Source organism: Dendrobates tinctorius, unplaced genomic scaffold, assembly GCF_039654945.1.
Source record: "Dendrobates tinctorius isolate UK_male_01 unplaced genomic scaffold, ASM3965494v1 ptg000103l, whole genome shotgun sequence".
In the NCBI taxonomy this organism is placed as follows: domain Eukaryota; kingdom Metazoa; phylum Chordata; class Amphibia; order Anura; family Dendrobatidae; genus Dendrobates; species Dendrobates tinctorius.
This window is the reverse complement of record NW_027361771.1, coordinates 8,362,486-8,650,843: the sequence shown is the minus strand read 5'-3', so window position 1 is coordinate 8,650,843 and position 288,358 is coordinate 8,362,486.

Below are 288,358 nucleotides of genomic sequence, written 5' to 3'. Positions count from 1 at the left end.
TTTTCTAGACACCCTGGATCTTCCCCGGGTCTCAGATGAGCAATTAGAGGAACTTAATCTTCCCTTTACTACACATGAAATCCCAGGTGCCATCAAAATGACTAAGTCTAACTCTGAGAGAAGAAAAGGGACAGAAGAGGAGTTGTTTGTTGTGAACCCTGATGTTTATGATGCTGGAAAGAATATGAATATGCTGTGTACAAGTCTCAGTAAAGTTGCTCAGTTTAATGTTGAACTGGAGTGTGACTCCGTTATTTCTAAAGTGGATCCTGAAGTCCTCCAGAAATGCACAGAGGACCTTGATGGAGCTGTGAAAGGCGCTGCAGGTATGCTGAGTGATGGGCAGCATGTTTATGTGATGGGAGGCCAGGGTACACTGTTGCAGTTGTTAGTGGCCACAACTGCAGCCCCGGCCGTCCCTCACAGTGGTTACACAGAGATCATGGATAAGGAGAAAAATCACATGACAGCAGGATTATTAGTACTCTAGTAATAATCTCCTGCCGATAAATCAGTAATTTTATAAGAATTACAGAAAGCAGCCCAGTAAGTGACATATCGCTGGAATCAGGGTCTCTGCCTCTACATTATGCTGCTCTCAGATTAGGTGGCAAAAACCTGGTGACAGATTCTGTTTAATGGCAGTAAAATTAGTTTAATATGTTTCTGGAAGCACAAAAACCAAACAAAAAAACGCCTGTTTACTGTGTGAAGGGGGTTTTATAGAGAAATGTCTCAGCTACCAAAATTAGAAATGATCTGCTGCTAACTACTTTAATCTTCTGTCCAGTCAGATGAAAGAAAGATTACACCATCATGTGCTGCCAGAGGACGATCAGGAAATCAGTGATACTGCTCCGTTTTTCTTTAGCACCATAGAATGGATTTATTATACAGCTCTTATTCATATCTGACGTTCTCTGTATCCACACTGACCACGAGGATCACGGACAAAGGACCCCCCTATATTCCTTTGTATTCTTCAAGAGACTATATCAAAATGTTTTGTTTTGATTTTTTGTGTATCTTTTTCTTAGCAGGAGAATCCCATAATTCAGACCACAAATTCTCTCCCATTGGCCGCTGGCTTGTCTCTCATCTCCCGTCTCACCATCAGTGAAATTACCCTCTAATGCTGTGTTGCCACAATGAGTATTTGGTGAGTTTTTGATGCTGCAGATCTGCAGAATTTCATTCTTCATCTTGCCAGATTAGGATACTTGTGTTTCTTCATTGTGTTTTTGAGTGTTTTTTACATGGTTTTGTTGCATTTTTTTCAGTTTCGCTCTTGTTTCTTTTTGTTTATCATGTTTTAATTAAAATTATTTCGCTTTCTAAACATCCTTTTTGCTGTGAGCTTTGATAGTGCTTTATTGATAATGCTATGTGTGCGTGTGGATTACATCCATGTTTGCTGCTGAAATGTGATAAAAACCCATATGCATTTTTTATATGCGGATATTCGGCATCTCGTTAAAGTGTATGGAGAAGACGCGCAAATAAATTCACAAGATTTCAAAAATTCAACACACCTCAATTTTTGTAGTATTAAAAAAAGTAGACATGTCCAAGAGCGGTAAAGGATCCAGCTTCCAGAATTAAATATCATTTTTTAACATTTAATTCATTAAAAAAGTGAAAAAATATACAAACTTTGCAAAAGGTTAAAGTAAAAACTTTCTATAAGAACCAATGCGTTTCAAACGTTACAATGTTCTTAGTCCTGATTCAAAATGCGTCGTTTTTTATGAAGGGTGTTCAGAAGTGAAATCTCTGTTCCCCTGTACTTTATGCACTTTCCCTACTCCAGGGCTCTGGTGCCACTCATGGTGTCTGTTATTGTCGGCAGCGCTGACTTCACATCAGCAGCGCTGCAGCCGATTAGTGAGCTCAGCAGCTTACGATATCAACTGGAGCAGAGTCATGGAGCTAAGTTACTGGCTGCAGCGCTGTCATCGATGTAATGATGAAGTCAGTGAGGATTTAGGGCACTTTTACATGGCGATATTTTCCATCAGTATTTGTTATCAGACTCCAGGAATGGATCCAAAACACAGACGAGGTGATAGTGATAACGTTATTATTGTTCTCTCTGTTTGCTACTGTTTTTTAGCTTCCAAATACTGATGTAAAATACTGCCCCAAATCCTCACTGTGTGAATGAGGCGAGGAAGCTGCTTGTAATACTGCTGTAATAGAAGTCCTTACTCCAATGATGAGTGCACACTTGCTTGTCTTCTCTACTCAATGATATTCAGTAGAGCATGAGCAACACCTGGGGTAAAAGTTAAAACTGTGGCCGGCAGATGTCCGGCCCAATGACACAGTGACATGTGATGGACCCCGACTCCCAAACAAGATGAATCAGACAGACGCACACAAAATAAATACACAAAGCATTGTAATTAGGTGTCAAAAGTTCTCAATTTTATTTCAATTCACATGACACCAAAAATGGCGCAACCCCCGGACTCACGAAGAGTCACCCTCCAGCACTCAGGAGAGGAAAAACCCCCTGTGGTGGAAACCTCTAGGGAACCATGGCTGGAGGATCGCCCTTCCCTTGGGCTTAGAGAGTTAGTGCCGATATAGCAGATGGAACTGCAGAATTTTACAATTTGTACATTTTCCTAAATTTACAGAGAACGACATAACAAATCTAGACTATAAATGTGATAACCGGATGTGGGAGAGATCTGGCTGCGATATCGGTCACCACACTGGTTGCTAGACCCAATTTAGTTGATCTGATTGCCCAGATGGATGAACCATTTCTTCCTTACAGATCCAGGTCCATCTCTGAAAAATTTAGACTTTTCGTTACTAGGATTGTTCATAATGAATAATCTCTAATAGGAGAAACACCCCCTCCCCCCTTCCTCCACCCCAATTTATCACCCATTAAAGTCATAGGTGCTTCCATGAACTCCCAAAGGAGAGCAGCTCTTTGTAGAGGGTAACAGAAGGGGATCCTGTGCTGGGGACCCCTCTCTGTTACCTCCCCATACCCTGAGGGCGTCTAATGCAGACAACCCCTTTCCCTGCTAGAACCTCCAAATTTCACCAAAGTCGGCACATTACGTGGGGTGGTCAAGCTCAACGTCCTCAGGCGCATCAGTAATGGTGCTGATCGGGGCCGCACGGCCTTCTATTATGGAATCTTCTTTATCACAATTGTTTATGACCTCATAACAGTTGTCATGGTTACTACTGGGGCTGTTAACTGGTGCAGGACCCAAGTATTAACCCTTTCATCATTGGTAATTCACTTCATTATAGCGGCAAATAACTGCGCTTGTCACCAAGCCGGCGCCTATCATTATGGCTTCCCTTAGGCTTCATAATAAATATAGATTAAATGTGCGAGTATTTCAGGAGGGTTTTACACTTTTTAGACCCAGTGATTGGGTTTATAGCTAGCACGTTACACTGAAAAAAAATAAGGGAAATAACTTAGAAAATAATATTATAGGGAATTGCCTTCCAAGCAGTTTCCTAATGTACAGCTTACATAATCACATAGGTTAAATTTGATGATTCTAGGTCTTTTTTCCAATCTATCTTCAAATTTATACATTTTGTATTGCTAGATAATTTATAACTCACAAGGTCATGTTTTGTCAAATAGCATCCAGAACTTTTTTAAATGTTGTTATAGTGTCTGCCATTACTGGCTCTTGTGGTCGGGCGTTCCACAGTCTGACTGCTCTTACTGTAAAGAACCCTTTCCACCACGTGTAACAAATGTTCCATTATTCTTTGTGAGTCCTTAAAAGTGATAAATAATGTGCCAGTACTATGAGCACATATGCATTTATACATATAAATGAGATCTTGTAATAAATAGTTTCCGCCTTTGAACTAACTCTAGATTCCAAATATCTTTTTTAAAATGTGGAGCTGAAAAATAGATCCTATATCCAAGATGTGGCCTTACGAGGAGTAATAATACATTTGGATCACAGGATTTTCTCTCTCTTTTTATGCAGCTTTTGCAGCTGCTTCCTGACATTGAGTACTGCTGAGAAGCTGACTTGTAACCAGAATACCTAGGTCCTTCTCCTGTCCTGTAATCTCTAACATATTCACCTGTAATCTGTATGCAGCAGTATGGTTACTCCGGTCACGGTGCATTACTCTACATTTATTAACATTGAACTTTATCTGCCTTGTGTTTGTCCTTGCATGAATCTATTCCAGATCCTTTTATAATATTATAATTTCAGAGGTTATTAATCAACATAAGCAGTTTGGAGGGTGGCTTGATCCATTGGAAAAGGTAGGGGTATCCGGCAATTTTTTTGCTAAAAAAAGTTATAAAAAAATTGTTAGAGGAACTGAATAAAAACAGAAGATTTTCACATATTTTCTATAGTACTGGTAATATTCTGTTTTTATTGAACGTGGGTGAGCTGATCACTCTCTTATTTATTGTCTTGATCCATTTCTTTTAAATTGCTTCGGAATTAAAATAATTTTTACTTAAAGGGAATCTGTCAGCGGTTTTTTGCTACCTCATTTGAGAGCAGCATAATGTGGGAAAAGAAACCCTGAATCCAACAATGTATCATTTAGTGTACTGGGTGCATTCTGACACAAATTTTTTAGATTTAGCAGTGTAGCAGAGCTAGGAAAGCTGACTCCGCCCACACCACAGCTAACCCCACCCATACCAGGCTCTCAATGAACATAGCTATAGACAGTGAGGTGCTTATCACAGATGTGGGCGGAGTCGGACCAGAGCTCACAAGTCCAGCTAGTTAGAGCAACGTTAACTACAAGGTGCTTGAAGCTTCAGTCTAAGTAAAGAATTGCACACAGCCGGACATGTGACACAAAGATTGAGTTCAGTGTTTTAACCCCTACCTCATGGTGTCCTAAGATTACATAGTAAATACTTGCTGACAGATTCTCATTATTGCATACATCTCTGCTGCTTACTGATGCCCACACTGCCCAAACAGACTGTTAAAGCGAAAGTGCCATGATTTTAATTTTTGTATTAATGATTGTTGATTATATAATCAATTATTTTTAATACAAAATTAAATGAACTACTTTCATAGTTTTTTTTTTTATTAACTTTTACTTTTGCCACTGGAGGCTGCCATTTTTGTTAGTGTGGGTGTAAATGTCTGGGCAAAACACTTTCACTCCTCATTTACGGCAGTCATGGGCATAAAGGACTGCAATCGGACTCGGACCGCATCTCTTACATTGAGGCCGCTCCTCCTGCCTCTCAGCTGTGACCTGGGCACGCCCCTGGGCTGTACAGATCACAGCTGTGGGAGGAGATCGCAACCATTTTGTTGTAGCCAGCATATGCCGTGGGCTGCGATGACAGGAGATGTCGTGGAGAAGCTGCTGGGAAGGCTGCAATCACTGCTCACTGCTGAAACATGGAGCGTTATGTCTGCTGCTTTTCTGTGCAGCACTGATTTGTGGCTGGATGTGTTGCACTTCATCATCCTGATACAGTGATTGTCAGTACAGACCTCAGCCTGGAGTCTCACTGCAGTGATCACAGCTTCTGAAAATAGAGCAATTCTCTGCAGCACAAGATCCCTGAGTGGTTAGAAGGGGCGGCACCGAAAGCCAGGCTGGCCTGTAATGGTTAACCCTTCCCTGCCTGCTGTGCATGGTGCAGGCAGAAGGATCAGTGTGCAGACAGGCAGCAGTGGGGGGAGGGGTTGCACATTGTAAAGAGGTGGGCGGCAGCTTCAGGGATGGATCCAGGATTATACAGAAAGTCAGACAGCCGCCCTGGCAAATGTCCATCTACATGTGTAGCCAATCCTATTCTGTGTGATACTCTCTGTTAAGCCGTGTATCTAATCCTATCCCGAGTGATAACGAGCCGTGTATCTAATCCTGACCTGTGTGATACTGGGCTGTGTATCTAATCCTGACCTGTGTGATCCTGATCTGTGTATCTGATCCTGACCTGTGTGATACTGAACTGTGTATCTAATCTTGACTTGTGTGATACTGAGCTGTGTATCTAATCCTGAACTGTGTGATACTGAGCTGTGTATCTAATCCTGACCTATGTAATACTGAGTTATGTATCTAATCCTAGGCTGTGTGACACTGTCTGCTGAGTATTATGTATGATCTATTTGACGGTATTGTGTGATCTATATGGCGGTATTATGTGTGAACTATATGGCGGTATAATGTGTGAACTATACGGCGGTATTATAGCCTGCTTCCCAGCGTCACCCCAGAACTGCGCCTGTCACCTCGCATTTACACATCTCCAGGACAGTATCTGAGGAGGGGAATGGGGTCTTTGCATGCAAAGTCTGGATCACAACAGGCCATCAATTAGCAGAAATGTTTCCTGAATTTCTGTGGAGCAGACAAGCAGATGGTCCATCCATGTGTATAAAACACAGCGCTCTATGTACAATCCCTGGCTGCTCCGTGCACCGAACAGGGTGCCCCGCATAGACCAGCACACTGCTCTCCTGAAATACTTTGTGCTGCTGTGACCCTGCTCCCTCCACCATATATCTCCCAGAATCCTTGCTGCCTGCCATCCTCAGAACTGTCTACTTGTCAGTATAAGTTGGCAGTCATCAACAAAATGGCTGCTCACTGTGTTCCTAAATCTCATCCTCTCTAATCCCTTAGCAAACACCCAGAAGGGGAGGAGATGAACGACATCACACACATGTCAGCAGACTCAGCCCATTTTTACTGCAGGGCAGTGATGTGAACTAGTTGTACACTAGGTTTTTGTCAAATTTTAGTAGCTGCTACTCCTAGTGTTTAAAAATGGAAATGCCAAAACTTTTAAAATTATTTTTCATATTTTACTAAATTATAAATAAATGCTATTATTTTTTTAAAAAATGTAAACATTAATTCTTAACATTTTTTCAATCGCTCAAACATTTTTTTATGGCACCTTCCCTTTAAGTGTAGGAGCGCCTGCTGGGTGGTAAGATAGGAGCTTTTAGGAAGTTAGTTCCAATGGGGCCAGGGTGCCCGAAGTGTCCACATGAGCTATAGGCCCCGACAGCTCGGCAGTCATGCAACGTTAAATAGCTGCAGCCCACGTTATCCACGGCCACTGGGCATGATTGCAGTCGGCCAGGACAGGAAAAGAAAGATGTGGCGACTCATTGCCTGGACGCACACCTTTCGAAATGTTACTGTAGAGAGCGGAGAGGACTAATAATTGTTACATTATTGGGAAATGCTTAGTTATATAATTGGGCTTCATGTATCCTGCTGGCCAATAAAATTACAATTTGAAGCTTCACTATAATCAAATTTTGAAGTCTATACTAGCAATCAACAGATCCATTTATTTTTATTGCTATTTGTGCCACTTAAGAGGCTAAAAGTGAATATTGACCCTTTACAGGGACTTGCCACATTATTTAGGATAATGAGACACATTTCAGGGTGTTTGTCTTTCATCAGGGCAAAGCAGGAAATCTGGATTTATTTTCTTCATATGATATGGTTATTGATACCTTTATTCTGCTTTCCTACAGTACTTCATCAGATAAATTATTTACACTAATCTTTCTAACGTATTCTCTGCGAAAAGCTTGAAATATTCCTGGACGTTTTGTCAGATTAATTGCATATCTAATGGAATTCGGATTGATCCATCTGTGCCACTAATTTTCCATCTATACTTGTTGGAGTACAATATAATTTTCTGATGCATATCTATAATATGATTTTTGCTTTGGCAGTATGTTGTAATTGATTCGCTTTACGCCCAGATTTTTACATATCAAGGATTCTCAAGGAGGGGGCAAAAATGTAGCCAGTATGTGGCACTGAGATTCCTGGTGGCAGCCCTGGCACATCACATTAGATGCACCAATTCTGGTGCTTGGCCCGGCTATTCCCGATTGCCCTAGTCGGATCACAACTGGGATAATGGTGGTTGTGGTTGAAGTCAGTTCTGACTTGTCAAGAATCACAGCTGGCATCAAGCCCTGGGTTTAGTAATAGATAATTTTTTTCCTCTACTTGATCCACAGAAAAGAAAATGTATTTTAATTGCATTTCAGGTAGCGGGGTAAATATTCTCTGGTCATGATTACACAATGTTATCCCTGGATTAAAAGAGGCAGAGGAGCAAAATACATGCAAATAATCCCAGATGGGGATTTGCCCTTGTTAAGCATTAAAGGGAATCTGAGAGCAGCATGATCTAGGGGCAGAAAGCAGCCAATCAGTGGTGAGGGCGGGGTGTAAGGGATGTGCCGGGGTCGTACAAACATCCCTCATTCTCATGATACAATATGTTGTATATACAGTGCCTTGCGAAAGTATTCGGCCCCTTTTCCCACATATCATGCTTCAAACATAAAGATACCTAATGTACATTTTTGGTGAAGAATCAACAACAAGTGGGACACAATTATGAAGTTGAGCGAAATATATTGGCTATTTTAAATTTTTGTGGAAATTGAAAAACTGAAAAGTGGTGCGTGCAATATTATTTGGCTCCTTTAACTTAATACTTTGTTGCGCCACCTTTTGTTGTGATTACTGCTGCAAGTCGCTTGTGGTATGTCTCTATCAGTTTTGTACATCGAGAGACTGAAATTCTTGCCCATTCTTCCTTGGCAAGCAGCTCAAGCTCAGTGAGGTTTGGTGGAGATTGTTTGTGAACAGCAGTTTTCAGCTCTTTCCACAGATTCTCGATTGGATTCAGGTCTGGACTTTGACTTGGCCATTCTAACACCTGGATACTTTTATTTGTGAACCTTTCCATTGTAGATTTTGCTTTATGTTTGGGATCATTATCTTGTTGGAAGACAAATCTCTGCCCCAGTCTCAGGTCTTTTGCAGACTCCAACAGGTTTTCTTCAAGAATGGTTCTGTATTTGGCTCCATCAATCTTCCCATCAATTTTAACCATCTTCCCTGTCCCTGCTGAAGAAAAGCAGGCCCAAACCATGATGCTGCCACCACTATGTTTGACAGTGGGGATGGTGTGTTCAGGGTGATGAGCTGTATTGTCTTTATGCCAAACATATCGTTTGGCATTGTTGCCAGAAAGTTCGATTTTGGTTTCGTCTGACGAGAGCACCTTCTTCCACATGTTTGGTGTGTCTCCCAGGTGGCTTGTTGAAAACTTTAAACAACACTTTTTATGGATACCGTTGAGAAATGGCTTTCTTCTTGCCACTCTTCCATAAAAGCCAGATTTGTGCAGTGTAAGACTGATTGTTGTCCTATGGGCAGACTGTCCCACCTCAGCTGTAGATCTCTGCAGTTCACCCAGAGTGATCATGGGCCTCTTGGCTGCATCTCTGATCAGTCTTTTGCTTGTTTGCGATGAAAGTTTAGAGGGACGGCCGGGTCTTGGTTTGCAGTGGTATGATACTCCTTCCATTTCAATATGATCGCTTGCACAATGCTCCTTGGGATGTTTAAAGTTTTGGAAATTATTTTTCATTCAAATCCGGCTTTAAACTTCTCCACTACACTATCACGGACCTGCCTGTTGTGTTCCTTGGTCTTCATGATGCTCTCTGTGCTTCAAACAGAACCCTGAGACTATCACAGAGCAGGTGCATTTATACGGAGACTTGATTACACACAGGTGGATTATATTTATCATCATTAGTTATATACGACAACATTGGATCATTCAGAGATCCACAATGAACTTCTGGAGTGAGTTTGCTGCTCTGAAAGTAAAGGGGCCAAATAATATTGCACGCCTCACTTTTCAGTTTTTGCATTTCCACAAAAAATTTAAAATAACCAATAAATTTCTTTCAACTTCACAATTGTGTTCCACTTGTTGTTGATTCTTCACCAAAAACTTACATTTGGTATCTTTATGTTTGAAGCATGATATGTGGGAAAAGGTTGAAAAGTTCCAGGGGGCCGAATACTTTTGCAAGGCACTGTACGTGTGTTATTGGTGCTTTGTACATTCAATGTTAAGTAGGGAAAGTAAGTTACCCCGGGTTGGCCACTTGATGGGGGTATTATGCTAAAGGGGAGTATTACCTCAGATTGTCCAGTAGACGGGGGCACAGGGACAACAGTTCTGTACATAGTATAGTAAGCATAAGGGAGCAAGTGCGCAGTTAGTTAAACATAGCAGGGGCATGGTGGGATAATTTAGGAAGGACTTCCTGATAGGAGTCAGTCGGGGTGAGGTTCCCATTAGCTCAGGAGGGCTAGCTAGCCCTGGGCAATACAGTGTCATGCAATGTTCAGCTCAAGCCAAAGGCCCAGCATATAGTATCTGTGACCAGGATTGTTACAGAGGGATTTCCAGCAGCAGTACTGGCAGCGCAGTGTAAGTGGGTCTGCAGTTGCTAGTGAAGCCTAAGCAGTACGGGCACATCACTTAGCATGTGGCAGCTTATCTTGAGGGCTGATGCCCTTAAAGCTGGAGCGAAACGGCTGATGGAACACCCGACTGGAGTGTGGCTGGGCACTGAAGATGCTGTGGGACCGTTCTGCCCAGAAGCGGGCTTACTGACAGAGAGAGAAGGAAAGGAACAGAAGAATTGTATGTTGTGAACCCTGATGATGATGATGATGATGATGCTAGAAAGAATATGAATATGCTGTGCACAAGTCTCAATAAAGTTGCTCCGTTTAATGTTGAACTGGACTGTGACTCTGTTATTTCTAAAGTTGATCCTGAAGTCCTCCAGAAATACACAGAGGACCCTGATGGAGCCTGTGAAAGGTGCTGCAGGTATGCTGAGTAATGGGGCAGCACAATGTTGCAGATGTTAGTGGCCATGACTACAGCCCTGGCTGTCCCTCACAGGGGTTACATAGAAATCATGGATAAGGAGAAAGCTCACATGATAGCAGGTTTATTAGTCCTCTAGTGATAATCTCCTGCTGATAAATCAGTAATTTTATAAGAATTACAGCAAGCAGCCCAGTAAGTGACATATCGCTGGAATCAGGGTCTCTGCCTCTGCATTATGCTGCTCTCAGATTAGGTGGCATTTTTTCAGATTCGCTCTTGTTTCTTTTTGTACATCATGTTTTAATTAAAATTATTTTGTTTTCTAAACATCATTTTTGCTGTGAGCTTTGATAGTGCTTTATTGATAATGCTATGTGTGCGTGTGGATTGCATCCATTTTTGCTGCTGAAATGCGATAAAAAACCCATATGCATTTTTTATTTGCGGATATTCGGCATCTCATTAAAGTGTATGGGGAAAACACGCAAATAAAACATAATTCGCAAGATTTCAAAAATTCAACACACCTCAGTTTTGGAGTCCTAAAAAAAGTAGACATGTCCAAGAGCGGTAAAGGATCCAGCTTCCAGAATATCATTTTTTTTTTAAATTTAATCTCTGTTCCCCTGTACTTTACGCACTTTCCCTACTCCAGGGCTCTGGTGCCACTCATGGTGTCTGTTATTGTCGGCAGCGCTGACTTCACATCAGCAGCGCTGCAGCCGATTAGTGAGCTCAGCAGCTTACGATATCAACTGGAGCAGAGTCATGGAGCTAAGTTACTGGCTGCAGCGCTGTCATCGATGTAATGATGAAGTCAGTGAGGATTTAGGGCACTTTTACATGGCGATATTTTGCATCAGTATTTGTTATTAGACTCCAGGAATGGATCCAAAACACAGACGAGGTGATAGTGATTCCGTTATTATTGTTCTCTGTGGTTGCTCCTGTCTGTTTTTTAGCTTCCAAATACTGATGTAAAATACTGCCCCAAATCCTCACTGTGTGAATGAGGTGAGGAAGCTGCTTGTAATCCTGCTGTAATAGAAGTCCTTATTCCAATGATGAGTGCACACTTGCTTGTCTTCTCTACTCAATGATATTCAGCAGAGCATGAGCAACACCTGGGGTAAAACTGTGGCCGGCAGATGTCCGGCCCAATGACACAGTGACATGTGATGGACCCCGACTCCCAAACAAAATGAATCAGACAAACGCACACAAAATAAATACATGAAGCATTGTAATTAGGGGTCAAAAGTTCTCAATTTTATTTACATTCACATGACACCAAAAATGGCGCAACCCCCGGACTCACGAAGAGTCACCCTCCAGCACTCAGGAGAGGAAAAACCCCCTGTGGTGGAAACCTCTAGGGAACCATGGCTGGAGGATCGCCCTTCCCTTGGGCTTAGAGAGTTAGTGCCGATATAGCAGATGGAACTGCAGAATTTTATAATTTGTACATTTTACTAAATTTACAGAGAACAACATAACAGATACAGACTATAAATATGATAAACGGATGTGGGAGAGATCTGGCTGCGATATCGGACACCACACTGGTTGCTAGAACCAATTTAGTTGATCTGATTGCCCAGATGGATGAACCATTTCTTCCTTACAGATCCAGGTCCATCTCTCAAAAATTTAGACTTTTGGTTACTGGGATTGTTCATAATGAATAATCCCTAATAGGAGAAATTCCCCCTCCCCCCTTCCTCCACCCCAATTCATCACCCATTAAAGTCATAGGTGCTTCCATGAACTCCCAAAGGAGAGCAGCTCTTTGTAGAGGGTAACAGAAGGGGATCCTGTGCTGGGGACCCCTATCTGTTACCTCCCCATACCCTGGGGGCGTCTAAATCAGACAACCCCTTTCCCTGCTAGAACCTCCAAATTTCACCAAGGTTGGCACATTACGTGGGGTGGTCAAGCTCAACGTCATCAGGCGCATCAGTAATGGTGCTGATCGGGGCCGCGCGGCCTTCTATTATGGAATCTTCTTTATCACACTTGTTTATGACCTCATAACAGTTGTCATGGTTACTACAGGGGCTGTTAACTGAGGCAGGACCCTAGTATTAATCCTTTTCTCATTGGTAATTCACTTCATTATAGCGGCAAATAACAGCACTTGTTACAAAGCTGTATGTGCGAGTATTTCAAGAGGGTTTTGCATTTTTTAGACCCATTGATTGGGTTTATAGATAGCACGTTACACTGAAAAAAATAAGGGAAATCACTTAGAAAATAATATTATAGGGAATTGGATTCTAAGCAGTTTCCTAATGTACAGCTTACATAATTATATAGGTTGAATTTGATGATTCTAGGTCTTTTTCAACCAATCTTCAAATTTATACATTTTGTATTGCTAGATTATTTATAACTCACAAGGTCATGTTTTGTCAAAAAAGCATCCAGAACTTTTTTAAATGTTTTTATAGTGTCTGCCATTACTTGCTCTTGTGGTCAGATGTTCCACAGTCTGATTGCTCTTACTGTAAAGAACCCTTTCCACCACATGTGACAAGTGTTCCATTATTCTTTGTGAGTCCTTAAAAGTGATAAATAATGTGCCGGTACTATGAGCACATGTGTATTTATACATATAAATGAGATCTTGTAATAATATAGTTTCCGCCTTTGAACTAACCCTAGATTCCAAATATCTTTTTTAAAATGTGGAGCTGAAAAGTGGATCCTATATCCAAGATGTGGCCTTACGAGGGGTAATAATTAGTGTTGAAATATCGGATTGGATCGGACCGATACCCAAAAAGTATCGGGTATCGCCGATTCCGATACCGGAAACCAATGCAAGTCAATGGGACAGAAATATCGAAATTTAAAATAAATCTTTCTTTCCTTGTAGGTTAATTCTACATGAAGAAAAACAACTAAGAATAATGTAGAATGTATTGCGGGAGGTGGAGGAGACATTAAAGGCATAGAGGTTTAGCCCAATCAAATGGAATAGCAGGAATAAAAATTTTTTTTAAAGACTTTCGGAGTTACAAAGATATTGACTATGTTAACCTTTTATATATTTTGTCAGATATGTATGTTTCACTACTTCTATGCTCTTCACCTTCTTTTTTACTTCTCCCACACTTTCTCCTTCATGATCCTCAGCAGCAGCATCTTTTTTATCAACTTCTTCTTCACCTTATTCATCTTCTTCTTCACCTTCTTCCTATTATTCTTTTTTTACATTCTTCATATTCTTCTTATTCAACTATTATTCTTCTTCATATTCTACTTCATCTTCTTCCTATTTTTCTTCTTCATCATATTCTTATTTATGACAGGCATTCCTGTAGTTGTTATCTATAAAAGTTTGAAGATTACACCTTCCGTTCTGCCTGTCACAATAAATTACAACAGGATTTGTCCGCGTTCAGTTTGGCCTGCAGCAGCAGGCATTTTCCAGGGGCACCACGAGGAGGAACGGACTCACCCCCATACACTGCTTAGTCTTCTTCTGCTTATAATTTAGTTAATATCTTTTGCTCTGATTTTTATTCTTATGCTTAATGTTCTTCTGCTTTTGGTTCTTCTGCTTCTTGGTCTTCTGTCTCTTGTTGTTCTGTATCTTGGTGGTTGTCTTCATGTTCTTTGTCCTCTTGGTCATCTTCTTCAGGGTCATCTTTTTGGTCTGCTTTGGGGTGGTCTTCCGGGTCATCTTATTCAGGGTCATCGTTTTCGTAGTCGTCGTCTTCTTCGGGGTGGTCTTCAGGGTCGTCGTCTTCAGGGTCGTCGTCAGGGAGATCCAGAGTGATAACCAAAAACCATTTCCAAAAGCTTGAACTTGGAAAAGTAGCAGAAGGTACAAAAAGGCTGAGGAACTGCCGAGAACCAGCTGACGGTACTGGAACCCGGATGGGTAGCAGAAGGAACAAGAGCCAATGGCACAACCGTGGACCAGCTGACGGTGCTGGAACACGGTTACTAAGCAGGAGGTACCTGTGCTAGAAAGCACTACCAAGGACCAGCAGACGTTGCTGGAACTCGGATACCGAGAAGGAGGCACCTCAGCCAAAGGGACTGCCAAGAACCAGCTGACGGTACTGGAACCCGGACGGGTAGCGGAAGGTACCCATGAAAAACAAAGTTGCAAGTTCGCGAGCCGGCCGCAGTTACCGAAACCCACAGTCCTTACAGGGGGTGCTTGTCCTATTGGCACTATGGAACCAGCCTTTATTTCCAGAACCCGCAGCCCACATAGGAAGCACCTAAACTGCAGGCACCATAGACTCGGCTAACCCGACCACAACACGACAGGACAACGAATTGGTGGCAAAGTGACGTTGACACTACCGGGAAACAGCAGGCGTGCTGAACCCAGGCTGGGCAAGAGGGAGTACCCGTGCCAAAGACACTGCCGAGAACCAGCTGACGGTGCTGGAACCCGGAGGGGCAGCAGAAGGAACAAGAGCCAATGGCACTACCGAGGACCAGCTGATGGTGCTGGAACCCGGTTACTAAGCAGGAAGTACCTGTGCTAGAAAGCACTACCAAGGACCAGCAGACGTTGCTGGAACTCGGATACCGAGAAGGAGGCACCTCAGCCAAAGGCACTGCCTAGAACCAGCTGACAGTACTGGAACCCGGATGGGTAGCAGAAGGTACCCATGAAAAACAAAGTTGCAAGTCCGCGAGCCGGCCGCAGTTACCGAAACCCACAGTCATTACAGGGGGTGCTTGTCCTATTGGCACTACGGAACCAACCTTTATTACCAGAACCCGCATCCCACATAGGAAGCACCTAAACTGCAGGCACCATAGACTCGGCTAACCCGACCGCAACACGACAGGACAACGTATTGGTGGCAAAGTGACGTTGACACTACCTGGAAACAGCAGGCGTGCTGGGACCAGGCTGGACAGGAGGGAGTACCCATGCCAAAGACACCTCTGAGCAGCAACTGGCGATTTTGGAGCCCAGGGTCAATCTGGGTGTAGGCTGAGGCCTAATTTCATCAAGTTTTATATCTGTTGTAGACTTCTACTGATTTTAACCATGCTCCAATTAGGCCTCTGGCTCCACTGTCTCTAGTATTTACCCTGTCCTCCAAAACCGCCAGTTGCTGCTCAGAAGTGCCGTCTGCACAATCAACACTTGTTCCTGTGCTACTGGGGCTCAGTAACGTCAGTTGATCCCCTGATGTGTGTCCGGCAATGTCTCCTGCTCTGTCCACATTCGTCCACATTGAGACATTGCCGGACACACATCAGGGGATCAACTGACGTTACTGAGCCCCAGTAACACAGGAACAAGTGTTGATTGTGCAGACGGCACTTCTGAGCAGCAACTGGCAGTATTGGAGGACAGGGTAAATACTAGAGACAGTGGAGCCAGAGGCCTAATCGGAGCACGGTTAAAAATCAGTAGTAGTGTGAATGTGGAGGCAGCAGTAGACATTGCCGGACACACAGCAGGGGAGCAGCTGGCGTTACTGAACCCAACTAACACTGGAGCATGTGTTTTTTCTGTGCAGACGGCACTTCTGAGCAACAACTGGCGGTGTTGGAGCCCAGGATCAATCACGGTGTAGGCTGAGGCCTACTTGGAGCAAGTTTAATATCTGATGCGGGGTGAATGTGGAGGGAGCAGGAGATATTGCCGAACACACAGCAGGGAAGCAGCTGACGTTACTGAACCCCACTGACACAGGAGCTAGTGTTTTTTCTGTGCAGACAGCACTTCTGAGCAACAACTGGCAGTGTTGGAGCCCAGGATCAATCATGGTGTAGGCCGAGGCCTACTTGGAGCTAGTTTAATATCTGATGCGGGGTGAAAGTGGAGGGAGCAGGAGATATTGCTGTACACACAGCAGGGGAGCAACTGGCGTTACTGAACCCCACTAACACAGGAGCTAGTGTTTTTTTCTGTGCAGACGGCACTTCTGAGCAACAACTGGCGGTGTTGGAGCCCAGGATCAATCATGGTGTAGGGTGAGGCCTACTTGGAGCAAGTTTAATATCTGATGCGGGGTGAATGTGGAGGGAGCAAGATGTCACGCTCGCGCCTTGGCTGAATGGCGCGAACCGGGGGGTTGTGGCCCCACTGTGCCACAAACCAGACTACCCTGGAAGGGGAGTGACTACGACAGCTACCTCGGTCTTCACTGGAGCCTCTGATGGCGAGGTCAGGCTTGTGCGGCAGATAGCTGTCGGGTGCCACTCCAGGGTGGTGTCTGGCTGTGGCTGCTGGTCCCACTCGGGGACAAGTCACTTTGACAGAGGCTATAGACAGGCAGGTAGACACGACAGGCACGGCTGAGACACAGGACAGGCGGGCACGGCTTGGAGACACAGGACAGGCGGGCACGGCTTGGAGACACAGGACAGGCGGGCACGGCTTGGAGACACAGGACAGGCGGGCACGGCTTGGAGACACAGGACAGGCGGGCACGGCTTGGAGACACAGGACAGGCGGGCACGGCTTGGAGACACAGGACAGGCGGGCACGGCTTGGAGACACAGGACAGGCGGGCACGGCTTGGAGACACAGGACAGGCGGGCACGGCTTGGAGACACAGGACAGGCGGGCACGGCTTGAGACACAGGACAGGCGGGCACGGCTTGAGACACAGGACAGGCGGGCACGGCTTGAGAAGGAACAGGTAGGGACCTGTTCACACAGCAGGTGCAGGTATGGATGCAGGCAGGCAGGCGTGGAATATGGAGGAATGGGTTTGGACCTGTTCACACAGGAGGTGCAGGTATGGATGCAGGCTGGCGCGGAATATGAAGGAACAGGTCTGGACCTGTTCACACAGGAGGTGCAGGTATGGATGCAGGCAGGCAAGAGTGAAATAAGAAGGAACAGGTTTGGACCTATTCACACAGGAGGTGCAGGTGAAGGCAGGAGTGGAGAGAGAAGCTGCAGAAAGAGGTTCTGCAGCGGCAGCAGGAGTGGAGCTAAGCTGAACTACAAGGTCTGTGGAGAGAAGCTGCATCAAGAGGTTCCGCAGCGGCAGCAGGAATGGAGCAAAGTAGAACCACAAGATCTGTGGAGAGAAGCTGCAGCAAGAGGTTCTGCAGCGGCAGCAGGACTGGAGCAAAGCAGAACCACAAGGTCTGTGGAGAGAAGCTGCAGCAAGGCGTTCTGCAGCAGCAGCAGGAATGGAGCAAAGCTGAACCACAAGGTCTGTGGAGAGAGGCTGCAGCAAGAGGTTCTGCAGTGGCAGCAGGAATGGAGCAAAGCTGAACCACAAGGTCTGTGGAGAGAAGCTGCAGCAAGAGGTTCTGCAGCGGCAGCAGGAGCCGTGCAGATAGAGTGGCTAGAGTGCAGATGCACAGACAGGGAGGACACAAGGAAAGACACAGCAAGAAAGGGACCCATTGACAAGGAGACCGACAGACAGAGGTAAGACTGAGTTCAGACAGACACCGGGACAAAGACACAAGGACCAGGATATTCTGCCTCCTGGCAGGCGGACAGAGTACAGACAAGGTACTGGGAACAAGACTCAAGGGCCTGGCTGGCAGACAAGGTACAAAGCAAGACTAGGAGTAAACCTCCAGAGAAGGAGATACACAGAACAGGGCCTGGCTTCCTCAGCAGAAAGATACTAACAGATTAGACATTGCACAGGCAATGTTTCAGTGGGAGTGGTGAAACTAAATAGTCAAGGGCTCCAGGTAATTGGTCAGGGACAGATTACCCAGGTGCACCCTGACTGCATAAGAACCAGAGAGTTCAGGCGCCGCCCCCCTATACACACAGTCTGGAAACATGGAGCGCAGAGGCACAGAGCTGGCAACAGACAGAATTCACAGCATGGCTTGAAGCAGAAAGTAAGTTGGTGTGTGGGAGATGGGAGGCCATGTAGTGATGCCAGCAGGGTTGTTACAGTACCCCCCCTTTACAGCCCCTCTTCCTCAAGCCTGCCAGAATGACCTGAAGAAGGAGTATGGAACCACACACAGTCCAGGCTGACAGGGCATCCTTCTGGTGAGACGAAGTAGGTGTGCCATCCGGAATCACCGAGTGCCAAGTTTCTTGGTGCCCAACAGCCTCCAACACAGAGGGTACAAGGACTTCTTCCTCCTGATTGGCAGAAGGCAGGGACCTGGAAGCTTCAGACTTGACCCCTACATCAGCTGGCCAACTAGAAACAGCAGACACCTTCACTGAGTCCAACTTCAGCCCGACATGCCAGAAAAATTGGACCTCCTCCTCCCGATTGGTGAAACGGAGATACGTAGGTCACTGTTCCAACCTCTTCACCCACCTGCCAAATAGAAGCTGGAGGCATACATACAGGGAGCCACTTCAGCCTGTTACCCTGAAAAAACTGGACCACATCTTCCTGGTTAGAGGATGAGTGAAGCTCTGTCTTGGGACCTTCACCCCTAGGCCACTGGGGAGCTGAAGGCATACACTCTGGATCCATCTTCAGCCCTTTATCCTGGGGAAGACAATCAAGAGGCAGGGGTGCTCTTGGGAGCAGAACACTGGTATAGTCGCTGGGGATGTGTGAGGAGACTGAGACCGCCTCCCCCTCTTCAGAGGCATCCTCACACCTTGACTCGGCGACTAGCAAACCAGGCGAAGAAGACGACCTTGCTGACTGAATACGACGCAAGGGAACCAGACACCTCTTGTCCCTTGGTTGTTTCAAGTGTGGTGCCTTGCTGGGTCTCCAAACATAAATGGGCATCAGGATCTCTGGTTCAGAATGACCCATGGGCATACCAGACAGCCAATGGAAGACGAACTTCTTGGTATACAAAGCTCCGACCTGGAGCTGTAGTTGTCCTTGCAGGACTAGACTTCTCAAAGAGGGCTCGGCCCCCTTTAGACGATGCCCACGCCGGGTTCTGGAGCTGAAGAATGGAGACCACACACCGACTCTGTGTGGCTGGTGGCTCGAACACCCCAAAGCTCCCAGAAGGCAACAAAACAGTCATAGGCTTTAATGGAGAGGGAGGACTCTCACCAGGGGCAGCCTCTCCTACTGGCCCAGGGTTCTGGAGTACGAGCTTCACAGGGCAGAGGCCAGATTCCGGCTGCAACTTGGCCCGCTTCTTCTTCTTAGACCTCTTGGATCTTGCATGGGAGGCCGCATCGGCAGACTGTGGAACGGGTGATGGCTGGACAGTCATAGGTGGTTGAGACGATTCACCCACAGGTTCCTCTTGTCTCTGGATGCTTGGAGGGGAAGACTTTTCAAGAGCAGCTGGACGAGGCATGTCGAACACTTTACGGAAGGCCACCAGGAAGGCCCCCAGGCTCATGACGACAGGATCCCCTGCTTCCCAAAGGGGACAGATCCACATCAAGGCATCACCAGCTAGGTAGGACATGATGTATCCCACCTTGACCCGATCAGAGGGGAAACAAGCTGCATTCTGCAGGATGTAGTGCAGGCATTTCTTCAGGAACCCTTGGCCCTCTTTAGGGTCCCCATAGAACCTAGGCGGGTCTTCTGGGTCATGCTCTTCATAGGCCAGGAGCTGATTGTAGAGAGCATTGGAGATTTTGATTGGTTCAGAGGTCTCCACAATCGGAACCACGCAGGATGGAACAAATTCCTCTGGTTGCTCATACTGGCAGGGAAAAAATTCATCATGCTCCGCAAGCGGAAGGACATGGGACTCAGCGGGGACCATGGCCTGTGCAAACTGTCACTCTCGCGCCTTGGCTGAATGGCGTGAACCGGGGGGTTGTGGCCCCACTGTGCCACAAACCAGACTACCCTGGAAGGGGCGTGTCTACGACAGCTACCTCGGTCTTCACTGGAGCTTCTGATGGTGAGGTCAGGCTTGTGCGGCAGATAGCTGTCGGGTGCCACTCCAGGGTGGTGTCTGGCTGTGGCTGCTGGTCCCACTCAGGGACAAGTCACTTTGACAGAGGCTATAGACAGGCAGGTAGACACGGCGGGCACGGCTTGGAGACACAGGACAGGCGGGCACGGCTTGGAGACACAGGACAGGCGGGCACAGCTTGGAGACACAGGACAGGCGGGCACGGCTTGGAGACACAGGACAGGCGGGCACGGCTTGGAGACACAGGACAGGCGGGCACGGCTTGGAGACACAGGACAGGCGGGCACGGCTTGGAGACACAGGACAGGCGGGCACGGCTTGGAGACACAGGACAGGCGGGCACGGCTTGGAGACACAGGACAGGCGGGCACGGCTTGGAGACACAGGACAGGCGGGCACGGCTTGGAGACACAGGACAGGCGGGCACGGCTTGGAGACACAGGACAGGCGGGCACGGCTTGGAGACACAGGACAGGCGGGCACGGCTTGGAGACACAGGACAGGCGGGCACGGCTTGGAGACACAGGACAGGCGGGCACGGCTTGGAGACACAGGACAGGCGGGCACGGCTTGGAGAAGGAACAGGTAGGGACCTGTTCACACAGCAGGTGCAGGTATGGATGCAGGCAGGCAGGCGTGGAATATGGAGGAACGGGTTTGGACCTGTTCACACAGGAGGTGCAGGTATGGATGCAGGCTGGCACGGAATATGAAGGAACAGGTCTGGACCTGTTCACACAGGAGGTGCAGGTATGGATGCAGGCAGGAGTGGAATATGAAGGAACAGGTTTGGACCTGTTCACACAGGAGGTGCAGGTATGGATGCAGGCAGGCAAGAGTGAAATAAGAAGGAACAGGTTTGGACCTATTCACACAGGAGGTGTAGGTGAAGGCAGGAGTGGAGAGAGAAGCTGCAGAAAGAGGTTCTGCAGCGGCAGCAGGAGTGGAGCCAAGCTGAACCACAAGGTCTGGAGAGAAGCTGCATCAAGAGGTTCCGCAGCGGCAGCAGGAATGGAGCAAAGTAGAACCACAAGGTCTGTGGAGAGAAGCTGCAGCAAGAGGTTCTGCAGCGGCAGCAGGACTGGAGCAAAGCAGAACCACAAGGTCTGTGGAGAGAAGCTGCAGCAAGGGGTTCTGCAGCAGGAATGGAGCAAAGCTGAACCACAAGGTCTGTGGAGAGAGGCTGCAGCAAGAGGTTCTGCAGTGGCAGCAGGAATGGAGCAAAGCTGAACCACAAGGTCTGTGGAGAGAAGCTGCAGCAAGAGGTTCTGCAGCGACATCAGGAGCCGTGCAGACAGAGTGGCTAGAGTGCAGATGCACAGATAAAGCTGCGAGAGTGCAGATGCACAGACAGGGAGGACACAAGGAAAGACACAGCAAGGAAGGGAGCCACGGACAAGGAGAAAGGGAGACTGATAGACAAAGGTAAGACTGAGTTCATACAGAGACACAGACAAAGACACAAGGACCAGGATATTCTGCCTCCTGGCAGGCAGACAAGGTACAAAGCAAGACTAGGAGTAAACCTCCAGAGAAGGCGATACACAGAACAGGGCCTGGCTTACTCAGCAGGAAGATACTAACTGAGATTAGACATTGCACAGGCAATGTTTCAGTGGGAGTGGTGAAACTAAATAGTCAAGGGCTCCAGGTGATTGGTCAGGGACAGATTACCCAGTTGCACCCTGACTGCATAAGAACCAGAGAGTTCAGGAGCCGCCCCCCTATACACACAGTCTGGAATCATGGAGAGCAGAGGCACAGAGCTGGCAACAGACAGAATTCACAGCATGGCTTGAAGCAGAAAGTAAGTTGGTGTGCGGGGGATGGGAGGCCATGTAGTGATGCCAGCAGGGTTGTTACACAGGAGATATTGCCGTACACACAGCAGGGGAGCAGCTGACTTTACTGAACCCCACTGACACAGGAGCTAGTGTTTTGTTCAGTGCAGACGGCACTTCTGAGCAACAACTGGCAGTGTTGGAGCCCAGGATCAATCATGGTGTAGGCTGAGGCCTACTTGGAGCAAGTTTAATATCTGATGCGGGGTAAATGTGGAGGGAGCAGGAGATATTGCCGTACACACAGCAGGGGAGCAGCTTGCATTACTGAACCCCACTAACACAGGAGCTAGTGTTTTTTTCTGTGCAGATGGCACTTCTGAGCAACAACTGGCAGTGTTGGAGCCCAGAATCAATCATGGTGTAGGCTGAGGCCTACTTGGAGCAAGTTTAATATCTGATGCGGGGTGAATGTGGAGGGAGCAGGAGATATTGCCGTACACACAGCAGGGGAGCAGCTGGCATTACTGAACCCCACTAACACAGGAGCTAGTGTTTTTTTCTGTGCAGACGGCACTTCCGAGCAACAACTGGCAGTGTTGGAGCCCAGGATCAATCATGGTGTAGGCTGAGGCCTACTTGGAGCAAGTTTAATATCTGATGCGGGGTAAATGTGGAGGGAGCAGGAGATATTGCCGTACACACAGCAGGGGAGCAGCTGGCGTTACTGAACCCCACTAACACAGGAGCTAGTGTTTTTTTCTGTGCAGACGGCACTTCTGAGCAACAACTGGCGGTGTTGCAGCCCAGGGATTACAGTTCAGGTGGTAGAAACATGAACACAACAGGAGACCTGGATACTGTTGCCAACCAATTATTTATTCTGGAAGAGGACTGTCAAATTCCGGTGAGATCCAGGCCTTGTTCATTTTCAGAAAAGTAAGCTGGTCAACGTTATTGGAGGATAGTCGCGTGTGACGATCTGTTAGTACACCACCTGCGGCACTAAAGACGCGTTCCGATAATACACTGGCAGCAGGGCAAGCCAGCACCTCCAATGCATACTGGCTGAGCTCTGGCCATGTATCCAGCTTAGAGACCGAAAACTTGAAGGGGGAAGAGCCGTCTGGGAGTACACTGACAGGGCAAGACATGTAGTCTGTCACCATCTGACGGAAACGTTGCCTCCTGCTGACTGGAGCCGTCTGTGATGGTGTAGACATTTGTGGCGGGCACACAAAACTTTGCCACATTTGGGCCATACTGGTCTTGCCTTGTGCTGAGGCGCTGCCTCTGCTCCCTCTTTGTGCAGAGCTTCCTCCACTGCCTCGACACACAGAGCTGCATTGTAAAGCACTAGCAGCACTGCTCTCGGGTGGAATGGAGAACATGATGGAATGCACCAGTGTGTCTTGGTACTCCCGCATTTTACGCTCCCTGTTCAACGGTGTAATGAGGCTTTGTAAGTTGTCCCGGTAGCGAGGATCTAGGAGGGTGTTGAGAATGTGGACGATGCGGCGGTCGTTTCTCAGGCACTGCAGCATGAAATCAACCATGTGCTGCAGACTCCCAACTGCCCAAGTAGCGCTGTCCCCTGCTTGAGGCGTCATCTCTGCCTGCTCTGCATCACCCCACCCTCGCTGTACATACTACTAGAGCATTGTGTACCTCCCTCCTCTGGAGAGATGTCTTCCTCCTCCATTGACTCCTCCTCATCCTCCTCACAAAGTGTCCCTTGCCTAGTCCTTTGTGAGGAACCACGTTGTGCAGACTGTCCAGAAGCAGATGGCATTTGTGACTCCTCATCCTCCACCTCTTCCAAAACCTCCTCCCTTAGTGCTTGCAGTGTTTTTTGAAGCAGGCAGATAAGGGGGACAGTCATGCTGACTAGTGCATCATCTGCACTCGCCATCCACGTGGAATCATCGAAGGCACACAAAACAAGGCAGATGTCTTTCATAGAGTCCCACTCAGTAGTGATGAAGTGTGACCGGCGCACAGTGCGACTTGTTTGCGCCTGATGCAGCTGGTACTCCATTACTGCTGCCTGCTGCTCACACAACCGCTCCAACATATGTAACGTTGAATTCCACCTGGTGGGTAGGTCACATATGATGCGATGTTCCGGAAGGTGGAATCGGCGCTGCAGATCTGCAATGCGCGATCTTGCCATGCTGGAACGCCGCAAGTGAGCGCACTCTATGCGGACCTTGTGCAGCAGTGCATCAAGATCCGGATAGTCCCTCAGAAGGCTCTGCACAACCAAGTTGAGCACATGTGCCAGACATGGGATGTGTGTGAGGTTGCCTAGGCCCAAAGCTGCCACCAGTTTTCGGCCATTGTCACACACTACCAAGCCTGGCTGGAGATTCGCTGGCACAAACCACACGTCGCTCTCCTGATTGATGGCATTCCAGAGCTCCTGCGCTGTGTGGCTTCGATTCCCCAAAGAATTTAATTTCAGTACGGCCTGTTGACGTTTGGCCACGGCTGTGCTCATATCAGTCGTAACAGGCTCCTGCAGCGCTGATTCTGAGAAACTCGAGTATGAGGAGGCGTCAATGTGTACAGACTGGATTCCTGCAATCCTTGGAGATGGCAGAACACGTACAGCGCCACTCTCAAGATCTGTACCCGGCTCCACAACATTGACCCAATGGGCAGTGAGGGAAAGGTATCGTCCCTGTCCATGGTTGCTTGTCCACGCATCGGTGGTCAGGTGGACCTTGCTACTGACAGCGTTTAGTAGCGCATGTTTAATTTTTCCCTCCACATGCTTTTGCAGGGCAGGGACGGCTTGCCTGCTGAATTAAAAGCGGCTGGGCACGGTGTATTGTGGGCCTGCCAATGCCATGAATTTACCGAAGGTGTCAGTCTCTACCAGCCTGAATGAGAGCATTTCAAGGGCCAGTAGTTCGGCAATGCCAGCATTCAGAGCCTGTGCTCGGGGATGGTTTGCCGAGTATGGCCGCCTTTTCTCCCATGCCTGTGCTACTGATGGCTGTAGAGTGGCCTGGGTGTGTGAGGATGACAGGTAACGTGGTGCTGTGGGTGGAATGTCACTGGGTCTCTGGACAACAGTGCCAGAGGTTCTTCCATGGCGATCCTGTGAGGAAGCCGAACCAGCTGTGTGTGAGCTGGAGGAAGAGGCTACAACACGAGCTGAAGAGGTGGTAGGTGTGATGTAGGTTGGTCTAACTCTTTGTAACTCCACCATGTGCTTGAGCCTCACATGTTTCCACATATTTGTGGTATTGAGGTTGCTGGCACTTTTCCCTCTTTTGATTTTCTGATGACACAGCTTGCCTTTGACAAAGCAAATGTCATCTGCAACTGTGTCAAAAAAGGACCACACACTGCAAGTCCTGGGAGCGCCCGTTTTGGCTTTTGGAAGAGGAATGCTCCTAACGGGTGCCGAAGTGGAGGCTACAGGCAACCAAGTCTGCCCCCTCCCTCTCCCTCCTGTTTTGGCCTTTCGGGGAATCTCTTCCTCAGAGCTGCTCCCACCACCTTCCTGTTCCTCACACCATGATGGGTCAAGGACCTCATCATCTACACTCCCCTCTTCAAACACCTGCTTCTCCTGGGTAGTCTCGGCAGAACCGTATGCACCAGAAAGTGGCACCTGAGTCTCATCATCTGATGCGTACTGAGGTGTGCTGACCATAGGCACTGGCCCACCCGCCTCTTCAGATTTAGAGGGACAAAGCAGTTGCGCATCACTGCATACTCCCTCTTCTTTACATTCTAGAAGGCTGCTTGGCTGGCCCCCTCTTTCCAAGCCAACAGATTCAGAGAACAGAAGTAGAGAATGAGATGGCTTCTGTACAGGGCTCTCTGACTGCCTGGGCAATTTGGCAGGTGGTGAAGAGACAGATGGTTGCTCTTCAGTGCTCTGGCCCTGAGAGGATGTGGAAGTCATTGAAGTCGATGCATTAGCTGCCTTCCATCCGACAACGGCTTCAATTTGTTCGTCCCACAGCAGAGGGGTACGGCGAGGTCCTACAAAGCTGCGCATAAAGGACTGTTGCCTGCTAAAACTGGGGGATGCTGACTCACTGGTGCCCGCAGCAGGCACAGAATCCCCACGTCCTCTCCCTGCTGAATACCCACGTCCTCTTCCTGCTGCAACTCCACGCCCACGACCACGTGCCTTACTCCCTGCCTTCTTCATCTTGCTAGACTGATAAAGATAGGCAGAAAAAAACAAAGGGGGGGCTTAGCGTGCTTATTCCTGAACAGCTGCTAACAGGTATAAGAAACACTAATTTTATAAAGAGTGTGGACTACACTTTAATATGAGCTAATGTGGCCTACACAACTGTCAAGTGGAGTGTTTGGTGAACTTTATTTACGTGTTTTTTTTTCAAAAAAACAAAAAGGATGTGACCAAAGATGTGAAAGCGATAGTATCACAAACTTTTTGGAGCTATTACAATGCAGGAAGGTAACCACTGGCGTAACTACCGGGGTAGCAGCCGAAGCGGTTGCTTTGGGGCCCGGCCTATATAGGGGCCCGGGTCCCCGGCTCCGATCGGCACTACCCGGGTAGTGCAATTAAGTACATACTCACCTCTCCTGCATGTCTCTTGCAGCCCCCCCTGCTTATTCCATCTTCTCAGCACTGTTCGTCCTGCTTTCAACGGCCGCTCATTACATATGCGCATATGTATAACGGAGGGAGCCATATTCACCTGTCCCCCGTTCCACCGCTGCGCGTCGCTCTGCTGTCTTGCTTCTTCTTGCAGTGACGTTCAGGTCAGAGGGCGCCGTGACGTAGTTAGCAGGTGACCTCTGCCTGATCAGTCACTGCGCAGAGCCGGCAACGCTGAGGAGCAGCAGCTGCAGCAGCAGAGACGAGGTGAGTATATAGGTTTGTTTTTTTTCTTTAAGTGAGGCAGCGGCAGCAGCATTGTAAGGGGCCACTAATGACCGTGCAGCATTGTAAGGGGCCACTAATCACTGCAGCATTACAAGGGGCCACTAATCACTGCAGCATTACAAGGGGCCACTAATGACCGTGCAGCATTGTAAGGGGCCACTCATCACTGTGCAGCATTACAAGGGGCCACTCATCACTGTGCAGCATTACAAGGGGCCACTCATCACTGTGCAGCATTATAAGGGGCCACTCATCACTCCAGCATTACAAGGGGCCACTCATCACTGTGCAGCGTTACAAAGGGGCCAGTAATCACTGTGCAGCATTACAAGGGGCCACCAATCACTGTGCAACATTACAAGGGGCCACTAATCACTGCAGCATTACAAGGGGCCACCAATCACTGTGCAGCATTACAAGGGGCCACCAATCACTGCAGCATTACAAGGGGCCAATAATCACTGTGCAGCATTACAAGGGGCCACTAATCACTGCAGCATTACAAGGGGCCAGTAATCACTGTAGTATTACAAGGGGCCATTAATCACTGCAGAATTACAAGGGGCCACTAATCACTGTGCAGCATTACAAGGGGCCACTAATCACTGTGCAGCATTACAAGGGGCCACTAATCACTGCAGCATTACAAGGGGCCATCAATCACTGTGCTGCATTACAAGGGGCCACTAATCACTGTGCAGCATTACAAGGGGCCACCAATCATTGCAGCATTACAAGGGGCCACCAATCACTGTGCAGCATTACAAGGGGCCACTAATCACTGCAGCATTACAAGGGGCCACCAATCACTGTGCAGCATTACAAGGGGCCACTAATCACTGCAGCATTACAAGGGGCCAATAATCACTGTGCAGCATTACAAGGGGCCACTAATCACTGCAGCATTACAAGGGGCCACTAATCACTGTGCAGCATTACAAGGGGCCACTAATCACTGTGCAGCATTACAAGGGGCCACTAATCACTGTGCAGCATTACAAGGGGCCACTAATCACTGCAGCATTACAAGGGGTCACTAATCACTGTGCAGCATTACAAGGGACCACTAATCACTGTGCAGCATTACAAGGGGCCACTAATCACTGTGCAGCATTATATGGGGCATATGTTATTATAGAGCATGTTATAGGGTCACCATTATTCACTGTACAGCATTATTAGGCATATTTTTGTATGGAGCATCTTATGAAACCCATCATGAATTTTATGGAGCATCTTATGGGGCCCATTTTATTTTTGAAATTTACTTTAGCTTTGGAATTTTCCACCCTAGGCTTATACGCGAGTCAGTAAGTTTTCCCAGTTTTTTGTGACAAAATTAGGGGGGTCGGCTTATACACGGGTTGGCTTATACACGAGTATATATGGTACATTACTGCGGCGCTCCGGCGGGTGCTGTGGCCAGCGCTGTCTTGGGGGCCCGCCGGTCCGGTGCGTGTAGTGTAGGGGATCCGGGGCCCCAGTGGAAAAAAATGTACACTATGATTTCGCAGCCTATGCTGCATTTCTGTGCCTGCTGTGCGGAGCGAAGCACATATTGGGCCCGCCTCCCTGCCTGCAGCCAGTGTATTGCTTCAGACTAGTTCAGTCCCGCCCCTTCCCTGAGCCCTCGCTGTCTATTAGCTGTTTGCAGAGCTGACTGCCGCATGGACCTCTGGGAAATGTAATTCCTGGAGGTTGGTTTGCGCAGAGGAAGGCAAGCAGCCCTCACTGTCTCAGCTTAATTAATGCCAGGCCAGCCACTCAGCCAACTCTAGTATCCATTATCGGTAAGAGGGTGTGTCTTGAAAGGGGGGTGTCTTGAAGGGGGGGTGTCTTGAAGGGGGGGTGTCTTTGAGGGGGCCCGGTTTAAAAGTTTGCTATGGGGCCCAATCAGTTCTAGTAACGCCCCTGAAGGTAACCTACAATGCAATAGATGAGGGTCCAAAAAATAGGCTAATACTAATCTGGCTGCAGCTGCAGGGCACAAGCCAGAAAAAAGGCTCTTCTATCTACTCCTATATAGCGTTTGCAACCAACCAATGTAGATGGATACGGATGGAAGCACACTAATAGGAGAAAAAAATCAGGAAAAATGAGCTGCAATAAAACAAAAAAAGGTCTATGTATGAGGCAGTGACGCACGCTGAGCGGCCTACAACCAGAGGTGGCTGCAGGACACACTACAACGTGAGCTGCACTCACACACAGTGACCTCTCAGACAGCCGTGAACAGTGCAGATAACTGGGCACTAGCACTGAAAAGCTGCAGAAAGGCTCCGCTGTCTACTCCTATAGTGTTTGCAACCAATGTATATGGATACGGATGGATGCACACTAATAGGAGAATTAATGAAAAATGAGCAGCAATAAAAGAAAAATATGTATGAGGCAGTGACGCACGCTGAGCGGCCTACAACCAGAGGTGGCTGCAGGACACACTACACAGCGTGAGCTGCACTCACACCGACCTTGCAGACAGCTGTGAACAGCGCTGCAAGGCAAAAGAAAGCTACACTGATTGATAATGTAGCCTGGGTAAAGCACAATATTATTTGGAAAATCGCTATCTCTGTCCCTCAGAGTCTTGAACAGCAGCCTGTCCCTAACTAAATTCACAGCAGAGTGAACCCTAAATGGCAGCGGCTGCTTTTATCGTGCATCATGACATAATTTCAGCAGCCAATCATAGCCATGCCATTAGTTAACATGCCTACATGCCTAACAGGATGTGCCCACACTTCTGAGGATTGTCATTGGCTAAATCAAATCAAACTGGCTCATCGCATTATGGGAACTTCCGATTCCGGTATTCGATATCCAAAAAGTATCGGAACTCAGTATCGGAATTCCGATACCGCGAATATCGGCCGATACCCGATACTTGCGGTATCAGAATGCTCAACACTAGTAATAATACATTTGGATCACAGGATTTTCTCTCTCTTTTTATGCACCCTAAAATCTTGTTTGCTTTTGCAGCTGCTTCCTGACATGGAGTACTGCTGAGAAGCTGACTTGGAACCAGAATACCTAGGTCCTTCTCCTGTCCTGTAATCTCTAAGGCTGGTTTCACATTTGCGCTTTTGTGCGCAGCGCATCGTGCGCACCAGTGCGCATGCGCACTGCGCACCTATATTTAACATGACGTGCGCATGGTCTTGCGCATACTTGCGTTTTCGTGCGCATGCGTTTTTTTGTCTTTTGCGCCAGGCGCGTCAGACGCAACATGTTGCATTTTTGGTTCCGCCCTGTCTCGTCAAAAAAACGCATGCGCACGCTTGCGCACGGAATGCGCAAAAACACCACATTGGAGCCTATGGGAGCGCATGCGTGCGCATGGTCTTGCGCACGCTTGCGTTTTTATGCGCATGCGTTTCTAAGATAAACATGTCTGGAATGTGGTCTAGTCAGTAAAAAAAACAAAAAAAACAAGGTGATAAAATGGTGTGGGCACTGGGATTCCACAATACTTAACAGACTGCTCAACGAGTGGACACACAGCAAGCTGCACCAATGTAAGTATGAAAAACCTAATGTCTGGCTGAAATTTCAATACATTTCTATGTACTTATGTCTCTTTTTTTTTTATTGCAGCATGTCTTCATCTGGTGAGGAATATGTCCCCGGGACAGGGCAAGAGGCAGAAGAAGTGAGTACCATGCTTCCGTATGGATTGGTAAAAATAAACACATGTGGTTAATTTTTTTTGTTTAATTTTCAGACCTCATCCTCCACCACGCCACCACCACCGGAGGAACGGCAGGAGCAGCAAGGCCAAGTGCGGGCGGGAAGACGTGATGTAAGTACAGACGGACTGTTTTTTTTTTTTACTTAATTTCTATGCTGGTTTATTTCCTTTTTTTTTTTGTAACTGTATTGTATTGTATTTTTTTTATGTTTTTGGTAAATTTTTATTAGTATTTTTTGGTAATTTTCCTAGTTTTTTTGCTGCTTTTTTGGTTACAGATTTTTTTAAACTTAATTTCTAGGCTGGTTTATTTTCTTTTTTTTTGGAACTGTATTGTATTGTATTTTTTTTATGTTTTTGGTAAATTTTTATTAGTATTTTTTGGTAATTTTCCTAGTATTTTTTGCTGCTTTTTTGGTTACAGATTTTTTTTAAACTTAATTTCTAGGCTGGTTTATTTTCTTTTTTTTTGGAACTGTATTGTATTGTATTTTTTTTATGTTTTTGGTAAATTTTTATTAGTATTTTTTGGTAATTTTCTTAGTTTTTTTTGCTGCTTTTTGGTTACAGATTTTTTTTAAACTTAATTTCTAGGCTGGTTTATTTTCTTTTTTTTTTGGTAATCATTTTTTAAAGATTTTTTTTTTAATTTTCATGGTTGTTTTTTTCCGTGTTTGTTGCTTTTTTGCATTTATTTTCATTTAAAACAAAAAATTTTTTCATGGCTTGTGTATCAATATCTTAAAGCTCAAAGTGTGTATGTGTGTGTGTGTGTGTGTTTGTTTGTATGTTTGGGTATATGGGCACGGGACTATGGGAAGGCGGATATGTATGATGGTATATGGGCACGGGACTATTGGATGGAGGATATGTATGATGGTATATGGGCATGGGACTATGGGATGGAGGATAATTATAATTTTCTATAACTAACCACAGTTCTACTATGCCCGGGCAGCACCGGGCTCTTCAGCTATTTTTCTAGATTTTTCATTTTAAAATCTTTCAAAGATTAATGTTTGTCTTTCTTTTCTAGGCTCCACAGCGGGAGGAGGACCTCGCCCTGGACAACGACGAGCTCATCCGTCTAGTCCAGGAGCGAGTCCCGTTGTGGGACACCCGTCACCAACTGCACTCGGACAACGTGGTGATCCGGCGGCTCTGGAACGAGGTGGCCGCATCGCTGATGGATGGCTGGGACAACGCCTCTCCCCGGGTCCGCAAGGATTTCCGTAAGTATTTAAATGCAGTGTGATGCAGCAGTGATCTTGGCCGGGATCACCCAACTGTGTGTGATGCTATTAACTCCATGGAGTTTCTATCATCACACACAGTTGGATGATCACAGCCTCCAGTGCATAGTCTTACTTTTTTTCTTTTTTCCACCACAGTGAACAAAGTCAGAACCCGTTGGCGCTCGATGAAGGACCGCTTCAACAGGGATATCCGTCAGGAGAAGCAGGTTCGCAGTGGTGCTGCGGCAAGGACCGGCACGAAGTACAGATACCATCGTGCCTTGGCATTTTTAAGACCGGTCCTTGCCTCCCGAACGTAAGTATTTTCTAGCTGTATTGTGTTTTATTCTGTGCTTTTCTATTCCACAGGAGTTGGCGATTGTTAATTTATGGTAGTAATTTCTTTCTTTTCTTTTCACAGCACCTGGAGCAGCCCCCTGCAACCTGGGCCCGAAGCGGTCCTTCATCAAGCTGCCCCGGACCCCTCCCAGCCATCCATCAGCGAGGAAGCACCTTGCAGGTCTGTACCACAGTCATCTGGAGACCAGGAAGCTGGTCGCTCAGGTGTTCCCCTGTCCCAGGTCTCTGCCACTGGTTTTGCGGGCACTTCCCGCCAGCAGCGGCAGAGGACCTCGGACAGGCCTCTCATGCCCGAGTTCGTTGAATTGAGCTCGGTCTTTCAGAGTAGCCTCAAGGCACTCTCCGATAGACTTGAGAGTGGTTTCCTCCTTTTGGACCAACGCTACAAGTCTATCGAGGGTCGCCTTGAGCGCCTGGAAGTCGACCTCGCCAGACCAGCGCATCATTTTTATACCCAAATAGCTCGGGACACGGCGGAACACCTTACCCCTGACCTCCAGTTGACTGTCATGCAGGCCTGCAACAATGCTTTTATGCAGGCTATGCAGCAGAGTAGGATTATGCAGCAGTCAGCGGTGGCATTTCCACCGGTGCCACCCCTGACTCGTTTTACAGCATTACCTACTTCTGCATATCACTGCACAGCCACCACACTTCCAAGCCTCGCCGGACACCAATATACCACCCCAAGTCCGAGTGCAGCTGGACACTTACCCGCCAACACCATGCCAAGCGCTGCTCCTGCCTGGCCCACCGCTGCTGCCGCCACCACCACTGGATGGCCCGTCGTCACCACCCCTGCCTGTAGCGCCGCCACAACCACCACCAGCGGGAGGACCACCCCGGTATGGACCGCCACAGCCACCACGCCTGCCAGGACATCCACCACCACCAGCATGCCACAGCAGGTACAAGATCCTGGCAGGCGGTCCACAAGCGCCAGGCGGTCCCCCAGCTCCAGCCGGTCCAGAGGCTCAAGGCGGTCCAGAGGCTCAAGGCGGTCCCCGGGGTCTAGCCAGTCCTCAGGCTCTAGCGAGGACAGCAGCAAGACGACGGGCCACCGTCATAAAAAAACAAAGAGGAGGACTCTGACCCTCCCTCCTCCCTCACCTCCCACTTCACAACTTTCCTTGCCTCGGCTCCCTTCCCCCACTTCTTTGGTTCCTCCTTCCCCTAGAACCCCTTACTCCACCCAAAGCCGTTCCTCATCCCTCCACACCCCCCAGTTTCCACCAACTAAAAAATAAGTAAAATAAATGTTAAATTTTTATTTCAAAATAATGTTTGGTTATTGTGTCTTTCGCCGCCTGCACACACTGCGCCGTACACTATGGTTCGTTTTTCTTTACTTTATACCGGATGGTCAGCCATCCAACTCTGAAAGGGATACTATATTTCAGATTTTTCTTTTTTTTATTTTATTTATATATATATATACATACACATATATAAACACATATATATACACATACATATATATATACACACATATATATACACATACATATACATATATATACATACACACATTTATATATCTCAAAAAAAGGGCAGCACTACCAAAATTAAATAGTTGGTGCAAAACCTATTCACCAGTGTCCAAACAGCCAAATTAACAAAAGTAAAAAAATAGGCAGCACTCAAATTAAATGTGAAAAAAAGTGGATACTTTACTGATCCTCAAGTGGCAACGTTTCAACGGTGACCCGTCTTTATCAAGCCATTGATAAAGACTGGTCACCGTTGAAACGTTGCCACTTGAGGATCAGTAAAGTATCCACTTTTTTTCACATTTAATTTGAGTGCTGCCTATTTTTTTACTTTTGTTTATATATATATATATATATATATATATATATTTTTTTATGGTGGTTTCCCTTTCTTTACTTTAACTTGGGCAGGTGAGTAGTGGAGTGTATTAAGACACAGTACACTGGGTACAGGTATAAAAAAAACATGTATTTTATTTTTAACAAACAACAAAACTATTAAACCATTTGATCCTGCCATGCTACACGACCCACATCGGATAAAAAGAAGTCCGCAAATTTGTCCCTCATTTGTGCAACTTCGACCGATGACCGAAGAGGGTGCTGAGTAAAATCTGGCAAAGGGTTGGCAGCAGGTTCATCCATGTCAAAGTTCGGCCGCTCCTTTGCCATAACAAAATTGTGGAGAACCACGCATGCCTTCACCACCTCATCCACTGTTTCCATTTTGAGATTGATAGCGGTGCTGAGAATTCACCATCTGGACACTAGAATGCCAAAGGCGCACTCTACAGTCCTGCGAGCCCTCGTAAGCCTGTAGTTGAAAATTTTCTTGGGGTGGGCCAAGTCACGGCTGGAGTACGGCTTAAGCAGGTTTGGGCACATCTGAAATGCCTCATCCCCAACCACTACAAATGGCAGTGGTGGAGATTGGGTTTGGGGAACAGGCCGTGCCAGTGGAAAATTGAAATGGTTGCCGTACAACCTCCGGCCCATATCAGAGTTCTTAAAAGTCTGGGAATCGTTGCCCCGTCCAAATGCCCCTATGTCCACCGCCACAAAGCGGCAGTCTGCATCCGCAATGGCCATTAGTACTGTGGAAAAGTACTTCTTGTAGTTGTAGTACTCAGAGCCACTTCTTGCAGGTTTTGTGATGCGGATGTGCTTCCCGTCCACCGCTCCTAGGCAGTTCAGGAAATTGCAGACTGCCCAGAATTTGTCCGATATTTGAAGCCACTTTTCGGCAGTGGGCAATGGCAGAAACTCCGGACACAGAACATCCCACAGAGCCCTGCAGGTGTCGGCAACAATCCCAGATAAAGTAGAGATTCCCAGCCGGTACTGGAAATGCAGGGATGAAAGACTCTCTCCAGTTGCCAGGAACCTGCAAAACATAAAAAGAAAAAATAATTATATTTCTGTCTTGGGTATTACTAAAAACACTGAAAATAAAATAGTACATGGCCTAACTATTTTGCATGTTTTTTTAATACAACATAGCAAAAAAACATTTTATAAAGGCTTGGGATTAGTACATGACAGAAGAAAAACCATTATGCAAAAAAGCAATTTCCCAAAAATAATGTTAAAATTCAATAGCCAAAAAAAAAACGAAAAACTCCGCCCACACCACAGCTAACCCCACCCATACCAGGCTCTCAATGTACATAGCTATAGACAGTGAGGTGCTTATCACAGATGTGGGCCGAGTCGGACCAGAGCTCACAAGTCCAGCTAGTCAGAGCAACGTTAACTACAAGGTGATTGAAGCTTCAGTCTAAGTAAAGAATTGCACACAGCCGGACATGTGACACAAAGATTGAGTTCAGTGTTTTAACCCCTACCTCATGGTGTCCTAAGATTACATAGTAAAATACTTGCTGACAGATTCTCATTATTGCTTACATCTCTGCTGCTTACTGATGCCCACACTGCCCAGACTGTTAAAGCGAAGGTGCCATGATTTTAATTTTTATATTAATGATTAATACTTTGTGCTACTGTGACCCTGCTCCCTCCACCATATATCTCCCAAGAATCCTTGCTGCCTGCCATCCTCAGTAACCGTCTACTTGTTAGTATAAGTTGGCAGTCGCCAACAAAATGGCTGCTCACTGTGTTCCTAAATCTCATCCTCTCTAATCCCTTAGCAAACAACCAGAAGGGTAGGAGATGAATGACATCACACACATGTCAGTAGACTCAGCCCATATTTACTGCAGGGCAGTAATGTGAGCTAGTTGTACACTAGGTTTTTGTCAAATTTCAGTAGCTGCTCCCCCTAGTGCTTGAAAGTGGAAATGCCAAAACTTTTAAAATTATTTTTCATATTTTACTAAATTATAAATAAATGCTATTATTTTTTTAAAAAAATGTAAACATTAATTCTTTACATTTTTTCAATTGCGCAAAGATTTTTTTTTGATGGCACCTTCCCTTTAAGTGTAGGAGAGCCTCCTGGGTGGTACGATAGGAGTTTTTAGGAAATTAGTTCCGATGGGGCCAGGGTGCCCGAAGTGTCCACATGAGCTATAGGCCCCGACAGCTCTGCAGTCATGCAACATTAAATAGTTGCAGCCCACATTATCCACGGCCACTGGGCATCATTGCAGTGGGCCAGTACAGGAAAAGAAATGTGGCGACTCATCACCTGGACGCACACCTTTCGAAATGTTACTGCAGAGAGCGGAGAGAACTAATAATTGTTACATTATTGGGAAATGCTTAGTTATATAATTGGGCTTCATGTATCCTGCTGGCCAATAAAATTACAATTTGAAGCTTCACTATAATTATATTTTGAAGTCTATACTAGCAATCAACAGATGCATTTATTTTTATTGCTATTTGTGCCGCTTAAGAGGCTAAAAGTGAATATCGACCCTTTACAGGAACTTGCCACTTTAGGATAATAAGCCACATTTCAGGGTGTTTGCCTTTCATCAGGGCAAAGCAGGAAATCTGGATTTATTTTCTTCATATGATATGGTTATTGATACCTTTATTCTGCTTTCCTACAGTACCTCATCAGATAACTTATTTACACTAATATTTCTAAAGTATTCTCTGCGAAAAGCTTGAAATATTCCTGGACGTTTTGTCAGATTAATTGCTTATCTAGTGGAATTCGGATTGATCCATCTGTGCCACTAATTTTCCATCTATACTTGTTGGAGTACAATATAATTTTCTGATGCATATCTATAATATGATTTTTGCTTTGGCAGTATGTTGTAATTGATTCGCTTTACGCCCAGATTTTTACATATCAAGGATTCTCAAGGAGGGGGCAAAAATGTAGCCAGTATGTGGCACTGAGATTCCTGGTGGCAGTCCTGGCGCATCACATTAGATGCACCAATTCTGGTGCTTGGCCCGGCTATTCCCGATTGCCCTAGTTGGATCACAACTGGGATAATGGTAGTTGTGGTTGAAGTCAGTTCTGACTTGTCAAGAATCACAGCTGGCATCAAGCCCAGGGTTTAGTAATAGATAATTTTTTTCCTCTACTTGATCCACAGAAAATAAAATGTATTTTAATTGCATTTATTTCAGGTAGCGGGGTAAATATTCTCTGGTCATGATTACACAATGTTATCCCTGGATTAAAAGAGGCAGAGAAACAAAATACATGCAAATAATCCCAGATGGGGATTTGCCCTTGTTAAGCATTAAAGGGAATCTGAGAGCAGCATGATCTAGTGGCAGAAAGCAGCCAATCAGTGGTGAGGGCAGGGTGTAATGGATGTGCCGGGGTCGTACAAACATCCCTCATTCTCATGATACAATGTGTTGTATATACAGTGCCTTGCGAAAGTATTCGGCCCCCTGGAACTTTTCAACCTTTTCCCACATATCATGCTTCAAACATAAAGATAACTAATGTAAATTTTTGTTGAAGATTCAACAACAAGTGGGACACAATTATGAAGTTGAGCGAAATATATTGTTTTTTAAAATTTTTGTGGAAATTCAAAAACTGAAAAGTGGGGCGTGCAATATTATTTGGCTCCTTTAACTCAATACTTTGTTGCGCCACCTTTTGCTGCGATTACAGCTGCAAGTCGCTTTGGGTATGTCTCTATCAGTTTTGTACATCGAGAGACTAAAATTCTTGCCCATTCTTCTTTGGGAAACAGCTCGAGCTCAGTGAGGTTTGGTGGAGATTGTTTGTGAACAGCAGTTTTCAGCTCTTTCCACAGATTCTCGATTGGATTCAGGTCTGGACTATGACTTGGCCATTCTAACACCTGGATACTTTTATTTGTGAACCTTTCCATTGTAGATTTTGCTTTATGTTTGGGATCATTGCCTTGTTGGAAGACAAATCTCTGTCCCAGTCTCAGGTCTTTTGCAGACTCCAACAGGTTTTCTTCAAGAATGGTTCTGTATTTGGCTCCATCAATCTTCCCATCAATTTTAACCATCTTCCCTGTCCCTGCTGAAGAAAAGCAGGCCCAAACCATGATGCTGCCACCACCATGTTTTACAGTGGGGATGGTGTGTTCAGGGTGATGAGCTGTGTTGCCTTTACGCCAAACATATCGTTTGGCATTGTTGCCAGAAAGTTCGATTTTGGTTTCATCTGACGAGAGCACCTTCTTCCACATGTTTGGTGTGTCTCCCAGGTGGCTTGTTGAAAACTTTAAACCACACTTTTTATGGATATCTTTGAGAAATGGCTTTCTTATTGCCACTCTTCCATAAAAGCCAGATTTGTGCAGTGTAAGTCTGATTGTTGTCCTATGGACAGACTGTCCCACCTCAGCTGTAGATCTCTGCAGTTCATCCAGAGTGATCATGGGCCTCTTGGCTGCATCTCTGATCAGTCTTCTGCTTCCAGAGTACTGAAGGAGATAGCAGAAGAAATTTCTGAACCACTCTCCATAATCTTTGAAAATTCTTGGAGAACAGGAGAAGTGCCAGAAGACTGGAGAAGAGCAAATGTTGTTCCTATCTTCAAAAAGGGGAAGAAGGTGGACCCAGGCAACTATAAGCCGGTGAGTCTGACTTCTATACCAGGAAAGATCTTTGAACAAATTATTAAACAACATGTAAGTCAATACCTGGATAAGAATGAAGTGATCAAACAGAGTCAGCATGGGTTTGTAACTAATAAGTCATGTCAGACTAACTTAATTTCCTTCTATGACGGTATCACTGATTGGGTGGATCAAGGAAATGCTGTAGATATAGTATATCTTGACTTCAGCAAAGCATTTGACAAAGTCTCTCATACAATCCTTATTGAAAAAATGACTAAGTATGGAATGGACAAGGCAACTGTTAGGTGGATTCATAGCTGGCTTAGTGATCGGACCCAAAGAGTGGTCGTAAATGGCTGCACATCCAGTTGGAAGAATGTCTCAAGTGGGGTACCACAGGGCTCTGTCCTGGGCCCTGTATTGTTCAACATCTTTATCAACGATTTAGATGAAGGAATTGAGGGTAAACTGATTAAATTTGCTGATGACACAAAGCTAGGAGGGATAGCTAATACTAGAGAAGAGAGAGAGAGGATTCAAAAAGATTTAAATAAACTGGAGAAGTGGGCAGTAACTAACAGAATGGTTTTTAACAGGGAGAAATGCAAAGTACTACATCTGGGCAATAAAAATGAAAAAAGCATATATAGAATGGGAGGAATAGGGCTAAGTGACAGCACATGTGAAAAAGACTTGGGTATACTAATAGATCACAGACTGAATATGAATCAACAGTGTGATGCAGCAGCAAAAAAGGCAAATGCAGTTCTAGGATGTATTAACAGAAGCATACAGTCTAGATCACGTGAAGTCATTATTTCCCTCTACTCCTCTTTGGTCAGACCTCATCTGGAATATTGTGTCCAGTTTTGGGCACCACATTTTAAAAAAGACATCAACAAACTGGAGCAAGTTCAGAAAAGAGCGACCATAATGGTGACCGGTCTGCAAACCCTGTCTTATGAGGAAAGGTTGCAGGATTTGGGAATGTTTAGTTTGCAAAAGAGAAGACTGAGAGGAGACTTAATTGCTGTCTACAAATATCTAAAGGGCTGTCACATTGTAGAAGGATCAACTTTATTCTCATTTGCACAAGGAAAGACTAGAAGCAATGGGATGAAACTGAATGGGAGGAGACACAGATTAGATATTAGAAAAAACTTTTTGACAGTTAGAGTGATCAATGAGTGGAACAGGCTGCCACGAGAAGTGGTGAGTTCTCCTTCAATGGAAGTCTTCAAACAGAGGCTGGACAGACATCTGACTGGGATGATTTAGCGAATCCTGCTTTGAGCAGGGGGTTGGACCAGATGGCCCAGGAGGTCCCTTCCAACTCTACGATTCTATGATTCTATGATTCTATGATTTTGTGTGTGTGGGGAGGAGGACCCCCATATAGTGTTTGGGCCGGAACCAAGGGGACCGCCATCAGAGTTATTGAAGGAATCACATCAGGGGGATTACAAAGGGAGACATGCGACTGAGGTTGTCAGGGCAACGGGGTGGGGCTAGGGTAAAAGGAGCAGGGGACGCGCTGAAGTGGCAGTTGGGGAAGAGAGGGAGTGAAGGCAGGACGCAGGGTGATTTGCAGGGGCACCGAGTGGAGCCTGCGAGGAGAAAGCGGGCAATTTACCGACAAGAGAGACGTGAGAGACTGTTCCCAGAGACTGCTCCGCGCTCCCGTTCTGAGAGAATTATCCCCGCTAACCCCCGCCTTGGAGAGAGAGGAACTATACCTCAGGTTGTGGCCGTGAGTACCGGTAACTAGGCCACAAAGACCTGGGCCCTTCCCCCATCACGCCGACACAGCCATCATCGGCCTCAAGATACGCCACCTTGTCACAGGCGGGATAAAAGGCTCGCTACCCTGGCTTAGGAAGAGACTCCTTGGTAAAGGACGGCTACAGGCCCTCTGGGGAACTGCGTCATCACCGCGCGCCACCTCCATCACTTTCTTCAGGGCCTGTTGAGCCCCAACGGCATTGCTTTCTTCAGGGCCTGTTGCGCCCCAGCGGCAGCGTTTTCTTCAGGGCCTGTTGCGCCCCAGCAGCAGCGCTTTCTTCAGGGCCTGTTGCGCCCCAACGGCATTGCTTTCTTCAGGGCCTGTTGCGCCCCAGCGGCAGCGCTTTCTTCAGGGCCTGTTGCGCCCCAGTGGCAGCGTTTTCTTCAGGGCCTGTTGCGCCCCAGCGGCAGCGTTTTCTTCAGGGCCTGTTGCTCCCCAGCGGCAGCATTTCCTTCAGGGCCTGTTGCGCCCCAGCGGCAGCGTTACCTTCAGGGTCTGTTGCGCCCCAACGTCCTCGTTTCCTTCAGGGCCTGTTGCGCCCCAACGTCCTCGTTTTCTACAGGGCTTGTTGCGCCCCAACGGTATTATTTTCTTCAGGGCCTGTTGCCCCCACCGACATCACTTTCCTTAGGACAGCCGCCTCGGCGACCTCAACGCGGCCACGCTACCGAAACCAGCAGTCCCTGGAAGGCTAAGTGATACTATACTTGGTTAAGATTGTTGAGTCCCTGCACGGACTGTTTGTGTTGTTCTTTATTCTTGTTCTGTTCAGCCAAGCCCATCGGCTAAAGTTATATAAAAGTGATTTCGAAAACCACCATTCGTCTAGTGTCTCGTCACTGCATCCTGCGAACCTGCTCAACCCTACATTTGGCGTAGTCGGCAGGATGCAGTCTCCGAGCATAGACGGTGGTGGCGCAGGTCAGGGGGAAGCTGTAGACTCTGTAAATAATGAGGGCCCCCGTACTAGCATTTCATTGGGGGCCATGCTGAACAACCTGCCTAGATTCTCCGGCTCCAATACTATGCTATGGAGCTGGACAGAGCGAACGCGGGGGCTCTTTCGGATGCACCCAATGACCCCTGACCTGGAAGCTGAAGTGGCACTCATGGCCCTAGACGGGGAGGTGCGGAGGTCAGTGATGTTGAAACCTCCAGGGCACCGCAACACTTTTGAAAAGGTGTTGCAGATAGTGGAACAGACCCACGGGGATCCCACTGATGTGGGAGAGTTAAGGACCCGTCTGTTTAGCCGGATGCAGGCAGAGGGGGAGACGATTACTCAGTATATGAATGTGCTCCAAGAATTGCATACGGCCATTGAAAGAAAAGACGGGGTAGGGGTAGGACCTGCTGACATTACCCTACGTGACCTACTGGTGACTGGACTGCGAGATCCACTGATAAAACAGGCATTACGGGAACAGATCAGAATGAATCCCCAAATAGACTTTTCAGAAGTGGGAAGTCAGGCACGGGTTCGGGAGCAAGAGCAGGGGATGGCGGTCCCCATGGGGAAGGTCCGAGGTGTGGAGGCCTCCTCGAACACAGTTGAATATTTTAAAAGAGTTTGGTAACCTGTTGCTTAATGATCCCACACAAAGGACACTGAAGCAGTGGGGTTCTCGCACAGCTCAGGGACAGGTGTTATGAAAGTGTCACCGTAGGAGGCAAAAGCAGAAATACAAGCTAAGTCCAGAAAACCAGAGAAGTTGGCAACTATCAGATTGCAGACCCCTGAACCTATCAACACAACTAGCAGTAGCCGTGGGGGGTTCCTACGATGCCCTAGACCCCTCGATCACAGCCGGAGAATTACATAGGCCTAAAGAAAGAAAGGGGAAATCTAAACTGCCCCAGAGCAGACCCCAAAGCAATAGGCAGCCCCCAACATACAATGACAGTGAAGCAAGATGAAAATACTAACACAGACAGAAAGATAGACTGAGCAAAGACGGGGCCCAAAACTACCTAGATAGGAAAGGACAGGAAGGCTGCTGTCTGCAATCTTCCAAAACCCTATCAAAGACATAAGCCAACAAGCTGATATGAAAAAGGCCCTGAAGCAGCTAGGCTTCAAAAACTAAATCAGCACTCAGGTATTTTCAGAAGACAGAGCTAAATGAATTCAGCACACCCCAGAAGGGAATGGCAGAAATCCAGAAAAACAAAGCAAAACAAAGTCAAAGCACCAAAGCAAAAGGCCGAGCAGAAAACTTAGCTTTAGAGGAGCAGGAATTCAGACGGGTCTCCAAGGATCCCACAGAGAAATCACCCGCAGGGCAGAAGGGCGTCGGCAGCCTTATATCCAGTCAGTAACTCCACTCAGCCAGTCATCATCATCAGCCTCAGGTGTTTGATAATCAGGCTCACTACCTTTCTTTACCAGAAGAGGGAGTTCCTCGGGCCTCAGTAATGAAGGGGAAAATGAACTCACAACAGTACCTCCCCCTTGAGGAGGGGTCGCCGAACCCTCAACTACGCCACCAGGGCGATCAGGGTGAGCCCGATAAAAGGCACGCACCAATCTTTTGGCATGAATATCAGAGGCAGAGACCCAGGAATTATCCTCCTGACCATAACCCTTCCACTTAACCAAATACTGGAGTCTCCGTCTAGCCAGACGGGAATCCAGTACTTTCTCTACCTCATATTCCATGTTACCTTCAACCAATACAGGGTCTGCAGGTGCCACCCCCGGAACAACAGGTTCAACAAACCTCTTCAACAAAGATTTATGGAACACATTATGGATTTTAAATGTGACAGGAAGAGCCAAACGAAAAGAGACCGGATTAATAATCTCCACAATCTTGTAAGGTCCAATAAATCTAGGCTTAAACTTAGGAGAAGCCACCTTCATAGCAATATTTTTTGATGATAACCACACCATATCACCAACCTTAAACTGGGGACCAATGGTCCTATGTCGGTTGGAAAACCGTTGGGCCTTTTCCTGGGAGAGAGATAACTTATCCACCACTTGGTCCCAGATCTGGTGCATTCTCTCCACCACAGTGTCAACACCTGGGCAGGCAGAGGGCTCCACCTTCCCTGAAGAAAATCGAGGATGAAACCCAAAGTTACAAAAAAAAGGTGACATCAAAGTGGCAGAACTAGCTCTATTATTTAAAGCAAATTCGGCCAAGGGCAAAAATGAAACCCAATCATCCTGATCAGCAGAAATAAAACATCTCAAATATGACTCCAAGGTCTGGTTTGTTCTCTCTGTCTGCCCATTGGTCTGAGGGTGAAAAGCAGAGGAGAAGGACAACTGAATTCCCAGCCTGGAACAGAAAGTTCTCCAAAATCTAGACACAAACTGGACTCCTCTGTCAGATACAATGTTCTCAGGAATCCCGTGCAAACGAACCACCTGTTGTAAAAACAGGGGCACCAACTCAGAGAAGACGGCAACTTAGGGAGTGGTACAAGATGAACCATCTTAGAGAACCTACCAAAAATCACCCAAATAACAGTCATCCTCTGAGAGACAGGCATATCAGAGATGAAATCCATTGAAATATGGGTCCATGGCCTCTTGGGGACAGGCAAAGGCATCAACAACCCACTAGAGCGAGAACACGATTTAGACCGGGAGCACGTCCCACAGGACTGCACAAAATTCCTGACATCACGAGACAAGGAGGGCCACCAAAAAAACCGACTCACCAGATCGCTAGTACCAAAAATACCTGGATGACCAGCCAAAGCAGAGCAATGAACTTCAGACATCACTCTCTTCTTCCACTGGTCAGGAACATACAACTTTCCACTGGGACAACGCTCAGGTTTGTCCTCCTGGAACTCTTCCAGAGCACATCTCAAATAGGGCGAGATGGCAGAAAGAACTACCCCTTCGCCTAAGATGGTAGCAGGCTTGGTCACCACAGGAGAATCAGCAAAGAAGCTCCTAGAGAGGGCGTCTGCCTTGACATTCTTTGTTCCAGGAAGAAAAGAAACCACAAAATCAAAACGTGTAAAAAACAAGGCCCACCTAGCCTGTCTAAGGTTCAAGCGCTTAGCCGACTCTAGGTAAATCAAATTCTTGTGGTCAGTGAGGACCACGACTTGATGCTTAGCTCCCTCCAACCAATGTCTCCACTCCTCAAATGCCCATTTCATGGCCAACAGTTCCCTATTCCCCACATCATAGTTACGTTCAGATGGAGAGAACTTTCGGGAAAAGAAAGCACAGGGATTCATTTTAGATGTTACAGGATCCTTTTGGGACAAAACAGCTCCTGCACCAATCTCAGAAGCATCCACGTCTACCTGGAATGGAAGTGAGACATCAGGTTGCCGCAAAACCGGGGCGGAGGTGAATCTTCGCTTCAGCTCCTGAAAGGAAGAAACAGCCTCCGGAGACCAATTTAACACATCAGCACCCTTTTTAGTCAAATCAGTCAATGGCTTGGCAATACTAGAAAATTTTGCTATAAATTTCCGATAAAAATTAGCAAAACCCAAAAACTTCTGGAGGGCCTTCAAAGAAGTGGGCTGAACCCAATCGTGAATGGCCTGTACCTTGGCCGGGTCCATTTCAATAGTTGACGGGGACAAAATAAATTACAAAAAAGAAATCCTCTGTACTCCAAAAAGGCATTTAGATCCTTTGACATACAGTGAATTCTCCCTCAAGATCTGGAACACAGTCCGAACATGTTCCACATGAGAATCCCAATCCTTGGAGAAGATCAAAATATCATCCAGATAGATAATCAAAAATTTATCAACAAAATCTCGGAAAATATCGTTCATGAAGCACTGGAAGACAGAAGGGGCATTAGTGAGCCCAAAAGGCATCACCAGGTACTCAAAATGTCCCTCCGGAGTATTAAACGCCGTCTTCCATTCATCCCCATGCTTAATGCGAATAAGATTATACGCCCCCCTGAGGTCAAGCTTGGTAAACCAGCAAGCACCTTTAACTCTGGAAAATAGATCAGAAATCAGGGGTAATGGATACTGATATTTAACAGTAATTTTGTTGAGGGCACGATAATCAATACAAGGTCTTAATGATCCATCCTTTTTGGCTACAAAAAAAAAAAACGGCACCTAAGGGTGACGAGGATGGTCTAATATGACCCTTCTCCAACGCCTCCTTAATATAGGATCGCATAGCCTCGTGCTCGGGTACAGATAAATTGAAGAGTCGACCCTTGGGAAATTTACACCCCGGGCTCAGTTCAATTGCACAGTCATAACTCCTATGAGGAGGCAGAGACGCAGACTCATTCTCACTAAATACATCATAAAAGTCCGCCAAATAATCAGGAACATCATGCGACTGAGGAGAGGTGGAAAACACCGGAGCCTCACTAAAGGCACACCGACAACCCCAACTCACCACAGACACAGATTTCCAATCCAAAACTGGATTATGAATCTGTAACCAGGGAAACCCCAGAACAATAGTATCATGCAGATTATGCAACACCAAAAATCTGCAATTTTCTTGATGGTCTGGGGCGACCCGCATTACCACCTGGGTCCAAAACTGGGGTTTATTTTTAGCCAAAGGAGTAGCATCAATCCCCCTCAAAGGGATAGGCGTCTGCAGAGGTGTCATCGGAAATCCACAACGTTTAGCAAAATCCAAGTCCATTAGGTTTAGGGCTGCTCCCGAATCCACAAAAACCTTGGCGGAAAATGTGGACAGGGAGCAGATCAGAGTAATAGCCAGAAGAAACTTAGGTTGGACACCCCCAACAGAAAACGTGTGTGCAAAGCGTTTCTCTCGTTTAGGACAGACAGAAATAATATGCGAGGCATCTCCACAGAAAAAACACAACTTATTAAGCCTTCTGAACTCCTGACGCTGCTCTCTGGAAAAAACTCTATCACATTGCATAGGTTCAGACATTTGTTCAACAGGTGGCAACACCTCTCGTGCAGCTTCGCGTTCGCGCAAACGCCGATAAACCTGAATGGCTAATGACATAGAATCGTCAAGACCAGAGGGAACAGGAAATCCCACCATAGTATCTTTTACGGCTTCTGACAACCCCTTCCGAAAGAGAGCAGCCAAGGCATTATCATTCCAGGTAGTAAGTACTGCCCACTTTCGGAATTTTTGACAGTACAATTCTGCAGAATCACGACCCTGGCTCAACGCCAGCAGGGTCTTTTCAGCCTGATCAATGGCATTAGGTTCGTCATACAACAACCCCAAAGCTTGAAAGAATGCGTTCACATTAGTCAGAATAGTATCATCTGGTTTCAAAGAAAACGCCCAATCCTGGGGATCGCCACGCAGCAAAGAGATGACAATTTTAACCTGCTGCACGGAGCTCCCTGACGAGTTAGGCTTCAAGGCAAAAAATAATTTACAATTATTTTTGAAATTCAAAAATTTAGACCGATCCCCAAAAAATACATCAGGTGTAGGAATCTTTGGTTCAGCAGCATGTGAATGAGCAAGGTAGGCGGAAATTCCCCGCACTTCCGCAGCGAGCTGCTCCACACGATCAGACAATTGCTTTATCTCCATTGAGAGAAAAAAAAAATTCCCCATACGGCCTCAGAGATATAGAGGAAAAAATATACACACTTTTTTTTTTTTTTTTTTTACAATTCTTTCCTGCTATTGAGTACCCTAGGATCTGCGGTATGGCGGGTGATTCTGTTATGAATGAGTCACCATAGGAGGCAAAAGCAGAAATACAAGCTTAGTCCAGAAAACCAGAGAAGTTGGCAACTATCATATTGCAGACCCCTGAACCTATCAACACAACAAGCAGTAGCCGTGGGGGGTTCCTACGATGCCCTAGACCCCTCGATCACAGCCGGAGAATTACATAGGCCTAAAGAAAGAAAGGGGAAATCTAAACTGCCCCAGAGCAGACCCCAAAGCAATAGGCAGCCCCCAACATATAATGACGGTGAAGCAAGATGAAAATACTAACACAGACAGAAAGATAGACTGAGCAAAGATGGGGCCCAAAACTACCTAGATAGGAAAGGACAGGAAGGCTGCTGTCTGCAATCTGTCAAAACCCTATCAAAGACATAAGCCAACAAGCTGATATGAAAAAGGCCCTGAAGCAGCTAGGCTTCAAAAACTAAATCAGCACTCAGGTATTTTCAGGAGACAGAGCTAAATGAATTCAGCACACCCCAGAAGGGAATGGCAGAAATCCAGAAAAACAAAGCAAAACAAAGTCAAAGCACCAAAGCAAAAGGCCGAGCAGCAAACTTAGCTTTAGAGGAGCAGGAATTCAGACTGGTCTCCAAGGATCCTACAGAGAAATCACCCGCAGGGCAGAAGGGCGTCGGCAGCCTTATATCCAGTCAGTAACTCCACTCAGCCAGTCATCATCATCAGCCTCAGGTGTTTGATAATCAGGCTCACTACCTTTCTTTACCAGAAGAGGGAGTTCCTCGGGCCTCAGTAATGAAGGGGAAAATGAACTCACAACAGACAGGTATTCCAGCAGCTGGTGCGAGGTGCGCGGGTGCATCGGGACTGCCAGGAGGGTGAGGCTCTGGGCAAGGTCATCGCGTCAGCGGCACCCCTGCTTGTGCTGCCTCCTGGTCAGACAGTGGTGGCCCTGCCAATTCGGGCCCCGATACCTTTGGAGGGCGTAGAGGTGCAGGTGGAGCCGTGTTACTCAGAGCACTTATCTCCTAGCATACTGGTGGCCCGTTCCCTCGCTACGGTGCGAAAAGGAACTGTCCTGGTCCGCTGCGTTAACCTTGAAGACCGAGATACCATTCTGAAAGCACGGACTGTACTGGCCAAACTAGTAAAGCCTTTAGAATAAGTGCTGCCCGCTCCTGCGGTTCAATTACGAGTACACCCCGAGGATCCTTGGGAGGTAACAATACGAACCTTACAGGCCCACGAAGTCTCGACACAAGAGAAGGGCCGAAATATTTTGGAACAGATGCGGGCCGAGCTTTCTGGACTAACTGCGGCCCAACTTTCACAAGTAAAAGCATTGCTGGGACAGTACCATGAAGTATGTGCTAGTCACGAGGATGACTTTGGGTGTACCACCGCCATTACTCATGAGATCCCCACAGCAGGAGCGGCCCCTATCCGAGAACGATATCGTCAGATTCCGCCACAACTCTATCAAGAGGTGAAAACTTTGCTGGCTCAGATGCTACAAAAAGGGGTGATACAGGAAAGTCAAAGCCCTTGGGCGGCCCCCATCGTGTTGGTCCGGAAGAAAGATGGTACACTACGATTCTGTGTGGATTATCGTAAATTGAATGTTTGCACTATTAAAGACCCACTGCCCCGCATAGAAGAATCTCTGTCTGCATTGGGCAAAGCAACATATTTTTCTACCCTGGACTTGGCTAGTGGGTAGTGGCAGGTGCCCATGTCAGAAGAGGACAGAGCTAAGACGGCGTTAATAATACCCATGGGACTGTTTGAGCTTAATCGAATGCCAACGCCCCCGGGACATTTCAGCGATTGATGGAGCGATGTCTAGGGGATCTCAATTTTGAGGCCACGTTGATCTACCTGGACGACATCATTGTCTATGCCGCCTCCTTCGAGGACCACCTGAAGCGGTTGGGACAGGTACTCAGCCGGCTGCAAAAGTACGGGTTGAAGGTGAAGCCTCAGAAATGCCACCTATTTTGCTCTCAGATTGAGTATCTGGGTCATGTCGTTTCAGCAGAGGGTGTGAGGCCATCCTGGGAGAAGATTGCTGCCATCCAGGAATTGCCTACCCCCGAGACGGTGAAAGACGTGTGGGCTTTTCTGGGGTTAGCTGGATATTACCGTCATCGTTTCGTAAAGAATTTTGCATGTCGAGCTCCAGCCCTGCATGACCTGCTGAAGGCGGCTCCCGCTGGGGCCAATGGGCGAAAAATCCAGTGGCAACACCCTCAGGAAGACGCCTTCCGAGATCTCAAGGCTGCACTCTCGGATGCTCCAGTGTTGGCTTATGCGGATTTCTCTCAGCCGTTCATCCTGCACACTGACGGGAGTCTTCACGGGCTAGGGGCTGTGTTGTCACAGGTTCAGGATGGCCGGGAGAGGGTGATCGCATATGGAAGCCGTTCACTCCATGACTCCGAGCGTAACCCTGACAATTACAGCTCTTTTAAGCTCGAGCTCCTCGCAGTGGTGTGGGCTATGACGGAGAGATTCGCAGAGTACCTAGCGGGCTCCGAGGTGGTAGTGCGAACTGACAACAACCCACTGGCACATTTGGAAAACGCCAAGTTGGGGGCTTTGGAGCAGCGATGGGTGGCCCGAATGGCGAAGTACAATTACAAGATTATTTACAAAAGAGGGGCCGAGAATGTTCATGCAGATGCTCTCTCTAGGATTCGACATACAACTCCCGGACAGAATCGAGACGAAGAATTAGAAGGAGAGGAAATACCGTTTGCTCTTACCGCTGCCGTGCTCACCAATGTTGATGCAAAAGTATCTTCCCCAGAGGCCCACAGGGGCATCCTGGAACAATCTCGGGATAAGTGGATACAGAAGGTCCAGAAGGACCTGTGTACGAAATACGGCCCGAGCAGGATGAAACACTGCCCACCCGCATTGTGCATCGTAATATGTTACGCCCGTGTATTTCCACCGACCCGAAGTAACTGGAACCCATCCCGAAGACATCCGAACCGGAGTCCATATGCTGAGACTCGGACGTCGAGGATTTCCCTCCAGTTCCCAAGGGCCCTCTACCCAATAATGAGCCATTTGATGCAATTAACCCACCGGCATCTTGCAGCCCACCGACGTCCACCACCCCACAAGATTCCACCTCAGTCGAACTTAGACGCTCCGAGCGGTCAACAGCCGGCAAACCCCCCGAACGGTATGAACAAGATCAGTTCGTATGGCAACGAATATTGACACCTTTACAGGCCAATCTTAATAGACTAACTCCCTTGCCCGAGGACTGGCGAGCTTACAGGGTGGGGGAATGTGGGGAGGAGGACCCCCATATAGTGTTTGGGCCGGAACCAAGGGGACCGCCATCAGAGTTATTGAAGGAATCACATCAGGGGGATTACAAAGGGAGACATGCGACTGAGGTTGTCAGGGCAACAGGGGTTGGGCTAGGGTAAAAGGAGCAGGGGACGCGCTGAAGTGGCAGTTGGGGAAGAGAGGGAGTGAAGGCAGGACGCAGGGTGACTTGCAGGGGCACCGAGAGGAGCCTGCGAGGAGAAAGCGGGCGATTTACTGACAAGAGAGACGTGAGAAACTGTTCGCAGAGACTACTCCCCGCTCCCGTTCTGAGAGAATTATCCCCGCTAACCCCCGCCTTGGAGAGAGGAACTATACCTCAGGTTGTGGCCGTGAGTACCGGTAACCAGGCCACAAAGACCTGGGCCCTACCCCCCAGCCTTCCCCCATCACGCCAACCCGGCCATCATCGGCCTCAAGATACGCCACCTTGTCACAGGCGGGATAAAAGGCTCGCTACCCTGGCTTAGGAAGAGACTCCTTGGTAAAGGATGGCTACAGGCCCTCTGGGGAAATGCGTCATCACCGCGCGCCACCTCCATCACTTTCTTCAGGGCCTGTTGAGCCCCAACGGCATTGCTTTCTTCAGGGCCTGTTGCGCCCCAGCGGCAGCGTTTTCTTCAGGGCCTGTTGCGCCCCAGCAGCAGCGCTTTCTTCAGGGCCTGTTGCGCCCCAACGGCATTGCTTTCTTCAGGGCCTGTTGCGCCCCAGCGGCAGCGTTTTCTTCAGGGCCTGTTGCGCCCCAGCGGCAGCGTTACCTTCAGGGTCTGTTGCGCCCCAACGTCCTTGTTTCCTTCAGGGCCTGTTTCGCCCCAACGTCCTCGTTTTCTACAGGGCTTGTTGCGCCCCAACGGTATTATTTTCTTCAGGGCCTGTTGCCCCCACCGACATCACTTTCCTCAGGACAGCCGCCTCAGCGACCTCAACGCGGCCACGCTACCGAAACAGCAGTCCCTGGAAGGCTAAGTGATACTATACTTGGTTAAGATTGTTGAGTCCCTGCGCGGACTGTTTGTGTTGTTCTTTATTCTTGTTCTGTTCAGCCAAGCATAAAAGTGATTTCGAAAACCACCATTCGTCTAGTGTCTCGTCACTGCATCCTGCGAACCTGCTCAACCCTACATGCGATGAAAGTTTAGAGAGACGGCCGGGTTTTGGTAGATTTGCAGTGGTATGATACTTCTTCCATTTCAATATGATCGCTTGCACAATGCTCCTTGGGATGTTTAAAGTTTTGGAAATCTTTTTTCATCCAAATCCGGCTTTAAACTTCTCCACTACAGTATCACAGACCTGCCTGTTGTGTTCCTTGGTCTTCATGATGCTCTCGGTGCTTCAAACAGAACCCTGAGACTGTAACAGAGCAGGTGTATTTATACGGAGACTTTATTACACACAGGTGGATTATATTTATCATCATTAGTTATTTAGGACAACATTGGATCATTCAGAGATCCACAATGAACTTCTGGAGTGAGTTTGCTGCACTGAAAGTAAAGGGGCCAAATAATACTGCACGCCACACTTTTCAGTTTTTGCATTTCCACAAAAATTTAAAATAACCAATAAATTTCTTTCAACTTCACAATTGTGTTCCACTTGTTGATTCTTCACCAAAAACTTACATTTGGTATCTTTATGTTTGAAGCAAAAAGTTCCAGGGGGCCGAATACTTTTGCAAGGCACTGTATGTGTGTTACTGGTGCTTTGCACATTCACTGTTAAGTAGGGAAAGTGAGTTACCCCGGATTGGCCAATTGACGGGGGTATTATGCTAAAGGGGAGTATTACCTCAGATTGGCCATTAGATGGGGGCACAGGGACAACAATTTTGTACATAGTATAGTAAGCATAAGGGAGCAAGTGCACAGTTAGTTAAACATAGGAGGGGCACGGTGGGATAATTTAGGAAGGACTTCCTGATAGGAGTCAGTAGGGGTGAGGTTCCCATTAGCTCAGGAGGGCATGGCTAGCCCTGGGCAATACAGTGTCATGCAATGTTCAGATCAAGCCTAAGGCCCAGCATATAGTATCTGTGACCAGGATTGTTACAGAGAGATTTCCAGCAGCAGTACTGGCAGCGCAGTGTAAGTGGGTCTGAAGTTGCTAGTGAAGCCTAAGCAGTGCGGGCACAACACTTAGCATGTAGCAGCTTATCTTGAGGACTGATGCCCTTAAAGCCGGAGCGAAACAGCTGATGGAACACCCGACTGGAGTGTGGCTGGGCACTGAAGATGCTGTGGGACCGTTCTGCCCAGAAGCGGGCTTACTGACGGAGAGAGAAGGAAAGGAACAGAAGAATTGTATGTTGTGAATCCTGTTGATGATGATGATGCTAGAAAGAATATGAATATGCTGTGCACAAGTCTCAGTAAAGTTGCTCCGTTTTATGTTGAACTGGACTGTGACTCCGTTATTTCTAAAGTTGATCCTGAAGTCCTCCAGAAATACACAGAGGACCCTGATGGAGCCTGTGAAAGGCGCTACAGGTATGCTGAGTGATGGGCAGCATGTTTATGTGATGGGAGGCCAGGGTACACTGTTGCAGATGTTAGTGGCCACGACTACAGCCCCAGCCGTCCCTCACATGGGTTACACAGAGATCATGGATAAGGAGAAAAATCACATGACAGCAGGTTTATTAGTCCTCTAGTGATAATCTCCTGCCGATAAATCAGTAATTTTATAAGAATTACAGCAAGCAGCCCAGTAAGTGACATATCGCTGGAATCAGGGTCTCTGCATTATGCTGCTCTCAGATTAGGTGGCAAAAACCTGGTGACAGATTCTGTTTAATGGCAGTAAAATTAGTTTAATATGTTTCTGGAAGCACAAAAACCAAACAAAAAAACGCCTGTTTACTGTGTGAAGGGGGTTTTATAGAGAAATGTCTCAGCTACCAAAATTAGAAATGATCTGCTGCTAACTACTTTAATCTTCTGTCCAGTCAGATGAAAGAAAGATTACACCATCATGTGCTGCCAGAGGACGATCAGGAAATCAGTGATACTGCTCCGTTTTTCTTTAGCACCATAGAATGGATTTATTATACAGCTCTTATTCATATCTGACGTTCCCTGTAACCACACTGACCACGAGGATCACGGACAAAGGACCCCCCTATATTCTTCAAGAGACTATATGAAAATGTTTTGTTTTGATTTTTGGTGTATCTTTTTCTTAGCAGGAGAATCCCATAATTCAGACCACAAATTCTCTCCCATTGGCCGCTGGCTTGTCTCTCATCTCCCGTCTCACCATCAGTGAAATTACCCTCTAATGCTGTGTTGCCACAATGAGTATTTGGTGAGTTTTTGATGCTGCAGATCTCCTGCAGAATTTAATTCTTCATCTTGCCAGATTAGGATACTTGTGTTTCTTCATTGTGTTTTTGAGTGTTTTTTACATGGTTTTGTTGCATTTTTTTCAGTTTCGCTCTTGTTTCTTTTTGTATATCATGTTTTAATTAAAATTACTTCGCTTTCTAAACATCCTTTTTGCTGTGAGCTTTGATAGTGCTTTATTGATAATGCTATGTGTGCGTGTGTTTTACATCCATGTTTGCTGCTGAAATGTGATAAAAACCCATATGCATTTTTTATATGCGGATATTCGGCATCTCGTTAAAGTGTATGGAGAAGACGCGCAAATAAATTCACAAGATTTCAAAAATTCAACACACCTTAATTTTTGTAGTATTAAAAAAAGTAGACATGTCCAAGAGCGGTAAAGGATCCAGCTTCCAGAATATCATTTTTTAAAATTTAATTCATTAAAAAAGTGAAAAAAATATTCAAACTTTGCAAAAGGTTAAAGTAAAAACTTTCTATAAGAACCAATGCGTTTCAAACGTTACAATGTTCTTAATCCTGATTCAAAATGCGTCGTTTTTTATGAAGGGTGTTCAGAAGTGAAATCTCCGTTCCCCTGTACTTTACGCACTTTCCCTACTCCAGGGCTCTGGTGCCACTCATGGTGTCTGTTATTGTCGGCAGCGCTGACTTCACATCAGCAGCGCTGCAGCCGATTAGTGAGCTCAGCAGCTTACGATATCAACTGGAGCAGAGTCATGGAGCTAAGTTACTGGCTGCAGCGCTGTCATCGATGTAATGATGAAGTCAGTGAGGATTTAGGGCACTTTTACATGGCGATATTTTCCATCAGTATTTGTTATCAGACTCCAGGAATGGATCCAAAACACAGACGAGGTGATAGTGATAACGTTATTATTGTTCTCTCTGTTTGCTACTGTTTTTTAACTTCCAAATACTGATGTAAAATACTGCCCCAAATCCTCACTGTGTGAATGAGGCGAGGAAGCTGCTTGTAATCCTGCTGTAATAGAAGTCATTATTCCAATGATGAGTGCACACTTGCTTGTCTTCTCTGCTCCATGATATTCAGCAGAGCAGGAGCAACACCTGGGGTAAAACTGTGGCCGGCAGATGTCCGGCCCAATGACACAGTGACATGTGATGGACCCCGACTCCCAAACAAAATGAATCAGACAGACGCACACAAAATAAATACACTAAGCATTGTAATTAGGGGTCAAAAGTTCTCAATTTTATTTCAATTCACATGACACCAAAAATGGCACAACCCCCGGACTCACGAAGAGTCACCCTCCAGCACTCAGGAGAGGAAAAACCCCTGTGGTGGAAACCTCTAGGGAACCATGGCTGGAGGATCGCCCTTCCCTTGGGCTTAGAGAGTTAGTGCCGATATAGCAGATGGAACTGCAGAATTTTACAATTTGTACATTTTCCTAAATTTACAGAGAATGACATAACAAATCTAGACTATAAATGTGATAACCGGATGTGGGAGAGATCTGGCTGCGATATCGGTCACCACACTGGTTGCTAGACCCAATTTAGTTGATCTGATTGCCCAGATGGATGAACCATTTCTTCCTTACAGATCCAGGTCCATCTCTCAAAAATTTAGAGTTTTGGTTACTGGGATTGTTCATAATGAATAATCTCTAATAGGAGAAACACCCCCTCCCCCTTCCTCCACCCCAATTTATCACCCATTAAAGTCATAGGTGCTTCCGTGAACTCCCAAAGGAGAGCAGCTCTTTGTAGAGGGTAACAGAAGGGGATCCTGTGCTGGGGGCCCCCCTCTGTTACCTCCCCATACCCTAGGGGCGTCAAAAGCAGACAACCCCTTTCCCTGCTAGAACCTCCAAATTTCACCAAGGTCGGCACATTACGTGGGGTGGTCAAGCTCAACGTCCTCAGGCGCATCAGTAATGGTGCTGATCGGGGCCGCGCGGCCTTCTATTATGGAATCTTCTTTATCACACTTGTTTATGACCTCATAACAGTTGTCATGGTTACTACTGGGGCTGTTAACTGATGCAGGACCCAAGTATTAACCCTTTCATCATTGGTAATTCACTTCATTATAGCGGCAAATAACTGCGCTTGTCACCAAGCCGGCGCCTATCATTATGGCTTCCCTTAGGCTTCATAATAAATATAGATTAAATGTGCGAGTATTTCAGGAGGGTTTTACACTTTTTAGACCCAGTGATTGGGTTTACAGCTAGCACGTTACACTGGAAAAAAAAAGGGAAATCACTTTGAGAATAATATTATAGGGAATTGCATTCCAAGCAGTTTCCTAATGTACAGCTTACATAATCACATAGGTTAAATTTGATGATTCTAGGTCTTTTTTCCAATCTATCTTCAAATTTATACATTTTGTATTGCTAGATAATTTATAACTCACAAGGTCATGTTTTGTCAAATAGCATCCAGAACTTTTTTAAATGTTGTTATAGTGTCTGCCATTACTGGCTCTTGTGGTCGGGCGTTCCACAGTCTGACTGCTCTTACTGTAAAGAACCCTTTCCACCACGTGTAACAAATGTTCCATTATTCTTTGTAAGTCCTTAAAAGTGATAAATAATGTGCCAGTACTATGAGCACATATGTATTTATACATATAAATGAGATCTTGTAATAATATAGTTTCCGCCTTTGAACTAACTCTAGATTCCAAATATCTTTTTTAAAATGTGGAGCTGAAAAGTAGATCCTATATCCAAGATGTGGCCTTACGAGGGGTAATAATACATTTGGATCACAGGATTTTCTCTCTCTTTTTATGCACCCTAAAATCTTGTTTGCTTTTGCAGCTGCTTCCTGACATTGAGTACTGCTGAGAAGCTGACTTGTAACCAGAATACCTAGGTCCTTCTCCTGTCCTGTAATCTCTAACATATTCACCTGTAATCTGTATGCAGCAGTATGGTTACTCCGGTCACGGTGCATTACTCTACATTTATTAACATTGAACTTTATCTGCCTTGTGTTTGTCCTTGCATGAATCTATTCCAGATCCTTTTATAATATTATAATTTCAGAGGTTATTAATCAACATAAGCAGTTTGGAGGGTGGCTTGATCCATTGGAAAAGGTAGGGATATCCGGCAATTTTTTTGCTAAAAAAAGTTATAAAAAAAATTGTTAGAGGAACTGAATAAAAACAGAAGATTTTCACATATTTTCTATAGTACTGGTAATATTCTGTTTTTATTGAACGTGGGTGAGCTGATCACTCTGTTATTTATTGTCTTGATCCATTTCTTTTAAATTGCTTCGGAATTAAAATAATTTTTACTTAAAGGGAATCTGTCAGCGGCTTTTTGCTACCTCATTTGAGAGCAAATAGCAAAGCCACTGAAGACTCAGGTCTTCAAAAATTCATTTATAACAACAAGCAAAAGGCAGCAACACTTACCTGCCCAGATCTAGAACAAATGCACTGCAGGGTGCAGCCAGCCCATAAAGCAAGATGTTAGCAACACAGGTGCAAAATACCAGATTAAGGCTGGTTTCACATTAGCGCATTTTCAGCGCGCGCACGGCCGGGGGTAGCTCCGCCCCCGATCCGGCTCTCTGCCCGGCGTGCCCGCCCCTTCCTTGTAGCGCCGCCTCCTAGCGGACAGCGGCGCCTGCGATCGGCGCACCCTATCTTTAGCATAGGGTGCGCCGATCGTGCGCAGGCCGTGCGCTAGTTGCGCTTTGACCTGCGCTGCGCACTTTTGACGGTGCGCCGTGCGCGCCAAAATCAAACTTTTCGGATTTTGGCGCGCACGGCGCACCGTCAAAAGTGCGCAGCGCAGGTCAAAGCGCAACTAGCGCACGGCCTGCGCACGATCGGCGCACCCTATGCTAAAGATAGGGTGCGCCGATCGCAGGCGCCGCTGTCCGCTAGGAGGCGGCGCTACAAGGAAGGGGCGGGCACGCCGGGCAGAGAGCCGGATCGGGGGCGGAGCTACCCCCGGCCGTGCGCGCGCTGAAAAAGCGCTAGTGTGAAACCGGCCTAACAGCCACTCTCCACATACCCATTCCTGGAGGGGGTGACTGCCCAGTATACAATTGCACAATGAAGGTCCGCATAGGGTACCGTTCACACAAGGGAACTGCATGGTGTCTGGTTCACAGCCTATTAGTAACGCCCCTACTATTCGATTAGGCGGGCTGGCCAGCACCCTCTCAATGCATCCCAGTGTGAACACCCCTCATACGAGACCAAATGTGTCTGGGCTCGGCTGCACCCCGAAAAATGTAGTGCAAAAAATTTTACCAATTAGTAAAAGCGTGAGGAACTTTGGCGCAGTTTACGGGCTCAAGTATTTTGGCCAAGATATCAGCTAATACCTCACTAATTGGTAAAATTTTTTGCACTACATTTTTCGGGGTGCAGCCGAGCCCAGACACGTTTGGTCTCGTATGAGGGGTGTTCACACTGGGATGCATTGAGAGGGTGCTGGCCAGCCCGCCTAATCGAATAGTAGGGGCGTTACTAATAGGCTGTGAACCAGACACCATGCAGTTCCCTTGTGTGAACGGTACCCTATGCGGACCCTCATTGTGCAATTGTATACTGGGCAGTCACCCCCTCCAGGAATGGGTATGTGGAGAGTGGCTGTTAATCTGGTATTTTGCACCTGTGTTGCTAACATCTTGCTTTATGGGCTGGCTGCACCCTGCAGTGCATTTGTTCTAGATCTGGGCAGATAAGTGTTGCTGCCTTTTTGCTTGTTCTCATTTGAGAGCAGCATAATGTGGGAAAAGAAACCCTGAATCCAACAATGTATCATTTAGTGTACTGGGTGCATTCTGACACAAATTTTTAAAGAATAAAGAATTGCACACAGCCGGACATGTGACACAAACAATGAGTTCAGTGTTTTAACCCCTACCTCATGGTGTCCTAAAATTACATAGTTAATACTTGCTGACAGATTCTCATTATTGCATACATCTCTGCTGCTTACTGATGCCCACACTGCCCAAACAGACTGTTAAAGCGAAGGTGCCATGATTTTAATTTTTGTATTAATGATTGTTGATTATATAATCAATTTTTTTTAATACAAAATTAAATGAACTACTTTCATAGTTTTTTTATTTATTAACTTTTACTTTTGCCACTGGAGGCTGCCATTTTTGTTAGTGTGGGTATAAATGTCTGGGCACAACACTTTCACTCCTCATTTACGGCAGTCATGGGCATAAAGGACTGCAATCGGACTCGGACCGCATCTCTTACATTGAGGCTGCTCCTCCTGCCTCTCAGCTGTGACCTGGGCACGCCCCTGGGCTGTACAGATCACAGCTGTGGGAGGAGATTGCAACCATTTTGTTGTAGCCAGGATATGCTGTGGGCTGCGATGACAGGAGATGTCGTGGAGAAGCTGCTGGGAAGGCTGCAATCACTGCTCACTGCTGAAACATGGAGCGTTATGTCTGCTGCTTTTCTGTGCAGCACTGATTTGTGGCTGGATGTGTTGCACTTCATCATCCTGATACAGTGATTGTCAGTACAGACCTCAGCGTGGAGTCTCACTGCAGTGATCACAGCTTCTGAAAATAGAGCAATTCTCTGCAGCACAAGATCCCTGAGTGGTTAGAAGGGGCGGCACCGAAAGCCAGGCTGGCCTGTAATGGTTAACCCTTCCCTGCCTGCTGTGCATGGTGCAGGCAGAAGGATCAGTGTGCAGACAGGCAGCAGTGGGGGGGAGGGGTTGCACATTGTAAAGAGGTGGGCGGCAGCTTCAGGGATGGATCCAGGATTATACAGAAAGTCAGACAGCCGCGCTGGCACACGTCCATCTACATGTGTAGCCAATCCTATTCTGTGTGATACTCTCTGTTAAGCCGTGTATTTAATCCTATCCCGAGTGATAATGAGCCGTGTATCTAATCCTGACCTGTGTGATACTGGGCTGTGTATCTAATCCTGACCTGTGTGATCCTGATCTGTGTATCTGATCCTGACCTGTGTGATACTGAACTGTGTATCTAATCTTGACTTGTGTGATACTGAGCTGTGTATCTAATCCTGAACTGTGTGATACTGAGCTGTGTATCTAATCCTGACCTATGTGATACTGAGCTATGTATCTAATCCTAGGCTGTGTGACACTGTCTGCTGAGTATTATGTATGATCTATTTGACAGTATTGTGTGATCTATATGGCGGTATTATGTGTGAACTATATGGCGGTATAATGTGTGAACTATACGGCGGTATTATAGCCTGCTTCCCAGCGTCACCCCAGAACTGCGCCTGTCGCCTCGCATTTACACATCTCCTGGACAGTATCTGAGGAGGGGAATGGGGTCTTTGCATGCAAAGTCTGGATCACAACAGGCCATCAATTAGCAGAAATGTTTCCTGAATTTCTGTGGAGCAGACAAGCAGATGGTCCATCCATGTGTATAAAACACAGCGCTCTCTGTACAATCCCTGGCTGCTCCGTGCACCGAACAGGGTGCCCCGCATAGACCAGCACACTGCTCTCCTGAAATACTTTGTGCTGCTGTGACCCTGCTCCCTCCACCATATATCTCCCAGAATCCTTGCTGCCTGCCATCCTCAGAACCGTCTACTTGTCAGTATAAGTTGGCAGTCATCAACAAAATGGCTGCTCACTGTGTTCCTAAATCTCATCCTCTCTAATCTCTTAGCAAACACCCAGAAGTGGAGGAGATGAATGACATCACACACATGTCAGCAGACTCAGCCCATATTTACTGCAGGGCAGTAATGTGAGCTAGTTGTACACTAGGTTTTTGTCAAATTTCAGTAGCCGCTCCCCCTAGTGTTTAAAAATGGAAATGCCAAAACTTTTAAAATTATTTTTCATATTTTACTAAATTATAAATAAATGCTATTATTTTTTTAAAAAAATTAAACATTAATTCTTAACATTTTTTCAATCGCTCAAACTTTTTTTTTTTATGGCACCTTCCCTTTAAGTGTAGGAGCGCCTGCTGGGTGGTAAGATAGGAGTTTTTAGGAAGTTAGTTCCGATGGGGCCAGGGTGCCCGAAGTGTCCACATGAGCTATAGGCCCCGACAGCTCGGCAGTCACACAACGTTAAATAGCTGCAGCCCACGTTATCCACGGCCACTGGGCATGATTGCAGTCGGCCAGGACAGGAAAAGAAAGATGTGGCGACTCATTGCCTGGACGCACACCTTTCGAAATGTTACTGTAGAGAGCGGAGAGGACTAATAATTGTTACATTATTGGGAAATGCTTAGTTATATAATTGGGCTTCATGTATCCTGCTGGCCAATAAAATTACAATTTGAAGCTTCACTATAATTAAATTTTGAAGTCTATACTAGCAATCAACAGATCCATTTATTTCTATTGCTATTTGTGCCGCTTAAGAGGCTAAAAGTGAATATCGACCCTTTACAGGGACTTGCCACATTATTTAGGATAATGAGCCACATTTCAGGGTGTTTGCCTTTCATCAGGGCAAAGCAGGAAATCTGGATTTATTTTCTTCATATGATATGGTTATTGATACCTTTATTCTGCTTTCCTACAGTACCTCATCAGGTAAATTATTTACACTAATCTTTCTAAAGTATTCTCTGCGAAAAGCTTGAAATATTCCTGGACGTTTTGTCAGATTAATTGCATATCTAGTGGAATTCGGATTGATCCATCTGTGCCACTAATTTTCCATCTATACTTGTTGGAGTACAATATAATTTTCTCATGCATATCTATAATATGATTTTTGCTTTGGCAGTATGTTGTAATTGATTCGCTTTTGCACAAAAATGTAGCCAGTATGTGGCACTGAGATTCCTGGTGGCAGCCCTGGCACATCACATTAGTTTCACCAATTCTGGTGCTTGGCCCGGCTATTCCCGATTGCCCTAGTCGGATCACAACTGGGATAATGGTGGTTGTGGTTGAAGTCAGTTCTGACTTGTCAAGAATCACAGCTGGCATCATGCCCTGGGTTTAGTAATAGATAATTTTTTTCCTCTACTTGATCTACAGAAAATAAAATGTATTTTAATTGCATTTATTTCAAGTAGCGGGGTAAATATTCTCTGGTCATGATTACATAATGTTATGCCTGGATTAAAAGAGGCAGAGGAGCAAAATACATGCAAATAATCCCAGATGGGGATTTGCCCTTGTTAAGCATTAAAGGGAATCTGAAAGCACCATGATCTAGGGGCAGAAAGCAGCCAATCAGTGGTGAGGGCAGGGTGTAAGGGATGTGCCAGGGTCATCCAAACATCCCTCATTCTCATGATACAATATGTTGTATATACAGTGCCTTGCGAAAGTATTCGGACCCCTGGAACTTTTCAACCTCACATATCATGCTTCAAACATAAAGATACCTAATGTACATTTTTGGTGAAGAATCAACAACAAGTGGGACACAATTATGAAGTTGAGCGAAATATATTGGTTATTTTACATTTTTGTGGAAATTCAAAAACTGAAAAGTGGGGCAGTGCGGCGTGCAATATTATTTGGCTCCTTTAACTCAATACTTTGTTGCGCCACCTTTTGCTGTGATTACAGGTGCAAGTCGCTTGGGGTATGTCTCTATCCGTTTTGTACATCGAGAGACTGAAATTCTTGGCCATTCTTCCTTGGCAAACAGCTCAAGCTCAGTGAGGTTTGGTGGAGATTGTTTGTGAACAGCAGTTTTCAGCTCTTTCCACAGATTCTCGATTGGATTCAGGTCTGGACTTTGACTTGGCCATTCTAACACCTGGATGCTTTTATTTGTGAACCATTCCATTGTAGATTTTGCTTTATGTTTGGGATCATTGTCTTGTTGTAAGACAAATCTCTGTCCCAGTCTCAGGTCTTTTGAAGACTCCAACAGGTTTTCGTCAAGAATAGTCCTGTATTTGGATCCATCAATCTTCCCAACAATTTTAACCATCTTCCCTGTCCCTGCTGAAGAAAAGAAGGCCCAAACCATGATGCTGCCACCACCATGTTTGACAGTGGGGATGGTGTGTTCAGGGTGATGAGCTGTGTTGCCTTTACGCCAAACATATCGTTTGGCATTGTTGCCAGAAAGTTCAATTTTGGTTTCATCTGACGAGAGCACCTTCTTCCACATGTTTGGTGTGTCTCCCAGGTGGCTTGTTGAAAACTTTAAACCACACTTTTTATGGATATCTTTGAGAAATGGCTTTCTTCTTGCCACTCTTCCATAAAGGCCAGATTTCTGCATTGTAAGACTGATTGTTGTCCTATGGACAGACTGTCCCACCTCAGCTGTAGATCTCTGCAGTTCATCCAGAGTGATCATGGGCCTCTTGGCTGCATCTCTGATCAGTCTTCTGCTTGTTTGCGATGAAAGTTTAGAGAGACAGCCGGGTTTTGGTAGATTTGCAGTGGTATGATACTCCTTCCATTTCAATATGATCGCTTGCACAATGCTCCTTGGGATGTTTAAAGTTTTGGAAATCATGTTTCATCCAAATCCGGCTTTAAACTTCCCCACTACAGTATCACGGACCTGCCTGTTGTGTTCCTTGATCTTCATGATGCTCTCTGTGCTTCAAACAGAACCCTGAGACTATCACAGAGCAGGTGCATTTATACGGAGACTTGATTACACACAGGTGAATTATGTTTATCATCATTAGTTATATAGGACAACATTGGATCATTCAGAGATCCACAATAAACTTCTGGAGTGAGTTTGCTGCATTGAAAGTAAAGGGGACAAATAATATTGCACGTCACACTTTTCAGTTTTTGCATTTCCACAAAAATTTAAAATAACCAATAAATTTCTTTCAACTTCACAATTGTGTTCCACTTGTTGATTCTTCACCAAAAACTTAAATTTGGTATCTTTATGTTTGAAGCATGATATGTGGGAAAAGTTTGAAAAGTTCCAGGGGGCCGAATACTTTTCCAAGGCACTGTACGTGTTTTACTGGTGCTTTGAGCATTCAGTGTTAAGTAGGGAAAGTGAGTTACCCCGGGTTGGCCACTTGATGGGAGTATTATGCTAAAGTGGAGTATCACCTCAGATTGGCCATTAGATGGGGGCACAGGGACAACAGTTCTGTACATAGTATAGTAAGCATAAGGGACCAAGTGCGCAGTTAGTTAAACATAGCAGGGGCACGGTGGGATAATTTAGGAAGGACTTCCTGATAGGAGTCAGTCGGGGTGAGGTTCCCATTAGCTCAGGAGGGCTGGCTAGCCCTGGGCAATACAGTGTCATGCAATGGTCAGCTCAAGCCAAAGGCCCAGCATATAGTATCTGTGACCAGGATTGTTACAGAGGGATTTCCAGCAGCAGTACTGGCAGCGCAGTGTAAGTGGGTCTGCAGTTGCTAGTGAAGCCTAAGCAGTACGGGCACATCACTTAGCATGTGGCAGCTTATCTTGAGGGCTGATACCCTTAAAGCCAGAGCGAAACGGCTGAGGGAACACCCAACTGGAGTGTGGCTGGGCACTGAAGATGCTGTGGGACCGTTCAGCCCAGAAGCGGGCTTACAGACAGAGAGAGAAGGAAAGGAACAGAAGAATTGTATGTTGTGAACCCTGATGATGATGATGATGATGATGCTAGAAAGAATATGAATATGCTGTGCACAAGTCTCAGTAAAGTTGCTCCGTTTAATGTTGAACTGGACTGTGACTCCGTTATTTCTAAAGTTGATCCTGAAGTCCTCCAGAAATACACAGAGGACCCTGATGGAGCCTGTGAAAGGCGCTGCAGTATGCTGAGTGATGGGCAGCACACTGTTGCAGATGTTAGTGGCCACGACTACAGCCCTGGCCGTCCCTCACAGGGATTACATAGAGATCATGGATAAGGAGAAAGCTCACAAGATAGCAGGTTCATTAGTCCTCTAGTGATAATCTCCTGCCGATAAATCAGTAATTTTATAAGAATTACAGCAAGCAGCCCAGTAAGTGACATATCGCTGGAATCAGGGTCTCTGCATTATGCTGCTCTCCGATTAGGTGGCATTTTTTCAGATTCGCTCTTGTTTCTTTTTGTACATCATGTTCTAATTAAAATTATTTTGTTTTCTATACATCGTTTTTGCTGTGAGCTTTGATAGTGTGCTTTATTGATAATGCTATATGTGCGTCTGGATTACATCCATTATTGCTGCTGAAGTGCGATAAAAACCCATATGCATTTTTTTATTTGCGGATATTCGGTTTCTCATTAAAGTGTATGGGGAAAACGCACAAATAAAACATAATTCGCAAGATTTTAAATATTCAACACACCTCAATGTTTGAAGTCCTAAAAAAAGTAGACATGTTCAAGAGCGGTAAAGGATCCAGCTTCCAGAATATCATTTTTTTTGGCGATATTTTGCATCAGTATTTGTTATTAGACTCCAGGAAAGGATCCAAAACACAGACGAGGTGAAAGTGATTCCGTTATTATTGTTCTCTGTGGTTTCTCGTGTCTGTTTTTTAGCTTCCAAATACTGATGTAAAATACTGCCCCAAATCCTCACTGTGTGAATGAGGCGAGGAAGCTGCTTGTAATCCTGCTGTAATAGAAGTCATTATTCCAATGATGAGTGCACACTTGCTTGTCTTCTCTACTCAATGATATTCAGCAGAGCATGAGCAACACCTGGGGTAAAACTGTGGCCGGCAGATGTCCGGCCCAATGACACAGTGACATGTGATGGACCCCGACTCCCAAACAAAATGAATCAGACAGACGCACACAAAATAAATACACGAAGCATTGTAATTAGGGGTCAAAAGTTCTCAATTTTATTTAAATTCACATGACACCAAAAATGGCACAACCCCCGGACTCACGAAGAGTCACCCTCCAGCGCTCAGGAGAGGAAAAACCCCCTGTGGTGGAAACCTCTAAGGAACCATGGCTGGAGGATCGCCCTTCCCTTGGGCTTAGAGAGTTAGTGCCGATATAGCAGATGGAACTGCAGAATTTTACAATTTGTACATTTTCCTAAATTTACAGAGGATGACATAACAAATCTAGACTATAAATGTGATAACCGGATGTGGGAGAGATCTGGCTGCGATATCGGTCACCACACTGGTTGCTAGACCCAATTTAGTTGATCTGATTGCCCAGATGGATGAACCATTTCTTCCTTACAGATCCAGGTCCATCTCTCAAAAATTTAGACTTTTGGTTACTGGGATTGTTCATAATGAATAATCCCTAAGAGGATAAATACCCCCTCCCCCCTTCCTCCACCCCAATTTATCACCCATTAAAGTCATAGGTGATTCCATGAACTCCCAAAGGAGAGCAGCTCTTTGTAGAGGGTAACAGAAGGGGATCCTGTGCTGGGGACCCCTATCTGTTACCTCCCCATACCCTGGGGGCGTCTAAAGCAGACAACCCCTTTCCCTGCTAGAACCTCGAAATTTCACCAAGGTCGGCACATTACGTGGGGTGGTCAAGCTCAACGTCCTCAGGCGCATCAGTAATGGTGCTGATCGGGGCCGCGCGGCCTTCTATTATGGAATCTTCTTTATCACACTTGTTTATGACCTCATAACAGTTGTCATGGTTACTACTGGGGCTGTTAACTGATGCAGGACCCAAGTATTAACCCTTTCATCATTGGTAATTCACTTCATTATAGCGGCAAATAACTGTGCTTGTCACCAAGCCGGCGCCTATCATTATGGCTTCCCTTAGGCTTCATAAGAAATATAGATTAAATGTGCGAGTATTTCAGGAGGGTTTTGCACTCTTTAGACCCAGTGATTGGTTTATAGCTAGCACGTTACACTGAAAAAAATAAGGGAAATCACTTAGAAAATAATATTATAAGGAATTACATTCCAAGCAGTTTCCTAATATACAGCTTACATAATTACATAGGTTGAATTTGATGATTCTAGGTCTTTTTTCAACCAATCTACAAATTTATACATTTTGTATTGCTAGATTATTTATAACTCACAAGGTCATGTTTTGTCAAAAAAGCATCCAGAACTTTTTTAAATGTTGTTATAGTGTCTGCCATTACTAGCTCTTGTGGTCAGGCACTCCACAGTCTGACTGCTCTTACTGTAAAGAACCCTTTCCACCACGTGTAACAAATGTTCCATTATTCTTTGTGAGTCCTTAAAAGTGATAATGTGCCAGTACTATGAGCACATATGTATTTATACATATAAATGAGATCTTGCAATAATATAGTTTCCGCCTTTGAACTAACTCTAGATTCCAAATATCTTTTTTAAAATGTGGAGCTGAAAAGTAGATCCTATATCCAAGATGTGGCCTTACGAAGGGTAATAATTAGTGTTGAGCGATACCATCCGATATCGTGAAATATCGGATCGGATTGGATTGGACCGATACCCAAAAAGTATCGGGTATCGCCGATTCCGATTCCGGAAACCAATGCAAGTCAATAGGACAGAAATATCGGAATTAAAAAAAAACCTTTCTTTCCTGGTAGGTTAATTCTACATGAAGAAAAACAGCTAAGAATAATGTAGAATGTATTGGGGGAGGTGGAGGAGACATTAAAGGCATAGAGGTTTAGCCCAATCAAATGGAATAGCAGTAATATTTTTTTTTTTTTAAAGACGTTCGGATATTGACTATGTAAGGCCTCTTTCACACATCAGGTTTTCTGCTTCAGGCGCGATCCGGCGCTTTTGACTAAAACCGGATCCGTCGAAATGCAATGCCGGATCCGGTTTCCCCCCCATTGACTTGCATTAGAGCCGGATCGAGCCAGATGGCCATGCGTTTCATCCGATTTTCGCCAGATCCGGCAATGTGACGCGATCCGGCGTCTGGAAAAAACGGTGACTGTAATGTTTTTTGTATCCGTCGAAAAAGCCGGACACGCCGGATCTGGCGTGTCCGGCTTTTTCATACAATGAAAGCCTATGAGCGCCGCAATGCGCCGGATCCGGTTTCTTTGGTCTGAGCATGCTCAGTAGCTCTGCCCACAGGACATATATAAAAGCAAGACAATGGGACCCTCAGCCACACCCAACATGCCACCCAAGCCAAGAACCAGGAGCAGGAGAAGGCAGCAGACATCTGCAGCAGCAGCACCATCAGCACTACCCCAAATGGAGCAGCATGCTGAACAATGGAAGAGGAGTCCAGCAGCAGATGAGAGACGGTAATTATCAAATCCCCCATTCCTCCAAACTAGGGCTATGGAATATCAAGATATTCATTGGCCCTTTGTTTCTCTTTATTCAACAGCCGCCCAATAGATGCAGCAGCAGCAGCAATGGCAGCAGCAGAAACACCACCCACAGCCATGGAGTCTGGCCATGAGGAAGACAGCACATCTTCTGGGAGCCCTCCCTCGCATCGTCAGCGTTTGACGGTAAGTTTTTATTTCCAAAATCCATCATCTCTGTAATATATGTGTATTCATTGCCTTTTATTTCAAAACAGGAATCACAAGATGAAGAGGAGCTCCCAGAAGAAGAAGGAAGGGGTGGACAGACACTTGGAGTGGGCTCACAATTGGTAAGTTTTTTGCATCAAACGCAGAAACACAACATCACACTACACACAACACATAGAAAACAATGTTCTGCAGACCACACACAGCAAACAAATGCCTACATCCAAAGACATAACATTTTTTGTTTTCTTCTCTAGTCTTCCCAATCTGGTGCTCGGCCAAGAGGTCCTCGCAGTGCCTCCCAGGGTCGTCGGTGACAGCAACGCGGCGGTCACCAGCGTGTAAGTATAAATATTTTTGCTTTGTTTTTTTTGCACTTTTTATTTCATTTCTTTTGTGGAGGCTAATTATGTTATTTTTGTCTTTTTCTTTAACAGCCTTCACAGCGTGCTCCCGACTCTGACGGTGAGGATGGAGGGATTGATGTGGACCGCCTCATCGATCTCGTCAGAGAAAGGGAGCCGCTCTGGAATATGGCTGACCGACGCCACGCTGACCTGATCGTTACCCGACGACTCTGGGAGGAAATCTGTTCGCTCCTTGTGGACCGCTGGGAGGACCTCGAAGCTCGGGCCCAGATTAAAGAGCGTAAGTATATACAGTACCGGTTGCTTGATTTAAACCAGTGTTTCCCAAACTCCAGTCCTCGTGGTCCCCACGGATCATGTGTTCAGGATTTCTATTTACTTTGGAAATCCTGAAAACATGACCCCTGGGGACCATGAGGACTGGAGTTTGGGAGACACTGATGTTGTATACTAACCACTTTGTCCTTTCTCGTTTCAGGGGAGAGAATTGTGAAGCGGTGGCGGTCTGTGAGGGATCGTTTCAAGAAGGAGTTCAATAAAGAGATGCGGGCCCCGAGTGGATCTGGAGGACGCAGGAGCAAGTACAAGTACGCACGAGCCCTGTCGTTCCTCCGGGAGACAATGCTCACCAGAAGGTAAATATTACACACCACATGTGACAAAAAAATGTTTAGATGTAACTTTTTTTTTTCAGCCAGGGCCATACCATGTCACTATTTTAATTGTTTTTTTTTCTCTTTATTCCACAGCACGGTGAGCAGCACTCGGGAGCCTGCACGATTGGACCCTTCTGAGGCGATCCCTGAGGAGACCGGCACCGAGGGACACTTCGACCGCCCCGGTACATCTGCACCTTCCCAGCCTTCCCACACATTCGACCCATCTGTCCCATCCACCAGCACAGGAGCATCGTGGCCGCCTACATTACATGAAGCTGCTGGTGAGGAGATCGCTTTCCCTTTACCCCACCCTTCTGCCCCTGCCACCTCTAGTACACCTGCGGGTACTGGGCGGCAGCGGCAGAGGGGTCAGGAAAAGACTTATGCGCCAGAGTTCTTGCATCTGAATGCATCTTTCCAGAACTGTCTAAAAGTCTTGTCAGAGCAAATCTCCGCAGGCTATCAGCAGATCAACTCCAGCATTCTGGAGGTGAAGACACTTCTGCAAACCATGCGTTCAGAAGCAAGATCTTCGCCAAACCACACCTTTTTCAGGTCTGTTGTGGAGCGCATGGAAACGCTCTCTCCTGCCCAGCAGATGCATGTAATGCATTCATGCCACGCTGCTCTCCAGCAAGTTACCTCCCAACCTCCTCCTCCCACCACAGTAGTTCCTCCACCTGCACCCCCTCCAGCCACTTTCCATCCTCCCCCTCCTATTACATCTACACCCCCTCCAGCCACTTTCCATCCTCCCCCTCCTATTACATCTACACCCCCTCCAGCCACTTTCCATCCTCCCCCTCCTATTACATACCATCCACCTCCCCAGCACCATCCACCTCCCCAGCACCATCCACCTCCCCAGCACCAGCAACCTCCCCAGCACCATCCACCTCCCCAGTACCAGCAACCTCCCCAGTACCAGCAACCTCCCCAGTACCAGCAACCTCCCCAGTACCAGCAACCTCCCCAGTACCAGCAACCTCCCCAGTACCTGCAAACTCCCCAGTACCAGCAACCTCCCCAGTACCAGACATCTCCCCACTTCCAGCAACCTGCCCCGTACCAGACATCTCCCTACTTCTAGCAACCTGCCCCGTACCAAACTCCTTCCCCATACAACTTGCCATCAACATCATCTGCTCCTACAGTCCCTGCCCAACCCTCCACTCCACCACCCACCACCTCTTCTGCTTCCCACATGTCCACCCATTCTGTAGTTTTTTCCACACCTTCACCTCTAACTGTTCCTTCCCCACCACGATCCCAGTCCTCTCTCCACACTCCCAGTGTCGAAGTGTCCCGCAGCCCCTACAGCATTATTTCCACCACACACTACACAGATTTATAATGTGTGTATTTAAATAAAAATGACCAGTTTTATGGTTTCAAAGCTTTATTAAACAAGTTTATTAAAATTTTAAAAAAGTTTACTAAAAAAAACATTTTTCAATAAAAGTTAAATTATTTTACACTGGTTGTCTGTCATTTCTTTCTGCGGCGAAAAAGGTTAAATACAGGGTATTTAAAAGGTGAAATGGTATTCAAAACTAGGTATATAACTGTGGGTAAATTTTAGCTTTTTTCCACAGTTGTGTTCCTGGTTGTGTTTGAAGCAAAGTATTTCACCTAAAAAGTTGTGTTTATTGTTGGTGATTTCATAACAATGTACACAACTTTTGTTAAAAGGTGAAATACTTTGCATAAAACACAACCAGGTACACACCTGTGGCCTAAAGCTAAAAATAGAGACCATGACAAGATAGCCAACTTTGGTTGGCAAAGGTATATACTGTTGGTACAGAAGGTACACAAGTTTGGTTGGGCACAAATCTTTCACACTCTGTCATCCTGCCAGTGTACTCTGCCTTGAGGTGACATAAAGTATAGTGCAAAATTGTCCCTCATTACTGAAACTGTCGCAGAACTTCTAGTGGTAATGTCATGGTAATCTTGCAAGGTGGTTTCTTCAGAGGTGTCCTCAATGGAAATGGGTTCCTTGCAGATAACAAAATTGTGGAGTACCACGCACGCTTTGATCACCTCGTCCACAGTTTCTGTCTTGAGGTTGATCGCAGTCAATAGGACCCGCCATTTTGCTGTCAGAATACCAAAGGTACATTCAACCATTCTTCTTGCTCTTGTGAGGCGGTAATTAAAAATGCGTTTTGGTCTTGTCAATCCTCTGCTAGAGTACGGTTTCAAAAGGTGTTCTGACAGCTGGAAGGCTTCATCCCCTACACAGACAAATGGCATAGGTGGACCAGATGTTTGCGGCAGCGGTCTAGGTGGTGGGAACTGGAAGGTGTTTCCATACAGTTTACGCCCCATGGCAGACAGTTTGAAAACTTGAGAGTCATTGGAGCGGCCATAGGCCCCAATATCAACCGCAATAAATTTGTATTCCGCGTCAGCGATGGCCATGAGGACAATTGAAAAATATTTCTTGTAATTGAAATATTCTGATCCCGATCCAGCTGGCTTTACAATGTGGATATGTTTCCCGTCCACAGCGCCCAAGCAGTTGGGAAACGACATATCTGTTGAAACTTGTCAGCAATTTCAATCCACCTCTCTGTTGTGGGCTCTGGTAAAAACTCTTCAGCTAAGGAGTCCCACAGTGCACGGCATGTGTACTTCACTATTCCAGATATGGTGGAAATCCCGAGTCTGTACTGGAAATGCAGTGACGAAAGGGATTCTCCAGTTGCAAGAAATCTGTGGGGAATTAAAAAACAATAAATTAGTTTTAAATCACAGCATTACATACCAAAACTGACCTATAACACTTGGAGATACAAACTACCACCAACAAGATTGCAGTGAAAGTGTGCTCTGATGCGATCACATCCAATAAATGTGGCTTACCTTAAAGTCACCATCAGATGCTCTGTGGGTGAAACAGAGAAGCGGCAATAGGTGTCCGCTTTTCTTATGAGGTGTGCAATGCGCTCCACCAAGTAATCAAAATTCTCCATTTTCATCCTAACATATCCAAAAAATTTATCCGGGTTTCGTCGAAGGTCCATGCAGAGTGTAGAATAGACCCCACGCGTCATTCTCTTGGCTGTGATGGGGTGGATCCACAAACGTCGTCTACGATGCCTGATGCGCTGCTGTCTTGCTCTCTCCTTCTCCAGAACAATCACCCTCAAACGATTCGCCTCCGCTATAAAATCCGCCAAATTCTTCAAAATATTTCCAATGACAACATCCATCTTCGCCAGTAACTTGCTCTTCTCTCCAACCTGCACTTTCTCCTTTACAACCTGTCAAAGAAGGGCTGTAGGAACATGCTATATATAGCAAAAAACCAGGGGAAGAGTCTTGAGGAGATCATTTGCATATTCCCAGTGCCTTCTGGGATAAGTGAAGAGTCTCCGCGAGCTCAACGATCACTGGGTTTTGGCCGTTGCAGCTGAAAAGAGGAAATCGGAAAACCAGGGGAAGAGTCTTGAGGAGATCATTTGCATATTCCCAGTGCCTTCTGGGATAAGTGAAGAGTCTCCGCGAGCTCAACGATCACTGGGTTTTGGCCGTTGCAGCTGAAAAGAGGAAATCGGAAAACCAGGGGAAGAGTCTTGAGGAGATCATTTGCATATTCCCAGTGCCTTCTGGGATAAGTGAAGAGTCTCCGCGAGCTCAACGATCACTGGGTTTTGGCCGTTGCAGCTGAAAAGAGGAAATCGGAAAACCAGGGGAAGAGTCTTGAGGAGATCATTTGCATATTCCCAGTGCCTTCTGGGATAAGTGAAGAGTCTCCGCGAGCTCAACGATCACTGGGTTTTGGCCGTTGCAGCTGAAAAGAGGAAATCGGAAAACCAGGGGAAGAGTCTTGAGGAGATCATTTGCATATTCCCAGTGCCTTCTGGGATAAGTGAAGAGTCTCCGCGAGCTCAACGATCACTGGGTTTTGGCCGTTGCAGCTGAAAAGAGGAAATCGGAAAAACCGGGGCTCATCTTTCATCGTTTTTAAGAAATCTCAAGATGGAAGAGGCCAGGAGCCATTTGGTGAGCTGCATTTCTTGCTACATGTTCACAGATTTACCAGTGGAAAAGCCAAACTTCACATGCCACAAATGCAAGCTTGTGTCCCTGTTGGAGGAAAAGTTGCAAAATCTCGAAGAGAGGTTAGCTACGTTGAAGATCATTAAGGAAGGTGAAGAGTTCTTAGACAGAGCAGAATTATCTCTTCATGTTACAGAAAGAGAAGAAATTCGTAGTGCACCTGAAGAAACAGAGGAATGGAGACATGTGACCCAGAGAAGCAGGAGGATCAGGAGGCAGTCATCACCCATACTGCTCAGGAACCAGTACAAGGCTCTCACGCAGGAAAACGATGAAGAAATACATCAGGATAAGACTTTGCCAACAAACAACAACCTTGTACGCCTTCAGAGTCCTCCCGGATGGAGAAAGAAAAATGTTGTGAAAAAGAAACGGAGAGTGGTGGTCATGGGGGATTCCCTGTTGAGAGGAACAGAGGCCGCTATCTGCAGGCCGGATATAACTTCAAGAGAAATGTGCTGTCTTCCAGGTGCAAAAATTAAAGATGTGTCTGACAGGATATCAGGAATCTTCAGATCTACAGATGACTACCCATTCCTGCTACTACATGTGGGGACAAATGACACTGCAAGAAACGACCTGGAAACCATCTGCAGAGACTTTGAAGACTTAGGCAAGAAAGTGAAAGAACTGGGAGCGCAGGTGGTCTTCTCTTCCATCCTCCCAGTGGATGGCCATGGAACAAGGAGGTGGAATAAGATTCTGCAGGTGAACAACTGGCTACGTCGATGGTGCCGTCAGCAACGATTTGGATTTCTGGATCACGGAGTGAACTACTTATACGATGGACTACTTGCTAGAGATGGGGTGCACCTTACGAAGACTGGAAAGCATGTATTTGGAAGTCGCCTTGCTACACTTGTAAGGAGAGCTTTAAACTAGAACAACATGGGAAGGGAAGCAAAAGACCAGAAAAAGCCATACACCTGACAAATGGTATTGAGAACTCTGCTATTAGAAGTGGAAAGGAAGAAAAAAGACGAAAGAATCTAATTAATAAAAATATTGGAGAAAGAGAAACCAATCACAAACTAAAATGTTTCTATACTAATGCACAAAGCATGGGCAACAAACAAGGAGAATTGGAACTACTAACACAGGAAAAGAAATATGATGTCATTGGAATCACTGAAACTTGGTGGGACAATACACATGATTGGAATACAAGACTAGAAGGATACAACTTATTTGCAAGAAACAGACTTGATAAACGAGGAGGGGGTGTCGCATTGTATGTTAGAAACAAGTATATCTGCACAGAGATTGAAGCTTCAGAGACTGGGAGTTCTGTGGAAACTGTTTGGGTAAGAATACAAGGACATAACAATGGAAAGGACACCATTGCAGGCATTTACTACAGGCCGCCTGTGCAAGCTGAAGATATGGATGAACTCTTTATGCATCAAATGGCCAAGTTCTCCAAAAAATATGACATAGTTGTCATGGGAGATTTCAACTATCCAGACATTTGTTGGGAATCTCTCTCAGGCAAAACTAACAGGTCAAGGAAATTCTTATCCTCTCTTGCTGACAACTTTATCTTCCAAAAGGTAAGGGAGAAAACAAGGGGAACTGCTACCTTGGATCTAATCCTTATAAACAGGGAGGAAATGGTTGAGGAGGTAAAAGTGGCTGGGACCCTAGGAGGTAGCGACCATGCTATTTTAGAATTTTGGATAACTAGAGGCGGAAGACCTGTGAAGACTCAGACGTCAAGGTTAGATTTCAGAAAGGCAGATTTTAAGGGATTCAGAAAGAGAATTGGAGGGATCCAATGGCTGGATATCCTAAAAGACAAAAATGTCCAGGAGGGATGGGAAATCTTGAAAAATGAAATTCTCAAAGCACAGTTGTTAACAATTCCGAAAAGAGGGAAGAATAGGAAGCATTTAAGGAAACCAGGATGGATGAACACAGAACTTAAGCACATGCTAAAAAGGAAGAAAAAAATGTTTATAAAATGGAAAGAGGGAGGCATATCTAAAGAAGAATATAATGCTGTCTGCAGAACCTGCAGGGCACAAATCAGATTATCTAAAGCTGAAAATGAATTGAGGCTTGCAAGAGATGTCAAAAGCAATAATAAAGGATTTTGGGGATATGTCAAAAGTAAAAGAAAAGTAAAAGATGCTATAGGATTTTTACAGGATGAAAATGATGAAATGGTAAGACAGGATGTTGAGAAGGCTGAACTTTTAAATTCCTATTTTGCATCTGTTTTCTCTCAGAAAGGAAATGTAACATCAACTGTTATTCACTGTCCTATTAAGGGAATAGAAGAATCCAGGATATCTATAAACAGAAAGATAGTGAGGAAACACTTAGCTAACCTAAATGAATTCAAGTCTCCAGGTCCAGATGAATTACACCCCAGAGTACTGAAGGAGATAGCAGAAGAAATTTTTGAACCCCTCTCCATAATCTTTGAAAATTCTTGGAGAACAGGAGAAGTGCCAGAAGACTGGAGAAGAGCAAATGTTGTTCCTATCTTCAAAAAGGGGAAGAAGGTGGACCCAGGCAACTATAGGCCGGTGAGTCTGACTTCTATACCAGGAAAGATCTTTGAACAAATTATTAAACAACATGTATGTCAATACCTGGATAAGAATGAAGTGATTAAACAGAGTCAGCATGGGTTTGTAACTAATAAGTCATGTCAGACTAACTTAATTTCCTTCTATGACGGTATCACTGATTGGGTGGATCAAGGAAATGCTGTAGATATAGTATATCTTGACTTCAGCAAAGCATTTGACAAAGTCTCTCATACAATTCTTATTGAAAAAATGACTAAGTATGGAATGGACAAGGCAACTGTTAGGTGGATTCATAACTGGCTTAGTGATCGGACCCAAAGAGTGGTCGTAAATGGCTGCACATCCAGTTGGAAGAATGTCTCAAGTGGGGTACCACAGGGCTCTGTCCTGGGCCCTGTATTGTTCAACATCTTTATCAATGATTTAGATGAAGGAATTGAGGGTAAACTGATTAAATTTGCTGATGACACAAAGCTAGGAGGGATAGCTAATACTAGAGAAGAGAGAGAGAGGATTCAAAAAGATTTAAATAAACTGGAGAAGTGGGCAGCAACTAACAGAATGGTTTTTAACAGGGAGAAATGCAAAGTACTACATCTGGGCAATAAAAATGAAAAAAGCATATATAGAATGGGAGGAATAGGGCTAAGTGACAGCACATGTGAAAAAGACTTGGGTATACTAATAGATCACAGACTGAATATGAGTCAACAGTGTGATGCAGCAGCAAAAAAGGCAAATGCAATTCTAGGATGTATTAACAGAAGCATACAGTCTAGATCACGTGAAGTCATTATTTCCCTCTACTCCTCTTTGGTCAGACCTCATCTGGAATATTGTGTCCAGTTTTGGGCACCACATTTTAAAAAAGACATCAACAAACTGGAGCAAGTTCAGAAAAGAGCGACCAGAATGGTGACCGGTCTGCAAACCCTGTCTTATGAGGAAAGGTTGCAGGATTTGGGAATGTTTAGTTTGCAAAAGAGAAGACTGAGAGGAGACTTAATAGCTGTCTACAAATATCTAAAGGGCTGTCACATTGTAGAAGGATCAACTTTATTCTCATTTGCACAAGGAAAGACTAGAAGCAATGGGATGAAACTGAATGGGAGGAGACACAGATTAGATATTAGAAAAAACTTTTTGACAGTTAGAGTGATCAATGAGTGGAACAGGCTGCCACGAGAAGTGGTGAGTTCTCCTTCAATGGAAGTCTTCAAACAGAGGCTGGACAGACATCTGACTGGGATGATTTAGCGAATCCTGCTTTGAGCAGGGGGTTGGACCAGATGGCCCAGGAGGTCCCTTCCAACTCTACGATTCTATGATTCTATGATAGTTTTCCAGTAGCCAATCCCGTTCGGAAGGCCACAAGGGTCAATTTTAAAAATTGGATCCGGCGTAATCCGTCAAAAAACGGATAGAAAAACGGATGAACCGGATGAGACGGATCCGGTTTTGTCTGTCAAGAAAAAGACGGATCCGGCAGAAAACCGGATCCGTCACATCCGGTTTTACTAAACATTTGCCGGATCCGGCGTTCCGGCAAGACGCCGGATCGCGCCTGACGCCGAAAACCTGAAGTGTGAAAGTAGCCTTAACCTTTTATATATTTTGTCAGATATGTATGTTTCACTACTTCCATGCTCTTCACCTTCTTTTTTACTTCTCCCACACTTTCTCCTTCATGATCCTCAGCAGCAGCATCTTTTTTATCAACTTCTTCACCTTATTCATCTTCTTCTTCACCTTCTTCCTATTATTCTTTTTTTTACATTCTTTATATTCTTCTTATTCAACTATTATTCTTCTTCATATTCTACTTCTTCATCTTCTTCCTATTCTTCTTCATCATCATATTCTTATTTGTGACAGGTATTCCTGTAGTTGTTATCTATAAAAGTTTGAAGATTACACCTTCCGTTCTGCCTGTCACAAAAGATTTACAACAGGATTTGTCCGCGTTCAGTTTGGCCTGCAGCAGGCATTTTCCAGGGGCACCACGAGGAGGAACGGACTCACCCCCATACACTGCTTAGTCTTCTGCTTATAATTTAGATAATATCTTTTGCTTTGATTTTAAGTCTTATGCTTAATGTTCTTCTGCTTTTGGTTCTTCTGCTTTTTGTTCTTCTGCTTCTTGGTCTTCTGTCTCTTGTTGTTCTGTATCTTGGTGGTTGTCTTCATGTTCTTTGTCCTCTTGGTCATCTTCAGGGTCATCTTTTTGGTCTTCTTCGGGGTGGTCTTCAGGGTCGTCGTCTTCAGGGTCGTCGTCAGGGAGATCCAGAGTGATAACCAAAAACCATTTCCAAAAGCTTCAACTTGGAAAAGTAGCAGAAGGTACAAGAAGGCTGAGGAACTGCCGAGAACCAACTGACGGTACTGGAACCCGGATGGGTAGCAGAAGGAACAAGAGCCGATGGCACAACCGTGGACCAGCTGACGGTGCTGGAACACGGTTACTAAGCAGGAGGTACCTGTGCTAGAAAGCACTACCAAGGACCAGCAGACGTTGCTGGAACTCGGATACCGAGAAGGAGGCACCTCAGCCAAAGGCACTGCCGAGAACCAGCTGACGGTACTGGAACCCGGATGAGTTGCAGAAGGTACCCATGAAAAACAAAGTTGCAAGGCCGCGAGCCGGCCGCAGTTTCCGAAACCCACAGTCCTTACAGGGGGTGCTTGTCCTATTAGCACTACGGAACCAGCCTTTATTACCAGAACCCACAGCCCATATAGGAAGCACCTAAACTGCAGGCACCATAGACGTGGCAAACCCGACCGCAACACGTCAGGACAACGAATTGGTGGCAAAGTGACGTTGACACTACCTGGAAACAGCAGGCGTGCTGGACCCAGGCTGGGCAGGAGGGAGTACCCGTGCCAAAGACACTGCCGAGATCCAGCTGACGGTATTGGAACCTGGACGGGCAGCAGAAGGAACAAGAGCCAATGGCACTACCGAGGACCAGCTGACGGTGCTGGAACCCGGTTACTAAGCAGGAGGTACCTGTGCTAGAAAGCACTACCAAGGACCAGCAGACGTTGCTGGAACTCGGATACCGAGAAGGAGGCACCTCAGCCAAAGGCACTGCCGAGAACCAGCTGACGGTACTGGAACCCGGATGAGTAGCAGAAGGTACCCATGAAAAACAAAGTTGCAAGGCCTCGAGCCGGCCGCAGTTACCGAAACCCACAGTCCTTACAGGGGGTGCTTGTCCTATTGGCACTACGGAACCAGCCTTTATTACCAAAACCTGCAGCCCACATAGGAAACACCTAAAGTGCAGGCACCATAGACTCGGCTAACCCGACCACAACACGACAGGACAACGTATTGGTGGCAAAGTGACATTGACACTACCCGGAAACAGCAGCCGTGCTGGAACCAGGCTGGGCAGGCGGGAGTACCCGTGCCAAAGACACTTCTGAGCAGCAACTGGTGATGTTGGAGCCCAGGGTCAATCTGGGTGTAGGCTGAGGCCTAATTTCATCAAGTTTTATATCTGTTGTAGACTTCTACTGATTTTAACTGTGCTCCAATTAGGCCTCTGGCTCCACTGTCTCCAGTATTTACCCTGTCCTCCAACACCGCCAGTTGCTGCTCAGAAGTGCCGTCTGCACAATCAACACTTGTTCATGTGTTACTGGGGCTCAGTAACGTCAGTTGACCCCCTGATGTGTGTCCGGCAATGTCTCCTGCTCTGTCCACATTCCCACTACTTGACAGGGTAAATACTAGAGACAGTGGAGCCAGAGGCCTAATTGGAGCACGGTTAAAAATCAGTAGTAGTGTGAATGTGGAGGCAGCAGGAGACATTGCCGGACACACAGCAGGGGAGCAGCTGGCATTACTGAACCCCACTAACACTGGAGCATGTTTTTCTCTGTGCAGACGGCACTTCCGAGCAACAGCTGGCGACATTGGAGCCCAGGGTCAATCATGGAGCAGGCTGAGGCCTAATTGCAGCAAGTTTTATTTGTGATGTAGTTTGAATGTGGAGGCAGCAGGAGACATTGCCGGACACACAGCAGGGGAGCAGCTGGCATTACTGAACCCCACTAACACTGGAGCATGTGTTTTTCTCTGTGCAGATGGCACTTCCGAGCAACAACTGGTGATGTTGGAGCCCAGGGTCAATCATGGAGCAGGCTGAGTCCTAATTGCATCAAGTTTAATATCGGTTGTAGACTACTACTGATTTTAACCGTGCTCCAATTAGGCCTCTAGCTCCACTGTCTTTAGTATTTACCCTGTCCTCCAACACTGCCAGTTGCTGCTCAGAAGTGCCGTCTGCACAATCAACACTTGTTCCTGTGTTACTGGGACTCAGTAACGTCAGTTGATCCCCTGATGTGTGTCCGGCAATGTCTCCTGCTCTGTCCATATTCCCACTACTAGTGCAGACGGCACTTCTGAGCAACAACTGGCAGTGTTGGAGCCCAGGATCAATCATGGTGTAGGCTGAGGCCTACTTGGAGCTAGTTTAATATCTGATGCGGGGTGAATGAGGAGGGAGCAGGAGATATTGCTGTACACACAGCAGGGGAGCAGCTGGCGTTACTGAACCCCACTAACACAGGAGCTAGTGTATTTTTCTGTGCAGATGGCACTTCTGAGCAACAACTGGCGGTGTTAGAGCCCAGGATCAATCATGGTGTAGTGTTATGAAATGAGTCACCGAAGGAGGAAAAAACAGAAATACTAGCTAAGTCCAGAAAACCAGAGAAGTTGGCAGCTATCGGATTGCAGACCCCTGAACCTATCAACAACAACTAGCAGTAGCCGTGGGGGGTTCCTACGGTGCCCTAGTGCAGACAGCACTTCTGAACAACAACTGGCAGTGTTGGAGCCCAGGGAATACAGTTCAGGTGGTAGAAACATGAACACAACAGGAGACCTGGATACTGTTGCTAACCAATTATTTATTCTCGAAGAGGACTGGCAAATTCCGGCGAGGTCCAGGCCTTGTTAATTTTCAGAAATGTAAGCTGGTCAACGTTATCGGAGGATAGTCGCGTGCGACGGTCTGTTAGTACACCACCTGCGGCACTAAAGACGTGTTCCGATAATACACTGGCAGCAGGGCAAGCCAGCACCTCCAATGCATACTGGCTGAGCTCTGGCCATGTATCCAGCTTAGAGATCGAAAACTTGAAGGGGGAAGACCCGTCTGGGAGTACACTGACAGGGCAAGACATGTAGTCTGTCACCATTTGACGGAAAAGTTGCCTCCTGCTGACTGGAGCCGTCTGTGATGGTATAGACATTTGTGACAGGCACACAAAACTTTGCCACATTTGGGCCATATTGGTCTTGCCTTGTGCTGAAGTGCTGCCTCTGCTCCCTCTTTGTGCAGAGCTTCCTCCACTGCCTCGACGCACACAGCTGCTTTGTAAAGCACTAGCAGCACTGCTCTCGGGTGGAATGGAGAACATGATGGAATGCATCAGTGTGTCTTGGTACTCTCGCATTTTACGCTCCCGGTTCAACGGTGTTATGAGGCTTTGTAAGTTGTCCCGGTAGCGAGGATCTAGGAGGGTGTACACCCAATAATCAGCCGTGTTGAGAATGTGGGCGATGCGGCGGTCGTTTCTCAGGCACTGCAGCATGAAATCAACCATGTGCTGCAGACTCCCAACTGCCCAAGAAACGCTGTCCCCTGCTTGAGGTGTCATCTCTGCCTGCTCTGCATCACCCCACCGTCTCTGTACATACTGGCTACTAGAGCATTGTGTACCTCCCTCCTCTGGAGAGATGTCTTCCTCCTCCATTGACTCCTCCTCATCCTCCTCACAAAGTGTCCCCTGCCTAGGCCTTTGTGAGGAACCACGTTGTGCAGACTGTCCAGAAGCAGATGGCATTTGTGACTCCTCATCCTCCACCTCTTCCAAAACCTCCTCCCTTAGTGCTTGCAGTGTTTTTTGAAGCAGGCAGATAAGGGGGACAGTCAAGCTGACTAGTGCATCATCTGCACTCGCCATCTGCGTGGAATCGAAGGCATGCAAAACAAGGCAGATGTCCTTCATAGAGGCCCACTCAGTGGTGCTGAAGTGTGACCGGCGCATAGTGCGACTTGTTTGCGCCTGATGCAGCTAGTTCTCCATGACTGCTGCCTGCTGCTCACACAACTGCTCCAACATATGTAACGTTGAATTCCACCTGGTGGGTAGGTCACATATGATGTGATGTTCCGGAAGGCGTAATCGGCGCTGCAGAGCAGCAAGGCGCGATCTTGCCATGCTGGAACGCCGCAAGTGAGCGCACTCTATGCGGACCTTGTGCAGCAGTGTGTAACAACCTTGCTGGCATCACTGCATGGCCTCCCATCCCCCCGCACACCAACTTACGTTCTGCTTCAAGCCATGCTGTGAATTCTGTCTGTTGCCAGCCCTGTGTTCCGTACTCTGTGCCTCTGCTCTCCTGTATGTTTCCTGGCTATGTGTGTATAGGGGGGCGGCGCCAGAACTCTCTGGTTCTTATGCAGTCAGGGTGCACCTGTGTAATCTGTCCCTGACCAATCACCTTGAGCCCTTGACTATTTAGCTCCAACACACCCACTGAAACATGGCCTGTGCAATGTCTAATTTCAGTTAGTATCTTGCTGCTGAGGAAGCCAGGCCCTGTTCTGTGTATCTCCTTCTCTGGAGGTTTACTCCTAGTCTTGCTTTGTACCTTGTCTGCCTGCCAGGAGGCTGAATATCCTGGCCCTTGAGTCTTGTTCCCAGTGCCTTGTCTGTTCTCTGTCTGCTTGCCAGGAGGCAGAATATCCTGGTCCTTGTGTCTTTGTCCCGGTGTCTCTGTCTGAACTCAGTCTTACCTCTGTCTGTCGGTCTCCTTGTCCGTGGCTCCCTTTCTTGCTGTGTCTTTCCTTGTGTCCTCCCTGTCTGTGCATCTGCACTCTAGCCACTCTATCTGCACGGCTCCTTAGCCGCTCTGTCTGCACGGCTCCTTAGCCGCTCTGTCTGCACGGCTCCTTAGCCGCTCTGCCTGCACGGCTCCTGCTGCCGCTGCGGAACCTCTTGCTGCAGCTTCTCTCCACAGACCTTGTGGTTCAGCTTTGCTTCATTCTTGCTGCCACTGCAGAACCTCTTGCTGCAGCTTCTCTCCACAGAGCTTGTGGTTCAGCTTTGCTCCATTCCTGCTGCCACTGCAGAACCTCTTGCTGCAGCTTCTCTCCACAGACCTTGTGGTTCAGCTTTGCTCCATTCCTGCTGCCGCTGCAGAACCCCTTGCTGCAGCTTCTCTCCACAGACCTTGTGGTTCAGCTTTGCTCCATAACTGCTGCCGCTGCAGAACCCCTTGCTGCAGCTTCTCTCCAGACCTTGTGGTTCTGCTTTGCTCCAGTCCTGCTGCCGCTGCAGAACCTCTTGCTGCAGCTTCTCTCCACAGACCTTGTGGTTCTGCTTTGCTCCATTCCTGCTGCCGCTGCGGAACCTCGTGATGCAGCTTCTCTCCACAGACCTTGTGGTTCAGCTTAGCTCCACTCCTGCTGCCGCTGCAGAACCTCTTTCTGCAGCTTCTCTCTCCACTCCTGCCTTCACCTGCACCTCCTGTGTGAACAGGTCCAAACCTGTTCCTTCATATTCCACGCCTGCCTGCCTGCATGCATACCTGCACCTGCTGTGTGAACAGGTCCCTACCTGTTCCCTCTCAAGCCGTGCCCGCCTGTCCTGTGTCTCAAGCCGTGCCCGCCTGTCCTGTGTCTCAAGCCGTGCCCGCCTGTCCTGTGTCTCAAGCCGTGCCCGCCTGTCCTGTGTCTCAAGCCGTGCCCGCCTGTCCTGTGTCTCAAGCTGTGCCCGCCTAACCAGTGTCTCCAACTCACGCCTGCTTGCCCAGTGTCTCCAAGCCACGCCTGCTTGCCCTGTGTCTGTCATACCTTCTTGCCCTGTGTCTCAACCTGCCTGTCAGTCACACCTGTCCAAGTGACTTGTCTCCAAGTGGGATCAGCAGCCACAGCCAGACACCAGCCTGGAGTGGCACCCGACAGCTATCTACCTCACCATCAGAGGCTCCAGTGAAGACCAAGGTAGCTGTCGCAGTCGCGCCCCTTCCAGGGTAGTCTGGTCTGTGGCAGAGTGGGGCCACAACCCCCGGCTCGCGCCATTCAGCCAAGGCGCGAGCGTGACACAGTGCATCAAGATCCGGATAGTCCCTCAGAAAGCTCTACATGACCAAGTTCAGCACATGTGCCAGACATGGGATGTGAGTGAGGTTGCGTAGTCCAAGAGCTGCCACCAGATTTCGGCCATTGTCACACACTACCAAGCCCAGCTGGAGATTCGCTGGCACAAACCACAAGTCGCTCTCCTGCTTGATGGCATTCCAGAGCTCCTGCGTTGTGTGGTTTCGATTCCCCAAAGAATTTAATTTCAGTACGGCCTGTTGACGTTTGGCCACGGCTGTGCTCATATCGGTCGTAACAGGCTCCTGCAGAGCTGATTCTGAGGAACTGGAGTATGAGGAGGAGTCAATGTGTATAGACTCGATTCCAGCAATCCTTGGAGTTTGCAGAACACGTACAGCGCCACTCTCAAGATCTGTACCCGGCTCCACAACCTTAACCCAAAGGGCAGTGAGGGAAAGGTATCGTCCCTGTCCATGGTTACTGGTCCACGCATCGGTGGTCAGGTGGACCTTGCTACTGACAGCGTTTAGTAGCGCATGTTTAATTTTTCTCTCCACATGCTTTTGCAGGGCAAGGATGGCTTGCCTGCTGAAATAAAAGTGGCTGGGCACGGTGTATTGTGGGACTGCCAATGCCATGAATCAGTCTCCACCAGCCTGAATGAGAGCATTTCAAGGGCCAGTAGTTTGGCAATGCCAGCATTCAGAGCCTGTGCTCGGGAATGGTTTGCAGAGTATGGCTGCCTTTTCTCCCATGCCTGTGCTACTGATGGCTGTAGAGTGGCCTGGGAGTATGAGGATGACAGGGAACGTGGTGCTGTGGGTGGAATGTCACTGGGTCTCTGGACAACAGTGCCAGAGGTTCTTCCATGGCGATCCTGTGAGGAAGCCGAACCAGCTATGTGTGAGCTGGAGGAAGAGGCTACAACACGAGCTGAAGAGGTGGTAGGTGGTGCTGTAGATTGGCCTAACTCTTCAGTGTGTCTTTGTAACTCCACCACCTGCTTGAGCCGCACGTTTCCACATATTTGTGGCATTGAGGTTGCTGGCACTTTTCCCTCTTTTGACTTTCTGATGACACAGCTTGCATTTGACAAAGCAAATGTCATCTGCAACTGTGTCAAAAAAGGACCACGCACTGCAAGTCCTGGGAGCGCCCGTTTTCGCTTTTGGAAGAGGAATGCTCCTAACGGGTGCAGAAGTGGAGGCTACAGGCAACCAAGTCTGCTCCCTCCCTCTCCCTCCTGTTTTGGCCGTTCGGGGAATCTCTTCCTCAGAGCTGCTCCCACCACCTTCCTGTTCCTCACGCCATGATGGGTCAAGGACCTCATCATCTACACTCCCCTCTTCAAACACCTACTTCTCCTGGGTAGTGTCGGCAGAACCGTACGCACCAGAAAGTGGCACCTGAGTCTCATCGTCTGATGCGTACTGAGGTGTGCTGACCATATGCACTGGCCCACCTGCCTCTTCAGATTTAGAGGGACAAAGCAGTTGCGCATCACTGCATACTCCCTCTTCACATTCTAGAAGGCTGCTTGACTGGCCCCCTCTTTCCAAGCCAACAGATTCAGAGAACAGAAGTAGAGAATGAGATGGCTCCTGTACAGGGCTCTCTGACTGCCTGGGCAATTTGGCAGGTGGTGAAGAGACAGATGGTTGCTCTTCAGTGCTCTGGCCCTGAGAGGATGTGGAAGTCATTGAAGTCGATGCGTTAGCTGACATCCATCCGACAACGGCTTCAATTTGTTCGTCCCACAGTAGTGGGGTACGGCGAGGTCCTACAAAGCTGCGCATAAAGGACTGTTGCCTGGTAAAACTGGGGAATGCTGATTCACTGGTGCCCGCAGCAGGCACAGAATCCCCACGTCCTCTCCCTGCTGAATCCCCACGTCCTCTCCCTGCTGCAACTCCACGCCCACGACCACGTGCCTTACTCCCTGCCTTCTTCATCTTTGTAGACTGATAAAGATAGGCAGAAAAGTACAAAGGGGGGCTTAGTGTGCTTATTCCTGAACAGCTGCTAACAGGTATAAGAAACACTAATTTTATAAATAGTGTGGACTACACTTTAATATGAGCTAATGTGGCCTACACAACTGTCAAGTGGAGTGTTTGGTGAACTTTCTGTGTTTTTTTTCAAAAAAACAATAAGGATGTGACCAAAGATGTGAAAGTATAGTATCACAAACTTTTTGGAGCTATTACAATGCAGGAAGGTAATCTACAATGCAATAGATGAGGCTCCAAAAAATAGGCCAATACTAATCTGGCAGCAGCTGCAGGGCACAAGCCTGAAAAAAGGCTCTTCTATCTACTCCTATATAGCGTTTGCAACCAACCAATGTAGATGGATACGGATGGAAGCACACTAATAGGAGAAAAAAATCAGGGAAAATGAGCTGCAATAAAACAAAAAAAGGACTATGTATGAGGCAGTGATGCACGCTGAGCGGCCTACAACCAGAGGTGGCTGCAGGACACACTACAACGTGAGCTGCACTCACACACAGAGACCTCTCAGACAGCCGTGAACAGTGCAGATAACTGGGCACTAGCACTGAAAGGCTGCAGAAAGGCTCCGCTGTCTACTCCTATAGTGTTTGCAACCAATGTATATGGATACAGATGGATGCACACTAATAGAAGAATTAATGAAAAATGAGCAGCAATAAAAGAAAAATATGTATGAGGCAGTGACACACGCTCAGCGGCCTACAACCAGAGGTGGCTGCAGGACACACTACACAGCGTGAGCTGCACTCACACAGACCTTGCAGACAGCTGTGAACAGCATTGCAAGGCAAAAGAAAGCTACACTGATTGATAATGTAGCCTGGGTAAAGCACAATATTATTTGGAAAATCGCTATCTATAACTGTCCCTCAGAGTCTTGAACAGCAGCCTGTCCCTAACTGAATTCACAGCAGAGTGAAGCCTAAATGGCGGCAGCTTTTATAGTGCATCATGACATCATTTCAGCAGCCAATCACAGCCATGCCATTAGTTAACATGCCTACATGCCTAACAGGATGTGCCCACACTTCTGAGGATTCCTCATTGGCTGAATCAAATCAAACTGGCTGATAGCATTATGGGAACTTCCGATTCCGGTATTCGATATGCAAAAAGTATCGGAACTCAGTATCGGAATTCCGATACCGCGAATATTGGCTGATACCCGATACTTGCGGTATCGGAATGCTCAACACTAGTAATAATACATTTGGATCACAGGATTTTCTCTCTCTTTTTATGCACCCTAAAATCTTGTTTGCTTTTGCAGCTGCTTCCTGACATTGAGTACTGCTGAGAAGCTGACTTGTAACCAGAATACCTAGGTCCTTCTCCTGTCCTGTAATCTCTAACATATTCACCTGTAATCTATATGCAGCAGTATGGTTACTCCGGTCATGGTGCATTATTCTACATTTATTAACATTGAACTTTATCTGCCATGTGTTTGCCCTTGCATGAATCTATTCCAGATCCTTTTATAATATTATAATTTCAGAGGTTAGTAATCAACATAAGCAGTTTGGAGGGTGACTTGATCCATTGGAAAAGGTTGGGATATCCAGCCATTTTTTTTGCTAAAAATAATTATGAAAAAATTGTTAGAAGAACTGAATAAAAACAGAAGATTTTGGAAAACGTCTCACATATTTTCTATAGTACTGGTAATGTTCTGTTTTTATTGAATGTGGGTGAGCTGGATCACTCTCTTATTTATTGTCTTGATCCATTTCTTTTAAATTGCTTCGGAATTAAAATAATTTTTACTTAAAAGGAATCTGTCAGCAGTTTTTTGCTACCTCATCTGAGAGCGGCTGTCACGGTCCCCGTGCCTTCAGTCGTAAGCCGCGCCGGCCCCCCTGTCGCGAGCGCTCATTCTTACCTGGCGCCGCAGCCTCGCTCCTTCCTGCTCCAGCGACGCCATCCTCCTCTGACCGGCCCGCGGCCTGTGACGTCTTTGCGAGCTCTGCGCATGCGCCATAGGCCGCGGCCGGCCCTCTGCCTGTGATCTTAACGGCCGGTGGTGCCCTGACCCGGTAGCATCGCCGGACCAATGGGGGCACATCTGCGGGTATATCAGACTGCCCTCCCTTAAGGGAGGCGCCTGATTGTTGTTGTTACTGACATCCATCTAGGTCCTGTGGTTTGCCTAGCAGCTTCCATTCTCTCTCACTGCCTTCTGCTTCCTTGCAGTCCAGTTCCAGTCCAGCTTACCCGTGTCCGTACCTGCTGTTCTATTCCGGTCCTGCCAGTCTGTGTCCGCACCTGCAGTCCTGTTCCAGTCCAGCCTACTCATATCCGTACCTGCTGTCCTACTCCGGTCCTGCCAGTCTGTGTTCGCACCTGCAGTCCTGTTCCAGTCCAGCCTACCCGTGTCCATACCTGCTGTCCTACTCCGGTCCTGCCTGTCTGTGTCCGCACCTGCAGTCCTGTTCCAGTCCAGTCTACCCGTGTCCGTACCTGGTGTCCGCTCCGGTCCTGCCTATCTGTGTCCGTACCTGCAGCTCTGTTCCAGTCCAGTCTACCTGTGTTGGTACCTACTGTCCTACTCCAGGCCTGCCTTCCCGTGTTAGTCCCTGCAATGCACTCTGAGCCGCCCCTTTTGGTTCCGGCTGCCGTGGCATTCGAACCCCTGGACCTGCTCCTAACGATCCCTGTATAGGGGTCGGTTCCACCTGGTTGTTCGTCCGGGGACCCTCGGTGTCACGGTCCAGAGGGTCCTCTCCGGGAAGTCCGCCTAGTCTAGTGCAAAGCTAACAGTACGATCAGGCCATGGATCCCGCCGGTGCCTCGGCTCCCGGTCAAAAGGAGTTGCTCTTTTTATGGGAGAACCAGGGGCGCATCATGTCTGTAATGAAGTCCATGGAGGCGCACCTGTTTGCCCTACAGGCTGCCGATCCAGGGAACGCCGCCCAGTTGGCCAGTCTCCAGCAGGAACTGGGTCAACAGCGCGACGCCCAATCCCATATTCTGTCGATATTGGCCTCTGTAGACAACCGTTTGGGGGCCCTCCAGTCCGCCGCTGCAGCCTCGGCCGCTACCACCGGTTCCGCTTGGTTTCCCTCTCCTCGCCTTGCCAAGCCACCTCGGTACAGTGGTGACGCCAAACAGTGTAGAGGGTTCTTAAACCAATGTAGCCTACACTTCGAGCTTCAGCCTCACCAGTATCCCTCTCTTGGCGATAGGGCCAAGGTGGCCTTTATCATGTCCCATCTGGAGGGGGAGGCCTTATCCTGGCTGAATCCTCTCTGTGAGAGGGATGACCCCTTGGTTTCAAACATTCTGGTTTTCCTGGACACCTTTCGTAGAGTGTTTGATGAGCCGGGATGGGTAGCTTCCCTCACAGAGTCGCTTTTCAACCTTCACCAAGGCAACCTGATGGTTGGTCAGTACGCTATCCGGTTCCGCACGTTATCTTCCGAATTAGGTTGGAATAATGCGGCATTGGTCTGAGCCTTCTGGCGTGGGTTGTCGGGCAGGATAAAGGATGAATTGGCGGGTCGGGATACTCCCACCACTCTCGAGGACCTTATCTCATTGGCAACTCGAATAGATCTCCGGTTCCAGGAGCGCGCACAGGAGTCAGCTAGGGGCAGGAGACCTACTAGGCCAGTCCCGACCACTACTCGTTCCTTTAGTCCGCGACCAGCTGGGTCTGGTCACACTCTGCCTCCCGAGCCCATGCAGGTAGACCGGGTCCGGATGGCTGAGACACGTCAGAAATAGAGACGGGCGCAGGGTCTCTGTCTTTATTGCGGAGAAGCATCCCACTTTATCCGTTCTTGCCCTGAGAGACCGGGAAACTCTTCCACCTAGGTCAGGTAAGAGAGGCTTCCCTAGGTGTAAATGATTCCTCTCAAGCTCTCACGTTATCTGTTCTTTTACTATCAGGGGAGAGGCGTGGGTCCGAGGTGGCCTACGTGGATTCGGGCGCTGCAGGTAGCTTCATCCGGCGTGAAGTGGTGGACAAGTATCGAATTCCTGTGGTTACCCTGAAGAATCCCAGATTGATCGCTTCTGTGGGTGGCAGACCACTACAGGAACCTATCACAGCGGTCACAGAGGAGGTGGTTTTGCAAATCGGCGTTCTCCACCGGGAAAAAGTGGCCTTCTACATGTTGCCCGATCTGTCTCACGCCATTCTGCTTGGTCTCCCATGGCTACGGACTCATCAGCCGGTTCTCAACTGCTCATCGGGAGAGGTTTTGCGCTGGGGAGATGCGTGTCAAGGCCGGTGCCTGAAACCAATTCATCCAACTGTCTCCGCGCGCCCGCCTCTGGAGCTTTCGGGGCTTCCTTCGGCCTACTGGTTTTATGCAGACGTCTTTGACAAGAAGGAGGCGGAGGTCCTTCCACCACACCGGCCCTTCGACTGTCCTATTGAGTTAATCCCTGGTTCCACTCCTCCTAGGGGTAGAATCTACCCACTCTCTCCCGGGGAAACTGCAGCCATGTCTGAATATGTCTAGGAGAATCTCGCCAAGGGTTTTATTCGGAAGTCCTCCTCCCCTGCGGGAGCCGGTTTCTTCCTTGTTAAAAAGGACGATTCGCTATGCCCATGCATCGACTATAGGGGTCTAAACAACATCACCATCAAGATCCGGTACCCTCATCCACTCATTCCAGAGTTGTTCGACCATCTCAGAGGGGCACGGATCTTCTCCAAGTTGGATCTCAGGGGAGCATACAATCTTTTCCGCATCCGTGCCGGCGATGAATGGAAGACCGCCTTTAACACCCGTGACGGTCACTATGAGTACCTGGTGATGCCTTTCGGTCTGTGCAACGCTCCGGCTGTGTTCCAGGAATTCGTCAATGAGATCTTTCGGGATCTTCTGTACTCCTGAGTGGTAGTATACTTGGACGACATCCTTGTCTTCTCCTCTGATCTTCCATCCCATAGGAGAACTGTCCGCCTGGTTCTTCAGTGTCTTTGTGAGAATCGTTTGTATGCTAAGATGAAGAAATGCCTGTTCGAGCAAACCTCGCTGCCATTTCTGGGCTACATTGTCTCTGACGCCGGGCTGCAGATGGATCCAGAGAAACTGTCCGCCATTCTCAAATGGCCCCGTCCTGTCGGCCTAAGAGCCATCCAACGTTTCCTCGGATTCGCCAACTACTACAGGCAGTGTATTCCACACTTTTCTTCACTTTCCAAGCCAATTTCCGCCCTTACCCGTAAGGGGATCTCTTCTAACTCCTGGACACCAGAGGCCGAGGAGGCCTTCCAGTCGCTAAAACAGGCTTTTTCCACGGCTCCTGTGTTGTCCCGTCCTGAGAGCGGCAAACCTTTCGTGCTGGAGGTGGACGCCTCCTCGACAGGAGCCGGGGCTGTCTTATCCCATAAGACCTCTTCTTGTCGCCTACGCCCTTGTGGATTCTTCTCCAAAGCCTTCTCCTCTTCCAAGTGTAATTACTCGATTGGCGACCGTGAGCTTTTGGCCATCAAATTGGCATTGGAGGAGTGGCGGCATCTTCTGGAGGGAGCAGTCCACCCGTTTGTCGTTTACTCGGACCACAAGAATCTGGCCTACCTTCAATCCGCCCAGAGACTTAATCCTCGACAGGCCAGATGGTCCTTGTTTTTTGCTCGCTTTGATTTTGAGCTCCACTTTCGCCCTGGGGACAGAAACACCAAAGCCGATGCCCTGTCCAGAGTCTTTCAACCGCCGGAGGTCGGGGAGGAACCGTCCCACATCATCGAGCCCGCGATGATTATCACCGTGGCATGGCTGAGGCTGCTTTCTCCACCTCCTGGCAAGACTCTCGTGCCAGAGAGTGCCAAAAGAAAAGTTCTTCTTTGGGGGCATTCCTCTAAATTGGCTGGCCATGCTGGAATCCAGAAGACCCTTGCTCTCATATCCCGGTATTATTGGTGGCCAACTCCGCCAAGATGTAGCTGACTTCATTGCCTCCTGTTCCTCCTGCGCTAGGAATAAAACACCTCGTCGGCCTCCGTTTGGTCTGCTGCTTCCTCTGCCGGTACCTACATCACCTTGGGAGAGTGTTGCCATGGACTTTATCACTGATTTGCCCCGCTCCTCCGGCTGTACGGTGATTCTTGTGGTTGTGGACCGCTTCTCCAAAATGGCACATTTTATTTCTTTGAGCGGCCTTCCTTCTGCACCCGGACTAGCCAAGTGTCACACCGCCCGCTGCCGCGCTCCCCGCTGCCTCTGTCACGCTGTCCGCGGCTGCGTCCGCTGCTCCCGCTGTCCCTCCTCCCGGACGTCGGCACGCTCATCTCACCCGGCGCTCTCCCGAGGTGCGCATGCGCCATCCTGCCCCTCCATCGCTGCCGCTGCAACCGGCCTTCCATGCCCGTCGAGTGCGCCTGCGCACGGCGCGCCGGTGACCTTGCCACTCATCTCCTCTGGTACTGCTGTGGCTCCACCTCCTGACCGACCCTGACCCGGAAGCGCTGCCTGCGGCCCTATATCAGGTAGCCTCGCCTCCTGCTCAGTGCCTGACTATCAATTGTGTCTAGCACTGCTGATTCAGGTCCACGCATTCCTGCGTCCTCCCAGCCTTGTACTCTGCTCTGCGCTCTGGATCCCTGTACCTTCTTGTAAATCTCTCCCTGTGTTCTTTCCTAGTGCCTGACTCATCCTCTCCCGTCCTCAAGTCCTCTCCTGCAGTATCTACCTTCGTCAGCCTAATCCGTTCCTGTCTACAACCACCCCCGGCTGGTCCTTCCGCAGTCCTTGTGTTTACCTCTTGTTTTTCCTCTGCTGTTGTCCCCGGGTATCAGCTTCCGCGGCGATAGTCTCCCCGAGGCTTGCCCCAGACGCTCCCTTTATAGCGGGTGGTCCACTTGGCCAGCTCGCCCCGAGGAGGTTCGTCGTCGCGGTCCTGCGGGTTCACTTCTGGTTTCCTCAGCCCTACCGCATAACAGTATAGTCAGGCCATGGACCCCGCTGGTACCTCGACCCCAACCCAAAAGGAGCTTCTATTCCTCCGGGAGAATCAAGCAAGGATTATGTTAAGTCCATGGAGTCCCGCTTGTCGACTCTACAGGCCTCTGATCCGGGGACTGCCTCCCAGCTGGGCAGTCTCCAACAGGAGCTGGCCCAGCAGCGAGACACCCAGACCCATATTTTGAATTATATGGCATCCATAGATACCCGTCTCCTTGCCCTGCACTCTGTGGCCTCGTCCCCGACCCAGGCTACGGTCTCTCCTCCGCCGCCCCGTTTGGCCTAACCCCCGCGTTATGGTGGTGATCCTAAGTCGTGCAGGGGTTTTTTAGTGCATCTCACTTCCTGCCTTCCTGCCCTGTGCGCCCGGGAAACGCTTCCGCCTAGGACAGGTAAGAGAGGCATCCCTAGGTACCTATGACTCCTCTCTACTCTTGACTCTCTGTCCTCTTGCATCTGGGTTCCAAGCGTTTCTCCGAATGGGCCTACATAGATTCTGGTGCGGCTGGAAATTTTATTCAGCTTGAAGCAGTCAGTAGACTTCGTATTCCGGTCAGATCCCTGGAGACTCCTCGGCAGATTGCGTCGGACGACGGCCAACCCCTGCGGGTGTCCATTACGCAGGTCACCGAAGAATTGGACCTTCAGATCGGAGCCTTACACCGGGAAAGGATAGCCTTCTATGTGTTGCCGGCTTTATCACACACTATCCTGTTGGGCCTTCCTTGGTTAAGAAAACACGAGCCTACTCACAGAAAAGACGTCCGTCAAGTGTTGTTGCGCCTGAGAGAGCATCGTCTCTATGCTAAACTCGAGAAATGCGCCTTTGAACAAACTTCTCTACCATTTTTGGGCTACATCATTCCGGATACTGGTCTACGGATGGATTCGGGAAAACTGTCCGCCGTACTCAACTGGCCGCGTCCCCAGGGAGTGAAAGCTATCCAACGTTTCCTGGGGTTCACCAATTACTACCGGCAGTTTATCCCACACTTTTCCACCCTGACCAGCCCTATCTCCGCTCTGATCCGTAAGGGGGCCAATCCCCATCTCTGGTCACCTGAGGCCGAAGATGCGTTCCGCTCCCTGAGACAAGCCTTTGCTGCGGCTCCCGTACTCCATCGCCCATAGACCAATAAACCCTTCATTCTGGAGGTAGATGCCTCTGCCACCGGAGCCGGTGCAGTACTTTCTCAGAAGTCACCCTCTGGACGACTGGTCACCTGTGGCTTCTTCTCAAAGTCATTCTCCACCCCGGAGAGAAACTATACCATTGGTGACAGAGAGCTGCTCGCTATCAAGTTGGCTTTGGAGGAATGGCGGTACCTCCTCGAGGGAGCGGTGCACCCCGTCAAGATCTACACTGACCACAAGAACCTGGCATACATCCAGACAGCGCAAAGACTTAATCCTCGACAAGCCAGGTGTGTTATGATCGAGTCACCGTAGGAGGCAAAAACAGAAATGCTAGCTAAGTCCTGAAAACCACAGAAGTTGGCAACTATCAGATTGCAGACCCCTGAACCTATCAACACAACTAGCAGTAGCCGTGGGGGGTTCCTACGATGACCTAGACCCCTCGATCACAGCCGGAGAGATACATAGGCCTAAAGAAGGAAAGGGGAAATCTAACTGCCCCAGAGCAGACCCCAAAGCAATAGGCAGCCCCCCACATATAATGACGGTGAAGCAAGATGAAAACACTTACACAGACAGAAAGACAGGCTGAGCAAAGACGGGGCCCAAAAACTACCTAGATAGGAACGGATAGGAAGGCTGCTGTCTGCAATCTGCCAAAACCCTATCAGAGACAAAAGCCAACAAGCTGATATAAAAAATGGCCCTGAAGCAACTAAGCTTCAAAAACTAAATCAGCACTCAGGTACATTCAGAAGACAGAGCTCACGGAACACTGCACACTCAAGCAGGGAGTGGCAGAATCCAAAAAGCAAGAAAAACAAAAACAAATCTTAGATGCAAAGGCAAAACAGAAAACTTAGCTTTAGGAGAGCAGGAATCAGACTGGAGTCCAAGAGTCCACAGAGAAATCACCCGCAGGGCAGAAAGGGCGTAGGCTGCCTTAAATCCAGTCAGTGACTCCACTCAGCCAATCGTCCTCATCAGTCCCAGGTGTCTGATAATCAGGCTCACTACCTTCCTTCATTAGAATAGGGAGTTCACCAGGCCTCAGTGACGGAGGGGAAAATGAACTCACAACACAGGTGGTCACTGTTCTTCGCCCGGTTCAATTTTGAACTCCATTTCCGCCCCGGCGATAAAAACCTCAAGGCGGATGCCCTATCCAGATCCTTTTTGGTTACCGACTGTGAGGAGGATCTTTCACACATCGTGGATCCTACCAAGGTCATCGTGGTTGTTCCTGTAAACCTGACTTCCTTGCCCCCGGGTAAGACGTTTGTTCAAGAGAACAATAGGAGGCGAGTCTAACATTGGGGTCATGCCTCCAAGCTGGCAGGTCACGTCGGCCTTGCTCGAGATGTTCAAGGTTTTGTCGCCTCTTGTCCCTCTTGTGCCAAGAATAAAGTTCCCTGACACCTACCCGCTGGTCTTCTGCATCCGCTCCCAGTTCCTTCTGCTCCCTGGCAACACATTGCTTTGGACTTCATTACCGATTTGCCTCGGTCTTCGGGGCACACAGTCATCCTCGTGGTCGTAGATCGATTTTCTAAGATGGCTCATTTCATCTCCCTGCCTGGATTACCCTCGGCTCCCGAACTAGCAAGAATTTTCATTACCCATGTTTTCCGGATTCACGGCTTTCCTCAGCATATCGTTTCGGATAGAGGAGTCCAGTTTACCTCACAGTTCTGGCGGGCTCTGTGCAAACTGATGGATGTTACCTTGGACTTCTCCTCTGCTACCACCCCCAAACTAACGGTCAAGCTGAACGCACAAATCAAATTTTGATAACCTATCTTCGCCACTTCTCCAACGTTCACCACAACGATTGGTCCCACCTGCTCCCGTGGGCCGAATTTGCCTACAACAACCACACCAATGAGTCCTCGTCCAAATCACCTTTCTTCATCGTCTACGGGCAACATCCTAGTGTACCTCTGCCGGTACCCCCTGTCTCGGGTGTGCTGGCGGCCGACCTTCTGACTAAGGAGTTCTCCAGGGTCTGGCAGGAGACCAAGTCCGCGCTTGAACGAGCACGGGACAGGATAAAAAAACACGCTGACAAAAGGCGTCTGGACCCCCCGTTGTACCATCCTGGGGATAAAGTGTGGCTGTCCTCCAAATTTGTTCGCCTCAAGGTCCCCTCGTATAAGCTAGGCCCTCGGTATATCGGTCCTTTTGAGGTCTTAGCTCGCATCAATGACGTTGCCTACAAGCTAAAACTCCCCGCCTCGCTACGAATTCCCAATTCTTTTCATGTGTCCCTCCTGAAACCTGTCATATTCAATCAGTTCCATGCCTCTGTGGGTCACTCCCCCCAGCCAGTTTCTGCCCAGGATGTCTTTGAGGTCAAAGACATTCTTGCCGTAAAGAAATCTAGAGGAAAGACCCTCTTCTTAATTGATTGGAAGGGTTTTGGTCCCGAAGAAAGATCTTGGGAACCCCGGCAGAACATCCAGGCCCCTCAGATTCTAGCTAGGTTCCTTTCCAGTCTCAAGAAGAGGGGGCGTAAGGGGGGGTACTGTCACACCGCCCGCTGCCGCGCTCCCCGCTCCCGCTGCCTCTGTCACGCTGTCCGCGGCCGCGTCCGCTGCTCCTGCTGTCCCTCCTCCCGGACGTCGGCACACTCATCTCACCCGGCGCGCTCCCGAGGTGCGCATGCTCCATCCTGCCCCTCCATCGCTGCCGCTGCAACCGGCCTTCCATGCCCGTCGAGTGCGCCCGCGCACGGCGCGCCGGTGACCTTGCCACTCATCTCCTCTGGTGCTGCTGTGGCTCCACCTCCTGACCGACCCTGACCCGAAGTGCTGCCTGCGGCCCTATATCAGGTAGCCTCGCCTCCTGCTCAGTGCCTGACTATCAATTGTGTCTAGCACTGCTGATTCAGGTCCATGCATTCCTGCGTCCTCCCAGCCTTGTACTCTGCTCTGCGCTCTGGGTCCCTGTACCTTCTTGTAAATCTCTCCCTGTGTTCTTTCCTAGTGCCTGACTTGTCCTCTCCCGTCCTCAAGTCCTCTCCTGCAGTATCTACCTTCGTCAGCCTAATCCGTTCCTGTCTACAACCACCACCGGCTGGTCCTTCCGCAGTCCTTGTGTTTACCTCTTGTTTTTCCTCTGCTGTTGTCCCCGGGTATCAGCTTCCGCGGCGATAGTCTCCCCGAGGCTTGCCCCTGACACTCCCTGTATAGGGGGTGGTCGACTTGGCCAGCTCGCCCCGAGGAGGTTCGTCGTTGCGGTCCTGCGGGTTCACTTCTGGTTTCTTCAGCCGTACCGCATAACACCAAGATTTTCGTCCATCGGATTTTCAGGCTTCACGGCCTATCTCAACGGATCGTGTCGGATCGTGGAGTCCAGTTTACTTCCAAGTTTTGGAGAGCGCTTTGCCTACTTCTGAATATATCCCTGGACTTCTCTTCTGCCTATCATCCGCGGACCAATGGGCAAGTAGAGCGAATCAACCAGACGTTGACTGCATACCTTCGTCATTTCTCCAATGCCCACCAGAACGACTGGGTTGACCTGCTTCCGTGGGCAGAATTTGCATATAACAATCATGTCAGCGAATCCTCTACCAAGTCGCCCTTTTTCGTGGTGTACGGCAAACACCCAAATATACCTCTTCCTGTAGTCTCAACCTCCGAGGTACCAGCAGCCAACTCCTTGTCCCAAGAAATTTCTGAAATCTGGTCCGAGACCAATACAGCCCTCGAAAGGGCTAGTGAGCGGATGAAGAATCACGCAGACAAGAGGAGGCTGGATCCTCCACCATTTCGCATTGGGGATAAGGTCTGGCTCTCGTCCAAGTATATCCGGTTAAAGTTACCCTCTTACAAGCTGGGCCCCCGGTACATTGGCCCTTTTGAGATCCTGGATCGTGTCAATGAAGTCGCCTACAAGTTGAGGTTACCCGCGTCGCTCCGCATCCCGAACACTTTCCACGTCTCTCTCCTGAAACCTGTGGTACTAAATCAGTTCCACCCTTCACCGTGTCCTGCTCCTCGGCCAGTGGGTTCCAACGGCACTTTCGAGGTAAGAGATATTCTCGCCATGCGGAGAGTTAGAGGGAAGACCTTTTTCTTTATTGACTGGAGGGGTTTTGGTCCTGAGGAGAGGTCCTGGGAGCCCCGGGAGAACATCAACGCTCCCTGCATTATCAGATTTCTTCTCAATCACAGCAGGGAGCGGCTTAAGGGGGAGGGTACTGTCACGGTCCCCGTGCCTCCAGTCATCAGCCGCGCCGACCCCCCCGTCGCGAGCGCTCATTCTTACCCGGTGCCGCAGCCTCGCTCCTTCCTGCTCCAGCGACGCTGTCCTCCTCTGACCGGCCCGCGGCCTGTGATGTCATTGCGAGCTCTGTGCATGCGCCATATGCCGCGGCCGGCCCTCTGCCTGTGATCTTAACGGCTGGCGGTGCCCTGACCCGGAAGCACCGCCGGACCAATGGGGCACATCTGCGGGTATATCAAGCCACCCTCCCTTAAGGGAGGCGCCTGATCGTTGTTACTGACATCCATCTAGGTCCTGTGGTTTGCCTAGCAGCTTCCACTCTCTCTCACTGCCTTCTGCTTCCTTGCAGTCCAGTTCCAGTCCAGCTTTCCCGTGTCCGTACCTGCTGTCCTACTCCGGTTCTGACAGTCTGTGTCCGCACCTGCAGTCCTGTTCCAGTCCAGCCTACTCATGTCCGTACCTGCTGTCCTACTCCGGTCCTGCCAGTCTGTGTTCGCACCTGCAGTCCTGTTCCAGTGCAGCCTACCCGTGTCCGTACCTGCTGTCCTACTCCGGTCCTGCCTGTCTGTGTCCGCACCTGCAGTCCTGTTCCAGTCCAGTCTACCCGTGTCCGTACCTGGTGTCTGCTCCGGTCCTGCCTATCTGTTTCCGTACCTGCAGCTCTGTTCCAGTCCAGTCTACCCGTGTCGGTACCTACTGTCCTACTCCAGGCCTGCTTTCCCGTGTTAGTCCCTGCAATCCACTCCGAGCCTCCCCTCTTGGTTCCGGCTGCTGTGGCATTCGAACCCCTGGACCTGCTCCTAACGATCCCTGTATAGGGGTCGGTTCCACCTGGTTGCTCGTCCGGGGACCCTCGGTGTCACGGTCCAGAGGGTCCACTCCGGGAAGTCTGCCTAGTCTAGTGCAAAGCTAACAGCGGCATAATGTAGGAAAAGAAACCTTGAATCCAACAATGTATCATTTAGTGTACTGGGTGCATTCTGACACAATTTTTTAGATTTAGCAATGCAGCAGAGCTAGGAAAGCTGACTCTGCCCTCACCACAGCTAACCCCACCCATACCAGGCTCTCAATGTACATAGCTATAGACAGTGAGGTGCTTATCACAGATGTGGGTGGAGTCGGACCAGAGCTCACAAGTCCAGCTAGTCAGAGCAATGTTAACTACAAGGTGATTGAAGTTTCAGTCTAAGTAAAGAATTGCACACAGCCGGACATGTGACACAAACATTGAGTTCAGTGTTTTAACCCCTACCTCCTGGTGTCCTAAGATTACATAGTAAATACTTGCTGACAGATTCTCATTATTGCATACATCTCTGCTGCTTACTGATGCCCACACTGCCCAAACAGACTGTTAAAGCGAAGGTGCCATGATTTTAATTTTTGTATTAATGATTGTTGATTAATCAATTATTTTTAATACAAAATTAAATGAACTACTTTCATAGTTTTTTTATTTATTAACTTTTACTTTTGCCACTGGAGGCTGCCATTTTGTTAGTGTGGGTGTAAATGTCTGGGCACAACACTTTCACTCCTCATTTACGGCAGCCATGGGCATAAAGGACTGCAATCGGACTCCGACCGCATCTCTTACAGTGAGACCGCTCCTCCTGCCTCTCAGCTGTGACCTGGGCACGCCCCTGGGCTGTACAGATCACAGCTGTGGGAGGAGATTGCAACCATTTTGTTGTAGCCAGCATATGCTGTGGGCTGCGATGACAGGAGATGTCGTGGAGAAGCTGCTGGGAAGGCTGCAATCACTGCTCACTGCTGAAACATGGAGCGTTATGTCTGCCGCTTTTCTGTGCATCACTGATTTGTGGCTGGATGTGTTGTACTTCATCATCCTGATACAGTGATTGTCGGTACAGACCTCAGCCTGGAGTCTCACTGCAGTGATCACAGCTTCTGAAAATAGAGCAATTCTCTGCAGCACAAGATCCCTGAGTGGTTAGAAGGGGTGGCACCGAAAGCCAGGCTGGCCTGTAATTGTTAACCCTTCCCTGCCTGCTGTGCATGGTGCAGGCAGAAGGATCAGTGTGCAGACAGGCAGCAATGGGTGGGAGGGGTTGCACATTGTAAAGAGGTGGGCGGCAGCTTCAGGGATGGATCCAGGATTATACAGAAAGTCAGACAGCCGCGCTGGCACATGTCCATCTACATGTGTAGCCAATCATATTCTGTGTGATACTCTCTGTTAAGCTGTGCATCTAATCCTATCCCGAGTGATAATGAGCCGAGTATCTAATCCTGACCTGTGTGATACTGGGCTGCGTATCTAATCCTGACCTGTGTGATACTGAGCTGTGTATCTGATCCTGACCTGTGTGATACTGAGCTGTGTATCTAATCTTGACCTGTGTGATACTGAGCTGTGTAGCTAATCCTGACCTATGTGATACTGAGATGTGTATCTAATCCTAGCCTGTGTGACACTGTCTGCTGAGTATTATGTATGATCTATTTGAAGGTATTGTGTGATCTATATGGCGGTATTATGTGTGAACTATATGGCGGTATAATGTGTGAAGTATATGGCGGTATTATAGCCTGTTTCCCAGTGTCACCCCAGAACTGCGCCTGTTGCCTCGCTTTTACACATTTCCAGGACAGTATCTTAGGAGGGGAATGGGGTCTTTGCATGCAATGTCTGGATCAGAACTGGACATCAATTAGCAGAAATGTTTCCTGAATTTCTGTGGAGCAGACAAGCAGATGGTCCATCCATGTATATAAAACACAACGCTCTATGTACAATCTCTGGCTGCTCTGTGCACCAAACAGGGTGCCCCCCATAGACCAGCACACTGCTCTCCTGAAATACTTTGTGCTGCTGTGACCCTGCTCCCTCCACCATATATCTCCCAGAATCCTTGCTGCCTGCCATCTTCAGTAACCGTCTACTTGTCAGTATAAGTTGGCAGTCGCCAACAAAATGGCTGCTCACTGTGTTCCTAAATCTCATCCTCTCTAATCCCTTAGCAAACACCCAGAAGGGGAGGAGGTGAATGATATCACACATGTCAGTAGACTCAGCCCATATTTACTGCAGGGCAGTGATGTGAGCTAGTTGTACACTATGTTTTTGTCAAATTTCAGTAGTTGCTCCCCCTAGTATTTGAAAGTGGAAATGCCAAAACTTTTAAAAGTATTTTTCATATTTTACTAAAATATAAATAAATGCTATTATTTTTTTAAAAAAATTTAAACATTAATTCTTTACATTTTTTCAATCGCTCAAACATTTTTTTTATGGCACCTTCCCTTTAAGTGTAGGAGCGCCTGTTGGGTGGTAAGATAGGAGTTTTTAGGAAGTTAGTTCCGATGGGGCCAGGGTGTCTGAAGTGTCCACATGAGCTATAGGCCCCGACAGCTCGGCAGTCACACAACGTTATCCACGGCCACTGGGCATCATTGCAGTGGACCAGTACAGGAAAAGAAAGATGTGGCGACTCATCGCCTGGGCGGACACCTTTCGAAATGTTATTGCAGAGAGCGGAGAGAACTAATAATTGTTACATTATTGGGAAATGCTTAGTTATATAATTGGGCTTCATGTATCCTGCTGGCCAATAAAATTACAATTTGAAGCTTCACTATGATTAAATTTTGAAGTCTATACTAGCAATCAACAGATCCATTTATTTTTATTGCTATTTGTGCCGCTTAAGAGGCTAAAAGTGAATATTGACCCTTTACAGGGACTTGCCACATTATTTAGGATAATGAGCCACATTTCAGGGTGTTTGCCTTTCATCAGGGCAAAGCAGGAAATCTGGATTTATTTTCTTCATATGATATGGTTATTGATACCTTTATTCTGCTTTCCTACAGTACCTCATCAGATAAATTATTTACACTAATCTTTCTAAAGCATTATCAGTGAAAAGCTTGAAATATTCCTGGACGTTTTGTCAGATTAATTGCATATCTAGTGGAATTCGGATTGATCCATCTGTGCCACTAATTTTCCATCATACTTGTTGGAGTACAATATAATTTTCTGATGCATATCTATAATATGATTTTTGCTTTGGCAGTATGTTGTAATTGATTTGCTTTTGCCAATAGGCACTTAACGCCCAGATTTTTACATATCAAGGATTCTCAAGGGGGGGGGCAAAAATGTAGCCAGTATGTGGCAGTGAGATTCCTGGTGGCAGCCCTGGCACATCACGATAGATGCACCAATTCTGGTGCTTGGCCTGGCTATTCCCGATTGCCCTAGTCGGATCACAGCTGGGATAATGGTAGTTGTGGTTGATGTCAGTTCTGACTTGTCAAGAATCACAGCTGACATCAAGCCCTGGGTTTAGTAATAGATAATTTTTTTCCTCTACTTGAGCCACAGAAAATAAAATGTATTTTAATTGCAGTTATTTCAGGTAGTGGTGTAAATATTCTCTGCTCACGATTACATAATGTTATCCCTGTGTTAAAAGAGGCAGAGGAACATAAAACATGCAAATGATCCCAGATGGGGATTTGCCCTTGTTAAGCATTAAAGTGATGTAGGGGCAGAAAGCAGCCAATCAGTGGTGAGGGCGGGGTGTAAGGGATGTGCTGGGGTCGTGTAAACATCCCTTGTTCTCATGATACATTATGTTGTATATATGTGTGTTACTGGTGCTTTGTACATTCACTGTTAAGTAGGGAACGTGAGTTACCCAGTGTTGGCCACTAGGTGGGGGTATAATGCTGAAGGGGAGTATTAACTCAGATTGGCCATTAGATGGGGGCACAGGGACCATAATTCTGTATAAAGTATAGTAGGCATAAGGGAGCGAATGTGTAGTTCATTAAACATAGGAGGGGAAGGGTGGGATAAGTTAGGAAAAAACTTCCTGATAGGAGTCAGTTGGGGAGAGGGCGCCCATTAGCTCAGGAGGGCTGGCTAGCCCTGGGCAACACCGTGTCACGCATCATTCAGCTCAAGCCAAAGGCCCAGCATATAGTATCTTTGACCAGGATTGTTACAGAAGGATTTACAGCAGCAGTACTGGCAGCACAGTATAAGTGGGTCTGCAGTTGCTAGTGAAGACTAAGCAGTACGGGCACATCACTTAACATTTGGCAGCTTATCTCTTGGGCTGATGCTCTTAAAAGCCGTGGTGAAACAGCTGACGGAACATCTAACTGGAGTGTGGCTGGGCACTGAAGATGCTGTGGGACCGTTTGGCTCGGAAGTGGGCTTACTGACAGAGAGAGAAGAAAAGGGATAGAAGAGAAGTTGTATGTTGTGAACCCTGATGTTTATGATGCTGGAAAGAATATGAATATGCTGTGTACAAGTCTCAGTAAAGTTGCTCAGTTTAATGTTGAACTGGAGTGTGACTCCGTTATTTCTAAAGTGGATCCTGAAGTCCTCCAGAAATGCACAGAGGACACTAATGGAGCTGTGAAGGCGCTGCAGGTATGCTGAGTGATGGGCAGCATGTTTATGTGATGGGAGGCCAGGGTACACTGTTGCAGTTGTTAGTGGCCACAACTGCAGCCTCGGCCATCCCTCACAGTGGTTACACAGAGATCATGGATAAGGAGAAAAATCACATGACAGCAGGATTATTAGTACTCTAGTAATAATCTCCTGCCGATAAATCAGTAATTTTATAAGAATTACAGCAAGCAGCCCAGTAAGTGACATATTGCTGGAATCCGGGTCTTTGCCTCTGCATTATGCTGCTCTCAGATTAGGTGGCAAAAATCTGGTGACTTATTCTGTTTAATGGCAGTAAAATTAGTTTAATATGTTTCTGGAAGCACAAAAATCAAGCAAAACAACGCCTGTTTACTGTGTGAAGTGGGTTTTATAGAGAAATGTCTCAGCTACCAAAATTAGAAATGATCTGCTGCTAACTACTTAATCTTCTGTCCAGTCAGATGAAAGAAAGATTACACCATCATGTGCTGCCAGAGGACGATCAGGAAATCAGCGATACTGCTCCGTTTTTCTTTAGCACCATAGAATGGATTTATTATACAGCTCTTATTCATATCTGATGTTCCCTGTATCCACACTGACCACGAGGATCACGGACAAAGGACCCCCCTATATTCCTTTGTATTCTTCAAGAGACTATATCAAAATGTTTTGTTTTGATTTTTTGTGTATCTTTTTCTTAGCAGGAGAATCCCATAATTCAGACCACAAATTCTCTCCCATTGGCCGCTGGCTTGTCTCTCATCTCCCGTCTCACCATCAGTGAAATTACCCTCTAATGCTGTGTTGCCACAATGAGTATTTGGTGAGTTTTTGATGCTGCAGATCTCCTGCAGAATTTCATTCTTCATTTTGCCAGATTAGGATACTTGTGTTTCTTCATTGTGTTTTTGAGTGTTTTTTACAGTTTTTTACATGGTTTTGTTGCATTTTTTTCAGTTTCGCTCTTGTTTCTTTTTGTACATCATGTTTTAATTAAAATTATTTCGCTTTCTAAACATCCTTTTTGCTGTGAGCTTTGATAGTGCTTTATTGATAATGCTATGTGTGCGTGTGGATTACATCCATTTTTGCTGCTGAAATGTGATAAAAACCCATATGCATTTTTTATATGCGGATATTCGGCATCTCGTTAAAGTGTATGGAGAAGACGCGCAAATAAATTTGCAAGATTTCAAAAATTCAACACACCTCAATTTTTGTAGTATTAAAAAAAAGTAGACATGTCCAAGAGCGGTAAAGGATCCAGCTTCCAGAATATCATTTTTTAAAATTTAATTCATTAAAAAAGTGAAAAAATATACAAACTTTGCAAAAGGTTAAAGTAAAAACTTTCTATAAGAACCAATGCGTTTCAAACGTTACAATGTTCTTAATCCTGATTCAAAATGCGTCGGTTTTTATGAAGGGTGTTCAGAAGTGAAATCTCTGTTCCCCTGTACTTTACGCACTTTCCCTACTCCAGGGCTCTGGTGCCACTCATGGTGTCTGTTATTGTCTGCAGCGCTGACTTCACATCAGCAGCGCTGCAGCCGATTAGTGAGCTCAGCAGCTTACGATATCAACTGGAGCAGAGTCATGGAGCTAAGTTACTGGCTGCAGCGCTGTCATCGATGTAATGATGAAGTCAGTGAGGATTTAGGGCACTTTTACATGGCGATATTTTCCATCAGTATTTGTTATCAGACTCCAGGAATGGATCCAAAACACAGACGAGGTGATAGTGATAACGTTATTATTGTTCTCTCTGTTTGCTACTGTTTTTTAGCTTCCAAATACTGATGTAAAATACTGCCCCAAATCCTCACTGTGTGAATGAGGCGAGGAAGCTGCTTGTAATCCTGCTGTAATAGAAGTCCTTACTCCAATGATGAGTGCACACTTGCTTGTCTTCTCTACTCAATGATATTCAGCAGAGCAGGAGCAACACCTGGGGTAAAACTGTGGCCGGCAGATGTCCGGCCCAATGACACAGTGACATGTGATGGACCCCGACTCCCAAACAAAATGAATCAGACAGACGCACACAAAATAAATACACGAAGCATTGTAATTAGGGGTCAAAAGTTCTCAATTTTATTTCAATTCACATGACACCAAAAATGGCGCAACCCCCGGACTCACGAAGAGTCACCCTCCAGCACTCAGGAGAGGAAAAACCCCCTGTGGTGGAAACCTCTAGGGAACCATGGCTGGAGGATCGCCCTTCCCTTGGGTTTAGAGAGTTAGTGCCGATATAGCAGATGGAACTGCAGAATTTTACAATTTGTACATTTTACTAAATTTACAGAGAACGACATAACAAACCTAGACTATAAATGTGATAACCGGATGTGGGAGAGATCTGGCTGCGATATCGGTCACCACACTGGTTGCTAGACCCAATTTAGTTGATCTGATTGCCCAGATGGATGAACCATTTCTTCCTTACAGATCCAGGTCCATCTCTCAAAAATTTAGACTTTTGGTTACTGGGATTGTTCATAATTAATAATCCCTAATAGGAGAAGTACCCCCTCCCCCCTTCCTCCACCCCAATTCATCACCCATTAAAGTCATAGGTGCTTCCATGAACTCCCAAAGGAGAGCAGCTCTTTGTAGAGGGTAACAGAAGGGGATCCTGTGCTGGGGACCCCTCTCTGTTACCTCCCCATACCCTGGGGGCGTCTAAAGCAGACAACCCCTTTCCCTGCTAGAACCTCGAAATTTCACCAAGATCGGCACATTACGTGGGGTGGTCAAGCTCAACGTCCTCAGGCGCATCAGTAATGGTGCTGATCGGGGCCGCGCGGCCTTCTATTATGGAATCTTCTTTATCATACTTGTTTATGACCTCATAACAGTTGTCATGGTTACTACAGGGGCTGTTAACTGATGCAGGACCCAAGTATTAACCCTTTCATCATTGGTAATTCACTTCATTATAGCGGCAAATAACTGCGCTTGTCACCAAGCCGGCGCCTATCATTATGGCTTCCCTTAGGCTTCATAAGAAATATAGATTAACTGTGCGAGTATTTCAGGAGGGTTTTACACTTTTTAGACCCAGTGATTGGGTTTATAGCTAGCACGTTACACTGAAAAAAATAAGGGAAATAACTTAGAAAAAAGTATTATAGGGAATTGCCTTCCAAGCAGTTTCCTAATGTACAGCTTACATAATTACATAGGTTGAATTTGATGATTCTAGGTCTTTTTTCAACCAATCTTCAAATTTATACATTTTGTATTGCTAGATTATTTATAACTCACAAGGTCATGTTTTGTCAAAAAGCATCCAGAACTTTTTTAAATATTGTTATAGTGTCTGCCATTACTAGCTCTTGTGGTTGGGCGTTCCACAGTCTGACTGCTCTTACTGTAAAGAACCCTTTCCACCACGTGTAACGAATGTTCCATTATTCTTTGTAAGTCCATAAAAGTGATAAATAATGTGCCAGTACTATGAGCACATATGCATTTATACATATAAATGAGATCTTGTAATAATATAGTTTCCGCCTTTGAACTAACTCTAGATTCCAAATATCTTTTTTAACCCCTTAAGCCCCAAGGGTGGTTTGCACGTTCATGACCAGGCCAATTTTTACAATTCTGAGCACTGTCCCTTTATGAGGTTAGAACTCTGGAACGCTTCCATGGGTCCCAGTAATTCTGACATTGTTTGCTCGTGACATATTGTACTTCATGTTAGTAGTAAAATTTCATTCTTATAATTGCGTTTATTTGTGAAAAAAACGGAAATTTGGCGAAAATTTGGAAAATTTCCAACTTTGAATTTTTATGCCCTTAAATCACAGGGAGACGGCACACAAAAAACTTGATAAGTAACATTTCCCACATGTTTACTTTACATCAGCACAATTTTGGAACCAAAATTTTTTTTTGTTAGGAAGTTATAAGGGTTAAAAATTGACCAGCGATTTCTCATTTTTGCAACACCATTTTATTTTTACGGACCACATCACATTTGAAGCCACTTTGAGGGGTCTATATGACAGAAAATACCCAAAAGTGACAGCATTCTAAAAACTGCACCCCTTAAGGTGCTCAAAACCACATTCAAGAAGTTTATTAACCCTTTAGGTGCGTCACAGGAATTTTTTGAATATTTAAAAAAAAAATGAACATTTAACTTTTTTTCACAAAAAAAATACTTCAGGTTCAATTTTTTTTATTTTACCAAGGGTAACAGGAGAAATTGGACTGCAAAAATTATTGTGCAATTTGTCCTGAGTACGCTGGTACCTGATATGTGGGGGGGAACCACTGTTTCGGCGCATTGCAGAGCTCAGAAGGGAAGGAGCGCTGTTTGACTTTTTCAATGCAAAATTGGCTGGAATTCAGATCGGACGCCATGTCGCGTTTGGAGAGCCCCTGATGTACCTAAACAGTGGAAACCCCCCACAAGTGACCCCATTTTGGAAACTAGACCCCCCAAGCAACTTATCTAGATATGTGGTGAGAACTTTGAACCCACAAGGGCTTCACAGAAGTTTATAACGTACAGCGATACAATTAAAAAATCATATTTTTCCACAAAAATGATCTTTTCACCCTCAATTCTTATTTTTCCAAGGGTAACAGGACCCTAAAAGATATTGCGCAATTTGTTCTGAGTGCGCTGATATCCCACATGTGGAGGTAAACCACTATTTGGGCGCATGGCAGAGCTCGGAAGGGAAGCAGCGCCATTTGACATTTTTGGCTGGAATTGAGATCTTACACCATCTCATGATTGGGAAACCCCTGATGTACCAAAACAGTCGAAACCCCCCACAAATGACACCATTTTGGAAACTAGACCCCCCAAGGAGCTTATCTAGATGTGTGGTGAGCACTTTGAACCCCCCCCCAGTGCTTCACAGAAGTTTATAACGCCCAGGCATAAAAATAAAAAAATCTTATTTTTTCCACAAACATGATATTTTAGTCACCAATTTTTTTATTTTCCCAAGGGTACAAGGAGAAATTGGACCCCAAAAGTTGTTGTCCAATTTGTCCTGAGTACGCTGATACCTCATATGTGGGAGAAAACTACTGTATGGGCACACGTCGGGGCTCGGAAGGGAAGTAGTGACGTTTTGGAATGCAGACTTTGATAGAATAGTCTGCGGGTGTCATGTTGCTTTTGGAGAGCTCTGATGTACCTAAACAGTGGAAACCCCACACAAGTGACCCCATTTTGGAAACTAGACCCCCTAAAGAACTTATCTAGATGTGTGGTGAGCACTTTGAACCCCCAAGGGCTTCACAGAAGTTTATAATGCCCAGGCATGAAAATAAAAAAATGTTGTATTTTTTCCACAAACATGATCAATTAGTCTCCAATTTTTTTATTTTCCCAAGGGTAGCAAGAGAAATTGGACCCCATAAGTTGTTGTCCAATTTGTCATGAGTACGCTGATACCTCATATGTGGGAGAAAACTACTGTATGGGCACACGTCGGGGCTCGGAAGGGAAATAGTGACGTTTTGGAATGCAGACTTTGATAGAATGGTCTGCGGGTGTCATGTTGCTTTTGGAGAGCTCTGATGTACCTAAACAGTGGAAACCCCTCACAAGTGACCCCATTTTGGAAACTAGACCCCCTAAAGAACTTATCTAGATGTGTGGTGAGCACTTTGAACCCCCAAGTGCTTCACAGAAGTTTATAACGCCTGGGCGTGAAAATAAAAAAATCATTTTTTCCACAAAAATTATATTTTTGCCCCCAATTTTTTATTTTCCTAAGGGTAACAGGAGAAATTGGACCCCAAAAGTTGTTTTGCAATTTGTCCTGAGTACGCTGATACCCTATATGTGGGGGTAAAACACTGTTTGGACGCATGGCAGAGCTTGGAAGGGAAGGAGCACCATTTGACTTTTTCAACGCAGAATTGGCTGGAATTGAGATCAGACGCCATGTTGCATTTGGAGAGCCCCTGATGTGCCCAAACAGTGGAAACCCCCAATTCTAACTCCAACCCTAACCCCAACACACCCCTAACCCTAATCTTTAGCCCTAACCCTAGCCCTCACCCTAACCGTAATGGGAAAATGGAAATAAATACATTTTTTTATTTTATTATTTTTCCCTAACTAAGGGGGTGATAACGGGGGGTTTGATTTACTATTTATGGCGGCTTTTATGTTTGGCAGCTGTCGCATGCTAAAACACGCTTTTTATTGTAAAAATAGTTTTTGCATCACCACATATTTAGAGCTATAATTTTTCCGTATTTTGACCCACCGAGTCAAGTGAGGTTGTATTCTTTGCGGGACGAGTTGACGTTTTTATTGGTATCATTTTCGGGCATGTGACATTTTTTGATCGCTTTTTATTCCGATTTTTGGGACGCAGAATGAACAAAAACCAGCGTTTCATGAATTTCTTTTGGGGGGGTGCGTTTACACCGTTCCGCGTGCGGTAAAATTGATAAATCGGTTTTATTGTTCGGGTCAGTATGGTTACAGCGATACCTCATTTAGGTCTTTTTTTATGTTTTGTCGGTTTTATGCAATAAAAACTATTTTATATAAAAAATAATCATTTTTGCATCGCTTTATTCTGCGAGCTATAACTTTTTTATTTTTTTGCAGATGACGCTGTATGGCAGCTCGTTTTTTGCGGGACAAGCTGACGTTTTCAGTGGTACCATGGATATTTATATGCGTCTTTTTGATCGCACATTATTGCACTTTTTGTTCGGTGGTATGATAATAAATCATTATTTTTTGCTTCGTTTTTTAATTTAAATTTTTAAGGGGTTCGCTAAAGGGGTTAACTAATGCGACAGTTTTATAGGGCGGGTCGTTACGGATGCGGCGATACCAAATACAGTGGGGCAAAAAAGTATTTAGTCAGTCAGCAATAGTGCAAGTTCCACCACTTAAAAAGATGAGAGGCGTCTGTAATTTACATCATAGGTAGACCTCAACTATGGGAGACAAACTGAGAAAAAAAAATCCAGAAAATCACATTGTCTGTTTTTTTTTCATTTTATTTGCATATTATGGTGGAAAATAAGTATTTGGTCAGAAACAAAATTTCATCTCAATACTTTGTGATATATCCTTTGTTGGCAATGACAGAGGTCAAACGTTTTCTGTAAGTCTTCACAAGGTTGCCACACACTGTTGTTGGTATGTTGGCCCATTCCTCCATGCAGATCTCCTCTAGAGCAGTGATGTTTTTGGCTTTTCGCTTGGCAACACGGACTTTCAACTCCCTCCAAAGGTTTTCTATAGGGTTGAGATCTGGAGACTGGCTAGGCCACTCCAGGACCTTGAAATGCTTCTTACGAAGCCACTCCTTCGTTGCCCTGGCGGTGTGCTTTGGATCATTGTCATGTTGAAAGACCCAGCCACGTTTCATCTTCAATGCCCTTGCTGATGGAAGGAGGTTTGCACTCAAAATCTCACGATACATGGCCCCATTCATTCTTTCATGTACCCGGATCAGTCGTCCTGGCCCCTTTGCAGAGAAACAGCCCCAAAGCATGATGTTTCCACCACCATGCTTTACAGTAGGTATGGTGTTTGATGGATGCAACTCAGTATTCTTTTTCCTCCAAAGACGACAAGTTGTGTTTCTACCAAACAGTTCCAGTTTGGTTTCATCAGACCATAGGACATTCTCCCAAAACTCCTCTGGATCATCCAAATGCTCTCTAGCAAACTTCAGACGGGCCCGGACATGTACAGGCTTAAGCAGTGGGACTCGTCTGGCACTGCAGGATCTAAGTCCATGGTGGCGTAGTGTGTTACTTATGGTAGGCCTTGTTACATTGGTCCCAGCTCTCTGCAGTTCATTCACTAGGTCCCCCCGCGTGGTTCTGGGATTTTTGCTCACCGTTCTTGTGATCCTTCTGACCCCACGGGGTGGGATTTTGCGTGGAGCACCAGATCGAGGGAGATTATCAGTGGTCTTGTATGTCTTCCATTTTCTAAATATTGCTCCCACAGTTGATTTCTTCACTCCAAGCTGGTTGGCTATTGCAGGTTCAGTCTTCCCAGCCTGGTGCAGGGCTACAATTTTGTTTCTGGTGTCCTTTGACAGCTCTTTGGTCTTCACCATAGTGGAGTTTGGAGTCAGACTGTTTGAGGGTGTGCACAGGTGTCTTTTTATACTGATAACAAGTTTAAACAGGTGCCATTACTACAGGTAATGAGTGGAGGAAAGAGGAGACTCTTAAAGAAGAAGTTACAGGTCTGTGAGAGCCAGAAATCTTGATTGCTTGTTTCTGACCAAATACTTATTTTCCACCATAATATGCAAATAAAATGAAAAAAAAACAGACAATGTGATTTTCTGGATTTTTTTTTCTCAGTTTGTCTCCCATAGTTGAGGTCTACCTATGATGTAAATTACAGACGCCTCTCATCTTTTTAAGTGGTGGAACTTGCACTATTGCTGACTGACTAAATACTTTTTTGCCCCACTGTATGTGTACTTTTATTGTTTTTTTTTTTTTTATTTTCAAAAAATGATTTTATTGGGGAATATTTCTTTTTTTTTTTACTAATTAGCGATTTTTTTAAAAATTATTTTTACACTTTTTTTTTTTTAACTTTATTACATAGTCCCAGGTGGGACACCACTGTCCTGTGACAGATCGCTGATCTGTCACATCACAGATCACTGCGCTTTGCAGGCAGTGAGGAAGTCAGCTCCCTACAGGCCCCCGAAGGTCCCCTTCGCCATCTTAGATCCGGGGGCATGTAGGGAAAGAGCCCCCCGCAGCAGCGCTGCACATTGCGCTGCCGTGGGGGGCTCAGGGAAGCACAGAGGGAGCCCCCTCCCTGCCGATGCTTCCCTTTAACCCCCGGTACACCGCGATCGTGTTTGATCGCGGTGTACAAGGGGTTAACGTGTCAGGGACAGTCCGTGAACGCCCCTGACACATTGTGCCGGGTGTCAGCAGTAATAATCAGCTGACACTCGGCCGCGATCAGCGGCGCTCACCACGTGGGCGCCGCTGATCGCTATGACGTACTATCCCATCCCTGGCAATTAAGTCCCAGGGCACATGGACGGGATAGTACATCTCATGGCAGAAAGGGGTTTTAAAATGTGGAGCTGAAAAGTAGATCCTATATCCAAGATGTGGCCTTACGAGGGGTAATAATACATTTGGATCACAGGATTTTCTCTCTCTTTTTATGCAGCTTTTGCAGCTGCTTCCTGACATTGAGTACTGCTGAGAAGCTGACTTGTAACCAGAATACCTAGGTCCTTCTCCTGTCCTGTAATCTCTAACATATTCACCTGTAATCTATATGCAGCAGTATGGTTACTCCGGTCACGGTGCATTACTCTACATTTATTAACATTGAACTTTATCTGCCTTGTGTTTGCCCTTGCATGAATCTATTCCAGATCCTTTTATAATATTATAATTTCAGAGGTTAGTAATCAACATAAGCAGTTTGGAGGGTGGCTTGATCCATTGGAAAAGGTAGGGATATCCGGCAATTTTTTTGCTAAAAAAATTATAAAAAATTTTTTTTAGAAGAACTGAATAAAACAGAAGATTTTCACATATTTTCTATAGTACTGGTAATGTTCTGTTTTTATTGAACGTGGGTGAGCTGGATCACTCTCTTATTTATTGTCTTGATGCATTTCTTTTAAATTGCTTCGGAATTAAAATAAGTTTTACTTAAAGGGAATCTGTCAGCAGTTTTTTGCTACCTCATCTGAGAGCGGCATAATGTAGGAAAAGAAGCCCTGAATCCAACAATGTATCATTTAGTGTACTGGGTGCATTCTGACACAATTTTTTAGATTTAGCAATGCAGCAGAGCTAGGAAAGCTGACTCCGCCCACACCACAGCTAACCCCACCCATACCAGGCTCTCAATGAACATAGCTATAGACAGTGAGGTGCTTATCACAGATGTGGGCGGAGTCGGACCAGAGCTCACAAGTCCAGCTAGTTAGAGCAATGTTAACTACAAGGTGCTTGAAGCTTCAGTATGCTTCATTATTGCATACATCTCTGCTGCTTACTGATGCCCACACTGCCCAAACAGACTGTTAAAGCGAAGGTGCCATGATTTTAATTTTTGTTTTAATGATTGTTGATTATATAATCAATTATTTTTAATACAAAATTAAATGAAGTACTTTCATAGTTTTTTTATTTATTAACTTTTACTTTTGCCACTGGAGGCTGCCATTTTTGTTAGTGTGGGTGTAAATGTCTGGGCACAACACTTTCACTCCTCATTTACGGCAGCCATGGACATAAAGGACTGCAGTCGGACTCGGACTCCATCTCTTACATTGAGGCCGCTCCTCCTGCCTCTCAGCTGTGACCTGGGCACGCCCCTGGGCTGTACAGATCACAGCTGTGGGAGGAGATCGCAACCATTTTGTTGTAGCCAGGATATGCTGTGGGCTGCGATGACAGGAGATGTCGTGGAGAAGCTGCTGGGAAGGCTGCAATCACTGCTCACTGCTGAAACATGGAGCGTTATGTCTGCTGCTTTTCTGTGCAGCACTGATTTGTGGCTGGATGTGTTGCACTTCATCATCCTGATACAGTGATTGTCGGTACAGACCTCAGCCTGGAGTCTCACTGCGGTGATCACAGCTTCTGAAAATAGAGCAAATCTCTGCAGCACAAGATCCCTGAGTGGTTAGAAGGGGCGGCACCGAAAGCCAGGCTGGCCTGTAATGGTTAACCCTTCCCTGCCTGCTCTGCATGGTGTAGGCAGAAGTATCAGTGTGCAGACAGGCAGCAGTGGGGGGGAGGGGTTGCACATTTTAAAGAGGTGGGCGGCAGCTTCAGGGATGGATCCAGGATTATACAGAAAGTCAGACAGCCGCGCTGACACATGTCCATCTACATGTGTAGCCAATCCTATTCTGTGTGATACTCTCTGTTAAGCCGTGTATCTAATCCTATCCCGAGTGATAATGAGCCGTGTATCTAATCCTGACCTGTGTGATACTGGGCTGTGTATCTAATCCTGACCTGTGTGATACTGAGCTGTGTATCTAATCCTGACCTATGTGATACTGAGCTGTGTATCTAATCCTAGCCTTTGTGACACTGTCTGCTGAGTATTATGTATGATCTATTTGACGGTATTGTGTGATCTATATGGTGGTATTATGTGTGAACTATATGTTGGCATAATGTGTGACCTATATGGCGGTATTATAGCCAGCTTCCCAGCGTCACCCCAGAACTGCGCCTGTCGCCTTGCCTTTACACATCTCCAGGACAGTATCTGAGGGGAATGGGGTCTTTGCATGCAAAGTCTGGATCAGAACAGGCCATCAATTAGCAGAAATGTTTCCTGAATTTCTGTGGAGCAGACAAGCAGATGGTCCATCCATGTGTATAAAACACAGCGCTCTATGTACAATCCCTGGCTGCTCCGTGCACCGAACAGGGTGCCCCCCATAGACCAGCACACTGCTCTCCTGAAATACTTTGTGCTGTTGTGACCCTGCTCCCTCCACCATATATCTCCCAGAATCCTTGCTGCCTGCCATCCTCAGTAACCGTCTACTTGTCAGTTTAAGTTGGCAGTCACCAACAAAATGGCTGCTCACTTTGTTCCTAAATCTCATCCTCTCTAATCCCTTAGCAAACACCCAGAAGGAGAGGAGATGAATGACATCACACACATGTCAGCAGACTCAGCCCATATTTACTGCAGGGCAGTAATGTGAGCTAGTTGTACACTAGGCTTTTGTCAAATTTCAGTAGCTGCTCCCCTAGTGTTTGAAAGTGGAAATGCCAAAACTTTTAAAATTATTTTTCATATATTACTAAAATATAAATAAATGCTATTATTTTTTTTAAAAAATTTTAACATTCTTTACATTTTTTCAATTGCTCAAACATTTTTTTTTTTATGGCACCTTCCCTTTAAGTGTAGGAGCGCCTGTTGGGTGGTAAGATAGGAGTTTTTAGGAAGTTAGTTCCGATGGGGCCAGGGTGCCCGAAGTGTCCACATGAGCTATAGGCCCCGACAGCTCGGCAGTCATGCAGCGTTAAATAGCTGCAGCCCACGTTATCCACGGCCACTGGGCATGATTGCAGTCGGCCAGGACAGGAAAAGAAAGATGTGGCGACTCATCACCTGGACGCACACCTTTCGAAATGTTACTGCAGAGAGCGGAGAGAACTAATAATTGTTACATTATTGGGAAATGCTTAGTTATATAATTGGGCTTCATGTATCCTGCTGGCCAATAAAATTACAATTTGAAGCTTCACTATAATTAAATTTTGAAGTCTATACTAGCAATCAACAGATCCATTTATTTCTATTGCTATTTGTGCCGTTTAAGAGGCTAAAAGTGAATATTGACCCTTTACAGGGACTTGCCACATTATTTAGGATAATGAGCCACATTTCAGGGTGTTTGCCTTTCATCAGGGCAAAGCAGGAAATCTGGATTTATTTTCTTCATATGATATGGTTATTGATACCTTTATTCTGCTTTCCTACAGTACTTCATCAGATAAATTATTTACACTAATCTTTCTAACGTATTCTCTGCGGAAAGCTTGAAATATTCCTGGACGTTTTGTCAGATTAATTGCATATCTAGTGGAATTCGGATTGATCCATCTGTGCCACTAATTTTCCATCTATACTTGTTGGAGTACAATATAATTTTCTGATGCATATCTATAATATGATTTTTGCTTTGGCAGTATGTTGTAATTGATTCGCTTTTAAAAGCCCATCGGCACTTTACGCCCAGATTTTTACATATCAAGGATTCTCAAGGGGGGACAAAAATGTAGCCAGTATGTGGCACTGAGATTCCTGGTGGCAGCCCTGGCACATCACATTAGATGCACCAATTCTGGTGCTTGGCCCGGCTATTCCTGATTGCCCTAGTCGGATCCCAACTGGGATAATGGTGGTTGTGGTTGAAGTCAGTTCTGACTTGTCAAGAATCACAGCTGGCATCAAGCCCAGGGTTTAGTAATAGATAATTTTTTTTCTCTACTTGATCTACAGAAAATAAAATGTATTTTAATTGCATTTCAGGTAGCGGGGTAAATATTCTCTGGTCATGATTACATAATGCTATCCCTGGATTAAAAGAAGCAGAGGAGCAAAATACATGCAAATAATCCCAGATGGGGATTTGCCCTTGTTAAGCATTAAAGGGAATCTGAGAGCAGCATGATCTAGGGGTAGAAAGCAGCCAATCAGTGCTGAGGGCGGGGTGTAAGGGATGTGCCAGGGTCATCCAAACATCCCTCATTCTCATGATACAATATGTTGTATATACAGTGCCTTGCGAAAGTATTCGGCCCCCTGGAACTTTTCAACCTTTTCCCACATATCATGCTTCAAACATAAAGATACCTAATGTACATTTTTGGTGAAGAATCAACAACAAGTGGGACACAATTATGAAGTTGAGCTAAATATATTGTTTTTTTTTAATTTTTGTGGAAATTCAAAAACTGAAAAGTGGGGCGTGCAATATTATTCGGCCCCTTTAACTTAATACTTTGTTGCGCCACCTTTTGCTGCGATTACAGCTGCAAGTCGCTTGGGGTATGTCTCTATCAGTTTTGTACATCGAGAGACTGAAATTCTTGCCCATTCTTCCTTGGCAAACAGCTCGAGCTCAGTGAGGTTTGATGGAGATCGTTTGTGAACAGCAATTTTCATCTCTTTCCACAGATTCTCGATTGGATTCAGGTCTGGACTTTGACTTGGCCATTCTAACACCTGGATACATTTATTTGTGAACCTTTCCATTGTAGATTTTGCTTTATGTTTGGGATCATTGCCTTGTTGGAAGACAAATCTCCGTCCCAGTCTCAGGTCTTTTGCAGACTCCAACAGGTTTTCTTCAAGAATGGTCCTGTATTTGGCTCCATCAATCTTCCCATCAATTTTAACCATCTTCCCCGTCCCTGCTGAAGAAAAGCAGGCCCAATGAACTTCTGTTTCACTTTCAGTTTTGCATTTCCACAAAAATTTAAAATAACCAATAATTTTCTTTCAACTTCACAATTGTGTTCCACTTGTTGTTGATTCTTCACCAAAAACTTACATTTGGTATGTTTGTGTTTGAAGCATGATATGTGGGAAATGGTTGAAAAGTTCCAGGGGGCCGAATACTTTTGCAAGACACTGTACGTTACTGGTGCTTTGTGCATGCAATGTTAAATAGGGAAAGTGATTTACCCCGGGTTGGCCACTTGATGGGGGTATTATGCTAAATGGGAGTATTACCTCAGATTGGCCATTAGATGGGGGTACAGGGGCAACAGTTCTGTACATAGTATAGTAAGCATAAGGGAGCAAGTGCGCAGTTAGTTAAATATAGGAGGGGCACGGTGGGATAATTTAGAAAGGACTTCCTGATAGGAGTCAGTCGGGGTGAGGTTCCCATTAGCTCAGGAGGGCTGGCTAGCCCTGGGCAATACAGTGTCATGCAATGTTCAGCTCAAGCCAAAGGCCCAGCATATAGTATCTGTGACCAGGATTGTTACAGAGGGATTTCCAGCAGCAGTACTGGCAGCGCAGAGTAAGTGGGTCTGCAGTTGCTAGTGAAGCCTAAGCAGTATGGGCACATCACTTAGCATGTGGCAACTTATCTTGAGGGCTGATGCCCTTAAAGCCAGAGCGAAGCGGCTGAGGGAACACCCGACTGGAATGTGGCTGGGCACTGAAGATGCTGTGTGACCGTTCGGCCCAGAAGCCGGCTTACTGAGAGAGAGAGAAGGAAAGGAACAGAAGAATTGTATGTTGTGAACCCTGATGATGATGATGCTAGAAAGAATATGAATATGCTGTGCACAAGTCTCAGTAAAGTTGCTCCGTTTAATGTTGAACTGGACTGTGACTCCGTTATTTCTAAAGTTGGTCCTGAAGTCCTCCAGAAATACTCAGAGGACCCTGATGGAGCTTGTAAAAGGTGCTGCAGGTATGCTGAGTGATGGGCAGCACACTGTTGCAGATGTTAGTGGCCACGACTACAGCCCCGGCCATCCCTAACAGGGGTTACATAGAGATCATGGATAAGGAGAAAGCTCACATGATAGCAGGTTTATTAGTCCTCTAGTGATAATCTCCTGCCGATAAATCAGTAATTTTATAAGAATTACAGCAAGCAGCCTAGTAAATGACATATTGCTGGAATCAGGGTCTCTGCCTCTGCATTATGCTGCTCTCAGATTAGGTGGCATTTTTTCAGATTCGCTCTTGTTTCTTTTTGTACATCATGTTTTAATTAAAATTATTTCGTTTTCGAAACATCGTTTTTGCTGTGAGCTTTGATAGTGCTTTATTGATAATGCTATGTGTGCGTGTGGATTACATCCATTTTTGCTGCTGAAATGTGATAAAAACCCATATGCATTTTTTATTTGCGGATATTCGGCATCTCATTAAAGTGTATGGGGAAAACACGCAAATAAAACATAATTCGCTAGATTTAAAAAATTCAACACACCTCAATGTTTGTAGTCCTAAAAAAAGTAGACATGTTCAAGAGCGGTAAAGGATCCAGCTTCCAGAATATCATTTTTTTTTTTAAATTTAATCTCCGTTCCCCTGTACTTTACGCACTTTCCCTACTCCAGGGCTCTGGTGCCACTCATGTTGTCTGTTATTGTCGGCAGCGCTGACTTCACATCAGCAGCGCTGCAGCCGATTAGTGAGCTCAGCAGCTTACGATATCAACTCAAGCAGAGTCATGGAGCTAAGTTACTGGCTGCAGCGCTGTCATCGATGTAATGATGAAGTCAGTGAGGATTTAGGGCACTTTTACATGGCGATATTTTGCATCAGTATTTGTTATTAGACTCCAGGAATGGATCCAAAACACAGACGAGGTGATAGTGATAACGTTATTATTGTTCTCTGTGGTTGCTACTGTTTTTTAGCTTCCAAATACTGATGTAAAATACTGCCCCAAATCCTCACTGTGTGAATGAGGCGAGGAAGCTGCTTGTAATCCTGCTGTAATAGAAGTCCTTACTCCAATAATGAGTGCACACTTGCTTGTCTTCTCTACTCCATGATATTCAGCAGAGCAGGAGCAACACCTGGGGTAAAACTGTGGCCGGCAGATGTCCGGCCCAATGACACAGTGACATGTGACTCCCAAACAAAATTAATCAGACAGACGCACACAAAATAAATACACAAAGCATTGTAATTAGGTGTCAAAAGTTCTCAATTTTATTTAAATTCACATGACACCAAAAATGGCACAACCCCCGGACTCACGAAGAGTCACCCTCCAGCACTCAGGAGAGGAAAAACCCCCTGTGGTGGAAACCTCTAGGGAACCATGGCTGGAGGATCGCCCTTCCCTTGGGCTTAGAGAGTTAGTGCCGATATAGCAGATGGAACTGCAGAATTTTACAATTTGTACATTTTCCTAAATTTACAGAGAACGACATAACAAATCTAGACTATAAATGTGATAACCGGATGTGGGAGAGATCTGGCTGCGATATCGGTCACCACACTGGTTGCTAGACCCAATTTAGTTGATCTGATTGCCCAGATGGATGAATCATTTCTTCCTTACAGATCCAGGTCCATCTCTGAAAAATTTAGACTTTTGGTTACTGGGATTGTTCATAATGAATAATCTCTAATAGGAGAAACACCCCCTCCCCCCTTCCTCCACCCCAATTTATCACCCATTAAAGTCATAGGTGCTTCCATGAACTCCCAAATGAGAGCAGCTTTTTGTAGAGGGTAACAGAAGGGGATCCTGTGCTGGGGACCCCTCTCTGTTACCTCCCCATACCCTGGGGGCGTCTAAAGCAGACAACCCCTTTCCCTGCTAGAACCTCCAAATTTCACCAAGGTCGGCACATTACGTGGGGTGGTCAAGCTCAACGTCCTCAGGCGCATCAGTAATGGTGCTGATCGGGGCCGCGCGGCCTTCTATTATGGAATCTTCTTTATCACACTTGTTTATGACCTCATAACAGTTGTCATGGTTACTCCAGGGGCTGTTAACTGATGCAGGACCCACGTATTAACCCTTTCATCATTGGTAATTCACTTCATTATAGCGGCAAATAACTGTGCTTGTCACCAAGCCGGCGCCTATCATTATGGCTTCCCTTAGGCTCCATAAGAAATATAGATTAACTGTGCGAGTATTTCAGGAGGGTTTTACACTTTTTAGACCCAGTGATTGGGTTTATAGCTAGCACGTTACACTGAAAAAAAAATAAGGGAAATCACTTAGAAAATAATATTATAGGGAATTGCCTTCCAAGCAGTTTCCTAATGTACAGCTTACATAATCACATAGGTTAAATTTGATGATTCTAGATCTTTTTTCAACCTATCTTCAAATTTATAGATTTAGTATTGCTAGATTATTTATAACTCACAAGGTCATGTTTTGTCAAAAAAGCATCCAGAACTTTTTTAAATGTTGTTATAGTGTCTGCCATTACTGGCTCTTGTGGTCAGGCACTCCACAGTCTGACTGCTCTTACTGTAAAGAACCCTTTCCACCACGTGTAACAAATGTTCCATTATTCTTTGTAAGTCCTTAAAAGTGATAAATAATGTGCCAGTACTATGAGCACATATGTATTTATACATATAAATGAGATCTTGTAATAATATAGTTTCCGCCTTTGAACTAACTCTAGATTCCAAATATCTTTTTTGGTATAGTGGTGTAGATTTTTAAGCACGAGTGATGTTGCTTTCAGAGTAAGAAGCCCAGTATGTCTGTGCCTGGTGGGTTACTGTGAGGAGGGTGGGGCTTATATAGAACAGGAAATCTGTGTCTCTCCCTCTTTCTTGCACAGGATGAACAGAAGGAAGCATTTCCCGTCCTCCCGCCCTGTTTATAATCATTGTCCTAAAACGTTTTAATTATTGCTTGTATGATGAATGCTTTATTGTATTTTTGAACTTACCATTGTACATTTTGTTCCAGGTTCAATTTTATCATGGCTATAAAGAGTTAACAGCATTAACCTTCTAAGCCCAAGGGAAGCGCCATCCTTCAGCCATGGTTCCCTAGAGGTTTCCTCCACACGGGGTTTTTCCTCTCCAGAGTGTTGTAGGATGACTCTTTGTGAGTCGGAGGTTTGCCAAGTTAGTCCCCTTAATGCTTTTGCAGGGACTTCTAGTTTATAAGTTTACTAAAGTGATTTATTAAAAAAAAAAAAAGGAGTCAAATGTGAATTTATAACCCGTTACAGCTTTGCGGTTTAGGAGTCAGGTGGAAGTTGCAGGCAAGTTAAGGTGGACTCATGATAACTAATAGAGGATGTAAAACCTCATGGTGGTGAACAGGCTTGGCTTTGGTGGCCAGCCTCAAGGACGTTGTAATGGTAACGTCAATCAGGGGCGGGCACAGTGGTTAAGCACAAGAGTGAGGATAATAGGGTCATTGGTGCCCTGAAAGTTTACTGGCTCTGCTTGAATAGCAAGCCATTGCGTGCTGCCCCTTTATGGCTGTCTGTCCTGGTTCTGTATGTCAGACAGCTGGGGATATCACAGTACTTGTGAATCCCAATGTACTAGCACTTCACCTGACTCCTACTGTTATTGTTTTAATCCTGTGATTTAAATAAAGCTGTGGCCATTTTGACAACCAAAATAATGTGTTGTGTATTTATTCTAGTGCCTAGGTTTACTGTAGTTATGGTGGTTTTAAGATGAAGTGGGGGTCCGTCCCATATCCATAAGTCATGTAATCTCTAACATATTCACCTGTAATCTGTATGCAGCAGTATGGTTACTCCGGTCACGGTGCATTACTCTACATTTATTAACAATGAACTTTATCTGCCATGTGTTTGTCCTTGCATGAATCTATTCCAGATCCTTTTATAATATTATAATTTCAGAGGTTAGTAATCAACATAAGCAGTTTGGAGGGTGGCTTGATCCATTGGAAAAGGTAGGGATATCCAGCCATTTTTTTGCTAAAAAAATTTATAAAAAAAAAATTGTTAGAAGAACTGAATAAAAACAGAAGATTTTGGAAAATGTCTCACATATTTTCTATAGTACTGGTAATGTTCTGTTTTTATTGAACGTGGGTGAGCTGGATCACTCTCTTATTTATTGTCTTGATCCATTTCTTTTAAATTGCTTCGGAATTAAAATAATTTTTACTTAAAGGGAATCTGTCAGCAGTTTTTTGCTACCTCATCTGAGAGCGGCATAATGTAGGAAAAGAAACCCTGAATCCAACAATGTATCATTTAGTGTACTGCATTCTGATTCAATTTTTTAGATTTAGCAATGCAGCAGAGCTAGGAAAGCTGACTCCGCCCACACCACAGCTAACCCCACCCATACCAGGCTGTTGTGAGTTCATTTTCCCCTTCACCTTTGATGTCTGATGAACTCCCTCTGCTGGTGAAGGGAGGTAGTGAAATTGACTTGGATGGGAAGAACCTGTCATCCAAACAGGTGGAGTGTGATTGGGGATCCTGAATTTCTGAGTGGATATAAGGCAGCCAACGCCCTGCAGGGTTGCTGGTGATCCTTTCTGCTCTGAGCTCTTGCATCCAGTTTAGTTCCTGTCTACTAAAAGCTACGTTTTTGCCCTGCTATTATTCCATTAGATTTTGTCTGGTTTACTTAGTGTTTGTGTTCAGCCAGCCCTTGCTGGGACTGGCTGAATTCCATTTTTGTCTCTGATCAGTTGATCTCTTTGCTCTGTTTTCAGAATATACCTGAGTGCTGATATAGTGATGGGCCTTTTTTCATATCAGACGGTTGGGACATTTTTCTTTTTTAAATTCGTTTATTAAACACCAGAGTACAGAGATTGCACATCATACATAATGAGTTGTGATAACAGAATACAAAGAAATTGCACACTCTCACAAATAAACAAGGTAATGTGTACATTTCCATCTGAACATATTTAAAGGATAACTGTTTGTGTTTCCCCATACATATATCACTTTAATTTAAATTTCACAAACCTTGTCATGCAGGGCCGGACTGGGACTAAAATTCAGCGCTGGCATTTGAAGTTACACAGGCCCACTAGTCATATGGTGACTATATAATATTTTTGTACACTTGTAGGTTACAAGCAGTGAGAGGAGATTAACACGACTATATAACATGTAGTCACAGCTGTGCCCAGTATTTCAGCTCAGTCCTATTTATTGCTTTTAGGTACAGTACTCCTCCCAAAGCTCTGTCCCCTTTTGTACACACGGTGACAGAATTCCTGGCAGAACTGCTATCCATTGGGCAACCAGACCCCCTGGTCATAGCTGCCCCTATCATACCTCCCAACTTTTGAGGAAGGGCAAGAGGGACAAAGAGTGCGGCGCGCACAGCGCGCCGCTGCAAATTTTAGGCCACGCCCGGCCACACCCATTCCGCAACTAGTCACACCCATGTCCACGCCTAATCGCACCCATTTAGCACTGCTGATCACACTGACTTGTACTGAGGGCACAGTGGCTGGCATTATGGGCACACTGACTGGCACTAAGGAAGAGAGAAAACAGAGAGAGAGAGAGAAAAAAGAAAAAGAGAAAGAAAGAGGGGAAAAAAGAAAGAAAGAACAGAGAGAGACAGTGAAAGAACAGAGAGAGAAAGAAAGAGGGGAAAGAAAGAACAGAGAGAGACAGAGAAAGAATAGAGAGAGAAAAGAGGGGAAAGAAAGAACAGAGAGAGACAGAGAAAGAATAGAGAGAGAAAGAAGTAAAGAAAAGAAAGAGAACAGAAATAAAGAAAGAGAGGAAAGAAAAAGAAAGAAAGAGGGGAAGAAAGAACAGAGAGAGAGAGAAAGAAAAAAGAAAGATTAGAGAGAGAAAGAAAGAACAGAGAGAGAGAGAAAGAAAATGAGGGAAAGACAGAACAGAGAATGAGAAAGAACAGAGAAAGAAAGAAAAAGAGAGAAAGAAATAAAGAAAGATTCTATAAAGATACTATAGCAGCCCGGCTCCCATTGTAGTGCCCACCTGAGCCTCCCGGTGCAGGACATATCATGATCCGCTCACATGGCCGGCATCCCCGATTTCAAGGCGATCCTGCTGTCTGCGCTGTCGGAGGAGGACACGGTGATGGATCTGAAGCATTCCTGGTTCTGTTACAATCTCCTCAAGAAATTATCTCATTTCCGGTCAGCTTCAAGCACATCACTTCAGGTGGAACATCACGTGTGTGTTTTAAAATGCTACTCGGGGCTCCGCCGTGTACTCCTGTGTCCGTGGGAAAAGCCCGCTTTGTACGCTTCGTACACACTTGGCTCCGCTCTGTTCATCCCGTACACATATGGCTCCGCTCCGTATACCCCAAACACACGCGGCTCCGCTCCGTACACCAAGTACACACGCGGCTCCGCTCCGTACACCTTGTACACGCGGCTCTGTTCCGTACACCTCATACACACACGGCTCCTCTCCATACACTTCGTACACACGCGGCTCCGCTCCGTACACCTCGTACACACGGCTCCGCTCCGTACACCTCGTGCATGCGGCTCCGCTCCGTACACCTCGTGCACGCGGCTCTGTTCCGTACACCTCGTACACACAGCTCTGTTCCGTACACCTCGTACACGCGGCTCTGTTCCGTACACCTCGTACACACACGGCTCCGCTCCATACACCTCGTACACACACGGCTCCGCTCCGTACACCTCGTACACGCGGCTGTTCCGTACACCTCGTACACACACGGCTCCGCTCCGTACACCTCGTACACACACGGCTCGGCTCCGTACACCTCGTACACACACGGCTCCGCTCCATACACCTCATACACACAGGGCTCCGCTCCCTACACCTCGTACACACACGGCTCCGCCCCGTACACCTCATACACACACGGCTCCGCTCCGTACACCTCGTACACACACGGCTCTGCTCCATACACCTCGTACACACACGGCTCCACTCCGTACACCTCGTACACACACGGCTCCGCTCAGTACACCCCATACACATACAGCTCCGCTCAGTACACCCCATACACATACAGCCCTGCTACATCTACCCTGTAAACCCCTCCTGACCCCACACATACTTATCTCATCCAGCACCATGACAACAGCCAACAGCACAGCAAAGTCTTGCAGACACCAAGAGGCAAGGCTGTGCGCACAGGACCTGTGATGAGGTCACAGGAGGGGCGGAGTCAGGGGTCACATGATCAGGGGTCTGGACAAAGGCTCCTGATCATGTGACCCACTGACTCCTCCCCTCCTGTGACCTCATCACAGGTCCTGCGAACAGAGAAGGCAAGCGACACTGTGAGTGGCTGCGGGGGCGGGAGCGGGGGTCTCAAGCTACCGCGAGGATGGGGGGCATGGTGGCTTATCTCCCTGCAGTGCGGGAGGAACTTGGAAACTATCACCGCCATGCCCGCAGAGGGCCGGCGGCAGGAGCCACAGTGGCCGCAGCCGCTGGCAAGCGGCCAGATGATCGGGCGCTGCCGCCTGCGGCCCACATGACAGCGGCCCAGCGGGAAAATGCCCGGTTGGTTATATTGCCAATCCGGGCCTGTTGTCATGTAACAGTAAGAGCTAACTAGAACTCTTAAACTACATCTACCACTATCTCAACTAACATCTACTATTTCCGCAGCCTAGATCACATTGTGTCGTGCGTGATGTCTCAGTTTTGTAGAGTAAGGTGAGAGGAATTCCACCTCTCCCAGATCTTCTCAAACTTCCCCGGGCATCCCCTATTGTGATATAACGTGCGCTCATATGGAACAACTGAATTCACCAACTTGATCCAAAATCTAAAGGAAGGATCTGAGCCCCCCATCCACCTCAGTGCCAGCACTTTCCGCGCCATAAACAGCGTCTCGTGCAAGAAGACTCCAGCATATCGATCCCAGATCTCCTCCCATACCCCAAACAAGCAAATCAATGGCTCTAGAGGGACAGGGGCCTGCATCACGGATGTCAGTAGTGTGGTGACCTCTTTCCAGTAGTGTAGGATAATGGGACATTGCCACACCATATGGATAAAATCAGCATCTGGCGAGTGACATCGCATACATTCCTGTGATTGAAGCCGACTCATCCTAAAAAGTCGCAACGGAGTCAAATATGTTTGATTTATTATATAAATTTGTATCATTCTGTTATTGATAGATGGTGATACTCCAATCGGAGACTCCAGAATCTCCTCCCATTCCTCTCTTTGCGCATCAGGGATGAGACGTTCCCACTTCATCCTTGTAGAGATTATGGCCGATTCTGCCCCTACTGACAGCATATATGTGTACAAGGAGGATATAAGACCCTGGGGACCCTGCGAGTTAAGAATTCCTATCAGAGGTAAAGACGAAATAGTACGGTCCACACCCCCATCCCTCATATGTGACTGAAGAGCCGATCTCAGCTGCAGATAGCGAAAAAATTGAGACCTTGGAATATCATGCGCGGCTTGTAACTGTTCAAAAGACTTTAAGGTCCCCTGGTCATACAAGTCTCCCACTGAAGAAACGCCATGCTGAGCCCAAAAAATGGCGGATGGGTGATTCAGTAGCTCTGAAAAATAGTTATTACTCCACAGGGGCATTTCAGCCACAACACCCCTAAACCCTATTACATTCTTGATTTGTCTCCATATTAATCGTGCCACCCGGAGCAGGGGCAGCAGACGTGGAGCATTAGTTTTTTCCAACTCAAGGAAACCCAATGGGCAATCCGCTTGTGCAGCGTGAAGCAGGTGGCTTTCAGAATTAGGGAGGCAGTTACCCGGCATCCATTTATTTAGAGCTTTAGCCTGCCCAGGTAAGTAGTACAGGAAAAAATCTGGCAGCGCCGCCCCACCTCCCTTCTTTGGTCTTTGTGAAGTGGACAATTTAAGTTTGGGCCTAGTTTTCCCCCAAATAAAGGACGTGACCAGAGAATTAAAATTAACAAAAAAGGATTTAGGCACCGCTACCGCACTGTGCTGGAGCGAGTAGCCAAATTTAGGGAGTAATATCATTTTAATCAGATTAATGCGTCCAGCCACAGATAATGGGAGCCTACTCCAAGACGCAAATTTAGCTTTAACCAGGTCCAGCAACGGGTGGACATTAAGTTGTAGATCAAGCGTACTATTATTAGAAATGTAGATGCCCAAATATTTAAAACTAGATACAATAGGCAGCGGGGAGAGATCCTCTAGCTGGGGAATCGGAGCATGGGAAAGGGGTAACAGGGCAGATTTTTCCCAATTTATATGTAAACCTGAATATTTACTAAATTTATCTATAAGGGATATCACCTGTGGCAAAGTTTCTTCCACATTATTCAAGAATATCACCATGTCATCGGCATATAGGCCAATGGTGTCTACCCGACCTGCTATATCTTTACCTCGGATATTGGGGAAGGACCTTATACGTATTGCTAGTGCCTCAATCGCAAGAGCGAAGAGAGCCGGGGAAAGAGGGCAACCCTGGCGGGTTCCCCTATGCAACATGAAAGATTCAGATATAGAATTATTTATTATAATACGGGCCTAAGGTTTCATGTATAATATTTTGATCCATGTAATAAGTTGATTGCCAAAGCCATACCTCTGCAAACATGCGGAAAGGAAAGGCCATTCAAGAGAGTCAAAAGCCTTGGCAGCATCTAACGATGCCAATGCCCATCTGTTGTCTGGTACCAAGGAGCTATATTGGACTATTGACTGGACTCTTCTGATGTTAATGGAAGTGCTTTTGCCCGGCATAAAGCCCGTTTGATCTGGATGTATGAGATTCAATATAATGGAATTCAGCCTAGTAGCTAGAATCTTGGTAAAAATTTTATAGTCCACATTCACTAATGAAATGGGACGATAGGATCCACATTCTAAAGGGTCCTTCCCCTCCTTCCAAAGCACTATGATATTAGCCCCGTAAAAGGACTCAGGCATAGAATTCCCCTCCCATATTCCCCGATAGACCTTTACTAGGAGTGGCGTCAATATATCCCGGTACTTCCTATATAATTCAATAGACAACCCATCAGGTCCAGGGGCCTTCCCAGAAGCCATATCTGTCATAGCGTTATCTATCTCCTCTGGAGTAAACTCAGCGTCCATAAGGGCCCGCTGCTCAGGATCTAATGTGGGAAATGATATATCTGACAAATAGTCTAAGCGCCCTAAAGTATCAAAGTCACTTTTAGATTTATATAGTGACCTGTAGTAATCCTGAAAACAGCCAAGAATATCCTCGGTCGAAGACACCAGTGTACCGTCTACCTTGCGAATTTGCAAAATTATATTAGAGGTGTTATGTTGGCGCACCAGGTAGGCCAAAAATTTGCCCATTTGGTTCCCCAATTCAAAAGAGGATTGACGAGTAAAAAACAATTTACACTTAGATTTAGTGTCCACGTGCTGAGTATATAACCTCTGGGCAGCCAGCCACTCACTCCTGTTCCCGCTGGTCTGGCTAGATATATATGCTGCCTCCGCGTCTTTCAGTCGTTGCTCCACCTCGTCATCTTTCCCTGCGGTAACCCGCTTAATATAAGAGATCGTGGAGGACAAACAGCCCCTCAGGTATGCCTTAAGGGCATCCCAGAATAAATTAATATCCTGGGGCTCCGGGTGGGACGAGATGAAGCAATTCAACTGATCAATCGTTCTGTCCGGAGATCCCATCAGTTTTAACCAGAATGGATTTAACTTCCAAGCTATCCCACTGTTTACTTGCCCATATTTGAGTTTAAGGACGACCGGGCTATGGTCTGAGATCCCTCTACTGCCTTGTTCTTTATCAGCCACCCACATTGCTAGACCGCCAGAACCGAATATATACTCTAGGCGTGATAGAGAGCGTTTGATGGATGAGTGACAAGTGTACTCCCTTAACTCAGGGTGACGCATCCTCCACAAATCCAGCCACCCGCCACCCTCCATAAATGATGACAACGGGGTTGTAGACGCTGGGGAGGACCCCCCGTTCGCTACATCATCTAGCCTCAATTTATCCAGGCGGTTGTTCATAACCATATTAAAGGGCAAAGCTCATTGCTTTCTGCAAGATGGATATATGAGCCGGAGGGGGGTTATAAATACATAGGACTACATATTTCCTGGTGTTCACCACTGCGTGGACAAAAACAAAACGACCCTCAGGGTCCCTTCAAGTTTCCCCCGCCTCCCATCTGACGTCTTTATGTACCAACAGAGAGACCCCTCTGGAATAGCTGGTGTGGAATGTATGGGCAGACCATTGTACCCAGGGCTTCTGCACGCACCGTACCGTATCCCGAGTCAGGTGCGTCTCCACCAAGGCCACAATGTGAGGGCGATAATGTCTGACCTGTGAGAAGACCTTGATCTTTTTTCGAGGTGTTTTTATTCCCCTCACGTTCCATGTCATACATAATAACTCCGACCCTATACTTTGCTACTCTGAACATGGTGCATGGTACTACCCGGGCAAAATTTAGAGACATCACCTGTAGACTGAAATTGTTGTCGACTGCGGTTACAACCTAAGAAAAAATACCAAAAACCTCAACGGAAAAAAAACAAAGTAAATAAACAACGAACAACATGGGAGTAGAGTCCTGTACTCCCATCAAGGAACAAACAAGGGGATACCATCACTGAGCCCAGTGTCCGGCATTGTTTTGTTGGTATCTTGGACGCTTCCGAGTGTAGCTCCAATCAGTCGGTTAATAGAAAAATACCAACAGACAAAAGATGCATTAGGATTCCTTTTCGGCAGACCCTCCATGGGATCGCAGCCACTCCGCCGCCTCCGCCGGATCTGTAAAAAACGAAGTAGAACCCCCCGTGGACCACCCGGAGCCGGGCCGGGTAAATCATCGAGTACACAATGTTCCTCTCCCGCAGACGTCTTTTGACCTCTGTAAACTGCGCCCGTTGTTTCTGGAGTTCCGCAGAGAAATCCGGGAAGATCGAGATCGTGGCATTGTTGAAGTTGATAGGGCTCTTTTGCCGTGCCAGTCGTAAAACCACGTCTCTATCCCTGCAGTTGAGAATGCGCGCCAGAAAGGGTCTAGGCGGGGCTCCAGGAGGGAGAGGCCTAGTAGGGACTCTGTGGGCCCTCTCCGCCGCAAAAATTGAGGAGAATTCGTCGCCCAAAGTGGTTTTAAGCCAATCTTCTAGGAATTGCTCCGGATGTTGTCCCTCCGATCGCTCCGGCAGGCCAATAATTCGGATGTTATTTCGACGCATCCTATTTTCCAGGTCATCTGCTTTTTGCCTCCACGCATTCATGGAACCCGCCACTTTCGTTAGTTTAGCCTCCATGGGTGTGATGGTGTCCTCCACCTGGGATACCTGTGTCTCCACCTCCGTAATGCGGCCCTTCATGGCTTGCATATCTTGCCGGAGGCGTCCCACTTCATTATACACGTCCTCTATCTTCCTAGTCAGAGAGGTCCTGGTCAAGGAGATGGTCTGCATGAGTTGTTCAGACGCCTGCTTAAGGGGTAATTCCCCCTGCTCACACTCCTCCCCACCTTCAGAGGGGAGGCTCTTATGCTGAACCTGTGGGGGGTTATTTTTTGTAGATCTAGAGCTCTCAGCACGGTCTATCCTGGCATATTCCTTTAGCTTTTCTGCAGCCGTTCCGGACCCTTTGGAACGACTCATTTTAAAGGCAATAGGGCACAGACGGATGACAGAGATTGTGCACTTTGGGGTCTCCAAATTAATGTAGCAGATGATATTGTGCACAGAGGGTGATTGCAGGGACCCAGGCACAGCGCAGACCCGCAGCATCTCACAAGGGGGCAAAGTTCAGCCCCAGGCGGCAAGCAAGGGCCCCCACAGCCCAGGGAGCGACCCTCACAGGGGCAACAGCCAGGGAGGGATCCAGGCCCCAATAGTTATGGTGCAGGGCAGGCAATATGGTAAGGAGGGGGACGTGGGGCCCAATTTTCCAGGGCTCACACCGCTTGTCCCTCACAAATAGTTAAATTTTCAGCTCACCGTCCTGCTCCCTCAGCGCTGCAGCAATGAAGCTCGGGCCGCGTCAGCAGAGCGTGCGCCTCCAAGATGGCTGCCGCTCCCTGCAGGCCCCGCCAGCCGCCCAGGTTTCCAGAGCCGCCGGCTCCCAAGAGTCCAGCCCCGCTCTCCCGCGGGGGTCCAGGAGCGACCCCGAGTTCAGAGGGGTCAGAAGACGGGTGAGTGTGCTGCGGGGTTAAGAGACTGCCGACCAGATTTTATCAGGATGGCAGGAGCTTCCACCGCGTGCGTCCTACTCCGTCGCTCCCATAGCCACGCCCCCTCCGGTTGGGACATTTTTGGTAGGGTTTTTTGCGGATTGCAGCCAGCATCTTTTCTGTCCTGTCCTATCTAGTTAGTTGGGCCCCATCGTTTGCTCAGCCTGTCTTTCTGTCTGTGTTTGTGCTTTCATCTGTTTTTCACCGACAATACATGTTGGGGGCTGTCTACTGCTTTGGGGTCTGCTCTGGGGCAGTTTAGATTTCCCCTTTCTTTCTTTAGGCTTATGTAGATCTCCGGCTGTGACGAGGGGTCTAGGACCACCGTAGGAACCTCCCACGGCTACTGTTAGTTGTGGTGAATAGGATCAGGGGTCTGCAATCCGCTAGTTACCAACCTCTCTGGTTTTCTGGACTTAGCTTGTATTTTTGTTTTCTCCTCCTCCGGTGACTCATTCATAACAGAATCACCAGCCATACCGCAGATTCTAGGGTACTCAATAGCAGGAAAGAATTGTAAAAAAAAAGAAAAGAAAAGTCAGAATTTTTTTTTTCGTGTGTATATTTTTTCCTCTACTTCTCTGAGGCCGTAGGGGGAATTTTTTCTTAATGGAGATTAAGCAATTGTCTGATCATGTGGAGCAGCTCACTGCTGAAGTGCGGGGAGTCTCCGCCTATCTTGCTCATTCACATGCTGCTGAACCAAAAATCCCCACTCCTGATGTGTGTTTTTTCTGTGGAGATGCCTCTCATATTATTTCTGTCTGCCCTAAACGAGAGAAACGTTTTGCACACACATTTGCTGTGGGTGGTGTTCAACCTAAGTTTCTTCTGGCAATTACTCTGATCTGCTCCCTGTCCACATTTTCCGCTAAGGCTTTTGTGGATTCGGGAGCGGCTCTGAACCTGATGGACTTGGATTTTGCTAAACGTTGTGGGTTTCCTATGACACCGCTGCGGACGCCTATCCCTTTGAGGGGTATTGATGCTACTCCTTTGGCGAAGAATAAACCTCAGTTTTGGATCCAGGTGGTAATGCGGGTCACCCCAGACCATCAAGAAAATTGCAGATTTTTGGTGTTGCATAATTTGCATGATACCATTGTTCTGGGGTTTCCCTGGTTGCAAATCCATAATCCAGTTTTGGATTGGAAATCTGTGTGGTGAGTTGGGGTTGTCGGTGTGCCCTTAGTGACGCTCCTGTTTTCTGCACCTCTCCCCAGTCGCATGATGTTCCTGACTATTTGGCTGATTTTTATGATGTATTTAGTGAGAATGAGTCTGCATCTTTGCCTCCTCATAGGAGTTATGACTGTGCAATTGAGCTGAGCCCTGGGTGTAAATTTCCCAAGGGTCGTCTTTTCAATTTATCTGTACCCGAGCACGAGGCTATGCGATCCTATATTAAGGAGTCGTTGGAGAAGGGTCATATTAGACCATCCTCTTCACCCTTAGGTGCTGGGGTTTTTTTTCGTGGCCAAGAAAGATGGTTCAATAAGGCCATGTATTGACTATCGTTCCTTCAACAAAATTACTGTTAAATATCAGTATCCGTTACCCCTGATTTCTGATCTGTTCTCCAGAGGTAAAGGTGCTTGCTGGTTTACCAAGCTTGACCTCAGGGGGGCGTATAATCTTATTCGCATTAAGCATGGGGATGAATGGAAGATGGCGTTTAATACTCCGGAGGGACATTTTGAGTACCTGGTGATGCCTTTTGGGCTCACTAATGCCCCTTCTGTCTTCCAGTGCTTCATGAATGATATTTTCCGGAACTTTGTGGATACATTTTTGATCATCTATCTGGATGATATTTTGATCTTTTCCAAGGATTGGGACTCTCATGTGGAACATGTTCGGACTGTGTTCCGGATTTTGAGGGAGAATTCCCTGTATGTTAAGGGATCGAAATGCCTTTTTGGTGTTCAGAGGATTTCATTTTTGGGATTTATTTTGTCTCTGTCAACTATTGAAATGGACCCGGCCAAGGTACAGGCCATTTATGATTGGGTTCAGCCCACTTCTTTGAAGGCCCTCCAGAAGTTTTTGGGTTTTGCTAATTTTTATCGTAAATTTATAGCTAATTTTTCTGGTATTGCCAAACCATTGACTGATTTGACTAAGAAGGGTGCTGATGTGCTGAATTGGTCTCCGGAGGCTGTTTCTTCCTTTCAGGAGCTGAAGCGGAGGTTCACTTCTGCTCCGGTTTTGCGGCAACCTGATGTCTCACTCCCGTTTCAGGTAGAGGTGGACGCTTCTGAGATTGGTGCAGGAGCTGTTTTGTCCCAAAAAGATCCTGTAACATCTAAAATGAATCCCTGTGCTTTCTTTTCCCGAAAGTTCTCCCCATCTGAACGTAACTATGATGTGGGGAATCGGGAACTGTTAGCCATGAAATGGGCATTTGAGGAGTGGAGACATTGGTTGGAGGGAGCTAAACATCAAGTCGTGGTCCTTACTGACCACAAGAATTTGATTTACCTTGAGTCGGCCAAATGCTTGAATCCTAGACAGGCTAGGTGGGCCTTGTTTTTCACACGTTTTGATTTTGTGGTCTCTTATCTTCCGGGCACTAAGAATGTCAAGGCAGACGCCCTCTCTAGGAGTTTCTTTGCTGATTCTCCTATTGTGACCAAGCCTGCTACCATCTTAGGTGAGGGGGTAGTTCTTTCTGCCATCTCACCCGATTTGAGACGTGCTCTGGAAGAGTTTCAGGAGGACAAACCTGAGCGTTGTCCCATTGGAAAATTGTATGTTCCTGACCAGTGGAGGAAGAGAGTAATGTCTGAAGTTCATTGCTCCGCATTGGCTGGTCATCCAGGTATTTTTGGTACTAGAGATTTGGTGAGTCGGTCTTTTTGGTGGCCCGCCTTGTCTCGTGATGTTAGGAATTTTGTGCAGTCCTGTGGGACTTGCTCCCGGTCTAAACCTTGTTCTCGCTCTAGTGCGTTGTTGATGCCTTTGCCGGTGCCCAGGAGGCCATGGACCCATATTTCAATGGATTTTATCTCTGATATGCCTGTCTCTAAGAGAATGACTGTTATTTGGGTGATTTGTGATAGATTCTTTAAGATGGTCCATCTTGTACCACTCCCTAAGTTGCCATCTTCCTCAGAGTTGGTTCCCTTGTTTTTGCAACAGGTGGTTCGCTTGCATGGGATTCCTGAGAACATTGTATCTGACAGAGGAGTTCAGTTTGTTTCTAGATTTTGGAGGACTTTCTGTTCCAAGCTGGGAATTCAGTTGTCCTTCTCCTCTGCTTTTCACCCTCAGAGCAATGGGCAGATGGAGAGAACAAACCAGACTTTGGAGTCTTATTTGAGATGTTTTATTTCTGCTGATCAGGATGATTGGGTTTCATTTTTGCTCTTGGCCGAATTTGCTTTAAATAATAGAGCTAGTTCTGCCACTTTGATGTCACCTTTTTTTTGTAACTTTGGGTTTCATCCTCGATTCTCTTCAGGGCAGGTGGAGTCTTCTGCCTGCCCAGGTGTTGACACTGTGGTGGAGAGAATGCACCAGATCTGGGACCAAGTGGTGGATAAGTTGTCTCTCTCCCAGGAAAAGGCCCAGCGGTTTTCCAACCGGCATAGGACCATTGGTCCCCGGTTTAAGGTGGGTGATATGGTTTGGTTGTCATCAAAGAATATCTCTATGAAGGTGGCTTCTCCAAAGTATAAACCTAGATTTATTGGACCTTACAAGATTTTGGAGATTCTTAATCCGGTCTCTTTTCGATTGGCTCTTCCTGTTACTTTCAAGATCCATAACGTGTTTCATAAGTCTCTGTTAAAGAGGTTTGTTGAGCCAGTAGTTCCTGTGGTGGCACCTCCTGACCCTGTATTGGTTGAAGGTAAGGTGGAATATGAGGTTGAGAAGATACTGGATTCTCGTCTGGCTAGACGGAGACTCCAGTATTTGGTTAAGTGGAAGGGTTATGGCCAGGAGGATATTTCTTGGGTCCCTGCACCCGATATTCATGCCAAAAGATTGGTTCGTGCTTTTCATCGGGCCCATCCTGATCGCCCTGGTAGCGTGGATGAGGGTTCGGTGACCCCTCCTCAAGGGAGAGTTACTGTTGTGAGTTCATTTTCCCCTTCACCTTTGATGTCTGATGAACTCCCTCTGCTGGTGAAGGGAGGTAGTGAAATTGACTTGGATGGGAAGAACCTGTCATCCAAACAGGTGGAGTGTGATTGGGCATCCGGAATTTCTGAGTGGATATAAGGCAGCCGACGCCCTGCAGGGTTGCTGGTGATCCTTTCTGCTCTGAGCTCTTGCATCCAGTTTAGTTCCTGTCTACTAAAAGCTAAGTTTTTGCCCTGCTATTATTCCATTAGATTTTGTGTGGTTTACTTAGTGTTTGTGTTCAGCCAGCCCTTGCTGGGACTGGCTGAATTCCATTTTTGTCTCTGATCAGTTGATCTCTTTGCTCTGTTTTCAGAATATACCTGAGTGGTGATATAGTGATCTTGAAGTCTAGCGACTTCAGGGCCTTTTTTCCTATCAGACGGTTGGGACATTTTTGGTAGGGTTTTTTGCGGATTGCAGCCAGTATCTTTTCTGTCCTGTCCTATCTAGTTAGTTGGGCCCCATCGTTTGCTCAGCCTGTCTTTCTGTGTTTGTGCTTTCATCTGTTTTTCACCGCCAATACATGTTGGGGGCTGTCTATTGCTTTGGGGTCTGCTCTGGGGCAGTTTAGATTTCCCCTTTCTTTCTTTAGGCTTATGTAGATCTCCGGCTGTGACGAGGGGTCTAGGACCACCGTAGGAACCCCCCACGGCTACTGTTAGTTGTGGTGAATAGGATCAGGGGTCTGCAATCCGCTAGTTACCAACCTCTCCGGTTTTCTGGACTTAGCTTGTATTTTTGTTTTCTCCTCCTCCGGTGACTCATTCATAACACCAGGCTCTCAATGTACATAGCTATAGACAGTGAGGTGCTTATGACAGATGTGGGTGGAGTCGGACCAGAGCTCACAAGTCCAGCTAGTCATAGCAATGTTAACTACAAGGTGATTGAAGCTTCAGTCTAAGTAAAGAATTGCACACAGCCGGACATGTGACACAAACATTGAGATCAGTGTTTTAACCCCTACCTCATGGTGTCCTAAGATTACATAGTAAATACTTGCTGACAGATTCTCATTATTGCATACATCTCTGCTGCTTACTGATGCCCATACTGCCCAAACAGACTGTTAAAGCGAAGGTGCCATGATTTTAATTTTTGTATTAATGATTATTGATTATATTATCAATTATTTTTAATACAAAATTAAATGAACTACTTTCATAGTTTTTTTATTTTTTAACTTTTGCTTTTGCCACTGGAGGCTGCCATTTTTGTTAGTGTGGGTGTAAATGTCTGGGCACATCACTTTCACTCCTCATTCACGGCAGCCATGGGCATAAAGGACTGCAATCGGACTCCGACCGCATCTCTTACATTGAGGCCGCTCCTCCTGCCTCTCAGCTGTGACCTGGGCACGCCCCTGGGCTGTACAGATCACAGCTGTGGGAGGAGATCGCAACCATTTTGTTGTAGCCAGCATATGCCGTGGGCTGCGATGACAGGAGATGTCGTGGAGAAGCTGCTGGGAAGGCTGCAATCACTGCTCACTGCTGAAACATGGAGCGTTATGTCTGCTGCTTTTCTGTGCAGCACTGATTTGTGGCTGGATGTGTTGCACTTCATCATCCTGATACAGTGATTGTCGGTACAGACCTCAGCCTGGAGTCTCACTGCAGTGATCACAGCTTCTGAAAATAGAGCAATTCTCTGCAGCACAAGATCCCTGAGTGGTTAGAAGGGGCAGCACTGAAAGCCAGGCTGGCCTGTAATGGTTAACCCTTCCCTGCCTGCTGTGCATGGTGCAGGCAGAAGGATCAGTGTGCAGACAGGCAGCAGTGGGGGGGAGGGGTTGCACATTGTAAAGAGGTGGGCGGCAGCTTCAGGGATGGATCCAGGATTATACAGAAAGTCAGACAGCCGCGCTGACACATGTCCATCTACATGTGTAGCCAATCCTATTCTGTGTGATACTCTCTGTTAAGCCGTGTATCTAATCCTATCCCGAGTGATAATGAGCCGTGTATCTAATCCTGACCTGTGTGATACTGGGCTGTGTATCTAATCCTGACCTGTGTGATACTGAGCTGTGTATCTGATCCTGACCTGTGTGATACTGAGCTGTGTATCTAATCTTCACCTGTGTGATACAGAGCTGTGTATCTAATCCTGAACTGTTTGATACTGAGATGTGTATCTAATCCTGACCTATGTGATACTGAGCTGTGTATCTAATCCTAGCCTGTGGACACTGTCTGCTGAGTATTATGTATGATCTATTTGACGGTATTGTGTGATCTATATGGCGGTATTATGTGTGAACTATATGGCGGTATAATGTGTGAAGTATATGGTGGTATTATAGCCTGTTTCCCAGTGTCACCCCAAAACTGCACCTGTCTCCTCGCTTTTACACATTTCCAGGACAGTATCTGAGGAGGGGAATGGGGTCTTTGCATGCAAAGTCTGGATCTGAACAGGCCATCAATTAGCAGAAATGTTTCCTGAATTTCTCTGGAGCAGACAAGCAGATGGTCCATCCATGTATATAAAACACAGCGCTCTATGTACAATCCCTGGCTGCTCCATGCACCGAACAGGGTGTCCCCCATAGACCAGCACACTGCTCTCCTGAAATACTTTGTGCTGCTGTGACTCTGCTCCCTCCACCATATATCTCCCAGAATCCTTGTTGCCTGCCATCCTCAGTAACCGTCTACTTGTCAGTTTAAGTTGTCAGTCACCAACAAAATGGCTGCTCACTGTGTTCCTAAATCTCATCCTCTCTAATCCCTTAGCAAACACCCAGAAGGAGAGGAGATGAATGACATCACACACATGTCAGTTGACTCAGCCCATATTACTGCAGGGCAGTCATGTGAGCTAGTTGTACACTAGGTTTTTATCAAATATAAGTAGCTGCTCCCCCTAGTGTTTGAAAGTGGAAATGCCAAAACTTTTAAAATTATTTTTCATATTTTACTAAAATATAAATAAATGCTATTATTTTTTTTTTTTAAATTTAAATATTAATTCTTTACATTTTTTCAATCTCTCAAACATTTTTTTTTGATAGCACCTTCCCTTTAAGTGTAGGAGAGTCTGCTGGGTGGTAAGATAGGAGCTTTTAGGAAGTTAGTTCCGATGGGGCCAGGGTGCCCGAAGTGTCCGCATGAGCTATAGGCCCCGACAGCTCGGCAGTCACGCAACGTTAAATAGCTGCAGCCCACGTTATCCACGGCCACTGGGCATCATTGCAGTCGGCCAGGACAGGAAAAGAAAGATGTGGCGACTCATCGCCTGGGCGCACACCTTTCGAAATGTTACTGCAGAGAGCGGAGAGAACTAATAATTGTTACATTATTGGGAAATGCTTAGTTATATAATTGGGCTTCATGTATCCTGCTGGCCAATAAAATTACAATTTGAAGCTTTACTATAATTAAGTTTTGAAGTCTGTACTAGCAATCAACAGATCCATTTATTTTTATTGCTATTTGTGCCGCTTAAGAGGCTAAAAGTGAACATCGACCCTTTACAGGGACTTGCCACATTATTTAGGATAATGAGCCACATTTCAGGGTGTTTGCCTTTCATCAGGGCAAAGCAGGAAATCTGGATTTATTTTCTTCATATGATATGGTTATTGATACCTTTATTCTGCTTTCCTACAGTACTTCATCAGATAAATTATTTACACTAATCTTTCTAAAGTATTCTCTGCGAAAAGCTTGAAATATTCCTGGACGTTTTGTCAGATTAATTGCATATCTTGTGGAATTCGGATTGATCCATCTGTGCCACTAATTTTCCATCTATACTTGTTGGAGTACAATATAATTTTCTGATGCATATCTATAATATGATTTTTGCTTTGGCAGTATGTTGTAATTGATTCGCTTTACGCCCAGATTTTTACATATCAAGGATTCTCAAGGGGGGACAAAAATGTAGCCAGTATGTGGCACTGAGATTCCTGGTGGCAGCCCTGGCACATCACATTAGATGCACCAATTCTGGTGCTTGGCCCGGCTATTCCTGATTGCCCTAGTCGGATCCCAACTGGGATAATGGTAGTTGTGGTTGAAGTCAGTTCTGACTTGTCAAGAATCACAGCTGGCATCAAGCCCTGGGTTTAGTAATAGATAATTTTTTTCCTCTACTTGATCCACAGAAAATAAAATGTATTTTAATTGCATTTCAGGTAGCGGGGTAAATATTCTCTGGTCATGATTACACAATGTTATCCCTGGATTAAAAGAGGCAGAGGAGCAAAATACATGCAAATAATCCCAGATGGGGATTTGCCCTTGTTAAGCATTAAAGGGAATCTGAGAGTAACATGATCTAGGGGCAGAAAGCAGCCAATCAGTGGTGAGGGCGGGGTGTAAGGGATGTGCCAGGGTAGTACAAACATCCCTCATTCTCATGATACAATATGTTGTATATACAGTGTCTTGCGAAAGTATTCAGCCCTCTGGAACTTTTCAACCTTTTCCCACATATCATGCTTCAAACATATAGATAACTAATGTACATTTTTGGTGAAGAATCAACAACAAGTGGGACACAATTATGAAGTTGAGCGAAATATATTGGTTTTTTGAAATTGTGGAAATTCAAAAACTGAAAAGTGGGGCGTGCAATATTATTTGACTCCTTTAACTCAATACTTTGTTGCGCCACCTTTTGCTGCGATTACAGCTGCAAGTCGCTTGGGGTATGTCTCTATCAGTTTTGTACATCGAGAGACTGAAATTCTTGGCCATTCTTCCTTGGCAAACAGCTCGAGCTCTGTGAGGTTTGGTGGAGATTGTTTGTGAACAGCAGTTTTCAGCTCTTTCCACAGATTCTCGATTGGATTCAGGTCTGGACTATGACTTGGCCATTCTAACATCTGGAAACTTGTATTTGTGAACCTTTCCATTGTAGATTTTGCTTTATGTTTGGGATCATTGTCTTGTTGGAAGACAAATCTCTGTCCCAGTCTCAGGTCTTTTGCAGACTCCAACAGGTTTTCTTCAAGAATGGTCCTGTATTTGGCTCCATCAATCTTCCCATCAATTTTAACCATCTTCCCTGTCCCTGCTGAAGAAAAGCAGGCCCAAACCATGATACTGCCACCACCATGTTTGACAGTGGGGATGGTGTGTTCAGCGTGATGAGCTGTGTTGCCTTTACGCCAAACATATCGTTTGGCATTGTTGCCAGAAAGTTCGATTTTGGTTTCGTCTGACGAGAGCACCTTCTTCCACATGTTTGGTGTGTCTCCCAGGTGGCTTGTTGAAAACTTTAAGCAACACTTTTTATCAATATCTTGGAGAAATGGCTTTCTTTTTGCCACTCTTCCATAAGAGCCAGATTTGTGCAGTGTAAGACTGATTGTTGTCGTATGGACAGACTGTCCCACCTCAGCTGTAGATCTCTGCAGTTCATCCAGAGTGATCATGGGCCTCTTGGCTGCATCTCTGCTCAGTCTTCTCCTTGTCTGAGATGAAAGTTTAGAGAGATGGCCGGGTTTTGTTAGATTTGCAGTGGTATGATACTCCTTCCATTTCAATATGATCGCTTGCACAATGCTCCTTGGGATGTTTAAAATTTTGGAAATCATTTTTCATCCAAATCCGGCTTTAAACTTCTCCACTACAGTATCACGGACCTGCCTGTTGTGTTCCTTGGTCTTCATGATGCTTTCTGTGCTTCAAACAGAACCCTGAGACTATCACACAGCAGATGTATTTATACGGAGACTTGATTACACACAGGTGGATTATATTTATCATCATTAGTTATATACGACAACATTGGATCATTCAGAGATCCACAATGAACTTCTGGAGTGAGTTTGCTGCACTGAAAGTAAAGGGGCCAAATAATATTGCACGCCACACTTTTCAGTTTTTGCATTTCCACAAAAATTTAAAATAACCAATAAATTTCTTTCAACTTCACAATTGTGTTCCACTTGTTGATTCTTCACCAAAAACTTACATTTGGTATCTTTATGTTTGAAGCATGATATGTGGGAAAAGGTTGAAAAGTTTAGGGGGCCGAATACTTTTGCAAGGCACTGTATGTGTGTTACTGGTGCTTTGTATATTCACTGTTAAGTAGGGAAAGTGAGTTACCCCGGGTTGGCCACTTGATGGGGGTATTATGCTAAAGGGGAGTATTACCTCAGATTGGCCATTAGATGGGGCACAGGGACAACAGTTCTGTACATAGTATAGTAAGCATAAGGGAGCAAGTGTGCAGTTAGCTAAACATAGGAGGGGCACGGTGGGATAATTTAGAAAGGACTTCCTGATAGGAGTCAGTCGGGGTGAGGTTCCCATTAGCTCAGGAGGGCTGGCTAGCCCTGGGCAATACAGTGTCATGCAAAGTTCAGCTCAAGCCAAAGGCCCAGCATATAGTATCTGTGACCAGGATTGTTACAGAGGGATTTCCAGCAGCAGTAGTGGCAGCGCAGTGTAAGTGGGTCTGCAGTTGCTAGTGAAGCCTAGGCAGTACGGGCACATCACTTAGCATGTGGCAGCTTATCTTGAGGGCTGATGCCCTTAAAGCCGGAGCAAAGCGGCTGAGGGAACACCCGACTGGAGTGTGGCTGGGCACTGAAGATGCTGTGGGACCGTTCGGCCCAGAAGCGGGCTTACAGACAGAGAGAGAAGGAAAGGAACAGAAGAATTGTATGTTGTGAACCCTGATGATGATGATGATGATGCTAGAAAGAATATGAATATGCTGTGCACAAGTCTCAGTAAAGTTGCTCCGTTTAATGGTGAACTGGACTGTGACTCCGTTATTTCTAAAGTTGATCCTGAAGTCCTCCAGAAATACACAGAGGACCCTGATGGAGCCTGTGAAAGGCGCTGCAGGTATGCTGAGTGATGGGCAGCACACTGTTGCAGATGTTAGTGGCCACGACTACAGCCCCGGCCATCCCTCACAGGGGTTACATAGAGAACAAGGAAAACGTGAAAGGTCTCATGAAAGTAGGTTTATTAGTCCTCTCGTGATAATCTCCTGCTGATAAATCAGTAATTTTATAAGAATTATAGCAAGCAGCCCAGTAAGTGACATATCGCTGGAATCATGGTCTCTGCCTCTGCATTATGCTGCTCTTAGATTAGGTGGCATTTTTTCAGATTACCTCTTGTTTCTTTTTGTATATCATGTTTTAATTAAAATTATTTCGTTTTCTAAGCATCGTTCTTGCTGTGAGCTTTGATAGTGCTTTATTGATAATGCTATGTGTGTTTGTGGATTACAACCATTTTTGCTGCTGAAATGTGATAAAAACCCATATGCATTTTTTATTTGCGGTTATTCGGCATCTCATTAAAGTGTATGGGGAAAACGCGCAAATAAAACATAATTCGCAAGATTTCAAAAATTCAACACACCTCAATCTTTTTAGTACTAAAAGAAGTAGACATGTCCAAGAGCGGTAAAGGATCCAGCTTCCAGAATATCATTTTTTTTTTTAAATTTATTCCACGGAGAAAGTGGAAAAATATAGAAACTTTGCAAAAGGTTGAAGTGAACACTTTCTATAAGAACCAATGCGTTTCAAACGTTACAATGTTCTTAGTCCTGATTCAAAATGCGTCGGTTTTTATGAAGGGTGTTCAGAAGGTGAAATCTCTGTTCCCCTGTACTTTACGCAGTTTTCCTACTCCAGGGCTCTGGTGCCACTCATGGTATCCGTTATTGTCCTGTGCTGGGGACCCCTCTCTGTTACCTCCCCATACCCTGGGGGCGTCTAAAGCAGACAACCCCTTTCCCTGCTAGAACCTCCAAATTTCACCAAGGTCGGCACATTACGTGGGGTGGTCAAGCTCAACGTCCTCAGGCGCATCAGTAATGGTGCTGATCGGGGCCGCGCGGCCTTCTATTATGGAATCTTCTTTATCACACTTGTTTATGACCTCATAACAGTTGTCATGGTTACTACAGGGGCTGTGAACTGATGCAGGACCCAAGTATTAACCCTTTCATCATTGGTAATTCACTTCATTATAGCGGCAAATAACTGCGCTTGTCACCAAGTCGGCGCCTATCATTATGGCTTCCCTTAGGCTCCATAATAAATATAGATTAAATGTGCGAGTATTTCAGGTGGGTTTTACACTTTTTAGACCCAGTGATTGGGTTTATAGCTAGCACGTTACACTGAAAAAATAAGGGAAATCACTTAGAAAATAATATTATAGGGAATTGCCTTCCAAGCAGTTTCCTAATGTACAGCTTACATAATTACATAGGTTGAATTTGATGATTCTAGGTCTTTTTTCAACCAATCTACAAATTTATACATTTTGTATTGCTAGATTATTTATAACTCACAAGGTCATGTTTTGTCAAAAAAGCATCCAGAACTTTTTTAAATGTTGTTATAATGTCTGCCATTACTAGCTCTTGTGGTCGGGCGTTCCACAGTCTGACTGCTCTTACTGTAAAGAACCCTTTCCACCACGTGTAACGAATGTTCCATTATTCTTTGTGAGTCCTTAAAAGTGATAAATAATGTGCCAGTACTATGAGCACATATGTATTTATACATATAAATGAGATCTTGTAATAATATAGTTTCCGCCTTTGAGCTAACTCTAGATTCCAAATATCTTTTTTAATATGTGGAGCTGAAAAGTAGATCCTATATCCAAGATGTGGCCTTACGAGGGGTAATAATTAGTGTTGAGCGATACCATTCGATATCGTGAAATATCGGATCGGAATGGATCGGACCGATACCCAAAAAGTATCGGGTATCGCCGATTCCGATACCGGAAACCAATGCAACTCAATGGGACAGAAATATCGAAATTAAAAAAAACCCCTTTCTTTCCTTGTAGGTTAATTCTACATGAAGAAAAACAGCTAAGAATAATGTAGAATGTATTGGGGAGGTGGAGGAGATATTAAAGGCATAGAGGTTTAGCCCAATCAAATGGAATAGCAGGAATAATTTATTTTTTTTTAAAGACGTTTGGAGTTACAAAGATATTAACTATGTTAATCTTTTATATATTTTGTCAGATACGTATGTTTCACTATTTCCATGCTCTTCACCTTCTTTTTTACTTCTCCCACACTTTCTCCATGATCCTCAGCAGCAGCAGCATCTTTTTTATCAACTTCTTCACCTTATTCATCTTCTTCTTCACCTTCTTCCTATTATTCTTTTTTTTACATTCTTTATATTCTTCTTATTCAACTATTATTCTTCTTCATATTCTACTTCTTCATATTCTTCTTCTTCTTTATCATATTCTTATTTGTGACAGGCATTCCTGTAGTTGTTATCTATAAAAGTTTGAAGATTACACCTTCCGTTCTGCCTGTCACAAAAGATTTACAACAGGATTTGTCCGCATTCAGTTTGGCCTGCAGCAGCAGGCATTTTCCAGGGGCACCACGAGGAGGAACGGACTCACCCCCAAACACTGCTTAGTCGTCTTCTGCTTATAATTTAGATAATATCTTTTGCTCTGATTTTTAGTCTTATGCTTAATGTTCTTCTGCTTTTGGTTCTTCTGCTTTTTGTTCTTCTGCTTCTTGGTCTTCTGTCTCTTGTTGTTCTGTATCTTGGTGGTTGACTTCATGTTCTTTGTCCTCTTGGTCATCTTCTTCAGGGTCATCTTTTTGGTCTTCGGGGTGGTCTTCCGGGTCGTCGTATTCAGGGTCATCGTTTTCGTAGTCGTCGTCTTCTTCGGGGTGGTCTTCAGGGTCGTCGTCAGGGAGATCCAGAGTGATAACCAAAAACCATTTCCAAAAGCTTGAACTTGGAAAAGTAGCAGAAGGTACAAGAAGGCTGAGGAACTGCCGAGAACCAGCTGACGGTACTGGAACCCGGATGGGTAGCAGAAGGAACAAGAGCCAATGGCACAACCGTGGACCAGCTGACGGTGCTGGAACATGGTTACTAAGCAGGAGGTACCTGTGCTAGAAAGCACTACCAAGGACCAGCAGAGGTTGCTGGAACTCGGATACCGAGAAGGAGGCACCTAAGCCAAAGGCACTGCCGAGAACCAGCTGACGGTGCTGGAACCCGGATGGGTAGCAGAAGCTGCAAGAGCTAATGGAACTAGCGAGAACCAGCTGACTGTGCTGGAACCCGGAGGGGCAGCAGAAGGAACAAGAGCCAATGGCACAACCGTGGACCAGCTGACGGTGCTGGAACACGGTTACTAAGCAGGAGGTACCTGTGCTAGAAAGGGGGTGCTTGTCCTATTGGCACTACGGAACCAACCTTTATTACCAGAGCCTGCAGCCCACATAGGAAGCACCTAAACTGCAGGCACCATAGGCTTAGCTAACCCGACCGCAACATGACAGGACAACGAATTGGTGGCAAAGTGACTTTGACACTACCCGGAAACAGCAGGCGTGCTGGACCCAGGCTGGGCAGGAGGGAGTACCCGTGCCAAAGATACTGCCGAGAACCAACTGACGTTGCTGGAACCTGGAGGGGCAGCATAAGGAACGAGCCAACGGCACTACCGAGGACCAGCTGACGGTGCTGGAACCCAGTTACTAAGCAGGAGGTACCTGTGCTAGAAAGCACTACCAAGGACCAGCAGACGTTGCTGGAACTCGGATACCGAGAAGGAGGCACCTCAGCCAAAGGCACTGCCGAGAACCAGATGACGGTACTGGAACCTGGATGAGTAGCAGAAGGTACCCATGAAAAACAAAGTTGCAAGGCTGCGAGCCGGCCGCAGTTACCGAAACCCACAGTCCTTATAGGGGGTGCTTGTCCTATTGGCACTACGGAACCAGCCTTTATTACCAGAACCCGCAGCCCACATAGGAAGCACCTAAACTGCAGGCAACATAGACTCGGCTAACCCGACCGCAACACGACAGGACAACGTATTGGTGGCAAAGTGACGCTGACACTACCCGGAAACAGCAGGCGTGCTGGTACCAGGCTGGGGAGGAGGGAGTACCCGTGCCAAAGACACTTCTGAGCAGCAACTGGCGATGTTGGAGCCCAGGGTCAATCTGGGTGTAGGCTGAAGCCGAATTTCATCAAGTTTTATATCTGTTGTAGACTTCTACTGATTTTAACCGTGCTCCAATTAGGCCTCTGTCTCCACTGTCTCTAGTATTTACCCTGTCCTCCAACTACTACTAGTAGTGGGAATGGGGACAGAGCAGGAGACATTGCCGAACACACATCAGGGGATCAACTGACGTTACTGAGCCCCAGTAACACAGGAACAAGTGTTGATTGTGCAGACGGCACTTCTGAGCAGCAACTGGCAGTGTTGGAGGACAGGGTAAATACTAGAGACAGTGGAGCCAGAGGCCTAATTGGAGCACGGTTAAAAATCAGTAGTAGTGTGAATGTGGAGGCAGCAATAGACATTGCCGGACACACAGCAGGGGAGCAGCTGGCGTTACTGAACCCCACTAACACTGGAGCATGTGTTTTTTTCTGTGCAGATGGCACTTCTGAGCAACAACTGGCGGTGCTTGGAGCCCAGGATCAATCATGGTGTAGGCTAAGGCCTACTTGGAGCAAGTTTAATATCTGATGCGGGGTGAATGTGGCGGGAGCAGGAGATATTGCCGTACACACAGCAGGGGAGCAGCTGACGTTACTGAACCCCACTGACACAGGAGCTAGTGTATTTTTCTGTGCAGACGGCACTTCTGAGCAACAACTGGCGGTGTTGGAGCCCAGGATCAATCATGGTGTAGGCTGAGGCCTACTTGGAGCAAGTTTAATATCTGATGCGGGGTGAATATGGAGGGAGCAGTAGATATTGCCGTACACACAGCAGGGGAGCAGCTGACGTTACTGAACCCCACTGACACAGGAGCTAGTGTTTTTTCTGTGCAGACAGCACTTCTGAGCAACAACTGGCAGTGTTGGAGCCCAGGATCAATCATGGTGTAGGCTGAGGCCTACTTGGAGCAAGTTTAATATCTGATGCGGGGTGAATGTGGAGGGAGCAGGAGATATTGCCATACACACAGCAGGGGAGCAGCTGGCGTTACTGAACCCCACTAACACAGGAGCTAGTGTTTTTTTCTGTGCAGACGGCACTTCTGTTCTGAGCAACAACTGGCAGTGTTGGAGCCCAGGATCAATCATGGTGTAGGCTGAGGCCTACTTGGGACAAGTTTAATATCTGATGCGGGGTGAATGTGGAAGGAGCAGGAGATATTGCCATACACACAGCAGGGGAGCAGCTGGCATTACTGAACCCCACTAACACAGGAGCTAGTGTTTTTTTCTGTGCAGACGGCACTTCTCAGCAACAACTGGCAGTGTTGGAGCCCAGGATCAATCATGGTGTAGGCTGAGGCCTACTTGGAGCAAGTTTAATATCTGATGCGGGGTGAATGTGGAGGGAGCAGGAGATATTGCCGTACACACAGCAGGGGAGCAGCTGGCGTTACTGAACCCCACTAACACAGGAGCTAGTGTTTTTTTCTGTGCAGACGGCACTTCTGAGCAACAACTGGCGGTGTTGCAGCCCAGGGATTACAGTTCAGGTGGTAGAAACATGAACACAACAGGAGACCTGGATACTGTTGCCAACCAATTATTTATTCTGGAAGAGGACTGGCAAATTCCGGTGAGATCCAGGCCTTGTTCTTTTTCAGAAAAGTAAGCTGGTCAACGTTATCGGAGGATAGTCGCGTGCGACGGTCTGTTAGTACACCACCTGCGGCACTAAAGACGCGTTCCGATAATACACTGGCAGCAGGGCAAGCCAGCACCTACAATGCATACTGGCTGAGCTCTGGCCATGTATCCAGCTTAGAGACCGAAAACTTGAAGGGGGAAGAGCCGTCTGGGAGTACACTGACAGGGCAAGACATGTAGTCTGTCACCATCTGACGGAAACGTTGCCTCCTGCTGACTGGAGCCGTCTGTGATGGTGTAGACATTTGTGGCGGGCACACAAAACTTTGCCACATTTGGGCCATACTGGTCTTGCCTTGTGCTGAGGCGCTGCCTCTGATCCCTCTTTGTGCAGAGCTTCCTCGACTGCCTCGACGCACAGAGCTGCTTTGTAAAGCACTAGCAGCACTGCTCTCGGGTGGAATGGAGAACATGATGGAATGCACCAGTATGTCTTGGTACTCCCGCAGTTACGCTCCCGGTTCAACGGTGTTATGAGGCTTTGCAAGTTTTCCCAGTAGCGAGGATCTAGGAGGGTGTACACCCAATAATCAGCCGTGTTGAGAATGTGGGTGATGCGGCGGTTGTTTCTCAGGCACTGCAGCATGAAATCAACCATGTGCTGCAGACTCCCAACTGCCCAAGAAGCGCTGTCCCCTGCTTGAGGCGTCATCTCTGCCTGCTCTGCATCACCCCACCCTCGCTGTACATACTGACTACTAGAGCATTGTGTACCTCCCTCCTCTGGAGAGATGTCGTCCTCCATTGACTCCTCCTCATCCTCCTCACAAAGTATCCCCTGCCTAGGCCTTTGTGAGGAACCACGTTGTGCAGACTGTCCAGAAGCAGATGGCATTTGTGACTCCTCATCCTCCACCTCTTCCAAAACCTCCTCCCTTAGTGCTTGCAGTGTTTTTTGAAGCAGGCAGATAAGGGGGACAGTCATGCTGACTAGTGCATCATCTGCACTCGCCATCCACGTGGAATCATCGAAGGCACATAAAACAAGGCAGATGTCTTTCATAGAGGCCCACTCAGTGGTGATGAAGTGTGACCGGCGCACAGTGCGACTTGTTTGCGCCTGATGCAGCTGGTACTCCATTACTGCTGCCTGCTGCTCACACAACCGATCCAACATTTGTAACGTTGAATTCCACCTGGTGGGTAGGTCACATATGATGCGATGTTCCGGAAGGTGGAATCGGCGCTGCAGATCTGCAATGCGCGATCTTGCCATGCTGGAACGCTGCAAGTGAGCGCACTCTATGCGGACCTTGTGCAGCAGTGCATCAAGATCCGGATAGTCCCTCCAGAAAGCTCTGCACAACCAAGTTGAGCACATGTGCCAGACATGGGATGTGTGTGAGGTTGCCAAGGCCCAGAGCTGCCACCAGATTTCGGCCATTGTCACACACTACCAAGCCTGACTGGAGATTCGCTGGCACAAACCACACGTCGCTCTCCTGCTTGATGGCATTCCTGAGCTCCTGCGCTGTGTGGCTTCGATTCCCCAAAGAAATTAATTTCAGTACGGCCTGTTGACGTTTGGCCATGGCTGTGCTCATATCGGTCGTAACAGGCTCCTGCAGCGCTGATTCTGAGGAACTCGAGTATGAGGAGGAGTCAATGTGTACAGACTGGATTCCTGCAATCCTTGGAGTTGGCAGAACACGTACAGCGCCATTCTCCAGATCTGTACCCGGCTCCACAACATTGACCCAATGGGCAGTGAGGGAAAGGTATCGTCCCTGTCCATGGTTACTGGTCCACGCATCGGTGGTCAGGTGGACCTTGCTACTGACAGCGTTTAGTAGCGCATGTTTAATTTTTCCCTCCTCATGCTTTTGCAGGGCAGGGACGGCTTGCCTGCTGAATTAAAAGCGGCTGGGCACGGTGTATTGTGGGACTGCCAATGCCATGAATTTACCGAAGGTGTCAGTCTCTACCAGCCTGAATGAGAGCATTTCAAGGGCCAGTAGTTCGGCAATGCCAGCATTCAGAGCCTGTGGTTTGCCGAGTATGGCCGCCTTTTCTCCCATGCCTGTGCTACTGATGGCTGTAGAGTGGCCTGGGTGTGTGAGCATGACAGGTAACGTGGTGCTGTGGGTGGAATGTCACTGGGTCTCTGGACAACAGTGCCAGAGGTTCTTCCATGGCGATCCTGTGAGGAAGCCGAACCAGCTGTGTGTGAGCTGGAGGAAGAGGCTACAACACGAGCTGAAGAGGTGGTAGGTGTGCTGTATGTTGGCCTAACTCTTTGTAACTCCACCACGTGCTTGAGCCTCACATGTTTCCACATATTTGTGTTATTGAGGTTGCTGGCACTTTTCCCTCTTTTGATTTTCTGATGACACAGCTTGCATTTGACAAAGCAAATGTCATCTGCAACTGTGTCAAAAAAGGACCACACACTGCAAGTACTGGGAGCGCCCGTTTTGGCTTTTGGTAGTGGAATGCTCCTAACGGGTGCCGAAGTGGAGGCTACAGGCAACCAAGTCTGCCCCCTCCCTCTCCCTCCTGTTTTGGCCGTTCGGGGAATCTCTTCCTCAGAGCTGCTCCCACCACCTTCCTGTTCCTCACACCATGATGGGTCAAGGACCCTCTTCAAACACCTGCTTCTCCTGGGTAGTCTCGGCAGAACCGTATGCACAAGAAAGTGGCACCTGAGTCTCATCATCTGATGCGTACTGAGGTGTGCTGACCATTAGCACTGGCCCACCCGCCTCTTCAGATTTAGAGGGACAAAGCAGTTGCGCATCACTGCATACTCCCTCTTCTTCACATTCTAGAAGGCTGCTTGACTGGCCCCCTCTTTCCAAGCCAACAGATTCAGAGAACAGAAGTAGAGAATGAGATGGCTCCTGTACAGGGCTCTCTGACTGCCTGGGCAATTTGGCAGGTGGTGAAGAGACAGATGGTTGCTCTTCAGTGCTCTGGCCCTGAGAGGATGTGGAAGTCATTGAAGTTGATGCGTTAGCTGCCATCCATCCGACAACAGCTTCAATTTGTTCGTCCCACAGCAGAGGGGTACGGCGAGGTCCTACAAAGCTGTGCATAAAGGACTGTTGCCTGCTAAAACTGGGGGATGCTGACTCACTGGTGCCCGCAGCAGGCACAGAATCCCCACGTCCTCTCCCTGCTGAATCCCCACGTCCTCTTCCTGCTGCAACTCCACGCCCACGACCACGTGCCTTACTCCCTGCCTTCTTCATCTTGCTAGACTGATAAAGATAGGCAGAAAAATACAAAGGGGGGGCGTAGCGTGCTTTTTCCTGAACAGCTGCTAACAGGTATAAGAAACACTAATTTTATAAAGAGTGTGGACTACACTTTAATATGAGCTAATGTGGCCTACACAACTGTCAAGTGGAGTGTTTGGTGAACTTTATTTACGTGGTTTTTTTTCAAAAAAAACAAAAAGGATGTGACCAAAGATGTGAAAGCGATAGTATCACAAACTTTTTGGAGCTATTACAATGCAGGAAGGTAACCACTGGCGTAACTACCGGGGTAGCAGCCGAAGCGGTTGCTTTGGGGCCCGGCCTATGTAGGGGCCCGGGTCCCCGGCTCCGATCGGCACTACCCGGGTAGTTCAATTAAGTACATACTCACCTCTCCTGCATGTCTCTTGCAGCCCTCCCTGCTTATTCCATCTTGTCAGCACTGTTCGTCCTGCTTTCAGCGGTTGCTCATTACATATGCGCATATGTAATGAGCGGCTCATTACATATGCACATATTTAATGAGCGGCACCACATGGACACTGAAAGAAGGAGGAACAGCACTGAGAAGGAATAAGCAGGGGCTGCAAGAGACATGCTAGGAGAGGTGAGTATAACGGAGGGAGCCATATTCACCTGTCCCCCGTTCCACCGCTGCGCGTCGCTCTTCTGTCTTGCTTCCTCTTGCAGTGACGTTCAGGTCAGAGGGCGCCATGACGTAGTTAGCAGGTGACCTCTGCCTGATCAGTCACTGTGCAGAGCCGGCAACGCTGAGGAGCAGCAGCTGCAGCAGCTGCAGCAGCAGAGACGAGGTGAGTATATAGGTTTTTTTTTTTCTTTAAGTGAGGCAGCGGCAGCAGCATTGTAAGGGGCCACTAATGACCGTTCAGCATTACAAGGGGCCACTAATCACTGCAGCATTACAAGGGGCCACTAATCACTGTGCAGCATTACAAGGGGCCACTAATCACTGCAGCATTACAAGGGGCCACTAATGACTGTGCAGCATTGTAAGGGGCCACTCATCACTGTGCAGCATTACAAGGGGCCACTCATCACTGTGCAGCATTACAAGGGGCCACTCATCACTGCAGCATTACAAGGGGCCACTCATCACTGTGCAGCGTTACAAGGGGCCAGTAATCACTGCAGCATTTCAAGGGGCCACCAATCACTGTGCAGCATTACAAGGGGCCACTAATCACTGCAGCATTACAAGGGGCCACCAATCACTGTGCAGCATTACAAGGGGCCACCAATCACTGCAGCATTACAAGGGGCCACTAATCACTGCAGCATTACAAGGGGCCACTAATCACTGCAGTATTACAAGGGGCCAGTAATCACTGTGCAGCATTACAAGGGGGCACTAATCACTGTGCAGCATTACAAGGGGCCACCAATCACTGTGCAGCATTACAAGGGGCCACTAATCACTGCAGCATTAAAAGGGGCCACTAATCACTGCAGCATTACAAGGGGCCACTAATCACTGCAGAATTACAAGGGGCCACTAATCACTGTGCAGCATTACAAGGGGCCACTAATCACTGCAGCATTACAAGGGGCCACTAATCACTGCAGCATTACAAGGGGCCACTAATCACTGCAGAATTACAAGGGGCCACTAATCACTGTGCAGCATTACAAGGGGCCACTAATCTCTGTGCAGCATTACAAGGGGCCACTAATCACTGCAGCATTACAAGGGGCCATCAATCACTGTGCAGCATTACAAGGGGCCACTAATCACTGTGCAGCATTACAAGGGGCCACCAATCACTGTGCAGCATTACAAGGGGCCACCAATCACGGTGCAGCATTACAAGGGGCCACTAATCACTGTGCAGCATTACAAGGGGCCACTAATCACTGTGCAGCATTATATGGGGCATATGTTATTATAGAGCATGTTATAGGGCTACCATTATTCACTGTACAGCATTATTAGGCTTTTTTTTGTATGGAGCATCTTATGAAACCCATCATGAATTTTATGGAGCATCTTATTTTTTGAAATTTACTTTAGCTCAGTAAGTTTTCCCAGTTTTTTGTGACAAAATTAGGGGGGTCGGCTTATACACGGGTTGGCTTATACACGAGTATATACGGTACATTACTGCGGCGCTCCTGCGGGTGCTGTGGCCAACGCTGTCTTGGGGGCCCGCCAGTCCGGTGCATGTAGTGTAGGGGATCCGGGGCCCCGGTGGAAAAAAATGTACACTATGATTTCGCAGCCTATGCTGCATTTCTGTGCCTGCTGTGCGGAGCGAAGCACATATTTGGCCCGCCTCCCTGACTGCAGCCAGTGTATTGCTTCAGACTAGTTCAGTCCCGCCCCGTCCCTGAGCCCTCGCTGTCTATTAGCTGTTTGCAGAGCTGCCTGCCGCATGGACCTCTGGGAAATGTAGTTCCTGGAGGTTGGTTTGCGCAGAGGAAGGCAGGCAGCCCTCACTGTCTCAGCTTAATTAATGCCAGGCCAGCCACTCAGCCAACTCTAGTATCCATTATTGGTAAGAGGGTGTGTCTTGAAAGGGGGGTGTCTTGAAGGGGGGGTGTCTTGAAGGGGGGGTGTGTCTTTGAGGGGGCCCCGTTAAAAAGTTTGCTATGGGGCCCAATCAGTTCTAGTAACGCCCCTGAAGGTAACCTACAATGCAATAGATGAGCCTCCAAAAAATAGGCTAATACTAATCTGGCTGCAGCTGCAGGGCACAAGCCAGAAAAAAGGCTCTTCTATCTACTCCTATATAGCGTTTGCAACCAACCAATGTAGATGGATACGGATGGAAGCACACTAATAGGAGAAAAAAATCAGGAAAAATGAGCTGCAATAAAACAAAAAAAAGGACTTTCCCCTCCTCCCCTTTTTCTTTTCTATTCTCCCGTTTTGTTTCGTTCCCTTATTTTGGTTTTCTTTTTTCTTGTGTTTTCTCCTTTATTTCTGTCTCCTTGCATCGCCTCTTACATCTTATATCTTATTATTCGTTTATGTGATTTACTAGCAAGGTCACATTTGGCTGTACACCGGACACTGGTGCCCATCTGTTTGCCAGAAACCAAGATGTCCGCCGCGGGGGTACGCATGCGTGGGCGACTCCACAGTCTCGCGTTGCCCAAGGCCTCCTCATGTGACTGCGCTGGGTACTGACATCACTGGAGATTTCTCCTGACCAGCGCCGCCATTGGAGGGCCGGCGGTGACGCGGTGCCTGTGTTAGCTCCGCCCCTCATGTGCCGCATCCTCGCGGCTGATATCGCGCACCTGTAGGCAGGGTATTTAGACGTGGCTAGCACACCTATCCACACTGCCCCCCGAGGAAGCCAGATAGGCGAAACGTGCGTCGGGGCACGTTCCTGGAACTTATTCACCCACATGGGTAAGCATGATATGGCACTTTGAACTGCACCGTCACTTTATTCAGAAGGGAAGGCATAGCCCCACTGGCAGGCGTCTCCATGCATGTTGGCCATAGTGCTGTCCTATTTGCAGTCTCTGTATTTTGCATTTAGACATGTATATATTTTGATCATTTATGGGATTCTAAGAGACGGGTTATTTGTATACATGGGGAGAGGTCATGACATGGGCATTTTTCTGCCCTCCTTCTTTTTGGGAATATTTCTTATGGTGCACTTCGTTTGTGCCTTGGCTATGAATTAGTTCTGGGGAATCTGTTTTTATCTCCCAAACATTGATTACCTTATCTACTATTACTATGATTTTGTGGTTTTATGTGATGTCTAATAAAAGGATTTTTTAATCTTATTCTTTTTGATGTTTATTTACATTGGGCAGCATGCTCTTCCCATGTGTGAATTCAACGTTAAATAGCTGCAGCCCACGTTATCCACGGCCACTGGGCATGATTGCAGTCGGCCAGTACAGGAAAAGAAATGTGGCGACTCATCGCCTGGACGCACACCTTTCGAAATGTTACTGCAGAGAGCGGAGAGAACTAATAATTGTTACATTATTGGGAAATGCTTAGTTATATAATTGGGCTTCATGTATCCTGCTGGCCAATAAAATTACAATTTGAAGCTTCACTATAATTATATTTTGAAGTCTATACTAGCAATCAACAGATCCATTTATTTTTATTGCTATTTGTGCCGCTTAAGAGGCTAAAAGTGAATATCGACCCTTTACAGGAACTTGCCACTTTAGGATAATAAGCCACATTTCAGGGTGTTTGCCTTTCATCAGGGCAAAGCAGGAAATCTGGATTTATTTTCTTCATATGATATGGTTATTGATACCTTTATTCTGCTTTCCTACAGTACCTCATCAGATAACTTATTTACACTAATATTTCTAAAGTATTCTCTGCGAAAAGCTTGAAATATTCCTGGACGTTTTGTCAGATTAATTGCATATCTAGTGGAATTCGGATTGATCCATCTGTGCCACTAATTTTCCATCTATACTTGTTGGAGTACAATATAATTTTCTGATGCATATCTATAATATGATTTTTGCTTTGGCAGTATGTTGTAATTGATTCGCTTTACACCCAGATTTTTACATATCAAGGATTCTCAAGGGGCGGCAAAAATGTAGCCAGTATGTGGCACTGAGATTCCTGGTGGCAGCCCTGGCACATCACATTAGATGCACCAATTCTGGTGCTTGGCCCGGCTATTCCCGATTGCCCTAGTCGGATCACAACTGGGATAATGGTGGTTGTGGTTGAAGTCAGTTCTGACTTGTCAAGAATCACAGCTGGCATCAAGCCCTGGGTTTAGTAATAGATAATTTTTTTCATCTACTTGATCCACAGAAAATAAAATGTATTTTAATTGCATTTATTTCAGGTAGCGGGGTAAATATTCTCTGGTCATGATTACATAATGTTATCCCTCGATTAAAAGAGGCAGAGGAACAAAATACATGCAAATAATCCCAGATGGGGATTTGCCCTTGTTAAGCATTAAAGGGAATCTGAGAGCAGCATGATCTAGGGGCAGAAAGCAGCCAATCAGTGGTGAGGGCTGGGTGTAAGGGATGTGCCGGGGTCGTACAAACATCCCTCATTCTCATGATACAATGTGTTGTATATACAGTGCCTTGCGAAAGTATTCGGCCCCCTGGAACTTTTCAACCTTTTCCCACATATCATGCTTCAAACATAAAGATAACTAATGTAAATTTTTGTTGAAGATTCAACAACAAGTGGGACACAATTATGAAGTTGAGCGAAATATATTGTTTTTTTAAATTTTTGTGGAAATTCAAAAACTGAAAAGTGGGGCGTGCAATATTATTTGGCTCCTTTAACTCAATACTTTGTTGCGCCAACTTTTGCTGCGATTACAGCTGCAAGTCGCTTGTGGTATGTCTCTATCAGTTTTGTACATCGAGAGAATGAAATTCTTGCCCATTCTTCCTTGGCAAGCAGCTCGAGCTCAGTGAGGTTTGGTGGAGATCGTTTGTGAACAGCAGTTTTCAGCTCTTTCCACAGATTCTCAATTGGATTCAGGTCTGGACTATGACTTGGCCATTCTAACACCTGGATACTTTTATTTGTGACCCTTTCCATTGTAGATTTTGCTTTATGTTTGGGATCATTGCCTTGTTTGAAGACAAATCTCTGTCCCAGTCTCAGGTCTTTTGCAGACTCCAACAGGTTTTCTTCAAGAATGGTTCTGTATTTGGCTCCATCAATCTTCCCATCAATTTTAACCCTCTTCCCTGTCCCTGCTGAAGAAAAGCAGGCCCAAACCATGATGCTGCCACCACCATGTTTGACAGTGGGGATAGTGTGTTCAGGGTGATGAGCTGTGTTGCCTTTACGACAAACATATCGTTTGGCATTGTTGCCAGAAAGTTCGATTTTGGTTTCATCTGACGAGAGCACCTTCTTCCACATGTTTGGTGTGTCTCCCAGGTGGCTTATTGAAAACTTTAAACCACACTTTTTATGGATATCTTTGAGAAATGGCTTTCTTCTTGCCACTCTTCCATAAAAGCCAGCTTTGTGCAGTGTAAGACTGATTGTTGTTCTATGGACAGACTGTCCCACCTCAGCTGTAGATCTCTGCAGTTCATCCAGAGTGATCATGGGCCTCTTGGCTGCATCTCTGATCAGTCTTCTGCTTGTGTGCGATGAAAGTTTAGAGAGACGGCCGGGTTTTGTTAGATTTGCAGTGGTATGATACTCCTTCCATTTCAATATGATCGCTTGCACAGTGCTCCTTGGGATGTTTAAAGTTTTGGAAATCATTTTTCATGCAAATCCAGCTTTAAACTTCTCCACTACAGTATCACGGACCTGCCTGTTGTGTTCCTTGGTCTTCATGATGCTCTTGGTGCTTCAAACAGAACCCTGAGACTATCACAGAGCAGGTGCATTTATACGGAGACTTGATTACACACAGGTGGATTATACTGTATTTATCATCATTAGTTATTTAGGACAACATTGGATCATTCAGAGATCCACAATGAACTTGTGAAGTGAGTTTGCTGCACTGAAAGTAAAGGGGCCAAATAATATTGCACGCCACACTTTTCAGTTTTTGCATTTCCACAAAAATTTAAAATAACCAATAAATTTCTTTCAACTTCACAATTGTGTTCCACTTGTTGATTCTTCACCAAAAACTTACATTTGGTATCTTTATGTTTGAAGCATGATATGTGGGAAAAACTTGAAAAGTTCCAGGGGGCCGAATACTTTTGCAAGGCACTGTATGTGTGTTACTGGTGCTTTGTACATTCACTGTTAAGTAGGGAAAGTGAGTTACCCCGGATTGGCCACTTGATGGGGGTATTATGCTAAAGGGGAGTATTACCTCAGATTGGCCATTAGATGGGGCACAGGGACAACAGTTCAGTACATAGTATGGTAAGCATAAGGGAGCAAGTGCACAGTTAGTTAAACATAGGAGGGGCACGGTGGGATAATTTAGGAAGGACTTCCTGATAGGAGTCAGTCGGGGTGAGGTTCCCATTAGCTCAGGAGGGCTTGGCTAGCCCAGGGCAATACAGTGTCATGCAATGTTCAGCTCAAGCCAAAGGCCCAGCATATAGTATCTGTCCCCAGGATTGTTACAGAGGGATTTCCAGCAGCAGTAGTGGCAGCGCAGTGTAAGTGGGTCTGCAGTTGCTAGTGAAGCCTAAGCAGTACGGGCACAACACTTAGCATGTAGCAGCTTATCTTGAGGGCTGATGCCCTTAAAGCCGGAGCGAAACGGCTGAGGGAACACCCGACTGGAGTGTGGCTGGGCACTGAAGATGCTGTGGGACCGTTCTGCCCAGAAGCGGCCTTACTGACAGAGAGAGAAGGAAAGGAACAGAAGAATTGTATGTTGTGAATCCTGTTGATGATGATGATGCTAGAAAGAATATGAATATGCTGTGCACAAGTCTCAGTAAAGTTGCTCCATTTTATGTTGAACTGGACTGTGACTCCGTTATTTCTAAAGTTGATCCTGAAGTCCTCCAGAAATACACACAGGACCCTGAGGAGCCTGTGAAAGGCGCTGCAGGTATGCTGAGTGATGGGCAGCACACTGTTGCAGATGTTAGTGGCCACGACTACAGCCCCAGCCGTCCCTCACAGGGGTTACACAGAGATCATCGATAAGGAGAAAAATCACATGACAGCAGGTTTATTAGTCCTCTAGTGATAATCTCCTGCCGATAAATCAGTAATTTTATAAGAATTACAGCAAGCAGCCCAGTAAGTGACATATCGCTGGAATCGGGGTCTCTGCCTCTGCATTATGCTGCTCTCAGATTAGGTGGCAAAAACCTGGTGACAGATTCTGTTTAATGGCAGTAAAATTAGTTTAATATGTTTCTGGAAGCACAAAAAACAAACAAAAAAACGCCTGTTTACTGTGTGAAGGGGGTTTTATAGAGAAATGTCTCAGCTACCAAAATTAGAAATGATCTGCTGCTAACTACTTTAATCTTCTGTCCAGTCAGATGAAAGAAAGATTACACCATCATGTGCTGCCAGAGGACGATCAGGAAATCAGTGATACTGCGCCGTTTTTCTTTAGCACCATAGAATGGATTTATTATACAGCTCTTATTCATATCTGACGTTCTCTGTATCCACACTGACCACGAGGATCACGGACAAAGGACCCCCCTATATTCCTTTGTATTCTTCAAGAGACTATATGAAAATGTTTTGTTTTGATTTTTTGTGTATCTTTTTCTTAGCAGGAGAATCCCATAATTCAGACCACAAATTCTCTCCCATTGGCCGCTGGCTTGTCTCTCATCTCCCGTCTCACCATCAGTGAAATTACCCTCTAATGCTGTGTTGCCACAATGAGTATTCGGTGAGTTTTTGATGCTGCAGATCTCCTGCAGAATTTAATTCTTCATCTTGCCAGATTAGGATACTTGTGTTTCTTCATTGTGTTTTTGAGTGTTTTTTACATGGTTTTGTTGCATTTTTTTCAGTTTCGCTCTTGTTTCTTTTTGTTTATCATGTTTTAATTAAAATTATTTCGCTTTCTAAACATCCTTTTTGCTGTGAGCTTTGATAGTGCTTTATTGATAATGCTATGTGTGCGTGTGGATTACATCCATGTTTGCTGCTGAAATGTGATAAAAACCCATATGCATTTTTTATATGCGGATATTCGGCATCTCGTTAAAGTGTATGGAGAAGACGCGCAAATAAATTTGCAAGATTTCAAAAATTCAACACACCTCAATTTTTGTAGTATTAAAAAAAAGTAGACATGTCCAAGAGCGGTAAAGGATCCAGCTTCCAGAATATCATTTTTTAAAATTTAATTCATTAAAAAAGTGAAAAAATATTCAAACTTTGCAAAAGGTTGAAGTAAAAACTTTCTATAAGAACCAATGCGTTTCAAACGTTACAATGTTCTTAGTCCTGATTCAAAATGCGTCGTTTTTTATGAAGTGTGTTCAGAAGTGAAATCTCTGTTCCCCTGTACTTTACGCACTTTCCCTACTCCAGGGTTCTGGTGCCACTCATGGTGTCTGTTATTGTCGGCAGCGCTGACTTCACATCAGCAGCGCTGCAGCCGATTAGTGAGCTCAGCAGCTTACGATATCAACTGGAGCAGAGTCATGGAGCTAAGTTACTGGCTGCAGCGCTGTCATCGATGTAATGATGAAGTCAGTGAGGATTTAGGGCACTTTTACATGGCGATATTTTCCATCAGTATTTGTTATCAGACTCCAGGAATGGATCCAAAACACAGACGAGGTGATAGTGATAACGTTATTATTGTTCTCTCTGTTTGCTACTGTTTTTTAACTTCCAAATACTGATGTAAAATACTGTCCCAAATCCTCACTGTGTGAATGAGGCGAGGAAGCTGCTTGTAATCCTGCTGTAATAGAAGTCCTTACTCCAATGATGAGTGCACACTTGCTTGTCTTCTCTGCTCCATGATATTCAGCAGAGCAGGAGCAACACCTGGGGTAAAACTGTGGCCGGCAGATGTCCGGCCCAATGACACAGTGACATGTGATGGACCCCGACTCCCAAACAAGATGAATCAGACAGACGCACACAAAATAAATACACGAAGCATTGTAATTAGGGGTCAAAAGTTCTCAATTTTATTTAAATTCACATGACACCAAAAATGGCGCAACCCCCGGACTCACGAAGAGTCACCCTCCAGCACTCAGGAGAGGAAAAACCCCCTGTGGTGGAAACCTCTAGGGAACCATGGCTGGAGGATCGCCCTTCCCTTGGGCTTAGAGAGTTAGTGCCGATATAGCAGATGGAACTGCAGAATTTTACAATTTGTACATTTTACTAAATTTACAGAGAACGACATAACAAATCTAGACTATAAATGTGATAACCGGATGTGGGAGAGATCTGGCTGCGATATCGGTCACCACACTGATTGCTAGACCCAATTTAGTTAATCTGATTGCCCAGATGGATGAACCATTTCTTCCTTACAGATCCAGGTCCATCTCTCAAAAATTTAGACTTTTGGTTACTGGGATTGTTCATAATGAATAATCTCTAATAGGAGAACACCCCCTCCCCCCTTCCTCCACCCCAATTTATCACCCATTAAAGTCATAGGTGCTTCCATGAACTCCCAAAGGAGAGCAGCTCTTTGTAGAGGGTAACAGAAGGGGATCCTGTGCTGGGGACCCCTCTCTGTTACCTCCCCAACCCTGGGGGAGTCTAAAGCAGACAACCCCTTTCCCTGCTAGAACCTCCAAATTTCACCAAGGTCGGCACATTACGTGGGGTGGTCAAGCTCAACGTCCTCAGGCGCATCAGTAATGGTGCTGATCGGGGCCGCACGGCCTTCTATTATGGAATCTTCTTTATCATACTTGTTTATGACCTCATAACAGTTGTCATGGTTACTACTGGGGCTGTTAACTGATGCAGGACCCAAGTATTAACCCTTTCATCATTGGTAATTCACTTCATTATAGCGGCAAATAACTGCGCTTGTCACCAAGCCGGCGCCTATCATTATGGCTTCCCTTAGGCTTCATAAGAAATATAGATTAAATGTGCGAGTATTTCAGGAGGGTTTTACACTTTTTAGACCCAGTGATTGGGTTTATAGCTAGCACGTTACACTGAAAAAAATAAGGGAAATAACTTAGAAAATAATATTATAGGGAATTGCATTCCAAGCAGTTTCCTAATGTACAGCTTACATAATCACATAGGTTGAATTTGATGATTCTAGGTCTTTTTTCCAATCTATCTTCAAATTTATAGATTTAGTATTACTAGATAATTTATAACTCACAAGGTCATGTTTTGTCAAATAGCATCCAGAACTTTTTTAAATGTTGTTATAATGTCTGCCATTACTAGCTCTTGTGGTCGGGCGTTCCACAGTCTGACTGCTCTTACTGTAAAGAACCCTTTCCACCACGTGTAACAAAAGTTCCATTATTCTTTGTGAGTCCTTAAAAGTGATAAATAATGTGCCAGTACTATGAGCACATATGTATTTATACATATAAATGAGATCTTGTAATAATATAGTTTCCGCCTTTGAATTAACGCTAGATTCCAAATATCTTTTTTAAAATGTGGAGCTGAAAAGTAGATCCTATATCCAAGATGTGGCCTTACGAGGGGTAATAATACATTTGGATCACAGGATTTTCTCTCTCTTTTTATGCAGCTTTTGCAGCTGCTTCCTGACATTGAGTACTGCTGAGAAGCTGACTTGTAACCAGAATACCTAGGTCCTTCTCCTGTCCTGTAATCTCTAACATATTCACCTGTAATCTATATGCAGCAGTATGGTTACTCCGGTCACGGTGCATTACTCTACATTTATTAACATTGAACTTTATCTGCCTTGTGTTTGTCCTTGCATGAATCTATTCCAGATCCTTTTATAATATTATAATTTCAGAGGTTAGTAATCAACATAAGCAGTTTGGAGGGTGGCTTGATCCATTGGAAAAGGTAGGGATATCCAGCCATTTTTTTTCTAAAAAAAGTTATAAAAAAAATTGTTAGAGGAACTGAATAAAAACAGAAGATTTTCACATATTTTCTGTAGTACTGATAATGTTCTGTTTTTATTGAACGTGAGTGAGCTGGATCACTCTCTTATTTATTGTCTTGCTGCATTTCTTTTAAATTGCTTCGGAATTAAAATAAGTTTTACTTAAAGGGAATCTGTGAGCAGTTTTTTGCTACCTCATTTGAGAGCAGCATAATGTGGGAAAAGAAACCCTGAATCCAACAATGTATCATTTAGTGTACTGGGTGGATTCTGACACAATTTTTTAGATTTAGCAATGCAGCAGAGCTAGGAAAGCTGACTCCGCCCACACCACAGCTAACCCCACCCATACCAGGCTCTCAATGAACATAGCTATAGACAGTGAGGTGCTTATCACAGATGTGGGCGGAGTCGGACCAGAGCTCACAAGTCCAGCTAGTTAGAGCAACGTTAACTGCAAGGTGCTTGAAGCTTCAGTCTAAGTAAAGAATTGCACACAGCCGGACATGTGACACAAAGATTGAGTTCAGTGTTTTAACCCCTACCTCATGGTGTCCTAAGATTACATAGTAAATACTTGCTGACAGATTCTCATTATTGCTTACATCTCTGCTGCTTACTGATGCCCACACTGCCCAAACAGACTGTTAAAGCGAAAGTGCCATGATTTTAATTTTTGTATTAATGATTGTTGATTATATAATCAATTATTTTTAATATAAAATTAAATGAACTACTTTCATAGTTTTTTTATTTATTAACTTTTACTTTTGCCACTGGAGGCTGCCATTTTTGTTAGTGTGGGTGTAAATGTCTGGGCAAAACACTTTCACTCCTCATTTACGGCAGTCATGGGCATAAAGGACTGCAATCGGACTCGGACCGCATCTCTTACATTGAGGCCGCTCCTCCTGCCTCTCAGCTGTGACCTGGGCACGCCCCTGGGCTGTACAGATCACAGCTGTGGGAGGAGATCGCAACCATTTTGTTGTAGCCAGAATATGCCGTGGGCTGCGATGACAGGAGATGTCGTGGAGAAGCTGCTGGGAAGGCTGCAATCACTGCTCACTGCTGAAACATGGAGCGTTATGTCTGCTGCTTTTCTGTGCAGCACTGATTTGTGGCTGGATGTGTTGCACTTCATCATCCTGATACAGTGATTGTCGGTACAGACCTCAGCCTGGAGTCTCACTGCAGTGATCACAGCTTCTGAAAATAGAGCCATTCTCTGCAGCACAAGATCCCTGAGTGGTTAGAAGGGGCAGCACGGAAAGCCAGGCTGGCCTGTAATGGTTAACCCTTCCCTGCCTGCTCTGCATGGTGCAGGCAGAAGGATCAGTGTGCAGACAGGCAGCAGTGGGGGGGGGTGCACATTGTAAAGAGGTGGGCGGCAGCTTCAGGGATGGATCCAGGATTATACAGAAAGTCAGACAGCCGCGCTGGCACACGTCCATCTACATGTGTAGCCAATCCTATTCTGTGTGATACTCTCTGTTAAGCCATGATCCTATCCCGAGTGATAACGAGCCGTGTATCTAATCCTGACCTGTGTGATACTGGGCTGTGTATCTAATCCTGAGCTGTGTGATATGTGATACTGAGCTGTGTATCTGATCCTTACCTGTGTGATACTGAGCTGTGTATCTAATCTTGACCTGTGTGATACTGAGCTGTGTATCTGATCCTGACCTGTGTGATACTGAGCTGTGTATCTAATCCTGAACTGTTTGATACTGAGATGTGTATCTAATCCTGACCTATGTGATACTGAGCTGTGTATCTAATCCTAGCCTTTGTGACACTGTCTGCTGAGTATTATGTATGATCTATTTGACGGTATTGTGTGATCTATATGGCGGTATTATGTGTGAACTATATGGTGGTATAATGTGTGAACTATATGGCGGTATTATAGCCAGCTTCCCAGCGTCACCCCAGAACTGCGCCTGTCACCTTGCCTTTACACATCTCCTGGACAGTATCTGAGGAGGGGAATGGGGTCTTTGCATGCAAAGTCTGGATCAGAACAGGCCATCAATTAGCAGAAATGTTTCCTGAATTTCTGTGGAGCAGACAAGCAGATGGTCCATCCATGTGTATAAAACACAGCGCTCTATGTACAATCCCTGGCTGCTCCGTGCACCGAACAGGGTGCCCCCCATAGACCAGCACACTGCTCTCTTGAAATACTTTGTGCTGCTGTGACCCTGCTCCCTCCACCATATATCTCCCAGAATCCTTGCTGCCTGCCATCCTCAGTAACCGTCTACTTGTCAGTATAAGTTGGCAGTCACCAACAAAATGGCTGCTCACTGTGTTCCTAAATCTCATCCTCTCTAATCCCTTAGCAAACACCCAGAAGGGGAGAAGATGAATGACATCACACACATGTCAGCAGACTCAACCCATATTTACTGCAGAGCAGTAATGTGAGCTAGTTGTACACTAGGTTTTTGTCAAATTTCAGTAGCTGCTCCCCCTAGTGTTTGAAAGTGGAAATGCCAAAACTTTTAAAATTATTTTTCATATACTGTATTACTAAAATATAAATAAATGCTATTTTTAAAAAAAAAAATTTAAACATTAATTCTTAACATTTTTTCAATCGCTCAAGCATTTTTTTTTTATGGCACCTTCCCTTTAAGTGTAGGAGCGTCTGCTGGGTGGTAAGATAGGAGTTTTTAGGAAGTTAGTTCTGATGGGGCCAGGGTGCCCGAAGTGTCCACATGAGCTATAGGCCCCGACAGCTCGGCAGTCATGCAACGTTAAATAGCTGCAGCCCACGTTATCCACGGCCAGTGGGCATCAATGCAGTCGGCCAGGACAGGAAAAGAAAGATGTGGCGACTCATCACTTGGACGCACACCTTTCGAAATGTTACTGCAGAGAGTGGAGAGAACTAATAATTGTTACATTATTGGGAAATGCTTAGTTATATAATTGGGCTTCATGTATCCTGCTGGCCAATAAAATTACAATTTGAAGCTTCACTATAATTAAGTTTTGAAGTCTATACTAGCAATCAACAGATCCATTTATTTTTATTGCTATTTGTGCCGCTTAAGGGCTAAAAGTGAATATCGACCCTTTACAGGGACTTGACACATTATTTAGGATAATAAGCCACATTTCAGGGTGTTTGCCTTTCATCAGGGCAAAGCAGGAAATCTGGATTTATTTTCTTCATATGACATGGTTATTGATACCTTTATTCTGCTTTCCTACAGTACCTCATCAGATAAATTATTTACACTAATATTTCTAAAGTATTCTCTGCGAAAAGCTTGAAATATTCCTGGACGTTTTGTCAGATTAATTGCATATCTAATGGAATTCGGATTGATCCATCTGTGCCACTAATTTTCCATCTATACTTGTTGGAGTACAATATAATTTTCTGATGCATATCTATAATATGATTTCTGCTTTGGCAGTATGTTGTAATTGATTTGCTTTACGCCCAGATTTTTACATATCAAGGATTCTCAACTGGGGACAAAAATGTAGCCAGTATGTGGCACTGAGATTCCTGGTGGCAGCCCTGGCACATCACATTAGATGCACCAATTCTGGTGCTTGGCCCGGCTATTCCCGATTGCCCTAGTCGGATCACAACTGGGATAATGGTGGTTGTGGTTGAAGTCAGTTCTGACTTGTCAAGAATCACAGCTGGCATCAAGCCCTGGGTTTAGTAATAGATAATTTTTTTCCTCTACTTGATCCACAGAAAATAAAATGTATTTTAATTGCATTTATTTCAGGTAGCGGGGTAAATATTCTCTGGTCATGATTACATAATGTTATCCCTCGATTAAAAGAGGCAGAGGAACAAAATACATGCAAATAATCCCAGATGGGGATTTGCCCTTGTTAAGCATTAAAGGGAATCTGAGAGCAGCATGATCTAGGGGCAGAAAGCAGCCAATCAGTGGTGAGGGCGGGGTGTAAGGGATGTGCCGGGGTCGTACAAACATCCCTCATTCTCATGATACAATATGTTGTATATACAGTGCCATGCGAAAGTATTCTGCCCCCTGGAACTTTTCAACCTTTTTCTACATATCATGCTTCAAACATAAAGATTCCTAATGTACATTTTTGGTGAAGAATCAACAACAAGTGGGACACAATTATGAAGTTGAGCGAAATATATTGTTTTTTTTAATTTTTGTGGAAATTCAAAAACTGAAAAGTGGCGCGTGCAATATTATTTGGCTCCCTTAACTCAATACTTTGTTGCGCCACCTTTTGCTGAGATTACAGCTGCAAGTCGCTTGGGGTATGTCTCTATCCGTTTTGTACATCGAGAGACTGAAATTCTTGCCCATTCTTCCTTGGCAAACAGCTCGAGCTCAGTGAGGTTTGGTGGAGATTGTTTGTGAACAGCAGTTTTCAGCTCTTTCCACAGATTCTCAATTGGATTCAGGTCTGGACTATGACTTGGCCATTCTAACACCTGGATACTTTGATTTGTGAACCTTTCCATTGTAGATTTTGCTTTATGTTTGGGATCATTGTCTTGTTGGAAGACAAATCTCTGTCCCAGTCTCAGGTCTTTCGCAGACTCCAACAGGTTTTCGTCAAGAATGGTCCTGTATTTGGCTCCATCCATCTTCCCATCAATTTTAACCATCTTCCCTGTCCCTGCTGAAGAAAAGCAGGCCCAAACCATGATGCTGCCACCACCATGTTTGACAGTGGGGATGGTGTGTTCAGGGTGATGAGCTGTGTTGCCTTTACGCCAAACATATCGTTTGGCATTGCTGCCAGAAAGTTTGATTTTGGTTTTGTCTGACGAGAGCACCTTCTTCCACATGTTTGGTGTGTCTCCCAGGTGGCTTGTTGAAAACTTTAAACCACACTTTTTATGGATATCTTTGAGAAATGGCTTTCTTCTTGCCACTCTTCCATAAAAGCCAGCTTTGTGCAGTGTAAGACTGATTGTTGTCCTATGGACAGACTGTCCCACCTCAGCTGTAGATCTCTGCAGTTCATCCAGAGTGATCATGGGCCTCTTGGCTGCATCTCTGATCAGTCTTCTCCTTGTCTGAGATGAAAGTTTAGAGAGACGGACGGGTTTTGGTAGATTTGCAGTGGTATTATACTTCTTCCATTTCAATATGATCGCTTGCACAATGCTCCTTGGGATGTTTAAAGTTTTGGAAATCATTTTGCACCCAAATCCGGCTTTAACCTTCTCCACAACAGTAACAACAGTATCCCGGACCTGCCTGTTGTGTTCTTTGGTCTTCATGATGCTCTCTGTGCTTCAAACAGAACCCTGAGACTATCACAGAGCAGGTGCATTTATACGGAGACTTGACTACCCACATGTGGATTATATTTATCATTATTAGTTATTTAGGACAACATTGGATCATTCAGTGATCCACAATGAACTTCTGGAGTGAGTTTGCTGCACTGAAAGTAAAGGGGCCAAATACTATTGCACACCACACTTGTCAGTTTTTGCATTTCCACAAAAATTTAAAGTTAGCAATAAATTTCTTTCAACTTCACAATTGTGTTCCACTTGTTGTTGATTCTTCACCAAAAACTTACATTTGGTATCTTTAAGTTTGAAGCATGATATGTGGGAAAAGGTTGAAAAGTTCCAGGGGGTCGAATACTTTTGCAAGGCACTGTATGTGTGTTACTGTTGCTTTGTATATTCACTGTTAAGTAGGGAAAGTGAGTTACCCCAGGTTGGCCACTTGATGGGGGTATTATGCTAAAGGGGAGTATTACCTCAGATTGGCCATTAGATGGGGGCACAGGGACAACAGTTCTGTACATAGTATAGTAAGCATAAGGGAGCAAGTGCGCAGTTAGTTAAACATAGGAGGGGCACGGTGGGATATTTTAGGAAGGACTTCCTGATAGGAGTCAGTCGGGGCGAGGTTCCCATTAGCTCAGGAGGGTTGGCTATCCCTGGGCAATACAGTGTCATGCAATGTTCAGCTCAAGCCAAAGGCCCAGCATATAGTATCTGTCCCCAGGATTGTTACAGAGGGATTTGCAGCAGCAGTAGTGGCAGCGCAGAGTAAGTGGGTCTGCAGTTGCTAGTGAAGCCTAAGCAGTACGGGCATATCACTTAGCATGTGGCAGCTTATCTTGAGGGCTGATGCCCTTAAAGCAGGAGCAAAATGGCTGAGGGAACACCCAACTGGAGTGTGGCTGGACACTGAAGATGTTGTGGGACCGTTCTGCCCAGAAGCGGGCTTACTGACAGATAGAGAAGAAAAGGAACAGTAGAATTGTATGTTGTGAACCCTGATGATGATGATGATGATGATAGAAAACAAAGAGTGGTTATTAATGGTGCATACTCAGATTGGGCCAGGGTTACTAGTGGGGTACCACAGGGTTCTGTATTGGGGCCCCTACTATTTAATATATTTATTTATGATCTAGTGAATGGCTTACACAGTAAAATATCAGTATTTGCAGATGATACAAAACTATGTAAGGTAGTTAACACAAAGGAGGACAGTTTGCAACTACAGACAGATTTGAGTAAATTGGAGAATTGGGCTGAAAAATGGCAAATGAGGTTTAACACAGTTAAGTGTAAGGTTATGCACATGGGAAGGAGAAACAGATGCTATAATTACTTACTAAATGGGAAACTGCTGGGGAAATCAGACATGGAAAAAGCTGTACAGGCATCTTAGTCAATAAGAAGCTAAATTGGAGTGCCCAGTGTCAGACAGCTGCCACCAAAGCAAATAGGATCATGGGATGCATTAGAAGAGGTCTGTGGACACGAGATGAAAAGAGAAGACTTAGGGGAGACTTAATATATATTTACAAGTATATCAGAGGGCAATACAGAGATCTCTCCAATGAACTGTTTGTACGAAGGACTGTGAGAAGAACAAGGGGGCATTCTCTTCATTTGGAGGAAAGACAATTTCTGCACCAGCATAGAAGAGGGTTCTTCACGGTAAGAGCAGTGAGGTTCTGGAATTCTCTTCCTGAGGAAGTGGTGATGGCCAACTCACTGACTGAATTTAAGAAAGGAATGGATGCTTTTCTTGTGAGTAACAGTATAGAAGGTTATGAATAATAGAATATTATAGGTAGATGGTTGACCCAGCTTAGGGGAAGGAATTTTTTTCCCTATGGAGAAAATTGGCTTCTACTCTGTGGGTTTTTTGCCTTCCCCAGGATCAGGGGCGGGCTGGGCTGGGGGGCAGAGAGGCAATTGCCCCCTGGGCTGGTCTCCTAGCTGCAGCTTTGGGCCGCTCAGCCACACATTACTTTAGAAGCTGCAGTGTACCTTTATCTGCTCTTCTCAACAAGCAGCATCCTGATTGGTGGAGCAGAGGTCACTCAAGGTTGCAATGTCCTTCCCACTCTCCGTTAGATCACCCCTACAAAATTAGATATTTACGATCTTTTTCAAGGGGGGCTAACCCGTAGCTAGCCCCCCAACTATGAAATTTGCCGTTTTGGATGGATTCTGATAGATATTCGTTAGATCCGGTTTGATCAGCAAAAAATAACGTTAGATCTCCTTTCGTTCCCGAGATATTGGGGGTGTCAGGTGGGGGGTTAGCCCCCCTAATTTGAAATTTGCCATTTTTTGGATGGATTCTGATAGATATTTGTTAGATCCGGTTTGATCAGCAAAAATTAACGTTAGATCTCCTTTCGTTCACGAGATATTGGAGGTGTCAGGTGGGGGGTTAGGTACGGGTTAGCCCCCCCTAATTTGAAATTTGCCGTTTTTTGGATGGATTCTGATAGATATTCGTTAGATCCGGTTTGATCAGCAAAAAATAACGTTAGATCTCCTTTCGTTCCCGAGCTATTGGGGGTGTCAGGTGGGGGGTTAGGTATGGGTTAGCCCCCCCCAACTTTGAAATTTGCCGTTTTTTGTATGGATTCTGATAGATATTCGTTAGATCCGGTTTCATCAGCAAAAATTAACGCTAGATCTCCTTTTGTTCCTGAGATCTTTCCGATCTTTTTCTGGGGGGGCTACCCTCTGAAGAGTGTTCCTCTGAAGAGTTTTCATCAGATGTGCTTGTGTCAGGCCACAACTCCTTAATTTCTGTATCTTTTGATTGAGGCAAGATGTTATGTTCCATACGTAAGAATGTCTGCAAATCATACCTATTTTGAAATACATAGTCATGTATCTGTTTGGGTTTAAATATAGCCTGGGAAGTTTCTGATTCTTCCATCAAGGAGCTATATTTCTGCAAGGAGGGGTGAGAACATACTTCCCTCCAGATAGGATCAGAGGCTGACTTTAACTGTCCATTAGCATTGAAAATGCCAGGATAAGATTTTAATGTTTTTTCAAATGTCTGACTATCAATAGAGGGTTTTCGTGGCATCTAAAAACAAAAATAGGAAAACAATTAAATGGATAAGCTAGTATGTTTTTTTTCTTGTCACTAATAAGATATTAAAAGGTATATGTTGTGGGGAATAGATAGCTCAGCTGGGATCTTTGCTTTGGCACAAGCGTGTGGCTATGAAGTCACTTCAGCAGACTAGCAAGTTCCACATGAATATGGACACGGCATATTTATTGTGCACACTTGTTATTCAATGTTACACATGCCAAACATGAAATAAAACATCTAAGGCCGTCTGGCCACTAACTAACAATAGCAGGCTAACTACAAAATAAACCTACAGTATATAACAGCAAACAAGTCCATGTAATCTTACTGTGTCAGCTCCCAGCTCAGCAGACGAGATAGACTGAGAGATCCCAGCTCCTCCTGATTATATCAGCTGGACCAGTCAGGAAACCAAAACCTGGATTGAATAAGTGGAGGGGGAACTACCAGTCCTTTCCATGCTGATCACTAAAGAAACCAGGACTGGATTACAGTGAAATAAACTGGCTTCATCATCAGTACAGGGAGACATATGAAATGAAACGGGGAGAAATATACCTGTTTTCTAGTACCTCTCCCCTTGGCACCTCACAATGTCTAGTTAGTGTTATTCCACCCTCACATCAGCCATAGACTGAGTCGCTCCTCTCATGCATGTTAAAGTGCGACAAACCAATAGGCACCCCTGGCACAACAACCTCACCAAAAAACTTCGACAATCATCCAGGGTCGCAGAGTGGCGTTGAAAGAAAACATGCCTGCCAGACGACTTCACTGCTTTCAAACAAGCTACACTTGCCTTTAAATCAGCCCTCACCTCTGCTAAACAGACCTATTTCACAAACCTTGTATCTTCACTATCCCACAACCCAAAACAACTGTTCAGCACATTCAACTCTCTCCTCCGCCCACCACTGCCACCTCCAAGTCCCCTCATCTCTGCTGAGGACTTTGCCACCTACTTCAAAAAGAAGATTGACCAAATAAGGCAAACCTTCACAGTTCCACCACCCCAACCGCTCCACATACCAGACCTCTGCCCCTCCCTAATAACCTCCCTCTCCAACATCACTGAAGGAAAGCTTACTCATCTCCTTTCCAAATCACGCCTCACCACCTGTGCACTTGACCCCATCCCTTCCCACCTGTTCCCCAACCTCACTAACATGATCATTCCAGCCCTAACCCATCTCTTCAACCTATCCCTAACTTTGGGTACCTTTCCCTCTGCCTTCAAACATGCCACCATAACACCCATCCTCAAAAAATCAAACCTTGACCCAACTGCAATGCCCAGCTATCGCCCCATATCACTGCTCCCGTTTGCTTCCAAACTCCTTGAATAGCATGTCCATGCTCAACTTTCCTCCCACCACTCATCTAACTCCCTCCTTGCCATCATGCAATCTGGCTTCCGCCCCCACCACTCCACTGAAACTGCCCTGACCAAAATTACCAATGACTTACTCACAGCCAAAGCTAATGGACAATTCTCCATCCTTCTCCTTCTTGACCTGTCCTCTGCCTTTGACACAGTTGACCACTGCCTCCTGCTACAGATTCTTTCTTCCCTTGGCATCAAAGACCTCGCCCTATCCTGGATTTCCTCATAGCTTTCTGACCGCACATTCAGCGTCTCCCACTCCCACACTACCTCCTCATCCCGCCCCTTCTCTGTTGGAGTCCCCCAAGGCTCTGTCCTGGGGCCCCTACTTTTTTCTATCTATACTCTTGGCCTAGGACAACTCATAAAGTCCCTTGGCTTCCAGTACCACCTGTATGCAGATGACACTCAGATCTACCTCTCTGGCCCAGATGTCACCTCTCTGCTGTCCAGAATCCCGGAGTGTCTATCAGCCATATACTCATTTTTCACCTCTCGCTTCCTAAAACTCAACGTAGACAAAACTGAACTCATTATCTTTCCTCCATCTCACGTATCCTCCCTACCCGATCTTTCTATTATGGTAAATGGCATCATGCTCTCTCCCGCACCTGAAATCTGCTGCCTTGGAGTAACTCTCGACTCTGCCCTGTCCTTCAAACCGCACGTCCAATCTCTTGCCACCTCCTGTCGCCTGCAACTCAAAAATATTTCCAGAATCCGTCCCTTCCTCAGTCCTCAATCTACTAAAACCATTGTACATGCCCTCATCATCTCCCGCCTTGACTACTGCAACACCCTCCTCTGTGGCCTCCCTGCTAACTCTCTTGCACCACTCCAGTCTGTCCTCAATTCTGCTGCCCGACTAATCCACCTCTCTCCTCGCTACTCCCCTGTCTCTCCCCTCTGCAAATCCCTCCACTGGCTCCCAATTCCCCAACGAATCCAGTTCAAACAACTAACACTGACCTACAAAGCCATCCACAACTTTTCCCCTCCCTATATCTCTGAACTAATCTCCCAATATCTTCCCTCACGTACTCTTCGATCCTCCCAAGACCTCCTACTCTACTCCACACTTATTCGTTCCTCACACAACCGCCTCCAAGATTTCTCCCGAATATCCCCTATTCTCTGGAATGCCATGCCTCAACACATCCGATTATCCACCACCCTTGGATCCTTCAAACGGAACCTGAAAACCCATCTTTTCAGGAAAGCCTACAGCCTGCAATGACCATTCTACCGCCTCACCACCACCAGAGCTGCTGCACCCCCGACCTTCTGTCTCTTCCCCACTATCTCGTAGAATGTAAGTCTGCAAGGACAGGGTCCTCTCCCCTCTGTACCAGTCTGTCATTGTAAATCTGTTTACTGTTAACGATATCTAGAACTTTGTATGTAACCCCCTTCTCATGTAAAGCACCATGGAATTAATGGCGCTATAAAAATAAATAAATAATAATAATAGTTTAAAATAAACATTACTGCATGTAACATGGAAAGTGATCCTACTTAATCGCCAATACACCATGGACATCTCAGTGTTTTGATTGGAATTTCATTGTAATGTTGAACTGTCATCAAAAAATAGATTTTGTTTAAAGGGTACCGGAACCTTTTTTTTATTTATTTTATTTTAATTCTGTCATGCTGTGGCTGCTGGCCACAGCATGACAGTAAGGTATGTGCGGCAGTGTGGCGGGACATCTGTCCACCAATGCCGCTGCACCGGTCGGGGGTCCCCCTACCCCCGCGGAATCTGGTGAGTGGAAACCTTCAATGACCTGGTGATGAACCAGGTCATTAGGCATAACGCCCACCGCCGCTGAAGCCCGCCCACCCACAGCCATTGAATGGGCCAAGAGCAGACGTCACGTGATGCAGCAGTCTGCTGCATCATGTGATGTTGCAGGGGGCGTGGCCTTCATTCCAGGAAGCGGCCGCATCGCAGCCACTCCTGGCCTGCCCCTGGCGCGAGGACCTTGACTCATTTAGCATTTTGCCAGATCAGTCAAGCGATTCCTGGCTCTGGTGGTGGGAGGAGGAGGGACGTTGCATTTGCAGCAGCACTGCGGGCTGCAGGAGGCCTGGAGCACAGCTGCAGCTGCACACACTTTTCTGTCATGCTGTGGGCATCAGCCACAGCATGACAGACTATAGAGTAAAGGTTCAGGTACTCTTTAACGCTGTGTCCATGCTCACAATTTTTCCCCATCAATGACTGCCATCATGGCAGGAAAGAAAAAAAGGTGAGGTGATGGTCCCATTCACTTTGAATCGGACTATCATTACAATTTTTTGTTTCCCCACTACTTCACCGTCCCGTCATGTCATCGTAAGACTTGGTGGGAAAGTAGTGGGGAGAAAATGCTGCTAGCAGCATTATTCTTGTCATTCACTGATGGTCAGAGCACTGCCTGTCGTCTGCCCCTCAGAGAATTAATAATTTTCAGTGCAGTTTCAGGCCGCCGACTATCATTTCTCTGGCACCTCCTCTGGTTCATGAGCTGGAGGTGGTTGGATAGCTGACATCTGGCACACTCTTGTGTACTTGCAATCTGCACATGAGCCTGCATGGAAGTGAACAGTGCCAGCAGGGGAGTTCCTCAAGTATACTGGATGATGTCCGCCATCTAAACACATAAGCTGGAGGAGGAGACAGATAAGATAATTAGCTGCCTCAGACGGCCTGCCTCTGCACACCCATCAGGCTGGGAATGCCTCTTTAATGGGCTGGGAATGCCTCTTTAGTGGGCATCATGCTTCTTTTTCTTTTGGATTTATATATGTTGGTGTTCTTAAAGGGAATCTTCCACCTAATGCTACCCTATGCAGCTGGCAGCAGGCCTGTATTGTCCTGCAGACACACAGAATAATGACACCAGTGGCGCTCCACTCCGAGGTGCCGTCTGGGTGCTGCAGCGCCCGGAACTGGGTGCATGCCAGCTATCTAACAGCACGATTAGGCTGGTCATGTGGTCTGTGGTCACTAGCCCAGCTCTGCTGCCAGTTCTCAGCATTTCAGTGAAGCATTCAACACTCATGTGAATGACTAATATCCTATATATGAATAAATTGGCCAACACAACTAACCTAATGGGGAAGCTTGAAGTAAAGCACTGGTTGGCAGCTACTTGGCACATTTTCCTATTGTGCACTTATGTGCTTAAAGTGGGATTTAATTTCCTAACACACAGCTCTGTACATCCATTCTCCTGCCGCCATCCATATCTGCACACATTGACCAGCAGATCCATACACACACTCATGCACAGATAGGACAATTACACAAAGTAGATCAGACATTCCTGCATAGAAATATGCCATACATAGGAAATCAATACCGACCTTCACATTTAGTTAGTGAACCCACTTGTACGAGGATGTGTTTCTCTGCCTGCTCTTATGACTGAAGTGAAGCTGAACATCCAAAGAAAAGGTCACACACAGGGTCAAACAGAGGGTGGGATCAAAATCACTCAAAAGTGGATACATTGTGTTGATAAAACTACATGCAAATCTAAAAGGAGCTAAGTGGGTTTTCAAGCCATTGCCCCACCTGGTTTTTCCACATGTGGTTTTCAATGGCATCATGCAGTGCTTAGGGAGCTGATGAGTATGTGATCGGCTCCATCATGCTGCGTTCCTCTGCTATCCCACCTGTTGCTTTTCCTGTCCTGTATTTAGCTTTCTGGTAACTTTTGATATGTCATAGAGGCATATCAAAGTTTATCTGCTGACGTAGGCTAAGTTCACACTGCTTAAATATGACACCTGTTTTGTCTGAGCCGGAATTAAACTCCGAATGTGGTACTGCAGGGGTACCTTGGTGTCTCCTGCTGGCGGGGTGACGTCGCCCCTCCAGTGTCCTATGCCGGGGAAACGCCAGGGAACCACAGACAAGCCCTGCAGTACAAGACCCACAGGTAGCCGACAGCAAGGGAGGCCATGAATACCCGTGCCGCTGCAGCAAAGCGGGAGGACAATGTGCAGGGAGCACTGGTCACCGGCATCCCTCTGTTGTGGCACTCAGGGGCGTATCTAGGGGGGGCAGCCAGGGCAGTTGCCCCGGGCGCAGCCAGCAGGGGGGTGCAGTCGGGCCGCCTAATGCAGAGGTCCGCAGTGTCCTCCTTGGCGGCTGCGTTCTGCCGCCCCCCCGGCCTGAGAGTCGGCGGTTCTCTGTGTCAGCTGTCAAGCTGACAGCCGGTGCAGAGAAGGAGCGCGTGCCGGCTCCCAGGGAACAATTGTACTGGCGTCTATATACAGACGCCAGTACAAATGAAGCTCTGACCGCCGGGCCAGAGCGACGTCAGCATCGTGATCAGGTCATGTGATCACGCTGCTGACGTCAGTCCCCGGCGCCCAAAGCAAACGCTGGTGGTAAGTGTGCTTCTCTGTGGAGCTGAAGAACCACCGAAGATGGGAGATGAGGGGGAGTTAATGAGTGGAGATGGGGGGGATTTGTAGAGGGGATGGCGGTTAATGTGTGGGGGTATTTAGAGTGGGGATGGGGGTTAATGTGTGTGGGGGTTAATGAGTGGGGATGCCATGGGGTTAATTTGTGGGGGGATTTGGAGTGGAGATGGGGGTTATTTAATGTGATGGGGGTTAATGAATTGGGATGGGGGTTAATGTGTGGGGGCGTTAATAAGTGGGGATGGGGGTTAATGTGTGGGGGCGTTAATGAGTGGGGATGGGGGTTAATGTGGGGATGGGGGTTAATGTGGGGATGGGGGTTAATGAGTGGGGATGGGGGTTAATGTGTGGGGGTATTTGGAGTGGAGATGGTTATTTAATGTGTGTGGGGGTTAATGAATGGGGATGGGGTTAATGAGTGGGGATTGGGTTAATGTGTGCGGGGGTTAATGGATGGGGGTTAATGTGTGGGGGCGTTAATGAGTGGGGTTGGGGTTAATGTGTGGGGGTGTTTGGAGTGGGGGTGGGGGGATTTGGAGTGCTGATGGGGGTTAATGAGTGGGGATTGGGTTAATGTGTAGGGGGATTTGGAGTGGGGATGGGGGGTACTTAATGTGTGGGGAGATTTGAGGACACAAAATAAAGAGTATGTATGAGGAAACAGTATGGGGGATTGGTGCAGACAGTATGGGGAGCGAACGGGTTAATGTAAGTGGACACAGTATGGGGAGTCAGGGATATGTGTGAGCAGACAGTATAGAGAGTGAGGGGGTAAATATATGAGGAGACAGTATGGTGAACAGAGGGGATGCTAGAGGGGAATAGTGTGAGGTGACAGTATATTGCATATATTTTTATTTAGGAGCATTATAATGACACTTCTATCTTTAAGGGCGTCGTGTGGAGATTTGCTGCAGAAGACCGGAGATGATGGACGTCTACAGAGACGAGATGTGGATAAGAAAACTCATCATGGGTTCTGGACAAGAAGAAGAAAAGGAGAACGACTCCAGAGACGACGTCATCTACAGTCATGGCCAAAAGTATTGACACCCCTGCAATTCTGTCAGATAATACTCAGTTTCTTCCTGAAAATGATTGCAAACACAAATTCTTTGGTATTATTATCTTCATTTAATTTGTCTTAAATGAAAAAACACAAAAAGAATTGTCCTAAAGCCAAATTGGATATAATTCCACACCAAACATAAAAAAGAGGGTGGACAAAAGTATTGGCACTGTTCGAAAAATCATGTGATGCTTCTGTAATTTGTGTAATTAACAGCACCTGTAACTTACCTGTGGCACCTAACAGGTGTTGGCAATAACTAAATCACACTTGCAGCCAGTTGACATGGATTAAAGTTGACTCAACCTCCGTCCTGTGTCCTTGTGTGTACCACATTGAGCATGGAGAAAAGAAAGAAGACCAAAGAACTGTCTGAGGACTTGAGAAACCAAATTGTGAGGAAGCATGAGCAATATCAAGGCTACAAGTCCATCTCCAAAGACCTGAATGTTCCTGTGTCTACCGTGCGCAGTGTCATCAAGAAGTTTAAAGCCCATGGCACTGTGGCTAACCTCTCTAGATGTGGCCAGAAAAGAAAAATTGACAAGAGATTTCAATGCAAGATTGTGCGGATGTTGGATAAAGAACCTCCACTAACATCCAAACAAGTTCAAGCTGCCCTGCAGTCCGAGGGTACAACGGTGTCAACCCGTACTATCCGTCGGCATCTGAATGAAAAGGGACTGTATGATAGGAGACCCAGGAAGACTCCACTTCTTACCCCGAGACATAAAAAAGCCAGGCTGGAGTTTGCCAAAACTTACCTGGAAAAAGCCTAAAACATTTTGGAAGAATGTTCTCTGGTCAGATGAGACAAAAGTAGAGCTTTTAGGGCAAAAGCATCAACATAGAGTTTACAGGAGAAAAAAGAGGCATTCAAAGAAAAGTACACGGTCCCTACAGTCAAACATGGCGGAGGTTCCCTGATGTTTTGGGGTTGCTTTGCTGCCTCTGGCACTGGACTGCTTGACCGTGTGCATGGCATTATGAAGTCAGAAGACTACCAACAAATTTTGCAGCATAATTTAGGGCCCAGTGTGAGAAAGCTGGGTCTACCTCAGAGGTCATGGGTCTTCCAGCAGGACAATAACCCAAAACACACTTCAAAAAGCACTAGAAAATGGTTTGAGAGAAAGCACTGGAGACTTCTATGGTGGCCACCAATGAGTCCAGACCTGAATCCCATAGAACACCTGTGGAGAGATCTAAAAATGGCAGTTTGGAGAAGGCACCCTTCAGATATCAGGGACCTGGAGTAGTTTGCCAAAGAAGAATGGTCTAAAATTCCAGCAGAGCATTGTAAGAAACTCATTGATGGTTACCGGAATCGGTTGGTCGCAGTTATTTTGGCTAAAGGTTGTGCATCCAAGTATTAGGCTGAGGGTGCCAATACTTTTGTCCGGCCCATTTTTGGAGTTTTGTGTGAAATGATCAATGTTTTGCTTTTTGCTTCATTCTCTTTTGTGTTTTTTCATTTAAGACAAATTAAATGAAGATAATAATACCAAAGAATTTGTGTTTGCAATCATTTTCAGGAAGAAACTGAGTATTATCTGACAGAATTGCAGGGGTGTCAATACTTTTGGCCATGACTGTATAAGGTACTTGGATGTAAATATTATTTGTGATACTGACTTATTCTCATGTTTTTATTTGTTAGGAACATTAAAGGGTTTGTCCAGGTTTGTGCTGAGTCTGCAGTCATTCTATGTGACTGCAGACTTCTGAATTCTCACAGTGCTCACTGAACGCTGTTAGGATTCTCTCGTGCCGGTAATTTACATACATGCGGTCACATGCTGACTAGACATGTGTGGCCTCACTCAATGAAAATGAACTGAGCAAGGCCGGGCACGTCTAGTCGGAATGTGGCCAGAAGTATATAAATCACATGCTTGTGCTGACATGACTGTACATCGGCAAGGGAGAATCCTAAATGTGTGCAGTGCATTCGTTATGAGAATTCAGAAGCTGCAATGTCAGGACTCAGCTCTGCAGGTTCCAGTACTCATCACATGGACACTTCACTCATATGCGATTTTCATAGTTATGGTCCTGTGACAACGAGCTTCTCTTCCTGCTTCTCTCAGTTTTTTACTGAACATCGAGAGCATTAGGAAGAGCAGCTCGCAGGTACATGGCTAAGTGTGCAAGTCGCATATGTACTTGGGCGGGGGGGGGGCGCCGAACCGAATTCTTGCCCCGGGTGCCAGAAAGCCTAGATACGCCTCTGGTGGCACTGTAAGGATTCCCTGAGATTTCCCGCTGGCAGGGTGACGTCACCCCACCAGCATTCTGCAGCCTGGGGAAATCCCATGGAACCCCTTCAGCACCATACATCACATGCTTACATTGGATTACAGATCAGGTACCACTAGGGGTCAAGTTCTGGGAAAAAAATGTGGGAACTCACCCAAGATTTCCTACTTGTCCCCACTCTGATGAGAGTTACACCAACGTAGTAATGAAACAATACTGCCATACTGTGACTGAAAAAAACACCATGCAAAGACCAATATTACTCCTATACAGTGACCATAGATAGGCAGAAACTAGCTACACAGGCGCTCTGCAGACCGCACTAGTGATTATGTTACCTTTAGGCCTCTTTCACACGATCATATGCGTATTGCGCGCGTTAAAAATGCAGCGTTGTCACTGCGCATTTCCCATCATATTTCACGCAGCCCACTGATTTGTATTAATGGGCTAATCGTGTAATATGCTACAAAATAGAACATTCTGTAATTGTTGTTTTTTTTTACACGCATTTGCGTATGCGTGAAAATAACGCATATGAGAATAAACACATCGGTTTCAATGGGTACATTTCATCGTGAAATACACATGCGTGAAAAACACAGCGTATTACACGACAAAACTAAGATCATGTGAAAGAGGCCTTATATCCAGTGGTCACATGCGACGTTAGCTGTTACTGGGGTCATTTGCTTTGCCTATTTCTAGTCCAGACCGCCACAATGAATTTTCCAAGCCGCTACTTGTCTCTGTAGGATTTTGCATTCAGACAGCTACGGGTTAGCCCCCCCAAAAAAAGATCGGAAATATCTCGGGAACAAAAGGAGATCTAACGTTAATTTTTGCTGATCAAACCGGATATACCGAATATCTATCAGAATCCATCCAAAAAACGGCAAATTTCAAAGTTGGGGGGGCTAACCCGTACCTAACCCCCCACTTGACACCCCCAATATCTCGGGAACAAAAGGAGATCTAACGTTAATTTTTGCTGATCAAACCAGATCTAACGAATATATATCAGAATCCATCCAAAAAACGGCAAATTTCAAAGTTGGGGGGCTAACCCGTACCTAACCCCCCACCTGACACCCCCAATATCTCGGGAACGAAAGGAGATCTAACGTTAATTTTTGCTGACCAACCGGATCTAAAGAATATCAGAATCCATCCAAAAAATGGCAAATTTCAAAGTTGGGGGGGCTAACCCCTACCTAACCCCCCACTTGACACCCCCAATATCTCGGGAACGAAATGAGATCTAACGTTAATTTTTGCTGATCAAACCGGATCTAACGAATATCTATCAGAATCCATCCAAAAAACGGCAAATTTCAATTTAGGGGGGGCTAACCCGTACCTAACCCCCCACCTGACACCCCCAATATCTCGGGAACGAAAGGAGATCTAACATTAATTTTTGCTGATCAAACCGGATCTAACGAATATCAGAATCCATCCAAAAAACGGCAAATTTCAAATTAGGGGGGGCTAACCCCCCACCTGACACCCCCAATATCTCGGGAACAAAAGGAGATCTAACGCTAATTTTTGCTGATCAAACCGGATCTAACGAATATCTATCAGAATCCATCCAAAAAACAGCAAATTTCATAGTTGGGGGGGCTAGCTACAGGTTAGCCCCCCTGGAAAAGATCGTAAATATCTCATTTTGTAGGGGTGATCTAACGTTAGTTTTGGATGATCAAACTGGATCTAACAAAGATCTAACGAATGTAATCATTTTTTACCCAAATTCTCACTAAGGGGGGGCTAACCCGGGGTGGTAATGTAGAAATTTAGAAAGCAGGCACAGGACCTACGGTCATGTGAACGGTCATGTGACTGCAAGGGGGCGGGGCTTAGCATTCTGCTTTCAGAGGAGGAACAAAACTTAGAGTCAGGCAAGTCAGAGGTCAGGCACAGTACAGGCAAGCGAGGTACAGGAGGGATAAACAGACGGGAGGTCAGACAAAGCCAAAGGTCATACACAAGATATCAATACAGTACCAGGGATGAGACAGAACGGATAGTCAGGGCAAAGCAGAGATCAAACCCAAACAGACGTAGAAGGTACCAAGCAGAATCCAAAGCAATATCCAGAGAACAGACTGAGTCATACACAGAGAATCAAGCAACCAGAACACAGCACAAACACTCAGGGGTCACCACACAATGCCAAGGGCAAGAGTATAACTGAAGGGGGATGGGAGCTTCCTGAGGCTATAAGAAGCCTCCCCAGAACCAATGAGAGGCCACCATAATAGGTCCCAGGTGTGCAGGTGAGAGTCTGCACTGAGATCAGAACATTAACCCCAGAAGTGCCGGTCACCCAGCACTGGTATCATGACACTCCTGTTACCCTTGAAAAAATTAAAAATTGGGGACTAGAAAATCATTTTTATGGGAATTTTTTTTTTTTTTTCACGCCCAGGCATTATAAACGTTAGTGAAACACATGGGGGTTCAAAATGCTCACCACACATCTAGATAAGATCCTTAGGGGGTCTAGTTTCCAGCATGGGGTCACTTGTGGGGTGTTTCTACTGTTTAGGCACATCAGGGGCTCTCCAAACGGAACATGACACCCCCAGAACATTGCATCAATGTCTGCATTCCAAAACGACATTACTTCCCTTCCGAGCCCCGACGTGTGCTCAAACACTACATAAATTCCTTAGGGAGTCTAGTTTCCAAAATGGGGTCACTTGTGGGAGGTTTCCACTGTTTAGGCACATCAGTGGCTCGTCAAACGCAAAATGGAGTCCGATCTCTATTCCAGCCAGTTTTAGGTTGAAAAAGTCAAACTGCGCTCATTCCCTTCCGAGCCCTGCCGTGTGCCCAGTGGTTCTCCCCCACACATGGGGTATTAGCGTACTCAGGAAAAACAGCACTAGATGGATCAAACGCCACAAATCTGTCACAAGTACAAGATGCCAGCAGTCGAGATAATATTAAAACATAACTTTTAATGTAATAGATAGTAAAAGCTACCAAAAGATAAAGTGAAAAGTGCAGATTTAAAAAGCTCACTAAATTCAATTGTCACAAACTATACATAAAGGTGTCTGCATAGTTCTCACAACAAAATTCAAAATGAATATACATGCAACTATTCCCAGTCTCAAAATTTCAAATGACCGGACACAAAATTCTTTCGGTACACATAAGTCAAATTGTGACCAAAAAATGCTAATAACCTTGTTAGAGGATACGGTATGTCAAGCCAATATTCTAGAACAGAAAAGAACAACCACCTCTGCCCTGTATGGGTTATCAAGAAGTATTAAATATTCATGCTCCTTATAATGACATCATCAAAAATCAAATTAGCACATATACTTAGATATAAAATGGAATAATCTCACCAATGTGTATAGAAGACGTCCGCTGTCAGATGTCCCATATCAAGAGTCATGTTTCATCAGGAAAGAAGGGGAAAACAAATCACCCTATTAAGCCCTGTCAGAACTGACAATTCCTGACACCCTTGACTGCTGCCCTTACAAGGGCAGTCCACATCTGACAATTAATTAAACAAGCCTGTTATGTCCCTGTGCATCCTGATGCGTTTCGTCACTACGTGACTCTTCAGGGGACCTATTAGCACCTAATGGGCATGCTGCAAAGAAATAAGACCTCACGGGCTACCTCCCCATTGTTATCATAGAGGTAGCCCGTGAGGTCTTATTTCTTTGCAGCATGCCTATTAGGTGCTAATAGGTCCGCTGAAGAGTCATTCCGCGTCGGAATGCACAGGGACATAACAGGGCTTAAGGGTCAGATGTGGACTGCTCTTGTAAGGGCTTAATAGGGTGATTTGTTTTCCCCTTCTTTCCTGATGATACATGACTCTTGATATGGGACATCTGACAGCGGACATCTTCTATACACATTGGTGAGATTATTCCATTTTATATCTAACTATATGTGCTAATTTGATTTTTGAGGATGTCATTATAAGGAGCATGAATATTTAATACTTGTTGATAACCCATACAGGGCTGAGGTGGTTGTTCTTTTCTGTTCTAGAATATTGGCTTGACATATCCTCTAACAAGGAGGTTAATCATTAGCATTTTTTGGTCACAATTTGATTTATGTGTACCAAAATAATTTTGTGTCCGGTTATTTGAAATTTTGAGACTGGGAATAGTTGCATGTATATTCATTTTGGAGTCTGTTGTGAGAATTATACAGACACCTTTATGTATAGTCTGTGACAATTGGATTTAGTGAGCTTTTTAAATCTGCACTTTATCTTTTGGTAGCTTTTACTATTTATAACATTAAAAGTTATGTTTTAATATTATCTCGATTGCTGGTATCTTGTATCAGTGTACTCAGGACAAGTTGGAGAACAACTTAGGGGGTCCAATTTCTCCTGTTACCCTTGGGAAAATAAAAAAATTGGGGACTAAAAGATAATTTTTGTGGAAAAAGAATACCGTATATACTCGTGTATAAGCCGACCCCCCTAATTTTGTCACAAAAAACTGGGAAAACTTATTAACTCGCGTATAAGCCGAGGGTGCACAGTGAGTGGCCCCCGTTATGCTGCACAGTGAGTGGCCCCCGTTATGCTGCACAGTGAGTGGCCCCCGTTATGCTGCACAGTGAGTGGCCCCCGTTATGCTGCACAGTGAGTGGCCCCCGTTATGCTGCACAGTGAGTGGCCCCCGTTATGCTGCACAGTGAGTGGCCCCAGTTATGCTGCACAGTGAGTGGCCCCAGTTATCTGCACAGTGAGTGGCCCCAGTTATCTGCACAGTGAGTGGCCCCAGTTATGCTGCACAGTGAGTGGCCCCAGTTATGCTGCACAGTGAGTGGCCCCAGTTATGCTGCACAGTGAGTGGCCCCAGTTATGCTGCACAGTGAGTGGCCCCAGTTATGCTGCACAGTGAGTGGCCCCAGTTATGCTGCACAGTGAGTGGCCCCAGTTATGCTGCACAGTGAGTGGCCCCAGTTATGCTGCACAGTGAGTGGCCCCAGTTATCTGCACAGTGAGTGGCCCCAGTTATCTGCACAGTGAGTGGCCCCAGTTATCTGCACAGTGAGTGGCCCCAGTTATCTGCACAGTGAGTGGCCCCAGTTATGCTGCACAGTGAGTGGCCCCAGTTATGCTGCACAGTGAGTGGCCCCAGTTATGCTGCACAGTGTGTGGCTCCATCATATTGCTGCTGCCTCCGTTACCAAAAAAAACAAACTGTATACTCACCTCCGTCGCTGCCCCCTGCTCATCAGCATTGCGGGCTCTGCAGGCAGAGACTGTGCAGGCAGAGGGCGCAATCGCGCCCTCTGAAATGAATGTCACTGCAGAGGGCACAAGACAACAGAGCGACGCGCAGGGACAGGTGAATATGCCTCCCCCCTGTTCATACTCACCCCCTTCATGGCGCTTGTCTCTGCAACACAGCCCCTGCGTCTTCCATGTTCTCAGCGCGTTGCTCTCTTCCTGCTTAAGCGATCATGTGTTACCGCTCATTAAATATGCGCATATTCATGAGTTTAATGAGTGGTACCACGTGACTGCTGAAGCAGGAAGGAAGAGCAGTACCGAGAACATGGAACAAGCAGGGGGGCTGCAGAGAGTGAGTATGATCTCTGACACCCCGCTCCCCCTCCCCTGCCGATCCCCCCCGGTATATGACTCGTGTATAAGCCGAGAGGGGGACTTTCAGCCCCAAAAAATGGGCTGAAAATCTCGGCTTATACACGAGTATATACATTATATATATTTTTTCACGCCCGGGCATTATAAACTTTAGTGAAACACTTGGGGGGTCAAAGTGCTCACCGATCTCTATTCCAGCCAATTTTAGGTTGAAAAAGTCAAACGGCGCTCCTTCCCTTCCGAGCCCTGCCATGCGCCCAAACAGTGGTCCCCCCACATGTGGGGTATCAACATACTCAGGACAAATTGGAGAACAACTTTTGGGGTCCAATTTCTCCTGTTGCCCTTGGGAAAATATACAAGTGTGCTCACTTATTATGTATAGCACAATCCCTTAGTATATAGTGTACTCACTTATTATTCATTGCACAATCCCTTACTCCTCACACGGCGGCACCCTGGATTTCTCCTGCAGGCATTAAGCGCTGTATCTGTTTGCAGAGCCTGCTCTCCTAGTGCTGTTAACCCATTCCTGTAGCCCTGCTTTAACCAGTCACATTTATCTAATTCCAACCAGATAGACTCGTGCTCCAGCCTCTATATAATACCAGCAGCATAGACTTTGCTACCACCTAAGGATATCTATTACCCTATCGGTATCTTTTGCAGTTTTCTACCAAAAGAAACCAAAAAACCTTTCTGATGAAGGTCCGTTGTTGGACCGAAAACGTTCATACGATATGAGTCTATTTTTGTCTGGATGCTAAATAAAGAATATACTGCTTCTTCATTTTTGAGTGCCAAGTATTTTTGTAAATACTTATGGGTTGGAAACCTTACTTGAGCACCGAACAACCTTCCTTTTACTCTGGAGTGCCGTGTTTTTTGCCTATATAATGCACTCACTTATTATGTATAGCACGGTCCCTTAGTATACAGTGTACTCACTTATTATGTATAGCACAGTCCCCTAGTATATAATGTACTCACTTATTATGTATAGCACAGTCCCTTAGTATATAGTGTACTCCCTTATTATGCATTGCACAGTCTCTTAGTATATAGTGTACTCACTATCATAGTCATAGAATGGTAGAGTTGGAAGGGACCTCCTGGGTTATCTGGTCCAACCCCCTGCTCAAAGCAGGATTCATTAAGTCATCCTAGACAGATGTCTGTCCAGCCTCTGAATACTTCCATGGAAGGAGAACTCACCACTTCTCGTGGCAGCCTGTTCCACTCATTGATCACTCTAACTGTCAAAAAGTTTTTTCTAATATCTAATCTGTGTCTCCTCCCATTCAGTTTCATCCCATTGCTTCTAGTCTTTCCTTGTGCAAATGAGAATAAAGTTGATCCTTCTACAATGTGACAGCCCTTTAGATATTTGTAGACAGCTATTAAGTCTCCTCTCAGTCTTCTCTTTTGCAAACTAAACATTCCCAAATCCTGCAACCTTTCCTCATAAGGCAGGGTTTGCAGACCGGTCACCATTCTGGTCGCTCTTTTCTGAACTTGCTCCAGTTTGTTGATGTCTTTTTTAAAATGTGGTGCCCAAAACTGGACACAATATTCCAGATGAGGTCTGACCAAAGAGGAGTAGAGGGAAATAATGACTTCACATGATCTAGACTGTATGCTTCTGTTAATACATCCTAGAATTGCATTTGCCTTTTTTGCTGCTGCATCACACAGTTGACTCATATTCAGTCTGTGATCTATTAGTATACCCAAGTCTTTTTCACATGTGCTGTCACTTAGCCCTATTCCTCCCATTCTATATATGCTTTTTTCATTTTTATTGCCCAGATGTAGTACTTTGCATTTCTCCCTGTTAAAAACCATTCTGTTAGTTGCTGCCCACTTCTCCAGTTTATTTAAATCTTTTTGAATCCTCTCTCTCTCTTCTCTAGTATTAGCTATCCCTCCTAGCTTTGTGTCATCAGCAAATTTAATCAGTTTAACCTCAATTCCTTCATCTAAATCGTTGATAAAGATGTTGAACAATACAGGGCCCAGGACAGAGCCCTGTGGTACCCCACTTGAGACATTCTTCCAACTGGATGTGCAGCCATTTACGACCACTCTTTGGGTCCGATCACTAAGCCAGTTATGAATCCACCTAACAGTTGCCTTGTCCATTCCATACTTAGTCATTTTTTCAATAAGGATTGTATGAGAGACTTTGTCAAATGCTTTGCTGAAGTCAAGATATACTATATCTACAGCATTTCCTTGATCCACCCAATCAGTGATACCGTCATAGAAGGAAATTAAGTTAGTCTGACATGACTTATTAGTTACAAACCCATGCTGACTCTGTTTAATCACTTCATTCTTATCCAGGTATTGACATACATGTTGTTTAATAATTTGTTCAAAGATCTTTCCTGGTATAGAAGTCAGACTCACTGGCCTATAGTTGCCTGGGTCCACCTTCTTCCCCTTTTTGAAGATGGGAACAACATTTGCTCTTCTCCAGTCTTCTGGCACTTCTCCTGTTCTCCAAGAATTTTCAAATTTTCATAATTCCTTTCAGCAGAGGAAAATTTTTTAGAAAAGAAGGCACAGGGTCTTAAGTTAGTTAATGTAGTGGCCCCTGGGACAACACAGCCCCCACTCCCACCTCAGAGGCATCCACTTCTACGATGAATGGTTTAGACAAGTCAGGTTGCACCAGTACCGGAGCAGTCATGAAACGTTCTTTTAACAAAGAAAACGCCGCCACAGCTGGAGCTGACCAGTTTTTAAGATCCGCTCCCTTCTGGGTGAGATCAGTGAGGGGTTTGACCACTTGAGAGAACCCCTTGATGAATTTTCTATAATAATTGGTGAAACCCAGAAATCGCTGAAGACCCTTGAGATCTCTGGGTTGCACCCAATCCACAATGGCCTGTACCTTCCTAGGGTCCATACGAAACCCCTCAGCGGACAGGATGACCCCTAGAAAGGACACTTCTTGAGTAAAAAATGAACACTTCTCCAATTTGGCAAAGAGTGAGTTCTCCCTGAGCCTCTGGAGAACCGCATGAAGATGACCCATATGACTTTGTCTATCAGAAGAATATATAAGTATATCGTCAAGATAAACAACTACAAAACGTCCAATAAAATCAGAAAAAACATGGTTAATGAAATTCTGGAATACCGCTGGTGCGGTAGTCAAACCAAAGGGCATAACCAAATTTTCAAACAGACCCTCAGAGGTGAGAAACGCAGTTTTCCATTCATCCCCCTCCCGCATACGGATGAGATTGTATGCTCCCCTGAGGTCCAACTTAGAGAACCACCTGGCCCCCGACAATTGATTGTACAAATCAGGTATCAGTGGGAGAGGGTAGGCGTTTCTTATGGTTATTTTATTCAGTTCTCGAAAATCGAGGCATGAGCGTAAACCACCATCCTTCTTTTTTACAAAAAAGAACCCCGCTGCCACGGGAGAGACAGATGGCCGTATATGCCCTTTACGGAGGCTTTCAGAGATATACTCCTTCATAGCAGCCCGCTCAGGGCCGGAGAGATTGTACAGCCGGGCTTTGGGCAATTTGGCACCGGGAACAAGATCCACGGCACAATCGAATGGGCGGTGTGGTGGTAGAACCTCAGCCTCCTTTTCGGAGAACACATCCTTAAAAGCCTTTAGGTACTCCGGAATACCCTCCAGGTTGACGGATGACATAGACACAGTAGCAAGACAATTTTCAGAACACCCAGGTCCCCATTTAACAATATCCCGGGACCCCCAGTCAATAACTGGGTTATGCCGTTGCAACCAGGGAAACCCTAACACCAGGCCAGCAGGGAGGTTATCCAAAACAAAGCATGACATGCGCTCCTGGTGTAGGGCCCCCACCCTGAGGGTAAATTCTTTAGAACTGAAATGGAGACCATCCTTAGTGAGTGGTGTAGAATCAATAGCCACAATTTTTAAGGGAGTCCCCAACCTAACTGTCCCTAATCTACAGCGAGCCACCAGCTTAGAGTCAATCAGGTTCAGGGATGACCCACAGTCTACAAAAGCCGAAGTATGGAAAAAGCCGTTCTCAACACCAAGTTCCACCTTTAGCAGTACTCTTGAAAAGGAAGAAAAAGGTACCTGAGAGTCTGGGTGACCTCCACGATTATCACCCAGACTCAGCCGCTTGTTAGTCGGAGGACAGGAGGGGCAGTCTTTTTTCCAATGTCCAGGATCTCCGCAGTAAAAACACAATTTTCCATCACGTCGCCGTCTCCGCTCTTTCTCCTGGGGGTTGGTGGCTCCCACCTCCATAGGTTCAGATGGAAGCAAAACATCAGGGTTAGCAGGGAAAAACGGAACCCCTCGCTGAGTAACACCTCTCTCCCGCAGTCTCCGATCCATACGGATAGCCTGAGTCATAGCCTCCTCCAATGAGCTGGGAGGTGGATGGAGAGCCAGAGCGTCCTTCAAGCAATCCGACAGTCCCTTCCTGAACAGACATCTCAGTGCGGAGTCGTCCCAGGACACCTCAGTGGACCATCGACGGAATTTGGAGCTGTACCATTCGGCTGAGTGCTTCCCTTGCCCCAGACCCAAAATAGTGTCCTCTGCCACCCTAACACGGTCCGGTTCGTCATAGATAAGTCCTAGGGCCTCAAAGAATCTATCTACCGACATCCGTTCAGGGGCAGTAGGGGGCAACGAAAAAGCCCAGGATTGGGGACCCTCCCTAAGTAAGGAGATAACAATCCCCACCCGCTGAGTCTCATCCCCAGACGATCGGGGTCTAAGAGAAAACCATAATTTACAACTCTCCTTGAATATATGAAATTTATCTTTTTCGCCAGAAAATGTGTCAGGAAGTTTAACTGAGGGTTCAGGAGAGTGCAAGATAACATCTACAGAGTCACCTGGTGGACAAACAATATGAGAGGTGTTTCCCTGCATGGTCTTAATAGTCTCAGTCAGTTCTTTCTGTAAGAGGGTCTGAGACATGACAAGGGACTGATGATTCACAGAAAAGTCCTGCGCCATCTGCGTCAATCTGGACACTTGATCTGCCAAGTTATGCAGCAGATCCATGGCCAAAGAAAAAAAAATGCAAAATCCCGTTTAAATGTGTGGTTAGTGATAATGTAGTGAAACCTCCACCAGGGGGAGCTGGTGAGGGAAGAGAGGTTATACACTAAGAGCAGCAACCCTGAGCAACAGCACAGGTGCCACAGGTAACGAGAGAGAATAGTCAGACGAACCGAATCAGAAACTAGCAGGAGCAGACGTACCAGAAGGAGCAGCAAAACACGTAGTCAAAATACCAAAGCCGAGAGTCAGAAAGCCAGAACATGAGCACGGGGTCCAAAACGTGAGACGAAATACGTGGTCGGGGTACAAGCCAGGGAGTCAGATGCCAGAGAGGGAACGTAACAGCAGAGACGAATACCAAGAGACTGGGTCAGAAATCAGTCCGGGTCATACACGTGAATATCAGTCAAAGGCAGGAGGATCACCAGGGTACAAGGGTCAGCGGCTCTAAACTGCAAGCTTGAGCTATCACTAACACTGGTCAGCAGGCTGTGAGGGATTTAAATAGCCCAGCTAGCTCCAGAACGAGGCTGAGGAGATTAACCCCCGCATGACCAGTCTGGAGTGAAGACAGCAGAAGATAAACCCCGGACTGGACCATGACCGTACTTACATACATGTTGTTTAATAATTTGTTCAAAGATCTTTCCTGGTATAGAAGTCAGATTCACCGGCCTATAGTTCCCTGGGTCCACCTTCCCATTTTTGAAGATAGGAGCAACATTTGCTCTTCTCCAGTCTTCTGGGACTTCTCCTGTTCTCCAAGAATTTTCAAAGATTATGGAGAGTGGTTCAAAAATATCTTCTGCTATCTCCTTCAGTACTCTGTAATTCATCTGGACGTGGAGACTTGAATTCATTTATGTAAGCTAAGTGTTTCCTCACTATATTTCTGTTTATAGATATCCTGGATTCTTCTATTCCTTTAATAGGACAGTGAAGATCAGTTGATGTTACATTTACTTTCTGAGAGAAAACAGATCCAAAACAGGAATTTAAAAAGTTCGGCCTTCTCAACATCCTTTCTTACCATTTCATCATTTTCATCCTGTAAAAATCCTATAGCACAGTACCTTAGTATATAGTGGACTCACTTATGTATAGCACAGTCCCTTAGAATATAGTGTACTTACCTACAGTATGTATAGTGTCGTCCTTAGTTACATAGTTTCCTCTTTAATTATGTATAACACCGTCCTTTATTACATATATATATATATATATATATAAAATACCGTATATATATATATATATATATACACTCACTGGCCACTTTATTAGGTACACCATGCTAGTAAGGGGTTGGACCCCCTTTTGCCTTCAGAACTGCCTCAATTCTTTGTGGCAGAGATTCAACAAGGTGCTGGAAGCATTCCTCAGAGATTTTGGACCATATTGACATGATGGCATCACACAGTTGGCGCAGATTTGTCGGCTGCACATCCCTGATGCGAATCTCCCGTTCCACCACATCCCAAAGATGCTCTATTGGATTGAGATCTGGTGACTGAGGAGGCCATTTGAGTACAGTGAACTCATTGTCATGTTCAAGAAACCAATCTGAGATGATTCGAGCTTTATGACATGGCGCATTATCCTGCTGAAAGTAGCCATCAGATGTTGGGTACATTGTGGTCATAAAGGGATGGACATGGTCAGCAACAATACTCAGGTAGGCTGTGGCGTTGCAACGATGCTCATTTGGTACCAAGGGGCCCAAAGAGTGCCCAGAAAAAATTCCCCACACCATGACACCACCACCACCAGCCTGAACCGTTGATACAAGGCAGGATGGATCCATGCTTTCATGTTGTTTACGCCAAATTCTGACCCTACCATCCGAATGTCGCAGCAGAAATCGAGACTCATCAGACCAGGCAACGTTTTTCCAATCTTCTACTGTCCAATTTCGATGAGCTTGTGCAAATTGTAGCCTCAGTTTCCTGTTCTTAGCTGAGAGGAGTGGTACCCAGTGTGGTCTTCTGCTGCTGTAGCCCATCTGCCTCAAAGTTCGACGCACTGTGCGTTCAGAGATGCTCTTCTGCCTACCTTGGTTGTAACGGGTGGCAATTTGAGTCACTGTTGCCTTTCTATCAGCTCGAACCAGTCTGCCCATTCTCCTCTGACCTCTGGCATCAACATGGCATTTCCGGCCACAGAACTGCCGCTCACTGGATTTTTTTTCTTTTTCGGACCATTCTCTGTAAACCCTAGAGATGGTTGTGCGTGAAAATCCCAGTAGATCAGCAGTTTCTGAAATTCTCAGACCAGCCCTTCTGGCACCAACAATCATGCCACGTTCAAAGGCAATCAAATCACCTTTCTTCCCCATACTGATGCTCGGTTTGAACTGCAGGAGATTGTCTTGACCATGTCTACATGCCTAAATGCACTGAGTTGCCGCCATGTGATTGGCTGATTAGAAATTAAGTCTTAACAAACAGTTGGACAGGTGTACCTAATAAAGTGGCCAGTGAGTGTATATATATATTTACATAGGTTGAAAAAAGACCTAGGTCCATCAAGGTCAAACTTTCTTCACCAATTGTTCATTTTGTCATTAAACTAACTATAACCCGCAAAGTTATGTGTATTGAGGAAATCATCCAGCCCTTTTTTAAAAGCTGTTATAGTATCTGCCATTATCACCTCTTGTGGTAGGACATTCCACATTCTGACTGTGCTAACTGTAAGGAACCCTTCCTATTTAGCTGCTGGAATCGCCTTTCTTCCACCCGTAATGACTGCCCCCTGAGCCTTAGTATGGTCCTTGGATGGAATAAGTCATGTGCAAATACTATGTACTGAGCACACATATACTTATACATATAACTGACATACCCTCTGAGGTTTCTTTTTTCTAACCTAAACAAGCCCAACTTTTTCAACCTCTCATCATATGAGAGGTCTTCCAATCCCTTGTAATAATCTAGCCTCTTAAAGTGAATCTGTCACCCTTTTTTTTGGACTATGAGCTGCCGGCATTCTGTAATGCTGTAGATAAGCCTCCGATGTAACCTGAAACATAAGAAAAAAGAGTTAGATTATACTTACCTCGGCATTCGGTCCGGTCCGATGGGTGTCGCCATCCCGTACGGCGCATCCCATCTGCCCTGTTGAGGGCAGAGCAGTGTGCCAGAGAAGGAGCCACGACAGGAAGGGAAGAAGAGGACGGCATCGCTGCAAGATGGGAGGCGCCAGACTGCAACACCCATCGGACCAAGACCGGACCGCCCCCCTGGTGATAATCTAACTCTTTTTTCTTATGTTTCAAGTTACATCTACAGAATGCTGTATTTAAGCCCCTGATGTTGATGCCGGCAGCTCATAGTCCGAAAAAAGGGTGACAGATTCCCTTTAACGACCAGAGGTATTTTTGGTTTTGCATTTTCATTTTTTGCTCCACTTCTTCCCAGAGCCATAACTTTTTTAGTTTTTGGTCAAAATGGCCATGTGAGGGCTTGTATTTTGTGGGATGAGTTGTACTTTTGAAAGACACCATTGGTTTTACCATGTCAGGTACTCGAAAACTGGAAAAAAAATTCCATGTGCGGTGGAAATTGCAAAAAAGTGCATTCCCAGATTTGTTTTTTTGTTTTGCTTTTTTTCTAGGTTCTCTAAATGCTAAAACTGACCTGCCATTATGATTCTCCAGGTCATTACGAGTTCATAGATAAAAATAACCTACACAAATTTCGTGTCTAAGTGGTGAAAAAAAATTCCAAACTTTGTTAAAAAAAAATTGTGCCATTTTGTGATACCTGTAGTGTCTCCATTTTTCATGATCTCAGGTTGGGTGAGGGCTTATTTTTTGCGCAACCGAGCTGACGTTTTTACTTATACTATTTTGATGTAGATACGTTCTTTTACTCGCCCGTTATTGCATTTTATTGAAATGTAGCGGCGACAAAAAAAACCTAATTCTGGTGTTTTGAATTTTTTTCTCGTTATGCCGTTTACCAATCGAGTTATTTTTTTTTTTATATTGATAGATCGGGTGAGTCTGAACTCGGTGATACCAAATATGTGTATGTTAGATTATTTTTTTAATTGTTTTATTTTGAATGGGGCGAAAGGGGGGTGATTTGAACTTTAATGTTTTTTTATTATTTTTGAAAACTTTTTTTTTCCCACTTTTTGCATGCTTCAATAGTCTCCATGGGAGACTAGAAGCTGCAGTTGTCTGATCGGCTCTGCTACATACAGGCAATGATCAAATCGCCTGTATGTAGCAGAAATGCTCACTTGCTATGAGCGCCGACCACCAGGTGGCGCTAATAGCAATCCGGCTATGACAACCATAGAGGTCTGCTGCAGACCTCTGGTTGTCATGCCAACCTATCGGTGACCCGCAATCACATGACGGGGTCACCGATGGGCAGGATTTCCGGCACGCTTACCGGAAGTGCATGTTAAGTGCCGCTGTCAGAGATTGACAGTGGCATTTAGCAGGATAACAGCAGTGGGTGGATCGCGATTCCACCCGTGGCTGTTAGAGGCACATGTCAGCTGTTCAAAACAGCTGACATGTGTCAGGAAAGATGCGGGCTCAGTGCCGGAACCCACATCAAAGGGAGGGATTCCGACGTGGGCGTACTATTACACCCAACGTCGGAAAGGGGTTAAGCCCAAGGCAGGGGCAATCTTTCAGTTATGGTTCCCCAGAGGTATCTTCCACAGTAGAGTTTTCCCTCTTTTGAGAGAGAGTCTCATTAGTCTTACTGGTTTAGTATCTTTTTCTATAGATTTTGGACATATTTGATTAAAAAACAAGAAGTATATTTCAGGCCGTATTTGAAAAAAAAAAATATAGGTCAGAATGAAAGTCGATTTAAATCCAGTCAGCTTGGTGTATTATTGTCATAGCTGTGACGTTGTGGTTGGGAAGTCAGGTGGAAGTGGGCAAATAAATTACATTACATTTAGGCGGAACTTTAGTGGCCACCCTGAAGGATGTGATAATGGCAAAGTCATCCGGGGCAGCTTAGCTGTTAAACTCAAGAATGAGGATCTTCGGTAGAGCCATTGCAGTCCCCCTGAATATGACTGGCTTTGCTTGTGTGGCAAGTTAGAGGGTGCTACCCCTGGATTGCTGATTGCTGTATGTCAGGCAGTGGGGGTGTAGGGAAGGTGACCTGATGGACGGACGGACTTGTCAGAGTGAAGAAGGAAAGGTTTGCACAGTGTAGGTAGGTGTCAGTTACTACAGTGGGGAAACAGCTAGGAAAGTGGAGTGGACGTGCAGTACCTTGGGTTGACCATTAGAGGGCAGGGAGGAGTGTGAGCAAAGGACTTGACATCAGCTTAGGGCTTAGGAAACCTTTGGTCATGGGGGGCGGAGTTACAGGGAACCGGGAAAGGTATAAATTTGAAGGAGGGTTCCAGAAAGTTCCAGTCCCCAGGGGGAGCTCCAGTGACAGGAGGACTGCGACAGTTTGTGCGCTGTGAGGAAAACCGTACCAGGGGGACTGAGGAGAGAGAACATCAGGGGGGTGGTCCTGACAGGAAGAACCGCAGTAGAGACGAGGCTCTGGGTGTAGGACACCGTATTTGTAACGATGAAACTGACCAGTAAAGTGCTGATGGTGTACGGGCCTAAGGCGGCCACAGTGACTGAGCTGACAGGATTGTCACAGCGTGAAAAGGGTCGGTACGTATCAATACGTCCCTGGTGTAACGTATGGTGTGTGAAGCGGCCCTGGACATGGAGGGCCGTGAGAGAGAGATATTGCGGTGTGCTGTGAGGGCCGTCAGTCAGACGGTGGACAATAAACTTGGACCTGTTGCACCCAGAATCTGTCTCCATCTTGTCTCTGTTTTGTCTCTGCGCGGTATATCGAGGGACCACCCCCCAGCTCAGCCCACCGACCCTACACTTGGCGTAGTCGGCAGGATCAATGCCGCTAATACGTCATCTTCTGCGGCAGGCCTTCCCTAAAGGATGGAGAAAGACTTAGCCAATGCTGCTTGGATTACAAATACCTGTGGATTACAAATTACCCACATGTGGATTACAATTTGGGAGCACTGTGGCGTATCTGCGTCACCAGCAGAAGATCCGGGGAGGTACCAGGATTGGTAAAAGATGGCGGTGATGCTCCAGTGCAAAGGAGAGATCCAGGTGTTGGCTGTGGTTCTCAATGGACTGGGGCCCCCTCCTACGTACCCCGGGGGCCAGCGCTATGTACTGGGAGGCCGATGCTCCCCCATACTGGACCCTGACAAGTGGGTGGAAAGGCCTGCCAATGCCCCACCCAGCGGAGAGAGTGGCACAGAGCAAAAGTTTGGCTGCGGCTGTCTGGCGCCATTCGAGTGCTGCCCACCGGACGGTATGAGACGCTGCGGGTGTCGGGGCATCGGCCTCCTGTAGTGGCAATGGCGGTGGGAGACCGAGCTACGCCAGAAGACATCACCCTTAGGACCACGGGCAGGCAGCGGAATGCTGAGCGGGACGGCGGAACCTGTGCGGAGCCAGAAGGAGCGACCGCCACTGATACCGGCGGAGAACTTCCCCACGGAGCCTCTGAGCCTGGAGGCTAGGCCTGCTGGATTGCAGGAGGAGCCGCGTGGTGACGTGACGGAGGCCGCGGCGCTGGGGAAAGTGAGAGTTCCCCCGGCCCTGCTGACAGCTCCGCAGGCGACTCCCACCATACAGCTGCAGCGTGCGGCACTCCGTGTCCCCGAGGGCCCGGTTAAGGAGGGCCCGACCTTCTACGAAGAAATAAGCCGGGCCTCCACTCCAGCTCCCAAGTCACCCCGCCTAGTGTCGCCGGAGCGGAGCCTGATCCCAGAGGGCGCTGTTGTGTTTCCCCTGCCACCAGCGATCTCATTTGCTAAATCGGTCACTATGGCCCCGGCTGAAACGTCGAGTGCGGCCTACCCTGCGGCCGCGGTTATGCCAGAGTTGGAACCGGCTGCGGCCTATTTGGCAGGCCCTGTGCCCCCACTCACTGAGAACCCGGCTGCCCCCATCCGCCGCCCGGCCCCAGCGGCTGCTGGGCCGCTGACCCCATAGGCCGCCTCTGCCCCATGCTCTTTTTCAGCTGAGTCCCGCCCACCGGACTCTTGGACTGGCGCGGCACCCTCCGTTTGGGTCGCGGAGGTGATCAAGCAGAAGAAGGTCCGGGAGCAGGAGGTATGGAGCCTGCTCCACTCAAAAGGGGAGGCTGGCATGGCGGTGAAGAGATCACGGGGCTGGCTGGTATACACCAACATCAATAGAGGATACGGTTTTATCCGGGATTAGACTGGACAAAAGGTCTATATTAATGTGGCATCATTCTTCACGGCCGGGCTCTACATGAGGGGGACTGGGTGTCGTACTACAAGGAGTGCTGCCCCCGTGGCTACTACTCGGTAGCTGTGGTTGCTGAGCCAGAGGACCGTGAACCCCCGTAGTAAGAACTCCTAGGACACTCCCTATACCCCGGGCGCTCCACGGCTGTGGGGCCCCTCGCTGCCGGCCGCCTGGGAGTGGTTTGAACTCTCGAAATTTCGTTGCACCGTTGTGCAAAGCATAAGGACAGTTAATGTATACGTTAATGAAAAGTTTGATATAAGAAGTTAAAGTTGTTGGTTATATTAAGCCTGGCAAAGCAGGGGTGTCAAGAAGCGAGGAAGTGCATATGTCCAAGGAAGGGGGGGAGAAGGAAAAAGCATGTAATGTTTATTTGTTAAATGCTGGTTTGAAGAAAATGAGCAAAAGAAAATGAAAAAAATATATAAAAATGGGTACTTGTGCTATTATAAAGTTGTTTGATGTATAATATGCAAAAGTAAAATGCAACAGGTCCGGGTGAGGGAAGGTCTGAGGGACCAACGGGAAGTGTGAGATCCGAAGAGGGGTCTATGTGTGAAGAGGGTCTGGGAGACTGAGACGCCGACCATGACATGTAATTGAAAGAAAGGTACAAGAGATGGAAGATGTGAAAAAGACAGCCATCCTAAGTCAGGTCCCTGACACCACGGACACCCCTGAAGGAGAGGGATGGACGCCGGCAATGATCTGGTAGGTGTGAGACCTCGATCATGGCGTGCCAGACTGTGGAAGGTAACAGAAGGGGATAGTAGGGGAAGGTACACGCCATAGAGAGAATATGGGTGTACCTAGCCCAGTTTGAAAGACGATGTCATGTGGCGTGCGCGCTGGTGAGTAGCAGTAGGCTACTCAGAGCATGGTGCTCCCAGTATGGTTCGGCCCCCGCAGGTAGTGGGTTTGGCCCAACAGCAGGTCCGACAACAGTGTAGGTGAAGTTTCAGAACGACGAAGGCAGGGATGACGATTGTCGAGGACGACAATAGACAAAGGAATGGAGAGTGTAGGGAAGGTGACCGGACGGACAGACTTGTCAGAGTGAAGAAGGAAAGGTTTGCACAGTGTAGCTAGGTGTCAGTTACTACAGTGGGGAAACAGCTAGGAAAGTGTAGTGGACGTGCAGTACCTTGGGTTGACCATTAGAGGGCAGGGAGGAGTGTGAGCAAAGGACTTGACATCAGTTTAGGGCTTAGGAAACAGTTGGTCATGGGGGGCGGAGTTACAGGGAATCGGGAAAGGTATAAATTTGAAGGATGGTTCCAGAAAGTTCCAGTCCCCAGGGGGAGCTCCAGTGACAGGAGGACTATGACAGTTTGTGCGCTGTGAGGAAAACCGTACCAGGGAGACTGAGGAGAGAGAATGTCAGGGGGGTGGTCCTGACAGGAAGAACCGCAGTAGAGACGAGGCTCTGAGTGTAGGACACCGTATTTGTAACGATGAAACTGACCAGTAAAGTGCTGATGGTGTTCGGGCCTAAGGCGGCCACAGTGACTGAGCTGACAGGATCGTCACAGCGTGGAAAGGGTCGGTACGTATCAATACGTCCCTGGTGTAACGTATGGTGTGTGAAGCGGCCCTGGACACGGAGGGCCGTGAGAGAGAGATATTGCGGTGTGCTGTGAGGGCCGTCAGTCAGACGGTGGACAATAAACTTGGACGTGTTGCACCCAGAATCTGTCTCCATCTTGTCTCTGTTTTGTCTCTGCGCGGTATATCGAGGGACCACCCCCCAGCTCAGCCCACCGCCCTACACTTGGCGTAGTCGGCAGGATCAACGCCGCTAATACGTCATCTTCTGCGGCAGGCCTTCCCTAAAGGATGGAGAAAGACTTGGCCAATGCTGCTTGGATTACAAATACCTGTGGATTACAAATTACCCACATGTGGATTACAATTTGGGAGCGCTGTGGCGTATCTGCGTCACCAGCAGAAGATCCGGGGCTCTGGGTGTAGGACACCGTATTTGTAACAACTAAACTGACCAGTAAAGTGCTGATGGTGTACGGGCCTAAGGCGGCCACAGTGACTGAGCTGACAGGATTGTCACAGCGTGAAAAGGGTCGGTACGTATCAATACGTCCCTGGTGTTACGTACGGTGTGTGAAGCGGTCCTGGACACGGAGGGCTGTGAGAGAGAGATATTGCGGTGTGCTGTGAGGGCCATCAGTCGGATGGGGGACAATAAACTTGGACGTGTTGCACCCAGAATCTGTCTCCATCTTGTCTCTGTTTTGTCTCTGCGCGGTATATCGAGGGACCACCCCCCAGCTCGGCCCACCGACCCTACACGGGGATCTCAGGCATTTGTGAACCTTGGCATATACTTGCCTAGCATTTCACCTGAGCCTTTCTATAGTCATGTGTAGTGTTGAGCATTCCGATACCGCAAGTATCGGGTATCGGCCGATATTCGCTGTATCGGAATTCCAATACTTCCGATACTTTTTTCATATCGAATACCGGAATCGGAAGTTCCCATAATGCTATGAGTCCGCTCGATTTGATTAAGCCAATGGGAATCCTCAGAAGTGTGGGCACATCCTGTTAGGCATGTAGGCATGTTAACTATTGGCATGGCTGTGATTGGCTGCTGAAATGATGTCATGATGCACTATAAAAGCCGCCACCATTTCTGTTCACTCTGCTGTGAATTCAGTTAGGGACAGGCTGCTGTTGAAGACTGTGAGGGACAGTTAGAAATAGCGATTCTCAAAAAAATATTGTTCTTTACCCAGGTGTAACGGGGTCTACCAAGCTGGGGTATCTCTTTCAGTATCACCCCGTGTTTTCGGAGGTCCACTCTGCGTTGGCTGGAGTCTGAATGAAGGACGCTGGCTGGAATTCCTCTGAGTGCATGGGCGCATATAAAAGATCACTGCTTCTCCACATATTTCCAGTCTGACAACACTTTACTCACAGGACACAGAATATATCACACAGATATAGAGGGCCGGCCAATAGACAAGCCTGCGGATGTTTACTGTGGGAATTACAAAGGTGGGGGGAGGGCGGACAAAAGGAGAATATCATGTCCCCTCTGCCCAGAGGTGCAGTCTGTGGGCTGATACATTAGGGACATGCATCTCACATGGAACCTATTATATATACATACAGTATAACTGCACAACACATTCTGGGTGCTGAGTGGTTCTGTAACACGGCTCCCCCTTTTCAGCGACGCGATCGGCATACACAGTCTGATCCTCAACGGATCGGTTTGGGGATGACCGAAGTTTATGGGGTTGGTACAAGTTCCGTTTGTCGACTTAGTCCATCGGCATTACCATTTTGTTTGCCTGGTCTGTGGTGGATGGTCAAGTCCAGAGGTTGTAGGGTTAAACTCCACCGCAGCAATCTGGCGTTGTCTCCGGAGACCCGATTAAGCCACACTAGGGGATTATGGTCCGTTCGGAGGGAAAACTGTCGTCCATACAAATATGGTTGCAACTTCTTGAGTGCCCATACTACCGCCAGGCACTCCATCTCGATGGCCGCATACCTTACTTCACGGGGCAGTAGTTTCTGACTCAGGTAAGCTACCGGGTGTTCTTGGCCATCCGGCCCGACTTGGCTCAGTACTGCCCCCAATCCAAACATAGAAGCGTCTGTGTGAACCAGGAAACGTTTAGTTGGATCGGGTGCAGCCAATACAGGGGTATTGGTGAGGGCGTCCTTTAGTTGGCGGAAGGCTTCCTCACACTCTGGGGTCCAGGTTACCTGGCGGGGTTGGTTCTTACGGGTCAAATCAGTGAGGGGCTTGGCTACGCTGCTGTAATTGGGAACGAATTTCCTGTAATACCCCGCTGTCCCTAAAAACGCCATGACCTGGGTTTTAGTGCGTGGGATGGGCCATTTGGCTATGGCCTCAATCTTGGCTGGTTCTGGTCGCTGTTTCCCACTTCCCACCCAATGCCCTAAATAATGAACCTCTGCTTTACCCACGTGACACTTGTTTGGGATCCTGTCCAATACTGTCTCTAGGTGATTTAAATTCTCTTCCCATGTCGCACTGTAGATGGCGATGTCGTCCATGTAGGCACAAGCATAGTCCTGGAGACCATCCAGAAGCCGGTCAGCCAGCCTTTGGAAGGTCGCCGGGGCATTCTTCATCCCAAATGGCATAACTCGAAACTGGAATAAGCCGAACGGGGTGATAAATGCCGACTTGGGAATAGCGTCAGGACTAAGGGGAATCTGCCAGTAGCCTTTGCATAGATCAATGGTGGTCAAATACTTTGCCCCCGCCAGCCGGTCTAACAACTCATCCACACGCAGCATGGGATATGCATCTGTCACTGTTTTCTCATTGAGCTTACGATAGTCTACACAAAACCGTGTCGTCCCATCCTTCTTGGGCACTAACACTACGGGGGATGCCCAGGGACTATCTGACTCTTCAATGACCCCTAAACGCAACGTCTCTTGTATCTCTTGTTGCATCCCCTCTCGTACAGACTCAGGGAGGCGGAAGGGGTTTTGTCGCAGGGGGGTCTGATCCTGGGTCTCAACCTTGTGTTGTGCCAGGCGAGTGTACCCCGGTCTCTCTGAAAACATCCTCTGTCGCAGTCTCAACAACGCCTCCGCCTGCTGTCTCTCCCGGGGGCCTAGGTCTTCACCCAAGTGTACCTGGTCCCATGTTTTAGACTGAGTCCTTTCCCCTAAGACATCCGGCAAGGGAAGTCCGGCTAAATCCTCTGCTTCAGGTGCACAGATGGCCACTACCTCTTCAGGGCGCTCCCGGTAGGGCTTCAGCATATTCACGTGGAACATGCGGATAACCCTGGGGTCATCACAATCGGCGACATTATAGGTTGTGTCGGCTATTTTCCCCACTACCTGGTAGGGCCCCTGCCATGTAGCTTGGAACTTGTTCTGCTTAGTGGGCTCTAACACCAGGACCTTCTGTCCTATTTCCAAGGTGCGCTCTCTGGCCCTCTGATCGTACCATACGCGCTGGCGCTGCTGGGTCGCCTGCAGGTTCTCACGTACAACCTGGGTCAGCTCCTGTAGGCGGTCCCGGAATTCCAGCACATAGGGTACAATAGGTACCCCTTCTATGAGGCCCTCCCCTTCCCAGTGTTCTAGCACTAAGTCTAGGGGTCCCCTTACCCGTCTCCCGTATACCAGCTCGAACGGGGAGAACCCCGTGGATTCTTGGGGCCCTCCCGATAGGCAAACAGGAGGTGTGGCAAGAATTTCTCCCAGTTCCTGTAGGTCCTGGTAAAAGCCCCAATGAGCTGTTTTAATGTCCCGTTAAAGCGTTCACACAACCTATTGGTTTGCGGGTGGTACGGGGCGCTTCTAATGGACTTTACGTCCACTCTGCGTTGGCTGGAGTCTGAATGAAGGACGCTGGCTGGAATTCCTCTGAGTGCATGGGCGCATATAAAAGATCACTGCTTCTCCACGTATTTCCAGTCTGACAATACTTTACTCACAGGACACAGAATATATCACACAGATACAGAGGGCCGGCCAATAGACAAGCGTCAGGTCAGACATGCATTACAAAAGCCACAGGTGGCCGGAGCCTGCGGATATTTACTGTGGGAATTACAAAGGTGGGGGGAGGGCGGACAAAAGGAGAATATCGTGTCCCCTCTGCCCAGAGGTGCAGTCTGTGGGCTGATACATTAGGGACATGCATCTCACATGGAACCTATTATATATACATATAACTGCACAACACATTCTGGGTGCTGAGTGGTTCTGTAACACCAGGCTAGAATAACCACCACTGTAGCTTTCTTTTGCCTAGCAGCAGTGTTCACAGCTGTCTGCAAGGGCTGTGTGAGTGCAGCTCATGCTGTGTAGTGGGTCCTTCAGCCACATCTGGTTGTAGGCCGCCCAGCGTGCATCACTGCTGCCTCATACATATTTTTCTTTTATAGCTGCTTATTTTTCATAAATTCTATCTAGTGTGCTTCCATCCGTATCCATATACGTTGGTTGCAAACACTAGTAGTAGACAGCGGAGTCTTTCTGCAGCCTTTCAGTGCTAGTGCCCACTTCTCTGCACTGTTCACGGCTGTCTGAGAGGTCTCTGACTGTGTGTGAGTGCAGCTCACGCTGAGTAGTGTGTCCTGCAGCTACGTCTGGTTGTAGGCCGCTCAGCGTGTGTCACTAACTCACACATATTTTTCTTTTATAGCAGCTCATTTTTTATTCTCCTATTAGTGTGCATCCATCCGTATCCATATACGGTGGTTGCAAACACTATAGGAGTAGACAGCGGAGCCTTTCTGCAGCCTTTCAGTGCTAGTGCCCACTTATCTGCACTGTTCACGGCTGTCTGAGAGGTCTCTGACTGTGTGTGAGTGCAGCTCACGCGCAGTAGTGTGTCCTGCAGCTACGTCTGGTTGTAGGCCGCTCAGCGTGCGTCACTGCCTCACACATTTTTCTTTTATTGCAGCTCATTTTTTATTCTCCTATTAGTGTGCATCCATCCGTATCCATCTACATTGGTTGGTTGCAAACACTATATAGGAGTAGATAGAGGAGCCTTTTTTCTGGCTTGTGCCCTTCAGCTGCAGCCAGATTAGTATTACCCAATTTTTTTGGAGCCTCATCTTTTGCATTGTAGGTTACCTGCCTGCATTGTAATAGCTCCAAAAAGTTTGTGATACTATCACTTTCAAATCTTTGGTCACATCCTTTTAGTTTTTTTTTCAAAAAACAAAACAAAATAAAGTTCACCAAAACACTACATTTGACAGTTGTGTATGCCACATTAGCTCCTATTAAAGTGTAGTCCACACACACACTTCATAAAATTAGTGTTTCTTATACCTATTACCAGCTGTTCAGGAATAATCACACTAAGCCCCCCCTTTGTACTTTTCTGCCTATCTTTATCAGTCTAGCAAGATGAAGAAGGCAGGGAGTAAGGCTCGTGGGTGTGGAGTTTCAGCAGGGAGAGGACATGGGGATTCTGCAAGGAGAGGACGTGGGGATTCTGCAGGGAGAGGACGTGGGGATTCTGTGCCTGCTGCGGGCACCAGTGAGTCAGCATCCCCCAGTTTTAGCAGGCAACAGTCCTTTATGCGCAGCTTTGCAGGACCTCGCCGTACCCCACTGCTGCGGGAGGAACAAATTTAAGCTGTTGTCGGATGGATGGCAGCTAACGCATCGACTTCAATGACTTCCACGTCCTCTCAGGGCCAGAGCACTGAAGAGCAACTATCTGTCTCTTCACCACCTGCCAAAGTGCCTAGGCAGTCAGAGAGCCCTGGACAGGAGCCATCACAGTCTCTACTTCTGTTCTCTGAATCTGTTGGCTTGGAAAGAGGGGGCCAGCCAAGCAGCATTCAAGAATGTGAAGAAGAGGGAGTATGCAGTGATGCGCAACTTCTTTGTCCCTCGGAATCTGAAGAGGCGGGTTGGCCAGTGCCTATGGTCAGCACACCTCAGTACCCATCAGATGATGACGAGACTCAGGTGCCACCTTCTGGTGCGTACGGTGCTGGCGAGACAACCCAGGAGAAGCAGGCGTTTGAAGAGGGGAGTGTAGATGATGAGGTCCTTGACCCATCATGGCGTGAGGAACAGGAAGGTGGTGGGAGCAGCTCTGAGGAAGAGATTCCCCGAACGGCCAAAACAGGAGGGAGGGGGCAGACTTTGCTGCCTGCAGCCTCCACTTCGGCACCCGTTAGGAGCATTTCTCTTTCAAAAGGCAAAAAGGGGGCGCTCCCAAGACTTGCAGTGTGTGGTCCTTTTTTGACACAGTTGCAGATAACATTTGCTTTGTCAAATGCAAGCTGTGTCATCAGAAAGTCAAAAAAGGGAAAAATGTCAGCAACCTCAATACCACAAATATGTGGAAACATGTGCGGACCAAGCACGAGGTGAAGTTACACAGACACACTGAAGACGTAGGCCAACGTACAGCACCACCTACCCAGGGCTGCCACTAGGAATTTCGGGGCCCCATACTGGCAAAATTTTCGGGGCCCCCTTGAGACTCCACCCAGGCTCCACCCCAGCCCTGCCTTCCACCCCTCGAACTGTCCACAGTCCCACTGCTCTCTCTTGGAAAAACTCCACTTCTCACCTATCACACATTAACAGTTTCCATCACCAGATCACACATATAGCCGGCAGCTTTTGTTTTGGCCAAAAGATTTTTTAAGCCACCACCATAACAGGGTAGACACTTTTGGCCGAGCTCTACTCTACTGTATTAAATATTTGTTAAAATATGCAATACAATTTAGATATATTTTTATTTATTTTTCAATATTTAAAATGACCAATAATATCACAAACAAGGAACAAATACCGCTACACCATGTCCAGACCACATATTACCACCACAAAGTGACCAAATAATAGCACATACAAGGGACAAATACCACCGCACCATGTCCAGACCACATTTTACCACCACAGTGACAAAATAATATCACATACAAGGAAAAAATACCATCACACCATGACCAGACCACATTTTACCACCACAGTGACCGAATAATACCACATACAAGGAACAAATACCGCTACACCATGTCCAGACCACATATTACCACCACATGGTGACTGAATACTACAATACTGATCAGTAATAAAATAACACAATACTTTCACCATAAGTGCCATTATACACAGAAGACCTGTACTTAGTATGCAGTGTCTGTGTACAGGTAATACAGGTCTAAGGGGTAAGGTTTCTCTTTGTGGAGAGTGACATGCCAGCTCTGGCTTGTCAAGGTAAGGAGGCTTATTTGCCGTGCAGTGCTCCTCTGGGAAAATAATATGCAAATTGCCTCTTCAGCAAAAAAGAGGACTTGAACTATGCAATTTGCATACAGGTAATGCAGTGATCCATGACATTATACACAGGAGCTCTGTATATAGTATACAGTATATAGGTAACACACTAACTCACCAGTGATGTCTCTAGGTGAAGTCCTTCATCTTCGCTTTTCATCTTTAATCCAGCCCATACCGCCATCACGTCTTCCAGCCAGGGCTCGTCTCTGCAGGAAATAACACAGTTATCTAGAGCTCCGCTTGCAGAACACATTACTTATTTTTTTCCCAACTTCTACATTACACCACATGAAGAAAAAAAGGTGACATAGTATCACTCTGCACAGTAACAGGAAAGCCCCCCCCATTTAAAACAGTATACTCAAAAAATAAAATAAATACATCACTGCAGTAATAATATTCTTTAATTAGCCTCTATGGTAATAATATCTCCCATCCTGACCCCCGTGTGTCTCATTCCTGGCTTCAGCCATATGTTCTCTCATCCTGCCCTCATGAGTATCCATTCTGCCCCATATGATCTCCCCATCTTGCCCCATCTGTCTCCATCGTATCCATCCTGCCCCATCTGTCTCCAACTCTGCCCCATCTGTCTCCAGTCCTGCCCCATCTGTCTCCAATCCTGCCCCCAGTGTATTCAATCCTGCCCCGTATCTCCATTCTTCTGCCCCGTGTCTCCAATCATGCCCCGTGTCTCCAATCATGCCCCGTGTCTCCAATCATGCCCAGTGTCTCCATTTTTCTGCCCCGTATCTCCAGTCATGCTCCGTATCTCCATTCTGCCCCGTATCTCCAATCATGCCCCGTATCTCCAATCATGCCCCGTGTGTCCAATCATGCCCCGTATCTCCATTCTGCCCTGCATCTCCATTTTGCCCCGTGTCTCCAATCATGCCCCGTGTCTCCATTTTGCCCCGTGTCTCCAATCTTGCCCTGTATCTCCATTCTGCCCTATGTCTCCATTTTGCCCCGTGTCTCCAATCATGCCCCGTATCTCCATTTTGCCCCATGTCTCCAATCATGCCCTGCATCTCCATTCTGCCCCATGTCGCTAATCATGCCACGCATCTCCATTCTGCCCCGTGTCTCCATTCTGCCCCATGTCTCCAATCATGCCCCGCATCTCCATTCTGCCCTGTGTCTCCAATCATGCCCCCATCTCTATTCTGCCCCGTGTCTCCATTCATGCCCCGCATCTCCATTCTGCCCCATGTCTCTAATCATGCCCCGTATCTCCATTCTGCCCCATGTGTCCAATCATGCCCCCTATCTCCATTCTGCCCTGCATATCCATTTTGCCCCGTGTCTCCAATCATGCCCCGTGTCTCCATTTTGGCCCGTGTCTCCAATCATGCCCTGTATCTCCATTCTGCCCTGTGTCTCCATTTTGCCCCGTGTCTCCATTCTGCCCCGTGTCTCCAATCATTCCCCGTATCTCCATTTTGCCCCGTGTCTCCAATCATGCCCCGTGTCTCTAATCATGCCCTGTATCTCCATTCTGCCCTGTGTCTCCATTTTGCCCCGTGCCTCCAATCATGCCCCGTATCTCCATTTTGCCCCATGTCTCCAATCATGTCCCGCATCTCCTTTCTGCCCCATGTCTCTAATCATGCCCGGCATCTCCATTCTGCCCCGTGTCTCCATTCTACCCCGTGTCTCCGATCATGCCCCACATCTCCATTCTGCCCCGTGTCTCCATTCTGCCCCGTGACTCCAATCATGCCCCGCATCTCCATTCTGCCCCGTGTCTCCAATCATGCCCCGCATCTCCATTCTGCCCTGTGTCTCCAATCTTGCCCCAATCTCCATTCTGCCCCGTGTCTCCATTCATGCCCTGCATCTCCATTCTGCCCCATGTCTCCAATCATGCCCCGCATCTCCATTCTGCCCCGTGTCTCCAATCATGCCCCGCATCTCCATTCTGCCCCGTGTCTCCAATTATGCCCCGCATATCCATTCTGCCCCGTGTCTCTATTCTGCCCCACGTCTCCAATCATGCCCCGCATATCCATTCTGCCCCACGTCTCCAATCATGCCCCGCATCTCCATTCTGCCCCGTGTCTCCAATCATGCCCCGCATCTCCATTCTGCCCTGTGTCTCCAATTATGCCCCGCATATCCATTCTGCCCCGTGTCTCCAATCATGCCCCGCATCTCCATTCTGCCCGGGTGTCCAATCATGCCACGCATCTCCATTCTGCCCGGGTCTCCAATCATGCCACGCATCTCCATTCTGCCCGGGTCTCCAATCATGCCACGCATCTCCATTCTGCCCCGTGTCTCCAATCATGCCCCGCATATCCATTCTGCCCCGTGTCTCCAATCATGCCCTGCATATCCATTCTGCCCCGTGTCTCCAATTATGCCCCGCATCTCTATTCTTCCCCACGTCTCCAATCATGCCCCGCATCTCCATTCTGCCCCGTGTCTCCAATCATGCCCCGCATCTCCATTCTGCCCCGTGTCTCCAATTATGCCCCGCATATCCATTCTGCCCCGTGTCTCCAATCATGCCCCGCATCTCCATTCTGCCCGGGTGTCCAATCATGCCACGCATCTCCATTCTGCCCGGGTCTCCAATCATGCCACACATCTCCATTCTGCCCGGGTCTCCAATCATGCCCCACATCTCCATTCTGCCCCGTGTCTCCATTCTGCCCCGTGACTCCAATCATGCCCCGCATCTCCATTCTGCCCCGTGTCTCCAATCATGCCCCGCATCTCCATTCTGCCCCGTGTCTCCAATCATGCCCCGCATATCCATTCTGCCCCGTGCCTCCAATCATGCCCTGCATATCCATTCTGCCCCACGTCTCCAATCATGCCCCGCATATCCATTCTGCCCCACGTCTCCAATCATGCCCCGCATCTCCATTCTGCCCCGTGTCTCCAATCATGCCCCGCATCTCCATTCTGCCCCGTGTCTCCAATTATGCCCCGCATATCCATTCTGCCCCGTGTCTCCAATCATGCCCCGCATCTCCATTCTGCCCGGGTGTCCAATCATGCCACGCATCTCCATTCTGCCCGGGTCTCCAATCATGCCACGCATCTCCATTCTGCCCGGGTCTCCAATCATGCCACGCATCTCCATTCTGCCCCGTGTCTCCAATCATGCCCCGCATATCCATTCTGCCCCGTGTCTCCAATCATGCCCCACATCTCCATTCTGCCCCGTGTCTCCATTCTGCCCCGTGACTCCAATCATGCCCCGCATCTCCATTCTGCCCCGTGTCTCCAATCATGCCCCGCATCTCCATTCTGCCCTGTGTCTCCAATCATGCCCCGCATCTCCATTCTGCCCCGTGCCTCCAATTATGCCCCACATATCCATTCTGCCCCGTGTCTCTATTCTGCCCCACGTCTCCAATCATGCCCTGCATATCCATTCTGCCCCACGTCTCCAATCATGCCCCGCATCTCCATTCTGCCCCGTGTCTCCAATCATGCCCCGCATCTCCATTCTGCCCCGTGTCTCCAATTATGCCCCTCATATCCATTCTGCCCCGTGTCTCCAATCATGCCCCGCATCTCCATTCTGCCCGGGTGTCCAATCATGCCACGCATCTCCATTCTGCCCGGGTCTCCAATCATGCCACGCATCTCCATTCTGCCCAGGTCTCCAATCATGCCACGCATCTCCATTCTGCCCCGTGTCTACAATCATGCCCCGCATATCCATTCTGCCCCGTGTCTCCAATCATGCCCTGCATATCCATTCTGCCCCGTGTCTCCAATTATGCCCCGCATCTCTATTCTGCCCGGGTCTCCAATCATGCCACGCATCTCCATTCTGCCCGGGTTTCCAATCATGCCCTGCATCTCCATTCTGCCCCGTGTCTCCAATCATCATGCCCCGCATATCCATTCTGCCCCGTGTCTCCAATCATGCCCCGCATATCCATTCTGCCCCGTGTCTCCAATTATGCCCCGTGTCTCCAATTATGCCCCGCATCTCCATTCTGCCCTATGTCTCCAATTATGCCCCGTATCTCCATTCTGCCCCGTGTCTCCAATCATGCCCCGCGTCTCCAATCATGCCCCGCGTCTCCATTCTGCCCCTTGTCTCCATTCTGCCCCGCATCTCCATTCTGCCCCCGTGTCTCCATTCTGCCCCACATCTCCAATTATGCCCCCGTGTCTCCATTCTGCCCCGCATCTCCATTCTGCCCCCGTGTCTCCATTCTGTCCCGCATCTCCAATTATGCCCCGCATCTCCATTCTGCCCCATGTCTCCAATTATGCCCCGCATCTTCATTCTGCCCCGTGTCTCCATTTTGCCTCGCATCTCCATTCTGCCCCGAATCTCCATTCTGCCCCGTGTCTCCATTCTTCCCCGCATCTCCAATCATGCCTCGCGTCTCCATTCTGCCCCCTGTATCTCCAATCCTGCCCCGTCTCCATCCTGCCCCCAGTGTCACACTCTAATCTGCCCGTGTGCCTTCAATCTGCCCTGGCAGGATGGAGACACACGGTCCATGTGTCTCCATCCTGCCAGGGAAACATATTGGACGCTTTCAGTATTTAAATAAAAAAAAAAAAACTTTCTACCTGACCGCGCTCCTGCAGTGAAGATGCAGCTGCTGCAGTGAGCTGAAGGACCCGTGGTGACGTCATCGTCATGTGATCAGGGGGCGGAGCTGATGACGTCACCACAGGTCCTTCACCTCTTTCATTTCTGCCTGACGTCGGCCGCTGTTGCTGCTCTTCTGATGTGTGCGCGCTGCACCGCAGGCGCGGCCACAGCGCACAGAACTTAGGGCCCGGCCGCAGCACACATTACTTGGGGCCCAATGACTAGAATCACAGGAGTGGGGCCCCTGACATGCGGGCCCCCCTTCTGTACTGCTGTTCAGCGGGCCCCATACAGCAGTAAGGGCTGTCATGCCCTGATGGCGGCCCTGCACCTACCACCTCTTCAGCTCGTGTTGGGGCCTCTTCCTCCAGCTCACACACAGCTGGTTCGGCTTCCTCACAGGATCGCCAAGGAAGAACCTCTGGCGCTGTTGTCCGGAGACCCAGTGACATTCCACCCACAGCACCACGTTCCCAGTCCTCCTCACACTCCCAGGCCACTCTACAGCCATCGGTAGCACAGGCATGGGATAAAAGGCGGCCATACTCGGCAATCCATCCCTGAGCACAGGCTCTGAATGCTGGCACTGCCAAACTACTGGCACTTGAAATGCTCTCATTCAGGCTGGTGGAGACTGACACCTTCCGGGACTTGATGGCATTGGCAGTCCCACAATACACCGTGCCGAGCCGCTTTTATTTCAGCAGGCGAGCCGTCCCTGCCCTGCAAGAACATGTGGAGGGAAAAATACAACATGCGCTACTAAATGCCATCAGTAGCAAGGTCCACCTGACCACCGATGCATGGACCAGTAACCATGGACAGGGACGATACCTTTCCCTCACTGCCCATTGGGTCAATGTTGTGGAGCCGGGTACAGATCTGGAGAATGGCGCTGTATGTGTTCTGCCAACTCCACGGATTGCAGGAATCCAGTCTGTACACATTAACTCCTCCTCCTACTCAAGTTCCTCAGAAACAGCGCAGCAGGAGCCTGTTACGAACGATATGAGCACAGCCGTGGCCAAACGTCAACAGGCCGTGCTCAAATTAATTTCTTTGGGGAATCGAAGCCACACAGCGCAGCAGGAGCCTGTTACGACCGATATGAGCACAGCCGTGGCCAAACGTCAACAGGCCGTACTCAAATTAATTTCTTTGGGGAATCGAAGCCACACAGCGCAGGAGCTCTGGAATGCCATCAAGCAGGAGAGCGACTTGTGGTTTGTGCCAGCGAATCTCCAGCTGGGCTTGGTAGTGTGTGACAATGGCCGAAATCTGGTGGCAGCTCTTGGCCTAGGCAACCTCACTCACATCCCATGTCTGGCACATGTGCTGAACTTGGTCATGTAGAGCTTTCTGAAGGACTATCCGGATCTTGATGCACTGCTGCACAAGGTCCGCATAGAGTGCGCTCACTTGCGGCGTTCCAGCACAGCAAGAACGCGCCTTGCTGCTCTGCAGCGCCGATTACGCCTTCCGAAACATCACATCATATGTGACCTACCCACCAGGTGGAATTCAACGTTACATATGTTGGAGCAGTTGTGTGAGCAGCAGGCAGCAGTCATGGAGAACCAACTGCATCAGGCGCAAACAAGTCGCACTGTGCGCCGGTCACACTTCAGCACCACTGAGTGGGCCTCTATGAAGGACATCTGCCTCGTTTTGCGTGCCTTCGATGATTCCACGCGGATGGCGAGTGCAGATGATGCACTAGTCAGCATTACTGTCCCCCTTATCTGCCTGCTTCAAAAAACACTGCAAGCACTAAGGGAGAAGGTTTTGGAAGAGGTGGAGGCAGGGGCGTAACTAGAACTGATTGGGCCCCATAGCAAACTTTTAAACGGGGCCCCCTCAAAGACACCCCCCCTCAAAGACACCCCCCCTTCAAGACACCCCCCTTCAAGACACACCCTCTTACCGATAATGCATACTAGAGTTGGCTGAGTGGCTGGCCTGGCATAATTAAGCTGAGACAGTGAGGGCTGCCTGCCTTCCTCTGCGCAAACCAACCTCCAGGAACTACATTTCCCAGACGTCCATGCGGCAGGCAGCTCTGCAAACAGCTAATAGACAGCGAGGGCTCAGGGAAGGGGCGGGACTGAACTAGTCTGAAGCAATACACTGGCTGCAGGCAGGGAGGCGGGCCCAATATGTGCTTCGCTCCACACAGCAGGCACAGAAATGCAGCATAGACTGCGAAATCATAGTGTACATTTTTTTCCACCGGGGCTCATAATCCCCTACACTACACACACCGGGCCGGCGGGCCCCCAAGACAGCGTTGGCCACAGCACCCGCCGGAGCGCCGCAATAATGTACCGTATATACTCGTGTATAAGCCGACCCGTGTATAAGCCGACCCCCCTAATTTTGTCACACAAAACTGGGAAAACTTACTGACTCGCGTATAAGCCTAGGGTGGAAAATGCCAAAGCTACTGGTAAATTTCAAAAATAAAATGGGCCCCATAATATGCTCCATAAAATTCATGATGGGTTTCATAAGATGCTCCATACAAAAATATGCCTAATAATGCTGTACAGTGAATAATGGCCCTATAACATGCTCCATAATAACATATGCCCCATATAATGCTGCACAGTGATTAGTGACCCCTTGTACTGCTGCAGTGATTAGTGGCCCTTTGTAATGCTGCACAGTGATTAGTGACCCCTTGTAATGCTGCACAGTGATTAGTGGCCCCTTGTAATGCTGCACAGTGATTAGTGGTCCCTTGTAATGCTGCACAGTGATTGGTGGCCCCTTGTAATGCTGCACAGTGATTAGTGGACCCTTGTAATGCTGCATAGTGATTAGTGGCCCCTTGTAATGCTGCAGTGATTGGTGGCCCCTTGAAATGCTGCACAGTGATTAGTGGCCCCTTGTAATGCTGCACAGTGATTGATGGCCCCATGTAATGCTGCAGTGATTAGTGGCCCCTTGTAATTCTGCACAGTGATTAGTGGCCCTTGTAATTCTGCAGTGATTAGTGGCCCCTTGTAATGCTGCAGTGATTAGTGGCCCCTTGTAATTCTGCACAGTGATTATTGGCCCCTTGTAATGCTGCAGTGATTAGTGGCCCCTTGTAATGCTGCACAGTGATTGGTGGCCCCTTGTAATGCTGCAGTGATTAGTGGCCTCTTGTAATGCCGCACAGTGATTGGTGGCCCCTTGTAATGCTGCAGTGATTGGTGGCCCCTTGTAATGCTGCACAGTGATTAGTGGCCCCTTGTAATTCTGCAGTGATTAGTGGCCCCTTGTAATGCTGCACAGTGATTAGTGGTCCCTTGTAATGCTGCACAGTGATTAGTGGCCCCTTGTAATGCTGCACAGTGATTAGTGGCCCCTTGTAATGCTGCACAGTGATTAGTGGCCCCTTGTAATGCTGCAGTGATTAGTGGCATCTTGTAATGCTGCACAGTGATTAGTGGCCCCTTGTAATGCTGCACAGTGATTAGTGGCCCCTTGTAATGCTGCACAGTGATTAGTGGCCCCTTGTAATGCTGCAATGATTGGTGACCCCTTGTAATGCTGCACAGTGATTAGTGGCCCCTTGTAATGCTGCACAGTGATTGATGGCCCCTTGTAATGCTGCAGTGATTAGTGGCAAATGAGAAAAACCTTTGTCCAGCTCCACGATGTAGTGAAAAATATTCTTTATTCACTCAATAGAAATGAGGTTTAAAAGCCAGCATGAGTTACAAGGCATGCGATCGATCTACGCGTTTCGAGTGGCTAAGCACTCTTAATCATGATTCGGCTGCTACCCCGGTAGTTACGCCAGTGGGTGGAGGATGAGGAGTCCCAAATGCCATCTGCTTCTGGACAGTCTGCGCTACGTGGTTCTTCACAAAGGCCTAGGCAGGGGACACTTTGTGAGGAGGATGAGGAGGAGTCGATGGAGGAGGAAGACATCTTTCCTGAGGAGCGAGGTACACAATCCTCTAGTCAGTATGTACAGCGAGGGTGGGGTGATGCAGAGCAGGCTGAGATGACGCCTCAAGCAGGGGACAGCGTTTCTTGGGCAGTTGGGAGTCTGTTGCACATGGTTGATTTCATGCTGCATTGCCTGATAAACAACCGCCGCATCGCCCACATTCTCAACACGACCGATTATTGGGTGTACACCCCCGCCTAGATCCTCGCTACCGGGACAACTTACAAAGCCACATACCACCGTTGACCCGGGAGCGTAAACTGCGGGAGTACCAAGACACTGGTGCAGTCCATCATGTTTTCCATTCCACCTGACAGCAGTGGTGCTAGTGCTTTACAAAGCAGCTCTGTGCGTTGAGGCAGTGGAGGAATCTCGGCACAAAGAGGGAGCAGAGGCAGCGCCTCAGCACAAGGCAAGACCAGTATGGCCCAAATGTGGCAAAGTTTTGTGTGCCCACCACAAATGTCTACACCACCACAGACGGCTCCAGTCAGCAGGAGGCAACGTTTCCGTCAGATGGTGACAGACTACATGTCTTGCCCTGTAAGTGTACTCCCAGATGGCTCTTCCCCCTTCAAGTTTTGGGTCTCTAAGCTGGATACATGGCCAGAGCTTAGCCAGTATGCATTGGAGGTGCTGGCTTGCCCTGCTGCCAGTGTATTATCGGAACGCGTCTTTAGTGCCGCAGGTGGTGTACTAACAGACCGTCGCACGCGACTATCTTCCGATAACGTTGACCGGCTTACTTTTCTGAAAATGAACAAGGCCTGGATCTCGCCAGAATTTGCCAGTCCTCTTCCCGAATAAATAATTGGTTGGCAACAGTATCCAGGTCTCCTGTTGTGTTCATGTTTCTACCACCTGAACTATAATCCCTGGGCTTCAACACAGCCAGTTGTCGCTCAGAAGTGTCGTCTGCACAGAGAAAAACACTAGCTCCTGTGTTAGTGGGGTTCAGTAACGCCAGCTGCTCCCCTGCTGTGTGGACAGCAAAGTCTCCTGCTCCATCCACATTCAAACTACTTCTGATTTTTAACCGTGCTCCACTTAGGCCTGTGGCTCCACTGTCTCAAGTTTTTCCCCTGGCCTCCAACCCCGCCAGTTGCTGCTCAGAAGTGGCGTCTGCACAATCCACACTTGTTCCTGTGTTACTGGGGCTCAGTCACGTCAGTTGATCCCCTGATGTGTGTCCAGCAATGTCTCCTGCTCTGTCCACATTCCCATTACTAGTAGTGTGAATTAAGACAGAGCAGGAGACCTTGCCGGACACACATCAGGGGATCAACTGACGTGACTGAGCCCCAGTAACACAGGAACAAGTGTGGATTTTGCAGACGCCACTTCAGAGCTGTAACTGGCAGGGTTGGAGGCCATGGGAAATACAAGAGACAGTGGAGCCAGAGGCCATAGTGGAGCACGGTTACAATCAGTAGTAGTCTAAAACCTATATAAAACCTGCTGCAAGTTCGCCTCCGCCTGCTGCATGATTGATCCTGTGCTCCAACAACGCCAGTTGGTGTTCAGAAGTGCCGTCTTCACAGAGAAAAACACACTAGCTCCTGTGTTAGTGGGGTTCAGTAACGTCTGCTGTTCCCCTGCTGTGTGGACGGCAATGTCTCCTGCTGCCTGCACATGCCAAAAACATCAGGCCTCAGCCTGCTCCATGCTTCATCCTGGGCTCCAACAATGCCAGTTGGTGTTCAGAAGTGCAGTCTTCACAGAGAAAAACACACTAGCTCCTGTGTTAGTGGGGTTCAGTAACGTCTGCTGTTCCCCTGCTGTGTGGACGGCAATGTCTCCTGCTGCCTCCCAAATCACACTACATCTTATTTTCTTCTTGCTCCAAGTAGGCCTCAGCCTGCTCCATGATTGATCCTGGGCTTCAACACAGCCAGTTGTTGCTTGGAAGTGCTGTCCGCACAGATAGAAACACTCGCTCCTGTGTCAGTGGGGTTCAGTAACGCCGTCTGCTCCCCTGCTGTGTGGATGGCAAAATCTCCTGCTGCCTACACAGTCACACTACTACTGATTTTTAACCATGCTCCACTTAGGCCTCTGGCTCCACTGTCTCTAGTATTTCCCCTGGCCTCCAACCTCGCCAGTTGCTGCTCTGAAGTGGCGTCTGCACTATCCACACTTGTTCCTGTGTTACTGGTGCTCAGTCACGTCAGTCGATCCCCTGATGTGTGTCCGGCAATGTCTCCAGCTCTGTCCAGATTCCCATTACTAGTAGTGGGAATGTGGACAGAGCAGGAGACCTTGCCGGACACACATCAGGGGATCCACTGACGTGACAGAGCCCCTGTAACCCAGGAACAAGTGTGGATTGTGCAGACGCCACTTCAGAGCAGCAACTGGCGGGGTTGGAGGCCAGAGGAAATACTAGAGACAGTAGAGCCAGAGGCCTAAGTGGAGCACGGTTACAATCAGTAGTAGTGTACAACCGATATAAAACTTGCTCCAAGTAGGCCTCAGCCTGCTCCGTGATTGATCCTGGGCTTCAGCACAGTCAGTTGTTGCTTGGAAGTGCCGTCCGCACAGATAGAAACACTCGCTCCTGTGTCAGTGGGGTTCAGTAACGCCAGCTGCGCCCCTGCTGTGTGGATGGCAAAGTCTCCTGCTGCCTCCCAAATCACACTACATCTTATTTTCTACTTGCTCCAAGTAGGCCTCAGCCTGCTCCGTGATTGATGCTGGGCTTCAACACAGTCAGTTGTTGCTTGGAAGTGCCGTCCACACAGATAGAAACACTCGCTCCTGTGTCAGTGGGGTTCAGTAACGCCAGCTGCTCCCCTGCTGTGTGGATGGCAAAGTCTCCTGCTGCCTACACAGTCACACTACTACTGATTTTTAGCCATGCTCCACTTAGGCCTCTGGCTCCACTGTCTCTAGTATTTCCCCTGGCCTCCAATCCCCCCAGTTGCTGCTCTGAAGTGGCGTCTGCACTATCCACACTTGTTCCTGTGTTACTGGTGCTCAGTCACGTCAGTTGATCCCCTGATGTGTGTCTGGCAATGTCTCCAGCTCTGTCCAGATTCCCATTACCAGTAGTGGGAATGTGGACAGAGCAGGAGACCTTGCCGGACACACATCAGGGGATCCACTGACATGACAGAGCCCCTGTAACCCAGGAACAAGTGTGGATTGTGCAGACGTCACTTCAGAGCAGCAACTGGCGGGGTTGGAGGCCAGGGGAAATACTAGAGACAGTAGAGCCAGAGGCCTAAGTGTCTCGGTATCCGAGTTCCAGCAATGTCTGCTGGTCCTTGGTAGTGCTTTGTAGCACAGGTACCTCCTGCTTAGTAACTGTGTTCCAGCACCATCAGCTGGTCCACGGTTGTGCCATTGGCTCTTGTTCCTTCTGCTGCCCCTCCAGGTTCCAGCACTGTCAGCTGGTCCTCGCTAGTTTCATTTGCTCTTGCAGCTTGATACCAAAATAATGTGTTGTGTATTTTATTTTATTACATTTTATTGGGCTACAGTTAGTGTAGTTTGGGTCAAGTTCAAATGAATGAGGGTCCATCCCATATTTAGAAGTCATAAATAAGCTAAAACATAGGCCAAACTTGTACTTAACACACTATACAATAGTACAGAAAATGGTAATAAATCATTATTACATCATATGGATGCAGGGAACTGTAATCCACCCACAAGTGCTGACATACAGAATCCTGTATTAACCTTGGTTTACTGCTGATCCTTTTCTAGCAATATTACTGTGCATTTATTTCACCTTATCAACATGAGACATCTGTAGCTCCAGCTGTGTATGACATTGTGCTCTGGTGGTAGTGTATCGCAGGCCGCAGTGCACTCACTGACCTGTACTACAGGAGACCGCATATGCTGTTCCTGCAGGTTCATAGACCTGATTATCTATTACACAGAACTACGGATATTATGTCAGGTCATATGGTGCCTTTAACCTAAAGCTGCCGATCTAACCTGACTAATGACCCACCTCCCTTCCCATCACCTCATGAGTCCTCTTTGGGAGAAGTCTAGTTTTCATTTAAATTAACTTTATCATGGCAGCACAAGCCCCAATAATAAAAAAACACTAGAGTAATGCATAACATAAAGTACAAAAACGCCAATGGGTCATCATCACAACCGGGGCTCTAAATAAGACCCGTGTGCCTGTCTCCAGCTCTGTCCAGATTCCCATTACTAGTAGTGGGAATGTGGACAGAGCAGGAGACCTTGCCGGACACACATCAGGGGATCCTGGGCTTCAACACAGTCAGTTGTTGCTTGGAAGTGCCGTCCGCACAGATAGAAACACTCGCTCCTGTGTCAGTGGGGTTCAGTAATGCCAGCTACTCCCCTGCTGTGTGGATGGCAAAGTCTCCTGCTGCCTACACAGTCACACTACTACTGATTTTTAGCCATGCTCCACTTAGGCCTCTGGCTCCACTGTCTCTAGTATTTCCCCTGGCCTCCAACCCCCCCAGTTGCTGCTCTGAAGTGGCGTCTGCACTATCCACACTTGTTCCTGTGTTACTGGTGCTCAGTCACGTCAGTTGATCCTCTGATGTGTGTCCGGCAATGTCTCCAGCTCTGTCCAGATTCCCATTACTAGTAGTGGGAATGTGGACAGAGCAGGAGACCTTGCCGGACACACATCAGGGGATCCACTGACGTGACAGAGCCCCTGTAACCCAGGAACAAGTGTGGCTTGGGCAGACGCCACTTCAGAGCTGCAACTGGCGGGGTTGGAGGCCAGGGGAAATACTAGAGACAGTAGATCCAGAGGCCTAAGTGGAGCACGGTTACAATCAGTAGTAGTGTACAACCGATATAAAACTTGCTCCAAGTAGGCCTCAGCCTGCTCCGTGATTGATCCTGGGCTTCAACACAGCCAGTTGTTGCTTGGAAGTGCCGTCCGCACAGATAGAAACACTCACTCCTGTGTCAGTGGGGTTCAGTAACGCCAGCTGCGCCCCTGCTGTGTGGATGGCAAAGTCTCCTGCTACCTGCCAAATCACACTACATCTTATTTTCTACTTGCTCCAAGTAGGCCTCAGCCTGCTCCGTGATTGATCCTGGGCTTCAACACAGTCAATTGTTGCTTGGAAGTGCCGTCCGCACAGATAGAAACACTCGCTCCTGTGTCAGTGGGGTTCAGTAACGCCAGCTGCGCCCCTGCCGTGTGGATGGCAAAGTCTCCTGCTGCCTCCCAAATCACACTACATCTTATTTTCTACTTGCTCCAAGTAGGCCTCAGCCTGCTCCGTGATTGATCCTGGGATTCAACACAGTCAGTTGTTGCTTGGAAGTGCCGTCCGCACAGATAGAAACACTCGCTCCTGTGTCAGTGGGGTTCAGTAACGCCAGCTGCTCCCCTACTGTGTGGATGGCAAAGTCTCCTGCTGCCTCCCAAATCACACTACATCTTATTTTCTACTTGCTCCAAGTAGGCCTCAGCCTGCTCCGTGATTGATCCTGGGCTTCAACACAGTAAGTTGTTGCTTGGAAGTGCCGTCCGCACAGATAGAAACACTCGCTCCTGTGTCAGTGGGGTTCAGTAACGCCAGCTGCTCCCCTGCTGTGTGGATGGCAAAGTCTCCTGCTGCCTACACACTCACACTACTACTGATTTTTAACCATGCTCCACTTAGGCCTCTGGCTCCACTGTCTCTAGTATTTCCCCTGGCCTCCACCCCCCCAGTTGCTGCTCTGAAGTGGCGTCTGCACTATCCACACTTGTTCCTGTGTTACTGGTGCTCAGTTTCCCATTACTAGTAGTGGGAATGTGGACAGAGCAGGAGACCTTGCCGGACACACATCAGGGGATCCACTGACATGACAGAGCCCCTGTAACCCAGGAACAAGTGTGGATTGTGCAGACGTCACTTCAGAGCAGCAACTGGCGGGGTTGGAAGCCAGGGGAAATACTAGAGACAGTAGAGCCAGAGGCCTAAGTGGAGCACGGTTACAATCAGTAGTAGTGTACAACCGATATAAAACTTGCTCCAAGTAGGCCTCAGCCTGCTCCGTGATTGATCCTGGGCTTCAACACAGCCAGTTGTTGCTTGGAAGTGCTGTCCGCACAGATAGAAACACTCGCTCCTGTGTCAGTGGGGTTCAGTAACGCCTGCTGCTCCCCTGCTGTGTGGATGGCAAAGTCTCCTGCTGCCTCCAAAATCATACTACATCTTATTTTCTACTTGCTCCAAGTAGGCCTCAGCCTGCTGCATGATTGACCATGGGCTCCAACATCGCCAGTTGCTGTTCAGAAGTGTCTTTGGCACGGGTACTCCCTCCTGCCCAGCCTGGTTCCAGCGCGCCTGCTGTTTCCGGGTAGTGTCAACGTCACTTTGCCACCAATACGTTGTCCTGTCATGTTGCGGTCGGGTTAGCCGAGTCTATGGTGCCTGCAGTTTCGGTGCTTCCTATGAGGGCTGCGGGTTCTGGTAATAAAGTCTGGTTCCGTAGTGCCAATAGGACAAGCACCCCCTGTTGGACTGTGGGTTTCGGTAACTGCGTCCTGCTCGCAGCCTTGCAACTTTGTTGATTATGGGTACCTTGTGCTACCCATCCGGGTTCCAGCACCGTCAGCTGGTTCTCGGCAGAGCCTTTGGCCTAGGTGCCTCCTTCTCGGTATCCGAGTTCCAGCAACGTCTGCTGGTACTTGGTAGTGTTTGGGAGCACAGGTACCTCCTGCTTAGTAACCGTGTTCCAGCACTGTCAGCTGGTCCACGGTTGTGCGATTGGCACTTGTTCCTTCTGCTGCCCCTCCGGGTTCCAGCACCATCAGCTGGTCCTCGCTAATTTCATTTGCTCTTGCAGCTTCTGCTATCCATCCGGGTTCCAGCACCGTCAGCTGGTTCTCGGCAGTGCCTTTGGCCTAGGTGCCTCCTTCTTGGTATCCGAGTTCCAGCAACGTCTGCTGGTCCTTGGTAGTGCTTTGTAGCACAGGTACCTCCTGCTTGGTAACCGTGTTCCAGCACCGTCAGCTGGTCCACGGTTGTGCCATTGGCTCTTGTTCCTTCTGCTGCCCATCCGGGTTCCAGCACCGTCAGCTGGTTCTCGGCAGAGCCTTTTGCCTAGGTGCCTCCTTCTCGGTATCCAAGTTCCAGCAACGTCTGCTGGTCCTTGGTAGTGCTTTGTAGCACAGGTACCTCCTGCTTAGTAACCGTGTTCCAGCACCGTCAGCTGGTCCACGGTTGTGCCATTGGCTCTTGTTCCTTTAGCTGACACTCTGGGTTCCAGCACCGTCAGCTGGTTCTCGGCAGTTCCATTGACTCTTCTAGCTTCTGCTACCCATCCGGGTTCCAGCACCGTCAGCTGGTTCTCGGCAGTGTCTTTGGCACGGGTACTCCCTCCTGCCCAGCCTGGTTCCAGCACGCCTGCTGTTTCCGGGCAGTGTCAGCGTCACTTTGCCACCAATACGTTGTCCTGTCGTGTTGCGGTCGGGTTAGCCGAGTCTATGGTGCCTGCAGTTTCGGTGCTTCTTATGTGGGCTGCGGGTTCTGGTAATAAAGGCTGGTTCCGTAGTGCCAATAGGACTAGCACCCCCTGGTGGACTGTGGGTTTCTGTAACTGCGTCCTGCTCGCGGCCTTGCAACTTTGTTGATTATGGGTACCTTGTGCTACCCATCCGGGTTCCAGCACCGTCAGCTGGTTCTCGGCAGAGCCTTTGGTCTAGGTGCCTCCTTCTCGGTATCCGAGTTCCAGCAACGCCTGCTGGTCCTTGGTAGTGCTTTGGAGCACAGGTACCTCCTGCTTAGTAACCGGGTTCCAGCACCGTCAGCTGGTCCACGGTTGTGCCATTGGCTCTTGTTCCTTCTGCTGCCCCTCCGGGTTCCAGCACCGTCAGCTGGTTCTCGGCAGAGCCTTTGGCCTAGGTGCCTCCTTCTCGGTATCCGAGTTCCAGCAACGTCTGCTGGTCCTTGGTAGTGCTTTGTAGCACAGGTACCTCCTGCTTAGTAACCGTGTTCCAGCACCGTCAGCTGGTCCACAGTTGTGCCATTGGCTCTTGTTCCTTCAGCTGCCACTCTGGGTTCCAGCACCGTCAGCTGGTTCTCGGCAGTTCCATTGACTCTTCTAGCTTCTGCTACCCATCTGGGTTCCAGCATGGTGCCTGCAGTTTCGGTGCGTCCTATGTGAGCTGCGAGTTCTGATAATAAAGGCTGGTTCTGTAGTGCCAATAGGACAAGCACCCCCTGTTGGACTGTGGGTTTCGGTAACTGCGTCCTGCTCGCGGCCTTGCAACTTTGTTGATTATGGGTACCTTGTGCTACCCATCCGGGTTCCAGCACCGTCAGCTGGTTCTCGGCAGAGCCTTTGGCCTATGTGCCTCCTTCTCGGTATCCGAGTTCCAGCAACGTCTGCTGGTCCTTGGTAGTGTTTTGTAGCACAGGTACCTCCTGCTTAGTAACCGTGTTCCAGCACCGTCAGCTGGTCCATGGTTGTGCCATTGGCTCTTGTTCCTTCTGCTGCCCCTTCGGGTTCCAGCACCGTCAGCTGGTTCTCGGCAGAGCCTTTGGCCTAGGTGCCTCCTTCTCGGTATCCGGGTTCCAGCAACGTCTGCTGGTCCTTGGTAGTGCTTTGTAGCACAGGTACCTCCTGCTTAGCCACTGTGTTCCAGCACCGTCAGCTGGTCCACGGTCGTGCCATTGGCTCTTGTTCCTTCTGCTGCCCCTCCAGGTTCCAGCACCGTCAGCTGGTCCTCGCTAGTTTCATTTGCTCTTGCAGCTTGATACCAAAATAATGTGTTGTGTATTTTATTTTATTACATTTTATTGGGCTACAGTTAGTGTAGTTTGGGTCAAGTTCTAATGAATGAGGATCCATCCCATATTTAGAAGTCATAAATAAGCTAAAACATAGACCAAACTTGTACTTAACACACTTTACAATAGTACAGAAAATGGTAATAAATCAATAATACATCATATGGATGCAGGGAACTGTAATCCACCCACAAGTGCTGACATACAGAATCCTGTATTAACCTTGGTTTACTGCTGATCCTTTTCTAGCAACATTACTGTGCATTTATTCCACCTTATCAACATGAGACATCTGTAGCTCCAGCTGTGTATGACATTGTGCTCTGGTGGTAGTGTATCGCAGGCCGCAGTGCACTCACTGACCTGTACTACAGGAGACCGCACGTGCTGTTCCTGCAGGTTCATAGACCTGATTATCTATTACACAGAACTACGGATATTATGTCAGGTCATATGGTGCCTTTAACCTAAAGCTGCCGATCTCACCTGACTAATGACCCACCTCCCTTCCCGTCACCTCATGAGTCCTCTTTGGGAGAAGTCTAGTTTTCATTTAAGTTAACTTTATCATGGCAACACAAGCCCCAATAATAAAAAAACACTAGAGTAATGCATAACATAAAGTACAAAAACACCAATGGGTCATCATCACAACCGGGACATCTAAATAAGACCCTTGTGCCTGTCATTGTGAATCTCCTGCGAACCCCAGCTCGCGTTCATGGGACATTGTGATTTTAGCTATATATAGCAGTGCATCAGCACGACTATGTATAGCACAAACCATTTCTTCAAGTCTCCTAACAGCACAGCGACCACATCTGTAGAATATAAACCCGCAGGGGCAGGGTTTGTCTCCTTTCTGTGTCAGTCTGTCATTGTTAGTTTGTTCATGGTATTTAACCCCTTCCTGACCTTGGACGCACAGGGATAGGTACATGGCTGTACGTGTGCGATCGCCACCAGATGTTCAGCTAACATGACAGCTGACACCCAGCTCTTACTGCAAGAAGTGGTGCCCGCGATATTGATCACAGCATTTAGAAGTCTAAAAAAGTGAGTGTGCTCCCTCACCCCTCTGATCGGAACCCCCGCAACGTCATCATGATAGCCCAATCGATGCCATGGTTACCAGTACAGCATGGCCTAACAAATTTGCGTGTTAGTGCAGAAATGCCAGTTTTATAAAGCACTCTGATGCTTTATAACAGTGATCAGAGTGCTAAAAGTGAAAGTCCCATAAAGGAACTAAGTAAAAAATTATTTTATTTAAATGTCAAAATATTTTGTAAAAAATTACAGAATAATATATATATTTTGTTTTTAAAAAAATCACAGAATGTGATATATATATATATATATATATATATATATATACATAGTCCATCAAAGAAGAAAGCAGCACACCATTGAACCGAAGCGTTGATGCATGGGCATATAGAAAGCACTTTATTGAAAACTACTATGGTTTGCTGCTTTCTTTTTTGATGGACTATTTGGAAGTTTGGTATGTACCTGAAGGGCCTGCACCAGAATCCTTTTTTCTATTTTGTGCTGTTTTTTCATTTTTTATATATATATATATATATATATATATATATATATATATATATATATATATAACTCTTGTTGCTATATACTGCTCTGGCAAAAATTGAGAGACCACTGCACTGTTTTATAAAGATCAGCTTCTCTACATGTCTGACAGCCATTCCATTCCAGTATCAGTTGAATTCCAACCAGAATACACCTCATTCTACTTGATGTGCTTCTGATCACCTGAACCAAATCTTATTTAACCCCTTCACCCCCAAGGGTGGTTTGCACATCCATGACCGGGCCAATTTTTACAATTCTGACCACTGTACCTTTATGAGGTCATAACTCTGGAACGCTTCCATGGATCCCGGTGATTCTGACACTGTTTTCTCGTGACATATTGTACTTCATGTTAGTGGTAAAATTTCATTCAAATAACTTGCGTTTATTTGTGAGAAAATGGAAATTTGGCGAAAATTTTGAAAATTTCGCAATTTTCCAACTTTGAATTTTTATGCCCTTAAATCACAGAGATACAGCACACAAAAAACTTGATAACTAACATTTCTCACATGTTTACTTTACATCAGCACAATTTTGGAACCAAATTTTTTTTTTGTTAGGAAGTTATAAGGGTTAAAAGTTGACCAGCGATTTCTCATTTTTACAACACCATTTTATTTTTAGGACCATATCACATTTGAAGCCACTTTGAGGGGTCTATATGATAGAAAATACCCAAAAGTGACACCATTCTAAAAACTGCACCCCTTAAGGTGCTCAAAACCACATTCAAGAAGTTTATTAACCCTTTAGGTGCGTCAAGTTGTTGTCCAATTTGTCCTGAGTATGCTGATACCCCATATGTGGGAGAAAACTACTGTATGGGCACACGTCGGGGCTCGGAAGGGAAGTAGTGACGTTTTGGAATGCAGACTTTGAGGGAATGTTCTGCGGGTGTCATGTTGCCTTTGGAGAGCCCCTAATGTACCTAAACAGTGGAAACCCCCCACAAATGACCCCATTTTGAAAACTAGACCCCCTAAGGAACTTATCTAGATGTGAGGTGAGCACTTTGAACCCCCAAGGGCTTCACAGAAGCTTATAATGCCAGGGCATGAATATAAAAAAATCGTATTTTTTCCACAAACATGATCAATTAGTCCCCAATTTTTTTATTTTCCCAAGGGTAACAGGAGAAATTGAACCCCAAAAGTTGTTGTCCAATTTGTCCTGAGTACGCTGATACCCAATATGTGGGAGAAAACTACTGTATGGACACACGTCGGGGCTCGGAAGGGAAGCAGTGACGTTTTGGAATGCAGACTTTGATGGAATGGTCTGCGGGTGTCATGTGCGTTTGGAGAGCCCCTGAGGTACCTAAACTATTGAAACTCCCCACAAGTGACCCCATTTTGGAAACTAGACCCCCCACGGAACTTATCTAGATGTGAGGTGAGCACTTTGAACCCCCAAGGGCTTCACAGAAATTTATAAAGCCAGGGCATGAAAATAAAAAAATCGTATTTTTTCCACAAACATGATCAATTAGTCCCCAATTTTTTCATTTTCCCAAGGGTAGCAGGAGAAATTGGACCCCAAAAGTTGTTGCCCAATTTGTCATGAGTACGCTGACACCCCATATGTGGGAGAAAACTACTGTATGGACACACGTCGGGGCTCGGAAGGGAAGCAGTGACGTTTTGGAATGCAGACTTTGATGGAATGGTCTGCGGGTGTCATGTGCGTTTGGAGAGCCCCTGAGGTACCTAAACTATTGAAACTCCCCACAAGTGACCCCATTTTGGACACTAGTCCCCCCACGGAACTTATCTAGATGTGAGGTGAGCACTTTGAACCCCCAAGGGCTTCACAGAAGTTTATAATGCCAGGGCATGAAAATAAAAAAATCGTATTTTTTCCACAAACATGATCAATTAGTCCCCAATTTTTTCATTTTCCCAAGGGTAGCAGGAGAAATTCGACCCCAAAAGTTGTTGTCCAATTTGTCATGAGTACGCTGACACCCCATATGTGGGAGAAAACTACTGTATGGACACACGTCGGGGCTCGGAAGGGAAGCAGTGACGTTTTGAAATGCAGACTTTGATGGAATGGTCTGCGGGTGTCATGTGCGTTTGGAGAGCCCCTGAGGTACCTAAACTATTGAAACTCCCCACAAGTGACCCCATTTTGGACACTAGACCCCCCATGGAACTTATCTAGATGTGTGGTGAGCACTTTGAACCCCCAAGTGCTTCACAGAAGTTTATAACGTCTGGGCGTGAAAATAAAAAAAGCATTTTTTTCCACAAACATGATCAATTAGTCCCCAATTTTTTCATTTTCCCAAGGGTAGCAGGAGAAATTGGACCCCAAAAGTTGTTGTCCAATTTGTCATGAGTACGCTGACACCCCATATGTGGGAGAAAACTACTGTATGGACACACGTCGGGGCTCGGAAGGGAAGCAGTGACGTTTTGGAATGCAGACTTTGATGGAATGGTCTGCGGGTGTCATGTGCGTTTGGAGACCCCTGATGTACCTAAACTATTGAAACTCCCCACAAGTGACCCCATTTTGGACACTAGACCCCCCATGGAACTTATCTAGATGTGTTGTGAGCACTTTGAACCCCCAAGTGCTTCACAGAAGTTTATAACGCTCGGACGTGAAAATAAAAAAAGCATTTTTTTCCACAAAAATGATATTTTTGCCCCCAATTTTTTATTTTCCTAAGGGTAACAGGAGAAATTGGACCCCAAAAATTGTTTTGCAATTTGTCCTGAGTAGGCTGATACCCTACATGTGGGGGTAAAACACTGTTTGGGCGCATGGCAGAGCTTGGAAGGGAAGGAGCACCATTTGACTTTTTCAACTCAGAATTGGCTGGAATTGAAATTGAGATCAGACGCCATGTTGCATTTGGAGAGCCCCTGATGTGCCCAAACAGTGGAAACCCCCAATTCTAACTCCAACCCGAACCCCAACACACCCCTAACCCTAATCTCAGCCCTAACCCTAGCCCTAACCCTAGCCCTAACCCTAACCCTAATGGAAAAATGGAAATAAATACATTTTTTTTATTTTATTATTTTTCCCTAACTAAGGGGGTGATAACGGGGGGTTTGATTTACTATTTATGGCGGTTTTTATATTTGGCAGCTGTCGCACGCTAAAAGACGCTTTTTATTGTAAAAATAGTTTTTGCATCACCTCATATTGAGAGCTATAATTTTTCCGTATTTTGACCCACCGAGTCATGTGAGGTCTTATTTTTTGCGGGACGAGTTGATGTTTTTATTGGTACCATTTTTGGGCACGTGACATTTTTTGATCGCTTTTTATTCCGATTTTTGGGACGCAGAATGAACAAAAACCAGCGTTTCATGAATTTCTTTTGGGGGGGTGCGTTTACACCGTTCCGCGTGCGGTAAAATTGATAAAGCGGTTTTATTCTTCGGGTCAGTACGGTTACAGCGATACCTCATTTAGGTCTTTTTTTATGTTTTGTCGGTTTTATGCAATGAAAACTATTTTATATAAAAAATAATTATTTTTGCATCGCTTTATTCTGCGAGCTATAACTTTTTTATTTTTTCGCTGATGATGCTGTATGGTAGCTCGTTTTTTGCGGGACAAGATGACGTTTTCAGTGGTACCATGGATATTTATATGCGTCTTTTTGATCGCACGTTATTACACTTTTTGTTTGGCGGTATGATAATAAATCATTATTTTTTGCTTTGTTTTTTATTTTTATTTTTTAAGGGGTTCGCTAAAGGGGTTAACTAATGGGACAGTTTTATAGGGCGGGTCGTTACGGACGTGGCGATACCTAATATGTGTACTTTATTGGGTTTTTTTTTTTATTTCCAAGAAATGGATTTATTTGGGGGAATATTTTTTTTTTTTCTAATTTATTTGGCGATTTGTTTTTAATTATTTTAACACTTTTTTTTATTTTTTTTTTAACTTTATTAAATAGTCCCAGGTGGGACATCACTGTCCTGTGACAGATCGCTGATCTGTCACATCACAGATCACTGTGACAGATCAGCGATCTGTCACAGGCAGTGCAGAAGGCTTCCTCATGCCTGCGCTTTGCAGGCACTGAGGAAGCCAGCTTCCTGCAGGCCCCCGAAGGCCCCCGTCGCCATCTTGGATTCGGGGGCCTGCAGGAAAGGAGCCCCCCGCAGCAGCGCTGCACATTGCGCTGCCGTGGGGGGCTCAGGGAAGCACGGAGGGAGCCCACTCCCTGCCGATGCTTCCCTTTAACCCCCGGTACACCGCGGTCATGTTTGATCGCGGTGTGCAAGGGGTTAACGTGTCGGGGGCGGTCCGTGACCGCCCCTGACACATTGTGCCGGGTGTCAGCTGTGATAATCAGCTGACACCTGGCCGCGATCAGCGGCGCTCACCACGTGGGCGCCGCTGATCGCGGTAGACGTACTATCCCGTCCATGGGCATAGGGGCCCGGGTCCCATGGACGGGATAGTACGTCTGATGTCAGGAAGGGGTTAATGAAGGAAAGTATTAAAAACCCTGCTGTGGTGTTCACCATCGTCTTGCAATAGGACAAGCTGGATGGCAAAACAAGTGCTAGTAATATCCCAAAAGTAATAAGAATGAAAAAATAACTTACTAGCAGAGGGATACTGTGATCATCATGTTGCCTCCATCCTTAAAATTTCTAAGACGGCAGTCCATTACAACAAGGTCAAGCAGCAAACATTGGGGACAACAAAGCTCCAGACCGGCAGAGGGACTCTCCACTGACAGGGATGACGGTCATCTTATTCAAATGTCAGTCAGCAACCGCAGGATGACATCAAGTGACCTACAAAAGGAATGGCAAATGGCAGCTGGGGTGAAGTGCACGGCAAGAGCAGTTTGTAATAGGCTCCTAGAGGCAGAGCTCAAGTCATGTAAAGCTAGAAAAAAGCCTTTCATCAATGAGAAGCAAAGGAGAATCAGGCTGAAGACCATAAGGATTACTGGAGTAAGGTCATCTTCTCTGGTTAGTCTAATTTTCAGCTTTGCCCAAAACCTGGTTGTCTATTGGTTAGATGGAGACCTGGAGAGGCGTACAAGCCACAGTGTTTTGCACCCACTGTGAAATTTGGTGGAGGATCGGTGATGATCTGGGGATGGTTCAGCAAGGCTGAAATTAGACAGGTTATTCTTTGTGAAGGACATATGAATTAAGCCGCATACAAGGTTATCCTGGAAAAACAGTTGATTCCTTCTGCTCAGGCAATGTTCCCCAACTCTGAGGACTGTTTTTTCCAGCAGGACAATGTGCCATGCCACACAGCTAGGTCAATCACTGTGTGGATGAAGGACCACCACATCAAATCCCTGTCATGGCCAGCCCAATCTCCTGAAGTGCACCCCATTAAAAACCTCTGGAACATAATCAAGAGGAAACTGAATGGGAGGAGACACAGATTAGATATCAGAAAAAACTTTTTGACAGAGTGATCAATGAGTGGAACAGGCTGCCACGAGAGGTGGTGAGTAGTGTTGAGCGATACCGTCCGATATTGAGAAATATCGGATCGGATTGGATCAACCGATACCCAAAAAGTATCGAGTATCGCCGATTCCGATACCAGAAGTCCCATTCAAGTCAATGGGACAGAAATATCGGAATTAAAAAAAACCCTTTCTGTACTTGCACATCCTGTTCGGGAGGGGGGAAGAGTGTGGGCGGACACTGTGCGTGTCTGTGTGTGCGGGCGGGGTCTGTGCGGGCTTGCCGGGGGTCTGTACGGGCCTGCCGGGGGTCTGTACCGGCCCGCTGGGGGTCTGTGCGGACTGCCGGGGGTCTGTGCGGGCCTGCCGGGGTCTGTGCCAGCTGCCCGGGGGTCTGTGCGGACTGCCGGGGGTCTGTACGGGCCTGCCGGGGGTCTGTGCCGGCTGACGGGGGTCTGTGCCGGCCTGCCGGGGGTCTGTGCCGGCTGGCGGGGGTCTGTGCCGGCCTGCCGGGGGTCTGTGCCGGCTGCCGGGGCTCTGTGCGGACTGCCAGGGGTCTTTGTGTCTGTGTGCAGGCATCGTCTGATGGGACTACAAGTCCCATCGGGCTATGCCTGCTACAATGACAGTGATTGACACATTAGCCAATGATGGGACAGTAGTAGTCCCATCAACCCGGCTAATGTGTTGAATGTAAAAAATAAATATATATACATACTACATACTACATATATACAACAATCATACAACATACATACATACTACATACATACTACATATATACTACATTCATACAACATACTTCATATATACTACATTCATACAGCATACATACATACTACATATATACTACATTCATACAACATACATACATACTACATACATACATACTACATATATACAACATTCATACAACATACTTCATATATACTACATTCATACAGCATACATACATACTACATAAATACAACATTCATACTACATACATACATACTACATACATACTTTATATATACTACATTCATACAGCATACATACTACATACATACTACATTCATACAACATACATACTACATATATACTACATTCATACAACATACATACATACTACATACATACTACATATATACAATATTCATACAACATATATACATACTACATACTTACTTCATATATACTACATTCATACAGCATACATACATACTACATACATACTACATACTGTATATACTACATTCATACAACATACATACATACTGCATACATACTACATATATACAACATTCATACATCATGCATACTACATACATCATATATACTACATTCATACAGCATGCATACATACATACATACTAAATATATACTACATATATACTACATTCATACAGCATACATACTACACATATACAACATTCATACAACATACATACATACTACATTCATACAACATACATACATACTACATATATGCTACATTCATACAACATACATACTACATTCATACAACATACATACATACTACATATATACTATATTCATACAGCAAACATACATACTACATATATACAAAATTCATACAACATACATACATACTACATACATACTTCATATATACTACATTAATACAACATACATACATGCATACTACATACATACTACATATATACTACATTCATACATCATACATACATACTACATACATACAACATACATACAACATGCTACAGACATACAACATACATACTACATACATACTACATACAATACATTCCTACATTCATACAATACATACATATAGACATACAGTACATATAACATAGAGTACATACTCACCATCACTTGTCACTTTGATCCCCGAAGCCAGTGTCATCTGTGAAAAAATATGAAAATAACAAACAACCGATATACTCCCTGATCCGCAGAAATCCACGAGTGTCCCACAACGATCTCCCATGGAGAACAGCAGCATCAGCTGATGCGACCGCTCTCTAGGAGCTCCTGGAATCCAATGACGGGAGGTAGGTATCCTTCTGCACTGTATTCCTCCGCCACTGTAAAAAAATAGTCCCTAGTCTCACTTTTGGCATTGCTGTGTGAGAAAGTTCCCACGCAGCTTTTGCCATAAAGTGAGACCAGTGAACGATAGTAACCTCTCAGTGATGCAGTGCAGCAGATCGTCATGGGACACTCGTGGATTTCTGCGGATCAGGGAGTATATTGCTTGTTTTTTTTTTCTAATTTTTTTCATAGATGACACTGGCTTTGGGGAACAAAGTGACAAGTGATGGTGAGTATGTACTCTATGTTATATGTACTGTATGAATGTAGGAATGTATTGTATGTAGTATGTATGTTGTATGTATGTATGTATGTATGTAGTATGTACTATGTATGTATGTTGTATGATTGTAGTATATATGTAGTATGTATGTATTGTATGAATGTATGAATGTATTGTATGTAGTATGTATGTTGTATGTAGTATGTATGTTGTATGTATGTTGTATGTCTGTAGCATGTTGTATGTATAACACCTACCAAAAACCTCCTGAGTTCAAAATGCCTGAAAAGTGTAAGCTCTAACGAGAAAACACACAAAACAATTGTTTTTGTGCAAAAATATACGAACAATTTTATTAGATAAAATACATGTACACAAATCCAATAAGCATATATAAGGTGGAAACCACAAACCGCTCGACACAATGTGCACAGGGTGTAAACCGTTAAACAACATCTAGAGCTGGGTATAGCTTAGAGTAAATTGGTAATAATAATAAAGTGCTTGTGCATAGACTTGCTCATGCCTCATATAGAGATCAAAAGTAAGCATTCTCAGGTATGCGAGCAAACGGGATAATATTCCCTTTACTATGCTACCAGCAACTCTCAAGTGAAAAAAACCTATAGAGCACCTCTATACCCCATAATCTGCATCATACCAAAGGAATGCACAGAAAAGGCTCTTAAGAATCACATCTCTTACCCATGTGGACAGGTCGAGCGGTACTGGCAAAACCCCGACGCGTTTCGCCCAGAGGAAGCCCCCCCGAGGAAGACCACAGACCACAACTATGAGAGTGAAAATGAGAAAACAAATCCAGAAAATCACCTTGTTTGATTTGGTAAGATTTATTTTGCAAATTATGGTAGAAAATAAGTATTTGGCCATTAAGAAAAGTTCATCTCAATATTTTGTTATATATCCTTTTGTCACGGGGTCCTTCTCTGGTATCACACAATCAACAGAGCAAGCGAAGAGTGAACAATTCCAAGACTTTTATTCAGGCAAAAATACGAAAAGGTCCATATTCAGTCCACCACACAAAGGATAAGATAGTCCAGAATAAGAATGCAGTCCAGTAACAGGATAAAATGTCCAGGGAAACGAGATTCCAAAACTCTAGCACCAGAGGATAAAATGGGTCCTTCTCTCTGAAATGCAGTCTTTCCACGATCCTCTCCACACCGGAACTGACTTGCCCAGCTCCTGCTCTCACCCCCACCTCCTTCCTTGTCCAGGGGTAGTCAAACGGTTTCCAGGCCTCCCAGAGGAGAACAAAGGGCCTTAGGGATTAATGCACTACAGGGGGTCATCAAGAGACAGATACAGTGAGGCTGTAGACTTACAATGTAATAAGAAAAACACTATGAAAATAACTGAAATAGAAAAATAGGAATATACAAAAAATGACATCCACATAGCATATCACACCATCACACCTTTGTTAGCAATGACAGATGTCAAACGTTTTCTGTAAGTCTTCACAAGGTTGGCACACACTGTTGGTGGTAAGTTGGCCCATTCCTCTATGCAGATCTCCTCTAGAGCAGTGATGTTTTGGGCCTGTCGCTGGACAACACGGACTTTCAAATCCCTCCAAAGTTTTTCTATGGGGTTGAAATCTGGAGACTGGCTAGGCCACTCCAGGACCTTCATGTGCTTCTTACAAAGCTACTCCTTCGTTACCTTGGTGGTGTGCTTGGAATCATTATCATGCTGAAAGACCCATCCATGTTTCATCTTCAATGCCCTTGCTGATGGAAGGAGGTTTGCACTCAAAATCTCACGATACATGGCCCCATTCATTCTTCCATGTACACGGATCAGTTGTCCTGGTCCCTTTGCAGAGAAACAGCCCCAAAGCATGATGTTGCCACCCCCATGCTTCACAGTAGGTATGGTGTTCTTTGGATGTAACTCAGCATTCTGTCTCCTCCAAACACGAAGAGTTTTGTTTTTACCAAACAGTTCTACTTTGGTTTAATCAGAACATATGACTGTCATGGTCCAGTCCGGAGATTATTTTCTACTATCTTCACTCTGGACTGGTCATGCGGGGGTTAATCTCCTATTTCATTCCATCACAGCCTGCTGACCAGTGTTAGTGATAGCTCGAGCTTCCAGTTTAGATTCTCTGATCCTTGTACGTTGGTGATCCTCCTGCCTTTGACTTGTATCCACATGTATGACCCAGACTGATCTCTGACCCCGTCTCTTGGTATTCGTCTCTGCTGCTACGTTCTCTGTCTGGCTTTTGATTCCTTGGCTTGTACCCAACCACGTATTTTGCCTCACGTTTTTGGACCCCGTGCTCATCTTTGGCTTTCTGACTCTCTGCTTGGTATTTTGGCTACGTGTATTGCTGCTACTTCTGGTATGTCTGCTCCTGTTCGTTTCTGACTCGGTTTGTCTGACCGTTCTCTCTTGTTGTGACACCTGTGTGGTTACTCAGAATTGCTACTCGTAGTGAGTAACCTCTCTTCCCTCACCAGCTTTCCCTGGTAGAAGTTTCACTACAATGACATTCTCCCAATACTTTTCTGGTTAATCCGAATGCTCTCTAGCAAACTTCAGATGGGCCCGGACATGTACTGGCTTAAGCAGGGGTACACGACTGGCACTGCAGGATCTGAGTCCCTGGCAGCGTAGTGTGTTACTGATGGTAGCCATTGTTACTGTGGTTCCAGCTATATGCAGGTCATTCACTAGGTCCCCCCATGTGATTCTGGGATTTTTGCTCACCATTCTTGTGATCATTTTGACCCCACGGGGTGAGATCTTGCGTGGAGACCCAGATTGAGGGAGATTATCAGTGGTCTTGTATGTCTTCCATTTTCTTATTATTGCTCCCACAGTTGATTTCATCATACCAAGCTGCTTGCCTATTGCAGATTCAGTCTTCCCAGCTTGGTGCAGGGCCACAATTTTGCCCTTCGACAGCTCTTCAGCCTTCACCATAGTGGAGTTTGGAGTGTGACTGTTTGAGGTTGTGGACAGGTGTCTTTTTTACTAATAACAAGTTCAAACAGGTGCCATTACTACATTACTACAGGTAATGAGTGGAGTACAGAGGAGTCTCTTAAAGAAGAAGTTACTGTGAGAGTCAGAAATATTGCATGGTTTTAGGTGACCAAATACTTATTTTCCATCATAATTTGCAAAATAAATCTTGCCAAATCAGACAAGGTGATTTTCTGGATTTGTTTTCTCATTTTGACTCTCATAGTTGATGTCAATTACAGGCCTCTCTCATTTTTTTAAGTAGGAGAACTTGCACAATTGGTGGTTGACTAAATACTTTTTTTCCACACTTTATGTATATATATATATATATATATATATATATATATACTGATCAAAAAAATAAAGGGAACACTAAACAACACATTGCATTGTTTAGTGTTCCCTTTATTTTTTTGAGCAGTATATATCCACTGCTCAAAAAATAAAGGGAACACTTAAACAACAGAATATAACTCCAAGTAAATCAAACTTCGGTGTAATCAAACTGTCCACTTAGGAAGCACCACTGATTGCCAATCAATTTCACATGCTGTTGTGCAAATGGAATAGACAACAGATGGAAATTATTGGCAATTATCAAGACATCCTCAGTAAAGGAGTGGTTCTGCAGGTGGGGACCACAGACCACATCTCAGTACCAATGCTTTCTGGCTGATGTTTTGGTCATTTTTGAATTTTGGTTGTGCTTTCACACTCATGGTAGCATGAGATGGACTCTACAACCCACACAAGTGGCTCAGGTAGTGCAGCTCATCCAGGATGGCACATCAATGTGAGCTGTGGCAAGAAGGTTTGCTGTGTCTGTCAGCGTAGTGTCCAGAGGCTGGAGGCGCTACCAGGAGACAGGCCAGTACACCAGGACACACAGATGAAAGCAGGTTCACACTGAGCACATGTGACAGAGTCTGGAGACATCGTGGAGAGCGATCTGCTGCCTGCAACATCCTTCAGCATGACGCTCGCCAGAGGTAGCCTGACTGCCATAAGGTACCGAGATGAGATCCTCAGACCCCTTGTGAGACCATATACTGGTGCCATTGGCCCCAGATTCCTCCTTATGCAGGACAATGCCAGACCTTATGTGGCTGGAGTGTGTCAGCAGCTCCTGCAAGATGAAGGCATTGAAGCTATGGACAGGCCCACCCGTTCCCCAGACCTGAGTCCGATTGAACACATCTGGGACATGATGTCTCGTTCCATCCAGTGTTGCGGATGCTTTAGTCCAGATCTGGGAGGAGATCTCTTATGACAACATCCACCGACTCATCCGAAGCATGCCCAGGTGTCGTAGGGAGGTCAAACAGGCACGTGGAGGCCACACACTACTGATGATCATTTTCTTGTCTTTGAGGCATTTTCACTGAAGTTGGATCAGCCTGTAATTTGATTTTCCACTTTGATTTAGAGTATCCTTCCAAATCCAGACCACCATGGGATAGTAATTTTGATTTACATTGATCATTTTTATGTTTTCAACACATGCCACTGTTAGGCGTCGGGTTCCTGCAGCTGCACAGCGGGAATTCAGAGCCTTGCATCTTGCGGTCTCCCATTCTTCTCCGACCGCTCAGGAGCCTGCACAGCAATCTTGGCGTCGCAGGCGCTCTGCTCAGACCAGCTTGTAGGACTGGTTGTTGCTGCCACCTCTGGGTCAGCAATAGCAGCGCAGGCTGCCCTGCAGCAAGCCACTCCAGTGGCTAAGTCCTCTCATCATGTTACTGGGCATGCAAACGAGACGATCTCCCATTGGAGATCGGGAGTCACGTGCTCAGGTCCTTCTCCTGATCTGATTGGTCCATCCCAGATATCTGGAAGGTCCTGCATGGCTATAAAAGGTCCGCATGGCCGCTCGGCCATGCGCTAGTGTAGTCTCTAATTACTACTGTGTGAATGATGATGGATGCATGAACCTGCGAATAACTCATTAAGATCCCCTCCCTCTGACATTTTGTGTATGGATAGGGACTTAGCCTTAGAGTCAGCGCCAGTCAGTGGCATGCTACAAGCCACAGTGCTCATCTCCACAGAGGTAGTGTCCGACAGTTTGCCCCTCCTGGGCATTGTCGTATAGCAGCTGAGTCAGTTGCCGCGCTGCGGTCTGCAGCACTTGTGGGCGTCCGCGGCAGCGACGCCACACGCACAGTAGGTCTAGACGGACACCGACCCTGTGTCTTGGGCCTGAGTCCTGTGACCATATACCCTGCGTGCACACCGCTGAGACCTGTGAGGTCAACAGGCTCGGCATTTATGTTTATGCCTTAAGGCGACTCTGTGAATAAAACAGAGTACACCCAGTGCACACCGGGTGACTTTCAACCCGTGTGCGATATACCGCCATATTGTGCGTCTGCCATTATATAGCAGCAGTTTAACACCTCTGCACGGTGGACCCTGGGAGGCAAACGCACTTTCTATTATTTTGTATTTAGTGCGTTCCGCCGTCCCTAACATGCCACTATGTAATGAATAAGGATTTGCAGCTGCAATATTTCATTCAGTAATATCTACAATGTGGTATCTTAGTGTTTCCTTTATTTTTTGAGCAGTGTGTGTGTATGTACGTATATATATATATATATATATATATATATATACATACCTACACACACATACTGTAAAGTCCCACACTATCTGGACGGGAAGTACTCACTTGGCTGGTCCTTGAGGCATATGCTAGGACACTTAGGGTTAAAAAAAAAAGTCCATTCGGTTTATTAAGTACAACATAAACCGCTCCTCAGGAACTTAGCAGCTTGCAGCCAGTACACATTCACCTCTATAGGAAAACAGTCTCTTTCTGACCCTGGTCAGCATAACTCGGATCCCTGTCCGTTACCTGTTGGTGTCGGCCACACAGGTTCCCGGATGCCTCTTATCCTCAGAGGTATCCCAAAAACGTCTCTCACTGACCCCAGTCAGTATCACTCACAGTTATCAGACCGTCCACTCTGGAGATATCTCACAGGCCTCCTTCCTTTGGCCCATACTAGCCAGCATTGCAACATGTGCCAAACACAGGCTCCATTAGGTAGCCTTAACCACTCCCAGGTACCTATCACATGGCTTGTGAGGTGATCGTGACATCACTGCAGGTCCTCAAACACACAATCACATACAGGTTTCATCTTGGGTATTAAGACACACACCCCTTGGGTGGGTGTGTAGGTGACTGGACCCACCCATCTCTCCAAGTCACCTGGAAGCCTCCCAATGTATAGCAAAAAACCCTCAGCAGTAGATCTGAGCAAAACACGCCCAGGCTTCCATCACAGGGGCATCCACCTCTGCGATACATACCGCCCATCAATCATATGACAAGTCGCCATTCCACATATCCCCCCTGCCTAAAGCCGTGGGGCTTGGCACTTTCTATTACCCCACCAGTGATCCTTCTCGGTCGTCTCTGCCAGTCAAACCATCTGTCAAAGTCGGGCCCTGCTACTGAACCCTTTTGTAGATACCCATCATCCGTCACGTCTTTTAATAGAGATGACCCCTTGTCAGATCACCCACACCCCTGGCGGTCAATCCGGCGTCACAATTCCCTTGCACCCATACCATCTGTCTGGTCTGACTCTTTGTCAATATGTCCTCTACAGGGTCTCCCGCCTAGGTCACTAAGCCCTGAGCTAACTGAGGCGTCACTACATCTACCTCTTCTGTGAGGTCCCTTTCTATAATTTCTCTGCTGGCTGTTTCTCCTGTGGTCTTTATTGCCCGGAAAGCAGTCCTTCCATTTGTCTCTATGTCCTCTGTTAGCTTCAGCTTGAGGACTTCCAGTCTTTAGAGAACCTCTTTGTCTCTCTATACCGCGAGTTGTAGGTGGCGGCCATCTTCTACCCATTTCCTGCAGCTCTCTATTGATCCGCCCCCTCTCAAGTCTCAGCTGCTCTACCTCTTTCAGGTGCGACATGCGATACTCCAGGAGCATCTGGATATTCCCAAGGCTCTCCATAGATCCGACAACGAGGAATGGAACCATCCCATCTTCACCCACGACCTGGGTTATGTCATCAGCTGGAATCCTCACTCTCTTCACACCGGATCTATTCACAATCTCCTGCATTACTTTCCCAAGTCTTCCGATGACCTTCGTCACCAGACCTCTGGGCACTTGAATGATGACCTCCACAAAGCCCAGCCAACTTTGTGCTTTCCTCGCCTGCTCCAGACGTCGAGTGGCTTCCTTATTTCTCAACAGGATCATCTGCTTCGTGCAGAGGCATTGTAGGTGCATGTCCCTCAGGATTGCCACCCGCTTCACTGTAACTTCCTTAGTCGATAGTATGACCAACTGCTGAGTCTCTGGCGTCCAGTACACACTACACGCTTCTACTGCCCTTCTAAAGGCCTCATGCACATCCTCACTGGCACACGTTTCTCGCATGTCTTTGGGTACCTCTATCACACACTTGAAAACCGAAGTCTCACCTTCTTGGCCAAACTGTTGGACCTCCTCGTCCTGAGCATCAGCGCAGTTTTCCAAGACATTGACGTCCCTTGTGTGGCCATTTGCGTGGCACTTCCCCTGCTGGATTTCTTCCTCCGAGGAGGCTCCTTCTTTGGTCAGCCTCTCCAGGTCACTCTCCGTCATTGCGATCAGATCGGGAGAGCGCAACAGTTCGACTTCCCGGTCATCCGTGTATTTCTGGAGCTAGGCATTAGCCTCCTTCTCTAACTTGAACTATGAGAACTTTATCCCGCTCCTCTGCCAGGCAGCGACACTCATCCTTTCTCCGGAGAAGCTCCTGCTGATGCTTCTCTTGGGCCTCTCTAAGCACCTCCATATCTTTCAATATGGCCTTGTTCTCGGTTTGACACGTTAACAGGTGACCTCTGAGCTTAGAGACTTCCTTCTCCAGCTCATCCACTCTGTGCTCAGCTGCTTATCTTAGGACCCTTTCTCATTCGACATGCTCTTTTACAGTCTCTTTAAGCATCTCTATTTCGTGATCCTGCTCTCTTTTGGCCAAAACGTGTTTTCAGATGTGCCATCTTGCCCACCCATAGTCTGCCTCTTCAGAGTTCCACCTGATCCTTCATCTTCGACCACAGATACTTTTGGTTCTTCACCATAGGGAGCCATTTCACCCTTTCCTGGCATCACAGATGTAGGTCTGTTACAGCTCTGTTTTAACCCCAGCCCGTCACCAACTACCTCTGTGCTGGGATTTGTCAGAGATAAAGTGACTTCCTTATTAAGGACAATAACCTGATCTGCACCTGACCCTGTTCCTTCCTCATCCTTCTTCTGAGAGGGTGTAGCCTGTCCTGCCTTTCCACAGTCCTGGTGACGAGAGGAAGATCTGCCAATTTTACTCGGCTCCCCCTTACTGCATACTCTTTCCCTTGCATTCGAGTCAGAGTCTGAATTGGAGTCACCCTCACTTCGTCTGTTATCTTGGAACAGCAAATCCCCACTTAAACAGGTGTCGGACCCCTTCCCTGGAGCTCCCCTGCTTCCCACAGTCACACGTTTGGTCACCCCAGCTAAGTTCCTGAGTTGGTCAGACCCACACTTTCTTCCAGTCACCCCGAACTCTGGACTATCGCCTTTAGGTGGCGCTACCTCCTCCTCCTTATACATCCTATTTACAGGAACCCCCACAGCCGGCTGCTGTAGTCGGGCTTCCATACTACGGGTCCGTCCCTCCTCTGACCAAAAAAAACACTTCATCAAGTTCCCATAGATCTTCAAAGAACACAAAGTTCTGACCCCTCTCAAAGGGGTACAATAAGTTTGGTGTTATACCGCCATCTTGGCATTCGACACTTTTGGACATATCAATCATCACTCTGTCCACAGTATAGTCCACAGTGACCCCATGGATGCAGCGAACCTTGACCTTTTCCTTGGTCAGACAGAGAACGAGAGGCGTTCCCGTCAAAGTCACTTGACTCTTTGAGTCCAGCCGTCCAGAGACTTCTTCACGATGTAATATCACAGTAAACACCTACGGCCTGTCGTCATATGGGAATTCTATTCCGCACTCTGAATAAGTAAGATGCAAACACCGCTGTTTCCCAGACATGTCCATTGAGGTAACCAGTGCCGCCTGTTGTGAGTTCATTTTCCCCTTCACCATTAAGGTCTGATGAACTCCCTCTTCTGGTGAAGGAAGGTAGTGAGGCTGATTACCAAACACCGGGGCAGATAGATGATGACTGGCTGACGGGAGTCGCTGACTGGATATAAGGCTGCCGACGCCCTTCTGCCTTGCCGGTGATTTCTCTGCTGGATTCTAAGAGACCAGTCTGATTCCTGCTCCTCAAAGCTAAGTTTTCTTCTCTGCTTTTTGCATTTGAGTTTTGGTTTTGTTTTGCCTTGTTTTTCAGCCATCCCCGGCTGGAGTGAGCTGAATTCCTTTTTGTCTTTTTGCTCTGTCTTCAGAACATACCTGAGTACTGATATAGTCTTTTGAAGCCTAGCATCTTCAGGGCTTTTTTCCCTATCAGTCTGTAGGCTCATTTGTTCATAGGGTTTTTGCGGATTGCAGACAGCAGCTTGTCTGTCCTTTCCTATTCAGTTAGCTTGGGCCCCATCATTTGCTCGGCCTATCTTTCTATCTGTGTGTCTTTTCCATCTTGCTTCACCGTCATTATATGTTGGGGGCTGCCTATTGCTTTGGGGTCTGCTCTGGGGCAGTTTAGATTTCTCCTTTCTGTCTTTAGGCTATGTAGTCCTCCGGCTGTGATCGAGGGGTCTAGGGCACCGTAGGAACCCCCCACGGCTACTGCTAGTTGTTGTTGATAGGTTCAGGGGTCTGCAATCCGATAACTGCCAACTTCTCAGGTTTTCTGGACTTAGCTAGCATTTCTGTTTTTTCCTCCTTCGGTGACTCATTTCATAACAGAATCACCGGCCATACCGCAGATCCTAGGGTACTCATTAGCAGGAAATAATTGTTAAAAAAAAAAAAGGTGTGTATATTTTTTCCTCTATATCTCTGAGGCCGTAGGGGGAATTTTTTTTCTCTCAATGGAGATAAAGCAATTGTCTGATTGTGTGGAGCAGCTCGCTGCGGAAGTGCGGGGAATTTCCGCCTACCTTGCTCATTCACATGCTGTTGAACCAAAGATCCCTACTCCTGATGTGTTTTTTGGGGCTCGGTCTAAGTTTTTGAATTTCAAAAATAATTGTAAATTATTTTTTGCCTTGAAGCCTAACTCGTCAGGGAGCTCCGCGCAGCAGGTTAAAATTGTCATCTCTCTGCTGCGTGGCGATCCCCAGGATTGGGCGTTTTCCTTGAAACCAGATGACCCTATTCTGACTAATGTGAACACATTTTTTCAAGCCTTGGGGTTGTTGTATGACGAACCTAATGCCATTGATCAGGCTGAAAAGGCCCTGTTGGCATTGAGCCAGGGTCGGGATTCTGCAGAATTGTACTGTCAAAAATTCCAAAAGTGGGCGGTCCTTACTACCTGGAATGATAATGCCTTGGCAGCTGTCTTTCGGAAGGGTTTGTCAGAAACCGTAAAGGATACTATGGTGGAATTTCCTGTTCCCTCTGGTCTTGACGATTCTATGTCATTAGCCATTCAGGTTGATCGGCGATTACGTGAACGCAGGACTGCATGAGAGGTGTTGCCACCTGTTGAACAAATTTCTGAACCTATGCAAGGTGATAGAGTTTTGTCCAGGGAGCAACGTCAGGAGTTCAGAAGGCTTAATAAGCTGTGCTTCTTTTGTGGAGAGGCCTCGCATACTATTTCTGTCTGTCCTAAACGAGAGAAACGTGCACACACGTTTTCTGTGGGTGGTGTTCAACCTAAGTTTCTTCTGGCAATTACTCTGATCTGCTCCCTGTCCACATTTTCCGCCAAGGCTTTTGTGGATTTGGGAGCAGCTCTGAACCTAATGGACTTGGATTTTGCTAAACGTTGTGGATTTCCTATGACACCTCTGCGGACACCTATTCCTTTGAGGGGAATTGATGCTACTCCTTTGGCGAAAAATAAGCCTCAGTTTTGGACCCAGGTGGTGATGCGGATCGCCCCAGACCATCAAGAAAATTGTAGATTTTTGGTGTTGCATAATTTGCATAATACCATTGTTCTGGGGTTTCCCTGGTTGCAAATTCATAATCCAGTCTTGGATTGGAAGTCTGTGTCTGTGGGGAGTTAGGGTTGTCGGTGTGCCCTTAGTGATGCTCCGGTTTTTTCCACCTCTCCCCAGTCGCATGATGTTCCTGACTATTTGGCGGACTTTTATGATGTATTTAGTGAGAATGACTCTGCGTCTTTACCTCCTCATAGGAGTTATGACTGTGCAATTGAGCTGAGCCCGGGGTGTAAATTTCCCAAGGGTCGGCTCTTCAATTTATCTGTACCCGAGCACGAGGCTATGCGATCCTATATTAAGGAGGCGTTGGAGAAGGGTCATATTAGACCATCCTCTTCACCCTTAGGTGCTGGGTTTTTTTTCGTGGCCAAAAAGGATGGTTCATTAAGGCCTTGTATTGATTATCGTGCCCTCAACAAAATTACTATTAAATATCAGTATCCATTACCCCTGATTTCTGATCTATTCTCCAGAGTTAAAGGTGCTTGCTGGTTTACCAAGCTTGACCTCAGGGGGGCATGTAATCTTATTCGCATTAAGCATGGGGATGAATGGAAGACGGCGTTTAATACTCCGGAGGGACATTTTGAGTACCTGGTGATGCCTTTTGGGCTCACTAATGCCCCTTCTGTCTTCCAGTGCTTCATGAACGATATTTTCCGAGACTTTGTGGATAAAGTTTTCATTATCTATCTGGATGATATTTTGATCTTCTCCAAGGATTGGGATTCTCATGTGGAACATGTCCGGACTGTGTTCCGGATCTTGAGGGAGAATTCCCTGTATGTCAAAGGATCGAAATGCCTTTTTGGGGTACAGAGGATTTCATTTTTGGGATTTATTTTGTCTCCGTCAACTATTGAAATGGACCCGGCCAAGGTACAGGCCATTTATGATTGGGTTCAGCCCGCTTCTTTGAAGGCCCTCCAGAAGTTTTTGGGCTTTGCTAATTTTTATCGGAATTTCATAGCAAATTTTTCTAGTATTGCCAAGCCATTGACTGATTTGACTAAGAAGGGTGCTGATGTGTTGAATTGGTCTCCGGAGGCTGTTTCTTCCTTTCAGGAGCTGAAGCAAAGATTCACTTCTGCCCCGGTTTTGCGTCAACCTGATGTCTTACTCCCGTTTCAGGTAGAGGTGGACGCTTCTGAGATTGGTGCAGGAGCTGTTTTGTCCCAAAAGGATCCTGTAACATCTAAAATGAATCCCTGTGCTTTCTTTTCCCGAAAGTTCTCCCCATCTGAACGTAACTATGATGTGGGGAATCGGGAACTGTTAGCCATGAAATGGGCATTTGAGGAGTGGAGACATTGGTTGGAGGGAGCTAAACACCAAGTCGTGGTCCTTACTGACCACAAGAATTTGATTTACCTGGAGTCGGCCAAACGCTTGAACCCTAGACAGGCTAGGTGGGCCTTGTTTTTTTACACGTTTTGATTTTGTGGTCTCTTTTCTTCCTGGCACTAAGAATGTCAAGGCAGATGCTCTCTCTAGGAGCTTCCTTGCTGATTCTCCTGTGGTGACCAAGCCTGCTACCACCTTAGGCGAAGGGGTAGTTCTTTCTGCCATCTCGCCCGATTTGAGACGTGCTCTGGAAGAGTTCCAGGGGGACAAACCTGAGCGTTGTCCAAGTGGAAAGTTGTATGTTCCTGACCAGTGGAAGAAGAGAGTGATATCTGAAGTTCATTGCTCTGCATTGGCTGGTCATCCAGGTATTTTTGGTACTAGAGATCTGGTGAGTCGGTCTTTTTGGTGGCCCGCCTTGTTTCGTGATGTCAGGAATTTTGTGCAGTCCTGTGGGACTTGCTCCCGGTCTAAACCTTGTTCTCGCTCTAGTGGGTTGTTGATGCCCTTGCCGGTCCCCAGGAGGCCATGGACCCATATTTCAATGGATTTCATCTCTGATATGCCTGTCTCTCAGAGAATGACTTTTATTTGGGTGATTTGTGATAGATTCTCTAAGATGGTCCATCTTGTACCACTCCCTAAGTTGCCATCTTCCTCTGAGTTGGTGCCCCTGTTTTTGCAACAGGTGGTTCATTTGCACGGGATTCCTGAGAACATTGTATCTGACAGAGGAGTTCAGTTTGTGTCTAGATTTTGGAAGACTTTCTGTTCCAAGCTGGGAATTCAGTTGTCCTTCTCCTCTGCTTTTCACCCTCAGACCAATGGGCAGACGGAGAGAACAAACCAGACCTTGGAGCCGTATTGGAGATGTTTTATTTCCGCTGATCAAGATGATTGGGTTTCATTTTTGCCCTTGGCCGAATTTGCTTTAAATAATAGAGCTAGTTCTGCCACTTTGATGTCACCTTTTTTTTGTAAGTTTGGGTTTCATCCTCGATTTTCTTCAGGGCAGGTTGAGCCTTCTGCCTGCCCAGGTGTTGACACTGTGGTGGAGAGAATGCACCAGATCTGGGACCAAGTGGTGGATAAGTTGTCTCTCTCCCAGGAAAGGTCCCAGCGGTTTTCCAACCGACATAGGACCATTGGTCCCCAGTTTAAGGCGGGTGATATGGTTTGGTTGTCAGAAAAAAATATCGCTATGAAGGTGGCTTCTCCTAAGTTTAAGCCTAGATTTATTGGACCTTACAAGATTTTGGAGATTAATCCGGTCTCTTTTCGGTTGGCTCTTCCTGTCACATTTAAAATCCATAATGTATTTCATAAGTCCTTGTTGAAGAGGTTTGTTGAACCAGTTGTTCCTGGGGTAGCACCTCCGGACCCTGTATTAGTTGAAGGTAACATGGAATATGAGGTAGAGAAGATACTGGATTCCCGTCTGGCTAGACGGAGACTCCAGTATTTGGTTAAGTGGAAGGGTTATGGTCAGGAGGATAATTCCTGGGTCTCTGCCTCTGATATTCATGCCAAAAGATTGGTGCGTGCCTTTCATCGGGCTCACCCTGATCGCCCTGGTGGCATGGATGAGGGTTCGGTGACCCCTCCTCAAGGGGGGGGTACTGTTGTGAGTTCATTTTCCCCTTCACCATTAATGTCTGATGAACTCCCTCTTCTGGTGAAGGAAGGTAGTGAGGCTGATTACCAAACACCTGGGCAGATAGATGATGACTGGCTAACGGGAGTCGCTGACTGGATATAAGGCTGCCGACGCCCTTCTGCCTTGCTGGTGATTTCTCTGCTGGATTCTAAGAGACCAGTCTGATTCCTGCTCCTCAAAGCTAAGTTTTCTTCTCTGCTTTTTGCATTTGAGTTTTGGTTTTGTTTTGCCTTGTTTTTCAGCCATCCCCGGCTGGGGTGAGCTGAATTCCTTTTTGTCTTTTTGCTCTGTCTTCAGAACATACCTGAGTACTGATATAGTCTTTTGAAGCCTAGCATCTTCAGGGCTTTTTTCCCTATCAGTCTGTTGGCTCATTTGTTGATAGGGTTTTTGCGGATTGCAGACAGCAGCTTTTCTGTCCTTTTCTATTCAGTTATCTTGTGCCCCATCATTTGCTCGGCCTATCTTTCTATCTGTGTAAGTGTCTTTTCCATCTTGCTTCACCGTCATTATATGTTGGGGGCTGTCTATTGCTTTGGGGGTCTGCTCTGGGGCAGTTTAGATTTCTCCTTTCTGTCTTTAGGCTATGTAGTCCTCCGGCTGTGATCGAGGGGTCTAGGGCACCGTAGGAACGCCCCACGGCTACTGCTAGTTGTTGTTGATAGGTTCAGGGGTCTGCAATCCGATAGCTGCCAACTTCTCAGGTTTTCTGGACTTAGCTAACATTTCTGTTTTTTCCTCCTTCGGTGACTCATTTCATAACAGCCGCCCCTTATGAAAGCTCTACCCCTTTTTGGTCCACTATCCCCTTTTAGGACTCCACCCCTTTTTAGTCCTAGTGTACTTCCCACATGCGCTCTGCCCTGTCCTGGTTCTGGTGCACTTCCCAGTGTGCGCTCTGCCCTGTACTGGTCCCAGTGCAATTCCCATTGTGCGCTCTGCCCTGTCCTGGTCCCGGTACAATTCCCAGTGTGTGCTCTGCCCTGTCTTGGTCCCAATGCACTTCCCCATGTGCGCTCTGCCCTGGTCCCAGTGCACTTCCCAGTGTGTGTTGTGCCCTGTCCTGGTGCACTTTCCCAGTGTGCACTCTGCCTTATCCTGGTCCCGGTGTGCTTCCCTGGTCCTCCCTGTCTCCTACGAGCTGCCCCTAACGCTCCCTGTATAGGGGTCGGCTTGTACTGTGATCCAGTGGGTCCACTCCAGGAATCGTGACAATAGGATAACACTAACCAGACAAACAAGTAAAGACGGACAGGGATAAATTAAATAAAAATCATACAAAATACACTCACCAAACAACAGAGTGGAACACAAAGGAAGGAGAAACTAAATAGGAGAGGATGAGGATGTGCACAGAAACAAAACTCCAAGCATTATTTAATAAGATATTGAAGTACTTCTAACCAGCACAGGAATTTGTGAAACCGGACGGCGTGATCTTCTGGCCCCTCTCTGTCGCGGTATCCCTGTGACAGTTCCCCCCTTCTAAGAGGGTACTTCGGAACATCAGGGCTGGGTTAATCTGTGTGTGCAATGTGAAAAGACCGGACTAACCTGATCATATGTATGTCAAATGCTGGTACCCCCATTCTCTCTTCAGGACTGTAACCCTTTCAGTGTACCATATACTGAAGAGCAACCAAGCAAGAATTGATAATCTTAGCTATCTGAAATTCCAGATTTGCATCAACAATGACTGGGGAAGGTGGTGGTTGAAATAGTTCAGACGAAGCAATGTATTTTTTGAGCCCAGATCGGCGAAACACATTATGAATCTTCAAAGTGGGTGGAAAAGGAAGGCGAAACACTAAGGGACTGGCGAGGCCACAATCTTATAGGGACCAATGAACCTGGGTCACAATTTCCAAGACAAAACCTTCAACTTAATGTTCTTTGAGGACATCCATACAAAATCACCAACACACAGGTCCAGACCGACCCAACATCTCCGATCAGCCACATTCTTACATTTGCACCCTATCTTATTCAAATTACAAAGAACACTTTGCCAAACGGTTGTAATACATGAAGAAAACCTTCCTCCTTAATATACCTGAAGAACGATTCCTATTTAAAGAGCAGAATTGAGGATGAAATTTGTATTCCCTGAATAACGAGGACTTGCCTGTAGACTCATGACAATGGTTATTCACTGCAAATTCAGCTAGAGGTAAGAAACCCAATTGTCACGACACAGCTGTCAGGTGACTCGGGACCAGGGACTCCTTCCCTGTCCCTGACACTTGGGGGCTCCCTAGCTCACCATATTCCTAGGGATACTTCTGAAGATGAAGATGCCGGGGTCGCCACCCTTGCCTCATCTCCTGAGCGAGTTCTCCTTCTGTTCTCTTCCCCCACCCAGGGAAGAGGAGCGCTACTGTGCACCACAGTACACCAAACAAAGCTATATAAATGAGGGTAAACTGAAAATAGCAGGTATACAAAATATTCACTCACATATAGCAGAAGAATGCACCAGGGAGTGGAGGTAGGGGAATAAACCAAAGTAGAGGAGGGAAGGAAATTACCACATTTACAAACCACGCAACAGTCACAGATAACTCCTTCAAAACTCCTCATATGAACTCCTCTCCTACTAAGCCATGCAGCAAATGCTAGCTCTGACATAGATTTGAATCAGGAGCCAGGTTATGTTGCAGAAACCCGGTGACAGTACCCCCCTTCTACGAGGGACCTCCGAGACCTCAGGACCAAGATTATTGGGGGGTGCCACGTGAAAAGGCTGGACCAGTCTGGCCGCATGAACATCAAATGCTGGTACCCAAATCCTCTCTTCAGGACCATACCCCCTCCAATGTGCCAGATACTGAAGCGATCGACGGAGTAAATGAGAATCCATGATAATTGTTGCCTGAAACTCCAAGTTTCCATCGACAATGACAGGAGATGGTGATTGTGGTGATGGTATTGAAAAAGTAACATATTTTTTGGGCTGAGGTCGATGAAATACATTATGGATTCTAAAGGTGGGCGGCAAAGCAAGGCGGAATGCTAAGGAATTGATGACAAATATGATCTTAGGGGACATACCGGTGGACTGACTCACACGGCTGTTGAAGGCGAACTCAGCCAAAGGCAGCGCATCACACCAATCATCATGCCTCTCGGAGGCCAAACATCTAAAAATTTGTTCAAGGGACTGATTGGTGCGTTCAATCTGACCATTACTCTTAGGGTGGTACGGAGTAGAAAAAGACAATGCAATACCCAATTTTTTTTACAGAATGCCCTCCAGAACCTAGCCACAAATTGCAGACACCACATTCATGGGTACCCCATCCAGATGGACCACGTGTTGCACAACAGCTTTGACAAGGTTTCAGCTGAGGGTAATGCGGACAAGGGTACAAAATGGGCCTGCTTAGAAAACATGTCCACCACCACCCACACAATGGTATTACCCCTGGAAGCAGGGAGATTGGTGATAGAGTCCATTGTCTATCAGGAACCAGCAAAGGTACCAGTTCCACGACCAGCCGGCTATGAGAGCTCTTAGAACGGGCACAAACCCCACATGCAGTTACAAATTTTTTAACATCCGTACCCAACGAGGACCACCAAAAAACCCTTGCCACGGCCTCTCACATGGCTGAAATTCCAGGATGAGCACTCAGCTATGCTCATGAAACTCTTAAAGGAGTCTATACTGAAATTGTTCCGGGACAAACAATTTATCCCCCGGCTTAGGCCTCTTTCAGTTACAATCCGCCAAAAAGGCGGAGAAGCGGATCCATTCTTAACTGATGTGAACGGATGCCACAGGATCCGTTTTTTGACGGATCCGCAAAATGAGGAAATTTAAAGGAACTGAGAGAGAGAGAATTTTTTCTTGGTCCGGCACCCAGACAGAATTTCGGGTTAAATCAGTGTCTGGAGGATCCGCCGGCCAAAAAAACGTTGCAAGCTCCGTTTGGAAATCTTTGAGGATGTTAACGGACAGCAACATTATGGCGGATCCGCACAAAAAAAGATGCAACGGACGGCAATCCGTCAAAATCCGCCAATAATGGAAGTCAATGGGAAAAAAAACGGATCCACAAAAAAAAATTGCGGATCCGTTTTTTTTCAAAACCTGGCTGATTTTGACTGATTGTAAAAAACGGAAGTGTGAAAGAGGCCTTAGAGACAGGAGCAAGAGACTGAGCGTCAAAAATCTCCCACTCCAGCTCTGACGAGAGCTACCACCACCCCCCAGGATGAATAATGGAGGACGGCGGTTCGGGGAGACGCACACTATCAAAACTTCGAGATAAGGCATCAGCCTTGACATTTTTGGACCCAGGGCGAAAAGTAATGGAAAACTGAAACCGAGAAAAAAAAAGCGACCAGCGGGCCTGTCTGGGAGTCAATCTTTTAGCAGACTCAATATAGGCTAAATTTTTATGATCAGTTATCACAGTGATTGGATTAGCCGCCCCTTCCAAAAAGTACCTCCATTCTTTAAATGCCAATTTGACTGCAAGAAGTTCTCTATTGCCCACATCATAATTTCTCTCGGCTGAAGAGAACTTCTTGGAAAAGAAGGCACATGGCTTGAGATTGGTCAAAGTGGCAGGTCCCTGAGAAAACACTGCTCCCACCCCCACCTCAGAAGCATCCACCTCTATAATAAAAGGTTTGTACGGATGTGGCTGCAGCAATATCGGGGCAGACATAAAACACTTTTTCAGCGTAAAAAACACTTTTTCAGCGTTTCATCCGTCGGCCGGAGATGACAGACAAAGCAACGTTTTTTGTCTACGTTGAAAAATCGGACAGCGACAGATCTGTTGCCGTCCATCGTTTGCTAGCATGCAAGCCTATGGGCGTCGTAATCCGTCAAATGACGGAATCTGGGAGCCCACGCTATTTTTTTCAATGAATTTACCCGTTAATTTAACACCTACATGTCCCAAATTTTACACACACACTAATCTAATTATTAGTCAAAGACATATAAAAAACTAAATGAAATGAAATGGTTTACTGTATGTAAACCAGGTGTCATTTCATGTCGGGTTTTGTAATGATTTTACAGAAACCGTCAATTGATTTAGCGGCTATTATGCTATGTAGAACTCTATGAACTATAAATATATATAATATATGTGTGTGTCTCAATGACATGTGTATATATATCTATTCTTGGTTTAAAAAACAGATCCGTCGAAAAATGGAAGAAATGGATGAAAAACGGATCCGTCACATCAGTTTTTCACAATCTGCGACGGATCCGTCGAGTCAACGGATTGTGACTGACAGCGAAAAACTGATGTGTGAAAGGGGCCTAATTTGGCAAATAGTTGATTTTCCCTGAGTCTTTGGAGAACAGTACGTAAATGTTGCAGATCTGTATGACTATCAGGGGAGTAAACCAAAATGTCATCAAGGTAGATAACTACAAAATGACCCATAAGATCAGCAAACACCACATTAATGAAATTTTGAAATATGGCGGGAGCATTTGTAAGACCAAATGGCATAACAAGGTTTTCAAAAAGCCCCTCAGATGTGAGAAACACAGTCTTCTACTCTTCCCCCTCCCGATCCCTTATCAGATTATAGGCTCCATGAAGATCTAATTTGGAGAACCATTTCGCTCCTGACAACTGGTTACACAAATCTGGAATAAGAGGAAGAGAGTACGTCTTTCTCATGGTAATTTTGTTAGTTTCCCGAAAGTCAAGGCAGGGATGTAAACCGCCATCTTTTTTCTTTACAAAAAAACCCTGCTGCCACAGGAGAGACTGAGGGACGTATATGTCCCTTGAGGAGACTCTCCGCAATATACTCCTTCATGGCTAAGCGTTCAGGGCCGGACAATTTAAACAGACAGGCTTTAGGCAATTTAGAAGGAAGGAAAAATATTCAGCTCACCCCTCGTAATTCATCCTGAACTTCAATGCATCCGAGCACGGATACATCTCTGCCAGAAACGTCTTTGAATGCTTCAAGTGAAAAAAGTCCAGCTCCAGGAATAAAATTCAATGTTTTATTAATAAAATTAAAAAATGTACATGGCTGTGTGTCATGGTTTACTGAAGTTTCAGGCTAGGTGGTGTAAGAGTTAATATGGAAAGCCTCTCTATGGATCTGGGGAGGGTTCTTATAGCCTCATGGTGGAGCCGTTCCCTGTCGTTTATACTCTTAGCTGAGTGTGCCTGACCCTGTTCTGTCTGTGCTTCATGCCTATTGTTGTATGTGTGCTTGGTGCTTGATCCGGTCCCGTCATGGTTAGCGTCTCTTGTCTACTGATTCTGTACTCTGTGTATGACCTTTGGCTACGTTCTGACCTCCCTTTGATCATCCCGCCTGTACCTCGCTGCCCGCCCTGTGTATGACTCCAGTGCTCGTCTGACCTGGCTACGGTTTTCTCCTCTGCACCGCTGTATTGCAAGTATTGCTGTCGGTCCCCAGAGGGCCTCTGTTGTAACCTCGCCCCGCTCCCCTGACGCGCGGTCACATGCCCGTAGGTCCTGTCAGTACCAAGCGCTTCACAACTGCTCTGCCTCCCGCAGGTCCTGGAGCTTGTCTGCTCATACCCACGTTATACACTGGACCCTCGCAGCTGGGGGTAAGAGTCCTCCATATACGCTTTGTCTGTGTCCCTGCAACCTGGGTGGTGGTTCTATAGATCCACCCCGTGACATTGTGATCATTTAATCGGTATATCCCGGAAAAAAGGATTACCATATGGGGATAATTCAGGGGAGCTCTGTACGTGTTTCGAGCATTAACTGCTCTAAGACTCATAGTAACCTCAGGAAGTTGATTGAACAACATTTCAAGCTAGTACACAATTACTACCACCAACTATATAACAAAAAGGAAAAAAAATCTATATATGTAGAAAAATATACACAATATTACAAAGAAAAAAAATATAATCATAAGAAAAAAAAACTTTTGAATGAGTCAAAGAAGAAAAAAACAATTATAATGAAATAAGATAGACAAATTCAATAGTGAAGCATGAACTCTCTTCTTAAATTAAGCCTGAGGGTACGCGTGTTTCAAGCAAATATATCCATAATGCTTCCTTATTTCGTAGCGATTTCTCTCTATCACTACCACGTGTTTTTCTTTTAATACGTTCCACTGCATACATTTTCATATAAGATAAATCCCTATTGTGAACAGAAATAAAATGTTTTGATAGATAAGAAACATTTCTATCTGTGGACTGCATAGTATCATACAGATGCTCCCGTATTCTGTCCTTCAATCTTCGGATAGTGGATCCCACATACTTCAGATTACATTTAGTACATTCAGCAACAAAATAACATAGTTTGAATTGCAATTTAAGAATTCCTTAATTTTATATTTTTTATTATTAGCCGAATCAGAAAAAATAAGGTTTTGGATGAAAAGCAACATGTTTTACATGGTGTTTGGCCACATCTATAATAACCTACTGTAGATAACTAATTTTTATTGTTATTGGGATTATTATTTGAACAATATAAACTTGGTGATAAAGTATTACCCAATGTTTGTGCTCTTCTAGAAACAATTCTCACACCATCTTACCATCTTTTAACAATTCATTTATAATATTATCATTACGAAGTAAATATACATTTTTGTTAATTATGTTGCGGATTTGTTTAAAATAAGGACTGTAAGTGAGAACCAAGGTTGGACGGTCCTTATTTGATTGTACATATTTATTAGGTTTAATAAGACTGGCTCTAGTTTTGTTTTCAATCATTTTGGCAGCTCTATCAATAGTTCAATTCAGATAACCGCGTTTTGTTACACGATTTTTTTATAGAAAAAAATTCTTTGTTGAAATTAATTTCATCACTGCAATTCCTCTTAGCCCGGATTAGTTCACATACTGGAATAGCTTTAATAGTGTGTGCTGGATGGAAGCTACGGCCGTGCAGAATTGTATTGCCTGCAGTTTCTTTGCGGTGTGTACGAGTAGAAATACACTGGTGCGGTTTTCCAATTAAACAAAGATCCAAGAAACAAATGTCATTGGAATTAAAGGAATACGTGAATTTTAGGTTGAATTGATTTAAATTGATGTATTCTATGAAAGGAGGAATGATGGCAACATCTCCTTTCCATATATTTAATAAGTCATCAATGTATCTTAAATACCATTCAATAAAAAAAGAATTGTGAGACAATAGAAATTGTAAAACCACAATGATATAATTTTGCAGATCACTACAATAAGGACTGTATTTCTGCAAATGAAAACGTACTGCTGAAATAGCAACGTTATGTGGGAGGCTGGTATATAGAGAAATTACATCGCATGTGATCCAAGTGAATTTTGGATCCCAGGTTACATCTTGAAATATATTTAAAACATCTTTAGTGTCTTTCAAATAGCCCGGTATGCGATGCACTGAAGGTTGGAGGACAGAGTCCAACCATTGACCTAGACGTTCATTTAGAGACCCTATTCCTGCTACTATAGGGTGCATGGGAGGGGGAAAAATGTTTTTGTGCATCTTAGGTAACGCATGCATAATAGGAATTACCGGGTCATCAATTTGTAAAAATTCCGATTGTTTTTTGGTGAAAATACCTAATTTTTCACCTTCCATAATAATGTCTCTGATTTTCTTAGAAAAAAGAATTGTAGGATCACCTTGTAGTTGTGTATAAATAGAATTTTCAGAAATCATTTTATTAACCCCTGAAAGGTAGTCACATTCGTTCATAACAACTACCGAACCTCCCTTATCCGACATTTTAATAATTATTTGTGGATTAGATTTTAGACTAATTAAGGTGTGACGAGGTCAGCTTACGCTGAGTCGACTTTTTCTTTAGAGTGGACCCTCTGGGTCGTGGCACCCACCCACCTAGGGCGAGCTGACCTTGTGAGGAACCACCCCCTATACAGGGAGTGTCAGGGGCAAGACCAAGGGGGTGAGCCACCACGACTGCTGGCACCAGACATCTGGCTCAGGTAGACACTAGGTATGAGTGTCTGACGACAAGGACGTGCAGGAAACAAGACGTAAGTTCAAGGTATCTTCATTAAGACAAGTTCAGGATAACATTCAGTGCAAAACATGATAACAAGCAAACACGGCAAGGTGCGTGCGTGGCACGCCAAGGTCCATGGAATAGTACGTGCTAGAAGGCAATCCTGGTTACCGGCAAGAACACGATGGTATCGGACTCCAGACAGCTGGCAGGGATCAGGGCGTCAGGCTGTAGACTTCATGCTTACGATCTCTGGCAGGGATGGCAGGTTCCGGGAATCCAGCAGGCAAACCAGGATACAAGCAAGGAGGCACGACTGATCTCCAGGCATGGTGTGTGTTAGGGAACGCGCCGAGGTCCAAGGCAAGATTCCAAGCAGGGTGCATGCTAGGGGCACACCAGGGTCCAAGGCAAGGTGCAAGGCAAGGTGCGTGTGTAGGGGACATGCCAGGTTTAAAGTGCGAAACACGGTGCATGTGTAGGGAATACGCCAGGGTTCAAAGTTCAACACACAAGACAGGAAGCATGTGTAGCGATACGCCAAGGCACAAGGGACAAGGCAGGGTCCTGCGCATGCAGAGAGCACGCCAGGGTCATAGTTCAAGGCAGAGTCCTGCGCTTGCAGAGAGACACGCCAGGATCAGGCTTCAAGACAGAGTCCTGCGCATGCAGAGGACACGTCAGGGTCAGGGTTCAAGACAGAGTCCTGCGCATGCAGAGGGCACGCCAGGGTCAGGGTTAAAAGCAGAGTCCTGCGCGTGCAGAGGGCACACCAGGGACAGAGTACAGGCTAGGACCTATGCGTGCAAGAGGGCGCAACAGGGTACATGGCAAGACCTGTGCGTACTGTTACAGAAGCACGGGGAGGTATGCCACGGGGCAGGCGAGGGATGAGCACGCAAAGCACAGTGCAGAGACAGCGTGGGTGCAAGGAAGCACAGAGCACGGCTGGGGCACTGGCTAGCTGGACGGGCTGCAGCACAAACAGGCAGGTAAGACTCCAGCGAACCCGGCTGGGGCATAGCAGGTGACACAGCTGTCACTGACCAGCGAGCACGGCTGAGACACAAGCAGGCGGGCATGGCTAGGGTGGGCACGGCTGAGGCACAAGCAGGAGGCTAGGAAGGCCAGGCGCATGCAAAGGGCACACGGAGAAACAAGGCAAGGTAAATCAAGAAACAAGGCAAATCTAGGCAAGGTACGGACCAAGGAGCGGAACGTAGGCAGAAACACAGATACACGTCAGAGCGAGAACACAGCTAGCAGCGGAGCGTAGGCCAAAGCCCAGAGCCGGGTCAAGGGAGAACCTTGAGACTAGCGTAGAAATGTGCAAGAGAGCACCAGAGGTAAGAGAGGAGGAATGGTGCCTGTTCCAGGAGGCACAACAGAGCACCATAGGCAAGAGCAAGGAAGAACAAGCAAAGACAGAGAACGTAGGAAGGACCACAAGGCAAAGCATAGCAAAGGCAAGACATGGCAAAGCAGGCAAGGCAGAGAACATTGGAAGGACTACAAGTCCAAGCATGACACGGACAAAACATAGCACGAAAGACAACACAAGACAAGGCACGAAACAAGAGGCAGAGTACAAGCACAGATCGTGTGCAGAGACGCACTACAGAGCAGAGGGCATGGGCACAGAATACAGGGAGCGATCAAGCAGACCGAGCAGCCATGCAGGGAAGCAACACGATACTCAGGCCCCGACCATAGGAAGGGGCGGTCTGATATAGCACCTTCACTTCCGGATGAGGATCAGGGAAGGACTTCCGGTTCAGATCCTCCAGGATCATAGAGAGCGTTGCTAGATCAGACTGGACTGAACCATAGAGAAGGTCACATGATTAGGGCTCCAGGAATACATAGAGGATTGCAGAATCAGACAGTGCTGGAACATAGGAAGGGTCACAAGATCAGGGCTCCAGGAATACATAGAGGATTGCAGAATCAGACAGTGCTGGACCATAGGAAAGGTCACATGATCAGGGGCTCCAGGAATACAGAAGATTGCAGAATCAGAGCAGAGACGGATGGTTACCTAGCAACGGTGTGCAGCCATGAGGTAAGGCGTGCGTGCACACCGCTCCAGGCATCTTGCAGCTCGAGACATAACAGGCATGAGAATTCAGTGCACGTGCACACCGCTCCAGGAGTCATGCGGCACTACAGACATGGCGGGCATGACAGGCATAACGGACATGGCGGGCATGACATAAGGCTTCCTTCTCAATAGGAGTGAGATTGGATTTGGGTAATTTATTGTTAGGGTTACTTATCAGCTGTTTAATATCCCTCTCCACACAATCCTGGAAGCTTTCCATACCATCAGTTCTTGCTTGTACCTGATAAAATGATGGATTTTTGGTCCTAAATGGAAAATAAGAGGTTAAGGTTTCAGAAAAGAATTATTAAGATCAAACAGACTCAATAAACAGGTTTGTTCCAAAAAATTCCCAGAAAAAAATTTTCATGAGGAATTTCATATATATCCTCATGAGATTCTTTGTCAGAGAAAAAAAATGTTTTTTTACAGTAAGGTCTCTTACAAATTTATTAATGTCCTAGATGGTAGAAAAGACATCCAAATTGTGATTAACAGGTGCAAAATTTAGACCTTTTGATAATAACTGTAATTCTGCTGGGAACAAAGAAAATGATGACAAATTAATAACGTCTAGTGATTCGTCTTGCTGGAGCTTCTCAAGCAGTTTTTCAAGAAAGCTGGTGTGTCTTGAATGTTTCCGTCCTGCCCTCCTTGTGCATTTTTTGAAGAAAATTTTCGTGATTTTTTATAATAATTCACTTGCGACTTGTTCTTCCTGGTATAATTAGCATCCGGTAAATCACAGGAGGGATCTGTTGAAACATCAGATGACTCCAAATCCGAAGATGAGAAAGTCACTTTATTCTTATGAGAAGCATTAACGAAGGTGCGTGTGCATTTTTTTAAAATAGATTTGGGAGTATTGGTAACTCTCTGCCACCTGCCCCACTCATAAACTTGGTTATTTGAGTAGTCAAAGACATCACGGTTAAATTTCCTTTTCTTGAGATCCACTATGGAATCCTCCAATGATTACATCTTAGATTTTAAATCCTTTTGGAAATTTTCATATAAATCAGCTGACATAGTGGATTTTAATGATAAAAGATTTTTATCAAGGTCAGACTGAATCCGTGTTAGTTCTTGACTCTCATATTTAACAATTAATTGCATTAGTTGTGTTGAACATTTAGCCAAAATAATATTCCAAGCTTGAGTGAACTCATCGCTATATACTGTGGTGGGTATTTTCTTTATTCTCAAACCACGGGGAATCTTATTTTTATGGATATAGTTTTCCAGTGTGGTTTTATCCCACCAAATTCGTGTCTCATTGAGCGACAGTTTTTCTGCCTCATGCATGAGATTAAGCACATCAGGTGGGGTATCCAGAGTTTTATCAATACATTGAAATACTTGCATGTTCTCTTCTACTTGAATCAATTGAAGAGTCCATGTTTAAATTTTAAAACACCATATGTGATCAATGTTAAATGAAAAAACAAGAAAAATCTCCACTGATCACTAATATTAGCTAGCCACCAAAAATTGTCAGATTCAAGTATCCAATTTGATTCGGAAAGACAGTTCACTCGGATATATCCAAATTGAAAGCGGGAGCACGAATAATGGCAGAATATATATACAATATATATATATATATATTTAGACAATTTAGCCCCAGGAATCAACTCAATGACACAAATAAAGGGTCTATGTGGCGTTAAGACCTCAGCCTCGCTTTCGGAGAACACGTCTTCAAAGTCATTTAGGTACTCCGGAATACCCTCCAGACCGACAGACGACACAGACAGATTTAACAGGTTAGACAACAATGCAGATTTACAACATTAATTGGCACAGTTAGTACCCCATTGAACAATTTCCCCAGTCTCCCAATTGATGACTGGATTGTGGCATTGTAACCAGGGCATCCCCAACACCAACCCCGCAGGCAGATTTTCCAAAAGCAAACAACTTATTTTTTCAGCATGAGCTGAGCCCACCTGAAGTGAAAAGACCTCTGAGACATAGAAAATCCCTTCTTTGGTGAGAGTAGTCAAGGGCCACCACTTTATCCAGAGTCTCAATCATAACTGTCCCTATCTTGCATTGAGATATCAAACGGGAGTCGACCAAATTGATTGATGAACCGCAATCAACAAAAAACGTAGAAAAAGAAGGACAACCGTCCACCAGCAGTTTCACTTCCAGCAAAACTTTCACAAATGAGGAAAAATGTACCTCAGGGTCTGGGTAGTCTCCTTGACAACTACCCAGACCTAGTCGTTTCCCGACACCTTGGCTGATTCACCGCAAATAAAAGCACAGCTGCTTCTCTCGACGGCGTCTCCTCTCTTTCTCTTTATAGGCGACGGTGCACACTTCCATGGACACAGCTGTGGACAGGGTTTCGCTCTTAGTGGGGTATAACGGGGATTCCAGCTGCATCACCCCTTTCGCACGCAGCCTACGGTTCATACAGACAGCCTGGGACATGGCGTCCTCCAAAGAACCAGGTAGGGGATGTAATGCCAGGGCTTTTTTCAAACGCTCAGACAGACCTCTGCGGAACAGGCCCCTGAGGGCGTCATCATCCCAAGAAACCACAGCAGCCCAGCGTCTGAACTCAGAACAAAACCACTCAGGTTCTTCATAGATATGCCTGAGGGCCTCAAAAAACGCATCCACCGACATTCTCTCAGGGGCAGTGGGAGAAAGAGAAAGCCCAAGCCTGGGGGGCTCCTCTTAACAGAGAAATAATAACCCCCACCCTCTAACTTTCATCCACTGAAGAGTGGGGTCTTATTGAGAGAAAAAGTTTACATCCTGTTAAATATTAATAATCCGTTAATTTCTTATAAAACTCAGTTCTGTACATTGCTTTAGCTGACACGACATAGGCTATTTTTGTAAGCTTGGCTCATGGTACAGGAAAACTCCATATATACCGAGATCACGTGCTTTAAGAGACGTATATAATTCCTGGCTCACTGTAGAGGTCGCAGTCTCCTTCGCTCACCATCATGAAACACAGACGCAAGGATGTCATCTCTGCACGGACATAGCTGAACAGCTGGTATGTAACTTTGCTATTTGAGAAGCCGAACAGAGCCAGACGCCATTTTACCATTTGCCATCCCAGAGAAAGTAGGTGACAAGCTTTTGCTATGAACTAATGGACAATCTCTCTTTCACCTATTTTTATGTTTTTCTGTAATAATCTTTTCTTTGATGGAAGAATCCAAATAAACCACTACATTTTTATCTGGTAACTAGTCCTGAGTATTTTACAAGAATACGCATTATTTTACATTGGAGAGCCAGCCAGATCTGAATTTTTGTACTTTTTTGCGGATTTTCCTCAACTTGCCCAAAAGGGGATTGAACTTTGCTAACGTCATTTGTGCAAGTTATCAGGAACTCCACTACTCACAAGAATCAGAGAGAACCTAGAAGTGAGGACTAAGAATTGCCACATGGATTGAGAAGTACTACAAGTGCCAGACGTGCTGAAGCCAGACGTGTGAAGACAAGAGCCCAGCGTTGTCCATCAAAGGAACAAGCTGAGACATTTCAAGGTAAGAGAAATGGATGTCATTAATTGTTTTGCTAAGCAGAGTAAATTGAAATTTAAGTCTGTAGACAAGTCTAATTCAGAAGTATTATGGCTTAGCTTATATGCAGAGTGTGAAATGGAAAATCAGAAGTTAGATTCTAAGTTTTTCAATAGAGAAAGAGAGAGATTAAAAAATATTCAACAGATGGTATATATATTCCATAGATCTGTGACAGAGAATTCCAAAAATGATTGTGTAGAGGATAGTGATATTCCTGAGATTCACTGTAATGTGGAGAAACAGTTACAAGTAGCAGCAGCCATTTAAGGTGACCTTGCAGACGTGGAGCAAGATGGAGAAGTAGGAGGAGACTTTAGAACTGACGTAGATGACGTACAAGGGAAAGACGGACCACTAAAAATAGACGACTCACAGGCCCAACTCCGAAGTAAAGTAAAGAAAAATTTGATAAAAATATGCAAAATCATTCCTGTATATGATAACAAAATCCATGTTTGTAGAAACTCTGAGGTTTTTGAAAGTTGTGTCGACAAATTTGATTTATCTAATGAGGAGAAGAATCAGTTGTTCAAAATGTGGATCCCTGTAACCTTTTCCAGGAGGTTATCTTTAAAGTTATCTGGTGAAACACATGAGAATTTAAATGATAAAGACAGATTAAAAATTCTTATTTTTTGTTCATCAAATGAAAATCATCCAGATATTGATATTCTTCAAAAATTAAGGATTGGTCGAAAGGAATGTACTTTTACGTTTATGTCCATATATGAACGTCTGTACAAAATGCTGAGTGAGAATGTCAAAACACCGTCTCTCATAAGGAGTTTTGTAAACAAATTTTGGTTTTTAAATCCTGCATCTCGTGTTATTGCGTCACAAAAAGATTCTTTATTTGAATGTGCGCAATCCCTTGATTTTGCCAGAAAACACGAGAATCGTGAAAGGAAAGTAAAGTGTGCTAATTTTGTGAAGACAGGCAGAGTAAAATCTTATCAGAAGCCTGTATTAGCAAAGCCTTCTAAATTGAGTTTTCCCCAAAATCAAATCTATGAAGAACGAAGAAAATCACGTTTGTTTTAAGCCATATGGAATGATGCAAAGGATCACCGAAAAGACACATTGAATTAAGAAAAATGATGAGTTTTGATCTTCTTTCTGTAAAAAAGATGGCCGAATTTGACAGACAGAAGCAGGTGGTGAGTGACATCATTGACTTTGAGCCGGAGCAGCTCAGAAAATCCGTTAACTTCAAAGTAGCAAGAATATTTAAAGACATTTTTTACAGGGAAAGAGTGGGTGTAGGAATTGGCTAAAAAAAAGTAATTGTATGTTGTGTAAAAGTGTTATACAATGTATTAGTCAGTTAAATGTAATTATTTTATAGAATATAATTCTGTAGTTCTATAGTTTGGTAGGTAGATACATATTCATGCAGTATATACAGTATATAGTGTTTGTAGAAGTAGAGATTGTAGAACTGTATTTTTTAGTGAAAATTAAAATCTACTCCAGTAATAAAATTTAGAATTATGAATATGATATTAACTTTTATCTTTTATTTTTCCTTAGAATTTTCATTTCAAAGCAGGACTTAATCGGGAAAAATTCTCTTACAAGGATTTATGCCTTTATTTACACAGGAAGTTGCAATATTTGCATGATTTTATATTTAACACTTAAAAGGAAATAACTAACTGCATTTTAAAATGTGTTCTGTGTGTGCCTTTACTGCTGGCTTGAATGACAACCACAGCATGTGAAATTTGAACCTTATTCTAATAATAGGTATACCAGTATACCATGTCCCTGGTTTTAGTGCTGTAATGCCTACAGCCTTAGGGAAAAGGATGTTTAAGGGGGGTCTCAACTTTTGCAAACCAATGGAATTTTTTTTCCAGGCCTAAATGTCAAGTATAGCTATACAATATATATTTATGTCATGTGTATTTGGGGAATATTCAAAGGAATATTAAGACACTAAATGTAATAGTTTACAATGCATTGATAATTAGGATAATTTGGGTTAAAATACGTGTATTCATCACACCTTCGTATATGTGACACAGTCTGAGTGACAGTGACAGATGAGTGTATGAGCAGCTGCTTAGGAGTGATGTGATACGTTTGTTGTATGTGAGGCCTCAGGATTCTGAATGCAAGATGAAAAAAAAACAAAAAACTGTCTTTAGGAGAAATATAAATGAAAAATAAAAATGGCACACACCAACATAACTAACGTAATGGGGTATAAAGTATAATGTATGTTACCAACTAAGGAAATGATGATAACCCCATAATGTATATGATGTTATGGACTAAGTGAAGACCGTTTGTCAAACAAATGCAAACAAGGGGAAGGAAGAAAGGAACAGACTTCCTGACAACAAAACTGGTCAATGAATAAAATTGCTTTATTGAGGATACAGGGCAAAGGACTATACCATAAAAAGTTGTAACAGTTGGTAAATTGTCATAAAAAAGGTACCAGAGGTCCTCACATGTCAAACAAATATAACCCAAATGGGAAGGACAAAAAAAGAGGAGGTAGCGACCATGCTATTTTAGAATTTTGGATAACTAGAGGCGGAAGACCTGTGAAGACTCAGACGTCAAGGTTAGATTTCAGAAAGGCAGATTTTAAGGGATTCAGAAAGAGAATTGGAGGGATCCAATGGCTGGATATCCTTAAAGACAAAAATGTCCAGGAAGGATGGGAAATCTTGAAAAATGAAATTCTCAAAGCACAGTTGTTAACAATTCTGAAAAGAGGGAAGAATAGGAAGCATTTAAGGAAACCAGGATGGATGAACACAGAACTTAAGCACATGCTAAAAAGGAAGAAAAAAATGTTTATAAAATGGAAAGAGGGAGTCATATCTAAAGAAGAATATAATGCTGTCTGCAGAACCTGCAGGGCACAAATCAGATTAGCTAAAGCTGAAAATGAATTGAGGCTTGCAAGAGATGTCAAAAGCAATAATAAAGGATTTTGGGGATATGTCAAAAGTAAAAGAAAAGTCAAAGATGCTATAGGATTTTTACAGGATGAAAATGATCAAATGGTAAGACAGGATGTTGAGAAGGCTGAACTTTTAAATTCCTATTTTGCATCTGTTTTCTCTCAGAAAGGAAATGTAACATCAACTGTTATTCACTGTCCTATTAAGGGAATAGAAGAATCCAGGATATCTATAAACAGAAAGATAGTGAGGAAACACTTAGCTAACCTAAATGAATTCAAGTCTCCAGGTCCAGATGAATTACACCCCAGAGTATTGAAGGAGATAGCAGAAGAAATTTTTGAACCCCTCTCCATAATCTTTGAAAATTCTTGGAGAACAGGAGAAGTGCCAGAAGACTGGAGAAGAGCAAATGTTGTTCCTATCTTCAAAAAGGGGAAGAAGGTGGACCCAGGCAACTATAGGCCGGTGAGTCTGACTTCTATACCAGGAAAGATCTTTGAACAAATTATTAAACAACATGTATGTCAATACCTGGATAAGAATGAAGTGATAAAACAGAGTCAGCATGGGTTTGTAACTAATAAGTCATGTCAGACTAATTTAATTTCCTTCTATGACGGTATTACTGATTGGGTGGATCAAGGAAATGCTGTATAGTATATCTTGACTTCAGCAAAGCATTTGACAAAGTCTCTCATACAATCCTTATTGAAAAAATGACTAAGTATGGAATGGACAAGGCAACTGTTAGGTGGATTCATAACTGGCTTAGTGATCGGACCCAAAGAGTGGTCGTAAATGGCTGCACATCCAGTTGGAAGAATGTCTCAAGTGGGCTACCACAGGGCTCTGTCCTGGGCCCTGTATTGTTCAACATCTTTATCAACGATTTAGATGAAGGAATTGAGGGTAAACTGATTAAATTTGCTGATGACACAAAGCTAGGAGGGATAGCTAATACTAGAGAAGAGAGAGAGGATTCAAAAAGATTTAAATAAACTGGAGAAGTGGGCAGCAACTAACAGAATGGTTTTTAACAGGGAGAAATGCAAAGTACTACATCTGGGCAATAAAAATGAAAAAAGCATATATAGAATGGGAGGAATAGGGCTAAGTGACAGCACATGTGAAAAAGACTTGGGTATACTAATAGATCACAGACTGAATATGAGTCAACAGTGTGATGCAGCAGCAAAAAAGGCAAATGCAATTCTAGGATGTATTAACAGAAGCATACAGTCTAGATCACGTGAAGTCATTATTTCCCTCTACTCCTCTTTGGTCAGACCTCATCTGGAATATTGTGTCCAGTTTTGGGCACCACATTTTAAAAAAGACATCAACAAACTGGAGCAAGTTCAGAAAAGAGAGACCAGAATGGTGACCGGTCTGCAAACCCTGTCTTATGAGGAAAGGTTGCAGGATTTGGGAATGTTTAGTTTGCAAAAGAGAAGACTGAGAGGAGACTTATTAGCTGTCTACAAATATCTAAAGGGCTGTCACATTGTAGAAGGATCAACTTTATTCTCATTTGCACAAGGAAAGACTAGAAGCAATGGGATGAAACTGAATGGGAGGAGACATAGATTAGATATTAGAAAAAACTTTTTGACAGTTAGAGTGATCAATGAGTGGAACAGGCTGCCACGAGAAGTGGTGAGTTCTCCTTCAATGGAAGTCTTCAAACAGAGGCTGGACAGACATCTGACTGGGATGATTTAGCGAATCCTGCTTTGAGCAGGGGGTTGGACCAGATGGCCCAGGAGGTCCCTTCCAACTCTACGATTCTATGATTCTTTGATTCTATGATTCTATAAAAACACACACAGAATTGTTATGACAACCCCACAAGGTATAAAGTGGGAGCAAAAACCCACTCAGTATAGCAGTGATGTCATCATATGATATAGCACACAGTCATGACATACAGAGGGTAGTGTGGGAACAAAGCCCACTGTATATGGCAGTAGTACCCATAAGGTGGATTGCACAGGGTCATGACAAGAGAAAATACATATGTAAATCTTTCCTACATTACCAATTAAAGTGTCCGTGCACAACGACAGGTGAAAGGACCAGGTACCCGCCTGGTTTTAGTGCTGTAATGCCTACAGCCTTAGGGAAAAGGATGTTTAAGGGGGTCTCAACTTTTGCAAACCAATGGAATTTTTTTTTTTGTATAGCTATACAATATATATTTATGTCATGTGTATTTGGGGACTATTCAAAGGAATATTAAGACAGTAAATGTAATAGTTTACAATGCATTGATAATTAGGATAATTTGGGTTAAAATACGTGTATTCATCACACCTTCGTATATGTGACACAGTCTGAGTGACAGTGACAGATGAGTGTATGAGCGGCTGCTTAGGAGTGATGTGATACGTTTGTTGTATGTGAGGCCTCAGGATTCTGAATGCAAGAGGAATAAAAAAACAAAAAACTGTCTTTAGGAGAAATATGCAAATCAGTTAAATTATTAGAATATTAAGATACATAATGAAATATTATCTACACAACATATATTTCTATATTTCTATAGTAATTATTATTTCTTGATTTAGTTAATTGTGGATAAGTGCAATCGCACATCAAAATGGTTTATGAAGAAAATCTACATTTAAATTAATTTTTCCAAAGGATAATTTTATGATATTCAAATTAATTTTAATGGTCACACATCTTCAGACAAATAATGGTATAAGCAAGTATAAATTCACACAATTTATAAATTAATTATTTTCATTTTGGTTTTGATAAACGAATTATTTCATGAAACAATATTTTTTGGTATTAAGGGGGAAAATATGTTTTTGATCCTGACTACATCATCACATTTGATCAATACCTCTTCTTCACACATTTTAATAAAGAACAAATATAAATAAGGTACAATGGTATAAGTATTGGGTATAGTAACATTAAGTATTATAAAGAGTCATTTCTTTACATTAAGACGAGTAATACATGCAAAGTTGCATAATTTGAATATTTTGGTAACACACGTTTATGACAATTATGAAATAATCCAGTTCATGGAAATATTGAGGGTATATGTTACTGAAGACATAACTACTCTGCATCAACATAAAGGCCTTATTTTTATTTTTATTCTTATTCTTATTTTTTAATTTTCAATTTTTTAATCTATTTTTATTTTAATTCTTACATTTTTATTTTTTCTTTCATCAATATTTAGTAAAGTAATATCTACTGAGAATATGGCTTCATTAAATATAGTGATGATATGGTTCTATTACAAAGGAAAATGTTTCACTTCTGAGTTATATGCAACAGTTCTTTTATTCATTCATTCGCTCACTCATATATTCTTATTTTGGTTCATGGCTATACATTCCTACATATTATTAGTATAATAAATAGATTCCTTATTAATAAAGATGAAAACACTGGTTACATAAAACACAGTGACACCTATGGGTTGAAAAAGGTAATTACACCTATGACATAAAAAAATGTTCTATCACATGAAGAATATGGATAATAATGTATTATCACTTATTATTGTTTTATTATTTCAAACATTGAAATCCATATATGGTACAAATTCTGATAATAATTATATGGATATTACTGATTGCTATGGTACGCTGTGATATTATAGGATAGGAAAATTACCAGATTTGGTATAGAATAGGGAATGAAGACTTCAAGCAAGATACTGGAATTACATTAATAAAGACTTTTCATATTAAAATTGATTCTTATCAGTTGCAAGAAGAAGAATGCCGCTATCCAGAAGTCCCAGAAGGTAACAAAGCTATGATTTCTGAGTAAGACTATGTTACTTACAAGTGCAGAATTCACCACTGTCAATTACAAGTGCAGTATTCACCACTGACAGTCACAATTAAAGTGTCTAACCTGACAACCAGAGGACGATGATCCTATGATGCTGAGATGAACTGTGTTATCACGTTCTTATCAAGTTCCAGAGATTTCCAATCACCTGAAAAGCTGGTGAACAATGAAGGTAATTGTCAGGAAGCTACAATTCTGACATGTGTCCTGTGTATTAGGACTGAGGACTGGTTATGGTGCTATGTTTAGCAAGGAAGAGTCATTTTAACCCTTGCTTTGCTGACCAAAGAAGTCACACCTGTTCAAAGACCAGTACCGATGGAGGATTCCAGAATATCCAAGGCGAGCCAATGTAAGTCCAGGTTTTTAAAGGTGACACTGCACAGATATTAAAGCTGCATTTCATCTATAGACTTTGTTTTCCTATCAACATTTGAATTTATGGACTTTGATTTTATACACAACACGATTTCTACAACATCTATATGCTAGAGAAAAACTGTGTTTTTAAAAGAACCAAGAAGAAGACAGAAGACATCAAAATGAAGACCAGATGACATCAGATGATGATGACTGGACCTGAGATGCTTCAATTTAGATTTAGGGAAGTATAATTATACATATTGTATATGAATATTGTTCACGGCTTACCATAACATGAATTCACATCAATTATGTCATTGAGTACTTATAACGGTAATCTGATATTATTATTATTGATATTAAATTATTTTGTCAAAGAAGAAGAAAAGAAGAAAGAAGATCTTGTTATATTTTGAGGGTTCCAATTAATGTCTGTCTCCCTCAAAAGGGGGAATTGTTAAATATTAATAATCCGTTAATTTCTTATAAGACTCAGTTCTGTACATTGCTTTAGCTGACACGACATAGGCTATTTTTGGTACAGGACAACTCCATATATACCGAGATCATGTGCTTTAACCCCTTCACGACCTATGACGCCTACGTAGGCGTCATGAAAAGCAGTGCCCAAACGACCTATGACGCCTACGTAGGCGTCATGCTATAAATAGCCCCCCTGCGGGTCGGGTGACCGGGGTCACTGAAAGGTCACCCGACCCGCACACAAAGGACCCTTCAGAGTTAACACCTGGGGGTGTGGCTTAGCCCCCACGTGCCTACGATCGCTCTGATTGGCTGTTACAAGTGAAACTGCCAATCAGAGCGATTGTAATATTTCACCAATGAAAATTGGTGAAATATTACAATCCAGCCATGGCCGATGCTGAAATAGCATCGGACATGGCTGGACACCGAGACCCGACCCCCCCACACCGACTGACGGCACCGATCGGCTGCCGCCACCTTCTGACGGCACCGATCGGCAGCCGCCGTCATGATCTGCCCCCCGCCTTCTCTCCGCCCCCCCAGCCCTCCGATCATCCCCTCTCACCCTCCGATCACCCCCTCACCCTCCTTTGTGCCTCCGATCTCCTGCTATCCGTCCCGGTGTCCTGCCGTCCAGCGTCATGGGCGCCGCCATCTTGCAAGATGGCGGGCGCATGCGCAGTGCGCCGAATCGAATCTGCAACGCTGCAGATTCATTCATTTATTTTGATCACTATGATAAACTTTCATAGTGATCAAAATAAATAAAAAGTAAATCACCGCCCCCTTTATCACCCCCATAGGTAGGGACAAATAATAAATTTTATTTTTTTTTTTTTTCCATTAGGGTTAGGTCCAGGGCTAGGGTTAGGGCTAGGGTTAGGGCTAGGGTTAGGGTTAGGGTTGGACTAGGGGTTAGGGTTGGACTAGGGGTTAGGGTTGGACTAGGGGTTAGGGTTGGACTAGGGGTTAGGGTTGGACTAAGGGTTAGGGTTGGACTAAGGGTTAGGGTTGGACTAAGGGTTAGGGTTGAATTTAGGGTTAGGGTTGAATTTAGGGTAAGGGTTGAATTTAGGGTTAGGGTTGGAATTGGGATTAGGGTTGGGATTACGGTTAGGCTTGTGGTTAGGGTTAGAGTTGGGATTTCGTTAGGGGTGTGTTGGGATTAGGGTTGTGGTTAGGGTTATGATTAGGGTTGGGATTAGGGTTAGGGGTGTGTTGGCGTTAGGGTTGGAGATAGAATTGAGGGGTTTCCACTGTTTAGGCACATCAGGGGCTCTCCAAACGCGACATGGAGCCACCATTTATTCCAGCCAATTTTGCGTTCAAAAAGTCAAACGGTGCTCCCTCCATTTCGAGCCCCGACGTGTGGGGGCTAAAATAATTATTTTTGTGGAAAAAAAAGATTTTTTATTTTCACGGTTCTGCGTTATAAACTTCTGTGAAGCACTTGGGGGTTCAACGTGCTCACCACACATCTAGATAAGTTCCTTGGGGGGTCTAGTTTCCAAAATGGGGTCACTTGTGGGGGGTTTCCACTGTTTAGGTACATCAGGGGCTCTGCAAACGTAACATGACGCCCACAGACCATTCCATCAAGTCGGCATTTCAAAACGTCACTACTTCCATTCCGAGCCCCAACGTGTCCCCGAACAGTGGTCCCCCCCATATATGGGGTACCAGCGTACTCAGGACAAACTGGACAACAACTTTCGGGGTCCAATTTATCCTGTTACCCTTGTGAAAATAAAAAATAGTGGGCTAAAAATCACTTTTTGAGGAAAAAAAAATATTTTTTTATTTTCACAGCTCTGCGTTATAAACTTCTGTGAAGCACTTGGGGGTTCAACGTGCTCACCACACATCTAGATAAGTTCCTTGGGGGGTCTAGTTTCCAAAATGGGGTCACTTGCTGGGGGTTTCCACTGTTTAGGTACATCAGGGGCTCTGCAAACGTAACATGACGCCCACAGACCATTCCATCAAGTCGGCATTTCAAAGCGTCACTACTTCCCTTCCGAGCCCCAACGTGTGCCCAAACAGTGGTCCCCCCCATATATGGGGTACCAGCGTACTCAGGACAACCTGGACAACAACTTTTGGGGTCCAATTTATCCTGTTACCCTTGTGAAAATAAAAAATAGTGGGCTAAAAATCACTTTTTGAGGAAAAAAAAATATTTTTTTATTTTCACAGCTCTGCGTTATAAACTTCTGTGAAGCACTTGGGGGTTCAAAGTGCTGACCTCACATCTAGATTAGTTCCTTAGGTGATATAGTTTCCAAAATGGGGTCACTTGTGGGGGGTTTCCACTGTTTAGGTACATCAGGGGCTCTGCAAATGTAGCATGACGCCCACAGACCATTCCATCAAGTCTTCATTTCAAAGCGTCACTACTTCCCTTCCGAGCCCCAACGTGTGCCCAAACAGTGGTCCCCCCCACTTATGGGGTACCAGCGTACTCAGGACACACTGGACAACAACTTTTGGGGTCCAATTTATCCTGTTACCCTTGTGAAAATAAAAAATAGTGGACTAAAAATAATTTTTTGAGGAAAAAAAAATATTTTTTTATTTTCACGGCTCTGCGTTATAAACTTCTGTGAAGCACTTGGGGGTTCAACGTGCTCACCACACATCTATATTAGTTTCTTGGGTGATCTAGTTTCCAAAATGGGGTCATTTGTGGGGGGTTTCCACTGTTTAGGTACATCAGGGGCTCTGCAAACATAACATGACGCCCACAGACCATTCCATCAAGTCGGCATTTCAAAACGTCACTACTTCCCTTCTGAGCCCCAACGTGTGCCCAAACAGTGGTCCCCCCCACATATGTGGTACCAGCGTACTCAGGACAAGCTGGCCAACAACTTTTGGGGTCCAATTTATCCTGTTACCTTTGTGAAAATAAAAAATAACAGGCTAAAAATTTATTTTTTGAGGGAAAAAAAATATTTTTATTTTAACGGCTCTGCGTTATAAACTTCTGTGTAGCACCTGGGGGTTCAAAGTGCTCACTATGCATCTAGATAAGTTCCTTAGGGGGTCTAGTTTCCAAAATGGGGTCATTTGTGGGGGAGCTCCAAAGTTTACGCACACAGGGGCTCTACAAACACAACATGGTGTCAGCTAACGATTGGAGCTAATTTTCCATTCAAAAAGTCAAATGACGCTCCTTCCCTTCTGAGTCATGCCGTGCGCTCAAACAGTGGTTTTCCCCCACATATGGGGTACCAGTGTACTCAGGACAAACTGGACAACAACTTTTGGGGTCCAATTTATCCTGTTACCCTTGGGAAAATAAAAAATAGCGGGCTAAAAAATCATTTTTGAGGAAAAAAAATTATTTTTTTATTTTCACTGCTCTGCGTTATAAACTTCTGTGAAGCACTTGGGGGTTCAAAGTGCTCACTACACATCTAGATAAGTTCCTTCGGGGGTCTAGTTTCCAAAATGGGGTCACTTGTGGGGGAGCTCCAATGTTTAGGCACACAGGGGCTCTCCAAATGCGACATGGTGTCCGCTAACGATTGGAGCTAATTTTCCAATCAAAAAGTCACATGGCGCTCCTTCCCTTCCGGGCCTTGCGGTGCGCCCAAACAGTGGTTTATGACCACATATGAGATATTGATGTACTCAGGAGAAATTGCCCAACAAATTTTAGGATCCATTTTATCCTGTTGCCCATGTGAAAATGAAAAAACTGAGGCCAAATAAAATTTTTGTGAAAAAAAAAGTACTTTTTTTTTTTCAGATCAATTTGTGAAGCACCTGGGGGTTCAAAGTGCATACTATGCATCTAGATAAGTTCTTTGGAGGGTCTAGTTTCCAAAATGGGCTCACTTGTGGGGGAGCTCCAATGTTTAGGCACACAGGTACTCTTAAAACAAGACATGGCAACCGCTAAACATTCAAGCATATTTTACATTCAAAAAGTAAAATGGCGCTCCTTGCCTTCTGAGCCCTGCCGTGCGCCCAAACAGTGGTTTATGACCACATATGAGGTATCAGTGTACTCAGGAGAAATTGCCCAACAAATTTTAGGATACATTTTATCCTGTTACCCATGTGAAAATGAAAAAACTGATGCTAAAATAAAATTTTGGTTGGAAAAATTAAAATGTCCATTTTTTCATTCCATGTTGCTTTAGTTCCTGTGAAGCACCTGAAGGGTTAATAATCTTCTTGAATATAGTTTTGAGTAGCTTGAGGGGTGCAGTTTTTAGAATGGTGACACTTTTGGGTATTTTCTGCCATATAGACCCCTCAAAGTGACTTCAAATGTGAGGTGGTCCCTAAAAAAAATGGTTTTGTAAATTTTGTTGTAAAAATGAGAAATTGCTGGTCAACTTTTAACCCTTATAACTTCCTAACGAAAAAAAATGTTGTTTCCAAAATTGTGCTGATGTAAAGTAGACATGTGGGAAATGTTATGTATTAACTATTTTGTGTCACATAACTCTCTGGTTTAACAGAATAAAAATTCAAAATTTGAAAATTGCAAAATTTTCAAAATTTTTGCCAAATTTCCATTTTTTTCACAAATAAACACAAAAATTATTGACCTAAATATACCACTATCATGAAGCCCAATATGTCACGAAAAAACAATCTCGGAATCGCTAGGATGCGTTGAAGCGTTCCTGAGTTATTACCTCATAAAGGGACATTGGTCAGAATTGCAAAAAATGGCCAGGTCATTAAGGTCAAAATAGGCTGGGTCATGAAGGGGTTAAGAGTCGTATATAATTCCTGGCTCACTGTAGAGGTCGCTGTTACTTCCCTCACCATCATGAAACACAGACGCAAGGATGTCATCTCTGCACAGACATAGCTGAACAGCTGGTATGTAGCTTTGCTATTTGAGAAGCCGAACAGAGCCAGACGCCATTTTACCATTTGCCATCCCAGAGAAAGAAGGTGACAAGCTTTTGCTATGAACTAATGGACAATCTCTCTTTCACCTATTTTTATGTTTTTCTGTAATAATCTTTTCTTTGATGGAAGAATCCAAATAAACCACTACATTTTTATCTGGTAACTAGTCCTGAGTATTTTACAAGAGTACGCATTATTTTACACATCCTTCCGAGAAGACTGAATTTATTTTTATCCCCAGAGAAGGTGTTTGACAACTTAACCAGAGGCTCAGGAGAAATAAGGGTAACATCAGTGGCATCAGCCCTCCGAATCCCCGAGGACAAAGCCCCTTGCACAGCATCAGTCACCTGCTGCTGAGACTGAGCAAGGGCTTGCTGTTCAACATTCAATTTTTGCATCATCTGGGTCAGATTTTTCAACTGCTCAGAGAGAGTGTGCATAGGATCCATTATACCCCTGGAGGAAAAAAAAAACCCACGCACAGGAAAAATTTTACGGTCAGTGATAATGTAAAGGACACCGCACTGCCCTTGCTTACCGAGTCAGTGGGCGTGTCCTGAGTTGAGCGGATGGTGCCCAGGGATTCCAGAGGAACTGGATGGCCGCGGTGGAGAAGCGTGCTTTAGGTAAAGAGTGTCATGGTTTGAACAGGGTTCTTGCCCTGCACTCACAGGGTTAAGTGTTCGTGGCCTCTTTCTGGATCTGGGAGGGGTATTTATACTCACTCTTTACCAGGGTTCTCTGTCAGCTATACTGTTGTTCTGGTGTGTCTGACCCCTGGTGTGTGTGTATTCTGCTTTGCTTGTTTGCTTCCCGTGTATGACCCGGCCTGTCCCCTCACTCTGCACTCCGTCTCTCGCTTTGGTACTATTGTCTTTGTACTCAGGACACCCGCACTGGCTCAGCGAGCAAGTGCAGTGCGGGGCTCCTGACAAAGAGGACCTGAAGCACGTGACCCCAAGGGGAGTGTCGGGGCAGAGACAAGCTCCAGACTCCGGGGACCGGCGCTCGGGCTAGAGAAGCCAAGGGGAATGCCAGAAGGACGCGGGTCAACCAGGAGATGACACAGTACAGATGGAAACAGACAGAGACATGGTCAATAACAATCCAGGGTCAGGAAGCCGGAGACAGCAGTGTGGTATCAGATGGGAAACGGAAAGCAGAAGGTCAAGGACAAGCAGAGGTCAAAACCGAGAGACTAAAAAAGTACAGAATCGAGTAGCAAACTCAGAAACAGGAATGGACCAGGTCATACACAAGCAATCATACACAGGCAGACAGTATCCTTAGATACACGGGGATCAGGAACTCAGCCGAGGTCAAAAGTATCACTGACAACGGACTGAGCCCAAAAGAGGCTATTTAAAGCTCTCCCACAGGCAGAAAGAGGCCAATAGCATTAACCTCTGAAGCACTAGACAAGAACTTCCATACAGACCATGACAATCAGGTGACGAAAGATGTCATTTATAAAGTGCTGAAAGGTATTTCGGCACAGACTGGGTATCCATCAAGACGGGTACCCAAGCAATGTCGTTGACAATACTCGCTTCATTTTACCACTTCCTGAGTCTGCCAGTCTACTACAGAATTGTGCAGAGCGAGCCAAGGAAGTCAAAGAACCACAGGTGAGGGCAAAACCCCTAGCAAATAAGTCTATTACCTCAGCGTGCATAGCCCCTAGCTGAAGCTGTAAACCTCGGACGATTGTCTCAAAGAGGCGGCATCAATGGTGATTATGGGTATGGGTCTGGACAGAGTATGTGGAATGAGGCCTTGGACCTGGACAACCTAGCATCAATTAAGTTAAACCTCGCCTGTTGTGAGTTCATTTTCCCCTTCACCTTTAAGGTCTGATGAACTCCCTCTTCTGGTGAAGGAAGGTAGTGAGGCTGATTACCAAACATCTGAGCAGATAGATGATGACTGGGTGACGGGAATTACTGACTGGATATAAGGCAGCCGACGCCCTTCTGCCTTGCCGGTGATTTCTCTGCTGGATTCTATGAGACCAGTCTGATTCCTGCTCCTCAAAGCTAAGTTTTCTGCTCTGCTTCTTGCATTTGAGTTTTGGGTTTGTTTTCCTTGTTTTTCTGGAATTCAGCCATCCCCTTCTGGGGGTGAGCTGAATTCCTTTTTGGTTTTTGCTCTGTCTTCAGAACATACCTGAGTACTGATATAGTCTTTTTGAAGCCTAGCTGTTATGATTGAGTCACCGTAGGAGGCAAAAATAGAAATGCTAGCTAAGTCCAGAAAACCAGAGAAGTTGGCAGCTATCGGATTGCAGACCCCTGAACCTATCAACACAACTAGCAGTAGCCGTGGGGGGCTCCTACGATGCCCTAGGCCCCTCGATCACAGCCGGAGGACTACATAGCCTAAAGACAGAAAGGGAAATCTAAACTGCCCCAGAGCAGACCCCAAAGTAAAAGGCAGCCCCCCACATATAATGATGGTGAAGCAAGAAGAAAGAACAAAACACAGACAGAAAGATAGACTGAGCAAAGATGGGGCCCACGCTAGCTTAGGTAGGAAAGGACAGGAAGGCTGCTGTCTGCAATCCGTGAAAACCCCTATGAAAATAAGAGCCAACAAACTGACAGTAAAAAAGGCCCTGAAGACGCTAGGCTTCAAAAAAGCTATGTCAGTACTCAGGAATATTCTGAAGACAGAGCAACAGGCAAAAGGAGATTCAGCTCACCCCAGCAGGGAATGGCAGAATCCAGAAAAGCAAGGAAAACAAAACACTAATGCAAAAAGGCAAAGCAGAAATCTTAGCTTTAGATGAGCAGGAATCAGACTGGTTTCCTAGAAGTCCACAGAGAAATCACCCGCAGGCCAGAAGGGCGTCGGCAGCCTTATATCCAGTCATTAACTCCACTCAGCCAGTCATCATCATCAGCCCCAGGTGTTTGACAATCAGGCTCACTGCCTTTCTTCACCAGAAGAGGGAGTTCCTCGGGCCTCAGTAGTGAAGGGGAAAATGAACTCACAACAGTACCTCCCCCTTGAGGAGGGGTCACCGAACCCTCAACCATGCCACCAGGGCGATCAGGGTGAGCCCGATGAAAGGCACGCACCAATCTTTTGGCATGAATATCAGAGGCAGAGACCCAGGAATTATCCTCCTGACCATAACCCTTCCACTTAACCAAATACTGGAGTCTCCGTCTAGCCAGACGGGAATCCAGTACTTTCTCTACCTCATATTCCATGTTACCTTCAACCAATACAGGGTCTGGAGGTGCAACCCCCGGAACAACAGGTTCAACAAACCTCTTCAACAAAGATTTATGGAACACATTATGGATTTTAAATGTGACAGGAAGAGCCAAACGAAAAGAGACCGGATTAATAATCTCCAAAATCTTGTAAGGTCCAATAAATCTAGGCTTAAACTTAGGAGAAGCCACCTTCATAGCAATATTTTTTGATGATAACCACACCATATCACCAACCTTAAATTGGGGACCAATGGTCCTATGTCGGTTGGAAAACCGCTGGGTCTTTTCCTGGGAGAGAGATAACTTATCCACCACTTGGTCCCAGATCTGGTGCATTCTCTCCACCACAGTGTCAACCCCTGGGCAGGCGGAGGGCTCCACCTGCCCTGAAGAAAATCGAGGATGAAACCCAAAGTTACAAAAAAAAGGAGACATCAAAGTAACATAGTAACATAGTAACATAGTTATTAAGGTTGAAGGGAGACTTTAAGTCCATCTAGTTCAACCCATATCCTATCCTAACTTGCCCTAACATGTTGATCCAGAGGAAGGCAAAAAAAACCCATGTGGCAACAGTAAGCTTCACATTGGGGAAAAAAATTCCTTCCCGACTCCACATACGGCAATCAGACTAGCTCCCTGGATCAACACAATATTAAGGAGACTAGTGTATATACCCTGTAATATTATACTTTTCAAGAAAGGCATCCAGTCCCTTCTTAAATTTTAGTAGTGAATCACTCATTACAACATCATATGGCAGAGAGTTCCATAGTCTCACTGCTCTTACAGTAAAGAATCCGCGTCTGTGAGTATGCTTAAACCTTCTTTCCTCCAGACGTAGAGGATGCCCCCTTGTCCCCGTCACAGGTCTAAGAGTAAAAAGATCATTAGAAAGGTCTTTGTATTGTCCCCACATATATTTATACATTGTAATAAGATCACCCCTAAGCCTTCGATTCTCCAAACGAAATAACCCCAAGTGTAATAACCTGTCTTGGTATTGCAGACCCCCTAGTTCCCTAATAACCTTGGTCGCTCTTCTCTGCACCCGCTCCAGTTCAGCTATGTCTTTCTTATACACCGGAGACCAGAACTGTACACAGTATTCTAAGTGTGGTCGCACTAGTGACTTATATAGAGGTAAAATTATGTTCTCCTCATGAGCATCTATGCCTCTTTTAATGCATCCCATTATTTTATTTGCCTTTGCAGCAGCTGCTTGACTCTGGCCACTAAATGTGAGTTTGTCGTCTACCCATACACCCAGGTCTTTTTCAGTGACTGTTTTGCCCAGTGTTTTACAATTAAGCACATAATTATACAACTTGTTCGTTCTACCCAAGTGCTTGACCTTACATTTATCCCCATTAAAGCTCATTTGCCATTTATCAGCCCAAGCTTCTAGTTTACATAAATCCTCCTGTAATATAAAATTGTCCTCCTCTGTATTAATTACCCTGCAGAGTTTAGTGTCATCTGCAAATATTGAAATTCTACTCTCTATGCCCCCTACAAGGTCATTAATAAATATGTTAAAAAGAAGCGGGCCCAAAACTTACCCCTGTGGTACCCCACAGCTAACCGTGACCCAGTCCGAGTGTGCTCCATTAATAACCACCCTTTGTTTCCTATCCCTGAGCCAGCTCTTAACCCACCTACACATATTTTCCCCTATCCCCATTGTTCTCATTTTATGTATCAACCTTTTGTGTGGCACCGTATCAAAAGCTTTTGAAAAGTCCATGTACACCACGTCCACTGCATTCCCTTGGTCCAGTCCGGAACTTACCTCTTCATAAAAGCTTATCAGATTAGTCTGACAGGAACGGTCTCTTGTAAACCCATGTTGATATTGGGTCATAAGGTTATTCTTCTCCAGATACTCCAGTATAGTATCTCTTAGAAAACCCTCCAGGATTTTACCCACAGTTGAGGTTAAACTTACTGGCCTATAATTTCCAAGTTCAGTTTTTGTCCCCTTTTTGAATATTGGCACCACATTTGCTATACGCCAGTCCTGTGGTACAGACCCTGTTATTATGGAATCTTTAAAGATTAAAAATAGTGGTCTATCTATGACTGTGCTTAATTCCTGCAGTACTCGGGGGTGTATCCCATCCGGGCCCGGGGATTTGTCAATTTTAGTGATTTGTAAACGCCGCCGTACTTCCTGCTGGGTTAAGCAGGTGACATTTAATGGAGAATTTTAATCCCTGATCATGTTATCCGTCATGGGATTTTCTTGTGTAAATACTGTTGAAAAAAAGTCATTTAGCATATTGGCTTTTTCCTCATCCTCATCCACCATTTCACCCAGACTATTTTTAAGGGGACCAACACTATCATTTTTTAGCTTCTTACTATTTATGTAGTTAAAGAATATTTTGGGATTATTTTTACTTTCTCTGGCAATGAGTCTCTCTGTCTCAATCTTTGCTGTCTTGATTTGCTTTTTACAGAATTTATTTAATCTTCTGTATTTATTTAATGCCTCATCACTACCTACTTGCTTTAATTCTCTAAATGCTTTATTTTTATCTCTTATTGCGCCCCTTACAGCTCTATTTAGCCATAGTGGTTTCCTCCTATTTCTCGCATATTTATTCCCATACTGTATATATTGTGCACAGGTCCTATTCAGGATGCTAATAAACGTCTCCCATTTTCTTTGTGTATTTTTATGTCTCAGGATATCGTCCCAGTTAATTGCACCAAGATCATCTCTCATCCGTTGGAAATTTGCCTTCCTGAAGTTTAGTGTCCTTGTAACCCCTCTACTACACATCTTATTAAAGGATACATGAAAACTTATTAATTTGTGATCACTATTACCCAAGTGACCCTCAACCCTTACATTTGATATGCGGTCTGGCCTGTTGGTTAACCCCTTCACGACCTTTGACGCCACGTAGGCGTCATGAAAAGTCGTGCCAGAACGACCCATGATGCCTATGTGGCGTCATGACTTTAAAGCCCCCCTGCGGGTCGGGTGACCTAGGTCACTGAAAGGTCACCCGACCCGCAGATACAGGGGGCTTTGTTCTTCGCCACAGGGGGCGTGGCTTCGCCCCCACGTGGCTACGATCGCTCTGATTGGCTGTTAAAAGTGAAACAGCCAATCAGAGCGATAGTAATATTTCATCAATGAAAATTGATGAAATATTACAATCCAGCCATGGCCGATGCTGCTGTAGCATCGGACATGGCTGGAGACACCGATTCCACCCCCCCACCGGCGATCGCCCCCCCGCAACTGAATGACAGCGGCGATCTGCCGACGCTGTCATCATCTGCCCCCCTCCCATTCCCTCTGCTCCCCGCCAGCTTCCGATAACCCCCTCACCCCATCTCACCTCCCCCGGCACCTTCTAAGTCCCCCTGTCGCTCCCGGTGTCCGGCGGGTCCGGTTCATGGGTGCCGCCATCTTGAAAATGGCGGGCGCATGCGCAGTGCGCCCGCCCGAATCTGCCAGCTGCAGATTCCATTCTTTCATTTTGATCACTCTCACAGTGATCAAAATGAAAGAAAAAGTAAATAAACCCCCCGATTATCACCCCCATAGGTAGGCACAACTAATAAAGTAAAGAAAATATTTTTATTTTTATTTTTCCATTAGGGTTAGGGTTAGGGTTGAAAAGAGGGTTAGGGTTAGGGTTGAAAAGAGGGTTAGGGTTAGGGTTGGAAAGAGGGTTAGGGTTAGAAAGAGGGTTAGGGTTAGGGTTGGAAAGAGGGTTAGGGTTGGAAAGAGGGTTAGGGTTAGGGTTGGAAAGAGGGTTAGGGTTGGAAAGAGGGTTAGGGTTAGGGTTGGAAAGAGGGTTAGGGTTAGGATTGGAAAGAGGGTTAGGGTTGGAAAGAGGGTTAGGGTTGGAAAGAGGGTTAGGGTTGAATTAGGGTTAGGGTTGGAATTAGGGTTAGGGTTGGAATTAGGATTAGAATTAGGGTTAGGGTTGGAATTAGGGTTAGCGTTGGAATTAGGGTTAGGCTTGTGGTTAGGGATGTGTTAGGGTTAGGGCTGTGGCTAGGGGTGTGTTGGGGTTAGGGTTGGAGTTAGAATTGAGGGGTTTCCACTGTTTAGGCACATCAGGGGGTCTCCAAACGCGACATGGTGCAACCATTGATTCCAGCCAATTTTGCGTTCAAAAAGTCAAACGGTGCATCCTCCCTTCCAAGCCCTGACATGTGCCCAAACAGTGGTTTACCCCAACATATGGGGTATCAGCGTACTCAGGAAAAATTGCACAACAACTTTTGGGGACTAATTTCCCGTGTTACCCTTGGGAAAATAAAAAATTGGGGGCTAAAAAATTATTTTTGTGGAAAAAAATGATTTTTTCATTTTCACGTCTCTGCATTATAAACTTCTGTGAAGCACTTGGGGGTTCAAAGTGCTCACAACACATCTTACATACGTTCCTTGGAAGGTCTAGTTTCCAAAATGGGGTCACTTGTGGGGGGTTTCCACTGTTTAGGCACATCAGGGGCTCTGCAAACGTAATTACGACCGCAGACTATTCCATCAAAGTCTGCATTTCAAAACGTCACTACTTCCATTCCGAGCCCTGTTACTGTTGTGAAAAAAAATTGCGGGCTAAAAATCTTTTTTTTTTTGAGGAAAAAAAATGATTTTTTATTTTCACGGCTCTGCGTTATAAACTTCTGTGAAGCACTTGGGGGTTCAAGGTGCTCACCACACATCTAGATAAGTTCCTAAATGAGGTCACATGCCGGGGGTTTCTACTGTTTAGGCACACAGGGGCTCTGCAAATGTAACATGACACCCTCAGACCATGCCATCAAAGTCAGCATTTCAAAATGTCACTACCTCCCTGCTGAGCCCCGACGTGTGCCCAAAGAGTTGTCCCCCCCACATATGGGGTACCAGTGTACTCAGGACTAACTGTACAACAACTTTTGGGGTCCAATTTATCCTGGGACCCCTGTGAAAATAAAAAATTGCGGACTAAAAATATTTTTTTTAAGAAAAAAAAATATTTTTTATTTTCACGGCTCTGCGTTATAAACTTCTGTGAAGCACCTGGGGGTTCAAAGTGCTCACTATGCATCTAGATAAGTTCCTTAGGGGGTCTAGTTTCCATACTGGGGTCATTTGTGGGGGAGCTCCAAAGTTTAGGCACACAGGGGCTCTCCAAACACAACATGGTGTCCGCTAACGATTGGAGCTAATTTTCATTTCAAAAAGTCAAATGGCACTCCTTCCCTTCTGAGCCCTGCCGTGTGCCCAAACAGTGGTTCCCCCCCACATATGGGGTACCAGCGTACTCAGGACAAACTGGACAACAACTTTTGGGGTCCAATTTCTCCTGTTACCCTTGTGAAAATAAAAAATTGAGAGCTAAAAAATCATTTTTTGAGGAAAAAAAATTATTTTTTATTTTCATGGCTCTGCGTTATAATCTTCTGTGAAGCACTTGGGGGTTCAGTGTGCTAACCACACATTTAGGCAACTTCCTTATGGGGTCTAGTTTCCAAAATGGTGTCACTTGTGGGGGAGCTCCAATGTTCAGGTACACAGGGGCTCTCCAAACGCGACATGGTGTCCGATAACGATTGGAGCGAATTTTCCATTCAAAAAGTCAAATAGCGCTCCTTCACTTACGGACCCTGCCATGCGCCCAAAGAGTGGTTTATGACCACATATAAGGTATCTGTGCACTCAGGAGAAATTGCCCAACACATTTTAGGATCCATTTTATCCTGTTGCCCATGTGAAAATGAAAAAACTGAGACCAAAAGAAAATTTTTGTGAAAAAAAAGTACTTTTTTTTTTTACCGATCAATTTGTGAAGCACCTGGGGGGTTCAAAGTGATCACTATGCATGTAGATAAGTTCCTTGGGGGGTCTAGTTTCCAAAATGGGGTCACTTGTGGGGATGCTCCAGTGCTTAGGCGCACAGCGACTCTCCAAACGCGACATGGCAAGCGCTAAATATTCCAGAATATTTTCCATTCAAAAAGTCAAATGTGCTCCTTCCCTTCCGAGCCCTGCCGTGCTCCCAAACAGTGGTTTATGACCACATATGAGGTATCAGTGTACTCAGGAGAAATTGCCCAACAAATTTTAGGATCCATTTTATCCTGTAGCCCATGTGAAAATGAAAAAAATTAATGATAAAAGAAAATTTGGTGCAAAAAATAAAATGTCCATTTTTTCCTTCCACGTTGCTTTAGTTCCTGTGAAGCACCTGAAGGGTTAATAATCTCCTAGAATGTAGTTTTGAGTAGCTTGAGGGGTGCAGTTTTTAGAATGGTGTCACTTTTGGGTATTTTCTGCCATATAGACCCCTCAAAGTGACTTCAAATGTGAGGTGGTCCCTAAAAAAAATGGTTTTGTAAATATTGTTGTAAAAATGAGAAATCGCTGGTCAACTTTTAACCCTTATAACTTCCTAACAAAAAAAAAAATTGTTTCCAAAATTGTGCTGATGTAAAGTAGACATGTGGGAAATGTTATTTAGTAACTATTTTGTGTCACATCACTCTCTGGTTTAACAGAATAAAAATTCAAAATTTGAAAATTGCGAAATTTTCAAAATTTTCGCCAAATTTCTGTTTTTTTCACAAATAAACGCAAAAATTATCGACCTAAGTTTACCACTAACATGAAGCCCAATATGTCACGAAAAAACAATCTCAGAATCGCTAAGATGCGTTGAAGTGTTCCAGAGTTATTACCTCATAAAGGGACACTGGTCAGAATGGCAAAAAATGGCCAGGTCATTAAGGTCAAAATAGGCTGGGTCATGAAGGGGTTAATATTAGGTCTAGCAGTGCCCCCCTCTTGTTGGGTCCTGAACCAGTTGTGAAAGGTAATTGTCTCTCATCGTTGTCAGAAACCTATTACCCTTGCTGGAACTGCAGGTTTCGGTTCCCCAATGTATTAAGTGGCAGAACTAGCTCTATTATTTAAAGCAAATTCGGCCAAGGGCAAAAATGAAACCCAATCATCCTGATCAGCAGAAATAAAACATCTCAAATATGACTCCAAGGTCTGGTTTGTTCTCTCTGTCTGCCCATTGGTCTGAGGGTGAAAAGCAGAGGAGAAGGAAAACTGAATTCCCAGCTTGGAACAGAAAGTTCTCCAAAATCTAGACACAAACTGGACTCCGCTGTCAGATACAATGTTCTCAGGAATCCCGTGCAAGCGAACCACCTGTTGTAAAAACAGGGGCACCAATTCAGAGGAAGACGGCAACTTAGGGAGTGGTACAAGATGAACCATCTTAGAGAACCTATCACAAATCACCCAAATAACAGTCATCCTTTGAGAGACAGGCATATCAGAGATGAAATCCATTGAAATATGGGTCCATGGCCTCTTGGGGACAGGCAAAGGCATCAACAACCCACTAGAGCGAGAACACGATTTAGACCGGGAGCACGTCCCACAGGACTGCACAAAATTCCTGACATCACGAGACAAGGAGGGCCACCAAAAAGACCGACTCACCAGATCTCTAGTACCAAAAATACCTGGATGACCAGCCAAAGCAGAGCAATGAACTTCAGACATCACTCTCTTCTTCCACTGGTCAGGAACATACAACTTTCCACTGGGACAACGCTCAGGTTTGTCCTCCTGGAACTCTTCCAGAGCACGTCTCAAATCGGGCGAGATGGCAGAAAGAACTACCCCTTCGCCTAAGATGGTAGCAGGCTTGGTCACCACAGGAGAATCAGCAAAGTAGCTCCTAGAGAGGGCGTCAGCCTTGACATTCTTAGTTCCAGGAAGAAAAGAAACCACAAAATCAAAACGTGTAAAAAACAAGGCCCACCTAGCCTGTCTAGGGTTCAAGCGCTTAGCCGACTCTAGGTAAATCAAATTCTTGTGGTCAGTGAGGACCACGACTTGATGCTTAGCTCCCTCCAACCAATGTCTCCACTCCTCAAATGCCCATTTCATGGCTAACAGTTCCCGATTCCCCACATCATAGTTACGTTCAGATGGAGAGAACTTTCGGGAAAAGAAAGCACAGGGATTCATTTTAGATGTTACAGGATCCTTTTGGGACAAAACAGCTCCTGCACCAATCTCAGAAGCATCCACCTCTACCTGGAACGGAAGTGAGACATCAGGTTGCCGCAAAACCGGGGAGGAGGTGAATCTTTGCTTCAGCTCCTGAAAGGAAGAAACAGCCTCCGGAGACCAATTTAATACATCAGCACCCTTCTTAGTCAAATCAGTCAATGGCTTGGCAATACTAGAAAATTTTGCTATAAATTTCCGATAAAAATTAGCAAAACCCAAAAACTTCTGGAGGGCCTTCAAAGAAGTGGGCTGAACCCAATCGTAAATGGCCTGTACCTTGGCCGGGTCCATTTCAATAGTTGACGGGGACAAAATAAATCCCAAAAAAGATATCCTCTGTACTCAAAAAAGGCATTTAGATCCTTTGACATACAGGGAATTCTCCCTCAAGATCTGGAACACAGTCTGAATATGTTCCACATGAGAATCCCAATCCTTGGAGAAGATCAAAATATCATCCAGATAGATAATCAAAAATTTATCGACAAAATCTCGGAAAATATCGTTCATGAAGCACTGGAAGACAGAAGGGGCATTAGTGAGCCCAAAAGGCATCACCAGGTACTCAAAATGTCCCTCCGGAGTATTAAACGCCGTCTTCCATTCATCCCCATGCTTAGTGCGAATAAGATTATACGCCCCCTGAGGTCAAGCTTGGTAAACCAGCAAGCACCTTTAACTCTGGAGAATAGATCAGAAATCAGGGGTAACGGATACTGATATTTAACAGTAATTTTGTTGAGAGCATGATAATCAATACAAGGTCTTAATGATCCATCCTTTTTGGCTACAAAAAAAACCCGGCACCTAAGGGTGACGAGGATGGTCTAATATGACCCTTCTCCAATGCCTCCTTTATATAGGATCGCATAGCCTCGTGCTCGGGTACAGATAAATTGAAGAGCCGACCCTTGGGAAATTTACACCCCGGGCTCAGTTCAATAGCACAGTCATAACTCCTATGAGGAGGCAGAGACGCAGACTTATACTCACTAAATACATCATAAAAGTCCGCCAAATAATCAGGAACATCATGCGACTGAGGAGAGGTGGAAAACACCGGAGCCTTACTAAAGGCACACCGACAACCCCAACTCACCACAGACACAGATTTCCAATCCAAAACTGGATTATGAATTTGTAACCAGGGAAACCCCAGAACAATAGTATCATGCAGATTATGTAACACCAAAAACCTGCAATTTTTTTGATGGTCTGGGGCGACCCGCATTACCACCTGGGTCCAAAACTGAGGTTTATTTTTAGCCAAAGGAGTAGCATCAATCCCCCTCAAAGGGATAGGCGTCTGCAGAGGTGTCATCGGAAATCCACAACGTTTAGCAAAATCCAAGTCCATTAGGTTTAGAGCTGCTCCCGAATCCACAAAAGCCTTGGCGGAAAATGTGGACAGGGAGCAGATCAGAGTAATAGCCAGAAGAAACTTAGGTTGAACACCACCAACAGAAAACGTGTGTGCAAAGCGTTTCTCGCGTTTAGGACAGACAGAAATAATATGCGAGGCATCTCCACAGAAAAAACACAACTTATTACGCCTTCTGAACTCCTGATGCTGCTCTCTGGAAAAAACTCTATCACATTGCATAGGTTCAGACATCTGTTCAACAGGTGGCAACACCTCTCGTGCAGCTCTGCGTTCGCGTAAACGCCGATCAACCTGAATGGCTAAAGACATAGAATCGTCAAGACCAGAGGGAACAGGAAATCCCACCATAGTATCTTTTACGGCTTCTGACAACCCCTTCCGAAAGAGAGCAGCCAAGGCATTATCATTCC